Here is a 288358-nt window from a genome sequence, read left to right as displayed (position 1 = left end):
TACATATACAAGTTTATTTTATAGGCTTTTTGTGCCACTCCAATGCAACTGCAACAGACAACCTTAAGCATAGTACTTTGGATTTAGTTCACATTTGTTCAAATCCATCACATTTTGGAACGAGGATTTATTACTAGCTGATTGAACTGTGTTTGCTAAAATCAAATTGTTCTAAATTTGTTTAGATAATTATTTAGCTATGTTTCAAGGGCGCTATTTTGGACACGTGGGATGAGCAGCAGTCGTGTGCTTTGGGATGTGGCTTGCTTTTCATCCTGATCCCTGGACGCTAAAGGAGTGAGGGTAAAGTGCTTGCATTTTATGCGTTCCTCTCACACCTGGCTGGAGAGCTCCCTTCACCAGGCAAGTATGAGAGGAATGCATGGAATGCAAGCACTTTCCCCTTACTCCCTTAGCATCCGGGGAATGGGATGAAAAGCAAGCCATGTGCTGGAGCACAAGACTGCTCCTTCCTTCCCCCCCCCCCCCCCCCCGCCCCACGTACCCAAAATGTTACCCTTGCCCTGCTCTCAAGTTATCTGCAAATGGGGAGGATTTTCTCAAAATGTATTCTTGTTTTTAGTTGTTCAACAAACTTTTAAAATAAACATATGTAAATCTATATGGGGATTTGCTCAGACTTGGTCTTTTGTGTCTGGCTGATCACCTGAATTATGTGATATGGGTACTACTTCCTGAACAAGTGGCCTTGTAACCTTTATAAACTGGAGGGATGCCTGAACAAGTGATAGGGATTTTGAATATCCAGAGTAAATAAGTGGAGTGAATACTTTAACGTGACCTCCTTGCCTCTGATTGCTGCTGTTAGCTGGCCTCACATTTCTTTCCAACTATGACAACATGAGTGTGATTACTCTCACCCAAGCTAGCACAGTATGTCTAGACTACATGGCTCCATCGATGGAGCCATGTAAAATAGTTTATTCAGAATAGGCAAAGAAGCAGGGATTTAAATAATCCCCGCTTCATTAAAATAAACATGTCCGCCTTGCTGTGCTGACCATCAGCTGATCCAGCACAGCGGGGCAGTCTAGATGCACTGCGGTCAACAAGGGAAGCCTTTGTCGACCGCTCCGGTAAACCGCGTTTCTCTGCTAAACCCAGTCATTCTTCCGCTCTACTCTGCACTGATTAGGCCTCAGTTGGAGTATTGTGTCCAGTTCTGGGCACCACATTTCAAGAAAGATGTGGAGAAATTGGAGAAGGTCCAGAGAAGAGCAATGATTAAAGGTCTAGAGAACATGACTGATGAAGGAAGACTGAAAGAATTGGACTTGTTTAGTTTGGAAAAGTAGATTGAGAGGGGACATGATAGCGGTTTTCAGGTATCTAAAAGGGTGTCACAAAGAGGAGGGAGAAAAATTGTTCTTCCTGGTCTCTGAGGATAGAACAAGAAGCAATGGGCTTAAACTGAAGCAAGGGAGGTTTGGGTTGGACATTAGGAAAAAGTTCCTAACACTCAGGCTGGTTAAACACTGGAATAAATTGCCTAGGGAGGTTGTGGAATCTTCATCTCTGGAGATATTTAAGAGTAGGTTAGTTAAATGTCTATCAGGGATGGTCTAGACAGTACTGAGTCCTTCCATGAGGGCAGGGGACTGGACTCGATGACTTCTCGAGGTTCCTTCCAGTTCTAGTATTCTATGATGGGGGGATGGGGAGTGAGTGAGTAAGTAAGTAATTGGTGGATGAGGAGTCAGAGGAGAGGGGAGTTTCGAGTGGCCCTTTGCAGGAGGAGAAACACACAACTACAGAATCTCCCCCCATGAAAGAAGACCAGGACTATGGAGGGGTTTTTATCCCAAACTGTGAACTAGCCTGTGATGAGTATGGCTTAGTAGGCTGTGCCCCTGTCTCAGTAAAGAAAAAGGGGCTGTGTGGAGGGTCACAGTGACTCTTTGCGTGTGTCTAGACTACAGGGCTACTATTTAAAAAAAACTTCACCTGCGTCTAGACTATTAATAAAAATATTGAATTTTCTCTGCTAAACCCAGGGTTGTGAGTTCAATCCTTAAGAGTGCCATTTAGGGATCTGGGGCAAAATCTGTCAGAGATAGTACTTGGTCCTGCTGTGAAGGTAGGGAACTGGACTTGATGACCTTTCAAGATCCCTGCCAGTTCTATGAGATAGGTATATCTCCATGTTATTATCTTCCAAGCGTTTGCAGATTATTTCCTTAATTACTTGCTCCATTATCTTTCCTGGCACAGAAGTTAAACTGGCTCATCTGTAGTTTCCTGGGTTGTTCTTATTTCCCTTTTTATAGATGGGCACTATATTTTCCCTTTTCTAGTCTTCTGGAATCTCTCCTGTCTTCCATGATTTTTCAAAGATGATAGCTAAAGGCTCAGATACCTCCTCTATCAGCTCCTTGAGTATTCTAGGTTGCATTTCATTAGGCCCTCGTGACTTGCAGACATCTAACTTTTCTAAGTGATTTTTTACTTTTTCTTTTTTTATTTTTATTTTATCTTCTAAACCTACCCCCTTCTCACTAGCAGTCACTATGTTATGCATTCTTTCGCCAGACTTCTCCTGCACTCACCACAGTCGTGGGAGACAGAGGTACCCGGCAGCCTGCTCTGCTCCACCATCCTTTTCCCAATGGAAAGCAGAGTATCCAGGCCCTAACCCCAGCCCTGGTCCACTCCCCTGAGTGCTTCCCACTGCCACGGTGAAGCAAATCACCAGGGTGAGTGCCGAGGGGCCAATACTTGCTGCCAGCTCATATCAGGCCCTCTCCAAGTACTCTTTCAAGCTGTCCTGGGCCCCATGGCTAATGGGAATGGACCATCACACCCATAGGTTGGTTGTGGCAGCTGCTGTAGGGCTCCCCTACAGCAAGGGGGTAGCCACCTTGAATTGTCCTATGGACAGGATGGCTCTAAGAACTGTACGGAGTATTCCATATGAGGTCTTACAAGTGCCTTAGACAATGGCATTAAAAATGCCTCAACCAATACATCCTTGAATGACATTTGCCCTTTTCACAACTGCATCATACTGGTGTCTCAGACATCCTGCTGTCTTGCACACCCAGGTCTCTCTTCTCTTCTGTACTTCCAACCTGATGCATTGTGTAGCAGAAATTCTTGTTACTAGAATCTAAAGTAGTTTTGTACTTTGCACTATTGAATTTCATTCCATTCCTGAATAATACTGTATTCTGATCCTCCTCTGTACTGATGAAGCCTCCAACTTAGATTATCAGCAAATTTCATTAGCATACACCTGCTTTTTGTGCCAAGGCTATTAATAAAAATATTGAATAAGATTGGTCCCAAGACTGATCCTTGGAGAACTCCACTAGTAATCTTTCTCCACTGAGATAATTCAGCTTTCAGGACAACCTTCTCCTCTCTCAGCAATTTCTTATACATCTTACAATGCTTATACTGGTTCCCATCTTTCCCAATTAATAATTTTTGGCTTGGTCCAATGTCAATGCTTTACTGGCGTCCAGGGCTATTCATTCTACTGCATTTCCCTTATCTTAAAAAAATGGTTATTTTTCTCAAAGAAGAAAATTAAGTTATCCTGGCATAATCTACCTTTAACAAACCCCTGTTATATTGCCCCTTTGTTACTATTTCATTACATTTTCTGCAATTTGTCCTAACCAAATTCCTGTTTTTTAAATGATTATGGGTAACATCACTCTTAAGTATAGCGCTATTATGTCTGTTCATCTACCTGGTTTATTCATGAGTAATTTCTCTTTAAAAGCAATATTTCCCTTCCACAAAGGCCAATTTTTTCCACACACAAAAATCTCCAGATTTCCTAATCCTTGAAATAATATCTGACCATGATACAGGCACTGGACTTTTCCATTGTTTACCTAAATGAGGGATTTTGCTTGGGTTACAAAATAATTGAAACCAAAGACACTGACGGCCTCTATCACAATCATTCCCAATGCTGAAACAGAAAATCCCCTGATCCTAAAAAAAACTAACCCAACCCAGACCACCTTTTAGATTTTGTTCTTGGAAATGTTTTGAGGTCACACACAATTTTGTTTGCTGATTCTGGCTGGGTGGATAACTTTTTAAAGATAGTTAGTCAAAAGCTAAAAAGCAGATTGTCCCTTCACTCCATTTCATCTGACCTTGAAAGAAAAAACTTCTTGCAAAGCTTTCATTGAATCATGGTCTCAAGGTAGCAATCAGATGTATAGTAATAGGGAACATGTAATCCATCAAGCATTCCTCTCCAGCAACTGGCAGGAAAGGGCATTTCTAGATCTGTTGAAACACTTCCTACATTAATAACAGCTGTGTCAAATGCTTGGATTGGCCCCTCTCCCCAGCAATATGATTCCAAAAATCCATCTGGTCAGTCTGAGTCCCCTTCACTGTGGGTAGGACTCTCCAAAAGTTAAAATTCATACAATTCAGATACGCTTAGATTGTTTTTGGCTACTTAGGGCACATTTACACTATGAAATATGGTTCATGGTCAAATCTAATATAATTGATTTCTGGGCATCCAATTTTGCAACGTTGAAGGTCCGTGTCTTCACTGCAGGGAAGAATCAAATGTAGTCCAAAGTAGCACGTTCCCATTAAGAAGCATGTTGTTGATTCAGAGAGCAATGCATTGTGGGTAGCTTTGCATTCTGGGCTATGCATTCGGTGCCCGCTGTGATTAAAACTGTGCAGCGAGTGGTTATGGTCCCTTGTTATCAGCATCCCATAATGCACTTGCCTAGTCCTCCCCTGTGGACACAGTGTAAAGCTGCTTCTGGTGCTGTAAGACAAGCTCAGACTGGTGGGATCGCATTGTGATGCAGAAATGGGAGGATCAGCAGTGGCTGCAAAACTTCCGAATGTGCAAGGCCACTTTCTTGGAACTTTGCAAATGACTTGTCCCTGTGCTGAGGCACCAGAATACTGGCATGAGACTCGCTGTAACCATGGAGAAGCATGTGGCAATAGCCCTCTGGAAGCTTATAACGCCAGACAGCTGCTGTTCAGTGGAGAATCAGTTCGGAGTGGGGAAATCTACAGCAGGGTCCGTTGTCATAGAAATAGCTAAGGCTATCTATACCATTCTACTATGGAGGGTTGTGACTCTGGGAAACATTGGTATCCTAATGGATGGCTTTACCACAATGGGGTTACCTAACTGTGGTGGGTGACAGATGGAACACACATCCCCATCTTGGCCCCCAACTACCTTGTCATGGATTACATAAATCACTCGGGGTACTTCTCCATGGTACTGCAGGTGCTGATGGATCACAAAGGCCATTTTATTGACATCAACGTTGGATGGTCAGGAAAGGTACATGCCTTGTGCATTTTTAGGAACTCCTGCCTTTTCCAAAAGATGCAGAATGGCACTTGTTTCCCAAGCAGGAAAATCAGAATCAGAAAGGTGGAAATGCCTATTGTGATCCAGCCAACCCCTTGCTCCTGTGGTTCCTGAAGCCATACACTGGCAGCCTGGACCCCAGCAAGAAAAAGTTCAACAACAGGCTGAGCAAGTGCAGAATGGTGGCTGAATGTGCTTTTGGACATTTAAAGGGTAAGTTTAGGAGTCTCCTCACAGTTGGATTTCAGCAAACATTCCCCTTGTGGTGGCAACATGTTGTAGCTCCATAATCTGTGCAAGAGGAAGGGTGAGGTACTGCTGCAGAGCACCTAGTCAGAGTGGCTGTGTCTAGACTACAAAGAAAAGTCAGAAAAAGATATGCAAATTGTGAACTACAATTTGCATATCTTTTTCTGCTTTTCTTCCAAAAGAGGCTTTCCAACATTCGGCCCATCTGCACTGGGCCAGATGTCAGGGAAAAAAGCCTCTTTTGGAAAATCCCTTCTTCCTTGTAGAATGAGGTTTACAGGGATGCCAAAAAAATACGTCTGCTTTTCCAAAATTTTTTTCAGAAAAGCAGTCATGTTCCTTGGATGCGACAGAGCAGTCTAGACATACCCAGAGTTTGAGCAGCCGAACACCAGCGCAATAAGGAAAGCACAGCAAAGGGCAGTGCAAATTAAGGATGTTAAAATGCAGTTAATTGACTAGTCAACGGAATTTCTGTCGACTATTAGATGTACATTTCAAAGGAGGAATGTGGAACTCCACGTACAGTCTGGGGCCAGCGGGGAGTCCCACCGAGTCTGGGCTGCACGCGGGTACCTGCTTTGAAATGCACATGAGTCCCCAGCGGGAGCTCTTGTGCATTTCAAAGCCGTGGAGCCTATCGTCAGCTGAGGACTCCCCAACTACCCCCAGGTTCCACATGGCAGGTTCCGGGGAAGTGCCGTGCAGAGCCTTGGATCAGCTGGGGACTCCCCAGCTGACCCCAGGCTCCACTGCCCCCTTGAAATGCCCAGAGGCAGTGTTTCAAAGGGTATGTCTACACTACCACCCTAGTTCGAACTAGGGTGGCTAATGTAGGCATTCGAAGTTGCAAATGAAGCCCAGGATTTAAATATTCTGGGCTTCATTTGCATCTTGCTGGGCGCCACCATTTTTAAATCCCCGTTAGTGCGGACTCCGTGCCCGTGGCTACACGCGGCACGGAGTAGGTAGTTCGTGTACTACCGGTACACCTCGTTCCACAAGGAGTAACGGTAGTTCGAATTAGAGAGCCTAATTCGAACTACCTACTCCATGCTGCGTGTAGCCGTGGGCACGGAGTCCGCACTAAGGGGGATTTAAAAATGGCGGCGCCTGGCAAGATGCAAATGAAGCCCGGGATATTTAAATCCCGGGCTTCATTTGCAACTTCGAATGCCTACATTAGCCACCCTCGTTCGAACCAGGGTGGCAGTATAGACATAGCCAAAGGGGCAGTGGAGCCATGTGGAATGAGGAGTAACGGTAGTTCGAATTAGAAAGCGGGCACGGAGTCCGAACTACCGGGGCTTTAAAAATGGCAGTGCCCGGTAAGATGCAAATGAAGCCCGGGATATTTAAATCCCGGGCTTCATTTGCAACTTCGGTTGCCTACATTAACCACCCTAGTTTGAACTAGGGTGGTAGTGTAGACATACCCTCAGGGAGTAAAACATGGTCTTCTGCTGTGTTGCCTGCTGCTCCCTGGTGGGTTTTCTCTTCTGGCAGTCAACTATCTGGTCCAGGTGCTCTGCCCACATCTCCTACACGAGGTAGTTCATGCAGTCCATCTATTCCCTGAATATGTCCTCCCTTTAGATCTGAGCCAAGCGGGCAGATGCTGTTAGAGAGGGAATATGCTCAAGCTGGCTGCTGTTCCAGCTGCAATGAAAAGTTCCAAGGGCAGACATTAAAGGAGATACATTGTGTTAAGCCTAACCCTAAACTGTTAGCCTACATGAAAGAGCTCTGCAAAGACAATGGAGGTGTATTCTGTCCAGGCCAAATGTTTGCTTTAAAGGTTCGTTTTACAAAAAGTGCACAGAATTCTCAGGGGAGCGTCAGAACACAATTCAGAGGCATGCAGGCATGGTAAGGGGCCAGCCAGGGCAGGAGCTGACCAGCAGGAAGGGAGGGATAAGGCTGGGTAGCTTCCCTCTCTATCCAGCAAATGCTGAATCGGGCACACACAGCTTCCTGAGACACTGCTACTTTTCCAGCCTGCAGTGGGGGAAGAGAGAAGGGATATGTGTCCAGCATGCGTGACATCTCAGAGAGAGTGCTAATAGGTTTCCTGCCTCCTTCTTCCAGGGTTGCCATGAGATATCAGTCTTCTCTGAATAACAGTGATTGGGAGTAGATGTTGACTGAATGTGACCAGAAACCTGGGTCTTATCTTGCAAAGCTTTGTGGTTCAATGATCTCAAAATAGCATTTTCCGCATTTCGACAGCAAGCCCGTTATTTTGAAATATAATGGGCCCACTCTTCTGATGTTCCTGTAAGCCTCATTCCATGAGGATTAAGGGATGTTTCAGAATAGTGATTTATATTGAAATTTGGTGCTGTGTAGAGAGCGCCAATTTTTGAAATAAGCTACTTTGAAATATACTCAATGTAAGCTACGCAATTTGCATAGCTCAAATTGCTTAGCTATTTCAAGCTATTGATGCAGTGTAGACATACCCACATACCCAACAACCTTGTGAGAATGATCAAAGGGTTCCTATTTGAGAACTTCATGGGGATGTGCAGGCAAGACTCCTGTTTCATCTGCGGATACAGTAACACAGAGTATGCTGCACATCACACCCCATTGCCTTGACCCACTTGCAGTTGGAAAAAGTTTGTGAACTCACCGGAATTGCTCTCCTGAGGTTGGTGCAGTGTGGGAGCCATCCTGGGAAGAAGGGAGAGGCTCTAGCATCATTACCAGCCCTTGTGGAATGCCTGTAGCCACGCTCCTCCTCCCCCTTTGCCACCATTCTGTCCCCCATGCCTGACTGTGGAGTCCTGCCAAGACATACTGGGGAAGATGGTCGCACTTCCCACCCCCCAAATTGCATCCAGCTGCTTGTAGTAGCAGCATCTGTGAGATGCTGCACCGGACCATCTGCTTGCCTCCTTCGCCTTCTGGTAGGATTGCATCAGGATTTTGATTCGGCACTGCTGGCTGTCCCTGGAATAGCCTTTAACCATCAGGAAGCATGCGATCTCCCCATAAACGTCCACATTCCTCTTGGTGGTTCGGAGCTTGAAGAGAATGGATTCATCTCTGCAAAGCAGTATAGGCACAAGTTCTGACCAGAGTGGGGAACTATGGGAGGCCTCCCGGAGGCCAATAGCCTCAACTTTTTCCCAGCACTGTGTTTGCACTAACATAAACTTGACCATGCAAGGTCGGAAATAGTGTTATTCCCTGTGAAAAGCAGGAGTACTGAAATTTACTTCAGTGGCCATTAGGGTCAATGCAACAGGCTTGGTAGTGTAGAATCATCATTTAGAAAATGGACTATATGTGACTAAATTTGATGTAAAGTGCTAGTGTAGACCACGCCTTGTAAAAAACTGTAGAAGGGAACTACAGAAGTAAACAGTCATACAGTTCAAGTAGGTTTCTGGACCCAAGCTCAACTTTTTGTGACACACCAGTTTTCCCATTATAAGTAGGACATTGTACAAATACCTTTGCAAAGTAGTCAGATATTTTTAACTAACAAAGACAAAATTTACAACAGAGCAAAGGGTCAGCATAGGCTTGTGTCCTCCTTGAATCCAACTTTTTAACTATTTTGCAAGCTTTTGTGGTATTTAAATGGTGCATTGACTTTGTGCTAGATTGCTGTAGCATGGGGTGCATTTGGGCCATTATGCTTTAGATCTTCAAAATAAGGTATTCAGATTAACTAATTAACCCAGGTAACCTTGCTAAACCTGAGGTCATGTCAAGGCTCCCTCCCCCAACCTAACACTATGCGTGCAAAGATGGGGGTCCGGCTAACAGAATAAACTCTGCAAAAACTTGACTCTGTGATTCCCAGAGACAAACTTATTCAATCGCAGTCCCCCATAGATCCAAAAAAGAAAAAACAAGACTGGTTCCTCACTTCCACTACCCAAGTGATTCCAAGAAAATCAGGGAAGAGATCACTTGGGAAATCCCCTCTCTCAGGTAAAGCTCTCCCCCCTTCCCCAACCTCCGTTTTGCTTGGAGTTGGGAAAAACAGTGGGAATCCACACACCACAATGGACTCTTCCCTTGTAACTAGGCACTTAGACCTAAGGACACATCAACCAATACCAGTTAATCAGAATAAAAAGAAAACTTATCAAAACAAAACTACTGTCACGAGCATAGTAAATTGGGTAGGTGATCAATAACCACAATTTGATATATATACTCAGGGAAAGTCCTTAGGCTGTAATCCTTAGTTACAAAAGAGAAAAACAATTAGCCAGCTCAGACATGATTTCCAAAGTCCCAAACAAGGAAAACAATAAACCCTGACAGAGTATCTAAACTTACACATTTCAAGAAGTCTGTTCTGGGTGAGAAACCTCTCCAATCTCCCGCAATACCTGGGAGAAACTGCTCTGATCTCAAACAATGAAGAGAGCGAGAAAACCCCTTCTTTTCCAGTTTGAAATTCCTACCTGCATTGTTATTGGCTGATTGCCTGAACCCCCCCCCCCCCCATGGTACCTAGCAAAGGTATCGGCTGAGTTAACCCCTTAGTCACCAAGTGCTGGGCAGCACTCCTGATTATGATAGGTCAGCATTATTTTTTATAGGTTAGAAATGGGGCCACTATAACAGAGGTTCCAGCTGCAAGGGACTGTTGGAGGGTCCCAGACCCCTCTTTTCATTCCACTTGCTCACTCATGAAGAGCTAATCATAATCTGGCAGCCTGTATATATGCTACAAAGCCTCCGTTATTTTCAGCTAATAATACAAAGTGTCCTGGCATTTCGTGTGCTCCTAGAGGTATGAATATAGCAATCAGCGTTCTTCTAGCTCCCTTCAAATTCAGTGATATTACCAAGTTATTATGCAATTTTATTCATCCAAGTTAAGTAGTGCTATTTATAATAACCTTGCACATGACCAAAACACACTCAAAAGAAGATTACTTTTCATCTTGCAAATGTTTGATGTATAATATCATAAACAGTGTGGCTTAACTAGAGTATAGTTTGAATGTCACTTAAGACCAGGTTTTCATTATAAACAGCCAGTTTTTCAATAGTTTTCACCATGGACATTTCATGGACATCAAAACTGAAACTTGGATGCAAGCTGTCAGCCCAGATGTTAGTTTTAGTCCAAAAAGTAAGTTAAAGCTTTTAAAGGTGCCATATGGTTTATTTATGTTGTGGTTTCAGATTTTTTTTCAACAAAACATTAATTTTAAAATAATATTTTAAATTTCATATTCCATCTTGAGTCCACAGCAATGAAGAAGCAAAATATTAGTAATAGAATAACTCTAGTCTCAGAAGGCACATCTATACTCGCCATGCTGGAGATCAATATTCTTGCACTGGATTTAGCGGGTCTATTATAGACTCATAAATCAAATGCTGAGAGCATCTCCAACTGGCACCTGGACTCCTTGCGGTCACGAGGAGTAAGGGAAGCCGACAGGCGTTGCTATATAGCTGGAGTTGCAAAATTTAAGCTGACCTTCCAGGTCTAGCGTACACCTGGCCTGAGAAGAATCCAAACTAAGAGTAATGTGGCTGAAATATAGTTGTATGTTCAATTCATTTTATATATTAGATATAAAACTGAGTTGAGTCCCCAGAACCAGATGAGGAAATGGAGAGATTCCTATGTTGGACATAATATAATTATTATAACTAAGTATTACAAATCAGTACAACAAAACAGAAGATAAGATTCTTACCCTCACAAGGGTCCCTGTACATCTGGTAAAAAAAAAGGTGAAAGCAGAATAAATTTGCTGCTAAATACTTATTTGAACTGAAGGAAAATTTCCCTGGTGCAGAGAACAGCTTTAAAAGGTGTCTTTTGAGGACCCCCTTTTAAGTCCTGGCATAGGGAACATGCTAGGGTGGAAGGATGTGTCACAGGCTGCACACATGCAATGGAGATTTCAAGCAGTTCCATAATCCAGAGGACAGTCATTGGATGTTGCCATATAACTACAGCCCTTACTGTCCAAGGTCAGCCCCTGGAATAGCTCAGGATAGGAAGAGAAAAGAAGTGGCTTAAAGCCTCAGAGGTGCAGCACAGTGTCTTCTCCAGAGTACCTATTCCAATGTAACAAACATGGTGAATATGACATAAAAACAATAAACTAACGTAATATCCACCAACAGGAAAACAGGATGACAACAGTGGATAAATTCTTGAGCCCAGATTCAGACCTTTTGCTGAGAATTATCTTACTCTTAAAGTCAAGTCAGTAGGTCTTCTCCAGAACATGAGCAATGTGACAAAATCTGGCCCACGGTAAGATACTACTTAATGTGAGAAAAGGTCGCCCTTATTTATTTAGCAGTAGCTATGTCACAGCCTAGGGCTTCACAATATTTAAAACAATATTTCTAAGTACAACATTTCAATACTCTGTAACACTCATTGAAATATTGTATTTATTTCCCATACATATAATAAAAATCAAAGTAGCCCTCCTTTCCATAATAACCATACAAGTATAAAATATTCCAATGGTTTAACTTGTTTGCTCACCAATGCCCAAGAAAAGATGGGCCTTACAGCACATTCTGGAGATATTAAATCTGAGTGCTGGTGAGGAAACAAATTCTATAGCTGAGGACTTTTCATAGAGAATGTCCTGCCAATTCCTTCCTCTCCTTTCAACCAGGTGAGTTCTAGCTACTTCCCACTGAATGGAAGGTCAAGCCAGTTCAGGTATTATGTACCTTTTTGTGAAAAAAGAGTCTCATTTAGTTTGGTCAGGGGTGGGCTTTGTAAGTCATAATTTTAAGACTTGGCCATAGTAGAGAATACCATGATTACTGTAATCCTGGTCAGTCAGGGTATGTCTACACTACCACCCTAGTTCGAACTAGGGTGGTTAATGTAGCCATTTGAAGTTTTTTTTTCTTTTCCCTAAGAATGACTGACAGGCTTAGCCTCCGAATCCGTACAGAGTACGGCCTTGGCGCTTCAATGCATAAACCACGTCCATAGCAGTCACCGTTTTCCGCTTTGCATGCTCGGTGTAAGTAACGGCATCTCGAATCATGTTCTCCAGGAAGACCTTCAGCACTCCCCGAGTCTCCTCGTAAATGAGACCCGAAATGCGCTTCACGCCCCCACAGTGCGCCAAACGGCGGATAGCTGGCTTCATAATACCCTGGATGTTATCTCTCAACACCTTCCTATGGCGCTTAGCGCCTCCTTTCCCGAGACCTTTACATCCCTTGCCACGGCCAGACATGCTCGCTAGCTTTTCAGTCACAGCTCTGTGAGGGTATGTCTATACTACCACCCTAGTTCGAACTAGGATGGTTAATATAGTCATTCGAAGTTGCAAATGAAGCCCGGGATTTAAATATCCTGGGCTTCATTTGCATCTTGCCGGGCGCTGCCATTTTTAAATCCCCATTAGTGTGGACTCCGTGCCTGCGGCTACACATGGCACGGAGTAGGTAGTTCAAATTAGGCTTTCTAATTCGAACAACCGTTACTCCTTGTGGAACGAGATGTACCGGTAGTTCGATTTGGAAAGCCTAATTCGAACTACCTATTCCGTGTCGCGTGTAGCCGCGGGCACGGAGTCCACACTAACGGGGATTTAAAAATGGCAGCGCCCGGCAAGATGCAAATGAAGCCCGGGATATTTAAATCCCGGGCTTCATTTGCAACTTCGAATGACTACATTAACCACCCTAGTTCGAACTAGGGTGGTAGTGTAGACATACCCTCACAGACCTATTATAATGGACTTAATCTAGGTCTCCAAAGCTCCATTTTCAAAGATTGTGGACAAAACACATGTAAATATTTGCATGTGTGAAAAGTATAGTTAGATTTTCAAAAGCTGTAACTGTTAAGCAGTAGATTATAAAAATCCCATCTAGACTCATCTTCAGATGCTTGTCCTCGGACACACACATTTCTTTTGTAATTTTCCAAGTTTCAGGATTACCAAAAAGAGATAGTGACAAAGTTTCAGTACATGCTTTGCTCTTCAGCATGAAATTATTTCTCCGTCTCAATTTTTTTTTTCATGCTAGGAAATCATCTTTTTTTGTGGAATTACCAGTACCAATAAAAATTAATATACACTGCTACTCCTTTGTTACCATTCTCTGGGTGATCCCCTGCATCTGTAAAGAAAAAAGAGCATTCAATGAATTGGCAACATTCCACTGAATTCAGTTGGACCCTTACTGTGAAAAATGGCTATTCACAAAATGAAAGGATTATAAAATTGAATCTATACATAAAATAAAAAATGTTCATTGTAAATCATTTTGCCCTTTAAGAATTGTAATATCTGAATATTGCTTGTCTATATTGTTTCATAGGATCTCATTGTCCCTTTCTCTCTAAGAATATACTTTGCTATATTCAGTACTAGCAAATAACCCCAGGATAAAAATGTCATAATCTCATTACGAGTCAAGATTTAATAACCCATCTTTAACATTCTATGAAATGCAAATCTTTCTAGCCTTCAAAATTTAGCCGTATTCAACCCTTTATGTTAGGATGAGAATATGCAAGGCAGCTGTGTTAATTTATCTGGCTATCATGCAGATGTTGATGAAGAATAGTCTATATGCAATGTAGAGCATATTCTGTCACTAGTCTTCAAAATACAGTTGCCATAACCTATTGGGAAGGTCACCCCCCCCCCCCTTCATTATTTGATGAGAAATTTGGCATTAAGGCTTCTCTCCTTCCCCTACAACTGTCCTTTGGAAAATTTCTTTCATAGCTAACATACCAAAACTTTGAAACCCACTTTCTCATTTAAATAAATGTGGTGTCTGATCAAAAATGTTCATGTTCCCTGAAGAAATAGTTGTGTGTAGTACAAATGTTAACAGAATTTGATTTATTTCTAAAGTCTGGATTTCCATTGTGACCCAAAATGAGAAGTAGAGGGTTCTCCTACTTAGTTATTTTTCTCCTCAGTAAAAAGTTTCTAGTGCAAGGAAAATGAAGTAGTTGTTATATCTATAAAACAAGAGTTTGCGTACAGGATAAGATAATATGACCAATAGAAAAATTTTGTCCACAGTGCCTGTGGAAAAATTCAGTTTTATTAACTTTGGAATGGTCTAAGTCTCTGGCATCTGCAGGTGTGCAGTCTTCATATCATCATTCCATTTTTCTTTCCCTTCCCAGAAGGTGGTGAGGTATGCAACATTACCTCAGTAGAACTCCTTCCACCCTTGCTCCCTGTGAAAGGGGCCCCCAGAAATTTGGAGATGGGCAGTGGAGGGGGGAGGAAGAGCATGGAACTGATTCTGGCTCTCACTTGCAAAACCATCACACATTTCTGCATAGAATTCCAGGAGAGAGTTGGTATAGCTCAGAGCTTTATCAACCAGTTTGTCTTTTTCATTTCTGCTAATGATCATCCTCTGGGACCCCTATCTAATTGTTACCTGCTTCCTGAGGAAGCCATATTGCCAGGGAGAAGGGGACTAGTGGAGTAACACGGTCGTCTTCCTAGTCTATAGGCACCAAATCCCCCAGGGTATGTCTACACTGCCACCCTAGTTCGAACTAGGGTGGCTAATGTAGGTATTCGAAATTGCAAATGAAGCCTGGGATATAAATATCCTGGCTTCATTTGCATCTTGCCAGGCGCCGCCATTTTTAAATCCCCCTTAGTGCTGACTCCGTGCCCGCGGCTACACGTGGCACGGAGTAGGTAGTTCAAATTAGGCTCTCTAATTCGAACTACCGGTACACCTCGTTCCACAAGGAGTAACGGTAATTCGAATTAGAGAGCCTAATTCGAACTACCTACTCCATGCCGCGTGTAGCCGTGGGCACGGAGTCCGCACTAAGGGGGATTTAAAAATGGTGGCGCACGGCAAGATGCAAATGAAGCCCGGGATATTTATATCCCAGGCTTCATTTGCAATTTCGAATACCTACATTAGCCACCCTAGTTCAAACTAGGGTGGCAGTGTAGACATACCCCCAGAGAACATGAATTACAGTAAACATGGTGAGGTGGAACTCAGTTTTCCCGTCCCTCAGGAATCTCTTTTGTGGATTTCTCCACAGAAGGGAAGATTTAACCTTACTTTATCAATACTAATATAGATTAATGGATTCCATGGTCAGAAGGGATCACTGATCACCTATCTAACTTCCTGTATACCTCTGGCCATAGAACTAGAGTGGGCAATAAAATGGCAGTGTTCACTGGTAGGCCACCAGCGCTATATTTACCTGTGCATCCCTAAGTATGGGCAATTGCAGCTCCCGTTGGCTATGGATTACAATTCAAAAACATTTGAATTTGTCTTGTTTCAACCACCAGCCATTAGATCATGTTGCAGCTTTTGTTGCTACATGGAATAGTCCATTATTAAATATTTGTTCCCCATGTAGACATTTTTTGGTTGCAGTCTAGTCAGTCCTAACCTTCTCTTTGTTAGATATTCAAAGAGACCAATCCAATTAACTTAACTGCAAGACACGTTTTCTAATCTTTTCATCAGTTTCATGGCTTTTCTGAACCCTCTCCAGTTTATCAGCATCTATCTAAAATTGTGGGCACCAGAACTGGACACAGTATTCCAGCTGTAATTGCAGCAATGCCAAATATAGAGGTAAAATAAGTTCACTGCTCCTATTTAAGATTCCCTTGTTTATGCATTCCAGAATCTCCTTAGCTCTTTTCACTACTGCATTACATGGGGAGCTCATGTTCAGCTGATTATCCACCACAACCCCCAAATATTTTTCAGAGTCCTCCATCCTGTAAGTACAGTCTACTTTCTTTGTTGCCAGAGATCCTGTCAAGTTCAGAGATCTAAAATTACCCAGGTCTTGCCATTTACCTTTATTAAAAATAGTGCTCCAAGAGTAATTGAAAATCACCATTAATGGTACAGGAAGCTCTTCAACCAGCACTTTTAAAACTCTTGAATGAAAGTTATCTGAACCCACTGATTTTAAAATGTCTGATTTTAGTAGCTTCTGTTTAACATCCTCCAGAGACAGTAGTGGAATAGAAAAAGCATTATCACCACAATATAATGAGCCTATATCACCTGTTTTTTCCTAAAATACAATATAGAAAAAAATATTGAACACGTCTGCCTTTTCTGAATCATTATTGATAATTCTGCATTTTCATTTAGTATTGGAGAAATATTGTTAGGATTTTTTTTTGTTCCTAATATACTATAAAAACTTCTTATTTTCCTTAATTTTGCTGGCTATAGATTTCTCTTTGTGGCCCTTGGGAGTACCTTACCAATTTTCCACAATTCCTGACATTTGATTTATATCTATTACCTTCAGTTTCACTTCTCTTCTCTTATTACATTTCCCTCTCAGTCCCCTCTCTAACTAAATCAGGTCAATTTTTTAACTAGCATGACCTTCTTTTTCAAGTGTAGCTTTTGGAGCATCCAGTAGGGATGGGGAAAGCTCTCACAGAATTGAATGTTGCCCATGCTTGATTTTCTTTTTCTGGGGGACAGTGGCCCCTAGTAGACAAAAAGCTTCCCCACCCTTATAGGAAAGGGTTCTTAAATGATTCCTAATTATCATTCATATTTTTTCTGATTAAATTCTTCGTCCTAGCAGATTTGGTTCATAATTGTTTTCAGGTTAGTGAAACTGGCACTATTAAAGCACCAACATACTGATTTGGACTTAATTTTGTTTGCACATTATAAATGTGATTAAGTCATGCTCACTTGCACTTAATCTACCATTAATTTTTAGTTCCATGAACAATTCCTCTATATTAACTAGGACAAGGTCTAGTAACAATTCCCCCATGTTGGCAGTAACATTTTTTGAGTTAGAAAATTGTCAATTATTACATTTAGAAATTCCAATGAGGTTTTAGTATCAGCAGCATGAGGCCGCCAGGATGCATCATTCAAAAGTCCCCCATGATCAGGCATCTTTTTTCCTGCCCTTTATCAATAGGTGCATCAGGTGCCATGGCTGTTGGGTGCACATATCTCCCTGCCAGCCCCAACATGGAGCTGCTGTGGCAGTGGCCAGCAGGCAGGGGTGCTCATCCCCATCACAAGCAAGCCATGGGACTCCCCATGTACTGCCTCCACTCTGTGGGAGAGAGCAGCATGTGTGGCATGCCACAGAGCCTACATCTCCACCCCCAGGATACTTGGACAGCCAGGCATGAGGCGGCCTACCTTAACACCGCTTTCCAGATCAGCCCATCCCCAACTCCCTGCCAAACCCTAACCCCCCCAACACAGAGCTACCTCTTGCATCCCAAACCTCTCATCCCCAGCCTCATCCCAAAGTCCACACACTTAGCCCAGGGCCTCTGCAGTCTCCGGCACACCAACCCCCAGCTCGGAGCCCCTCCCCAAACCTGGATCCTGCTTCCTACAGTCAAAACCCCTCATCACCAACCCCACCAGACAAAGTCCTCACATTCCTGTACCCTAACTCTCTGGCCCAGGCCTGAATCCCTTTCCATCCTCAAAACCCTTTGGCCCAACTCTCATCACATCAATTTTGTTATGTGCACCAATATGAAGGTGATGTATGACACATCATCTCCACATTGGTGCACTTAATGAAATTTATTCCACTAGGGTGGGAAAAAATAGAGTACTGGTTATATTGGTTATAACCAATTATTTTAGCATTCCAGTTCTGTGAATCATCTCACCGTGTTTCAGCAATACTAACAAGATTCAAATTATGTTAATAAATGATCAATTCCAATTCCTCTTTATACCAATGCCAGGAGCATGGGTAACAGACAATTCAAGAATTTCTTCTCTTCATGTCCTTTGGTTCCTTAATTTTGTTCTCAACATCTCCATTTTGTGCTAAATACTATCATCTTCCTTTATTTTACGCTCCCTTTTTGCTATTAGTTCATGCCTCTCCTGACTACTCTAGTCAGCCTGTCCCCAATAATATTGGTTTCCCTTCGACTGAGATGGAAGCTATCCAAACTATACCACCCCGTTTCCCCAGAAAAGGTGGACCAATGTTCCACAAAACCAAAACTCTTTATGGCTTACTTAGCCAGCAACCTTCTGCCTACTTTCTTCCTCCACTTGTGGGATGTGAAGAGTCTCAGGGCAAAATTAATTAATGGGCCTTAGGGTATGTCTACACTGCATCCCTAGTTCGAACTAGGGATGCAAATGGAGACAATCAAAGTAGTTAATGAAGCGGGGATTTAAATATCCCGCGCTCCATTAACATGATCTCGCTGGCGCGCTAGTTCGAATCACAGCTCCTCATTTTTTGAGGAGTAACATTAGTTCGGACTAAGGGCTTTAGTCCAAACTAACGCGTCCCGGCGTGCACTTCCTGGTTCGAATCAGCTGTGATTCGAACTAGCGCGCCGGCGAGATCATGTTAATGGAGCACGGGATATTTAAATCCCCGCTTCATTAACTACTTCGATTGTCTCCATTTGCATCCCTAGTTCGAACTAGGGATGCAGTGTAGACATACCCATAGATACTTTAAGGCTGCTTTGCATTGCAGCATAAAGACAGTTTATCTCCTTGATTAAACTGAAATGACACACAGTAATCTGACTGTACCAGTAACTCATCCCTGATGTCAAAATCCAGTCTTGTCAATGATTAGGTGACCAACCTGCTTGCACTTTTAGCTACACAATTCCTATTCCTATTCACACTAGTAAATATGGGGTTTTCTGTAATTGGGGCATCTTTAGCAACATACCAATTTTTAAAAACTGTCAGAATATCTTAATAAGACTGTAACAATTGTAGCTTTGAGGAATGGTATAAACATTCAAGAGCTTCTAAAGACATTTTCCTAAAACAATGCCATCTACTGGATTGAATTTCAGACCTAGCTAGGTATTTGTGATTTTGTTGCCCTTCCAAAATTTGTTCACAGCTGATTGGGATTATGGGTCACGCTATTCACACCTTGTGGAGATCTTCTTTTAGCTGAATCCAGCCACTTTTACTTAATATATCTGATCTTTTAGAACAAAAATTGTATTGTATCACAAACTCTAGATCTTTCACAATGGCCCTCAAAGCAGAAGTATTCTGATCTCCTGTAAGGACTAATAACGCCCTTTATGATTTTTAGACAGAATGTCTAGTTCAAATCTAGAAATATAAGGGTGATTTAGCCTGTGTATCTCAGAGTCAGATTACCATCATATATAAAAGCATGGTCGGGCATAGTAGCTCAAGCAGTGCACATGAACAGGAGGCTTTTTTAAAGTAATATTACATATTATAGAATGATTCATAATTAAACTTATATGACTAAGTTGAGGAATTCTTAGTGGCTATATCCAGCAAGGAATGTCCAAAAAAGGAAAAGAAAACATTGCTTGTGACTTGAGTTGACACATGACATATTGCAGTAACCTTCAAGGGCAAAGAATTCTAACCTTGTATTCGACAGATATAATTAAGGCTGCATGACTTAAGTACCAGCTGAATGGCAACGGTTACACATGATGCCACGGAAGTGAGATATAATGTTGTGGTTTTGATTCCCATCTAGGGAATTTTAATATGTGCCTAAAAATACTCTGTGCTGGGTGCATGTAAATAAGAAGTGTTATCACATGCAGAAAGGAAAGAGAGTGTAGGTCATCATAGGAGAGGAAGAAACCATAGGAGAGAGAAATCTTGTATCAAAACTTCTGAGTAGCTAATAAAACAACCCAGTATTTAGTTCAAATTCCTATTACCCACCCCCATTTCATCCCCTGTGATGAAGAGTTATCTATAATTAGAAATGAGTCATATGTAAGTAGAACAGTGTTTAAATATTTGTACCATACATTGTATTGCTACACATAATGCATGGTCACCCATGGAATCTCTTTTCCCCTATTTTGTATCAGGGAGAGGGGAGAAGCCATTAATTACTATCTTAATTCGAGGCAGGAGTTAATGAGGATTCAATATTTTGACAACAGAATTTTTGAAAAGATCCCTTGACTCTTTTTGTTATTCTGCTTAAGTTCAGCAGTGTTCTAACCACATGAAATAATTTTTATTGGGATTCTGTTAAGCTACATAATCAAATATTAAAAGGAGAGGGATAAAAAAAATTAAGAAAAATATATTTGCAAAAGAGAAAAATAGTAAACAGGTTACTCTGGATAAAGGATACTGAAACAAATATTATCTGAGATATACACAGAGCTAAATCCTGCCACTGCATTCATATGACTAGTCTCAAACTACTATATTTGCTTTTTAAAGATACTAGCTATTTTACTGAGGAAAATTAAATGTTCTGTCTAAATGTTTCTACTGTTGAATATTACTGTAATAATTCTATTCATGACATAGAATAGTACATAGTTAGAATATCAGATCAGGTGGATGTGATGATGGCTGGACAGGTGTTGCAAGGTGAATGTTTGGATATAGGAATACAACTTTATTCAAACAGTGAAACACTATGCTTTGAAACTCCCATGCTGTAAAGAACTCAGATTATTTCTCTTGTGAATCTCCCCTTATCTGTACTAATGTGAATTTAGTATCAACGGAGTACACAGAGGAAAGAACTAAACAAAAAGTTATAACAGGTGCACAAAATGAATGTAGCAGCCATCTATTCACTCTGCACCAGAAGTGTGGCATTAGCATTTTAGATTCATGATTGCGGCTCCAGTAATCTGGTCTATGCAATTCCAGGCTAAAATGTTGTCAATACTGTATAGCCAAAGAAATATTCTGGGCATATTATCTTGTTGAACACACCACCAGTCCAACACTAGGGGGGTTAGATTTGTCCATAGTAATAAGTTATTTGTCATACAGTTGCGGAAGATCTTCTTATAGATGGATCTGAAAGTAAGGCAGGATGTGATGACAAATGTAAAAGGGTATAAAAGCTTTAGGTGGATTGAACTTCAATGATTTTAATAATGTACTTCTAGCAAATATTTTCCATTTTAATATACATTAAGTTTGAGTAATTAGTAAATATTTCAGTAAAGTAACTATTTCTTATATTTGTTTCTTAAAACAGTTTTAAATTCTCCTATTATGTTATCTGTGATACATCAAAAATGTGTAATTATATATAGTGTCTTAAGAGTGATATTTATATGAAAAAGATACTTTTTAGAGTTTATTTTCTTTTTCCTATTCAACAAGCACATAATCTAAGGCTGTGTCTAGACGGGCAAGTTTTTCCGCAAAAGAAGCTGATTTTGTGGAAAAACTTGACAGCTGTCTACACTGGTCGCTTGAATTTCCACAAGAACACTGACTTCCTACTGTAAGAAATCAGTGCTTCTTGCAGAAATACTATGCTGCTCCCATTCGGGCAAAAGCCCTCTTGTGCAAATCATTTGCGCAAGAAGGCCAGTGTAGACAGCACAGTACTGTTTTGCGCAAAAAAGCCCCGATGGCTGAAATGGCGATCAGGGCTTTTTTGCGCATAAGCGTATCTAGATTGGCATGGACGCTTTTCTGCAAAAATTGCTTTGCAGAAAAGCGTCCGTGCCAATGTAGATGCTCTTTTCCACAAATGCTTTTAATGGAAAACTTTTCCGTTAAAAGCATTTGCGGAAAATCATGCCAGTCTAGGCGTAGTCTAAATGTCTTAAAATGATTTACAAGTAGGCTAAAACAATACTGTTCTCGGTTATAAATTGGCATACTGCTTATAAGATGTATTATCTGAAGACTTTTTGATGTCTTACTTGTAGACCTGCTCCATGAAGAACAATGAGGACGTATCACTACATTCAGAAAATAACTTTGATAGGGTATCATGGAACTACTGTTCACTGAGAAATTAGTTTCTCTTTTTTGGGGGATATTGCTTCCTATGGGTTGGAATAAAGAGTCTCAATCTGCCTATCGCATTTTAAAAGGTTTATAGGAAAAGATACCCCATCAATATTACAACATTGTGTTAAGAGAGAGTATAGTAAAGTAATAAGATGATCTATTGAAAATTCTGAAAATGTTCTCCTGTGTATGGCTGATTTCCCCCCTCTCCTCTCCTCCATGGGATATAAAATGTCACCCCAATGGTGAAAGAGCTTTCTATTTCCTCCACTTGTGAAAGTGGAAAAGTGCTTCCATAGAGAGCTTCACTGGCTTAAGCTACAGGGAGTCATGACTATAAACAAAATTTACTATTATTTATATATATTATTGTAATAACCAGGAGCCCTCATCAGGCTAGAGGACACCCATTGATCTGTGTTTGTACCATGACTAGCATTCAAGAAACAAAAGTTTTGCACTGTAAGACCATAGAGAACAGATGGACAGACAGATGGTAGGAGTACAAAGGAACTATGAAAAAATGTTGGTCAACATGACAGGCAGTAGTCTGAGCAGTGGGTTCCTAGAGAGCCTCAGCAAAGGTAAAGAACTCTTATTGCATGGCAAAGAACTCATTTCCAACCAGCCAGGATTCTGCACAAGAGTCCTAAGTGCTCTTGACTCCCTTCCCACAGGGACTTCCCTGAAAGAGAGGACACATATTACCATTCAGCTGCCTACTGCAGGGGTCTTCAGAAGCAGCTGATACCAGCCACTGTCCGGGTATGTCTACACTACAAAGTTAATTCAAACTAACGGACGTTAGTTTGAATTAACTTTGATAGGCGCTACACAAGCGCTCCGCTAGTTCAAACTTAATTCGAACTAGCGGAGCGCTTAGTTCGAACTAGGTAAACCTCATTTTACGAGGACTAAGCCTAGTTTGAACTTACTAGTTCGAATTAAGGGGTGTGTAGCCCCTTAATTCGAACTAGTGGGAGGCTAGCACTCCCCAGCTTTCCCTGGTGGCCACTCTGGCCAACACCAGGGAAACTCTATTGCCCCCCTCCTGGCCCCGGACCCCTTAAAGGGGCACGGGCTGGCTACGGTGCCTGTGCCAGGTGCAAGCCTGCCAGCACCCAGCCAGCAGACCCTGCACCTGGCACGGCTCGAGCCAGCCACCCGATGCCCCCCAGCCCTCCCCCTCTTCCCGGGACCAGGCTGGCGGCTCACGGGAGCTTGCCCGGGACCGCAAGAGGCGGGCACCCGCCTGGTTTAGTGCGGACATCGTGGACCTCGTCCCCGACCTCCGCACTAGGCACAGGAAAGTGGCCGTCTAGGGCAGGAGAGCTGCCAGCCTGGCCACCCAGGAGCAGGTGTGCATGAAAATCAAGGTGGTCCACTGAGACCCCCAACCCTGAGCTTACAATGGCCGTACTGGGTCAGACCAAAGGTCCATCTAGCCCAGTAGCCTGTCTGCCGACAGCGGCCAACCCTAGGGACCCTGGAGGAGATGGACCGACGACAGTGACCAAGCCATTTGTCTTGCGCCATCCCTCTCCAGCCTTCCACAAACTTTGGGCAGGGACACCACTCCTACCCTCTGACTAATACCACTCCATGGACCCAACCTCCATCACTTTATCTCACTTCTCTTTAAACTCTGTTCTAGTTCTAGCCTTCACAGCCTCCTGCAGCAAGGAGTTCCACAGGTTGACTCTTTGCTTTGTGAAGAAGAACTTTCTGTTACTAGTTTGAAGCCTGCTACCCATTCCTTTCCTTTGGTGTCCTCTAGTCCTTCTATTATGGGAACTAATGAAGAATTTTTCTGGATGCACCCTCTCCACCCCACTCATGCTTTTATAGACCTCTATCATATCCCCCCTCCATCTCCTCTTTTCTATGCTGAAAAGTCCTAGTCTCTTTAGCCTCTCTTCATATGGGACCTGTTCCAAACCCCTCATCATTGTAGTTGCCCTCCCCTCTCCCACCCTCTCTCTTCCCCTCTCCCACCTCTTTTTCCCAGTCTCCCCCAGTTTTGTTCCAGTAAAGAGAGATTCTATTTTTGAACACACGTGTCCTTTATTTTGTACATCAGGAAGGGGGGCTAGGGAAGGGTAAGTGGAAGGAGGTGAGGGAGGAATGGGGTACGAGCTCCCAATGGGGAGGCCTGGGGTGGCTCTGCGGGCTTCTGGGGGTGGAAGCTCTCCTGCAGCCCCCCGATTGCTCCCTCTCCCCAGATGGCAGCCTGCGGCAAGTGCAGCTGGTCTGATGGCCGAGTGCTGTGATGTGCCCAGTGTGGGTACTCCGGGCAATCCAAGCCAGGACTGCTTTGCAAGCGGGGCACCCCTGAGAACTGTCTGTCCGGGGTGGGGGTTGGGTCCCTTTAAGCACAGCCCTCGGCTAGCCTGAGACAGCAGCTCCACGCTCTAAGTCCTCATCTGATGCCCTGCCGGCACTGCTTCCGGCCATCCTTAACCCCGGTTCAGGGTCCACTCTGTGGACAAGCTAGTTCGAATTAGCAAAACACTAGTTCGAACTAGTTTTTTAGTCTGGATGCGTTAGTTCGAATTAGCTTAGTTCGAATTAACTAATTCGAACTAAGTTCGTTCGAATTAGCGCTGTAGTGTAGACATACCCCCCTGAGACAAAGTACTGTATTAAATGGGACTCAGGGCTGATCCAGTCTGATAATTTGTATGTTCCAATCAAAGCTAGTTTGACTAACCATAAAACTGACTCTCCACTCCACTGACCTGCAACTAATTAATTTCAGACACAAATTCTGCCACTCTCTTTTCAAAACACAAGGGCTACGTCTATACTACATCCCTTTTTTGTAAAAGGGATGTAAATTAGACGTATCGCAATTGCTAATGAAAAGGGGATTTAAATCTCCCCTTAAAGGAAAAGGCTTTATTTTCCACAAGATCAGCATCTAGACTGGCACTTTTTTCCGACAAAGCTCTGGGCGGAAAAAAAGCAGCAGCCATTTTTATGCTAATGAAGCGGGGGAGGTTTAAATCCCCGCTTCATTAGCAATTGAGATACGTCTAATTTAAATCCCTTTTATGAAAAAGGGATGTAGTCTAGACGTAGCCAAGAAGTTTTAAGCTTCATTTAATTAAGCTCCTTAGGGCTAAATGATTCTAAAATGTGTTCATATAATACCTAGCTTACCTGAGTTCTGATTCGGATTGGGGCTACGTGATTATGAAGTTGACAGTCTACATGCCTACTCCTTCCAAGGTCTCTAGGATTCTATTAACATTGACAAATGAATAGCTGGAAACCAGTCTGGCTCACCTATGTGTTAGTATTGTTAAAATAGGTAGCAGATTTGTAAGACTGTGTTTCGCAATTAGATTTTATGAAATGCTTGTGAACTGATGCATGCATTAACCCCACTTACAGCTGTATCCATGGTATAAGATAATATTTAAGTGTTTGATCTAAAACCATAACCCCCTGCAGTCAGGAGAGAAGAATTGCCAACTATGAAATGCTAGTTTACCTCTCAAACAAAGGAAGGTTTGGGGACACCAGGCAAGCCTTTGCAGAGTACATGGATAAAAGACTTTGTTGAGCACCCTCCCCACAACCATAATGAGAAAATATGCACAGAACCTTGTCCCATCAGCTTAAACTCTGGGGGGGAAGGTTGGGGAATAAAAAAACCTTTACAAAATTGTTATCAGTATGCTGCCTGGATTTCAGGGATCTCTGGGGCTATGTCTACACTGCTGGATTCTTGCGCAAGAACTTTTTGTGCAAGAGTACACTGGTGGGACACTCTTGCGCAGATACCTCCACCTCGGAACCACTGTGGAGAGGGCAAAAGGTCACCAGGACCTTCTGCGGGTGGGTGCCGTAGCCCCGCTGAGAGACATGCTTAAAGGGATCTCCCTGGACAGCCGTTTCTCTGCTGCTGCGTGCTTTGGGACCTCTTGTAGGGACTGAAAGCTATAGCAGTGCTTGTTGTGGTTGCCCTGAGCCTCTTTGGACACCACAGCTTTTGCCTTAGTGCCTTTGGGTACTTGTGCTTTTCCTGTTGTGCCATGGAGTCAGAGATGGCTCTGTGCCTGATCTGGCCCCACACTGCCCCTCCCACCCTCACGGGCACCCATCTCTCCTACCCTTGCAAGTGAGAACCACTACACTCACTGGAGGATCCGTCGCCAGTCTCCGACAAGGCCCGGGAGACGTCCCAGTTGCTGGGCACTGGCTCCAGGTTGAGGGTGAGGGTGATGGTATATGTGCAGTCCTCTCCCTCCTCCTCAGATGCGGTGGTCAGGTTGCCCTCCTCTTACAGGTTAGGCGGCCTGACAACTGAGATGCATGGTCTGGTGTCCACCACTGGCGATGGCCCTTCAGCCCCCGTGTCCCCCAGGAGGGCGTGCAAGTGTTCGTAGTGGGGGCAGCTGTCGGCTCCTGCCCCCTGTGCTCACTAGCCCTGACGTAAGCCAGGCGCAGCTCCTTGACTTTGGCCCAGACCTGTTCCAGGGTCCAGGCCAGGTGGCCCTGCTCAGCCAGCGCCTGGGCCATGCGGCCAAAGATGTCAGCATTCCAGCGCCGGGGACCGGGGGTTTTAGAGGGTGTCCTCCTGCCCCCACAGGTCCAGGAGGGCCTCCACCTCAGCACCAGACCAGCATGGGGCATGACGCTTTGTGCCCCTCTGGGCCTGCTGGGAGCCTGGCTCCTGGAATGGGGGTGCAGGCTCTCGTGGTGACTCAGGGGCAGACATGCCTTTGGAGCTGCAGCACGCAGAGCTGTGTGATGGAGCTGCTGAATGTGCTTCTGCTGCGACGTGGCTTCAGCAGGGCGCCTGCGCCTTTACGGGGGGACCGGCAAGCAAGAACTAGTGAGCTGTGATTGCTGGTACAGAGATTCCAAGTGGCCATCTGCGTTTTTTCCTGAAGGCCAGTTCTTGCACAAAAACTCCCTACTGCCCATCCACACTGCCTTCTTGCGCAAGAGCTCTTGTACAGGAAGGCTTATTCCTCATACGAAGCGTCAGAGGTCTTCCGCAAGAAGCTCTCTTCTGACACTTTACTGTAAATGTTCTTGAGCAAGAACACGTGTGCAGTGTAGACGCTCTGTAACTTTTTGTTCAAAACCAGCTGTTTTTGTGCAAAAAACTGCAGTGTAGACATAGCCTGGCTGTTTAGCTTGAGCCAACCTAAAGCATACATAGAGCTTGCACATTACAGCAGCTTCTATTATTTTTTAAATCCAAGACTGACACACACAAATGAGTTATCATTTACCTGCTTTAACCTTTTAACTAAGGCCACGTTTACACATGCTGATACAGCTTTGTTGCTGTAAAATCACTCATGTAGCAGCATTATGCTGAAAGGAGAAAACTCTCCCACCAACATATAAAAAGCCAGCTCAAGCAGCAGCATTAGCTTTGCCTGCAGGAGAGCATCTGCTGACATAGCGCTGTGCACGTGAGCACTTACACTGGCCAAACTTATGTTGCTTCTGGGGAAAAGGTGAAGGGAAGAGGATATTTTTCATACACAATTGATAAAAGTTTTTCTAACATAAGTGTTAATGTAGACATGATCTAACTCTCTTATTTCTCTTTTCCTAGGGTATGTCTACACAGCAAAGTTATTTCGAAATAACGGCCGTTATTTCAAAATAACTTTACTAGCATCTACACAGCCAAACTGCGATTTTGAAATTAAATCGAAATAGTGGAGAGCTATTTTGAAATTGGTAAACTTAATTCCACGAGGAATAACGCCAATTTTGAAGCTGCTATTTCGAAATAAGTGCTGTGTAGATACTTATTTTGAAATAGGGGGCCTCCAGCCCTTTCCAGGGTGCTCTGGTGGCCACGCTGGGCACAACCAAGAAAACTCCTCTCCCTCCCCACCTCCCTGGAGCCCTTAAAGGGGTAGACTCTGGCCACAGTGCCTCTGCCAGCTCCAAGCCTGCCAGCCCAGAGCCAGCAGTCACTGGCAGAGATGGCAGAGGGGGCATGCATGGGAGGGGGAGGAAGGAGGCCACATGGCTCCCCATCTCCAGAGCGGGAGGGCTGAGGACGGAGGTGGAGGCAGGCAGAAGGACACAGATGATGTGATGATGTCACTGCCATTCTTCAGGGAATTTTTTTTAATATAGTGAGATGAGCTACATACTAACAGACCTCTGTTATCTCCCGACATCTCTAAATGCCTCCCCCTGTCCCCTTCAAGTCTCAGAGACCCCTTCCAATACCCCATGTCCCTTCCGCACCTTCTCAAGTCTCCAGAGCCCCCTTCCTGCCCCACAGGATTTTGACAAGTTTTTTCTGTTAGTAAAAATTCAAAGACTGTTATTTCAATGAACCTAGCTTATTGTACAGATAAACTAAATGAAATAAACCATTGTGGTATTAGCTGCATTTTAACTGAATTCCTTTTTATTGTATCTTTTAGCAGCCAATACTACTGAATGTGTAAATCAAGTATGTGGATTTTTGGCTATGGGATAGTATTAGGATTAAGTTTTTAAAAGATGATACCTTGTTAAACTGCAGCTAAAGTAACTGAATCTGAGATTTTCCATCTGCTTGTAAAAGGTTTTCAAATGCCTCTTGCAGCAAAGTTGTTTTGGTGTAATTGTACAGTGATTGTGAGCTCTTCAGAGCAGGGATTTTGTTTTCATCTGTAGGTGAACAGTACTTATTATGTTGTGTGTCCTGCTATTCTACAAATAAATATTTATCTACAGGCCATCCCCGAGTTACATGGATCCGACTTACATCAGATCCCTACTTACAAACGGGGTGAGGCAACCCCGCACTAGCTGCTTTCCCCCAGCAGACCAGGGAGACGCGGAGCGGCTTTTCTCAGCAGACATCTCAGCTTGAGAATAAAGGACTGAGGGAAATGAGGTGTGGGAGAATCAAACTGAGCTCTGGAGAAATGTTTGGCTAGAGTTTCCCCTACATTATGTACCAATTCTGACTTACATACAAATTCAACTTAAGAACAAACCTACAGTCCCTATCTTGTATGTAACCCGGGGACTGCCTGTATTTTGTATAATACGTTTCAACTTAGTTTGGGAAAGTACTGAGGGTCAGACTGATATTCCTGTAATCGTGGTGAGTAATGCTTTACACAATGGCTGTGTCTAGACTGGCCAATTTTCCAGAAAATCAGCCACTTTTCCGGAAAAGCTTGCCAGCTGTCTACATTGGCCGCTTGAATTTCCACAAAGCACTGACTTCCTACTGTAAGAAATCAGTGCTTCTTGCAGAAATACTATTCTGCTCCCGTTCAGGCAAAAGTCCCTTTTGCGCAAAAGGGCCAGTGTAGACAGCTCACATTTGTTTTGCGCAAAAAAGCCCCGATCGCGAAAATGGTGATCGGGGCTTTTTTGTGGAAAAGCGCGTCTAGATTGGCACAGACGCTTTTCTGCAAAAAGTGCTTTTGCAGAAAAGCATCCGTGCCAATCTAGACGCTCTGTTCCGAAAAGGCTTTTAACAGAAAACCTTTCAGTTAAAAGCATTTCCAGAAAATCATGCCAATCAAGACACAGCCAATGAGAAGTACTTGTGTAGTAGGATATTAGTTTGAATAAGGCAAAGAAAAAAATCAATTAAGTCTTTTGTAAGATTACCTATTTTTTTGTATAGTAAAATAAGGGAAATAGGTACTAAACAGTAGCATTAATGAGATAAAGTAATAAGGAGAAATGATCCTTCATATGAAAGTCTAAACACAACTGTGGAACAAAGTCTTTTCTAGGAAAAACCCATTCATATTTATCATCTTCTGTCAGGGCTGTTCCCTACCACTCTGGCACTGAGTGGAGAAAGTGGGGGCCCGCAAAAGACCTCAAATATCTTGCCTATATAGACTCCGCTTACAAAAATACAAAACAAACAAAAACCACACACCTCCCCAGAATTACAGATGCACTGACTCTGGAGGATAGGCTGCTACCATCAAGTGATTAAGAACCCTGAAAAACCAGGAAGCAACACATGAATTCCTTCCCCAGGGGTACCCTAAGCTCTTCTGCCACGAGAGAGCTTGAAAAAAGAAACAAAAGAAAAAACAGAAAACAAACTGTGTCTTTGATAGCTGACCTCCCAGTCTAGGCAGGCACACAGAGGCTAGGTCTACACTACAAAGTTTTTGTGCAAAACCAGCCATTTTTGCATAAAAGCTCACAGAGTGTCCACACCTCAAGTGCATTTTTGTGCAAGTAAAATGAAAAAAACAGAGGGTTTTTTCCAGTTTAGGTATTCCTCATTCTATGAGGAATAACTCCTTTAGCAAAAAAAGGTGTGTATGGATGGGCAAGAGGGATTTTTTTGCGCAAGAAGAGGGAAGAGGAAAAGCACAAGTGCTCTGGTGGCCATTCTGTCCATAGCAGTGACTGCTTACTTGTGAGAGAGCATCCAGGCAGTCTTGACGCTCTCTTGCGCAAAAGTGTATTGCTTTTTCGATGTGCTTTTGCAGTGTGGATGTTCTCTTGCACAAGAAGTTTTTGTGGAAGATTTCTTCTGCAAAAAGCTTCTTGTGCAAGAAGCCTGTAGTCTAGACATAGCCAAAGAGACCTCCTAGGACACAAGAATAAAATCATTGACTTGAAGAAGGGGATTTTATTAAGAAAAGTAAAAGATCTCCTAAATAAAGCATACTTGGTTGCTAGGTGTTACAGAGCAACTAAGAAAATCAATTAAACACCAAGAACATAGTATCTCTGGGAACAGCTTAAATATAGTGAATGGGGGGGAGGTGCGGAGCACATGGATTTTACACAGAGATGCTTAACTAAACAACCAAAAGAAAGAAAAATACCTTGATTGCAAACTAAACATACATTCCTCTCTCTACTCACTATCCATGCTGGTCTGTACTTCAAGGCCCTGTGTACTCCCATGCCCAATATTCCTTGTAAGCATGGTCATTCTGATTACTGCATATTGCTTCCTCCAGCCCTTAACTTAGAACTCACACAAAGGAAGAAATAGCTAGGTATGTATATACAATTCAAATTTCAACAGTCTTTCCCAGTGGCTTTCTGCCAATACTCCTGCTAACCACCTGAGATTATTCCTTCAGTCACTGGGTACTGGCCAGCACTCCTCCTATCCATCACACCTTCTATTAATGCAATCATAGTTTAGAGTAAGCCTATCATAAAACTTAAATGAACTGGAAAAAAGAACATTTTATATTGTAACATTAGATTTATGTGTTGTTACAGTTCAGTTCTTTGTTGATTTTGGCAACAACCCCCAATCTTCAGTTCCTAAGCATGGTCTTTCTACCCTTCTGTAACATTGTCTTCAACACATCATTAATTTGCCTTAGTTTCCAATGAAATGATGTAATTTGGACAGTCTACTGAATAGTATCTGAAAGATATACCAAGCAAGGTTGGACTAGATATCCACAGCTGTCAGATCTGTCAAGAGCCAAATATATGAGCTTACACTATGAGATACATGAGAAAACATCAGTCATCCTACTGTGGATTTAAACTGGTTACAAATGTTTGCATAAGCCTGGCATAAGGCCAAGCCTGTAGCTGGACAAAGAATGTGTCAGCTATGAAGTATCAGCAAAATACGCATACAAAGTGTTGTCTAATGGAAGGCTCATTATTCTTTCATCAGCAATGCTTAGGAAATAAATTTCCCTTAGCTATTTTTAGAATAAAATTTGATTCACAGAAAAATTATTGCTTCACTTAAATTGGAATGTTTTCATAGGAATATGCCAATAGCTTCAACAGAATATTTTTAAAAGCCCACAAATAAAATGTACTTGTTTAAAAATGAAACTTCTCTAAAAACATACAATAAATAAATAAATGATCCAGTTTATTAATTGAAATTGGCCTGACTGCAATTTGATAATAATATATGCATGTTGGAAATTACAATTAATTAGACTAGCAAAGAACTTGATCCATAATTTTTCCCTTAAATTTCAAGTCTTTTTGGTTTTCCCTTATCAACATTCTTTAGAAATGTCTTTTAAGAGTCTCCATCACATGTAGAGATTTTAGGTGGTGGAGGTTTTGTGGAGTTAGGTTCATTTTGACTTTAAACTTGATAATGTACTTAGGAATATTCCTATTTCTGGCCTCTGCCATGGCTCCCATACACTGGCTCTGCAGCTGTACATAGGTCACAGTGAAAGCTTCACCAACCCCAAGAAATATCTCTGGTACATAGAAGATTTCCTGGTGGTGTCAGGAAATAAAGAAGGGGAGTAGGTTTCAGTCTTACTTGAAAAATCTATTCAAATTGCATAGGATGGGAACATGGCCTGAGGAGAGTCTGAAGAACTTTAAATAGGAAGTGACCCGAACAGAAGGGAGGAAGAAGGCTGTTATTCCAGAGTGTGTGGCTCTTACTCAATGGTTCCATTAATGACTAAAAATGGGGTAAATATTTTAATTAAATGAACAGATACCTGCCAATTTTAGAGTTGATACAAAAGCAAGGCATAATTAAGCAGAGACTGGAGATGCTAGTAGTGTTTTTCCATCTCACACTTGGCACTGTTTCACTCTGCAAGTCAGATATGGTTGCTGTCTGCAGCAAATTAAGGGAAAACTTGTATTGCTGCATCTGAAAATGCGAAAGTTTTTTTATACCAGCTGTTAGCTTGGATAAGCAACAGACTGTATGTAAATCTTTCATAACTTGTCTTTTAATATTTTTTTCACCCTACAGAGCCAAATGAACCAATAAGACTAAATTTGTTATAAGGAAAGAATGAATCAGCTTTCTGTTTGACTTTGGAAATGCAGAAGGAACTTTGCAGTCACTGATTGTAATTACAAATTATGCTTCAAATGTTTCTCTCTGCAAAAGCAAAAGTGAATAGGTATTTTGTGTTCAATCCATTTCTTAGGTTGGCAGCCAACACTAGCACTATTACTGTTATCTGAGTCTTCATGTGATGGACATAAACTAGGACAGACCCCCATCAGCCTAGGACAGTATGCTGAAACTTTGGGTATGTCTACATTACCGTGTTATTTTGAAATAGCTTATTTCGAAATAGCATGTCTACACACAAAATCCATTTTGAAATAGTGTTTTGCTATTTCGAAATAGCGCGTCCACACTGGACGCTGAATTGCATTTAAGGCCAGCTGGAACCAGGTCCAGCAGGGCATCTGGTCAGGATTTACTTTGTGTGGCTGCTGCCTGAGACTAACTGAGGCCTGTGCTTAAAGGGATTCCCCTCCCCCCCCCCACCCCGGACAGCCGGTTCTCAGGTTTCCCTGCTTGTTTGCCTACCTCGAGGAGGGACAGCAAAGCATGTTGTCTCTGCGTTCTCTGTTTGCCCTCACTCGGGACACCACAGCACTCTGCAACTTGGAGCCAGATCTGCCCCTGAGCACTCTGGTGCTTCTCTTGGACACGTTGCTGTGAGCCTGGCTGCATTTTCTGTAGACTGCCATCCGGGAGGTTCATTGGTGGGCTATCAGTATCCAGGAGGCCCTGCAGAAGAGCTTCCACCCTGAGGAGCACTAACAGTCTCCCTGGTGTGCCCCACTGGTGGCTTGTGCTTAATTCCTCCCTCATGTCCTTCCACTTACCCCCACCTCCCCTTCCTGATGTAAAATGAAATACACGTTTTTTCATAAACACAAACTGTCTTTATTTAACAAAACTGGTGGGGTGGGGAATGAAACTCTGGTGAGATTGGGTAAAGGATGCGGGCAAGGGGAAGAGATAGGGTGGGAGAGGGGAAGGGGAAACCTGGGAGGAGGGCGCTGGAAGGGTGAAGCATGGGGAAGAACGGGAAGGGGAAGCTCAGGGCTCAGGAGTGGGAGTCTCGCCGGACCAACTTGATTTTCATGCGAACCTGCTCCCGAGTTCACATGTGGCCTTTGGTGGCCAGGCTGGCAGCTATCTTGCCATAGACGGCCGTGTTCCTCTGTCTAGGGCTGAGATCATGGATGTATAAGGTTCATGATCTCCACCCTGGACCAGGAAGGCGCCTGCCTTCTCCAGGCCCTGGGAGCTGGCAGACAGCTCCTGGGGAGTGGTGGAGGGTTGGCTGCCAGTGGCTTGCTGGCTCATGTTTTGGGGCCACTGGGTCAGGGGCAGTGACTGCTGGCTCTGGGCTGGCAGGCTTGGAGCTGGCACAGGCACTGTGGCCAGATTCTACCCCTTTAAGGGCTCCAGAGAAGAGGGGAGGAAGAGGAGTGTTCTTGGTTGAGGCTGGAGTGGCCACCAGGGCACCCTGGGAAGGCCGGAGGCCCTCTATTTCAAAATAAGTGTCTACACAGCACTTATTTCAAAAAGCTATTTTGAATTTGGCGTTATTCCTCGTAGAATGAGGTTTACCAAATTTGAAATAAGCGCTCCGCTATTTCAAAATAGCAGTTTGGCTGTGTAGACGCTAAGAAAGTTATTTCGAAATAAGGGCTGTTAGTTCGAAATAACTTTGCTGTGTAGACATACCCTTTGTCAGCAGATCTAGTAGTGGTGACATTAAAATAGACTCTCTGACTATTAAGTATTTCCTTTTTATATTGCACAGGATGCCTAGCCTGAATTCTGCTAAGGATTATAATATACAAGGGGAGCAGGCTAGAGGGATGTCAATTGGTTCAGATGCTGCACAAAAGCATGTACTAAAAACTGGTAGTAAAGATTTAAAATGAAGAAGTATTTGCCCAACAGGTCTACTTCTACAGCGGTATCAGAGATCTTGTGACAAATAGTCTCTCTTTTTGTGCATCGAATGGTTTACCCAACCACTGATTTTCATACTAAAATATTCATTATCCTTATTCACTTCAGCAGGGTGTATTTGAATACATCTTTTTTTTTTAAATAGTGTAATTACTGCCTATGTCCAATTGAAACTGCACACGGCAACTTTTTATTAATACAAAAGTCCCCTATTTATTAGGCTCACAAGTTGTCATATTAAGGTCTTAGAGGGGCTTTGCCTTTACAGTATTAGTCCATAAAACAATTTCATAAAAAGAAGCATGGTCTAATGAGTTAAGCTCCCAACTAACAGATTCAGGGCATATCTACATTAGGAAATTATTTATTTCAAAATTATAACACTCAAAGTAACTATTTCCAAATAAGCTTATTCCGCAAGGAAAGTAGGCATACAGATTTCAAAATAATCAGCTGGGTATTTTGATACAATAGGCTTGGTAGCGTGGACACACCACTTATTTTGAAATAAGGGCGGGGGTGGAGGGGGGAGTTATTTCAAAATAATTCCCTAATATAGACCAGGGCTCATAGCACAGAAATTCTATTAGTGACTCCTACTTGTATTGCTTTTCTGACCTTGAGTCACTTAAGTTTTCTGCCTCATTTTTCGTCTCAATAAAATGGTTATAATGAATTTATACTGACTACTGGCCTCAGAAGTGGATTAATTATCAACACTGAGTAAATATTTGTCAACTATTTTGAAAATGTGCTAAATGTTTATTGAATCTTACAGTAGAAATCCAATAGTTATTTTCTAAATTTTAAATATTTAAGACATTTTAATATACTTTCTCCAAAAAAAGGACTCTAGATTTCACATTTGTATGATCTGCTTATGAAGTGGGGTTTTTTTTTTTAAAAAAAAAACCCACCTCTAATGAAGCCATTTGCTGGGCTGTTGAGACTGCATGTCAAGTTTCATCTCAATGAGATGTGAAATGTTCAGTACATAAAAATTGGAAAATAGCTTGTAATGGGAGCAGAGACAGAACTTCAACTGTATCTTGTGACACTATGAACCATACTATGATACATCGTATTTTAAATACTGCATTTTGCTCTTTACATTTACTTTCAATACTCTTACACAAGAACTGAAATGATGATTGCTCAGTGTTATCTGCTATTTTAGAGTACACATTTTATATTATTTTCCTTAAAATGAAATATGCTACAGTAAGATTATTTTCCCTCCAGGACCCATATATATATATATATATATACACACACACACACAGGGCTCGCTAAGTGGCAGCGAGCCCTGCTTGCCAGTCGTGCGGTTTCGCGTGGCTCTGCACATGCGCAGATCGTTCTGCTCATGTGCAGATCACTCTGTGCTGGCTCTTCTGGTTGTAATCTACTCGCCACAGGCAAGTAGATTACATTATTTTTGAGCCCTGAATATATATATAAAGTTTTTCATGAAGTTATGTCTGGAGAAAATTTTAGATAACATTACAAAATTACCTCCTGAAACTTTTAGGCTTGTTAATAGATTTCATTCTAGTTATGTGCACATGTGAGGATTAGTAAAGGTTGTGGTATAGGATCTTCTATGAAAGCCAGAGCATATGGAAATGTGACAATATTGAATTTTCATGGCCATTTCCTAAGACCAAATTCAATACCTTTTTGGAAGAAATGGGAATTGGATTAGACCCTTCGTCAATGGCCCTAGTGGCCTGCGAACGCTTGTGGGGTGCTGAACCCTCCCGTGATGGGCGGGGGCACACCACCCCAGGTTATTCTAGCCCTGTTGTGGGTGGTCACGAGGCCCAATCTCTGGCGATGAGGCTTATTGCCAGCGTCCGGGCAGGCCACGGTCTACAGGGCTCTAAGGACCTTTCCCGATTGCCCGCTTTCCTTCCCACGGGCCTCCCACTGGCAGCTGTCGTGTATGGGCCCAACTCCTGCTTCGTTCCCCAGCCTACCATGGTGGAGTAGCCAGAGGCTCGAGTTGAATAGTCTGTTGGTGCTAGTCCCAGCGTTCGGCCTAGCTCTTCATGCGTCTCTGTTGGTGGATTTGGGGTAGGGGGGCCCGGGCCCACTCCACCAGGCCCCAGTCCAGTGTTTTCTGTTGGCCCTGGGAAACTTAATACTCCTTTGGGGCAGCCGCTGTGCGGGGCGTCTCTCCCCTGTCACCCTCACCTCTGCTTTTCCCCACGTTTCCTTCTGGCCACGTTCTGTCTCCAGGCTTCCCAGTGGGTGTGGCTCCCTTCTGCCTGCCCCACTCCCCCAGGCACTCCTTTGCCTCTCCCTTTCTGCTTCTCTCACCTTCCCCTGTCACCTCCTGGGATGCTACTCCCTTGCTCCACAGCCGGCCGCCCATTGCTTCCAGGTTCCTGCCGGCTTCACTCTCCGAGTGTACCGGCATCACTTTTAAGCGTCCTGCTGGGCTGCTCGAGCATGTGCCACAGGGTTTCGGCATGCCGCGCTGCTTGCCCCCGAGTGCTGCGGCTGGCTTTGAGAGGGGACGGGGCAAGGGCGCCCCATCACACCCTTAAAGAAAGCCAAATCTAATTAGTGATAGAAATATAGCCGTGTTACTCTGGTGTAGCTGAAAAAAAACAGGACTATGTAGCACTTAAAAGACTAACAAGATGGTTTAATAAGTGATGAGTTTTCGTGGGCCAGACCCACTTCCTCAGATCAAATAGTGGAAGAAAATTGTCACAACCATATATACTAAAGGATACAATTAAAAAAATGAACACATATGAAAAGGACAAATCAAATTCCAGAACAGAAGGAGAATGGGGGAAGGGGGAGGTAAATGTCTGTGAGCTAATGATATTAGAGGTGATAATTGGGGAAGTTATCTTTGTAATGGGTAAGATAATTAGCATCTTTATTCAAACTTCAGTGTAAAGTGTCGAATTTAAGCATGAATGACAGTTCAGAAGATTCTCTTTCAAGTGAAGTCTTAAAAGGCCTTTGTAGCAAGATGCAGGTAATCAAGTCTTTGAGACAATGTCCTTTCTGGTTGAAATGGCAAGAAACTTTTTTCTTTGTGATCCTGTCTGATATCTGTTTTGTGGGCATTGATCCTTTGGCGAAGTGTCTGAGACGTTTGTCCAATGTACATAGCAGACGGACACTTTTGGCACATGATTGCATAAATTATATTTCTGGATGCGCAGGAATATGTGTTCTTGATCTTATAACTCACTTGGTTAGGTCCAATAATGGTAGCAGCAGAGTGAATATGTGGACAAAGCTGGCAACGGGGTTTGTTGCAAGGGAAGGTACCAGGGTTGGTATTAGTGTGGTATGTCCTGTGGTTGTTGGTAAGAATCATCTTGAGGTTAGGTGGTTGTCTATAGGAGACTATGGGTGTCTCTATCTTCACCAGTGAAGCTGGCTGAATTGTTCATTGTGAAGAGTATCTCTGATTAATTTTAGCGACTTTCTCCTAGTTACATGGAACCACCTTTATCTTATATATTGAGTTCCTGATTTTAAGAGGAATAAGGGATCTTCCGGAAAAGGCTTTATTTTCCGAAAGATCCCGTCTAGACTGGCGCTTTTCTCCGGCAAAACCCCGAGCAGGAAAAAAGCGGCAGCCATGTTCATGCAAATGCCGCAGGGGATATTTAAATCCCCCGTGGCATTTGCAATTCCGACTGGTCTCATTAGCATCCCTTTTACAGAAAAGGGTGCCAATGTAGACACAGCCTTACAGTATTTACGGGTCTGTATGTCCATTGCAATCGCTGTCAACCACACACAGCCTGGTAATTGTGTATATTTGGTTAGTTCCTGTTATAAATGTTCTTTTACTTATACTTACCTGTTGCACTGGATGCACTGTGTAAGTGCTATGTGACTGACTCATGGAGGGTTTTTTGAGGTGAGAGGGGAAGTACTTTGTGTCCCACGAGTGGGAAATACAACACCCTATTTTATACATTGGTTAAATGCTTTATATACCTATCGTAAGTATTCTACTGCTGTTTTCCCCATTCAGCACAGGCATCGATTCTCATCAGAAATGCTATTGTCTATACTGGTCATTTTCCAGAAGTTTAAGTGCAGTTTGGAGTCTGGAAGTTTCCTAGCAGAAGTCCCCCGGCAAAAAAATGGTATCAGAGGCTGTTTTTAAATAAAGAAATGCTTCCTAAACCAAGGAAACCTTTTCATTGCCAGAAAGAGAAGGCCCAGCTGTGGAGAGTGGAGGTAAGAGGAGGAGTCACACAGTTGGTGATGACACTGAGGAGGCTTGTACATAAGAGGTTTTTTTGTTTACTTTCCATAGATCTTTAATTCTCATGCTTTAAGTGTAAAGTATTTATGGATAAGAAATTCCTTCACTAAGCCTGTGTTTCCTTGCTTTATGCCACGCTGTCCTTGAAGAGTGCTACCAGAAAACCAGAGGTCCCCCTGCCAAATGGATGCTAGAGTGTGTGTGTGGCGGGGGGGGTGGGGGGGGTGAGGGGAGGTTTGTCTAAGTGACTTGGGGGGTTAGAAGGGCTATGACACCAGATCTGGGGTCTAGGTGGCTGGACTGCAGGGTTTCACTTCCCAAGAAGGGTATCGGACCCTGATTCTGCTCTCAGCACTGATCAATCACTATCTAGCATGGGATTTAGTAGCTGGATCCTGCTAGGAATCAATACATAGGCAGTTTGATCTAGCATCAGGAAATAGAAGCAAATGTAGGATGCAGATTGTGGGGGACGGGCACAGAGCAGGCCATAGAGCAGAGGCCAGTGCAACAGCAATATAGAGTCTATGCATTTCCTCAGACACACCATGTGGGTCACTTCCTGTCTTCAGTAGTGGGTGGGCATCAATCAGGTGCCCCTAGGCCTTGGATTTTCTGATAGGATTTCTGTGGGACCCGAGACCCCCAGACTGATGAGGTGCTTCTTCATCTCTCTCTCTCGATAGCAAATAGGGAGTTTTGGAGACTCAGAGCCTCCACAACTCTGGTTCTAAACCTACCAAATCTGCACTCTTGGATCCTTAAAAGCCAACGTCATGGACTGGGGTCCACTCGGAGAATGGGACTGGACTTGGTTATAACAGGAGATACTAGGACAGATAGTGTGGTGGAATTTAGACACTCTCCTGGAGATGGACAGCTATCAATCACAGCAAGCTGCAAACTAAGCAAGCCCCTTCAAGAATAGGACCGTGCAGTTAATAAATATTCACTTTTAGGCCATGGGTATCTAGCTGTCTTTTTTTTAACTCTAGAAAATAATCATTATAATAAATGTTCTGGGAGCAGAACACAAATGCAAGTCATGAAGCCAAACTCCATGAGATTTTGTAAGAGTTACATAGGGAAGAAGTTAATTTAAATGTTCTTTCAGTGGCCTCAAAACTAGCTATTCTGGAAGAGATTACAAACCCGAAAAAAATGTTGTTTAGAAAAAACTGTTGAAGTTGCTAAGTGATGATTCAGTAACATCATTTACAAAACTTAGATACAAGCATAGAATGGAATAGTTAAGATAATGAATCTTACACTACCCACATGATAGAAAGTTATTTATTTCATGGATAGTGCAGAATTCATGCTGTGCTTGACAATCCATTTAACTTAAGTGCTTGAGATTTGTAAATGCTGAAATCACATTCATACCAACTTCACTACCTTATCTGGGACATGGTGGTTGTTGTTTTTGTTTGTTTGTGTCCAGAGAATTTCACATTTAAAAAAATGGTGTGAAGATAAATGAAGACACAATTAAAAAAAAATTAAATAAGTAGGATGGACAGCTCACTTAATTATTAAAGTAAGTAAGTGGGATAGAGAGATCACCTGATTATTAAAAGAGTGAGTGGTACTGTCAAAATAAGCTTATTCCTCTTCACAAGCAGGAGTTGTTATTTCAAAACAACAAGCCCATTATTTTGAAATAGGCTTGAGGTAGTGTGAATGCTTGCCTTGTTACTTTGAAATAAGGAGAGTTATTCCAAAATAACTCCCCTGTGTAGACATGCCCTTTTAGAATAACGCCTTCATGTTCTTTCTAAACAACATATTGATACACACATGCATCATGTCCAACTCTACTTCCCACTGAAATCAAGGACAAAATTTTTTCATAGGTACTAGTGGGATTAAGATCAAGCCCACAACTCATGAAAATGAATTGGAGCAGATGTGGATCTAACACTATCCATTGCAAAGAAAAAAGAAAAAAAAACCATTGTTTTTGTTTACTGACAAGCTAAAGCTACTGTGCTGTATGAGTTTAAGGAGAGATGTAATTGCATGGAAAGTATAAAACTTTGAGAGCTAAAGGGAGATAATTGTTAGACAAAAGGCAAAATTTCTTACAGGGTAATTTTTGTAAATGATTTGTAACTCAGCAACAGTTTGATTCGTTTTCCTCAAATCTGAAAGAAATATTCTCTTTTCACCTTCCTAGCAACTCTGGATTTTTCAGACTAAACCAATTTTCTCACCAAATGTTGTAGTGGGACTGAAGTAGCTACATAATGGAAGCCAGTTTCTCCCCTCTATGTATTTATGAAAGCATGCAGAAGATCGTTATACAGAAAACAAAACAGGATTTTTATTATGAGTTCAAGTGAAGAAAGAAAAATGCAGGAAGTAAGAATTAGGTCTCTAAATGGAAAAGATTTCAAAGTTTGCCATGAAGCATCAGTGTGTTTTAAACATTTTGTCTTTTCTGCACACAGCCTGGTAACAATTAATTCACATGAAGCTTTATTTTGTGTACCACACTTAATTGGAAACAAATAGCGATATTTATACTTTAACTAATGTAACTGTTAGTCTAAACACTTACCCTGCTGAAATAATCATTTGGTATTTGGGAAAGTTTTAAATAACTTTAAAAAACCCACCTCCATATACCTTACTTCAACCTTATTTTTCCTCTTTTACTCTACATTTGTCATGATATGCGGAACTTCTTCATCATGATATCTCCAAATCTGCAAATGAACCAGCCACACAGGCGCCCCCCCCCCCCCCGTCACCATACAAAGGCCTGCCCCCAAAGTCGGGGGGAGGGCGGGGAGGGCTCATGATGAGTGCAGAAGGTCATCTCTCTTAAGGAGCTTTGTGTCTGCTTGTGGGTCTGTCTGTGAATCTGTTCAAGAACTCCAAAATGGTAAGTGCTGGGACCACCAAACTTGGTATGAAGCTTCCTTTTCTCCTACCTTAAAGCAAGGTCAAGGTTTGGTTGTGCCGGGACAACCAGTAGCCCCGGAATAGGACTGTTTCCCACAACATGCAAAGAGAGGTGCTGTTGTTCAGAGGGATCCAATACTGCAGAGTGTCCACCTGGAGCAGCTGTACCACCAAGGGAGAGGCCAGCAGGGCTGGGGCTTCACCATCTTGTCTGCCAGCACACCAAGTAAATAGCTCCCTGCCTCAAACACTTTCCCCGCTCCCAGGATACGTCTAGACTGCAGGCTTCTTTCAGAAGAAACTTTTCCAGAAGAGACCTTCCGAAAATACTTCTTCCGAAAGAGAGAGTCCACGCTACCGAAGTGCATTGAAAAAGCGATTTGCTTTTTTGAAAGATAGTGTCCATTCAGTGTGGACGCTATCTTGCATTTAAGCTGTGATTACTATGGACGGAGTGGCCACTGGGGCACTTGTGCTTTTTCCTCTTCTTTCGAAAGAACTCTTTCTTCCCTGTCTACACACGCCCTTTTCCAAAAGAGCTCTTTTTGGAAAAAGACTTCTTCCTTGTAGAAAGAGGTTTACCAATGTCAGAAAAACCCCTCTGTTCTTTCAATTTTTTTTAGAAAGAACACGATTGCAGTGTGGATGTAAGTGAAGTTTTTTCAGAAAAATGGCCGTTTTTCCAAAAAGACACTGTAGTGTAGACATAGCCCCAGCCTTTGGCTGCAGCGCCGGAGGGGATGAACGTATGAAAACACCCTGGCAGCCGGAGGGGGGTCAGCTTCTGGAGAAGAGAAAAACACCCTTGGAGGAAGCGGGGTTGGGAGGAGAGAAACACCTCTGGTGGCCAGGAACTCCCCATCCTGAGCTCCTCCTCACTTCCAATCTTTATTCATGCACTCCTCCCTTCCCAGCCTCCTGCACTGCTTACCCCCCATCCGTAAGGCCCTGCCCTGACTCCCGCACCCTTCTCCCGACACTGCCAGTTCCCTGCCCTGAAGGATTCAGGCAACGCTGGGTAAGTACACTAATATGATCATGTTTGCAGGATCAGGGTTTAAGGGTTCATGGGATTGTACTACTATCTGCTTAAGGTTTTCTTTTACCTGTTATTAAATAAAAACACACCCCTGATATAAGATGGGATCACAGTCAGCTGGCACACTGTGTTTCTAGTATGCTACCAGAGAGTTCTAAATAATAAATGCAATGCAGGGATCTTATACACAGTTAATTTGTTAGGTGGCCTAATATGAAAAAAAACAAAACAAAAAACAAACAAACAAACAAAAAACCAGAAGCTCACAAAGCTACAGTATGTTAGTGAGAGCTAAAAATTAACAGATTATGCATTCTCTTTGGAATCCATTTCAGAATGCTATGGGTGTAACTTCCAAGTCTCTTAGTGTGGAATGTTGCTGGGAAAAGTTAAGAGAACAAAAGCTGTAAAGTAACAAAGTAAAGATTAAAAAACCATGAAGAGTTCATAGTAGCAGAACATCTATGATTATGAGTCTGGGAAGGCATTCTTTTGTTCTGGCAATCTGACAAATGAACTCCTGTTAAAAGGGTTCAGAAGATAAGTTAAGTGCTGTAGCACCAAGATGAATCCCCAAAAGCTATACTGGAAGCCTAATCCGAACTAGCTAGTCCGTGCCGCGTGTAGCCACGCGGCAAGGGGTCCGAATTAGGCGGCATTTAAAAATGGCGCCAGCCGGCTTTATGCAAATGAAGCCCGGGAAATTCAAATCCCGGGCTTCATTTGCAACTCCGTATGACTACATTACCCCCCCAGTTCGAACTAGGGGGGTACCCTCAGTGACTGCAGAAGAAGGTTCAGATTTTTTTGTATTCAGCAAGGGCTTAAAAAATATTTCACCTGTATTCCATATAACCAACTTGTGTCTTTAATTAAATATAAATAAATAAATAAATAAATACAGTTTTAATTGTAAGAAATATTTAGCTTGAGATTATGAGAAATGGTGATTAGAATGACTGAAAGTAATTTTATCTAATGAGATTTAGGCTATGTCTACACTGCAGGGGAAAGTCAGAAAAAGATATGCAAATTGCAAATCTTTTTCCGCTTTTCTTCCGAAAAAGGCTTTTCTGACATTTGGCCCATCTACACAGGGCCAAATGTCAGGAAAAACCCCTCTTTCGGAACATCCCTTCTTCCTCGTAGAATAAGGTTTACAGGGATGGCAAAAAAACGCATCTGCTTTTCCAATTTTTTTTCCGGAAAAGCAGACATGTTCCTTGGACCCAGCAGAGCTTTTCCAGGATACCTCTAGTATCCCATAAAAGCTCTGCAGTGAAGACATAGCCTAACAAATAAAATGACAGTGCTGAAAAGGTATTTTAAAGCAAAATATCAGCAATTTAGGGCACTGTTTCAAAAGCAGTTGGAAGTTGATATTTGACAGGTGTTTGGTGACATATGTGAAATGAGTGGGTCTCAGTCCAGCTGACACTGTACTCTTCATGACTTGTTCCTATTGACGTTGACCACAAAGTTATGGTCAGCAACTCCTGAAGCTTGAGTTCTAAGTAGGGCTGGCTGGAAAGCAAGAATTCCACCTTCCCTCTGTCCCTCCATGACTCCCCTCAAAAATAAAACACATAGCAAAACCTCATTCTGCATTGGAACAAAAATTAGACCTATAAAAAAATTGTGAAAACACATTTTAGACCAGAAACCTACCTGGGATATGGGAGTTCCAGGTTCTATTGCCTACCCCAAATCAAGCAGAGTAGGGAATTAAAACTGAATGTTTTATGTATTCCCTGACTGCTTTAACCACTGGTCTATTGCTGTTCTGGGAAGTCTCTTTCACAGATTTCAGTGGTGGTATGACATTTATCATCATCTGAGCAGTTTGCAGTATACTGAAATAATCCAAGGTGTGACTCCATTGACTTGCATAACAGGGTGAATTTCCGTGTTGCATATATACTTAAGGGAGCCACCATTAGCTCTTACTAACAAAATTTCTGATCTAGGTATTTGGCAATCCATAGTGCAAAACCAAGAACAAAACTTCCATAGTGCATTTGGCTCTCTAAGCCCTATTTATGGAAGTTCTCCACTGTGGCAGTGGCAATAACAGAAACAGACTTGTAGATTTGGTTGAATTCTCCTCAAGTAGATACAACTCATTTTTGTTTACTGATTTGGTGTTACCCATTTCAGATAGATCTGATAAATTAGGAAGCTGGAATTTGTATCATTTAAGGGTTTTTTAAGTCCAAGATTCATAGAGTCCCCCTCCCCCCCCCAAAAAAAACCTAACCTACTTGCTTTTCAGTTTTAGTGTTAAGCAGATGCATCCCACATACTCTTTCCTATGTTGTGCAGAATTGAGTTTCATGCCTACAGAATATTTATCATGTCAGAAAATTGCCTGTTCCGAGTAGTTTTAATAACTGCATTGCAGTACTAGTGATGTTGCTTGAGAAGACCACACTGATGAAGAGTTCGTTCTTATGGAAGAATAGAGAATGAAGGAAAGACTCAAGCAGAACCTCTCTTTACTGAAGTGGCTTAAGCAGATCTAAATAATGCCAGCAGTGTAGCTTTCATCCATAGAAGGCAATGAACAGGAGTTAGGAGATAGAAGGAAAACAATTATACAGGGTGTCCCCACTATACGTTACCACAGTATACATCCATTCTGCACTAACGTTGCTTGCATTTGTAAGAATGCGTTAAAAGTTGTCTCATTCACCGCTCTTAAGTTGTGCAAAACCCTCCAAAAACCAAAAAGCAACAATTTGCGCAAATGGAAGTCAGCTGGGGGAAAAAAATCCCTGCTTTAAGTTGTTTGGCTATAAGTCCAAGTTTTTTGGAATGTATCTTGGACTTATGGTGAGGATGACCTGTCCCTCAAGATCTGCCTGTATTTTACTGAAAGCAGATTCTAGTTTGTATTATAACTATGTTGTGCAGAATTGAGTTTCATGCCTACAGAATATTTATCATGTCAGAAAATTGACTGTTCCGAGTAGTTTTAATAACTGTACTATAAGTTTGTACTATAACGACATAACCAATTTGGTAGAGAAAGAGTGAGATTTGGTTTTGTGTCCTAGCTATCCATTAGTCTCTTCTGCAGCACAGGAAAATGCTGTCTCTGTAAAGGAACTCGGTCTCATCCTAATAAGGCAGAACTGTCTGCTAGCAGCACAGTCTGGATGCCTTAGGAATGATATAATGCAAGCCACCAGGAGAACTGTTTCAGTGTGGCTGAGGAGCTGTATCAGCTTTCCATCAATAATGAAATATAATCATCTTTGCAGGATTCTTCATGATGAGCCATACACAAATACTGTGCTCCTATGATCTAGCATGCTAGATCGGAGTTTCATGTTACAAGAGAAGCCACTTAATGTCCTGGCTCACGCTCTTACATTCCTCCAGTGTGAAAGTCGAAAAGACCAGACATCATGCTTCAGCAATAATATGTTTGCCGCACAAGGAATATAAATAATAGCCTGTATTTGATATCTCTTCCCTAGATAATAAATTTACTCCGGGTCTTAGTTGAACTGCGAAGTGTTTCTTTTGTTTCAATAACTTGATATGGCTAAATTTTTAAGAATAGCGACTTTCAAACTTTTTAGGCCACGTACCCCTTTTCAAATAACAGAGTGTACAGGCCACATGTGAGGATGGGGCACATCAGGTCTAATCTCCTCCCCCGCCCGATTCCTGCCTTCCAGTTTGCAAAAGCTTCTAGAGGTTTTAAAAAATGGTGAGGCATGCGCCGGGGGAGGGGGAGTGTATAGACAATCGTTTGGGGGAGGGGAGGGAAAGCAGTGACACTAAGCAGCTTGAGTCAGCTCTATAACAACTCATTTCAAGGGGTTGCCAAACAGAAGTTTGAAACTAAGGCCCCCCACTTTGAGTTACATTATTTGATTGCACTCCCCAAACCCACACAGACTGGTTGCCCCACTGAGTTGAGTTCGGTAGTGGAGGTGGCATTCACTCCTTGAAGCCCGCTGCCTTGGGCTGCCCCTCTCCCCCTAGAATGTACCTCTTCAATCCACATTTGAAAACCTTTGGTTTAAAAGTATTTAGGGTTGCCAGATGGTTTAACCAAAAATACCAAACACCCCTCCTCCCTTCCTCCCAAAAAAACCACTGGGGAAAAAATTCTGTTGAGAGGAAAAAAAGGGGGAAGATCAGAGTTGTTAAGCAAAATAAAATAAAATAAAATAAAATAAAATAAAATAAAATAAAAAACAGCATGTCCCCTTTAAGAAATGCTTTTGAAGCTTTTTAGCCCTAACAGGTTGCTAGCAGCCGTCCACCATCTTGCCTCCCTACTGCAGGCCAGACAGCTCCGCTGCGGAACCAGGTAAGCACCTGGGATTTTCGCCTCCTGACCGGGAGAAAAAAAAATCAGAAAATACTGGACATTTTAGGGGTCTGGTATTTTCTGAATTTTTTTTACCAGACAGGAGGCAAAAATACCAGACTGTCCAGGTCAATATCGGACACCTGGCAACCCTAGAAGTATTATGTGAACAGGCAACAACAGTACCGAGCAAGGCAGCAAAAGGTTTTTCTGACTTGTAAAATTGAGATGTCAAACATTTTCCTGTTCCATATCTAGATGAAACTGAAACTTACTGAAATTTTCATGAGAAAGAACCCCTCTCCTCCAAGAATATCCAAAGGTGCCTCTACACTGAACCATTATTTTGAGATAATTAGCATTATTTCAAAATAACAATGTGAGCATATACACAGCCATTCCATTTTTTCAGAATAATTTCAAAATAATGGATAGTTTATTCAGAAATCTGTAAACCTCTTTCTATGAGGAATAACACCTATTTCAAAATAGCTATTTTGAAATAGAACACGTGTGTAGATGCTCCACTGCTGCTGTTTCGTAATAGCCCCGCACCAGGGCCATTCTACATTATTCCTCCCCAGTGCCTCCTGGGGCTCTAAATCAAGATAGCACATCTATATTAGGGAATCCTGCCTTGGACTAATTTTGAGTCCACTGCAGTGTAGATGTGCTATTTCAAAATAAGCTATTTTGGAATAACTATTCCGGAATAGCTTATTTCAAAATAAGTGTGCAGTATAGACATAGCCCAAGAATCCAACGTCTAGGGGACTCCTATGGAACGTGGGAGCCCTAATTGAGACTCTGCTGCACCGAATTCAAAATAGGCTAATCACTAGTCTACCAACTATTACAAAATACTTGGACTGTTTTCAAGCAGAAATTTCATCCTGGACTGGAGAATGCTTTTGTAGTGAAAATTGTGTCAAAACTGGTACACTCCAGCAAAAAATTTTTGGTTTTGAAAAATCAGCATTTTTTGCCAAAAAAGCATTTATACTTGAAAAATTCCAACTCCACTGTAGTCCTGACACAATGCTTCTGCCGACTGCAGAGCACAGGGCAGCTAAATTACTTCTTCATTCTGCTGGAAGGAGATAAATGCACCCTGCAATAATTCATGATGTTTCCTTATTTTAGAAGAGCTTTTTGTTTCTTCGTTTATAACAACCACTATAGCAATTTTAGTGTATTTTGAGGTGAGAGAGGTCTTAGCAATGGCTTGAAGGTAAGCAGGTGAAAACAATACGATCTTTTAGGGACACTGTTAATGGATTGTTTATTAAAGAAGACTCTATGGGCTGTGTTCTGAGGCAGTGATCTGTCAGCTCAGGCAGAAAAAATAGTTTAGTTTAGAAAAAAAAAAAGTAGCCAATAGATAGGAACATCACCCCCAAACTACCAAAGTTTTTCAAACGCTCTTATTTTTTGTTGCCATATTGTGTGACTCTTACTGGAGCAGGAATCTTTTCAAATTAACGAGTGACTTGCTTAAGTGCAGACTGTGAAAGTTGACACTTCTTTTAAAAGCTTGTCTTGATTGGTAGACCTAGTGAGCATTTCTTATCATTCCTTTCTGTGAACAAGACCCACCATAGTACAGTTTGGGACTTTTTCCTCAAATGACATCAAAATTCAGTCAATAATATACTCACGTTTTCATTAAAGAATGATTGGATAGTCAGGTACTGCAAAGCCATTGGTGGAAATGAGCTTTTGTTGAAACCACACACCTTATGACCTGGGGCATGTAACTCTATTAAAGAGCGTAAAGGCTTTGCTATCAGTACATATATGAAAGAAAGAGCTAGCAGATGGAAACAAATTTACCCTGAAGATGGAATATCATGTGATGTGGATCTGCCAGGTGATTTCAAGAACATTAAAATACAATCAAAAGAATGTTAATCAAATAGCAGAGAAATAACAAGATTCTTAAACTGTTATCTGTGGAAAAAAAAGAGAAAGCAATGTGTTTATATCCATCTTATATTTTTTCCCCAGTGAGGCTGTTAGTTTGTTCATTTTTATGAGTTCCTAAGTTTGGGGCGCAATTCATTTTCAGACCATTGAAAATTCCACAGTGGGGCATCATGTCACAATAAAATGAAAATATTCACAGAAGAATAGATGTACCTTTGTCCCAAATCTTGCCTTAGAGATGAAAATTTGATGGACAAGCTAACAAATGCAGGATCCATGTGAGGCAATGTCCCAGTCTATCCAAGGTCATTCTTGCTGGTCCCACAAAAACAGCATCACAATGTAAAAATGTGAAGGGTGCTTTTAGAAGTACCTTTAAAAATGAGTCCATAGAGAGCTAAAGCAGGTTGTTACCTTATCTAGAGCCCTCATGTGTCATTTTTTGTAAGCCAGCTAACATATGGCAGGTGGCAATTATTTTGTCCATTTTCTACTAAGATAGGCATTCATACGAGTGGTCTAGGGGTTACAATCCAGTTTGTAACTCATTACCTGTTCTTTAAGCCATGTAGTCCTATATGGAGAGAGTCAAAAGCAGTTGATGATTAACAGAATATTCTAGACTATCACATGGTTTAATTTGCAAGAATATATTTTTCTTACCTTTTGCTCACGAATTAGCAAAATTAAACTCATTGGCAAACATCAAATCTATTGTGTCCTACAGGTTGAATTCTCTAGTCTGGCACCCTTGGGACTGACTGGTGCTGAATCAGAACATTTGCTGAACCACAGGAGGTCTAGCAGCATTACCAACACTTCTACTGCTTACTTGGGCTCTTAGAAGACATTTAGGGATAAGTGGAGGGGGGGGGGGGTAAATTAGAGCTAAATAATAGCATACATCACCGAGAGCAAGGACTCATCACTGTAAACAAACTTTATGAGACCACAGGAAACTTGACCACATTCAGGATAAGTGGACATCTGATTAACTAAAATTATGCTGGACTATGGATGTTGCCAGACTAGAGAGGTTCAACCTGTTGCACATTTCAATTAATTTAGATTATTTTTTAAAATATTCAAAATAGGTACCATTGTACTATAGTTATAAGTACAGTGTGCTAAGCATCACAGTCTTATTTCTCTGTTTGACCCACAATGAGAAATTCAGTATGTCACTGAAATATGAAAACCATATAAACAATGCAGTTGATTACACAACGTGATTACACTGTGTTCTCTTATTTTGCTGTTGGAATGATCAAGATTTTTTAGACATCTACAATTCCCCTGGAATTCAAACCTATGTATATATCAGAGAGTTTATTCTATTTAATGGTTTCTCATGACAGCTTAAAGAGAACCATGATAGTGAGAAATACATTAAGTAATCTCACTTCCAATACTGTCACTGAACTCTACAGTTGTCTTTATCTGAATATATGACATAGGAGCTAATGGCATGCTAGACAATAGTTTCTAATCTAATTTTACTATAGGAATAATAATAATTATTATTACTTGGATTATTTGAATTTGGTTCTAGTGTGCTACATAACCGTCAAGTACCTAGTATCTTATACATAAAGACCTGTGCAGATACAAAATTGGCATCTGCATAAATGATTTGCAGATATCTGCATTCACATCTGCAGACGTGGATACTTGTGGATATAAAGTGGATATCCACAAATTACAGAGTTCTTGATACAAAATTTATGTCCATATCTGCAAAAATGAGCTGCAGATATCCGCAACCACATCCACGGATGCGGATACCCATAGCTATAAAGTGGATGTTCGCAGTTTTGAAGGGCCTTCTATGCACCTAATATACTAAGAAAGCAGCATTGTGGAGCTGTTGATGGCTACAAAGAATGTGTCTGCATGTACAGAAATGTAGTCCAGTTCTATTAATTATAGAATAATAGAATACTAGGACTGGAAGGGACCTCGAGAGGTCATTGAGTCCAGTCCTCTGCCCTCATGGCAGGACCAAATACTGTCTAGACCATCCTTGATAGACATTTATCTAACCTACTTTTAAATATCTCCAGAGATGGAGATTCCACAACCTCCCTGGGCAATTTATTCCAGTGTTTGACTACCCTGACAGTTAGGAATTTTTTCCTAATGTCCAACCTAAACCTCCCTTGCTGCAGTTTAAGCCCATTGCTTCTTGTTCTATCCTCAGAGGCCAAGATGAACAAGTTTGCTCCCTCCTCCTCATGACACCCTTTTAGATACCTGAAAACTGCTATCATGTCCCCCTCAATCTTCTCTTTTCTAAACTAAACAAACCCAATTCTTTCAGCCTTCCTTCATAGGTCATGTTCTCTAGACCTTTAATCATTCTTGTTGCTCTTCTCTGGACCCTCTCCAATTTCTCCTCATCTTTCTTGAAATGTGGTGCCCAGAACTGGACACAATACTCCAACTGAGGCCTAACCAGCACAGAGTAGAGCGGAAGAATGACTGCTCGTGTCTTGCTCACAACACACCTGCTAATGTGTCCCAGAATTATGTTTGCTTTTTTTACAACAGCATCACACTGATGACTCATATTCAGCTTGTGGTCCACTATAATCCCTAGATCCCTTTCTGCCGTACTCCTTCCTAGACAGTCGCTTCCCATTCTGTATGTATGAAACTGATTGTTCCTTCCTAAGTGGAGCACTTTGCATTTGTCTTTATTAAACTTCATCCTATTTACCTCAGACCATTTCTCCAATTTGTCCAGGTCATTTTGAATTATGACCCTATCCTCCAGATTAGTCACAACCCCTCCCAGCTTGGTATCATCTGCAAATTTAATAAGCGTACTTTGTATACCAATATCTAAATTGTTGATGAAGATATTGAACAGACCCCTGTGGAACCCTTCTTGTTATGCCTTTCCAGCAGGATTGTGAACCATTAATAACTACTCTCTGAGTATGGTTATACAGCCAGTTATGCACCCATCTTATAGTAGCCCCATCTAAGTTGTATTTACCTAGTTTATTGATAAGAATATCATGGGAGACCATATCAAACGCCTTACTAAAGTCTAGGTATACCACATCTACTGCTTCTCCCTTATCCACAAGACTCGTTATCCTATTAAAGAAAGCTATCAGTTTGGTTTGACATGATTTGTTCTTTACAAATCTATGCTGGCTGTTCCCTATCACCTTGCCACTTTCCAAGTGTTTAATTAGAATAATTTAAATTTAAAAAGATGTTATATTTTGTGGTAAAGCAGCAAGATTTTGGCCTGAGACTGGAATGGAAATTAAATGAGTCCATATCTCTGCATGTCTGTCTAGACAGTACCAGTACAGTAGTTTTGTGCTAGAGTATAGATGACACATTTGATATGTCTAAAGATAAGCAGACCGCCTCTTGTATGTCATGATGCTTAACATGGGTATGTAGCTCATATTATAAACCACAATTCATCTAGCCTGTCCCATCATCCATATTTTTAAAATTTAAGGGGACAAGTGCCTCTTACTTTGTAGTAATAAAAATTTGCAACTAATATTCTTCTGCTTGTGGACCATGGTAACTTTGTGCATCAGACTGTATTATTTGACTGTATGTCTAATTCTAATAGTGTTTGTTGAACACATATAGAAGGCATGTGCCTAACGTAATCCAACCATCAGTTATGGCTATTTGATATAGTACTGAATCAAACTACTGCTGAAAGCTTGCTATCCTCTCCTCCCTCTCTCCACTATCAAAGTAAACCTACCCTTTTCCCACTAGCATTCACTATGTTAGGTATTACTTCATCAGACTTTTTGGTGAAGACTGAAACAAAGAAGTCATTAAGCATCTCTGCCATTTCCAAGTTTCCTGTTACTGTTTCTTCCTCCTCACCGACCAGTGGGCCTACCCTGTCCTTGGTCTTCCTCTTGCTTCTAATGTATTTATAAAAAAAGTCTTCTTGTTTCCCTTTATTCCTGTAGCTAGTTTGAGCTCATTTTGTGCCTTTGCCTTTCTAATTTTGCCCCTGCATTCCTGTGTTGTTTGCCTTTATTCATCCTTTGTAATTTGTCCTACTTTCCATTTTTTTATATGTCTCCTTTTTTATTTTTAGATCATGCAAGATCTCGTGGTTAAGCCAAGGCAGTCTTTTGCCATATATTCTATCTTTCCGACACAGCGGAATAGCTTGCTTTTGAGCCCTTAATAATGTCCCTTTGAAAAACTGCCAACTCTCCTCAGCTGTTTTTCTCCTCTGTCTTGATTCTCATGGGACCTTACCTATCAGCTCTCTGAGCTTACCAAAATCCGCCTTCCTGAAATCCATTGTCTCTATTTTGCTGTTCTCCCTTCTACCCTTCCTTAGGATTGTGAACTCTATGATTTCATGATCACTTTTACCCAAGCTGCCTTCCATTTTCAAATTCTCAACCAGTTCTCCCTATTTGTTAAGATCAAATCTAGAACAGCTTCCCCCCGGTAGCTATTTCAGCCTTCTGAAATAAAAAGTTGTCTCCAATGCAGTCCAAGAATTTACTGGATAGTCTGTGCCCTGCTGTGTTATTTTCCCAACATATATCTGGATAGTTGAAGTCCCCTATCACCACCAAATCTTAGGCTTTGGATGATATTGTTAGTTGTTTAAAAAAAGCCTCATCCACGTCTTCCACAGTACAACTTCATATTATTGATAATTTACATGATTAATAATAGAGTACATGGTTTCATTTATGCAAGGACTTTATTTAATGGGACTTCTGCTGCTGCATCTTTTTAACACAGATCTTTGAAGTTTACATCATAACTGGTCAAATACAGCTTCATGCACACATTCAGTCTGTCTTCTGTCAGTCTTATTGTTGGGGCTTAGGATGCGATGGTTCAGGAGTTTGGGTTGGGGTGTATGAGGGGCTCAGGGAACAGGTTTGGGGTGTGAAAGTGGTGCAGGAGTGTGATGGCAGAGGACTGGGGATGTGGAGGTATGACGGTCTCAGGACAGGTGATTCAGGGGTTTGATGGTCTGTGGGTTGGTCGGTGTATGTGGGCGGTGCAGGAGTGTTATGATGCTGTGGCCATATGGGGGCTGAGCTCCAACTGGGGGCTTGTTGGCCAGGCATCCATTTTAATAAATGTAAAATATTATGTCCAACACAAAAGGTTTCAACATGGTCTTTATTTATGGGAAGGGTGGGGAACCTTTGTTGGGGCCGGGACCACTGTCCCACAGGGGGGAAAATAATCAGTCGGGGACCACTCAAGTGAGATGCAAAAGACAGCCCCTCCAAAAGCCTCCAATCCTCATGGATGTGGCCCCCAACTGAGACACCTCACTCCGTTCATATTCCAGCCCATTGGGGGGGGGAGGAAGGGAATGGCAGAGAGGACTGAGGTTCCAGGGTTAGTGGATTTTGTGAGTGCCTCCCCCCCCCCCCCACGCTCTGGGGCGGGGCCAAAAATGAGGGGTAAAGTGTGTGGGACATGGCTGCCAGTAAGTTGGATGAGGATGGAGGTGCAGAACCTGGGTGGGAGGTACAGTGCAGGAGCAAGCTGGGGACAGGTATGTGGCCGGGGGCAGAGTGCTGGTGGGTGTCTGTCTGGGGGAAGAGGGCAGGAACAGCCCAGTTGGTACCTGTTGGTCTCCAGGGATGAGTATCTCCTTGAGCAGGATCTGCAGGCAGCACTGGAAGAGCACACGTGCCGCTCCTTTAGGAAATCCAGATGCTCCTTGTCCCTGAAGCCCAGATCCTCTGCCATCATCTTAGCCCTCACACTCTGTGTCTGTACACTCTGTGCATCACTGCCACATCCGGCACAGCCAGGTGCACTCTCTTTGGTGATCACCAGGCAGGGGGAGGCCGTGCAGCTCCCATGTTCTGCCTCCCAGGAGGAGCCATATAGCTCACGAGCCTTAGGTTGCCAACTGCTACTCTAAAACAAAAGGTAATGATAGCAGAATGGCTGCTGAAGAGCCAGGACAGAGAGAGCGATCAAAGAAATAGCCGATAAAGATTCCTTAAGCAAAATATCATCACCTTTTCCCTAACGCCTGCAAAGCAAGTTCTAGTCAGTAACTGGAGCTGACAGTCTATTTAATGGGGAAGCACAGATAGTAGTATTAGTGCAATTTTCTGGAGTTTCTGAACATTTAGTCTACCCAAAGCATTTTAATACATTTGATAGCATCAGATATATATTTTCTGTTAGCAGCGGATATATATTTTGTAATAACTGTTGATACTTCACTGTATTCTCCATTTTTACAAGCATCAGAGAACTGAAATCCATGGTGTGCAATAAAGTAAAAGGTTTGGGAATGGGGCTAGTCTCAGGGAGGTGCAGAAACAGGCAAACTATTACTAAATATCTTTTACAGGACTATGTAGCACTTTAAAGACTAACAAGATGGTTTATTAGATGATGAGCTTTCGTGGGCCAGACCCACTTCCTCAGATCAAATAATGGAAGAAAATAGTCACAACCATATATACCAAAGGATACGATTTAAAAAAATGAACACACATGAAAAGGACAAATCACATTACAGAACAGAAGGGGGATGTGGGGGGGGGGGGGGAAGGAAGGCGAATGCCAGTGAGTTAATGATATTAGAGGTGGGGAAGGGGAAATGTCTGTGAGTTAATAGTATTAGAGGTGATAATTGGGGAAGCTATCTTTGTAATGGGTAAGATAGCTGGGGTCTTTGTTAAGTCCCGTGCGGAGAGTGTCGAATGTGTAAGACCCCAGCTATCTTACACATTACAAAGATAGCTTCCCCAATTATCACCTCTAATACTATTAACTCACAGACATTTCCCCTTCCCCACCTCTAATATCATTAACTCACTGGCATTCACCTTCCTTCCCCCCCCCCCCCCCCCCCATCCCCCTTCTGTTCTGTAATATGATTTGTCCTTTTCATGTGTGTTCATTTTTTTAAATCGTATCCTTTGGTATATATGGTTGTGACTATTTTCTTCCATTATTTGATCTGAGGAAGTGGGTCTGGCCCACGAAAGCTCATCATCTAATAAACCATCTTGTTAGTTTTTAAAGTGCTACATAGTCCTGTATTTTGTTTCAGCTACACCAGACTAACACGGCTACATCTCTATCACTATTCTAAATATCTTTTAAACTTTTATTAAAGGACTTCTACGTATAAATTATTATTTTATCAATTTTGTACATTCATATGTACCAAATAATTATTGAATGACTAATAAGCAAAATGCAATACAGTAAAGAAAATTCCTTGAGGTTTCTGTAAATCCCAATAGTTGTTAACAAGGGACCAGGGATTATTAACAGTTACATTTACATCAGTCTTACTTATAAGCCTAATCATTTATCTAAAACTCTTAACACTACTACTTAACAATACCTCGAAACAATTTCAGATAACAATACTTACATTTACAGACACACAAACTACAACAACAACATATTTGGTATACGTTACGTTTGGTATACGTTACACTCTACAGGAACTCATTTGGTTCGGTGAGAGGGAGGTGGCCCTTGGGTGATTAGTCCTCGGACTTGGCTCGTATTCTGCCTTCCAATGTTTATTCGGGATTCCTCAATTTGATATAGGAGGGGAAGCTGTTTAATAGAGAAAGCTTTTGCATGCTTTTTGTGATAGGCTAGCAGACCCTGACAGGAGTAAGGGGGTGAGATGGTTTCCTGTTTTTCCCTTTCTGCCTTATCGGGCATGGCACAGCCAGCACAACCAGCACGAACTTTACATGAACTTCTCATGTCTGTTTTAGGTTCCTGTTCTTCGCTGATCTTTAAATTACATAGTGTAAGGTTTTTCCATCAAAGGGAAGTTGACCTGTTGCTTGGATGGCAATACGCGCTAGAGGCCTGATCAGCAAAGAGCCTACTTTCACACATGGAAGTGTCCATGACAGGCACTTAACCTGATCTGTTGAGTACTTTATGCCCTCTGACTTATTTAGCACTTGTTAGCTCATTATAGGTTCTGCAAGAAGATATAAGAGCCAAACACAGCAATATTTGGATTGCTAATGCCAAGCAAAATAATGTAAGAGCACCAGAGAATGTATTGCTGCCCACCACATCAATAGCTATCACTCATCCTATTATTTTACCAACTGGGTGGTTATGACTGTCTTAAGTTGCATTCCACTCTAGACCATTATGACAGTGTATTGCAGGTAGTTGGGCTCAGGATCCAGAATATCACAGACTTTTTACATCACTGGCGTATTAAGGCCTGATATTAGCATCTCATTGTCTCACTACTCTCATCAGAAAAGCATGCAGTATGTAAATGCCAGCTAAAAATGCCAGAAGCTTTCATGCATTGAGCAGTGTTTTTCTATCTTTTTTTAAAAGATCTGTTATTGATAGATGCTATTGCAAGGATACTATTTGTTCCTTTCTAAAGATTGTCATTTTAATATTATTTTGAATTGGTTTCCTTGCATTTTTGTGATAAAATTAAAGGTGTTCAAATAAATGGAGGACTGAAAAGTTTTCAGACTTAGAGCAGACAGACATTTTCCATTATTATTCACATTATCAAAACATAATTAAACACAGTGTTTTATTCTTTAGTGAATTGCCAAATAGACACCGTTTTAAAAAATGCGAAGCTTTCTCCTTCTTAATTGAAATATGAGTCCTGATCAGATAGGGGTGTTTACCCCACTCTCAAAATGAAATATCATTTAGCTTATTACCTTCTATCCAAAGTTTTCCCTGTCTCTTTGATTGGATATGTTTTCACTTGCTTTATGAGTCTGAGTAAGAGGAGCAGGCTGTGAAGATAATTCTGCTCTTCCTGCCAAACTAGGGATTAGGATTCCAAAGAAGCTTGTGTAGTGAGTGGACCATCTGTGCGGTCAAATGAGCAGATTGCAGAATCTAGTCTGCAGCGGTCACCAGGTAGGCTCCACCCCCATAGCTTCCATTGGCCACAGTTCCCCATTCCTAGCCAATGGGAGCTGTGGGGACAGTTCCTGCCAGTGAGGGCAGCACTCAGAGCCCTCTGTCTCCCCTTTCCTCTGGAGCCACTGCCAGAGGTTTTTGGCCAGCTGCTTCTGGGAGTGGCATGGGCCTAAGGAGGGAGGTGGGGAGCCTGCCTTACCCCATTGTACCACTGGACTGGTAAAAGTCCTGATGCAGCTGTAATTTGCCCATCCTCCAGAGGTGCAGCAGACTGGCCAGCAGGGAGTGGGAAATGGGGCAGTTGCACTGTGTCCTGTGATTGGGCAACAAGATGGCAAATGAAATTTAATGTTGAAAAATGTAAAATAATGCACATTGAAAAAAATAATCCCAACTATATATATATACAGGCAGTCCCCAGGTTACATGGATCTGACTTACATCGGATCCCTACTTACAAACGGGGTGAGGCAACCCCGCACTAGCTGCTTCCCCCCAGCAGACCAGGGAGACGCGGAGCGGCTTTTCTCAGCAGACATCTCAGCTTGAGAATAAAGGACTGAGGGAAATGAGGTGTGGGAGAATAAAACTGAGCTCTGGAGAAATGTTTGGCTAGAGTTTCCCCTACAATATGTACCAGTTCCGACTTACATACAAATTCAACTTAAGAACAAACCTACAGTCCCTATCTTGTACGTAACCCGGGGACTGCCTGTGTGTGTGTGTATATATATATATATATATATATATATATATATATATATATATATATATATATATAGACAGACACACACACACACACACACACAATATGATGGGGACTAATTTGGCTACAATTACTCAAGGTTGAGAGATCTTGGAGTCATTGTGGATAGTTCTCTGAAAACATCCTCTCAGTGTGCAGTGCAAGTCAAAAAAACAAATAGAACGTTAGGAATCATTAAAAAAAAAGGGATAGAGTATAAGACCGAAAATATCTTATTGCCTCTATATAAAATCATGTTATGCCCACATCTTGAATACTGTGTACAGATGTGGGCTCCTCATCTCAAAAGAGATATATTGTCATTGGAAAAGGTCCCAAAAAGGGCAACAAAAATGATTAGGGGTTTGGAATGGGTCCCATATGAAGAGAGATTAAAAAAAACTTGGACTTTTCAGCTTAGAAAAGAGGAGAGTAAGGGGGGATATGATAGAGGTATATAAAAGTAAGACTGGTGTAGAAAAAGTGAACAAGGAAAAGTTATTTACTTATTCCCACAATATAAGAACTTTCACTAAATGAAATTAATAGGCAGTAGATTTAAAACAAATAAAAGGAAGTTTTTCTTCCCTCAGTGCACCATCAACCTGAGGATGTGGTGACGGCTAGAACTTTAACAGGGTTCAAAAGAGAGCTAGATAGATTCATGGAGGTTGGGTCCATCAATGGCTATTAACCAGGATGGGTAGGAATGGTGTCCCTAGCCTGTTTCTCTGTTAAATGGGTGACAGGAGAGAGATTACACAAGAATTACCTGTTGTGTTCCCTCCCTCTGGGGCATCTGGTATTGGCCACTTTTGGCAGACAGGATACTGGGCTAGATAGACCTTTGGCCTGACCCTGTATGGCCATTCTTATGTTCCTGGCGATTCAAAGGTCCTGGGGCACCCAGTCACTGCTACTGTGACTATAGTAGTGGCCAGAGCCCCAAGTCCTTTAAATTGCTGCTAGAGCACTGTGCCATGTGCTCCGTATGGCTCTGAGGGATAGAAGGGGAGTATGCTGTGTTCCTGGCAGTGCTGAGGGCTGGCTGCCTTGGCCCCACCCCTTCTGCCCAAGGCTCCATCCCTTCTGAGAGCATGGAGCCACCCCCTTCCCCACCTTGCCCAGGTTCCTGCAGAGGCTGCTGGCTCCCCTGAGAAGCTTAGCAGCTGGAGTGTGCCACTGTAGGAGATATGGTGTGCTCCCATCCTGGCTCCCAGGGCTCTCCTGCAGGCTGCCACTCTAAACAACAAGCGGGCAGGTGAAAGGGGCTAGCTGGCAGCAAGATCCCCTATCAGTCCAGAACTGCCTCAGCCTCAAGCCCTCCCCACGGTGCCCTTTATGGAGGGCGGCAGGACTGAAGTCTCTTTCTTCCCGCCATCCTATCGACAGTTCTTCCTGCTTGCTGTTTCCCTTCCATCCCTGACAGGGACTGAGAGGACAGTGCACAGTATACGCCTCCCTCCTGGCTAGAGCATGGAGGGGGTAGATCAGTGAATGACCCACCCTGTGCACTTTCCTCTCACTTCCTAAGAGTGATAGAAGGAGAAGAGCAAGCAATAAGCAGCATTGATAGGAATCAGGGGAGCTTCATCCCCCTGCCCTTTCTAAAAGACACCCTTGTCCCCCATGCATCACAACCCTGCCCTGAGCCCCTCCTCACAGCCTCAGCCCTGACTACTGCACCACCCCAACCCTGCCCCTGCCCTGAGCCTGTCCTCATACCCCCAATCCTGACTCCCGTACCCACCACATCCCCACCCCCTGTCCTGAGCCTCCCCCACATACACTCCAATGTCCTGCCTTCCACCCCACACTTTAACTTATAGGTATTGTCATATTGCACCTCCACATCCTCCTGCACTGAGCCCCACTAAGGGAGCAATACAACAGTACCTGTAAGAAATTTAAGTTACTTTCACCCCTACTATCCCCACTCTAATAGCTACTACTCTTGAAGACGCATGCCAGTGGAACAATGTGATGCATCCTCAGCTGGAGAAAACAGGACCATGAAATCTAACACTTATCTTCTGATAATGCTACTGTGAAATAACCAGGCATACTCCAACAGAGCTTTTTCCGTGCTTTCTTGGAGCACAGCACTCTTGCTGTTTGAGGTACGTAGTGGGCTTTGTTTTCCAGTTTCCCACTGACTCATGCTCCAACTGTACTCCATTTAACAGACACTGTTTTGCACAGGAATCCATCCCTTCAGATGCTCTAGAGAGGCAATTGCTCAATTAATCAATAAAGTTCATTTTCAATCCCTGAAGCAGCCACCTACCCAAGCAGATGCTCCTGTACACTCACTCTAAAACCGGAAACATGCATTGATCCAAATGCCTCCCACCAACTGTCAACCCACAGCTAAAGTTCAAATTAATGATTTATTGGTGCTAGGAAATAAAGCAGACAGCAGTGAGTCCTTGTTGTGCTGCCCATAACTGCGTGACTGGAGAATGAATAATTATTTCTTTTTTTAACACGCCATAATTCAGTTCTAAAACATTAGTTTTTATCTTTTGTTGCCATAAACATTTTACTAGATTGTCATTTTCTTAATGAGCCAAATGCAGAGAAGAGAATGGTGTCCAAAATGTGTAAACTTTCTCTCCTACGAATTTGGCCCGAAGGTTAAAGGAAACCATCCATTTGGGTATGGCTAGGCTGCAGTTAAAAACCCACATGCCAGCTGGCTTGGGCTAAGGGGCTGTTTAACTGCAGTATAGATATTTGTGCACAGGCTGGAGCCTGGGCTCTAGGACCAGTGCTCAGGCTATAGTCCAAGCTTAAAAGCATACACCTCGATTAACAGCTCCTTAGCCTGAGTCAGCTAAGTCTCAGGGGTCTAATTCCAAGGCAGACATACCTTTTGTGTCTCTTACATTCCACTTCATAAAAGTGAGGCCACTTCCAAAAGAGAAAGAAAATTATTCCTCAGAAATAATTGCCACAGCCTTATCATTTCAGCTTATTACAGGTAAGCATAACTACCTCTGATTTATAGTGCAAGCCATATGGATCAATGTACAGAGGAGTCATTCAAAGCCTCCTATTGAGTAGTGTACCCTGTAGTGAGTAGTGTATGTTACATTAATCAGATCAGAAATGCATACAAATGTACACTCTTTTTACATGTGTAGTCTACTTTGGATGAACCTACCATGGGAGCTGGGTAGATTTGTTGTCTAAAAGGTTTTGGAGAAAAAAAATATGTATAAATTCAGTGATACTGTAACATTTAATGAACAGTGTTCTGGTTTCAGTGAATTGTATCCACACACCACAAAAAAATTTTTTTTTGTTCTGAGATTTTTTTAAATAAACATTTCAAACTGAAAAAAATAAAAGTAACTTTCTGGTCTGGAAATTTCATTTAACTAAAAAGAAATGTTAAAAAAATGCTCAAAGTCAAAATAAAACATTTTTTTAAAATAATTATTCTCCTTGACTTTGATTTGCTGAAATTAAGATTTTTGCTTTTGTTTGGCCTCAAAAGGATTTTTTAGAGTTCCTTTTCATAACTGACAAAACAAAAAGAGTTGCCCACTCTAATAATATAGTATATTAAATGTTATCATTTATGATTATGTTCTACAATACTATATATTATAAAACAAACATAAAAAATGCACTAGAAAACGGGTTATAATTTCATATGCATGAGTGTCACTCCATTGTCCTAAGTGGAGCTGCTCCCTCCAGATTTGCTATAAAATCCAAGTCTGACTTTACCCCAATGTAAGAGAATCACATTCTGCTCTGATTTATGTCCTGTGCAATCTCACTGACCTCAAAATGCAGGACAATGTAGCACTTTAAAGACTAACAAGATGGTTTATTAGATGATGAGCTTTCGTGGGCCAGACCCACTTCCTCAGATCTGAGGAAGTGGGTCTGGCCCACGAAAGCTCATCATCTAATAAACCATCTTGTTAGTCTTTAAAGTGCTACATTGTCCTGCATTTTGCTTCAACTACCCCAGACTAACACGGCTACATTTCTATCACTGACCTCAGTGGTTTTTTATCGGGTGTAAATCAGGATAGAATTTGCCCCATTAGTTTGAATTTTCTTGGAGCTATACATAAGCAACAGTACATCCAGTACTCAATAGTTAGGTACAAACATTTCAAGTAGGAGGAAATTAAAGTTTTTATTTAACTACACTACCAAGGAATGTACTTCAGAGAAAGAAAACAAAAACTCCACTTGTCAGCAATATAACATAATATAGTGTATCTGAATAAATATGGAGGACAAAATGTAAAAATAATTTCAAGTCACATTAAAAGCTAAAGATGATAGTTTAGTAGGCATAACAGAAACTTGATGGAATAATCTTCAGAAGCAGAATATCAATAGAAGGGCCCACTCTACAGGGAAGATCTAGAACAAGATAAGAGATGAAGGGGTGGCATTATACGTTAGAGATGTTTACAATACATGTTTATAATTATTATAATTAGCAAGCTACAATTTGACAATAAGCAAATGTGGTGGTAAAGTTCTGAGTCTATGCATAAAAATATGAAGGAATGAAAAGGAGCCACAGCACTTTCCCATTTTCCTATCCTGGTAACAGATAAAAGAGAATGATAAATGCTCCGTTTTATGCAGCTGGCTAGTACCACTGAAGTCAGCAAGTCTATTCATGGCATAAAGGTAGTCACATATATACCTTTTTGTAAGATCAAGGCCTCTCATGATCATAAGCACCACAGGATACTTCCATTCACTGATTCTGTAGCTATCTAGGTAGATTCTGGGAGACAGATACATCCTAACAGACATAATACAAATATTTCCTCAATTACCTAGACAACAAATTTATGCTCCAGAAAGTAGAGGCTACAACCAGAGGGGCCATCATCTTGAATCTATTTGTTTATTAATAAAAAGAAAGTGACTGAGAATCCCCAGACTTACATTTTGAAATTGGCTACCACACATTCCTATAACCAAGAGAGTAAACAGCAAGTAGTACCCTCATAACAAAAACAGAATGAGAACAAGTGTAAAGTACATGAACTATGTGTTACAATTTCAAGCAGAGTTGTTACTATCAAGATAAAGACAATCATATAACACATGAAAGGCATGAAAAGTTACACACAATGTTCATTCATACGAATATATGTGGATAATGGAGATCCAGAAACATCTGATCACACTACTAGAGAGATCAGTGCAAGTATCAATATTGAAGAAAAACTAGGCATCTTGCTGCTCTTATGCAGGAGCAGGTGAATGGTGTCACCTGATTTAAGTGCATTCCAGGAAGGTACCTGAGATATTGAGTTCCCAAGAAGCAACGTCTGGCTTTGTTGGAGAGATGTTTAGTAGCTCAGGTCACAGAAGAAATAATTATCTGTCAGTGCTCTCCTAGGCTATATTAGGTGCCATGATCAATAATGCTCTTTGTTGGTGGTGTTTTCCTGTATAGAATTTCCTCTAAGTAGCTCATACTAACAACAAACTCTTTGGCTACGTTTACACTGGCATGATTTTGCGCAAGAACTCTTTTGTGGAAGAATTTTTGTGCAAAAACTCTTCCAGAAGAGAGCGTCTACACTGGCATGTGCCTTTGCGCAAGAGATGTGCTTTTTCGCAAGAGCATCCGTGCGAGTGTAGATGCTCTCTTGTGCAAGAAAGCTCTGATGGCCATTATAACCATTGGGCTTTCTTGCACAAGAAATTCATGTTGCCTGTCTACACTGGCCTCTTGCACAAGAACAGTTTCACAAGAAGGCTTATTCCTGAGTGGGTTCATCATAGTTCTTGTACAAGAAGCACCGATGTCATACATTAGAACCTCAGTGTTCTTGCGCAAGAACACGCGGCCAGTGTAGACAGGCAATAAGTTTTTGCGCAAGATCGCACCAGTGTAGACACAGCCTTCATGTTTCCACCCACATGACATACGAATCCTACAGAAAGTGCAAACACCTGCCCCTTAAACCCTGTAATGGAGGGTCAAATGAAATTCACATCTAAAACTAGCCAACGATGATCTCAATGAAACCAATAATCACTTAATTAATATGATCCCTTTTGTTGGTGAATACACATTTGGAAAGACACAAAGGGTAAACTTGGCACAGCTGATTTCTAATCTAGTACTTGTGGGTTGCTAGAGAGAAAACACAACAACAATTACTTCAACAAGTACATTAGCCCTTCATTTCATATGGCAATTCGTTCTGCTTCTTTAATTGAACACATTTCCTGCAAAGATAGAGCATAACCCTTTTGCAATTTACATAGCTATCTGTAGAATGCTTTACGTGTAATAGACCCAAATCATTGGAGTCCAGAGCACTTGTTCCAGCAACTCTGGGAAAACTCACGGTAATGTGAGAACCTTGCCACATAACTCTTAGTTCTACTTCCATCACAGGTGGCAGCGTCTCAGGCTTATCTACCTTAACATTTCTATACTCTTGTATGATAATATCTAATTAACAGATTTTCAAAAGTGCCCAGGATTCAGCAGCTCCTTTTGAAAGCAAAGGGTGCTGATCAAATTTAGGTCTGGAGCATTGTCTGGAACATGATTATCATGTCCAGAGAGAAGATACAGTGTCAATGAGAGGCGCTTCAGAAACTTAAGACAAATGAGACAGGCAACAAACCAGAGTATGTCACTAAAACAAGCAGTTGCCTCCTCTCATTGGGGTTGTCACTTGCCCACCTTGGTAAGACCTTCATCTGGCTGTACAAAATCTTGACTCTATCAAGTTTCACTGAGCCCAAGGAATGGTTACTATACGTTGAGCTCTTGCAGAAGTGAGAAATTAATTTATTTATGTAGGATTCAATTTTCATCTTCTAATGGAAAAGAAATGACACTCTCCCATAGGGATCTGAATGGACAAGGAAGAAAATCTTTTAAAAATCTTTTAAAAACATTAACAGATTCTTTAGTCTTGATTTCTTCAGTTTCTACTTTGATGGCCAGTTCAATGAGTAAATCATTTCAACTCGTTTGTAGATTTCATATGTAATCAGTCTCTCCTTTGGAATATCTTTGTTACTGTTCCATGTCTCTGAAGCTCTTTAGCTGCTATGGGAGGAGCCTTGTTTTTTTTTTTTTTACCATTGTAGCACTAACACTTCTAACACTGAATAGCAGTTAAGTCTGCAAAGTTCAGCTCCTTAATTTAAAATGTATTGACCTTTTTGTGGTCTGTTTGTATTTGTGGTAATTGTATTGGTGGTATTTCCCATTACAAACACGTTCAGTGAACCCTCAACTAAAATGCAAAAGAGCAACCTCTGCCCTGCATATGGGGCTGGCAGCAGAGGCCCTGGCATGCGGGATGGCAGCTGAGAACCCAGCTTGCAGGCCGGCAGCCAAAAACACAGTATGCAGGGTGGCAGTGGAGACCCCAGGTGTTAGGATGGGAGCCCAGGGGTGCTACTGCACCCCTACACAGCTAGTTCCTGCATCTATGTACCTGGCTCTCTTTCAGATGAAAAGTAGTCCTGCTGTTGAAGCTGCATCACATTACTTGTCTGCAGCCTGGCACTTCCTAATGTAGGCTCCCTTTACTATAGGAGCCTCTGACTTACTGGGAGGATCCTTGGTGCTGCAATCTAGCTCTAGAGACGACAACTCCCATGATGCGTTGGGAAAAAGGAGAGAAGCTGTTGCTTTCCTCCAGGCAGTGCAGAGAGTTGGGAGGCTCCAATTTGGAGAGAGGAGCCAGATTGCTGGCGTGGAGCCTTTTCCAGACCAAGAGCTGCTGGTGGAAGCTAGAGTCTGCTGGGGCTTAGAGCTAGCAGGCTACTGCAAGGGCTGTTGGTGATTGTCCTTGAAAGAAAGAGACCCTGGCTGTGCCTGTGACGGATAAGGGCATGGATGGAAAGTACTGTGAGTAACTGTGGCTGGTTGGGAAAGTGCTGCCTGCACAGAGGACAAACTGACTCTGGGTCCAAAGACAGGCAGAGTGACCTGCCCAGTGAACCAAAGCTGCTGGCTTTTGTTGAGGCCTGTTCTAGTGGCAGAGGGATACAGAACCTGCATGGTGCCGTCTCCGCTCCAAATATTCAAGCCCACCCATGAAGCCCTTTTCACACTCTGAAACCTTTATTTTCGGCTCCACTCTGGAGCCTAGGAAGCCCCCTAAAAATGTAATAGCCCCAGACGAGTTAATCCGGCTCTTTGTGAGGTGAGTGCGTTTCTTTTCTCTCTCTTGCTTTTTGCTTGCATGTGGCCCGACTGATTTTTCTGTGGGACAATGGCCCATGACAGAAAAAAGGTTCCTGACCCCAGCCTAGTGGTTTAGGGCACACAGCTACTAGACAGGCTCAAATGCCCACTTTGCCTGATTCAGAGCAGGGACATAAACCCAGGTCTCCCCCTTCCACGTATGTTCCCAACCCCCTGGGCTACTGGGTATTCTGGAGTGGTAAACTCTCCTGTTGAAGCTATTTCATTTTGTACGGCCTACTTGACTACTCACTGGAACAGGGACGGTAGCCTAAGTCTCCTCCCTCTCAGGACAGTGCCCTAATCACTGGGCCATAGATTAATTCTTACGCATTGGTCTAGTAACTACGTAAGTACTTTGTGCACAACGGAACAGTTTCAGTAGGAGAGATTCAGTAAGCACCACCCCTGTGACCAGGACTCTGACCTGGGAAGTGGGGATACTGGGTTCAAGTCCCTGTTCCGAATCAGACAAAGTAGAATCTAGCACTCCCTTATCAGTGAGTGCTCTAACTCATGGGCTCTTGCATATTAGACACCCGCCCCCAACACTCCATTTTTCATGAAAGGAAATTACCTGGCTTAGGTGCGGAGCTCCAGGAGACAGTTCATAGCTAAGAATCCTGAGATGGACTAGTTGCCTTGCTCTAACCCAGAGTCAGGTGTCCAACTTCCTAATGACTAATAGGGTGTCTCCCCAGTCAGCATGCTGGTTTCTGGGAATCCTGTTCTTAGTCACCTAACTCTCTCCATGCATAGCACAGGGAGACTGACACCTTACTCAGGGTTGTGATTTCCACTTAGTGGCAGGATACCTAAAGGTAGGCTCTGGGTATCTCTATGCTTGCTGGTGGATTGGCACTGCTGCAATCGATGAAACAAGTGTCAATTTACTAGGTCTGGTGAAGACACACTAGCTCGATGGGAGCGCACTCTATCGATTTGCGCCCTCCACCTCCCCAACAAGTGTAAGGAAAGTGAATGGGAGGCACTCTTCCATCAGTGCAAATACAACACAATGGTAAGTAGATCTAAGTATATCAAATTCAGCTACTCTATTTACATAGCTGAAGTTGTGTAAGTTAGATCTCTCTCCCCCCATAAGTTTAGACCAGGCTTTAATGTTACCTTTGTGAAACAAGCCTTTGGCTCTTAGTGGCTTATTTCAAATAGGCACCTGTAATTTGTTTTGCATTCCTACCTTAACTACCACCTCTGTTACTGGAAGAGTTCAATAAAGGCCACTTTCTGAATTTTATTTGCTCCACCATAAAAGGGAGTTATAATAGAAGAGGGACCATCTTCTGGAGCGTAAAAGGAGTGGAGTTCTGCAGGGATCTGTTCTGGGACCAGTTCAATATTTTCACCAATGATTTAGATAATGGCATAGAGAGTACACTTGTAAAGTTTGTGGATAACACCAAGCTGTGAGGGGTTACAGTGCTTTGGAAGATAGGGTCATAATTCAAAATGATCTGGAAAACTAGAGAAATAGTCTGAGATAAACAGGATGAAATTCAATAAAGACAAATGCAAAATATGCTACTTAGGAATAATCAATCAACTGTACACAAACAGAATGGGAAGCAACTTTCTAGGAAGGAGTACTGCAGAAAGGGATCTAGGGGTCATAGTGGATCACAGGCTAAATCTGAGTCAACAGTGTGACACTTAAAAAAAAGCAAACAAACTGGGATGTGTTAGCAGGAGTGTTGTAAGCAAGCCATGAGAAATCATTCTTCTGCTCTGCTCTTCACTGATTAGGCCTCAACTGGAGTATTGTGTCCAGTTCTGGGTACCACATTTCAGGAAAGATGAAGACAAAATTGGAAAATGTCCAGAGAAGAGCAACAAAAGCAATTAAAGATATAGAAAAAAAATGACCTATGAGAGAAGACTGAAAGAATTGGGCTTGTTTAGTCTGGAAAAGAGAAGACTGAGAGGAAACATGATAACAGTTTTCAAGTACCTAAAAGGTTGTCATAAGAAGGAAGAAAAATTATTCTCTTTATCCCTCATGGTGATGGGACAACTCAAGACTCCATTGCCAGGTGGTACTAACAGGTGATCAGATATGGCTTGGCTTAAAACTGATGAGGCAGCCCGTAAATAACCAGTTATGGGCCAGAATTCAGGTCACATGCTCTACCGACCAAAGGTAAGAGCAAGAAAGTATCCTCGGGGGAGGAAAGGGAAGGGCAGCCAAGATGTAGTGCTGATTGTTGTTTTGGACATTCCAAGATGGCACATCTGTATTGATAAACACCAGAGTTCCTCTGCCTCCCCCCCTCAAATGAGCTTAAATTGCAACAAGGGAGGTTTAGGTTGGACATTAGAAGTACATCTCTTGTTTAAGAAAGATGTGAAAATTAATTCCTCACATCTAGTCCAGTTCTACAACCCTGCACTCAAAACAGAAAACTCTGGTCCTTATTGCAGGCCAGAAGGTTAACCTGGGAAAGGTCGAAATATCCCGTTATAGGAGAGAGGGATAAGCCACAAAGTTGAGATCTATAACTGAACTCAGAACTAGAGTTTTTCTTCAGGAATATCTCTAACATAGAAGTTTCTAGCTCCCCTCGCCTCTCCTCCTGCCATCAAGTACTGGCTCACGTTCTTAAATCTTTTACAGTTGATTCCTATGTAAAGAAAAACCTGCAAACCCTGCCCTTACTTCCATCCAGTATTGCACTAAGATCGATACTGGGTACTAAATAATAATTATATGGGAGTGGACCTAGGCATACTGGACATTTAATTTCTACCTGGGCCCAAGGTTTGGATTTAGCTGGTCTCCTACACTGACTGAAGAAAAGATGAATTAACTACATAGGCCCCAAAAAAGGATACTGTAGTCACTGTTGCCATATCAATGACTTTTTCAAAGGTGAGTGGCCTGAGGAACTTAAAAAGAACACAGTTTTTCTTTCAATTGTGTAGGCTGTGATTAATGCTTGTGCTTCACCATTTTAGCAACTGATTCTATTAAGGTTTAGAGCCAGAAGGGGAATATGGAGTAAAATGCTAATTAAAGGTTAATTTGCTCCTAAAAAACTGTTTGCAATGGAATTTGCTGCAAAACTTCTGTGGGGCTTGGACAACATCTACAAGCAGAGGTAAAGAAAAATAGGATATGTACAATCTGACCTCTTTACCCCTTATCAATAAAGATTGTTTAGCACTTTCCAAGAACAAGAGTGTTAGGTTTTGTCAAATTCCAAACTGAGTGACTATTGCACATTATAGCTTCCTTAAAAATTTTCTTGAGGTATCAGTTGGTTCAGTATTTTTTTTCTGCCTTAAGCTATCATGTTCTATTTCTACCAATGGCTGCAATTCAGTAATGTAATAACTGGAGTAATTTGGGTAAAATTTATAAAATCACTTTGGATTCCTTTAAGATTAAATTTATTTTTCTAGCTGCTATGATTTTCTTGCATACATACATTCTGTAAAACACACATAGCTCATTAACATCAAGGATATTAGCAGTCTCCAATATACTCTTATTTCAGCACGAAGGCCTTACCAAATACTTTACTCACAGGGGACTCATTTACTCACATGCCTGGTTTTAGGATCAGGACATTCATTTTACACTGCTACAATATAAACTTTGCTTCCTTCTATTTTTTTATGCTTTTGGTAGAATATTCAATTGTAATTGGTTTTGCTTGCAAGGTTTTTGTATAGGATAATATAGGATGCATAAAGAGCTACAGGTTGAACCTCCCTGATCTGGCACCCTGTGGACTGGTGTGGTCTGAAACATGAGAATTTGCTGCACCAGAGGAGGCCAGGTGTCCAGGCTCTCCCAGAGGTCCCCTCCTGGCTGCTGCCCAAGGAGAACCCAGAGGCCTGACTTTCTTCAGCCCAGCTGCCTTGCTCTGCTGCCCCCAGCCCACTCATAGAGTTGTCAGGTGTCTGTTTTTGAACCGGGCAGTCCAGTATTTGAGCTTTCTGTTTGGGAAACAAATTGAGAAAATATAAATGTCCAGTATTTTCTAAATAAGATGTAATGTAGAGTGTGATGAAATGTCAACTGTGTCCAGTATTTTTGTTGAAACCATCTGACAACCCTACCCACTCACAGGGCGGCAGCTGCTCCCGGGGCTTTCTACTCCTATGTCACTGCCCCTGCAGGCTGTCGCTAACCAGACTGGCTCAGCTCCCAGCAACTCTCAACCTCTGTGGCTGGGGCTATCTGGTCTAGCACATCTGTGGTCTGGGTTGATAGACCAGAGAGTCCCAGATGAGAGAGATTCAACCTGCATACACAGTTCTGTTCAGCAGTAGATAGGGCTACTTTTTCAGTATGGATTGTAATTTGTATTTATATTACAATAGCCTGTTAGGTTCCTGATCAGGGCCCCGTTGTGGTAAATGTGCAAATGCAGAACACAAAATAAGCTTTTGGGGGAAGGGCCGAAAGACAATCACATCACACAAACTACGACAACATGGTAGCTTCTGAAAGAGTGCTTTATTTCATGTGTTTCGATGCCTTGCAGTGTGGGTTTCTCATCTGTAAATCTGAGAAAGCTTGACATTTTATATATATATATATATATATATATATATATATATATATATATATATATATATATTCTTGTGAGAGTCAGTTGGCAACTTGAAAACTGAAACAATAGCTCGACTTGTTTTCCTTCATAGCATAACTTGCTTATTTTTGTAATAATACATGGGAGCTATATGAAAGCCACCGAGTGGAATTTATATTATGTCTATGTATGAAAGAAGAAATTTTTTTGGGGTTAGATACAGAATGCTACCTTATTTACCAATTATTTCTCTAAACATGTAAGCACACACCTGCTCCTTAGACTATTAACAATATGGCTATTCAAAACAGAATCCATTAAATCAGGAGAAACAGGATGTTTTGAGTGTTCATCCTCGCATAGCTTAAGCAGCACCATGCCTCCATTTGCCAGGTACCACATAATAATGACAAAAGAGAGATTCTGGCCATTGGAAGACTGCACAAGCCAAGAGATGATTTGCTAAAGTAACATTCAGACAACTCTAGTTCCTGGTAAGGAGGCAGCTTCTTGTCCCCCTCTTGTGCCATAAATGTTCACTACTGGGACTGAACTGCAGAGGCAGAAGGGAACGCTACACGAGGGCGGTAACACTGCTGCCCCCCTGCTATGAATTCAGTTCAGAGGTAGAGAGGAGCCAGCTAATTGCAGCTGTACAGGGGCTAGTCAGGGGTGCACTGTTCTGAGGAGGAATCCATTGGAAGTAGGCTGCAAAAATAGCTCCTTTTGAAGAAGTTCACATGCTGCAGTGGCCATTCCATACAGCAGCCCCCACCTAGACCTTTGCAGACACCTCAGCACTGAACCTTGTGAAGCAGGCTTGGAGCCTGGCTGAGCATAGCCCAGCCTGGGTTCACAGAGGCCATTGAGTGTTGGGGATGGACCTGGCGAGAGGACAGCTCAACTGGTGGGGCTCCAGTTAATGGATAGCGATGACCCCTTGGGGGTGCTGATGCACTTTGAGCTAGGGGCAGCAGGCTCCTTCCCAGGGTAGAGCATGGTGGGATGTCTGTGCCTTGGCCCCCATGCTCTAGCCACCATTCTGCTCACATTCTGCCACTCCACACTCTGCATCCCCCCGCCTGTTTCCTCCCTGTACCCTTCCAGGGGCCAGTGCAGGTGAGTCTCCATCAGCAGCATGTAACCCAGGCCAGAATGGGGAAGCTGTGTCAGCCTGCTGCCCTCCACCGCCTTCAGCAGCGCTGAGCCCACCAGGAATTGGCGGGGCCAGGCTCCAAGGCAGACAGCAGTGCAGCCAGGACAGACTTGAAGGCACATGGCTGGACACTGAGGCCAGGGTGGGCAGTGGAGCTCTAGTGCTCTTTGCAGCGTTCGACAAAGGCAAGCCCAAGGGGTCTGTCACACACACTGCCCTGTGTTCCTGTAAAGGTAGTTGTAGCAACACAACGGGAAGCCCAGTTGGAAATGTGATTTTCATCTAGGTTCACTTCTTGCCCTACTGGGGAAAATTCCGCCCATTCCTGCCCTTGCCCCTGCCCCTGCCTTACTCTGAGGTGACTGGCCCACTTTTCCACATTTCAGGTGCTGCTTTTTGATGTAACTTACTGACCCAAAACATAAATACGCTTTCCATAATGCTCCTTCAGCTTATTCTCCATACACAATACAAAGTGATTGAATCCTGCTCTAAGAACAAAATTCAGTTCAATCTCATTGACCTGTAGTCAGCACCTTCCCCATGATGTCAGGTAACGACTGGGAGGGACTAGCCCTTTGGGCAGCCAAAATGAGAAGACGCAGGATTAGCAGCAGCTCCATGATTAGCTCTTGTGTTACTGAAGTGGAAATCTGTGAGTCACTTCTGCAACTAGAGTTGCAGTTACGATGTATGAACTGGAAATATGGGGAAGAATCTGGTAAATGTTTTGCAGCTTTGCTATCACACAACAATCCTTGGAACATCAGAAGTTCAGCATAACACTATTTGCAGGGGTTGAATTATGCTTTGAATGTTCCTACCATGGTTTTCTCTTATTGCATTATGCTGTGATAGCACTATGGCTTATAGCAATTTCTTGTATAAAAATTTTCCTTCAAAAGGGAAAGTGATTTAATAATCCAGTTTTCATTAAAGAAACAGAAATCTGTAATGTGAGTGCCTCACTACAAGGGCAGAGTTCCAACAACTTCATTTGGAAAAAAGGCTGCTGCATTCATAATTCATAAAAGCATTGGCATCAACCCCATTAAATTAACAAAGGAAGAAAAACATTCTTATTCTCAAAACACTCTTTTATGAACTATTTATATGCTTGGGCATATCATTTTCCTAAGATCAGAGGAAACCACAGGCTAACCCCAATGAATAAGAAACGTATTCTCAAAAGAAAAATGTCCTCTCTGCTTAATGGAACTATTTACAAATATCATACATTTCTCAGATTTATGATTTTCATTCACTGATTTTTGGGAAACTTACATTTTTAAAAGGCAAAATGCAAGCATCCATACTTCTCTTCCATTCTTCTACTCATTTTCTTAAGTAGCTGCTGAAGCTTTTGTTACTGGTGCCGGTATTTTCATTAGCAACTGTTAACAACTGTGGTAATGTCAGGATTCCATATGACTCAATTTCTTTCCTTTTTCTTTTCCATGCCTACATCTTTCCCAACGTGATATGATTTTGCATGACTACATATTAAAAGATATTTAAATTCCTTGCTCATACAGTTATATCAAACAGAATGCTTCAGACTAGGGCTGTCAAGCGACTAAAAAAATTAATTGCAATTAATTGCATGCGCTGCCCCTTTGAAATGCTGTGGCGGCGTTTCAAAGGGGCAGTGCTGCATAAGCCTGGTATCAGCTGTAATCCTCAGCTGATCCCAAGCTCAGTACAGGTGCCCCTTTGAAACACAGTGGTGGTGTTTCAAAGGGGCAGCACCGCAGGAGTGCGGGATCAGCTGGAGTCCAGCTGACCCCAGCTTCATGCAGTGCTGCCCATTGGAAGCACCACGGTGGCATTTCCAAGGGGCAGCGCAAGGCGTAGCCCAGGGTGCTTCAAAGGGGCAGAGCATAAGGAACCTGGAATCAGCTGGGGATTCTAGCTGATCCCCAGCTCTACCTGCGCTGCCCCTTTAAAGTGCCAGAGCAGCACTTCAAAGGGGCAGCACAGCATTAACGCCTGCGATTAATGTGTTAATCCTGTCCTGCCTTAATCACAGGCATTAATATAGGTCAATTGACAGCCCTACTCCAGGCTGATCTGGAGCCAGCTCTTCCTGCCAGTGGCTGAGTTCTTATTCTACACCCATGATATCTAAGCACCTTTAGAAAAAAGGTATTGAAAGGACTCAACGAATTCAGTGTAGCTCCTCCACTTGCTGGCTCATGATACTGATTTGTTAAAATTGCTTTATTGCCCAGGAAGAATTCCCAGGAATGGAATATTTTCAAGCAGCAGAACTAATGGTCCCTTCTAAGAAAGACAATACATGATTCATGATTTAAGAAAGTAATGAGCTACTTGTGGAATCAAGTGCTACTCGACACGAGTAAGGGTGATGCAATTTGGCCCTGTATTATGCACTCACATTATACATGTTTTAAAAATGCCTGAGATAAACAGCTGTTTTGTACTAAATTGGCTGAGAAATACAGTCCATTCAGTAAGGGAAGAAGTTACTCACCTTGTGCAGTAACGATGGTTCTTCGAGATGTGTGTCCTGTGGGTGCTCCACTGCAGGTGTCAGGTTTGTCCTGGTGCAGCAGATCGGAGATCTTTTTCAGCCGTAGTCCGCTGGATCGCGCATGCACGATGTGCGTCTTGTGCCTTTCGCACCGTTTCTAAGCATGTGATCTGGCTCCTGTCAGTTCCTCCTGATCCTCTAGGGTCTGAAAGACATAATAAACAAGGTACTCCAAAGAGGGGAGGAAGGCAGGTCGTGGAGCACCCACGGTACATGCATCTTGAAAAACCATCGTTACTGCACAAACTGAGTAACTTCTTCTTCAAGCAGTGTCCCGTGGGTGCGCCACTGTAGGTGAATTCACAGCAGTAGCCTAATTAAAGGAGGCAGGATTCGGAGCTATTGCCTTTCTTCCGTGGAGAGAACGGCAGAGGCCACTGCTGCGTCATTCATCTGAATGTTAGAGGTAGTGTAATGCTTAGCAAAAGTGAGGCCGGAAGACCAACTGTCTGCATGACAAATGTCTTGGAGGGGAACTCCCTTGAGAAAGGCGGATGACGTCACCATCGCTCTTGTTGAGTGTGTTTTCAAGGAATGTGGGAGTGGCTTGCCCTGTAATGAATAACACCGTGCGATACAAGAGATGATCAGCTTAGATATGCGCTGAGCGGACAAGGAGTTGCCTTTGAAGCAGTCTACAATGGATACAAGGAGAGTCTGAGATTTCTGAAAACTCCATGTCCTGTCAATGTAGAATGCCAACGCCCGGCGGACATCCAACGTGTGGAGTCACATCTGTTGAGGTGAGGAATGTGGCTTAGGGTAGAATGTGGGAAGGATTATGCGTTCATTTATATGGAACTCCGAATTGACCTTTGGTAAAAAAGATGATAGAAGCCTGAGGGGTGAGGGGTGGATATGGTATAGGGTGGCGTTGCGGAGAGAGTGGATAATTCGCTTACCTTTCATACTGAGGTTATCACCAACAGAAAAACAACCTTTAGATTTAAAGTATTTAGGTCACAAGTTGCTAAAGGCTCAAAGAGGGGTTGCATTAATGCATCCAAGACTAGCTTTAGGCTCCAAGGATCTACAGATTGTTTGTGGCATGGGAAGAGATTTTCTAGATCCTTCATGAACCTTTTTGTCATAGGGTGGGAAAATACTGAGTAGCTGTCAATAGCATTTTGAAAGGCCGTGATTACTGCAATGTGAACCTTAAGCGAGGAGCATGCCAGTCTGGAGTGTTTGAGTTCTAGGAGATAGTCTAGAATGTGGTGAATAGGAACCAAGAGAGGGTTCAATTGAGCCGAGGAACACCATGAACAAAACTGTCGCCATTTATGCAGGTAAGTATTGCGTGTACTAAGTCTCCTACTGTGTAATAGGATGTGTTTGATGGACTGGGAACAACTCATCTCCATCCTTTTGAACCAACTAGGTACCACGCTGTCAGCATGAGGTGGTCAAGTTGAGGATGGCAAAGGTGACCTTGGTTCTGTGTCAACAAGTCGGGGCATCTGGGAAGATGGTAGGGGCATGTTCGGACATGCGGAACAGGTAAGGAAACCACGTCTGTCATGGCCAACACAGAGCTACTAGAATTACTCTGGCTCTGTCCATCAGTATCTTTTTGAGAACTCTGGGGATGAGAGGAGTGGGTGGAAAAGCATAAAGGAGGTGTTGGCTCCAATCGTACAGGGGCGCATCTCCCATTGAGTTCAGTCCGATCCCCGCTCAGGAGCAGTAATAAGGGCACTTTGATTTGTGGTGCATGGCAGAGGTTTATAGTTGGGTATCCCCAATGATGAAAAAGGGCATGGAGTACACCTGGGTGCAATTCCCATTTGTGGTCCGTGGAGAAGTGCCTGTTGAGAGCGTTGGCTGTGATATTCTGATCTCCAGGAAGGTAAGTTGCGAAAATCGTAACACCATGTCGGATGCACCAGTTCCATAACCAAATTGCTTCTGTGCAAAGGGCCCTGGACCAATCTCTACCCTGTCTGTTTATATATCATCATCATGTTGTCGGTAAAAACTTGGATAACTCAACCACGTATTATGGGAAGAAAGTGGAAGCAGGCTTTGAATATTTCAAGTTCAAGGAAGACTTGGGATATTGATTAATAAACCAAGAGCCTCGAATACGGATTCCGTTGTGTTAGTAGCATGAAGCGCTTCAGCGAAAGGTAGTGCTCTGATCAGGCAGTTGTCAAGGTATGGAAATATCATGACTCCTACGCATTGTAAATACACCGTCACCACCGCCAGTGTTTTTGAGAAATCCCTGGTGGCTGAGGATAGGCTAAATGGTAGGATTTTGTACTGAAAATGCTCTGAGCCAATTCGAAAACGAAGGAAGTGCCTGTGAGCCGGATGAACGGTCGCATGAAAGTATGAGTCCTACAGGTCGAGGGAAGTGAACCAATCTCCGCTGTGCAATGCTGGAATAATAGTCGCCAGTGTGACCATTTTGAAATGCTGTTTGTGAAGGTACTGATTTAGGTGTCGAAGATCTAGGCTCAGCCTCCAACCTCCTGTTTTTTTCTGAGTCAAGAAATAACGGGGGTAAAAACCTTTGCCCTTGAACTCATCCGGTACCTTTTCCACCACTCCAATTGATAGTAGATGACTTACCTCTTGTTTGAGAAGAGACTTGTGAGATAGGTCCCTGAAGAGGGACAGGGGGGGGGAGGGTAGGAGGAGGAAGTGAGAGAAAGGGGATAGGGTATCCGTAATTGATCAACTATAACACCCATCAGTCGGGTTGATGAGCAGGATGGTTTGTAGTCCCTCGACCGAGGCATCAAACCACCTGTCTGGCAGTTTGTTGATTAGATGCTCTAATTTGTGGTCTTCTCTTTTGGTGTCTCTGTCTAATGCGTTGATGTTCTTATTGCCTGTATTGAGGCGGTGCTTCCAAAAATGGTCTTTGTCTCTGATATGGCATGTAACGTTTTCTTTGATATGGTGGTGTGTACATTCGGAGGGTATGTCTACACTACCCTGCTAGTTCGAACTAGCGGGGTAATGTAGGCATACCGCACTTGCAAATGAAGCCCGGGATTTGAATTTCCCGGGCTTCATTTGCATAAGCCGGGCGCCGCCATTTTTAAATCCCAGCTAGTTCGAACCCCGTGCCGCGCGGCTACACGCGGCACGGAGTAGCTAGTTCGGATTAGGCTTCTAATCCGAACTAGCTGTACTCCTCGTGGAATGAGGAGTACAGCTAGTTCGGATTAGGAAGCCTAATCCGAACTAGCTACTCCGTGCCGCGTGTAGCCGCGCGGCACGGGGTTCGAACTAACTGGGATTTAAAAATGGCGGTGCCCGGCTTATGCAAATGAAGCCCGGGAAATTCAAATCCCGGGCTTCATTTGCAAGTGCGGTATGCCTACATTACCCTCCTCGTTCGAATTAGGAGGGTAGTGTAGACATACCCTGAGAGTTCGAAGTGTAGTCCTGGAATCCTTGCCGGAATGGAGTACTTGGTTGGTCTTTTCTGCCTGTCAAAGGGGAGCTCTTCAACCTTTGACAGCAGGTCTTTCGGTACTGCAGCTTGCTGTAGCCATGGCGTTCTGTGCATAACCACTGATGTGGCAGTGATTCGCGCTGCAGTATCCGCAGTGTCGAGGATTATGAATAGTGCTGTTTGAGATGCCGTGTACCTCTCCTGCACTACTGCTTTAAGCACCTCATGCTTATTGTCTGGCAGATGTTCCAACAGTGGGACTAACTTCGAATAGTTGTTGAAGTTGTGATTGGCCAAGAGCGCGCCGTATTTGGCCATTCTTAAGGTTAGTGTGGCAGATGAGTAGAACTTGCGTCCAAAGAGATCTAGGCATTTACTGTCTTTGTCAGTGTTGCCCATTTTAAACTGAGGGGCTTTAGCCCTGTGCTGTGCTGCATCCACGACCAAGGAGTTCGGTTAAGGGTGCGTGAAAAGGAACTCCATGCCTTTTGCAGGAACAAAGTACTTTTTGTCTGCTTTCTTATTTGTAGTGGGGGGGGTCGAGGCTGGTGTCTGCCATATATTGTCTGCTATTTCTAATATGGCTTCGTCAAGAGGAAGGGCAACATTCAATCTTTGGGAAGGCTGCAACTTTCTCAACAAGCGGTGCTGCTTTTGCTGGACCTTGGATAGTTGCACCTGCTGGCTATTGGCAACTCTCTTGAACAGCTCCTGAAACTGACGAATATGGTCAGCAGGAGACGCGTCCCCAGGAAAGATGGCATCATCAGGCGAGGAGGATGAGATGTCCATGGGGGATTGTCCCGGTGGCTCCCCATGTTCTGATAATTGGCCCTCTTCATGTTCCGTTTGTTGCTGCGTGGGAGGGGCAATTCCCGTTGGAGTGGGCGGTCTTGTTCCCAAATGAGCTGGGGAGTGGTGCCCCATTCCCTGAGGTGCAACGTTGGTGAGAGGAAGGTGATCTGGTGGTGTCGCAACTTGGAGAAAACGAGCAAGGTCTGTAGTAATAATCATGGTACCTATCTCTGTCATAACGATACGGAAGGCATGGAGAGGATCTGGGAGAGTACTTGCTCCTGGGAAAATTGTGGTGCCTGTAGCATGTAGAGATTGTCGGAGATCTGGGTGACCGTGATATGTCTCTGGAATGTGATGAAGACAGAGGCGAATCTCGGTGCCGAGAGTAACGAAGTGAAGTGTACGATGGTACGTGGTAGCTTCTGCTTGTGCTGTCATGTCTATCCGAGTGATCAGACAGATAGGAGCTAGAGATGGAGAGGGTGGTTCTGGAGAGAATGCATATGCTCTGGGCTAGGTGAAGGTGTTGGTAACTTGCATGACTTATGACGTGCTTTCGCCGCTGCTTGCTCAGGTGATGATACCAGCGTTGATGCTGGCGTTAATGGTGGTTGCTTAGATGTGTGCGAGTCATCCTTCAGCACTGAGCAGTGCCACGGTGCCGGATGAGGTGCTGGTGCCGGCGCCAGCGCTTGTTTGCACCCTAGCGACGGTGGCTGCTTTCTGTCCGGTACTGAATGCGCTGTCAGTGCCGTAGTGATGTGGAACTCGATGCCAAGGATGGTGTCATTGATGCCAGCGTTGAGGAAGAATTGACTCGATGCCGATATGCCGCCCGCCATAGGTGCTGATACCAGTGCTGATGCAGGAGCCGGTGCTGGGAGGATTGTGGCAGCAGTTTTCGGTACCGGTTCCTTGGACGATGTCAGATCTGGTGCCAAGGTACTTCGTCCGTATTTTTGTCTGTCAGGCCGGCGAGTAACAGCCAAGCCCTACGTGCCTACTTTGTCCCCTGAGCTAACTTGAGATGGGGGCAATAAACGCGAGGAAGAAGGCCTCCTCCTCGCATGTATATCCTTAGGCATGGTTCCAGCTGTTTCAGAAGGTCAGGAGGGTGTTACCTACCAGCCCTGTGCTCTGTGGAGCCAGGGAGTGACATTCATGAAAACCATCCTCTTCCCTCCCTTCTCCTAGGCCTCTGCTAGAATCAGACAAAGCAAGGAAAAGGCCAGGGAAGACCCACCTAAACTAATTAAGGAAACACTCCAGCCTCATCTGCATTGAAGATAGAGCTCAGTAGCGTCCAGCTCTTCCAAGGCAGGAACCGCAGTGAACTATGGGATACCGAAAGCAGAGAAGCACTGCCCGATAGGAAATCTCTACTCCAGATGCTAATGAACCCAGGCCTGCTCACACCCAAATTAGTCATTATCAGACCAATTCTAGTAACGATACTATTGTCATTCAAAATACTGAAACTGCCCAGTTGTATTGTGAGCTCATTCAAGGAACATCACCCATAACCAGGGGTGATCAGTCTCTATTGTCTCTCTTTGAACTATTGTCCTATCCCTATAAAAACTCCTACTCTTGACCAAGAAAAACTGTTCTGATATCTGGATTTAAACTGCACCAGTTCCATTGAGACTTCATCATCTCCTGTCTGATCGTGCTGGGGGCTCTGCTCTGCTTGTCTCCTGCCTTCTGGACCTCTAGCTCCCATCACCATCTGGGAATCCCAATCAGTGTAAGCTCCACGGAGTGGTGAGATCTCTCTCTCTCTCTCTCTCTCTCCCCCCCCCCCCCCCCAATTACCTCTCTAAGCATAGCCTCCTGACCCTGCCCTATGTAAACTGTTATAACATTTGTAATCAGTTTCAATTTAGATTTAATATTGGAACTGTTTTCACTACTCAGAAATAAATAACTTTCATTGTTAAGTCAGTTGCTTCTCTCTCTTTCTTTCTCTTTCACTCACTTTGCCTCAAGGGGTGTTGTTTTTGCATCCCCATTCACTCTACAACAACACTTTTTATACACAAGCTAAAGATCCCTGTAGTACCCAAAATCCTGTGGGGTTTGCTCGTGTGGTTTACCAGTGAACAATTGTGGTGTGAAAGTGGGAATAGGAGGTGCTGAAAACTGGGGGCTTATGAGGATGGCATTTTTAACCTCATCTCCCTGTCTCTTCTCGCTCGCGCAGTCAGTTTAGAACAGTGAGGACATTTTTGTGGCATGTGTCCTTTACCCAGGCACCAAATGCCATGGGTGAGGCATCAGGTGCCTGGGTGGTCCAGTGGACTATGGCCGTGTGAGGCTGGCATGGGTTCGTGGCATGAGCCACACTTTTTGAAACTGGGGGAGCCAGGCACGGCTCAACCAGGGAGTCCTCTGCTCTCGCTGAGCTGGAGAGTCAAGGAGGGGACAAATATTACTATCTTCTTTTCTTTTTTAACAAGAGTAACTCTGAACGGTAAACTGACTACGACTAAACAACTATTAACTATAAAAACTAACTAACTACTAAAGAATTTATTCTCTCAATCAATCTACCGTGAAGCACTCACGAGACACAGCTAGAAGAAGAATGGATCCAGTTTAGATAAGCAGATGCAAATTGCTTCCAACAATATACATGAAATTTCACAGGCTAATGCCAAATGGTAAAAGCTGTCTTCATACTTACTGTGTTATAGTGTCAAGCTATGGTGGGTTGATTATGGATGTCTGCCTTCCTGCTCTCTGGGGCTTCCAACCACCCTATACTGCTGGGCCAGAGCCTCTGGGCTCCCCAAGAAAAGACATGGAGTTGGGGTTATCAACCCCCAGCAACACTGATCTTGAAGTAGTTCAGCTCTGGGAGGACTCATTTCTAAGGGCTTAGCCCCCACGAAAACAACCCCCAAACAAACCCATCTTACCCAGTGCAAAAGTTTTGCATAATGAAGGCTTGATAAGAACAAAAGTGTTTTTGTTAAGTTTAAAAAGTAGGATTTAAGTGGTTGCAAGTGAAAAGAGTCAGATCCAAGTAAGTTACTAAATTAAAATGAACAAAAACGCTTAAGTAGTTCTAATCCACTAAGAAACTTGCTACATGCAAATTCTTACCTTAAAAAGCTGTTCTTATAACAGGAAAAAACTTCAAGTCAGAGTTGATCTTTATTCTTACTTGCGTCTACAGATTCCTAAAAGTTCATTGTATCCTCTTGAGATGTCAGGCAGCTTCAAAGGCCAGCTGAAGACAAAGCCAATTGTTTCCCACTGCTTAAAAAGACTTTCCCACTGGGCAGAAACCATTTGTTCCATGCTCCCCAGTCCCATGACAAAACACCAGATTGAAGATGGATTCCAGTACCAGGTGGCATGGTCATGTGTCTTTCTAGGACCTACCTCAGTTTGGGTTTATAGGACAAACACAATCATCCACAGGTGACTGGTGTGAGTACAGAATCATTAAGTACCAGAGCACCAGAGATGGCCCTCATTAGCACATTTAGAACTATAAACAGATCCACACTTCATATTTTAACTGCACATGAAAGAATGATACATGCACAAAAATAGGATATGAAGATTCAGCATACTATAATGATATGTTACATTTTGCATAAAGTGTATTTGAGTTATACATATGCATAAACCAATTTTAATAAAGCCCGTGGCGAGTAGATTACACCCCGGAAGAGCTGGCACAGAGCGATCTGTGCATGCGCAGAGCGCAGAACCGCACGGCTGGCAAGCCCTGGACATTATAAAGTACAAGCTACATTGCAGCATTCTAAACAAAATGTCCCTTTTGTTCACTGCAGCTAAATTCTGTATCTTTTGTATCATAAGGCATATCATTGGCATCAAGGGGCAGATTGTGATAAAGAAAGAGGGAAAGAACTATTCCAGGTCCTACAGGGCCTGTTGAATCTCCATTAGTTGACAGAGTGGAACACTTCTCATTGTGGGATTATTACCTGCATAAAATCATTCCAATTTGGATGGTAGAACCATAGCTGAAGAGGAGTGGGGGCAGGATGCAAATACAGTGACTTTTCTGATTTAGTTTCAGTCAGTGTCAATTATAAAGTTCCTTGAAGTGTGTGAAGAGTTCTGGGCTATGGCCTGTGGACATATGTTTTTGTTGGCTTATAAAATCCAGTAGGAAGGCAGAGGCAGTTCATTATTGGAAAAGATCTTCAATGCCTCCATTCAGAAGGATTAGTGCTAGAAAGAGTATTTGCTAGGCTTTTACTCAAGAAATTCTCTCAATGCTGAGAATCTCATCAACTATTGACTTTTCTCTTATATAACACTTTAGTGAATATTGAAAAATTTGTGGTGAAGCAATTCTGTAAAACCTGAAGTCTTTAGATTTCCCAGATACGCTGTATATATTTTGAGTTTGGAAACTGTATAGATCTTGTTGGTCGATGATCCTCTTCTGGTGAAGGATGAAGACCAAGTATCCCTACAGATTTATGTAGATTTATGAGCAGCTGTTGAGATCACTAACCATGTCGTAATATTGACATGACTTTGAGTTTGGCAAGGATAAACAGAGCACTTCATGAATAGCTTCCCCCTTTTGTGTCTGATATGACTCAGAATGTAATAAATACTCATGAGGAAAACACCAAAAAATTAAAAATTCTCTGCTAGATATTTTAAAATTGTTTATTTTGTCAAAACAACAACATAATCACATCATTTACAATAATTTGCTGACAAGTGTTGAAATTATCAAAATAATTGAAAATGGGGCAATATTGTGTTATTTTGACAAAATATGCAGAACTCTGTAGTATTTTACAATTTTTTATTATTTGGCAAAGAATTTTTAAGTTCTGGTGCAGAATTTCGTGAAGAGTTCCAGGGTTCTATGTGGCACAGCTCAGTGGGGGTTGGAGTGCAGGGGGAGAGGAGAACTTGATGCAGGGAGAATGGGACTCTGCAGAAGACTCCCAAGTGAAGGTGATTAGAGCTTGGGGAGAAAGGTCTGGATGCGGGGGAGTGAGGCTCAGCAGCAAGGGATGGGTGCAGAGATGCATGGGAGCAGCTCCCCATGCAACAACTGAGGAGTGATAGGGACAGGGCTCTGGCTGGACTAGAATTTGTATTTATGTATATATTTTTATTATATCTTCAACTTGAGTTTCTTGAAATTCCTAACAACAGAAAAGAGAAAATATACACCCCATCTCAATAAACAATACTGAAATCATGCTAACTCAAGCAAACACTATAACAGATCAAAATGAAAGAATGTAAAAGGGAAATTAAATGTAATAAAAAGTGACAATAATATTGTTATATTTTAAAAGGCTTCATTGTTAGTTAAATGATTATAAAATACTGAATTGTACTATAAAAACACACCCACGCTATATAATCTGATTTTAAAAATATATTTCAGATAACGGTGTATTTTAAGGGGAGTATTCCAAAACTATTTAGTATTTATTAGCCTAGTTCTGTTCTTATTAATGTTAGTGATAAAGTTCTCAGTGAATTAAATAGGAGCAAAATTAGACCTACATTGAACACTTCTGAAATTTTCATCCCAAATGTTTTATCATTACAAGCATGTTTCATGGTTATAGCACAATAAAGTATAAAATCAAAATAAAAATACTCATCAAATCAATCTTACTCATCTGAAAGTTTACAAAAAAAAAAAATCCTTAGAGCCAACCCTATTCCTAAGGTACATGTGAACTTCTATGTAATTTTCCGTTTTTTTGGACATGCACCAAGAGGCTCAGATAACACTTTAAAATGATCTCAATAAATTAACAATATTTCATATGTATTTTGTAGTTTATTTAGAGTGATAGGTGCATGATTTGGAGATTTCAAAATACTGGTCTGAGAGAAACAAAGTACTGTAGATAGTTTCTTCTTCAACAACATGAAATATATAAGAGCAGGGCTGGACACAATACATGATTATTTATGGCAATAATGGCATCTAACTATTCTAAAGAGTATCTAGAAATCAGCAACAGTTTCTTTGGTTCAGAAATGTTAACTTTTTATTTATAGATACAAAACACATTGACTGAAACATTTCAATCAATCTCACATGAAATCAGATATAGTGGATCTTATTTCTTCTAATGGGCAGAAGAGCTGGCACCCTTTAATCTTAAAAAGATTAACTTTTTAAGGACATTTCTAACAGAAATTAAGCAAGGAGAAGGTGTGCTGACATCTGGTTTGGAACTCATTCATCTGAAACATGATCTGGAGTGATAAAGATTTGGAAACATGTAAAATATCAAAAAGTATCTATTAATTGTTATGGGAACAAGTAAATAAGTACCTATTAATTGTTTGATCCCTCACCAAAGGCTCTTAAGTAAAGTAAGTTATCATGGGATAAGAGGAAAGGTCCTCTCATGGATTTATAACTGGTTAAAAGACAGGAAACAAAGGGTTGGAATAAATGATGAGTTTTCAGAATGGAGAGAGGTAACTAATGAGGGTCTGTACAGGGACCAATCCTATTCAACCTGATTATAAATGATCTGGAGAAAGGGGTAAACAGTGAGGTGGCAAAACTTGCAGATGGTACTAAACTGCTCAAGATAGTTAAGAACAAAGCAGACTGTCAAGAGCCTCAGAAAGATCTCACTAAACTAGGCGATTGGGCAACAAAATGGTAAATGAAATTTAATACTGATACATGCAAAGTAATGCACATTGGAAAAATAATCCCAACTATATATACACAATATGATGGGGACTAATTTAGCCATAACTACTCAAGAGAGAGATCTTGGAGTCATTGTGGATAGTTCTCTGAAAAAATCCACTCAATGTTCAGTGGCAGTCAAAAAAGCAAACAGAATGTTAAGAATCATTAAAAATGAGACAGAGAATGAGACAGAAAATATCTTATTGCCTCTATATAAAACCACGGTATGCTCACATCTTGAATACTGCATACAGATGTGGTCACCTCATCTCAAAAAAGATATATAGACATTGGAAAAGGTTCCGAAAAGGGCAACAAAAATGATTAGGGGTTTGGAATGGGTCCCATATAAAGAGAGATTAAAAGGACTTGGACTTTTCAGCTTAGAAAAGAGGACTAAGGGGGATATGATACAGGTGTATAAAATCATGACTGGTGTGGAAAAAGTGAATAAGGAAAAGTTATTTACTAGTTCCCATAACATAAGAACTGGGGCTCACCAAATGAAATTAATAGGTAGTAGGTTTAAAACAAAGAAAAGGAAAGGTTTTCTTCACATAAGGTCTAGTTAGCCTGTGGAACTCCTTGCCAGAGGATGTTGTGAAGACCAGGACTTTAACAGGGTTCAAGAAAGAAATAGATAAATTCACTGAAGTTAGGCCCATTAATGGCTATTAGCCAGGATGGACAGAAATGATGTTCCTAGCCTCTGTCGGAGGCTGGGAATGGGTGATGGTAGAAGGATTGCTTGAAGACTCCCTATTCTGTTCACTCCCTCTGGGGCATCTGGCATTGGCCACTGTCAAAAGACAGGATACTAGACTAGATGGACCTTTGGTCTGACCCAGTATGGCCGTTCTTATGTTTTATCCCTCAGACCTTATTTGCCTCTTTTCTGAGATGTGTGAATCTGACATAAAACGTTTCTTTAAACTGCAAATAATTGATGAAGCTATGCTCCAATGGTCACTGCACATCCTGTCTTCTACTGTAGGGGAGAAAGGCAGTGTAATATTTGAACTTCCACATAGCTTTTTATAAATGTCATATAAATTCAAGAGAAATATATATGATGGAATATAGAGTAACGTTTTTCAATTACTTGGACCAGTGCCAGGTCCTGAGATTTGACCGTTTCAGCTTAAAAAGGTAACAAGTCAGTTCCTGGTATGATTGAGAAACACTGATCTAGTGGAAATTTAATACAGAAGAATACTTAAAGTTAACTGGTTGCTGTTAGTGACTCTAAAAATCCTGAATTGAGAGAACACTCAACAATCTTCCACATAAAACAAGTGCATGCTGACCTTTTGATCTAGCAAAATATATTGTGTTTCATTTCCTCTTGGTCTGGAGCATTGGTATGAGATAACTTTAACAGGAGGTTTTTGCAGAGTTACATTCTGAGTGAAGTTTTCATTTCTAAATACTCTTTGTACATTTTAATATTTATTGATTACTAGTGCCCTCCAAAAAGAGCCAACAATTTAACAAGTAGTCCTAATCTGTCATTGCTCTAACACTGTCATATCTTATCTCTTCTCCTCTTGTTTAGGTCACCTCATGTGTTATGTTTAATTTAAAGCTTGATCCTGTGGTTAGGGGAGTGCCATCAATGACCAGGACACTCTACTCCTTTAGAAGGCATTACTCAACTTGAGAGTTAAATCAGGTATTGCTACAAGAGATTCCTTGAAGCAAGGCACCTGCTATTTAATTGGTCTAAAAAGCCTGCATGATTAGATTTGAATTCAAATATTTATACAATCTAGGAAAAAGTGAGTTAAACCAGAGAAACTTTTTATTGCACAAAATAAATTATATAGAAAACAAAATGCAACAAAACAACTTGTATATGTAGGCTGCACAACAGATGTTACAACGTGAATATATTTATTGCTTTCAGAAAGGAGCAATTCAGTGCTAGTAAGCAGATTAGTTATACTTCTTGCTCTAGATTTTTCATAGGATTAATTCAACTGGGCTAGAGGCATCTTGCCACATATGGACCATATACAATTGTAATTTACTATAGCAGTAATGAAGTTGCCATGGACATTCTTGACATTAACATGAAACACTCAATTTAACATAGTTACTGAAGCAAACATACAGTCACACAGTAAGAAACAGTTACATATCAAATATATTTAGTACAAAATTTCTTAAAGTGTCCATTTACAGAGTTTGCATGATTTACTGTACTAAAATTTACCCTCTTTACAAATGCAGATATAACTCCAAACAAACTCACTTCACTCTGCATCAAAATACAACACAGAGCAGATTATACCAAAATGAAGTCTAGTACCAACTCAGTACATAATTATAGAAGAGTTCACTGGTTCTAATGCAGTTATGTGTTTATCATCCTTTTCCAGGACAACCCTCTTTTAAAAAGGCTTATAACTCAGGTGAAAAGAATATTTCTGAGTGACCTTTGGTAGCGGTGGGGGAAATTGCAGTATTTGTTTTACACACTTTTAACAAAAATACTCATTTGGTTGTTTAAAAAATATATAGGTCTGCAACAGGTTTGCAATATATATTTTGCATATATATTACGTTTATAATTCACACTGGTTTGACAATCTAAAATGCTACGTTGTTGACCCTGAGATGTTGAGCTCTCATTGATTTACTATGGAAATACCATTAACAACTATTTTACAACAATTTTAAAATACTTAAATTGTAAGATGTTTTTAAAAATGCTGACCATTTTAAGAACTTAAAAAAGCATAACTGTATATGGAAATAGTTTTGCAAGTATTTGTAGTCTACCTCCTTAATTATGTAAATATTTACAAAAATTTAGACTGCAACACTGTAATTTACTGTGGACTGCTGGGCTTATAATTACTAATCTTCACAAGCTCATAGAAGACTTACATAAATGATTACATGTTACTGATGCCAGATATATGACAGACCCCACAAACGTAAGAAAATTAAAAGTTCAGGTGGGAACTCTTGGCCATAGTCAGATATCATTTACAAAAATATAAAAGTCAAGAGACACCATTATATCCAGAGCTGTGACCTAGCCTCAGGATTAGTTAGTGTGGACCCATGCAGAGTCCCATTGTGTGATGACTATGGGTTTATATGTGTGAAATTGAGATGACAATTTGGTCAACAGTTTGATTTCAACAGTTATCTGGTAGAATTAATTTGCAATGGTGTATGTATTGCTGGGTTCTTTTAGCTAGTCAAACATAACATGGTACAAGCAGGCAGAAAAATAGGTTAAGAATGGAATTTCAGCCATCATTTCCATTTCAATTTCCATGGTTCTGTAAGATTAAACCCTAATGTTATTTTCATGGGGTCTTTTTGTATTTTCAAAAAAGTAGCCTAAAAGAACAGTTGGTACAAATGACTATGTACTAACAACTGAAAAGTTGCAGTTGTAACATGTATATGTTCCAGCTGCAGTTTTCCAAAATTAAAAAATACTGAATATCAAATATGTCCTACTGCACTATGAAAATATAATATATCACGTAGCTGGTATGTCATTTTCATTCTGTGGGGAATTTACTATTAAATACAGATATCTAGCAAATCGGTTGAAATTTTAGACAATTTTATAGATTGCATAAACTGTAAATGGACTATGTAAAAATACTGTATACCTTATAAGATCCATTGGAATGTGACCCTCACAATTAAATTTGCTGTATCACAACAAATACAGTCAAGTAGGAATGTTATAAAGGTAGAAGAAACTAATGTCAAAAATGAAAAAAGAGCACCGTACTATTGTTATGCAATCAAACTGTTGATAATGTAGACTTTTTTTTTGTAGAATGGTCAGATATATTTGGCTAAGTTTAGGTATAAATGCATTTAGCCCAGCGATAACAACTATATAGCTTTGTACAGAAGAAACATTCTATAAATCAACCGAGAATGCATTTAAACACAAAAATAAAAATATTTAAGTGATTCTCTAAGCAGCATTTTGTTTTTTCAAAACATAAACACAGATATTGGACTGATTAAATATCTACAAGTGCTTTTCCTTTACAAAAATACATATATTCATAATAGTAGGATAGACTAAGTCATTAACAATGACCTGGTATTTTCTTTTCACTTCAATTTGAATGATTTATAGGCTAAATTTTACAACCACAAAAAGGTTTATTTGTAATAAGGTGTTACCACTTTTGACAAAAAGCTTAACATATTTTTTATTTTAAAAGAAAATTAGCAACATAACATTATAGTATCTTCTATAATCTCTAAGGCTGTGTCTAGACTACACCTCTCTGTCGACTGAGAGATGTAGATTAGGCACATTTAAATTGCTAATGAAGCTGATATTTAAATATCCTGTGCTTCATTAGCATAAACATGGCCACTGCTTTTTTTTTTTTAACTGAGTTTTTTTTTTTAAAAAAAATGCAGTCTAGACACGGATCTGTCGAAAATAAACCATTTTTTGACAGATCCCGTAAACCTCATTTTTTAAGGAAGACAGGATCTGTCGAAAAAGGGTTTGTTTTCGACAGATCCACATCTAGACTGCAATTTTTTCGAAAAAACTGTTTAAAAAGTGGCAGCCATGTTTATGCTAATGAAGTGCAGGATATGTAAATCCCGGCTTCATTAGCAATTTCGATGTGCTTGATTTGCATCCCTCTGTCGACAGAGGGATGCAGTCTAGACATAGCCTAAGTATTGTGAGGGCTATTGTATGAAAAAGTGATAGCCACTGACCAGATGCAAGAACATTTTTACTGCCTACCATAAGCTCCTTTTTTTTTAAATCAATACTTGGATCACAGCTTATATAAGGACACTTAGGCCCCCCATCCAAAAAATGCCATTTAGAGTACTCTATACAGACTATTCAGTAGACTAGAACATCTAACAAATCAGGCTTTGCACTGATTTTTTTAAAATGCAAAATGTTTTGAGTTTATATTTGGGGGAAAATTACAAAATTATGTACTGCTTAATTTTTATCCCAAGAAGTTTCCACTCCAGAAAAAAAGAAAAGAAATAAGACTTACTGCAAATTCATCTTTTAAAATAATTACTGTTTTTTTCCAATCTAGGTAAGGACTATCCTGGAAAAGAAATGCAAGAGATTGATCCATTTTTAAATTTTTTACTGCACAGAACATAAAATAAGCTTGATTTTTTTGCTAATTAATAGTCTCATGTTATTGAAAACAATGCCATTTGCTTAAAAAAAAAAGCTACAAGTTCTGTAAAACTTCAACATCTTTGCTTGATCCTCCAATTCTGTCCTTTCCCCCCCTCCAAAAATTCACAGAGATACAGCTAGAAACCCCAAAAGTATCTTAGTGACTATTTTGTGCTTTAGAAGGTTTATGAGATTGACAGCACAGTGAAGTATTTTATTAGTTCCCAGACCAGGTATAGCACAGATATCAGTAATTCAAGCCTTTATGCTTCTTTTTGTTAATACATATTACCCATGACCAAAGAGACTACTCTTTCTACCCATGACTGGTAAAATATGTTAATTTCCATATTTATCTGTTCTTAAGAAACTGACTGGAATGCCAGATAAAGAGCTAAGACCAGTACCACAGGTTTGGTTGATACCAGATGCACTATTCTTGATGAAAGAGATGGCCACTTCACTTCTCAATGGAAAATTACAATGCCTTATTCCACATCAGATTCTGGATGGTTTACCTTTGGTATTAAAATGTCCCTTACAACTATTAGGCAAGCAAATCAGTAATAAAAATATAGTCTTTTTTTAAACAAACAAACATCTGATAGGATGCATGGAATAATTTAAGTCAATCAGAATTCCCTTTTCCAGTAAAAAGGTACAGTGAGCAACTCTGATTATCCTGCACCAAAATCCCTCAGACACAAAAGCGACATTTACATTGCTAATCGCCTGTTACAATACAAAACACAAGTATAGGACCAGAATATCACCACAGAATAAATTCTTTTAACTTTTACAGTAAACATTTTTGCTTCACCTTTGTTTCCAATAAAAAATAGATTATAGCCAGCAGCACAACAATGGTTTACCCTGGTAATAATTTTATATACAACTCCATTCTCTCTTTATCCTAACTCTGCTGTTGTTCATCACCTTAAGGAAAATAGCAACAAAACTATGTTAATCACATCCATCGTCCTTCTATATGTCACATATGAAACTCTCTTTAAAATTACCTGCTAGAAAAAATTATATATATATACACACAGTTTACTATAAGAAAAGTACATCTATCATAGCAATATGCAAATAGAATCTAATGCCTCTCTTTGGTTTGTTAACATAATCATGGAATCTTTATCTCTTGGGACTGGTTTCTCCTGCAGTCTGAAATATTAGAGCTACATCTCTCTCTTCCTACAAATACAAGAGGCAGCTCAGATCTACAGGCTTTTCCATATCCCTACCACCTCTCTTGGGGTATGTCTAGATTACATGGATCCGTTGACGGAGCCATGTAAACTAGTTTACCCGGCATAGTCAAAGAAGTGGGGATTTAAATAATCCCCGCTTTATTAAAATACACATGGCCACCGCGCTGTGCCAACGATCAGCTGATCTGGCACAGCGCGGCAGTCTAGACACGGATCTGTCGGCTGGGGAAGCCTTTGCCGACTGATCCCCTGATTATTTAAATCCCCGCTTCATTGACTATGCCGGGTAAACTAGTTTACATGGCTCTGTCGACAGAGCCATGTAGTCTAGACATACCCTTGAAGTGCTTGTGTAGCCGCTTGCAGAGCTGTAGGAAATATTAAATAGTTTATCAGTAATGGGAACAAACTTCTTACTGGTAATGACTATATTCAAAAGCAGCCATTGTAAAGACATCAGAAGAATGTCTTGTGGTCCTTTCTCAGAAGTCCCATCTGAAAGATCCCGATCTCTTTCTCTCTCTCCCTTCTCCATCTGTGTGTTTTGAAACTCAGAGAATTGGGAATTGGCAATGCTGTCTAAGACTTAAATCAATTAGGGCTTGTCTAGCTTACAGCAAGCTGGGGCATGAATCTAGCCCACCTTATTTATACAAGTCCTTAGAGTCTGGTTAAGTTGGTTGTTGTGGTTTTGCTGCAATTTCCATGAAATACCACTCCCTGACTCCTCAGACCTTGTCACACACATTTTGCCTCTTGACCTCTGTGGTGATAGGGAAATGGAAAACAAATAGAGCAAATGAGCTCAGAAAAGCCCTACAAATTTTGGTTCACAATGTGAGAGTAGAGAGCAAAAGATTTTGGTTACTACTGTCCCCAAATCTGCTTTAACAGATAACATTGCAGTGGATAAAATGACAGCCCTGTCCACCACTCAGTGCTGCAGAAGGTAAATTTAAAGAGTGTGACCAACCTTAAATCCTGATGGATAAGTCTGAATTACCTCTGGTATTTGCAAGAAGAATACAGTCAAAATATCTCAGAATAGGGAAAACATAAGGATCCAGAATTCAAGATTATTGCTTAGGGGAAAATAAAATTGACTTGACAAAAAGCACATCTTTTAAAAATAGTTTCTAAAGTGTGAGATAACATATATGCCACTATTTGAAATGCCTAATTAACAGAAAATATTTCTTTGATGTCGCTGCTTGTTTTGCTTGAAATAAGTTTCTTCTAATGTTCAGAAATACTAATACTGAAAATATTTAGAACATTTACAATACACAGAAAAAATATTCTTATTTAAAATGTATAAAGTGGGTCTAAAAGATATCCTGTATTAGTAATCCACCATGTTCCTTTAAAATAACATTTTTCAGTAAAATCAGAAGTCAAAATAATTTGCAATATAAAATTTCATTAAAAGACTATAGTTACATTTTTGTTGCACATTAATTATTTTCCTATCTGAGCAAACAATACAATGATAGGGTCTGATCCTAAAAACATGAGTAATTCTTATTGTAGTGATGAATTCCTCTGACTACAGAGGGGCTATTCCATCAAAAAAGAATTATTCATATGTTTGCAAGATCGGGCGCTTAGTCAAGGTAGTTTAATAGTATACAATGTAATGCACATTTCATGCTAATCTAATAGATTTGTACTATATATACCTTTTAAATCTTACAAAATCCCACTCTGTACACTCATAATTTACAGTATGTTAGAGGACATAAAATCCATAGAGATTTCTAGTCTAACAAAATGCATTACAATTTGACTTCTATTATTAGGCAAACTGCAGAAAGGAGGTGGACATAAATTCTGGACTCTCATTTTAGGAAAAACCCTCAACCTAGTGGGATAAAGGATGTACATTTGGGGAAAGTATCTCATTCTATGTTTGGCAAGCACCCCATTGTAGTTGGGTGCCACCAATATGGATATATGTAAAATAGCTTTTGTAGGCTCATCTATTTTCTGCCTTCCTGATTGACTTTATGCAGTGGTGCTATTGAAATGTCCACATCAAGCATGCTTGTAAATAATAGTGTGCTTTTTTATTGGAACATGTGTGAGTTTCATTAAATACTTAAGTACCCACTGCATTATAATCAGACTTTGGCACTCAAAAGTGTCGGTACATGCCCTCCACTATTCTTATACTTTTCATATTTTTTAATTGGCACAATGTGTCAACAGGGATAAACACAGGTACATATCTGTATACATGTTGCACCTATGCAATATAAGAAAAGAGGACTTTACTACAACAGAAACAGCACTTGCTTTATGCAAGTTGCCCACATATATATCAATTTGGTTATCAACTGATCCCTAGAAAAGTATCCAATCAAACCACAAGCAGGCACTATGCTGTCATACCAGAAATTCATAATTGTAGGTAGTTTGATCATGTTTATAAAAGTGCTGAAAACCAGGATTCTCAGCTAAGTATATTGAAAACATATCTGCTTACAATGAACATTTGACTTCCTTAATCCAGTTCTGACCCGGATTAAAAAAATAATGCAAAAACATAATTGATAATTCTGAGCAAGGCAAACTGTTGGCTCCCTGAATTGAGAATGCAGAAAATCTTATGAAGCATTCAAACCTCTATTCATTGTCACTCATGGGCCCTCATGACATGCTAAAAAGAATTTTCAGTGGCCATACTAAATCCAATATGAATTTGTTGGCTGGATGCAAAATTCTGTCTGTTATATACTTAAGAATGGACATAAAGTGATAAATTTTGGGTTAGACAGGTAAGTGAGAGAATAGCTTTTATGAGACCAATTTCTTCTGAATAAAAAAACAAGCTTTCACATTTACAGAGCTCTTCTTTGGATCTGGGAAAGATACTCAGATTGTCACAGCTAAGCACAAGAAAGAATAGACTGTTAAACATAAGAAGTAAATGTGTTTCAAGAGACCATTAAAGATAAAGTGGGCAGTTAGCACTTCTGCATTGGTAGGACATATTGTTGCAGAGAGCCAACAATACAGGATCTTAATTGAGTGAATGTTTTTTAGTGTCCAGCAAAGGTTCTGAATTTAAGCTTCCGAAGATGTTGTGCTGGTTTTTGTTGAGCACTAGGACTGAGTAGTCAGATATGGAGTTATTATTATGTGAAAAAAAAATGTTTTGTCACAGGTGATATGGGAGTTCCACTTTGGAACTCATGTAGGGCAATCAATAATTATAGCCTGAAAGAAATCTTTCCTGAGCCCTTTTTCTGGCCTTCAAGCAACTTCCCAACCTCATCAAGGTCATCATCATAACCAAGCTGCCCACAGACAAGGACATATCAACTCATAGTGGCATCAAAACCAGAACAGATGCCAACCCAGATGGCATATCTCCACTTCATATGATCGATATCTTCCATAACATATCTTTCAAGACCATTTAGACCTACACATGCCTAATTCAACATATGGTGTACCTCATCCATTGCACTAAATGCCTCAACAATGGTGGATTAAACCAGACAATTACTACATTCTTAAATGAACTCACACAAAACAATGATAAAGACTAAAAACACCCCATCACTCATGGCCAAATACCTTTTACAAAGCAATCACTCCATATCTAACCTCTTCTCATTATGAAAGGAAGCCTGCATAATGCCTTAAAAAGCTGGAAAAAATTCATTGGGGTGCTAGACATTAAAAACTATGGACTCAGTAAAGATACTGTTTATATAGCTCTTTGCAACAATCCATGTCCCAGTAGCCCTCTTTGTCCCATGGCTGCAAAGCGGTTAACTGCTCACTTCATCTTTAATGCATTTTACAATGCATTAAACTCCATCTGTTTAGCTATTTGTTTCATCTGGTATTTAGCTGTGACACACTACACTTTTCTCAGACCTGAAGAAGAGTTACGTGAGCCTGAAAGCTTGTCTTTCACCTGAAGAAGTTGGTCCAATAAATATCACCTCACCTATCTTGTCTTTCAAATATTCTAACACTACCGGGCTACAACAATACTGCAAACAAATGTTATGCTGCCCTTCCGTTTGTTTAAATACTTAATCCAAATTTATCAAACTAGCAAATATACAGTTAAAGAAATACACTGACTCCCAAATCAATTAAAATTAAGCTTGAAAAACCTGCTATTAATTTTATGACAAACTGAACCCAAAAGTTTTGAAACAAACCTTGCATTTTAACATGAAGCCACCTTGAAAACACTCCTGGCATAAACACAACACTTCTATGATGTGAAGGATATGAAAATTGTAAGGTGTCTTTTGTACATATATATCAATATTTAGAAATAACATCCTATTGCTAACTTTATAAAGGAATTTAGTATAATGCATATAATAATGATATGCAATAGAAATTTGGATCCCATGCCTGCAAATCTGTAAAGAGTACCATTGCATTTGTTAAGGCTCTGTGTAGGAGCCGGGTATATCCATATGGAGCAACTCATCAGATCTGCCAATGAGCATGTAATGGATTGGGAGGGCAAGAGATGTTTAGACTTTGTAATCAGCAAGTGCATCTATCAACAGAATGGGCAAACTAGCTCCAATACCAGTCAGCAAGCATACTGTGCCAGCTGAAGGGAGTACTCCAAATGTTTCCCATGGCACTCTGTCTCAGCATACTATGTGCACTCTTGATCTGCAATGGCAGGATTTCTTACAGAATGCTAGTGGGCAATGTCTCCATTCCCTCTTGTTATGTGGCTTTTGGAACACAAAAGTAGCATTTGACTCAGTGTATACGAATAACATGAAAGCCTGTTGTCACTTAAGTCAATAGCAAAACTGTCACTGATTTAAAGGGCCCAGCATTTCGCCCATCATGCATGCTTGTTTGCATGCCCTACACTTATAAATTGTACTGACACTAAACTTCTATTGGAGCTATTTCCCATAATCCATCTTTTATGCTTAGATCTCATGGTTTACATTTAGTTTTTCTTTGTTGGATTCTATAGTAGCTTCTGAAAGTCAACTGTTTCTGTTGTATACATAGTCATATAAAAATAAATAGGAATGCTGGTAGATGTGCATTAAATAGAAATTATACCAAGTATTGAACAGTAATTATTTCCGCACAGTTTGAAGTAAAAACCTACTCTGACTTGCAAACTGAGCAAAGACAATGGAAGAGTACAGAAAACAGTTGAAACACAATGCTTCCTGTATTAAGGTTACCAGAAACCTTAATACAATTTTCTGCACTAAAACCATTATATTTGTCATACCTAAGGCAAAAATCACATTTTCCCCCACCACTCTTAGGTCTGAGAAAAACATGTTTTGTACAGGCTGAATTATTTCCATCAGACTGCTTATCTACTATATTGCATTACCTCTAGTTTTATGGAACTAGCTTTATGATGTGACATTAACTAATTAATCTGCAATAGCTACTGAACCTCAGATAAACAGAAATTTAATGCCATAAAAGCTATGTATTTAGAAATTTATTACAGTAGTTTGCATTATTTTACTCTATTATATGCCAAACTTGAACACAAGTAAACCCAATCTTAAAATGAAATCCTTAATGTGAATGACAACAGTGACAAAAGATGCATAAATTTTTGCCACGTGGAGTAATTTTAAACAGGATTTTCTGCTTTTTATTAAACATTTATATGATTTTAACCTCACTTTTATGCTGACATTATTAAAATAATGTAATTTGACCAGCTACCATAATCCTAAATAACTGAATATCAAATTCCAACCTTCAGGCAAGCCATAAAATTTTTCACTCATTAGGGCAGGTGATACTAAAATAATCTATTTAGATAAAATAAAATGGCTCAGTTTAATGACTGTGTTCTAATATTGTTGCAAGGATAATCTTCATTCACTGCAAAATGATTGCTATACGCTGATGAGTGAGATATACCCAGACTCATGAAAAACGTAACAATGTAGTTGCAAAATTACCACTGTTCTAAATATATTTTCTATACAAAATATTTTCAAGGTATAATTCTTAACTTTTGTACAGTTCTCTATCATTTATACAACAATAATCAGTAAAACAGTAAATATGTGACAATTGCACTACCACATGGAATGAGCATTCTGCCATTTTGCTAGTGTAATCAACATTAGAATAGAAAACTTTTCTAACAGGCAGGCAAAATATTCTGTAGTTTCTGAATCTTTACTATATATGTCATGATTTTGGCTATGACTTGCAGCACATTTTTAAGATACTACAAATATCTTATGCACATTTCAGTAGCAGAATGGCACTTGGCTTGCTCTAATAGAAACAACAAAGATGCAACTGACAACTTTAAGAAATACAATGTCCTTATTTGCATGCTGAAAATCTGGTTGTGTCCTCTTAATCCAGGCACATCCATTCATTGTGCAATCTGTCGATGGGTAAACAAATAGTGCAGGATTCATCTCAGTGGGATCTGGCCCTTTGGTCTAACCAAAGTCAATTCTGGGTCGATACTGCAGTACCATAGGGTAAGACTAGAAACAAAAATTTAAAAAAGAAGACAACGAACAAATAGACAAACAAAAAAAGACAAACAAGGATAATATGAAGAAATGGTTTATATGAAATACAAAGAAAATACAGTTATACCACACTGTAAGGAAAGTAAGAACTTATCTCTAGGGTTAATAACAGATTAATGTGGTTTTATACATTTCAATAAAATTTACATTCACAACCAGTTTTCAAAAATATAAGGAAAAGGATATCTTTTCAGTCTAAGTCTGATATTTCCCCCACTAACTTTACTAAGGCATTGGAACTTCTCTAACACAAAATCAAGAATGATCTATTATATTATCATGGTGATCTCAGGAGTCAGATTATATCATCCACACACAGTGCATATACTATGTAACTTAAATTATGTGTGTGACATACTGCAACAACATTTGTGTGATCCTATAGATAGTGTCTTTAATCCTGTGCTGTGAGATTTGACAAAAACATTCATAAGATCTCACACTGGTTAACTAAATTCTAAGATGCAATATGTGACCTGATATTTCAGAAGTACAGACAACAGCTCCCACTATAACCAGTATTACCCAATGAAAATCACATTTACTCAACTCTTTTAAAAGTCAAGTCAGCCAGAGTCACTTGATTCCATGAGAAAGGAGGAGTGAAATCTCCTGAAATTAATTATCTTCATATTCATTCAGAGTTACATTTTCAATAGCTCTCAATCTTGCAGTCACAAAAATGCAACCCATCCATTTAGATACATAAACTGAGGATCACTGTGATCATGGAAGGATCATGGAACTTCTGGTTACTTGGTGCTGAAAATTCTATTTATAAAATGTATATTTTTTCAGTCTAAGTTTGATATTTCCCCAACTAACTTTACTACAGTATTGGAGCTTCTCTAACACAAAATCAAGAATGGTTTATTATATCACCTGGACCATGGGGTTCAAATAGCCTCTGACTCCTCTAGCAGAATCAACCTCAGTTGAGATACAGACTTTAAGTTGTGTGGAATTACTGAAAATCTTTTGCACTTCAAACTAATGCTCCTGAACTACGCATTTGCTTCTAAACACACCTAACTTCTACTAGCACTAATGGGAATTACACACTAGTAATGAGGATAATTACACTCCTAAAACCTAGTGTGAGTTTATACTGTGCTCAGAACTCTTGTGCACAAAGTCTGCATACTACTAAAAATGTTAAGCTAACTGCAAATACAAATTATGATGTGCGAACAGAAATGTTTATCTATAAGACCTTCTCACTTTGGACTGAATTTTGCCCTTCCTTATACCCAAGTTACTAAACTGAGTCAGCACAATTGCCAATTGTAGTTTTTATTAGAATTTGACCCTCTATCATTAATTTTGCTTTTCAGTGTAAAAAAATAATATTAGTCCATTTTGGGGTCATTCTTAAAAAACAACCATTTTTAATAGTGATGGGTTCAAATTAAACACAGGAACCAGGTCCAGATCCAAATTTGCAAACTTCTTTAAAATAAGCCAAATCATAACACTCCCTGTAAACTTTCTGAAAAATTGAGAAAGTTTTGATCAGATTTCAATTCCAATGTTCTAGATGTTTAGATTTGGAGGTTTTCAGCCCATCTCCAAATTTTAAAGCAGTAAAAAGGAACACAACAATAAAAATCTAACATTTGTCATAATGAAACAGACCAATGGTCCATGTGTCCCCAGATCCTTTGGCAGTAGCCAATTTTGGATACTTTATAGAGGTATAAACTTCCATTATGTTCCTAACCGTGCAGTACTACACATAATAATAAGGGAAGATAAGAGGAGAAAGGGAAGAGTGGGAGACATCTTTTAGCAGCCTGCTGATCATTTTATGCACTAAAGCATAATGATAAAGAGCCCTTATTTTACAAATCATAAACCTTATAATGCCTAAATATAATTCATTCATTCCTTCATTCAATCAATACAAGCTTTACTGAATGAATACACAGAAGATTTAGACCTTATATGTCAAGTTTTAGCTAGCAGAACATAGATTTATAAAATCTCCACAATGAGTTTCAATTAAAATGTTTACAGGTCCTGTAATATGTACAGTCGTGAGTGCCTCTTACCTGATAAAAAGTGCCATCCTGTGAGCAGACTTGCGAAGATGAGCAGTTCTGACACCGAAACTGCGAGGGAAGATGATTTTCTGATCAGATAAGAGGCATCCACAACTGGACACATACATTTATCAATCATTTAATTATTTTTTGTTTCAAATGAGAGAATTAAAATTAATTACTTTTAAAGTAGGAAGCGTTTTCCAAGGAATAAATAATCTCTGTGTTTTAGACTATATAAAGCTCTCCTAGTGTCCACAGGTACATCAATAAAAGCTCACAATAAACAACATCATAGTCACAGATAATGGATTTACCTGATCTTCATCCATCAGAGGAAGAGATTATCAAATAAGAACCAGTAATGCTTTTGTACTACACTTTGGCCTAAAACAAACTTAATCAGATCAGGGCTAGACAACCAAAGAAGGGTAGATATCATGGGGGCTGCCTTACTATAAGGTTCTTGATAATTCCAGCCCCCCAAAATAACTTTCCAAACAGGGTAATAATTGGAGAGTTTGTTACCAAAAATATAAAATTTTGAAATATTTCTTCCAGGCAGGAACAATACCATGAAGAGACTTAAGCTACTTCAAAGATGACAGTATTATATATTTTATAATTTCTATTGGTTTTTGTTTTTAATCATGAGCTATTAAGATTATTTTACATCCAATTAAAAAGGTGAATGGAGATTCTGTATATGCCTATAAACATTCCATAAAATTTCACTGAGTTTTCAGTAACATCATATATACCTAAGAAAACATTTTTCTTTTCATTTTCTGGAAAAATTTAAGATGGAGCAAATATGGGCATTTGACCAAATAGTATAATTATTGCCCCCAAACCAATACTATTCTCAAGAATCCATTGACAGGAGCCAGTAATTTCAGCTATCATGAATGCATTCTATTATTATTGCCTCATTTCTCCTCAATATTTCCTTAGGGTATGTCTACACTGAGTGGCTATTTCGGGATATTGGAGGTATCCCAAAATAGATACCCCGCGTCTTAACAAGCCACCCATTATTTAGAAATATTTTTCAAAATAATGGGCACGCTATTTCGGCATCCCTTAACCCTCGTTCCAGTTTAATCCCAGGACAATATTCTGCCAAATCCAGTCAATATTTGCTATGCACAAATTATTTTTTTTTAAAAAGGCCTTTCTAGGTTTTAAGGTAAAATTGTTAAGGTGTTTGTGAGTTGTTTGATCAACATTGTGCTTATTCCTGTCTCCACTGCCAATGCCATAGGCTATGTCTAGACTGCAAGCCTCCTTCGAAAGAGGCTTTTTCGAAAGTATCTTTCAAAAAAGCCTCTTTCGAAAAAGAGCGTCTAGACTGCAAGCAGTACTGCAGCGAGTGAGTCTGGATGCTCACTTTCTAAAAAGCCCTGTTGGCATTCAAGAAGGCCTTTTTCCGAAAGAGCACTTTCGAAAAAAGGCGTTCTTCCTCATGAAATAAGGTTTACTGCCGTCGAAAGAAAAGCCGCGTTCTTTCGATTTAATTTCGAAAGAACGCAGCTGCAGTCTAGACGCAGGTGAAGTTTTTTCGAAAAAAGGCTACTTTTTTCGGAAAAACCTCTGAGTCTGGACACAGCCATAGTGAGTACTTATAAAATGGAAAAACAGAGTGATGGGGGTCTTGAATTTACTACAGCTTACTATGTGAAATTACACTGGTACTTAACCTTTACTGAATCCATGTACAACTTCCTCTTGCACTGAAATGCAACCACTCTGCACAAAAAGCAAAGCTTTGCAAGATAAAGTATAATATATAACCACACATGCATGAATGAATATATAAAAGACAGATAAAATAAATGCAAGAGACAACAAGATGATTTTAACAAGTGACCAAATAGGAACAGTTAATGGTCCAAAGCAAATCTAAGGGTTATTAACTCAATCTGATCACTAAAAAATGTGCTTTAGCAAGATAGCTATTGTTTTCTAAACTATATATGTGGGTGAAATAATTAGCAGTCCTCTCCGTTGTGGACATTATGTTAACAGAATTAAGTACTGTCAAAATCATTAGATGACTCAAATGATTTCTCAATGTCCCAACATGTTATAAAGAGAGCATTCTGAATACAGATTGATTAGACCCAAATTCCTAGACTTTTGCAAGGTAAGGGATTATACTATTTTAGCTGAAATTCTCAGGATGATTAAGTGTTTGTGGTTTCAGATATTTCACCTAAGAATTCAAAATTAGAATTTATATTGAAACTTTGTATTCCTGCTAATTCTGAATTTCAATATCTGTATAGCATGCCAGTTGTAGTATTTCAATAACTAATCTTAGAATGTTTTAATATAAATAATCTAGTGTGTGTGTGAGATTTTGTAAAGATCACGGAACACTTTCTATTGAAAGGCAAACATAATTACATGTAAAAATTATAAAAGTACTCACATTTTCACCTCTTAGTCTCCATCTTGTCATATAGATGAATTCCATAGTATGATCCTTCCCCATGATTTCACCATTGCATAGTACATCCAGCTTAAAAAATATTACAAGAGTGCAGCCGATATCACATTGTTACTTTTAAATGAAATCATAAGTGAATCTCTTAACTTTTTAATAATCCCATCAGAGGCTGTTAGTGTCCGAACTATATATTGACTTAAATAACATGTTGATAAATGTCAATGCAGATAAATTCCCCCTAAAATATTGATTCTATTATTCCCATACAGTTACCTGAGCAAAGAAGGCGGCTGTACAATACAGTGCGCCCTGGAGAATACTCTGAATGTTGCAATACTCTTTCAGTCCTAAGGATACACATACGACTATCATACTCTCCTGCTTGTTAAAAAATTTAAGAATAACCCAAAAATGTGGTTATGTGATGAAGTGAGATTCCATCATGAGAAGCATTTTTACCAAAATGGCATCATAGGCACCCATGTTTATTGTCTCTTAGGATTTATCTCCAGTGAGAATTTTAGAAATTTAGATTTTGTTGGTTAGCAGAAGAGTTGCTCCACTGGCCAGTGATTATTTTCCCATCTCACAGGAGTACTGTGAGGAAAAATATATTAAAGATCATGAGGTGTTTAGATATTATAGTAATGGAGGCTATTGGAGGACCTAGACTCTAGGAACTAGACTGCTTTTCACATTGCACAGTGAAAAAGGATGGATCTCTAATGAAACTGCAGAATGTTTTGGTGGTGTCTAGTCACTACTACTTTTCTCCCAGCAGTTATAGATAGAGGGCTCACTTGTGTTGTTAAACAGATAAGAGAAAGCAAGAATAGAAAACATGTACATGTATATCAAACACCTGAAAAGATAATTATACGATTCTGTTACAGAAGTCACGGATTCCATGACCTTCCATGAACTCTGTTACTTCTTCTTGGGCAGGGCTGGAGCAGTTGTCATCCTTAGGCTGCTGAAGTTCCTGATTGGGGTTGGTTATTCCCTGTGGCAGGGCTAGCCAGTGGTTAGCCCCAGGACTGCTAGAGCATTGGCTGGGGCTGGGTCAGTCACTATCACAAGAGCAGTGCCAGGCACTGAAGCAACTGCAAGCCCCCAACAGCTCTCTATTTGTTCCCCCCCACCACAGCATATTTTTAGTGAAAGTCAGGGACAGGTCGCAGGCAACAAACAAAAATTCATGGAGGCCTGTAACTAGTCCCTGACTTTTATTGACAGAATCTTAACTTTGTTTTATCAGTAAAGTGATGGTCACTCTAAAGCTGAGCAACAAGCAAAATTTATATGGAAGTTCCCTAACAGTAACTGAAGCTGGGTGTGCCCCAATCCAAGTGCCCTTTAGTGAGTATGACTCATTTCCAGGTTTAGGAAACCTTTTATCTGAGACTGAATACTGCAGTGTACCCATTGATACAATTATTTTAAAAATCCTTTGTTTAGCTGAATCTTAAATTCAACATTTTGCAGTTAGGCGAGTGTGTATATGTACGGGGGAATTTACCTCGTAAGAACTTGGAAGCTTTAATTTCAAGCTGAGAAACTTCTTGATGGTTCCTACAGTCACTCGTGTAGAACAGCGGATGAATTTCTTCATTAAACCCTAAATGAACAGATCAGAGACGGGATGTTAGATATTTTGAAACAAAACACTCTAACTTAAATAGTATGTAAGCAACTTTCAGTTAATAAATATTTCTTAGAGTTGGGTATTTTTTCTATTAACTAACTTTACTGTACAGTATTCTTTGAATTTTTCTTGTATTATTACTTATGAAATATTAGTAACGTTACAAATCTTTACTATATCAATATCAGAGACAAAATATTACAAGAATGAGCTGATTTAAAAGACATTATACAGGAATTCAGTCATTAGATCTCCCTATTTAATAGGATACTACTACTGTACTTTATAAGCGACACCACAACACCTCTGACACGTTGCTTCTACTGAGCGCCTTTGGTAATTATCTTATCTCTAGTTCTACCCTAAAAGCACGCAACAGTTTTTGCCAAAGAATGTGTATACATTTCTAGAAAGGATTTTTATTAATCCAAGGAAGCCTGGTGACATTTACATTGCCACAATTCATTATTTAATAGAGCCCCAGTGTTTGGCTGGGTTAGGGTAGCCCCAATATGCTACTTCTTTGCACGGCCTAATTTGATAGAACCATACATATTTGGAAAAACTAGCCTATACTGTTCAATAGGTCAAGATAAAGAATTCACTTTTGAGCTTTACTTGTTCCTTATAAATTCTAATAATATCCTTTGTGTTCTTGCAAGGGTTTTATTTGGGATAATCACAGAAAGATTTTGTAAAAAGAAAGATATTTGTGGTAAATCATTTGTTTTAACTGAGACCCACTAAGACCTCCTAAATACTTTGTAAAATTAAGCTAGACCACCACTAGCTCCTGGAATTTTACCACTGCTCATGCTTACTATTGCCTCTAAGATTTCTTCTTATGTTATTTCTTTATCTAAAGATGCTTCATCAAATTTATCTTTGGCAAGCTTGCTATTTACTGATATTTCTGAACAACTTCAAAGCTTGGATTATCTGATATATTTCAATAGGGTGTATAATTATTTTTTGCTGACTATTTTACTTAGTGAAATAATATGTTGCTGTTGAATCCCCTTTAAGCTTTTCAGTCAAAATATTATCACGTTTATTTAGTTTTTCATAAAACATCTGCTTTGGATACCTACAGGCATTCAGTGGCATCTGTCATCAATATATTCAGTTCCCCTTTATATTAGTTAATTGCTCTTATTCTTTTTAACCTGTCTTCATGACCGTCTTGTAACCTAACCTTTTTATCTCCCACTCTACTTCTATTGCTTCTTGAGCTCTCCTTCCCTCCTTTCCTGCCTTCCCCTTCCTTCTATTCTGCTTATCCAAATGGTCCCTAAATACAGCTTTATCTGCCTCCCAGAAAATAACCCTTTTATTAATCGGAAAGTACTGAACAATGTTCTCTTTAACTGCTTCAACTCTGTCTTGGTTTTGGAGAGACAAGCTATTCATTTCCCCCCAAAAATGTATCTCTAGGACTTATCCCACCTATCAAATACTTTCTTTGGTGCATGATTTGACTGTGTAATGGTGCCAATTTGTGCAGATTCTGTCTGCATTATTAAGGATTTAGAGAGAAACAATCATTCTAGTCTGGGGTGAGTGTGAATAAAATGTATAGTCTTTTCCACATGGGTGCAGTTCTTTCCTACAATCCAAGACTGAGTTATTAGGACAAGAGAATACTTTTTATCAAATCTCTCCCCTGAAAAAATCAGTATGGAATAGAAGGCTCCTCCAGGTATAATTTTTCAGTCCTAAAGTGCTGCACAATTTTAAATTTTTTTTATTTTTTGCTTTTAATTGGGAGGCACCAAGCCCTTCAACAAGCTGATCTGGTCTTTAATGTATGAGTGTTTTGCTGAACCCTTAACCTTTGTACTCTGTCCATGAATACTTGGACTGCTTCTCTTGTAATTCAAAAATGCCAAATTCTCCACCTATAGGATCCTCCCCATTAAGTTTCTATTGACAATATCCTCCAGCCCTAGGATACTCATTACCCACTACTGTCCTTTATTTTCTAAAATGCAACTATTACAAAATTATGATCATCCCCTTAAAGCAACACCACACTACTTCCTTTCTAACATTAACATAGTTACTTGACAACTGTTCTTTCTTGATGACATCAGGAAGTCCCTTATGGGTAATCTTTATCTTATTCCTCTTCAGGTTCATTTCTATCACTGACAGTACATTATCTAGAGGACTTGTCTTTTCTTTTCCTATCCTCCTTTCTCAAGTTTCACCATCTGTCAGGATTTTCCCAGTATTTTATTCTTGGTTTCTATCTCTGGCATAACTGAGCTCCAGAGTTCTAGTTCAAGTGACTAGAGAATGTATTTATTTATTTAAAGTCTCTTGCTGTATAATACCAATTTTGGAAGATGAATGAGAATTCAAATTGGAAACCCCATCTGTGGTAGATATTTGCCCTTCTGAGCATTGCTGTGATTTCCCCTGGGTCTCTTTTCATTCTTTCAAGTTCAGGAAAACTGCTCACTGAAAAACAACTTTTGGCCTTGAGTATAAGCTTTGAATGAGCTCTGTCTTTCTGCTGATAATGGTGAATTGTCACAAATATATCATTGTATCTACTATTATTATTCATACCAGAGGGGGGAAAACACCCCTTGCATACTCTCTCCACTCCTTCCAGAGAGCTCAGATTTAACAATTGTACAATTAAAAGTGTTACAGACAGCTGGGTTTCTCCTTCTGGGTTTTAAGGGAGTTCCCTAATTCTCTTGTTGTTCCTTCTCACTCTATTTTCTGATCCATCAATGTCATGTATATGCCTCTGCAGCTCTGTCTGTCTCTCTAATGTTTCGTAGGCATGTGTCTACAGTGACTCAATAACAGTGAATCAATCTTCCAAATCAGTGATTTCATTCTTTACTGCTAGAAGCCTGGTCATCCGATAATTTCTTATAGCCTTAACCCACCATCTCCAAAATGTCCACGTTGGTAGCCATCTGATTTTTTTCAGCCCTGGCATTTCTTCTTGATTTGGCTGCCATCAGCTCATTTGAATATGAGAGGTTTTTCTATAATGCAAACTGGAAACACTCTTCCTAAGTGAAGTATATTTTCAATGTCTGATTTTTTTTTCCCGGATTCCAGTATCCAGAAATAGTTATCCCGCATCCACACAAGCCGCCTGTTTTTCAAAATATTTTTCGCAATAATGGGTGTGCCATTTTGGCATCCCGGTAGCCCTTGTTCCATGAGAGTTAAGGGATGTCTTGAAATAGAACATTATTTAAAAATCTGGCACTGTGTAGATGTACCAAATTTCAAAATAAGCTACTTCAAAATAGACTTGAAATAAGATATGCAATTCACGCTACACAAATTGCGTATCTTATTTCAAGTTTAGAGTGCTGTATAGACACACTCTCTGATCAGGCTTCTATCCCCCACTGACCCTCTATTACATTGGTTTTAACTTTCTATTACATGAATCCACAAAATTGGCAAAGCATGTTCTTCAAGTATATCAGTATTTGTAAGTTTAAAAAAAATACAGAAATGAATAACATGAAAGAGAAACAGTCACATGATTGCTGAACAGATAGAACACTTCTTGAAACTTTTTTGGCTCATAAGAGTTGAAAATTAAAACCTCTCAAATAATCCAGTGAAAACTCTGAGGTTCCAATGTTGAGAGGTGACCTGTTATGGCAGACTCTAGCACAGAGGCAGCAGCATGTGGGGAGCATATGGCTCCCCCGGAGACAGTGCATGCGGGGAGTCGACTTTTAAGCTGGCTCCCCATGCATACTGGAAGTTTGCATATAACTATGAAGGTTAGCCCATGGCTTGCAAGTAAGCATGAAGGTTAACCATATACATGGTTATACTTTCACATCCCTAGCAAGTATGTGTTTAATACTTTTCATCCAAGCTGCAAAACACAGAGGCCTATCTTGAAAGAGATAGACATTTCTTGACACATGTGACATATAAAGCTGAGAGAGGGACATGGACAAACAGTTTTATTAATTCTGGGTTAGAAGAAAGATTTTTCTACTGTATAAGGGTATGTCTACACTAGCCCGCTAGTTCGAACTAGGGAGGCTAATGTAGGCATTCGAAGTTGCAAATGAAGCCCAGGATTTAAATATCCCGGGCTTTATTTGCATCTTCCCTTCTGGGAGCCATTTTTAAATCCCCTTAGTCCGAACTAATTGCCCGTGGCTACACGTGGCAGTCAAACGTTAACTCGAACTAAGTCCTTAGTTCGTGGAATGAGGTGTAACAGTTAACTCGAACTAAGGACTTAGTTCGAGTTAAAGTTTGACTGCCGCATGTAGCTGCGGGCAGTTAGTTCGGACTAAGGGGATTTAAAAATGGCGCCCGGATGGGAAGATGCAAATAAAGCCCGGGATATTTAAATCCCGGGCTTCATTTGCAACTTCGAATGCCTACATTAGCCTCCCTAGTTCGAACTAGGGGGCTAGTGTAGACATACCCTAAGAGTTTCAAATATTTAGCATGATTGTTCAAAACACACAGCTATAGAGTAAAGCATTCTGTAATATTTAACTAGGTGTTTTGTTTTTCCCCTTTTATGATTTTCTCTCTGCAGCAGTTTGTCAATTTGACAATAAAGGCTGCAAGGATTCATTAACTTATTCCGCTTAGGAAGGGCTCAGACATGAGAGAAAGTAAATACCTCCAAGTATTGTAAAACTGGTAAGAAAGCCTCATTTTCATTTTTCAAATAGAGAAAGTGACCTGCCCAGGGTCACAGAACAAGTTAGTGTCAAAATCAGGTTTATAGCTCAGGAGATCAGGCTCTCAGTTCTGAAGCAATCCTTGTTTTAAAAATACTAAATACTTTTTTTGGTGAAAGTGATGGGAAGACATTTGAGCCTGTTCCTGTAAGTGGACAAATCACAACAGAAGATGGTGTAATGTATTGTAATACTATGGCGTACACTTCTATTTGTCATTTCAATTCTTATCCTGTTTTACCACGATATGTGCTAATTCTGTAGCTTATTGAAAAGGTTAATCACAAATGAGTAATTTTATATTCAGCTAACTATGAATATAATGCTTCAACCAAGAGAAGATTTTGTTATGGCAACAATGAAGAGAGTTAAAGGTTATGAACACAGCAAAGTTCTCTCCCATGGAAGTTTATCTTAAATTGCCAGGAAATAATAAGCAGCAAAGATTCTTTCCAACAACTCACTTTTACTATGTTATCCCCTGACTGCCCATTGTTGCGTAAACAATCAAGGCAAATAGCAATCTGAGGGTCGCTCCTATGATAGTCTTTATCGTCTTGATTTTCATCACCCTCTTCATCTACTTTGGGCTTTTCAGCTTTTGGACTTTCATCTGTAAAAGATAAAGATCAGATTATTCGGATATATTACAACTGAAAGGAATGGTTTGCAATGCCTGGGAATTAATTTAGTACATTTACACACACAGAGCTATAGATATGAAATCAAAGATATATTTAAAGCTAGATTCTCTCAAATGCATCAAAACGCTTTGATTCAGTTACTTTAAATGTGGCATGGTTTTCAAAATACGTTCTTTAAAAATATGCCACTGGACTGAATTTCATTCAATGCATGCTTTACGAATTTCTTTTATATTTATATATATATATATATATATATGGATGGATGGAGATATACCTATCTCATAGAACTGGAAGGGACCTTGAGAGGTTATTGAGTCTAGTCCCCTGCCCTCATGGCAGGATGAAGCACCATCCCTAGCAGATTTGCCCCAGATCCTTAAATGGCCCCCTCAAGGACTGAACTCACAACTGTGGGTTTAGCAGGCCAATGTTCAGATCACTGAACTATTCCTCCCCCCTTCATATACAATCCCTGAAAATTGAAGTTTACTACTCCAATTATAATTTTAGATGCAGACAAAAGACTTCTACTTTACACACAGTGGTTAGGCAGGTGGCTAGTAGTGATTATGGATGTCTATTTTTGAGTGTTTACTTCCTGTAAGTAAAAAAACTCATCTCTCTGAATAAATCAACCCCATTTAACTGCGCCAAACTAACATGTATTAGTTGTGGGATAACATGCATTAACTATCGTGCAGTAAAATCCTGCAGGTGATGAAGTTTATTCTTACTAGGCAAGATCAATTAAATGTAGAGGTACAGTATTAACTTTGCTATAAAACGTACAGGTGCCCTGTGTCCACTAGGATTTTACAGATAATGTGTAAAATATCCTGCTGTAAAAACCCTCTTTTTTTTTTTTTTTTAAGTGAAGGCATAGTCTGGGTAACTATATGTTTTTATCACAGTTACCTTTTATCCTCCCTCACCCCCTTCCCTCCATTTATTTGTTACACCCACTTGTTGCATCTTAATTTACTGTGTAAGCTCTATGGGTACGTCTCCATTGCACACTTATTTCAAAATAAGCTATTCTGGAAGAAATACCCCAAAATCGCATGTATTCACTAAAGGAAAGCCTCAAAATTAGTCTGAGGTAGGCATCCCTAATGTGGATGTGCTACCTCAATTTAGAGCCCCAGGAGATACAGGAAAGTAATTAGTTTGAATGGCCGTGGAGAGGAGCTATTTCGAAATAACAGTGGAGCATCCACACTACTGCTATTCTGAAATCGCTACTTTGGAATAGGCATTATTCCTAGTAGAATGAGATTTACCGAAGTCAGAATAAGCTATCCATTATTTCGAATTTATTTTGAAATAACAGAATTATTGTGTAGCTGCTCGCATTGTTATTTTGGAATAACGGCCATTATTCTGAAATAACACTGCTGCATAGATGCATCTTATGGAGTGTCTCCTACCATGGATATTATAGTATCTAGCACAATAGATTCCACTATCAGTGGAAGCTTCCTAGAATTAGGAGGACCTAAACTGTGGTCCTGCCCCTGCACTGCCACTCCCCCTTAGGACCTGCCTCTGCATGGCCACTTCTCCTTGAGTCCCCACGCAAACACTGCTCTTTCCCCTGTGCTCCGTCTCTATTCACCCTTCTCCATCCCCTCCTCCCCTGTTACTCTCCCTTGTGGCTAGTAAAAAGGGCACAGCCCTAATTTTAACAAGGACCTCTGGGTATTATTGTAATACAAATAAAACTAATCAGATGCCAAAGGAAAATGATGCGTTTATAATTGGTTTAGTTTTTAATCAGTTTGGAAGACAATATACAACACACCTATCATCTACAGCTAACAGTGGCGAGTTCAGCATCCCTCTATTTTATTTATAGGGTTACCAGCAAAAGCTGCACATTGCAGGCACAAAGAACTAATTCAAGATATTAAGACTGATAAAGAGCTGACACAAGTAACAGAAAAATGAGTAGCTGATAAAAACTGAAAAATAAACATGAAACTAGAACAAAAGAACAGTTTAAATAATCAGAGCTATCAACTCCGATTCACATGCATGCAAAAGCTGGTTCATAAGATAAACAGGTGACTTGAACCAATTAATTTTTGCCTATTCTGTTACTCTGTTATACAATTATGTAATACAATTATGTTTTGTATTTTTAACTCAAACTACTCATACAGAATAAAAACAGTTAAAATGTGAAACCAGAGTCAAAACTATATGGAAAAAAATTTCTCATGCATCAATCAATCTACACATTTTCAAACATAATAACTTATTCACCTTGATCTCCCCTACATACAAAATTCTATCTTAAGGTAGTATTTTAGTTACTTTTCATTCAAAAAATCAGTAGTATCTTAGACAAGCCAAAAACAAAATGACTTGATGTCTAAAAGACATCAATAATCACCAGCACATTTTCTAGTTGAAAAAATCATGTTTTTATTTGTCCCTGCTACTGCCTTTTACAATCTATAAACAAGATTGTATCAAACTACCAAGGAAAGTTCTGTGAAATTCCAGGAATTAAACTTCTTTCTTCAAACAGGCAATGTACATGACAAGCATTTGTCTGTGGAGAATACTGTACCTCATGGCTTCTGCAGCAAATAAAAAATATCTTGCTTAACTTCAATTTTCATCAGTTACCAATGTTGAATAGAAAAAGCTTTTCTGTTAAGGAACTGGATTTCCTGTTAAGGCTTTTCCAGTGCCAGATTAGGGAATTGGCTAATTTCCAATAGATAAACAATATAAAAACACATGCAAGAGTACATCTTTTAGGACATGCTGATAGGAATTCTAACTCCTCTCCCAGACCTATACAGCTCTAAGCTATTTCCGAGAAAAAACCTTGCAGCTATTTCAACTATGATCTTTGTCTAGGCAATGTCCAGGCATCAGTCCAGGCATCTGGTAGAAGCAATCTATGAAAGCATGACTTGATGTGATTGAAAAAAACACCTCCCTTTTAGACTTATGATATTGAATCAGTATCCAAGATATTTCTTCAAACTGAAAGAACCAAACCCCATGTGACATAAAAATCCATCACAAATTACAGTCGCAAACTGCTACCTGTATCACAATGTAACACTATTGAAATTATTCAGTTAGAAATCCGTACACTTAATTCTTTTTCAGAGCATATTTCTAAGCAATTTCTGGGTGTCTAATTTATTCCAAATGCTTCTATCCAAACTGTTATCTGAACTTAGAAGTATTTTACAAATCCAAACTTCTTCCGCCAAGGTCACCCTTGGCACTAACAGAAAGTCTATTTCGGTAGGTTGACAACTGCTTTTGTGGTGAACAGACCTCAGTAATGATAGTAACAAATTATTATAACTTAATCTTATAACAAACTTGTTTGTGCCTTTACTGAATATTAGCATGTAGTTTCAAGCATGGTATAGCCAGGATGCTTGGTGAGTGTGACAAACATGTTACATTTTAGTTATTTATGTCTAGGGTAACCAGTTGTCCTGTTTTTAAAGGGGCAGACCTATATATAAGCCCTCCTGCAGATATACAGATGACTTCTAAAAACAGGCAAATTGTCCTATATTTTCTATCACCCCCCCATCAGCACTGGTGGGTCCTGCTGCTGGCCAGATCCCCGCTCACAAGCTGCCTGCCCACCAGTGATGAGTGAGAGAGGTCCAGCGGTCTATGATGAGGATGAGTACGCAAGCCTTTAGCAGGGCAAAGCTGCAGGTGTATTTTTTTATAATTTCATTAAAACAGAATGGAGAACAATATAACATTCTCAAGTGTTCCCCTTTCACTTACACTCTCTGCTACCCTGCTCAAGCACTCCTCCACTCATCCTGGCCATCTCTACAAGCAAGCTGCCACAGACACCTAAGAAGAAAAAGTTAATGATCCTGACAATCAGGGTGCAGACATGACCAAAGAGAACAGGGCTTCTAACCCTCAAAGAATAAGCAATTGAATCAATGCTTGTTTACAATGTTATCATGTATAAATATATGACAAGTAAGCTCTTTTATGAAAGCTTTAATGTTCAGGCCTTGATGCTCATTAGGAGATATGTACAGTAGACTTCTGATAATCCAGAACCTTTGGGACCTAGGTGGTGCCGGATTATTGGATATGCTGGACCATCAGGAGGTACTATAAGATGGTTTTATACACACACACACACACACACACACACACACACACTGTACACACACACACACACACACACTGTATACAGTATATACTGTATATGAAGTGTTTTAATCCTTTTTATTGTATAAAGTATACTATAATGTTTTAGGTTTTTTAAACCCTTTTTCACCCGGTTCAGCTGCTGCCGCTGACTCGGTTTTTGCCGAAGCTCACTCACTAGTCTCTTGCCATTTTGATGCCAGACTATCGGGAGAGCTGTATGATTGGATGCCGGACTATTGGAGTTTTACTGTATATAGATTATAGTTATTAATGTACATGTGTGTGTGTGTATATATATATATATATATATATAATATATATATATGAAGAAAATTGTAATTATAACAGCAGTACTACAGAATCACCTCAGAACAGGGAGTAAAGTAATCAGGAAGGAAAGAGCACCTTCCTGGCTAGCTATTTACATGATACCAATTTCAAATACCCATCCATCTTTTAGCCAGGAAGATCCATGGAAAGACATTTAAACTGAAAAGAAAATAAGGAGGGCTTGGAGTTTCTCCTTAACTCCGTAACTATGAACTACCATAGCCTGAAGAAAGAAAAGCACATCCCTGTTAAAAGAGAAGAAAGATTTGAAGTGATCCAAAAACTGAGGGCTAGTATGCTATGAAACTGTTCAGATGCAATAGGAACTTGTATTGGAAAAGGGAATATATAGAAGTGTAAAGACAAGGCCTGCGTCTTTATGTTTATATTCTGTGTAACTTGTGTTTGCTTTTCCGTCCCGTTTCATCTTTAAATCTATTATTTTTCTATTAAACAAACTTTTATTTTTACCACAAGCAAGAGTTTGTTGTGCAAAATGAGTGAAGCATATGTACCAAAGCGAACTCATGACTGGGGAAAACGGGTTTCACTCCTTCAGGACTGATATACCAGAAGAGAAAATTCTGAGTGTCTGGTAGTTAAGAACTTCGACAGATATGGGAGAGACATGAGACTAGAAGGGCTAATGGGATCACCACTGCAAGGAATTACTAGGCATGGTTGAAACCTTTATGCTTGTAGGCTGGCTACCGGTGTCACAGTTTTAGCTCTTGTAGCACAACAGTGAAGCACCCAAAACTACAAAACTTCATTTTGATTTCATGAAGTCCATCAACTGAACTATATTAGATTAACAACTGAACTATTTGATGAAGATATAAAAGGATGAACTGGTTAAAAATATATCAATTATACAATACTTAGAACTGTCTAAATTTACAGTAACTGGTAATTTACACCGTTATTTCCTTGACTCTGCACCCTTCTTTTAATGGATCATTATGATGAATAAATAACACTATCAACAGTTCTGTTTTCTTTACTGAAATTAATAAATGAAAATATTTTCTAAGTTTTTTTAATGTAATATGTAAAATTACATTTGGTACTTTGTAGTTGACCAGCAAAATTTTGTCTAAATTGTACTGCAGTCTAACATTAAAATAATAGTATCAATAGAAAGAGAAAAAAATCCAAGTTGCCCTCTCACGTTTGTTAAACATAAATGTACAAAATTACTAAGGAAGGAAATTTTTTTTTGGTCTGCAAAACAGGATATTATAAACAACAGAAAGTATATTTAAAAAAACCTATACAAAGATTATTTGACAGTGCCTCTTTGAAACAAATAATCCTCATACAACATAGTAAATCTCTCTTTGGATTGACGGAACCTCTTTAAATGATTTACAAAACGTCAAATAGGCTGTGGCAGCCAAATCATGAAGCCAGTTTAGAGAACAGAAAACCCCTGGATTTTCCACACTACTTATCAGCTCAGTAAAGAACCCAAAAGTTTTTTAAGAAAACTAGTGAAAGACGGCCATTCTGGAATCTAAATACAGTACAGCAGTAGTTTAGAACTTGAGGAAATTTTTTTTTTTGTTACTTGTCAAATCTAAGTCTTGACAACCTCCCACTTAGCAGCTGGTCAAATTTGATAACAAATTAATCTGTATATAAAGATTCATGTAGTTCTATGTTTTAACCCTAGTGGGTTATAATTAGGATCAAAAGAGAAAAGAAATTAAGAATTCAAATCAGAAAGTAGTATGAATTTCAAAAAATAAGGATGAAATTGTTAGATTCAAAATTTACAATCGCTAAATAGACAAACTGTAAACAGCTATGCACAGGTGTAATTTTATGTGCCTGTGTAGTTGCAACCACTGAATTTAATAGAACTGTACATAAACACAAGTATTTGCAAGGAACTGGGGTGCACGGTAGAGCCATTACATTACTTCAGGGATTCTCAAACTTTGTGATACCGCGACCGCCCTCTAAGTTGCTCGCGAGCACCCGGGGGGTCGGGACCCACAGTTTAAGAAATGCGGCATTACTTGATAGATTTTTAAATTTACAGTTAGAACAAGCAAAAAAATTACCTTGTCCATTTTCTTGAGGTTTGTTTTTCTTCCAAAATTCAATCTCACGCTGAAGTTCCTCTAGTCAACAAACAAAAGAAAAGTGGTATGTCAGATCAACAACACAGAACTATCACTAGAAATGCTGTTTCCAATAACACAAAAAAGGCAGAAAAACTAATGCAACTTACGTTCTCGAAGTCCAGGCACCAGCTTAAATATAATTTCTTCTAATGTGTTATCCAGCCTTCCAAGGAAGAAAAAAAAATCTTTCAAAGAGATGCCTACGCAGCATTTTGAACACACCTTACAAGTCATTAAAATGAATTTTAAAAAGCCTCCAAAATAAAAAGTTCAGCAATTAGATAACAATACTCCTTGTAAGTAATATATCATTCACAACTCAATAGATTGCAAAATGAAAAACAAAGAAATATTTGAGGAAAATATATTCACACTTATGTTATCTTGTCTCACCCATCAATTGCACTAATTTGTTTCAGAGTCAGGCATAACTTCAAGTTGTCAGTATTTTAACCAAATACACAGGATAAGGGGAAGGGGGGAGAAAAATGTAACTATATAAAACTTCCATAGTATTTTTTAATTTCTGTCACATGCAAATGATTACATATTACTGTGAAGAGGTTTACTTAATATTTGAAAAAGACAATTAAAATAGAGATAAAATATAACCCAATCCCATATTTTAAGATGGTGGCCACCATAGAAAACTTTAAATAATAAATTCACTGACCATATTTCTCTGGTAAATTTTTGGTTATGGACCTTTTTTCTGGGCTAGAACACTGCTATAAACTATTATGATCATAAATATTTTTAAGATGTCTATCACCACAATCTCAAGATACCAGAAGATAAAGCAATGAAAAACTATATCTTAAAAATAATTTAAAATAGGTAGCAGCCCTTCAGAATAACCACCACAGAGTTAGAATACAATTCTAGCACACACAAATGTTAAGTTCCATGAGATGATTGTTTGTGTGACAAACTAACAAAAGGAAGGCTACTTACAGATAAAGGTTGCAAATATATTTGTATTCTGATGTATGTAAACAGACTAGGTAACTGTCTAGTACTGAAGTTGCTTGCTTAAACTTTATGAAGTAAGACAGACTTCTGCTATAGCTTCTACTAGTCTGGCTAGGAACTCAGTTTCTATAATGCTGTTTTTTATATATTAATCAAAATACAGTTTTCTATAGTAATATGACATCCAAATAATCTTCAGATTAAATAATGATGTATGTGCACTGGCTATGAATAACACAGACTAATAATAGATTCGTTTAAAATATAGCTATGTTTTATAGAATAGTAAGCTATGCAGTCAATGTTATCTCTGATATAAAGGAAATATAGACTGGAGTAAGTGGTAGAATAGCATAATTTACACAGATATTGCATTTATTGGATGTGGGAAAGGAATGTAATTTACATATCAAAAGTCAGAAGGACAAGTATGAAAATAAAAATTAAAGTGAAAAATAAAGCAAAGATTATTCCATTCCACTTTATTGTCAAGAACTTAGCAAAGAGATGTAAGAAAGTTTCTTTTCCTGCTCACCCTGTTTTTTGCATCTTGAATTTGGACCATTATGCTAAATCCCTGGTCCCTGTTCTGGTCACTTTGCTGGGTACTCAGCTCTGGACCCCACCTGCTGAGAATCCCACAAGTGACACAAAACTAGAAGAGCTAGTTCCATGCAACTTGTTTTACCCCTTCACACAGATGCAGAAGGTGTGATGAAGGTGGAACATTCTAGTAATGGGTCTGAGTACACCAGGCTCTGCCAGATCCTCAACCAGGATGCTGGGTTCCAGCCAGCATAAATTAGATCCTGCTCTAAATTATAGAATCATAGTATCATAAAATACTAGAACCTGAAGAGACCTTGAGAGATCATCAGTACCAGTCCCCTGCCCTCATGGCAGGACGAAGCACCATCTATATCAGTGGTCTCCAACCTTTTTACACCCAAGTTCACTTTTTAAGTCTCAGAACAGGCGAAGATCTACTGCCCCGCCCCTTCCTTGAAGCCCCGTCTACATTACATGAGGAAATCTAATGTAAATGTACTGCGCAGGTGCACAGTTCAGAGAGGGCTCAAGAGCTACTCTTAGAGCCCCTGAGATCTACTGGTACATCGCGATCTACTGGTTGGTGACCACGGATCTAGATCATCCCTGATAGAGGTCTGTCCAACCCACTCTTTAATTTCTCCAGTGATGGAGGTTCCACAACCTTGCTAGGCAATTTATTCCAGTGTTTAATCACTCTGACAATTAGGAAGTTTTTCCTTATGTCCAGCCTAAACCTCCCTTGCTGCAATTTAAGCCCATTGCTTCTTATCCTATCATCAGAGGCCAAAGAGAACAATTTTTCTCCCTTCTCCTTGTAACACCTTTGTAGATACTTGAAAACAGCTGTCATGTGCCTTCTCAGTCTCTTTTTTAAACTAAGCAAGCCCAATTCTTTCAGTCTTCCCTCATAGGTCATGTTTTCTAGACCCTTAGAAAACATGACCTATCGAGAAAGCTGAAATGCTAGGAATCTTTTTGCCATCAGCCAGAAGAGAATCAAAAAAGCAAAAAGGTGGTTTAGAATTTTCTCCTAACTTTCCCTAAGCTGAATTTGGTACAACTGAGACCACTGGATGCCAAATTGATGCTAACTATGCTATTTTTCCATTTACACTGGTTTTCTGTTCCAGCTGCACCTGATAGGAGTTGTACCCATTTAATCGGGGTCTACATCTGATCAATAGATCAATTAGGCTTTAAAGCAGGGATGGAGAACCTAAGGCCTGGGGGCCGGAGGTAGCACCCATATTACCTTGATCCAGCCCACAAGGCTCAGGGCTCCCCCGCAGCATTAGAGAGCCCGCACTGGTGCTCCAGCCCCCCCTGCCATCCCTCTGCTGGGCTCAAGCACACAAAAGCTACTAGCCTGGGTCCCCCTAGTCTCTGGTGTTAGGGGTCACTTTTTTGTGTGTGTGCTTCTCACTTGTGTGCAGACTCTGACTGATTTTTCTGTGGGTCAATGGCCCCTGACCCAAAAAAGGTTCCCCATCCCTGTTTTAAAGCCTTCAATTCAGCTATTTTCTCACAATCCCCTTAACCCATCCATACTGCAGTAATGGTTAGATATTATATACACTGGCATTTAGAGACTTAAAAATGTCGGATTTTGATATTCTCTCTCAATTTTATCACTGAAATTATATGACCCATTTTTTTAATATAGTTGATAAGAACATATTTTCCACAAAATAATATTGTTCTATGTTTTTATTACTAAAGCTAAGAATGTTCTTTTACATCTCAATCTCACCCACTCTCCTATCCACTTAGTCTACCCTCTTAACTCTTCATCTCTCCTTTTGGTCTCCTCTCCCTCTCTGTTTCCTCTTCTTTCCTGTTTTCTCTTCCTTTCTCTCCTCTCTGTTTCATCTCCTCTCACCAACAGTAAAGCATACTGTTCAGAAGCTGGACAATAAATAGGACTCTCAGGTATACAAATAAGGTACAATATAATAACAACAGAGAAACAAACAATTCTAGTACCTCAGAAGTCACATAATAAATGCAAGACTTGCTATTTGATTGTCAGCTGTCTGTAACTCATACTACTTGCCCTCACAATAATTAGTCACGTAGAAAAGAAAATGACCTCATGCACACTTTTGTCAGCATCACAATTCAATGGAAAAAGCATGGTAAATCTCTGTGTAAAAATGCTAACGTACTAATTAACATTTTACTAACACGACTAATATTTTCTTAACAAAAAAATCCTTAATGTCTACCATTTTACTGTTCATATTAGATGTTATTAATTTGAAAAATGACATTGTATCAAACACAGCTGTTTGAAGTTTTGTGTGTGCATCATCCAAAACTCTTAACTGCTGTTAATTTATTTAGACTCAAGGGGCACGTCTAGACTACACGGCTTCCAAAAGAAGATATATAAATTTGAGTCAAATTTGCATATCTTCCGGTTTTTTCCTGGAAGAGGCTTTTACGATATTTGGCCCATCTACATGGGGCCAAATATCAGAAAAAAACCCTCTTTCGAAAAACCCCTTATTCCTCCTAAAAGGAGGTTTACAGGGGGCTTTCAAAAGAGGGTTTTTTTTTCTGATATTTGGCCCTGTGAAGACGGGCCAAATATCAGAAAAGCCTCTTCCGGGGGGGAAAAAATGGAAGATATGCAAATGCGAGCCGAATTTTCATATCTTCTTTCAGAAGCCACATGTAGTCTAGACATGCCCATAGACTTCATCTAGTGTGTCCTTCTGCACATCATAGCCCATAGAAACTTACCCACCCACTCATGTAACAGCCATAACCTGTGGCCGAGTTACTAAAGTCTCAAAGCATGATTTAAATCTTAGGCCTGGTTTGCACTGGGAGTTTAGATAGAACTTACATAAATTTTCCAAACAATCAGTCCACAAGCCTGTTTTGTCGACTTTACGGGCCATTAAAGTCAATTTCTGTACTCCTGCTTTCACGAGGATTAGTGCTAAGTTCCAACTTGCATGGTCGACTTTATGGTCGTGCAGATGCAGTGCTGTGAAAGTTGATGTTCTTGGCGTTTGAGAGGTGTCCCACAGTGCCCTGCAGTCCTTGCCAGGACTTTCAATTCTACTTCTCTCTAGGTCATAAGGAAAAGCCCTGAGAAAATTTGAATTTCATTTCCAACTTGGCGAGCACATCTCAAAGCTGGCAGTACCCTGTCAGATTTCCATGAGTTCCCAAGGTTGCAGACAAGCACCAACATGGAGTGTACAGAAGATCCTGGATCTTATGTTGTGTGGGGAGAGGAAATGGTTCTCGCAGAACTATGAATCAGCAAAACAAACGCTGATATCTATGCCAAGATTACAAAGAGCATGGAGCAGAAAGGATGTGCCAGGGATGCCCAGCAGTGACACGTGAAAATAGAGGAGCTGAGGCAGTCATACCAAAAGACAAAGGAGGCAAATGGATGGTCTGGAGCATCACCACAAACATGCTGCTTCTTTGAGCAGCTACATGTGACCCTTGGGGGGACCTGACCAGCTTCCCTAGACAGTCCGTGGATTCCTGCCAAGACACTCCTCGGATTCCTGCCAAGACACTCCTCAGGAAGTCTCGGGTAGCACCATGGATGAGGAAGAAGAGCAGAATGGTCAATAGGCAAATTGGGCAACCAATGTCACTGAAAGTCAAGAACTTTTTATATCCTTGGAGATAATCCCCTCCTCTCAGGATGTCTCACAGTTGAGCACTGATCCTGTGGGGGACACTTCTGCTGAGATCACATTTTGTATCTTGCTAAAAGTGGGTTAAGGCAAATGGGTGTGATCTGTGGTGGCCTTCAGTGAGAAGGGAAAGTTTCACTCTCTTGGCAAATGGAGGGGAAGAGCTAAACACATGGCGCTGGACACACTGTATCTCACAGGCTCATGCGCTGGGCTGTCCCTTATCATGCCTGCCTGCAGCCAAACCAAGTCCAGCTGCTCCCCTAAGAACTTTGTGCTGTACCTGCTGCAACGTGGCTGCTTAAAAGCATAATCGTTGCTTTGTACATAACACATGCCTATTGTCTTTAGATCTTTCTTTTATTCTAACAGACTAGGTTTTGTGTTATATAATGTATTTCCCGTAAAGCCTGCTCTTCACTTTTTGTTACAGTGAAGTTATATATCAAACCATAGCAGAAAAAAAGTAATGCTAGGTTCGGACTAAAAACAATAGTGAATTTTAAAAAAAAAAGGCAGTATTTGTCATTTTTAGATGTGCCTTTCAGAATAGTCCCAACATCCTAAGATGTTCAAAATCACAATGAAATGTTTTTGATGCTTCAGCAAACCAATTCTAAAATGAAACCTGAACAGCTATGTTACAAATTCTAAAGCAGTGGTTCTCAAAGTATGATCCACTAGTGGTCTGTGGCCACCTCTCAGGTGGTCTGCAGCTTGAGCTAATTCCCTCCTGCTTCCCCTGCAGCAAGGAGCTTGCTGGTACTTTAGTCTCATGTCCACCAAGAACTGACCCCACCAGATTAGCTCAAAAGAGACAGCTCAACTGGGAGAACTGCAGCTTAATGATGGGCTTTCTCTGCTGCTCTCATTGGCTGGAGATGCAGCCAATGGAATCAGTGGGAGACCATAGTGGGACCTATGAGGGTGCAGAGCAGCTCCCCTCAAGCTCAGAGCCTGCACCCCAATCCTCCTCACTTGCCCTTGCCCCCGCCAAGATCCCACACCCGCTGCTTGCTCGCACACCAGGGTGAGCAATAATTATTGATGGGTGGCCACTCCCAAGAATTTGGAAAGTGGTTGAGGGCTGCACTCTTCCATATTAATGGAGAAGGTGCAGGGTCTGAGATGGAGGTCGGGTGCAGAAAGGAGCTTGGGGTAAGGGAGTATAGGTGAAAGAGGCAGTTATGACCTGCGGCACTGGACTGGGGTTACCTAGAGCAAGGAATTGGGGTACAGGAGGGGGTGCAGGAATTTGGGTTGTGAACTAGGGCAGGAGGGGACTGTGATATGGGGCAGGGCATCGTGGTGCTGGATCTGAGAGGGGATATGGGGGACAGGATTTGGCTATGTGGAGTACGGGGAAGGAGTGGGAGGCAGAAGGTAGGTTAAGAGAGGCACTGGAGGGCCAGAAGCAGGCTCTGGCAAAGAGACTTACCAGCCAGCAGACATTCCTGAATCAGTTCTCCTGTCTGCCATGCCTCCGCACAGGCTGCAGCCATGTGCTCTGGAGCTCCTTGTGCTTCATGGATGCCAGTTATTGAAAACAGCCAATGGAACTGTGCTGGACGTAGAAGCAACTCTGAGCGGCATGTGGGTGAGGTGAGGCAAGCGGGGAGGCTGCCTGAGGCTCCCTGCAGCATATGCAGGCTGGATGTGGTGGCTTGGCAGGCTGGATTTGGCCAGCGGGCCATATTTTGCCCAAGGCTTGTCCTACACAAAAGCTACACTCCCTCCTAGACCCTGGACCCCTCCTCACCCTACTCCGTTGCCCCCAGGGCATGATTCTATCCTTCACTCAAACTCCCTCCCAGATCCTACACCCCAATCCCTTATCCCAAGCTCCGTTTTGTACCCAACCTCCATCTCCGACCCCTGCACCTCCTCTATTAATAATGGAAGATTGTGCAGCTCTTGATCACTTTCCAAATTCTTGAAGTGGCCCCACCCCATCAACAATTATTGCCCACTCCTGCTCTGTACCCTCTCTCCTGGTCACACACCCTTCCTCCTGGCCAATCCTCCTACCCCCAGCCTGCTCTTGCACCCTCCCTCCTGGCCAGACACCCTATCCCAAGACTTCTTCTGCACTCTCCCTTGCTCCTGCACCTCCCCCCTGGCCAGACACCTATACCCACGCTCCTCCTAAATCCACCATTGCTCTTGCACCCTCCCTTCTGGCTACACACTGCACCCTCCTTTGCTCTTGCTCCCTCCTGCCTGGACAGACACCCTATTCCAAGCCCACTTCTGCATCTTACCTCCAACCCAAACCTAGCATCCTGCACCCCCATTCCTATCCCACTCGCTGGCAGACCTGAACCCCTCATTTTGGTCTCCACCCCAGGATCTAAAGGGTGGAGACAAAATCCACTAACTCCGAAGCCCCAGAAAAGTAAATCTGACCTATGGGAAGCCCTGAACCTCAGTCCTCCCTGTCCCTTCTCCTTGCCCTGGGGGGCTGGATCACAAGAGGAACGAGGTGTCTCAGCTGGGGGCCACATCACTTAGGGTTAGAAGTTTTTGGAGGAGTGTTTTTGCTTCTCGCTTGTGTGGTCCCTAACTGATTTTTCTGTGGATCAGTGACCCAAAAAAGGTTCCCTGCCATAAATAAAGAAAACATTTAAACCTTTTGTGTTGGACATAAATTAGTATTTTACTTTGTTTAAAATGAAGTTTGATAAACTAACATGAGACAGTTAAAACATTTAATCTGTTTAACAATTTAAATTAAACCTCTCTCCCTAGCTGCAACATTAGCAAAATGGCTGGGGCATAATTATGTAATTAATGGTGAGTTTCCATTAGAAATTAGTGGTCTACGGAAAGGTTTGCATTGAGCCAAGGGGTCCACGGGCCAAAACATTTGAGAACTACTGTTCTAAAGTCAATATTTTCTATCATTTAACATAATAGTTCCAGTAAAAGTTGAAGTATTTTAATAATTATATCTAGAGCCTTGTGTGGACCAAAAAAAAGTGCATCTGCATCAGTAACCACGAAAATGAGCTGTGGATATCTGCATCTGTAACTAACACACCTACTGGGTGCAGTTCATTGTCTCATATAGTGGGACTAATACCACTTCCAGTGAGAGATAAAAATGAGTGAACTCTACAGCCTAAGCTGAGAGCCAGCTGCTTTTATAGCTCAAGCTGCAATGGCTCCTGCAGTAAGCTGTAGGGGCTTGTCTAGACTACATTCCTCTGTCGAAAGAGAAATGTAAATGAGCCTGATCGAAAGTGCAAATGAAGCATGGATTTAAATATCCCACGCTTCATTTGCATAGTCACATCTGATCTCTGTTTTGAAAAAGGGTTTTTCGAAAGTGAAACCGCAGTCTAGATGCGGTTCTTTCAAAAAACCACTTTTTCGAAAGAACCCATACTCCTCATTTTTTATATATTCACGGATATAAAGCAAATATCCATAAATCTGCATAGTTCTAGATACAATATTTATATCCATGTCCCTATCCACAAAAATGAGCTGGGGATACCCATGGATATAAAGAGGATATTCCCAGATTTAAAAAGCTGTAATTATAGCATATGTTATGTACACTAGAGTATAACATCAAACGTAAATACCAGTTTTAAAAATTGATCCTGACATTTTTATACTTAAACGGCAAGATAAATTACATGAGCATAGCAATTCTCCAATATTAAGGCTCTGTCGACACTACAAGGTTTCTGTGCAAAAATGGCGGTTTTTGCGTAAAAACTTGCGGAGCGTTCACACCTCAAATGTGCTTTTGCACAAGTAAATCAGCAGTAAAACAGCAGAACAGAGGGCTTTTTCCAGTGTAGGTAAACCTCCTTCTATGAGGCATAACTCCTTTTTGTGCTACAGCGATTGTGCAAAAGGCAAGTGTGGAAGCTCCAGAGGGGTTTCTTGTGCAAGAAACCCCAATGGGAAAAAGCACCGGTGCTCTGATGGCCATTCTGTGAATGGACATCACAGCTTTTTTGCGCAAGAGCGTCCATGCAGTGTGGACGCTCTCTTGCACAAAAGCACATCACTTTTGCGATGCGCTTTGAGGTGTGGACATGCTCTTGCGCAGAAGTTTTTGTGCAAAAACTCTTACGCAAAAGGCTTCTTGCACAAGAAGCCTGCAGTGTTGACATAGCCTAAGTGTGTGTAACAAGGCAAACTAAAAATTCACTCAAGTTCTCTGATGTTCATAGACCAGGATACCAAAAAAAATGTGATTCTGCCTTCCTGGTGCACCCTAAGCCACCAATGATTTTTGAAGCATACATAATTTTGGTTAAACAGGGAACGCAGAACAGGGCCCTAAAGCAATTTTAATAAAGTAATATCCCTCAGAAAGTGAATTTCCATTTCCAGTATTGACACAGAATTTCAGTTAACCTTGCAATTTAGACAGGCCCTAAGCACTAGTAACTAAAAGATATATTTTTTAAAAATTAACACTTATGGCTATTACACAGAAGTTAATTTATAATGATATAATACTTATAAGATCTATTTGGGTCAAACACGAAATAACACAGTTCACTCATATCACTGAGAACATTTTTTCAATCATAAAAAACTACAGCGCAATTAATTTTTTAGTTAAAACTTCATATATTGTTTAATACCATTGAACACAAAATATTATTTCATTCTAAAGTTCTCACAGAATATTGCTGTTTCTGCCGTTCTACTTCTGATAGTTTTTACCCCCCTCATCATCCTCGTGTTTCCTGCCTAGAGAATAAAATTACTTTTACAAATCAGACAGCAACTTATTTCATAAATGTATTTTTCAGATAAAGTGATAGTCACACATAAACAGAAAACTATTTCTACTATATATTTGTTTTTAACATATAAGTAGCATTGTTTGTTTTTAACATATAAGTAGCTGAGAGGTGAGCATGGACCCACTGTGGGCAGAGGCAACTGACACCGGGCAGCTGGTCTGCGCAGGGAGCTGTTTTTTAAACTGGCTCCCCTCTTGGACTGGCTCCCGCTTGATAACTCATGCTACTGCCTCTGATACAGAGGGAGTAGTGTGGGTTGGCAAGGGGTTCCCTAGGAGTGGGGCTGGGTGCGCATTGGCTTCTGGCCAGCCTGCAGGAACTACTGAATAATAGTGTAACTGCTACGATTTCAAGCGGTTACATGACTATTCAATTACATGATATCTAACATCCCCATTCATTCTCTCTAGACAGCAATATGCCTGTCTGCCCTATTTACTTCATAGGACAGGTTGTCATCCAGCCTACGTAGTCTACATCTAGACTATGATCCTTTTCCGCAAGAGGAAATGCAAATGGAGTGCTCATTTGCATAGGTCATGCTCTTATTTGCATTTCCTCCTCGGATCCCTTTTGCACAAGAGGCTTTTGTGCAAAAAAGAGCTGGGTAGACAGCGCCTTTTTGCACACAAAAAAATCCTTTTGCGCAAGAGCCATTCTTCAAAAGGGACCAAAACACCAAATAAATCCATCTTACTCTGTACCAATATTTCCCAAATATAGTTCCACGGAACCCTGGGATTCCGCAAAGTGAAAGTAAGGGTTCCATGAGAACCCGATCATTCCCCACCCCGAGCCGGTCTTAGGGGCAGGCGAGCCAGACGGTTGCCCAGAGCGATCAGCCGTCTTAGGGGCAGGCCAGCTTTTTTGCTTGTTTGTTTGTTTTGCTTGACAATTTTTCCACCTTTTGCGGGGGAGGGGAGCAACCAGTTTTCCCTGTCAGGTTTATTTTTTTTAAGGGTTCCGTGGCGAAATAAAATTGGGAAACACAGCTCTATATAAAAGTTTTACAGAGAAAGCTTTTAAGTTCACTGTCTTTTATTAAGTATAAAACACGAGGATTTAAGTGACTGCAAGTGAAAACAGTCAGATCAAAGTAAGTTACTTAACCAAAAGAAACAAAACACACCAGCTACTTTTAATATACTGAGAAACTCGTTACATACAAATTCTTATCCTAATTATCTGTCTCACAAGCGAGGCAGCCTCTTAGCTTGGGCACAGTCTTTCCTCCTGTTAAGTCTTAGATGTTTCCATCAAGCATATTAGGTGGTAAGTCAGGGGTCTCTCAGCATCTGACAACTCCCTCTACTGTTTGTTTGTCTCCCCCCCCACCCACTCCCAAACACACCTTTATAACCCTCTTGCCCAAGAGGGAATTCTTTGTTTTCAGTTCAAACTTTTCTCACTTTGAATGGAAAAGTACCAGATCCAAAATGGGTTTCAGCATCATGTGGCTTGGCCACATGTCTTTGTAGGACCAACCATACAGGAAAACCAAAACCATTCACAGCTTGTTGACTTGATCACTGAGCCATTCATTTCCTAAAGTATCACTAATGGCTTTTATTATAATACCTAGACTGATAAAACAGGTTTCCCACTTATTATGTCTAACTTCATGTACAAGAAAGATACATGAACTGCTTAAAAGTTGCCTAAGAGCATACGGAACAGTGTTTTTTTTCCCAGTATAGTCCATCCTGTGTCAAAAATGTTGTGGATAAACTTCTGAAGCAAGCAACATATAGATTATTTCCATTAGTTAGCAATAACTAAAGTTCTCTGCTTTCACTCCAGGAAGTTCTCTTAGGCTACGTCTAGACTGGCATGATTTTCCACAAATGCTTTTAACGGAAAAGTTTTCCGTTAAAAGCATTTGCGGAAAAGAGCGTCTAGATTGGCATGGATGCTTTTCCGCAAAAGCACTTTTTGCGGAAAAGCGTCCGTGCCAATCTAGACGTGCTTTTGTGCAAAAAAGCCCTGATCGCCATTTTCGTAATCGGGGCTTTTTTGCGCAAAACAAATCTGAGCTGTCTACACTGGTCCTTTTGAGCAAAAGCTTTTGCGCAAAAGGACTTTTGCCCGAACAGGAGCAGCGTAGTATTTCCACAAGAAGCACTGTTTTCTTACATGAGATCGTCAGTGTTCTTGCGGAAATTCAAGCGGCCAGTGTAGACACCTGGCAAGTTTTTCCGCAAAAGCAAATGCTTTTGCGGAAAAACTTGCCAGTCTAGACACAGTCTTATAGATTAAAAATGCAGTTCCCCTATTTAATTGGCACCCCTTCCCTTTTTTTAAAAAAATATTGCACTGAACATGTCCAACTGATCCCCTTAGAAATGTCTTCCCTCCAAGGTTATTAGTTTTCATAGCTTTCTCCATAACAATTCTATCCGCAGAGGAAATATTTCTTTTTTTTCCCTTTGAGTCAAAGGCTGAAACTATGAGCCATTTGAGACTAAGGGTACGTCTACACTGCAAGTTTCTTTCGGAAAAAGCTTTTCCGCAAGGTATCTTCCAGAAAAGCTCATTTCAAAATAGCACGTCTACACACAAAAAACGCAATGAAATAGCAATTTGCTATTTTGAAAGATAGTGTTCACGTTGGCTGGCTACTATCTCGCATTTAAGGCCACCCGGAAGAAGTTCAGGCAGGGCATTAGATCAGCAGGTGCTACCTGGAGCTGCTGCCAAAGGCTATCTGAGATGAGTTCTTAAAGGGAACCCCCTGGACAGCTTTTTCTCAGGTTCTTCTGCGTGCTCTGGTTGCCCTGCTTCAGAACATCATATCACGCCCTACCATGGAGCCGGAGCTGCCTCTGGGCATGTGATAGCCCCACACTGCCATGCTACAGTTTCTGCAGGCTTCTGATCCTTGAGAACCTCTGCCTGTTTGTGGGAGCAATGCCCTTGCAAATGCACCCCATGGTGGAATGATGCTTCTGGCGGCTGGACACCAGTTCTGACTGGTGGGACCGGCTGGTGGGACCAGCAGTGGCTTCAAAACTTCCTCATGAGGAAGGAGACCATCCTGGAGCTATGTGCCTGGCTTGCCCTTACCCTCAGACAACGGGACACCCATTTTCGACCCACCATCCCCCTGAAGTAGCAGGACGCCATTGTCATCTAAAACAGTATTGCCCAAATGGTGTTCCGTGGAACCCTGGAGTTCCATGAAGTGAAAATAAGGGTTCTGTGAGAAAATTCCGTTACAATAACATTTTATGATTTAAAAAAAAATAATTAATATTTAATGCCTATTAGTTTTTGAGCTTTATTTTTTGTACACATTAAATGTGATTCTTCTTTTTAAATAAGTGGAATTAAACTAAATGTTAATCTCATGACCTTGTTTAGCACTTGTTTATTATTATTCTTACTTATTTGTGGTCTATTTTTTCAGCTCCATATATAATACTGTTATTAGGGGTTCCGCAAAATTCTTTTGAGTTTAAAAGGGTTCCGTGGCCAAACAAAATTGAGAAACACTGATCTAGAAGCTTGCAACGTCCAACAGTTACTAGTCTGTGGGCAACCAGTTCAGCGTGGGGAAGTCGACTGTCGGAGCCCTCCGCCTGCAGGTATGGCGTTCTCGGGCTGCAGTCCCTGGAGAGGGGGAGGAAGGAGTACTAGAAAGGGGGATCCTAGGTAAAGGGAGGGTTGGAGGTTGCGGGGGGTCGAGTGGGGGTGAGAGAGGGAAGCCCCTTCCATGGGGAGTTCTGCAGTCCCGCCTCACACAGCTGAGAGGTAGGCTTCATGAGGAGTTGCTCCTTGGGCATTTGTGGGGGAGAGAGGGAAGGGATCAGGGGCCTCCCAAAAGCTCAGGCACCCCCTTTGATTCTCTGTTATGTTTCTTTGCTTGTCTCCTTCTGCAGGTGATGAGGGACATTAACACCGTCACGGCTGCTGGCTGAGAGCTTCCTAGGTAAGTGCCTCCCCTCCCGGCCAGGACCTGCCTCTGGCACTTCATCTCCTCTTTCCCCCAAACTATCTGTCCCAGGCCACTAGCCAAACCCTCTGCACCCCCATCTTCCAGGTCATAACTACCTCCCAGACCATGCACCCCCCCAAAAAGCCCCTCCCTCAGGCCAGAATCCTCTCCTGGGCTCTCACCCCAAGCCTCTGCCCTGATCACAACCTGCTCCTTCACCTAAATTCCCTCTCAGACCCCACAACCCCTCCTGCACCCCAGTCCCCTACCCCAAGTTCCTTTCTGCATCCAAACTCCATCCTAGACACCACAACCCCTCTATAAATAGAACCATAGAACCATAGAGCTGGAAGAGACCTCAGAAGGTCATCAAATCCAGCCCCCTGCTCTAGGCAGGACCAATCCCAACTAAAGCAACCCAATCACGGATTTGTCAAGCCGAGACTTAAACACCGCTAGGGATGGAGACTCCACTACTTCCCTAGGTAACCCATTCCAGTGCTTCACCACTCTCCTAGTGAAATAGTTTTTCCTAATATCCAACCTGGACCTCTCTCACCACAACTTCAGACCACTGCTCCTTGTTCTGCCATCTGTCACTACTGAGAACAGCCTCTCTCCATCCTCTTTGGAACCTCCCTTCCGGAAGTTGAAGGCTGCTATCAAATCCCCCCTCACTCTTCGCTTCTGCAGACTAAACAGACTCAACTCCCTCAGCCTCTCCTCATAGGTCATGTGCTCCAGCCCCCTAATCATTTTGGTTGCCCTCCGCTGGACCCTCTCCAATGCGTCCACATCCTTTTTGTAGTGGGGAGCCCAGAACTGGACACAATACTCCAGATGTGGCCTCACCAGAGCCGAATAAAGGGGAATAATCACTTCTCTGGATCTGCTGGCAATGTTCCTCCTAATGCACCCTAATATGCCATTAGCCTTCTTAGCTACAAGGGCACACTGTTGACTCATATCCAACTTCTCATCCACTGTAACCCCCAGATCCTTTTCTGCAGAACTACTATTTAGCTGGTTGCTCCCCAGCCTGTAACTATGCTTGGGATTCTTCCGTCCCAAGTGCAGAACTCTACACTTGTCCTTGTTGAACCTCATCAGATTTCTTGTGGCCCAATCCTCCAATTTGTCTGTGTCACTCTGGACCCTGTCTCTGCCCTTAAGCTTATCTACCTCTCCCCCTAACTTAATGTCATCTGCCAACTTGCTGAGGGTGCAATCCATCCCCTCATCCAGATCATTAATAAAGATACTGAACAAAACCGGTCCCAGAACCGAATCTTATGGGCACTCCGCTAGAAACCAACCGCCATCCCGACATCAAGCCATTGATCACTACCCACTGGGCCCAGCCTTCTAGCCAGCTTTCTATCCATCTTACAGTCCATTTATCCAATCCACATTCCCTTAACTTGCTGGAAAGAGTATTGTGGGAGACCGTATCAAAAGCCTTGCTAAAGTCAAGGTATATCCCATGTCCACATAGCCAGTTACCTCATCATAGAACCTAATCAGATTGGTCAGGCATGACTTGCCCTTTGTGAATCCATGCTGACTATTCCTGACCACTTTCCTCTCTTCCAAGTGCCTCAAAATGGATTCCTTAAGGATCCCTTCCATGATTTTTCCAGGAACCAAGGTAAGACCGGCCAGCCTATAGTTCCCTGGATTGTCCTTTTTTCCTTTTTTGAAGATGGGCACTACATTTGCCCTTTTCCAATCATCCGGGATTTCTCCCAATCTCCATGACTTTTCAAAGATAATGGCTAAAGGCTCCTCAATGACATTTGCCAACTCCCTCAGTACCCCATGGATTTGTGTACATTTAGCTTTTCTAAATAGTTCCTAACCTGTTCTTTACCCACCAAGGGCTGTCCATCTTCATCCCATCTTGAGTCACTTAGTGCATTAGTCCGGGAGCCAACCTTATCAATGAATACAGAGGCAAATCTAGCGTTGAGTACTTCAGCTTTCCCCACATCATCTGTCACTACGCTACCACCTTCATCCAGTAGGGGCCCCACACCCTCCCTGATCACCTTCTTCTTGTTAACATGCCTGTAGAAACCTTTCTTGCAATCCTTCACATCCTTTGCCAGTCGCAATTCCAATTGCGCTTTCGCCTTCCTGATAACCCCCCCAGCATTCTCGAGCTATAAACCCCTCCCTAGTCATTTGTCCAAGTTTCCACTTTTTGTAAGCTTCCTTTTTGTGCTTAAGTTCACCAAGGATTTCCCCTGTAAGCCAATCCGGTCTCCTACCATGTTTGCCTCTCTTGCTACGCATCGGGATGGTTTCTTTCTGTGCCTTCAATAAGGCTTCTTTAATATGTGACCCTTGGCCTCTTGCCAAAATCTTGGAGTGGCCCCCCCATCAAAATTATTGCCCACCTGTGATCAAGGTCAAGGCTCCTTCCATGATTAACACATTTTAATGACTGAGTAAATGAGTACAAGTTTTCAACCCAAAAGATCCCCTCAGAAAACACAGCATTACGTAGACTGGACTTCAATATAATTTCAGGTCCAGTTCCCTGCACTGAGACAGGACTAAGTACTATCTAGACCAGCCATGTCAAACATGCGGCTCCATCAAATTTTTTTGCGGCCCACAACTACATTTTTATAAATGATCTAAGTGTGGTCCACCTGGTTACATTGTTTATAACGGGAGGCCAACCCTTGGCTCTCAAGCTGCATGCAGCTCTTTGATTAAAGAAATGCAGCTCCTGCTGGTTCTGAGCCACATGACTGGACTGCCCAGGCCGGCTGCTCTGTGTACATGTCACAGCACCTGCTGATAGCCGGCCACTCTATGCACACATCCCAGAGCCTGGAGGGAGAAGCGTGTGGCAGTGGCGGCTCCAGGACCCAGGCATTAGGCTAGAGTGGGGGTGGGTGGAAAGCTTGGGATGCCTGGCTCTGGGGGAATGGAGGGGAACTGGGTTAGAACGGGCGTATGGGGATACCCGGCTCTGGGGGAGAGGAAGGAGATTGGGTTAGAGTGGGAAGGCTGGGGGTGCCTGGCTCTGCAGGAGGAGGGGGAATTGCGTTAGAGCGGGGGGGGGGGGGGGAGCTGAAGCACCTTAAACTCAAAGTCTTCATGGATGCTGTCACATTACTGGATTTTAAGGGGAGCAGCCAGATCACTGCTGTACCTATAAGGGGGTATTTGCCTCAAAAGTCTGTACAAAGGGGGTCATGTGAGATGTTGAATGAAAACTTATGGTCTACTGATTCTGTATATGCTATTCATGTTCTTGTATAATATCTGTATGTGGCGTTATAAACATGTACTTTATATGGATGCTGAGCAATGGACAAGGAATGCTTGGCCAATGGCTATGCTAATTAGCAAGGGGACAATGAGGCTCTAGGTGCCAATACACACCTCAGAAATGTGACTGATACCTGCAAACCAGCATGGGATGCAGGGATAGGTTGTCTGACCATATGACCTGCAGTAACCTGCTCGGGCCAAGAAGATGCCAGGGGAGGTATATAAGTGCCATGTGGCACCCTCCATCTTGTCTTCAGCTCAGTTCTTGATCCCAGAGACAGCCTTGCAGGGAATCACAGGCTGGAAAGAACTGTGGACCCATCCTGACATAGGATGTACACCAAATACTTTTAAGCCAGCAGTTATAACATCTCTGCTATGAGCCTGTATCGAGAACTGGGTGATTTGATGCATGTAATGTATTATCCTTTATCAACCCTACTCTCATGCTTTTCTTTCTTCTAGTAATAAACCTATAGATTTTAGATTCTAAAGGATTGGCTCAGCGCGGTCTTGTGGGTAAGATCCAGAGTGTAAATTATAAAATATACCTAAAATATAATCTAATAATAATAAATAGGGCTGTCAACTGACATGTGTTAACACCTGCGATTAATGCAGTCCAGGATTAATGCATTAATTTTTTGAACATGTAAATGCTGGGCTGCCCCTCTGAAATGCCACTGCGGCACTTCAAAGGGGCAGCCATCTCATAGCTGAGCTGGGGATCAGCTGTGTGGTGGCTGCCCCTTAGAAACACCACTTCTGCATGTTTCAAAGGGGCAGGAACCCACCTTGCGCTGCCCCTTGGAAACACTGCCCTGGCGCTGCAAAGGGGCGGCGCTGCACGGAGCTGCAAAGGGGCGGCGCTGCTGCGGACTCTAGCTGATCCCTGGCTTCATACAGCGCTGCCCCATTGAATACTGCGGCGGCGTTTCAAAGGGGAGGTGCATTTGATACAATTTTTTAATTGTTTGACTGCCCTAATAATAAATAATTACGACTTTCTGATAGAAGTATATTTTCTTTGGTGGCCCTGAAAGCTATCAGTTTTCATATGTGCGGCCCTTAACAGGCTTCGAGTTTGACATGCCTAATCTAGACCAGAGTTTCTCAACTAGTTTCTCAATCCCTGTCAGGGGTATTCAAGAGAAGTCTGGGGGGGTATGGCAACACACCTGAAATTTGGAGAAAACTGAATTTGTGTTTTAAGTTTTACAGTTTTATTATTTTTGTACTTTTTACACCCAAGAATTTCATCACCCGCCTGGCTACGATTTAGTTGTTTAAACAAATATGTTGCAATGATAGGGGGGAAAAAAAACTGTGTGTCTGAAAACTAGATACTGGGGGTACTTATAATTTTTTTTTAAAAGGGGGTATTTTATAAAAAAAAAAGGTTGAGAAACACTGATATAGACCATTACTGACAGCTGCTTGCCTAACCTGTTCTTAAAAACCTCCACAAACTCCCCACACAATTTGTTCCCATGCTTACCTACTCTTACAATTATGATATTTTTCTTAATATCTAAACTAAATCTCTCTTGTTACAATTTAAGTCAATTTCTTATTGTCCGATCCTCAGTAGAAAGGGCGATCACTAGAGCTCTGCAAATCCAAGGATATCTGCTTTATATCTAAAGGTATCCTCATCTGCAGATGTGGATATCTACGGTTCGTTTTTGCAGATTCAGTTGCAGATACAAATTTTGTATCTAGAACCCTGCAAATCTGCCAATATCCATTTTATATTCGATGAAAACTGCATCTCTAGATGTGGATATTAGGGATGTAAAATTATTTTTAGTTGGTTAACCAGTTAAACATTGTGTTTAACTGGTTAACTGATTAAAGGGAGTGCAGGTGAGGGGATCGCTCCAGTCCTCCAGTTTCAGCCCAGCCCTGTCCATAGCACATCTGGCATGTCTCAGGCAGGGACTGCTCCAGTCATCCAGCTCACCACAGGGCTGAAGCAGTCTCCTGCTTGTAGGAGCCAAGGAGATGCTCTGGCCCCACCACTGAACTGGCTAACCAGTTATCCTTTCCCATCTCTAGTGGATATCCATGGCTCATTTTTATGGATGTGGATAAAGATACAAATTTTGTATCCACACAGGGCTCTAGACCAGTGGGGCACAACCTTTTTTCAATTGCAACATCCATATACTCGTATCGCGACCTCCAAGATAATTTGAGCAGCGCGGTACGGTGCTTAGATCCAGGCAGCCAGGGGCTGGGCCCAGCTGTTGGCGGCCCCACAGCGCAGTGCTTAGATCCGGCCGGGGGATGGGCCCAGCCATTAGCTGCCCCCCCAGGAAGACATCAGCAACTCCCTGGGGAGTTGGGACCCACGGGTTACGTACCACTGCTCTAGACATCACCCTCTGATGCATTTATATACCTCAACTACCCACCCGGAGAAATAAAAATGCAAATTGAAAGAGCCAGATGAATACCTAGAAATCGTCTACTTCAAGACAGACCCAAGAAAACCAACAATAGAACACCACTTGTTATCACCTACAGCCCCCAACTTAAATCTGTCCAACACATTATCAATAAACTACAGCCTATACTGGAACAGGATACTAAACTCCGAGAGGCTCTGGGAGACAGACCCATAGTCTCCTATAGACAACCACCTAACCTCAAGATGATTCTTACCAACAATCACAGGACATACCACACTAATACCAACCCTGGTACTTTCCCTTGCAACAAACCCCGTTTCCAGCTTTGTCCACATATTCACTCTGCTGATACCATTATTAGACCTAACCAAGTGAGTTATACGATCAAGAACTCATATTCCTGTGCATCCAGAAATATAATTTATGCTATCATGTGCCGAAAGTGTCCGACTGCTATGTACATTGGCGAAGTGTCTGAGACGTTTGTCCAAAGGATCAATGCCCACAAAACATATTAGACAGGATCACAAAGAAAAAACAGCTTCTTGCCATTTCAACCAGAAAGGACATTGTTTCAACGACTTGATTACCTGCATCCTGCTTGAAAGGCCTTTTAAGACTACACTTGAAAGAGAATCCTCTGAACTGTCATTCATGCTCAAATTCAACACTTTACACGTAGGTTTGAACAAAGACTCTAATTACCTTACCCATTACAAAGATAGCTTCCCCAGTTATCACCTCTAATATCATTAGCTCACAGACATTTACCTCCCCCCCCCCCCCAATTCCCCTTCTGTTCTGAAATTTGATTTGTCCTTTTCATATGTGTTCATTTTTTTTAATTGTATCCTTTGGTATATATGGTCATGACAATTTTCTTCCACTATTTGATCTGAGGAAGTGGGTCTGGCCCACGAAAGCTCATCACCTAATAAACCATCTTGTTAGTCTTTATAGTGCTACATAGTCCTGTTTTTTGTTCCTCTGTATAACAACATTTTATGTACTTGAGCCCCTCCCCCAGTCTTCTTCTGACTAATAAAAATATTTTTTTCAATCTTTATCAATCATGTTTTCTAGACATTTCATCATTTTTGTTGCTCTTCTCTGGACATTCTCCCATTTGTCCCCATCTTTCCTGAAGTGTAATGTCCAAAACTGGACACAGTATTCAACTTGAGGACTTATCAATGCTGAGCAGAGTGAACAATTAAAACACCCCTTATTAAACAATCTAACCCTGACAGAGATGAGGAAGAGAGAAAAAAGAAAAGTATACACATACAAAAATGTTATTTGCGTAGCTATCCAAGAGAACTATCGTAATGGGCTGGAGACAGACAGACATAATGGGAGCAGGAGTGATATTACCAGAGTTTTGCTTTTCTCCAACTCCATCTGCTGGTAGGAGAATTTATGTCAGCCCAGGTAGATGAGTGGACTATAGGGAGGCATTGGAGAAACTATTCTGGAGTGTAAGTTGCACCTGTTAATTTCTGCAGCTGCTAGTACAGTGATGAAACTATCAGAGATAAAAAAGGAAGGAAAGACACAGGAAAGAGGGACAGAACCGGAGCTTGCACAAAATAAAATGTGGTTTAAATAATGATAGATATTTCATATTCTCATGATGATTATAGAGGTGAACTATTTTGCCCTTTCAAACAGCCTATGGGATTCCATATTTCATAACAATTTGTTTCTCTCCACAAGTACTTTGCACTGTGGGACATGAGTTACATATTTAAGTGTGAATATTTTCTAGAAATAGCCTTATTAGTCTAAACTGTGTAGCCAAAATATAGTAGTTCAGTATTGGCATAAGAATACAAGTATAATGATAGAAACAAGTCCTGTATGATTTGCTTATAAGTTGTGTATGCTTCTATTTCACCTTGTCTCTCATGATTAGGCAATGTTTACTGTAAGGTCTTGCTTCCTGTTAGAATTACAAATTAAGTTGTATCTCATGTCTTCATTGGCAAGGCCAAGAACAGGGGCAGATATCAGGGAGTTTTGAGAGGGAATTCTCCAGATGAAGGGGGAGCGAATATGGGCCCCTTGAGGTAAGTGTCTGTCTGTAGTGTGTGTTTGTGTTTGGGGGCTACTTGCCTGAACAAAACTGTGTGCACAGCTTGTGTGTGTTTGTCTGTTTGTTTGTTTGGAGATTCAAGTGCTAAGCTGTTTGTCTGAAGGACTGTATGCTGTGGCCAGCAGCTGGAAGCTGTGAACTTCTCAACGAGGATTTGAAATCTAGAACTCTCTGTTCACCGGTTGAGCCTTAGCCAGGGGGCAGAGTTATCAGGAAGGTCAGGGCTTTATAAAGTCCATGAGTAAACGACCAGGGGCAGCTAACAGGGAGTTTTGAGAGGGAGTTTTGGAAGGGGGCGAGGTACTCTTGCCATTTTTAAAAACTTTTAAACTAAACTAAAAACAAAACTTCCTGATTTAAATAAAACACCTATCAATAATCTAAGTAGCTGTAGGAGAGAATATAGGCAGAAGCCCAGCAGCAGAGTGGGAGCTATCCTGTTTGTTGCACTCAATGTAGCATGTATGATTACCTGCTCTGTGGGTGGGTGGCGTATGTGTGCATTCAGTGCAAGGAGTTTGTGGCCCTCAGAGACCGCGTAAGGACTTTGGAGGCCAGGGTGGCTGAACTGGAGGAGCTAAGGGAGGCCAAGAGGTATGTAGATGAGGCTTTCCAGGACACTGTAGAACTGTCTCACCTCGATGTTAAGGAGGATGAAAGGCTCAGGGAAGGAGAACATGTAACTGGAGCAGAGGGAAATCATCCCATAGTTGGGACCCTCCTTCCAGAGGATGTTATGATATCCTCTTGCACTGAGGATACATCTCCGGGGGAGGGAACGCCAGGTGTTAGGAAAAGGCAGGTGTTAGTAATGGGGGATTCGATCATTAGAAACACAGATAGCTGGGTTTTTGATGACCGGAAGAACCGTATGGTGACTTGCCTGCGTGGTATAAAGGTTGAGGATCTCTCGAGATATTTAGATAGATTTGTGTGTTAATCCTGGGGAGGAGCCAGTGGTTGTGGTACATGTAGGTACCAATGACATAGGGAAGGATAGGAGAGAGGTTTTGGAGGCCAAATTTAGGCTGCTAGGAAAGAGACTGAAAACCAGGACCTCTATGGTAGCGTTCTCTAAAATGCTTCCAGTTCCACGTGCAGGACCAGGTAGGCAGGAAGAGCTTCAGAGTCTCAATGCGTGGATGAGACGATGGTGTAGAGAGGAGGGGTTTAGATTTATCAGGAACTGGGGAAACTTTTGGGATAGGGGGAGCCTATACAGGAAGGATGGGTTCCACCTAAACCAAAATGGAACCAGACTGTTGGCACTTAACATTAAAAGGGTTGTAGAGCAGTTTTTAAACTAAGAGCTGGGGGAAAGCCGACAGGTGTGGAGGAGCACATGGACCGCACAGAGACATCTAGCAAGGGAGGCTCTATTAATAGAGATGCTCTATGTTCTAGTCAGGAGGAGAGGATGGAAGAGTGGGCTGGATCAGATGAGACACAATCAAATGAAAAAGAGTTTAACACATCAAGAAATGGCAGACAGATAAATAGTGACAAATTATTGAAGTGCTAATACACAAATGCTAGAAGTCGGTAAAATGGGTGAACTAGAGTGCCTAGTTTTAAAGGAGAATATTGATATAATAGACATAACGGAAACTTAGTGGAATGAAGACAATCAATGAGACACAGTCATACCAGGGTACAAAATATATCGGAAGGACAGAACAGGTCATTCTCGTGGGGGAGTGGCACTATACATAAAAGACAATGTAGAAGTAAATGAAGTAAAAATCCTAAATGAGCCAAAATGTTCCATAGAATCTCTATGGATAGTAACTCCAATGTCCAATAATAAGTATATAGTAATAGGGATATATATATCAGGACAGAAATAGTGACTATGAAATGATAAGGGAGATTAGAGAGGATATCAAAACAAAATACTCAATAATAGTGGGGGATTTCAACTATCCACATATTTACTGGGTATATGTCACCTCAGGACGCGATGCAGAGATAGAATTTCTTGATACCTTAAATGACTGCTTCTTGGAGCAGCTAGTTCTGGAACACACAAGGGGAGAGGCTATTCTTGATTTTGTCCTAAGTGGAGCACAGGATCTCGCTCAAGAGCTAAATATAATTGGACTGCTTGGAAATAGTGACCATAATATAATAAAATTTAACATCCCTGTTGTGGGAAAAACACCTCAGCAGCCCAAAACTGTGACATTTAATTTCAGAAAGGGGAACTACACAAAAATGAGGAAGTTAGTTAAACAGATATAAAAAGGTACAGTGACAAAAGTAAAATCTCTGCAAGCTGCATGGAAACTTCTGAAAGACACCATAATAGAGGCTCAACTTAAAGGTATACTCCAAATTAAAAAACAGTAAGAGAACCAAAAAAAGTGACACCATGGCTTAACAACCAGGTAAAAGAAGCCGTGACAGATAAAAAGATATCTTTTAAAAAGTGGAAGTCAAATCCTAGTGAGGAAAATAGAAAGGACCATAAACTTGGTCAAATTAAGTGTAAAAATATAATAAGAAAAGCCAAAAAGGAGTTTGAAGAATAGCTATCCAAAACCTCAAAAAGTAATATTAAAATGTTTTTTGAGTACATCAGAAGCAGGAAGCCGGCTAAACAACCAGTGGGGCCCTTGGACGATCAAGATGCTAAAGGAGCACTCAAAGATTATAAAGTCATAGCAGAGAATCTAAATGAATTCTTTGCTTCAGCCTTTACAGCTGAGGATACTGGGGAGATTCCCAAACCTGAGACATTCTTTTTAGGTGACAAATCTAAGGCATTGTCCTAGATTGAGGTGTCATTAGAGGAGGTTTTGGAACAAATTGATAAACTTAACAGTAACAAGACACTGGGACCAGATGGCTCTGAAAGAACTCAAATGGGAGACCGCAGAACTATTAACTGTGGTTTGTAACCTATCCTTTAAATCGGCTTCTGTACCGAACAAATGAAAGATAGCTAACATGATGCCAATATTTAAAAAGGGCTCTAGAGGTGATCCTGGCAATTACAGAACGGGTAAGTCTAACTTCACTACCGGGAAAATTAGTTGAAACTATAGTAAAGAATAAACTTGTCAGACACATGGATGAATATAATTTATTGGGGGAAAGTCAACATGGTTTCTGTAAAGAAAAATTATGCCTTAGTAGTCTGCTAGAGTTCTTTGAGGGGGTCAACAAACATTTTGACAAGGGGGATCCAGTGGATATAGTATACTTAGATTTCGAGAAAGCCTTTGACAAGGTCCCTCACCAAAGTCTCTTAAGTAAAGTAAGTTGTCATGGGATAAGAGGGAAGGTCCTTTCGTGGATTGGTAACTGGTTAAAAGACAGGAAACAAAGGGTAGGAGTAAATGGGAGGTTTTCCGAGTAGAGAGAGGTAACTAGTGTTGTCCCCCAAGGGTCTGTCCTGGGACCCATCCTATTCAACTTATTTATAAATGATCTAGAGAAAGGGGTAAACAGTGAGGTGGCAAAATTTGCAGATGATATCAAACTGCTCAAGATCGTTAAGATCAAAGCAGACTGTGAAGAGGTTCAAAAAGATCTCACCAAAGTAAGTGTTTGGGCAAGAAAATGGCAAATAAAGTTTAACGTTGATAAATGTAAAGTAATGCACATTGGAAAAAATAATCCCAGCTATATATACAAGATGATGCGGACTAATTTGGTTACAACTATTCAAGAAAAAGATCTTGGAGTCATTGTGGAAAGTTCTCTGAAAACATCCACTCAGTGTGTAGCAGCAGTGAAAAAAGCAAATAAAATGTTAGGAATCATTAAAAAAGGGATAGAGAATAAGACAGATAATATTTTATTGCCTCTATATAAAAGCATGGTACGCCCACATCTTGAATTCTACGTACAGATGGGATTGCCTCATCTCAAAAAAGATATATTGGCATTGGAAAAGGTTCAGAAAAGGGCAACAAAAATGATTAGAGGTTTGGAACGGGTCCCATATGAAGAGAGATTAAAAGGACTTGGACTTTTCAGCTTAGAAAAGATGAGACTAAGAGGGATATGATACAGGTCTATAAAATCATGATGGATGTGGAAAAAGTGAATAAGGAAAAGTTATTTACTTATTCTCACAATAAAAGAACTATGGATCACCAAATGAAATTAATAGGTTGCAGGTTTAAAACAAACAAAAAAGTTTTTCTTCACTCAGTGCACAGTTTAACCTGTGGAACTCCTTGACAGAGGATGTGGTGAAGGCTATAACTATAACAGGGTTCAAAAAAGAGCTACATAGATTTGTGGAGGTTAGGTCCATCAATGGCTATTAGCCAGGATGGGTAGAAATGGTATCCCTAGCCTCTGTTTCTCTGCAGGTGAGTGAGAATCACGTGAGGATTATCTGTTGTGATCCCTCCCTCTGGGGCATCAGGTATTGGCCACTGTCGGCAGACAGAATACTGGGCTAGATGGACCTTTGGTCTGACTCAGTATGGCCGTTCTTATGTTCATCACAAACTAAGTTGTGTCTTCTAGTAACTATATAATCCTTTGTCTGAAACTCTGCAAAATTATTTGGTGTGAGTGGAGGATGTGTGTGAGTGTGAAAGCCATCACAAAATGCCCAGGTGGTTAAGAAGAAGTGGGAATCTTGAAGATAACTAAGAAACACCCATTGTACCGGAAGCCAAATTAATATTAGCAGAATTGACAGAACCCTGGAGGGTTCCTTCAAGAAAACTTGCCCAGGCATTCATTAATGGATCTCAAAGTCACTGTATTACTTCAGACCAATTTCAAAAGCGAGATCGCCAGGGAAGTTACAGAACTTAATTTAATTTACTAATTTGGTAACTACAACAAAAGTCTAAATAAAGACATTGGCTGGATAGCCTGCTCCATTCCACATCCTAATGACATAAAAACCAAACAAAGGGTACTTAGAGTGGGTACTAAATACTCTTATCAGCTTCATTTAGCATGGACACTCTAATTGGCAATTTCTTTCTCCTCCCCCCCCCCTTCTTTTTCCTTCTCTCCCCATCATTCTTTTTCTGTGCTATTTATTTGAAAACTGGACCCCTTAAACTCCATTCATCTGAAGAAGTGGGTTGTGCCCACGAAATCTCATGATACCATCTACATTTTTTGTTTGTCTCTAAGGTGCTGCAAAACTATTTGTTGTTTTTTAAGTTTTTCCAGTTAGATGTAAGCAGGCTCTAAACAACTGCTTGCAATGCAGCCAACTAAAAGGAGAGAGCAGCCCTGGGGGGCTGGGTATGCTCATTCTAATTGTTTAGCCCTGCAAGATAATCAACTGTTGATATGTAAATAGAACTCCTGCCAGAATGGGGAAGGAATCCGGGGGTTTGGTTATGTAAATCCAATTCACCTACGGCTGATGGAGGGTGAATTGTTGGAATAGAATGAGGTGTAGTGTAACTAATTGGCTGTTGTGGGATCGCAAACTATGCTACCCCTAAATGTAGGCACTGTAAAATATGACACCAGTGCTTGCAAGAGAGACACCATCATTGTACAGGGTCGCAGATGACTAAACCTCCCCCTTCCAGATTTGAGTGGACGATTTGGGGGGAAGAGGCTTGAGCCAGCCAGCTTCATGACTGCCGGGTAAGAGCTGTAAGACTGATTCAACCTTTCTCCTTTCCCCCCTGTTCTAAGGATAGACCTAAAGCAGAGTCCAAAGGAGTCTTTTTGTTATTCCAGTGGAAACTGGAATCTTTTGGCCAGCCTAGGTGGTGGCTAAGAGTTGACATCACTAAGAGCTGTAGTCACTGGTTTGGCCTGAAGTCAGACTCATTGCAAGTGGTGGGCAGCCAGCAGGCTGGCTGGCAGGAGTGACTGGCGGGTGGCCAGTAAGAGCAGCAGCAGGCAGCCAGCAGGACGACTGGCAGGAGAGACCAGCAGGGGAGCTGGTAGGAGCAGCGGCAGGCGGCCAGCAGGATGGCTGGTGGGAGTGACCGGTGGGTGGCCAGCAGGAGCAGGCAGCTGGTGGGAGTGACAGGCCGGCGGCCGGTAGGAGAAACAGCAGGCAGCTAGCAGGAGCAAGAGAACCACAGGAGCAGCATAAAGATGGCAAGGCCTCAGGCTCAATGAGTGGACTCATCAGCATGATGTGTCTGAGTTTGCACTGACTGGACAGAGCTGTAACTGGGGCATTTGAAGTGGGGTAAGGAGAAAGTTTGGGTTGGTTAATGGGACCCTTACATTGCTGGACTAGTGAGCCTGAAAGGCAAAGAACACATTGCTCAATCTATTTGAGCTGAGACGGTTACTCATGGGTTGGTTATAAACTCGTTGTGGTGTTTTCCCAAGTTAATCCATGTTACTTCTCTCTCTCTTTCATTAAAAGTTTCTTTTCTATGCTCAGACTCTGTGCTTTCAAGAGGGAAAGCATTGCCTCTCAAAGGCGCCCAGGGGTGTGTGAATTTCCCAGGTTACTGGGTGGGAGCTCAAGCCAGTTCTGAGTGAAATGGATGAAAAGAAACCTTTAGATTGAATCCGGCCCTGGCTGCTGCCGACGCTACTTGGCAGAAGGGTTACATACAGACTAACATGGCTAACCCTCTGAAACTTTTGAACACAAACAACAGTTAACAATAGGAAGCCTGACAATAGCTATCAAAGCATAACCGTGGAAAACCCTGAGATTAACACCATTTAAGGATGAATTATTGCAGCATGACACTGCAATACCCATAGACTCAAATGGGGGGCTTTTGCCATTAGGCTCTGGGTTCAGACCTGAAAGCCAAGCCTCAGAGGAGCCCCAAATTACTACTGATGTACCCCTATTCCTCAATCAGTCAATCTTGCCTGGCCAGTAAGACTGATTTGAGCCATGACAGACTGGTAACTATACCATCTGCAGGGTGTGTGTGTATGCATATGCTGCTTTTCAGGCTGTATTTTCAATAAATATGGCATATTTCCTTTTTCAAGGGAAAAGATCCTGTGTGCTTTTTATAAGCATAACAACTGGATAAAGGAAAAGCTGTTTAACAAGGCAGATAGGACAGAGAATTTAGGTATTGGAGGGTTATGTCTTTAACTGTATGAAATACATTTTCACATCATGACAATTCAAACCTATGTTAAACAATTGTTTTTCTTAAAACTGAATTCTTCTGAGGAAATCTTACAGTGAAACCAAGGTGACATGGAACTTGTACATATTACAGAGAAAAATACAAACTAGTTTTCCCATGTTTGTAAAGACCAAAAAATGTGACACAGTAATTTGCCAGTTCTGTTGTTTTTATTTCATATAACATCTAACTGGGTTCCTTTAGGGGTAGAAAGCACTATGTTTACTGTTCTCATATGTGCTATGGTAGGGATTTCTGTTTAGCTTGTGCTTCATGTCCAAGAATTATGACTTAATTGGGATAACAGAGACTTGGTGGGATGACTCGCATGACTGGAGCGCTGTCATGGAAGGGTATAGACTGTTCAGGAAGAACAGGCAGCGGAGAAAAGGAGGAGGAGTTGCGCTATATGTAAGAGAGCACTACGATTGCTCTGAACTCCAGTATAAAGAGGGAAAAAAACCTGATGAGAGTCTATGGGTTAAGTTTAAAGGAGCAAACAACAGCAGTGATGTTGTGGTTGGTGTCTGCTATAGGCCACCGAATCAGGTGGATATGGTAGATGAGGTTTTCTTTGGACAACTGAGCGAAGCTGCCAGATCGCAGGCCCTGGTTCTCGTGGGGGACTTTAATCACCCTGACATCTGTTGGGAAACCAATACGGCAGCACACAGGCAATCCAGGAAGTTTTTGGAGAATGTTGGGGATAACTTCTTGACACAAGTACTGAAGGATCCGACCAGGGGCCATGCGCAGCTTGACCTTCTGCTCACAAACAGGGAGGAACTAATAGGGGAAGTAGAGGTGGGTGACAACCTGGGAAACAGTGATCATGAGATGGTAGATTTCAGGATCCTGACCAAAGGAAGAAAAGAGAGTAGTAAAATACACACGTTGGATTTCAGAAAAGCAGATTTTGTCTCCCTCAGAGATCTGATGGGCAGAATCCCATGGGATGCTAACACGAAGGGGAAAGGGGTCCAAGACAGCTGGCAGTATTTTAAAGAAGCCTTATTGAAGGCACAGAAAGAAACCATCCCAACGCGTAGCAAGAGAGGCAAACATGGTAGGATTGGCTTACAGGGGAAGCCCTTGGTGAACTTAAGCACAAAAAGGAAGCTTACAAAAAGTGGAAACTTGGACAAATGACCAAGGAAGAGTTTAAAGGTATAGCTCGAGAATGCCGGGGGGTTATCAGGAAGGTGAAAGCGCAAATGGAATTGCGACTGGCTAAGGATGTGAAGGATAACAAGAAAGGTTTAACAAGAAGAAGGTGATCAGAGAGGGTGTGCAGCCCCTAATGGATGAAGGAGGTAACCTAGTGACAGATGATGTGGGGAAAGCTGAAGTACTCAATGCTTTCTTTGCCTCTGTATTCACGGACAAGGTCGGCTCCTGGACTTCTGCGCTAAGTGACGCAAGATGGGATGAAGATGGACAGCCCGTGGTGGGTAAAGAACAGGTTAGGAACTATTTAGAAAAGCTAAACGTACATAAATCCATGGGTCCGGACTTAGTGCATCTGAGGGTACTGAGGGAGTTGGCAAATGTCATTGAGGAGCCTTTGGCTATTATCTTGTTTGCAGATGATACCAAACTGGGTGGGGTTGCAACTTCTTTGGAGGATAGGGACATAATTCAAAATGACCGTAGCAAGTTAGAGAAATGGTCAGAGGTAAACAGGATGAGGTTTAATAAAGAGAAATGCAAAGTGCTCCACTTAGGAAGGAACAATCAGTTCCATACATACAAGATGGGAAGCGACTGTCTAGGAAGCAGCATGGCGGAAAGGGATCTAGGGGTCATAGTGGACCACAAGTTGAATATGAGTCAACAGTGTGATGCTGTTGCAAAAAAAGCAAATATGATTCTAGGTTGTATCAACAGGTGTGTTGTAAGCAAAACTCGTGAAGTCATTCTGCCGCTCTACTCTGCACTAGTTAGGCCTCAGCTGGAGTACTGTGTCCAGTTCTGGGCGCCACATTTCAAGAAAGATGTGGAGAAATTGGAAAGGGTACAGAGAAGAGCGACAAGAATGATTAAAGATTTAGAGAACATGACCTATGAAGCCAGGCTTCATGAACTGGGCTTGTTTAGTTTGGAAAAAAGAAGATTAAGGGGGGACATGATAGCGGTTTTCAAATATCTAAAAGGGTGTCACAAGGAGGAAGGAGAAAATTTGTTCCTCTTGGTTTCTGAGGACAGGACAAGGAGTAATGGGCTTAAAGTGCAGCAAGGGAGGTTTAGATTGGACATTAGGAAAAAATTCCTAACTGTCAGGGTGGTCAAATATTGGAATAAATTGCCAAGGGAGGTGGTGGAATCTCCCTGTCTTGAGATATTTAAGAACAGGTTAGATAGACATCTGTCAGGGATGGTGTAGACGGAGCTTGGTCCTGCCTTGAGGGTGGGGGGCTGGACTCGATGACCTCTCGAGGTCCCTTCCAGTCCTATGATTCTATGATTCTATGCTCTTTGAAAAGTTGTGGAGATTGGGAGAAATCCCGGATGATTGGAAAAAGGCACATGTAGTGCACATCTTCAAAAAAGGGAAGAAGAAGGATGATCCAGGGAACTATAGGCCAGTCAGTTTTACCTCGGTTCCTGGAAAAATCATGGAAGGGATCCTTAAGGAATCCATTTTAAGGCACTTGGATGAGAGGAAAGTGATTAGGAATAGTCAGCATGGATTCACAAAGGGAAAGTCGTGCCTGACCAATCTGATTACCTTCTATGATGAGGTAACTGGCTCGGTGGACATGGGGAAGTCAGTGGATGTTATATACCTTGACTTTAGCAAGGCTTTTGATACGGTCCCCCACAATATTCTTGCCAGCAAGTTAGGGGAATATGGATTGGATAAATGGACTGTAAGATGGATAGAAAGCTGGCTAGAAGGCCGGGCCCAGCGGGTAGTGATCAATGGCTCGATGTCAGGATGGCAGTCGGTTTCTAGCGGAGTGCCCCAAGTTTCGGTTCTAGGACCGGTTTTGTTCAATATCTTTATTAATGATCTGGATGAGGGGATGGATTGCACCCTCAGCAAGTTTGAGGATGACACTAAGCTGGGGGGAGAGGTAGATAAGCTTAAGGGCAGAGACAGGGTCCAGAGTGACTTAGACAAATTGGAGGATTGGGCCACAAGAAATCTGATGAGGTTCAACAAGGACAAGTGTAGAGTTCTGCACTGGGGACGGAAGAATCCCAAGCATAGTTACAGGCTGGGGACCAACCAGCTAAGTAGTAGTTCTACAGAAAAGGACCTGGGGGTTACAGTGGATGAGAAGCTGGATATGAGTCAACAGTGTGCCCTTGTAGCTAAGAAGGCTAATGGCATATTAGGTTGCATTAAGAGGAGCATTGCCAGCAGAGCCAGAGATGTCATTATTCCCCTTTATTCGGCATTGGTGAGGCCATCTGGAGTATTGTGTCCAGTTCTGGGCCCCCCACTACAAAAAGGATGTGGATGCATTGGAGAGGGTCCAGCGGAGGGCAACCAAAATGATTAGGGGGCTGGAGCGCATGACTTATGAGGAGAGGCTGAGGGAGTTGGGTCTGTTTAGTCTGGAGAAGCGAAGAGTGAGGGGGGATATGATAGCAGCCTTCAACTTCCTGAAGGGAGGTTCCAAAGAGGATGGAGAGAGGCTGTTCTCAGTAGTGACAGATGGCAGAACAAGGAGCAATGGTCTCAAGTTATGGTGGGAGAGGTCCAGGTTGGATATTAGGAAAAACTATTTCACTAGGAGGGTGGTGAAGCACTGGAATGGGTTACCTAGGGAAGTAGTGGAGTCTCCATCCCTAGAGGTGTTTAAGTCCCGGCTTGACAAAGCCCTGGCCGGGTTGATTTAGATGGGATTGGTCCTGCCTAGAGCAGGGGGCTGGACTTGATGACCTTCTGATGTCTCTTCCAGTTCTATGATAAGGGGATGGTTTGAGAACATGATCTTGGTAACTAATTGACCATTCATTATCAGTGGGAAATAGGTCAATGGAGTTACTATAGAGAACTTTCTGGGTGTCTGGCTGGTGAGTCTTGCCCACATGCTCAGGGTTTAGCTGATCGCCATATTTGGGGTCGGGAAGGAATTTTCCTCCAGGGTAGATTGGCAGAGACCCTGGAGGTTTTTTGCCTTCCTCTGTAGCATGGGGCACAGATCACAGCTGGAGGATTCTCTGCATCTTGGGGCCTTCAAAGTATTTGAAGGCTTCAATATCTGAGACATAGGTGAGAGGATTATTCTAAGAGGGGTGGGTGAGATTCTGTGGCCTGCACTGTGCAGGAGGTCAGACTAGATGATCATAATGGTCCCTTCTGACCTTAAAGTCTATGAGTCTATGTCTTGAATAAATCGAAGTACAGGCAGTCCCCGGGTTACGTACAAGATAGGGACTGTAGGTTTGTTCTTAAGTTGAATTTGTATGTAAGTCGGAACTGGTACATATTGTAGGGGAAACTCTAGCCAAACATTTTTTTTAGTTTTGGATAGCATAGGGAAAGGTTAACTCCCCTCTAATGTTTGTTTTGCTGTCTGTTCCCCTGTTCAGAAGATTTCACATCTATTTCTGTCCCTGTGACAAACTCAGGACTAAAGGAGTAACTCATCAAATACCAAACAGCTCTGCACCATGCTTTGAGCTAATAGCTTTATTTCCACACACCACCCAGGGTTCTAGGAGGAGGGTCCTTTTTTTGCTAACACAATGAGGCCAGCACTTTGTTTTGGTGGAGTCTTTGTTTGCCCAGGGAGCCCAGCATGTATAGGGGGAGGAGGGGCGGAGAGGCTGCTTTTGTCTGCTGTTCGGCAGCCTGTTGCTCAGGGGAGGGGGCAGCCTGTTGCTGGCAGGGGGGGAGGGGGGAGGCGTGCAGGATGAGAGGCCGCGGGGGGGGGGGGGGCAGCAGGCGTGGGGAGGCACTTTTCCTCTGCCCGGCAGCTCTGCTGGATCCCTGTCCCTGTGGCCAGCTGCTGCAGGCAGAGGCCAGTTGGAGCCGGCCAAAGAGGAGGAGGAGGTGGATTCTAGGACCCAGGTGAGCGAGCCCCGGGGACGCTGCTGCGCTCCGGGAGCCCGGCATGTATAGAGGGGAGGAGGGGCAGAGAGGCTGCTTTTGTCTGTTCGGCAGCCTGTTGCTCAGGGGAGGGGGCAGCAGGCGTGGGGAGGCACTTTTCCTCTGCCCGGCAGCTCTGTGGGACCCCAGTCGGAGCCGGCCCAAGGAGGAGGAGGATCCTAGGACCCAGGTGAGCGAGCCCCGGGAATGCTGCTGCGTATGTGCGGGAGTTGCCTCACCCCGTTCGTATCTAGGGATCCGACATAAGTCGGATCCACGTAAGTCGGGGACTGCCTGTATACTACAGATATTGAATGATGCAGATGGGGTATAAAAATGTATTGCCAATCAATTTACAGGTCTAGATCATGGAATCATTTATATATGAAAACTTATTGTATGAAATTCCTGATGAGGCAGTTACCTGGAAAAGGTAAAAGTTTTTAGTGATCATGTTTGAAATAGTACCCAGCAACTGTTCAAGTGTGTTCTTGAATGTTTGACTTACAAATGAACAACATAATGAAAGAATGCATCCGCCATACTAGAAACAACAGTAAATTTAAATATAAACATTGGGCTACAGAAAAATGGGAAAATAACATATTGTTTAAAATTTAGTAACAATAAATGTAAAACAAATTCTATTAAAAAGAAGAGGCCTTGAAGGGGAACTGGCAGTATTGGAAGAGCTTCTAGGGAATAAGGGTATGTCTGCACTTGTCCCTTAGTTCGGACTAGGGAGGCAAATGATGCATACCGAAGTTGCTAATGAAGCATGGGTTTTAAATATCCCATGCTTGATTAGCAAACTCGTGACCGGTCGCCATTTTAAAATGCCAGTCGCCCGATTTAACTTGTCGCATGTAGATGCGGTGGTCCGATCCAAAACCCTTCCCTCGAATTAACTGTTACTCCCCTTGCAATGAGCAATGTTTTATTCTCCTCTTGCAATGAGGAGTAAGAGTTAATTCGAGGGAAGGGTTTTGGATCGGACTACCACGTCTACATGTGGCAAGTTAAATCGGGCGACCGGCATTTTAAAATGGCGACCGGGTGTGAGTATGCTAATCAAGCATGGGATATTTAAATCCCACGCTTCATTAGCAGCTTCGGTATGCTTCATTTGCCTCCCTACTTCGAACGAGGGGGCAAGTGTAGACATACCCTAAGAGTCTGTGTCAGAGCTACTTTCCCAGTTGAAAAATAGGCTAAAAATATTTCATGTGGATGTCAGAAGCATTTTTTAAAGAACTTTCTTCGTTTAAGTGAATTTATGCTAAATGGATATTAGCCAAACTACAATGGTCAGCTTTCTTTCCATGCATTTGAAGGCAGGGAGTAATTTAAAGAAGCAGGAATTGAAACTTTATAGTTGACCAGTTTGCCGCTGGTGGGTTATGCTGGATATTCATTTAGTTTTATATTCAAGTAATATAAAGGATACCTTGAGTGTACACACAGAAGTCAGCATTTGTGTAAATTAAAAAAAAAGGAATTATGGAATGTCCTTAAATTAATGAAATTATTAAAAAAGACTGTTAAAAACTTCCAATGACATGTATTTATTCAAATTTTATTAAATGTTGTCTTACCTTAACATTTCTAATGGATTGGTCTCATGTACCTGATTGCCACATCTGGGGCAGTCATTGCTTTCTTCAAAGTGCTGAACAATACATGTCTTACAAACTGTAACAAAGAAAAAACTGTGCATTAGATAAAAGTGTACATTATTACAGTGTAACTTTTCGGTCAATAAAATATTATTGATCCCATATGGTTTGTAATTAAATAAACAGACTAATGCTGAATGCTTCTTGTAGCAGGCATAAGAAGGATATTCTTTAACACACTGAAATACAATATTGATTTACCTGTTTCTTATAACATTGAGCCAATACAGATTAAAAGAGTATTGCTCATAATTATGCAATGTTTTTATCATTGTTTTATACTCCTCACAATGCACAGTGTGCCACATAAAAGACATAAAAAGCAGGTCAGAGAAAGCGCATGTAGGGGAATCTCAGCAAAGCAGAATCCTTCCATAACTTTGGAAGAACTGAAAAGAAGGTAAGTTTGCAATCAGTTATGATACAGAATTCCTTTATTTATCCTTGAAATGCTGGTGACTGAAAACTTGTCATCTACTATTTTCACGAAGGGTAAAAAGAAAAGTATAAAACACTGTTCCATGGGTCGAAGTGAGCTATTTTTCCCTCCAGATATATGACCTTTAATAATAATGATGATAAAAGCAATGGTGAACATTCCGTACTTGAATCTGAACATCACAACAATCAGAGGAGCATAGATATTGCGTTAGGTATCAACATTAATATAAGAGCCTACAAATTGATATTAACCTAAACACTGCCAAAGTTTTCAAACAAAAAGTATCACACCAAAGTTGATTCCAAATTTGATTAATTGCTGATTTGGGCATCATTAATACGATAAGGGAAACACAAATTGGAAAGGTCTGCTATCACTGATTTGCTAAAATATTCTGAATGCATATTTACTCTCTTCTGTGTATTATTTTTCAGCTGACTTGAAATGTGAACTGCAAATAGAGAAACTCCTCACTTAGCATTGTAGTTATGGTCTTGAAAAATGCGACTTTAAACAAAACAATGTTAAGTGAATCCAATTTCCCCACAGGAATTAATGAAAGAAGAGGGGGAAAGAGCCAGGCCGTTAGGTTCCAGGGAATTTATTTTCTCCCTCAATCAGAGGATCTTCTTTTGAGCTTCTTGAACTTCTCCTAAAGCAATCCTGTTGATATCAGGTGGGATATTTCCCAGAGAATACCTTACTGCTCAAGCACTGATTTTCCAAAGTGCTGGAGGGTGCTCAACCCGATGCTCTGTCCTGGACCCGCATCCACTCCTCCCTATTCCCCCAAACTCCTCAAAGTCGCAGGCAGAAGGCACAGGAGGGAAGGATAAGGCTGTGTGCCTCCCATGCACAGCAATCAGCTCTTTGGTGGTGTTCAGGAGGCTCTGCGGGGGTGTGGGGTAGTGAAGATGGGATGAACAGCTTTCCTCCTCACAGAATCTGATTCCTGCAGCAATCCGCTGTTTAGTGGTGTTCAAGAGGCTTGGGGAAGGAGAGGTTGCGCACCACCTTTTCACTCCTTCTCCTCTTCCTCCAGAATCTTCTGAACAGCTGACTGCTGTGGGGAGGAAGGGGGAACTGCTGTATGCAGGAGGTAGAAGGTGGGATGGGGAACTGATAAGGAAGCTGCTGTCCCACACTGGTTCCAAGCCTCTACCTGCTAACAACCTGAGGTCCACTGGGATTCTATATGCGGCCAGAGAGACATTTTGTTTACCACTGTCCATGCACAGAGTTGTCAAGATTCCGTTAGTTTCCACAGCATAGTTTTTTTCCTGAGATTACGCAAATGCAGCTTGTAAAACTACCCTATCCTGGGACACTGTCTTGGTTACAGCAATCTTGCAGCCCACTGAGATAAAGGAGGGCCACTCATGCAGCTCACTCACTAGCCTAGGTTGCCCGACACTGTGTTAGCAGGTGGCCAAACAATCTTATAAGCAAATATTATGCAACTTTAAGCAAATATGTTCTTTATTAGATCAGGGACTAAACAATGAAGCAACATTAACCAGGACCATGTTAAGTTATACCAGGGGTGGGCAAAAGTCTCTCAGAAGGCCGGATCCAGCCCACCTTGGGCTTTGATTTGCCCCCTAACTGGTGTGTGCGCCAGGGAAAGAACTCAGTCCCGCCCCTCCTCCGCCTGGGCAGCCTCTGGAGAGGAGGCAGTGTTGGGGCTGAGGCTCCTCAACAGGGTCAGCCACGGAGGCGCCGCTACTGTGGCCAGGCAGCCAGGGCCATCCCTGGCGGCTGGAGGCACTGCTTGCCATGGCACCTCCGGGGTGGGCACAGTAGCGGCACCTCCAGGGCCAGTCCCAGGCCGCATGGGCGCAGTAGCAGCACCTCTGGGGCCAACCCCGGGCCATAGTACCGTGCCTCCAGGTCAGTCCCGGGCTGCGTGGGCATGGTAACAACACCTCTGGGGCCAGCCCCAGGTCATGCACCGCTCACTTCTGGGGCGGCCTGGGGATGCATGGCTCTAGGGCAGCCTATGGCCGGGAGCGCCTCTGGGACATCCTGTGGCACCTCGGGGACGGTGTGTGGCCCCAGGCAGCATGACCACAGCAGCGGTGCCTACAGCCTCCTGGTTGGCCTGTGGCAGCGGTGCCTTGGGGCCAGCCCCTAGACTGCGTGGCCATGGCAGCCATATCATCGACCTCCAGGACTGCCTGGCCACGGCAGAGGGGCCTCCCTCTAAGGCAGCTGGGACAGCGTGGCTGCAGCTGTTGCTGCAAGGGGGCAAGAAATATGGTAAGATTCCCCCTCATGCCCAGACCACCCCCACCCCAATCCTGTCACTTCCCTCCCCACCAAGACCCAGCAATCTCAACTTGCTCCGACACCCTCCCCTGTTCTTGCACCCTCTCTCCTGGCCACACACTGCACTCTCCCTGTTCCGGCTCCCACCACCTGCCCAGACACCCTACTCCCAGCCTGCTTCTGCACCTCAGCTCCCTCCAAGATCCTGCACCCCATCCCTATCCTACTTACTGGCAGCCCTGTCTCGTGCACTTTACCCCTCATTTTTGTCCCTACCCCAAAATCTAAGGAGGTCCATAAAATCCACTAACTCCAGAACCCCAGAAAAGTAAATCTGGTCTCTGGGAAGCCCTGAACCTCAGTTTCCCCCTTCCTTTCCCCTAACCTCTTGAGGCTGGGGCACTAGAGGAGTGAGGTGTCTCAGTTGAGGCCACATCTGTGAGTGTTGGAGGTTTTGGAGGAGTTTTTTTGCTTCTCACTTGTGTGGCCCCCAACTGATCCTTTTGTGGGTCAATGACCCCTGACCTAAAAAGGGTTCCCCACCCCTGACATAAATAAAGAAAACACTGACACTTTTTGTGTTGGACATAATACTTTACTTTATTGAAAATGAACTTTGATAAAACGCTTAATCTTTCTCACATTAGTTTAACTGTTTCATAATTTAAATTAAACTGTTCTTATTATCAGCAGCTGGTTCAGAAAATAAGGTCACCATGACTAGCAGGGTAATTCTTAACCCTGCCCCTTCTGCCAGAGGCCACGATCCTTCCACCCCAGGCCACACCCCTTCTGGGTCAGCTCACGACCACTTCCAAAATTTGTGAAGTGGTTCCCCTTCCAAAATTATTGCCCACCCCTGAGTTATACTTGAATAAATGGCTTGAAAAACTATTTTGTAATTTTTTCAAATAATTCTTCAACGAACTAATATCAGTTCTAAAACAAAAACACTGAACACTAATAATATGGAGATCTATGAGGGACTTCTGAAATCTTCAGAAATCAAGTACTGTAATAATCTGGAAAGCCATCCCAGGAGGTTCTAATATCTACATTCATGTTTCCCTAAGTTTGGGGCACAGGCTTTGAAGCCCACTGTCTGGCTCTCCTAATTGTAAAGACTGATGCCTGGCTTCCCATGGATTGGTGGTTCTAGAAGCCAAGCTGCACTGCAAGTGCTCCTAATCCTAATGAAGTGAGGCGGATCTGTTGCTGGCAAGTCCAGCAACAGGGGCACACCTGCTGCACTTCACGCTTGTGACAAAGTACAGAGGAGACAGCAGATGCCATCAATTAGGCACAACCCTCAGGACTAGGGATTTAAGAGTATGACTGAATAGTTGTGTAACTTCATAAAATTTTAGCCATTATATGACTATTTGATAGTCCCTGAGGGTGGGCCAACAGCCAGTGCGCTCCTGGCCCTACTCCTGGGGAGCCCCCTGCCATTCTGGGCTACTGCCTCTCTATCAGATGCAGCAGTGCAGGGTTGCAGGCAAGAGCTGGTCCACAAGGGGAATTGGTTTACAAACCAGCTCCCCACGCAGACCAGTTCTGCCTGAGGTCCTGTGCTGCTGCCTCTAGGTGACTTACCACAGCATAAAAGCACCTATGTGACGAACCTTTAATTAATTAATAAACAAAACATCCCATTCAATGTTCTACTTTCTCTTTATCAGCTATATATGAGAGAAAGTTTGTCTGTGAGTGAGTGAGTCTGTCTATTAATCCATCTGTTTGTTCAAGAACTCCTTCTAAATGGTAAGAGCTAGAACCACCAAATTTGGTATGCAGAACCCTTATCATAACTTGAAAAGCAAGGTAAAGGTTTGACTGTCTCAGGACAATGGGATGTGCCTGGAATATAATTATTTTCCATAACACAGAAAGGGAGGGGACTGCTTGCAGGAACAGTTGACCACAGGGGGGCAGCAAGGTGCCAGAGATGGGGACCAGAATAGCTATAATCCCACTGGACTAGCAGGGAGTAGGTGTTAAGGATGTGAACAACCACTTGACTGCTCAACTATCCAATAAACAAATGCTTACCAGATAGTCAACAGGCTAGTCGACTAGTCTCTCCCCCACCCCCTTGCTGCCTCTATCAGAAAGAGGCAGCGGGGAGTGGGGGTGGGGGAGAAAAGGGGATACTTCAAAGCTGCAGTCCCACATGAAGCCTGGGGCAAGACCCCGGGCTCCACGCGGCGCTGCCACTTTAAAACACCACATGCAGTCTGGGGCCAGTTTGGGTGTCCCCAGGCTGCATACGGTGTTTCAAAGTGGCAGCACCATGTGGAGCCTGGGATCAGCTGGGGACTCCCCTGCTGACCCCAGGCTTTGTGTCATGCTGCCACTTTGAAAGGCTGCTGATGCTGAGCTCCCCATGGTGTTTTAAAACAGGAGCACCGCATGGAGCCCAGGGTCAGCAGGAGAGTCCCCAGCTGACTCCAGGATCCACTGCTGCTTTGAAATGCTGTGTGCAGCCTGACACCCGGCTCCCCATGACATTTCAAAGAGGCAGGACCACACAGAGTTTGGAGTCAGTGGGGAAGCTCCAGCTGACAATGGGCTCCACGCAGCATTGCCACTTTGAAACACCGTGGGGAGCACAGGGCCCGTGCTCCCTGCAGCGCTTTCACCTAGGGAGGCGCCCTATCGACTAATTGAATAGTAGAAACAAATTGCATCAACTATGTGATTAGTAAATTACCCGAAATTTAACATCCCTAGTAGGAGTGGAGGTAAGTTTCCCGCCCAGCCAGTGTGGCCCCCAACACAGCCACCCCTGGGAAGCTGCTCTCTGGCCAACACGTTTCCCAACCAGCCAGTGCAGCCCTTGCCGTGGCCAAACCCAGAAAGCAACCACCCAGAAAGTATGGTCCCTGCTGTGGCCAGCCCCTGGGAACCATCACCTGGAAGCACGATCCCCACTGGCTCCTGCATCCCCCACACCTTCAGCTCCCTATCCTCAGCCCCTGTTCACCCTGAACCCTGAGTCTTGCGTCTCTCCCACCACCCACCCTGAGCCCCGCCTCACTCCAAAACCTTGACTCCTGCACCCCACACTCACCCTGCATCCACTGCCCTGAGCCCCCCTTGCTCCCCAACCCTGACTTCTGCACCCACCCACACTTCCAACTTCCTGGCCAAGCAATGCCAGGTAAATTTTCTAATATAGGTTAATTGTTAACACTGATGGTACTCTTTCCACTTTTAAACCCTTGCACTGAGCTAAACAGTCATGAACATCTGGGTTGGTGCTGCTGCAGACATCATCACTGAAGGAACACAACATGACTGATACTGTATTTACAAAGACAATGTGGGTGAGGCAATACTTTATTGGTTCAACTTCTTTTGGAACAAGAGACAAGCTTTTGAACTTTCCCAGAGCTCTTCTTAAGCTCTGCATAGGCTTTAAAGTTTGTCTCTTTCCACAGCAGAAGCTGGTCCAATAAAAGATATTACCTCACTCTCTTTATTTTTCTAATATCTTAGGATCAACACAGCTAGAACATGACTGCAAACAACTGTATTTACATACTCTTCTCATTTCTTTATGTCAAAGGCAGCTCAAGGGTTAGAGCCTCTCTGAGGCCAGATCCACACTACAAGGGAAGGTCGGCTTAAGGTATGCAATTACAGCTTCGTAAAAATGTAGTCGGAGTTGACATACAGGTACTTTAAGCCGAACTTTGGTGCTGTACTCACAGTGGGAGGTTGACAGAAGAAACACTCTTGTTGACTTCCCTTATTCTTTGTGAAGAGTAAGAGTACCGGCACTGACATGGGTGGCCTCAGCGTTCATTAGTGGGTATTTATTAGACCCATGAAATTGAACACCAGAAGATGGACCACCACAGCGTTGAACATCCTGCAAGTGGAAACGTGGCCTAAGATACATTTGTGATTATCATTTAAAAGTATCTAAGCACATATTACAACTAAGTATAAGTCTCGTAATTTGCCTATATTGTACATATTGCACTTTATGCTGAATACGTGTTTTATTATATATTCTGAAATTTTAAACAGATATGCTCTTATAGGACAAGACTCCCTCAGAATACAGCCCAAGTCAGGGGAATGCAAGCCAAAAACTCAAAGACAAAGTGGAGTCAGTTCTCAGAGGTTACCCTAGCCTCCACTTCATTGGCGCAAAAGAGGAGACAAATGGACCACATAAGTATGTGGTATTCCAGACCTTACTCATTCTTCCTCACTCAAAACTAAGCCTCAAGATAGGTGACACACAGAAAAGCTTCTCTGTTGATCAGCTAATTTATTAAACTAAACTTTTACCTCTTTATATGCACGATTTTAAAACAAATATATTTTTAAAACAATGTCCTTGCCAGACAGCTTAAAATTAAAAACACTTCACTTGTTCAAGGGCACAAATAAAGTTGACAGTTAATCAGCTATTCACTTGCACACGAGGTAGAATTCCACTATTCTCCAAAATCCAGAGCAGTCTTGCACATACTTTATCACCCTTTTGAAAATTTCTTAGGCACTTATCTTCCACTTACACACACCACTCTATTTAGGTATACACTCAAGGGACCATTCTGCTGTCTCAATTACAAGCAGCAGAGACACTCAAACTGGAGTTTCCTCTATTTACAAATGGAGGGATTTTGGTGGTAGGGTATCCTCCTTGAGGGACTCATCTTGTTCCAAAACTGGATGGGTTTTTTGACAGTCAGGACACACTGTAAGTAATATGAATTTTCTTAGGCTTAAGAGGAGGGAGAGGCATGAAAGGGATTGAGGTTTATTTGTAAGTGACTGGGAGAATCTGTAGGAATTCTGATGTGGGTACAGTCCTGTAGAGAGGTGCTGGTAAAACAACATGGTAGTTTCAGCAGGTTGATGTGTATTTATAATTTATGTCAAAGACACTCAGATTAGGGATGTTAGCTATCAGTTAATTGAATAGTCAAGTAACTGCATGAAATATTTGTAGTTACTTGACAATTCTATAATCCCTGGAAGCAGGGGCAGCAGCTAGTGTGCTCCCAAGCCCCATTCTTGGGGAGTCCCGTCACCCCGCCCTTCTGCCACTGTATCAGAGGCAGCAGCTCAGGTGCCAGGCAGAAGCTGGTCCGAGAAGTAAGCCAGTTGAAAAATCAGCTCCCATCGTGGACCGTCTGCCTACCGCCCTGCACTGCTGCCTCTAATACAGAGGCAGCAGTGTGGGGTGGCAGCAGCCTCTGACTGCTCCGCAGAGGCTGCTCCACCTGCCACGGAGCTGCCTCTGTCCACAGCGAGCCCAGGCCTGCTGTAGACAGAGGCTGATTTGCAGCAGCAGCCCCTGTCCGTGAGAGTCCCAGCTCCCACAGACAGAGGCTGCTCCATCTGCCCAGGCTTGCTGCAAGCAGAGGCTGCTTCATGGCAGCCACCCTGCCCCCATCCTGCGCTGCTGTCTGTAATAGAGCAAGCTGACTCTAAGCAGGCTCCCCCCAGCACCAGCTCCTACCTAGGCTTATTACTTTATTAATTGTTATTATGTAATGTACAGCAAGCAATTTTGAACATTCTGGCCCAGGTAATTTTTCTGTGTGGACTAGCATTTTTTAACCACAGTAAAACTAGTACTCCCTGTTTCCTCAACTTCTCTATGTCTCTGAGCTGACATTACATGATGAAGGTTCTACTCTATAAGGCTGTAGAACTATACACAGATCTGTAAGAACTATACACTGTTTGTAAGATATCCCAGAAAGTTCTCCCTGTCTCTATTGCTCAAAAGGTACAACAGACATCCCACTATTGTCCAAATACTTAAACATTATGGCTACATCTACACTGGCACGTTCTCACACAAAAACGTTTTCACACACTACACTCACACGTTCTCTCCAGAAGAGAGCATCTACACTGGCATGTGCTTTTGTGCAAGAGCATCCATGTCAGTGTAGAGGCTCTCTTGCGCAAGAAAACTCTGATGGCCATTTTAACCATAGGGATTTCTTCCGCGGGAGCGTCAGAGTTCTTGCACAAGAAGCCCTGATTTTATACATTAGAACGTCAGTTTACTTGTGCAAGAACACGCGGCCACTGTAGACAGACAGCAAGTTTTTGTGCAAGAGTGGCTGCTTTTGCACGAGATTGCGCCAGTGTAGACACAGCCCAAGAATAGCAGAGCAGCTGCATCTACGACTTCACCATAAAAAGCTAATAAAGCACATCTGGTCTAAAGGGAGAGTGAATTCTTGCTCACTCTTCAAAGTGAAGAGAGAACCCAGATTAAGATGCCATTCATCAGCATCCTCTGGGTGTGGCTTTATTAGCTAATTGATAGGCCAGGTCCCTGAAAAGTCACAGTATTAACATCATTCATAGCCCTTCTGTGCTGAGAATATAGTATTTATATTCAAGAAGCATCCCGTGTGATCTATCATAGCCTAAAATTACTAGAATTGTATGATTTAGGTTTAAAAGAACTCTGATTGCTCAGTAAGGTTAAAGAACTGGTAAGTGAACACAATCCACTGCCCTAGAAGTTTTGGAAGCCTTCCATTAACACAAGAATATTGGTATTTTTGGCACACAGATTAGCAGGACATACTTCACTGCAACAGATTCCTCCTGTGTTATATCTCCCAGAGTGCTCTTCTGCATTCCAAAGAATTCTCAGGGAGCAGTCGTCTCTGTTTTTGGACAGTCACCATTCTATTGCAGCAACTCAATTTTCCACAGGGAGACTATCTCCCAAATGGGTGGCTCTACACTGTAAAGCTGCAGTCAGTTCCATGTGCAGAAACTCAAAAGTGAGGCACCTTGTGCAGGTGCCTCAGTCACTCATTTCCAGTTCAGACAGAAAATTTCTCACCAATTCACAGAACTTGGCCTAGTTCAAAATCTTCCCTCCCTATAATTCAGTTCAACAGTTCTCATGTTATTACAAACATTCATTGGATACACTATATTGACATTTTAAGCAGAATATACTGCCAAAACCATAATAAACCCTTTGAAGTATTTGACTTCTCTCTTCTTCAACTCTAAGGCCCAACATACTCCACATTGAGATTTTCTGTGGTAATAGTGTACATCCAAACTGAACATCCTTAAACATGTAATGTTACACATTAAAAAAATGACTGGTGATATCAGAAGGAAGCATTACTTGTTGGATGAATATCTTGCAAAGTACTACTTACAGGTATGCAGGCACTCAGTTACTGTGGTGGGCTTGATAAGATATCCTTTACAAATGTAACAGGTGATATGAGGATTGAAATCTTTCACCAAGTGCTTCCGCTGGGTAGCCATTCGTGGGGCAGGCAATGCAGTCGAAACACTTTAGGCCAGAGGCTTGAGTTTGACAGCTGGAAGTGATGCCGTTCAAAGGAGCTGTTCTGTGCAACTGCACTGGTGCAGGCATTTGATGGACATTCCAAACCTCTCACAGGGACATCATTCATAACTCCTGCTCCTTTTTTGGGCTAGACGTTCTCACATCTGCAGGGCATGTGAAAGGAGAAGCAAAATGACATTGGTGCCCCACAGACAAGTGCCACAGAGCTCAGCACTGCCTCTGTGCTACGTGCTTTAGGGACAATTACGCCAGTGTCCCTGCCCCCACCCCCCCCATGAGCTTCCTGTGAGGCGGGTTAGTGCCCAGTGCAAGGTGACAGACACGGAGGGAAGGGCAGGTCATAGGTGCAGGGGCTGTGCTTAAGCTGCCGGGACCCTGAGCGATTTCCAGTGAGCCCTGGAGGAGCCTGGGAACGTCCCAGGAACCACATACTGGGCGAACTCCTCCTTCCCCACAGGCACAGCCCGTACCCAGGCCTCACAGCGGGTCCCGGCGGAGAACGGTTCTTCCCGCCCGTCCCCCGGCCTGAGAGGAAGGGGGGGGAGGTCTCCCCGGGCGCCGAGAAGCCACCGGGGCGCCACGGCCCAGACTCAGGGCTGCGGCGCTTCGTCCCTCCCGGACAACTCTCGTCCCTCCCCCCGTGCACCTGCGGCGCCTCCTACCCCGAGTCCGCCCCAACTGTCCCCCTCCCCTCCCCCAGCTGTACCTGGCGGCGCCCATCGGCCTCCCGCCGGCAGCAGCCCCAGCCGCGCTGCCCAGCGAAAGAGAAAGGGAAACAGCGTGCGCCACCCGCCCCTTCAAGCCCGCCCTCCTTCCCGCCGGGCTGCCGCGGCCGGTCCCAGCGCTGGGCCACAGCGAGCAGGCGGGACAGGCGCGCAGGCGCTGCTCCCACGCCGAGCCCTGCTGCGCCACAGCCCAGGCGGCCTCTCTCGGGGCAGGGCGCGGTGTCTCCCCGCGGGCTCCCGCTCCCAAGGGTCCCAGGTTCCCGCCACTGGAGGGCAGCCGGGGCCTGGGGACAGTGGGTAGCTTTGGAGGTTAGGCAGAGGGCGGCTGGAGAGGGCAGCTGGCTGAGGAGTTGCAGGGAGGCTGGGGAGAGGTGGGGCTTGGGGCTCCATGGCTCAGAAGCTGGGAGCCGAGTGGCCTTGCAGAGAGCAGTAGCTGACACGAGAATCAGGGCCCTGCGGAGCTGTACGCACCGCCCCTGTCACAGTTTTTACCGAAATCTCTCCGAGGAGACTTACATCACACCTCTTAAGGTGCGGTTTTTAAAAAAATACTGTTTTCTTGCTATAGTGGGTATCAGACTTTCAGACAGCTGAAACTTAAACCAATTTTCAAAACTTTGAATCCTTTCTATATAGCTCTGAGAGTTTAGGGAGAGAACACAGTTACTGGAATAAATTAGGCTTAAATCCAGAAAATAAATACACATCCTGCATCAGTACAAAATTTGCATCTGTGTCCGCAAAAATGAACTATGGATATCTGAACTGACATCTGTGGCTACAAAGCTGATAGCTGCAATTTGCGGGGTTCTAGAAACAGAATTTGTATCTGCATCCATATCTGCAAAAACAAACTGCCAATATCCACAGCCACTGATGTGGATACCTGCAGATATAAAATGGATATCTGTGGAATTGCAGGGCTCTACTCATAGATGTAAAATTAAGCATGAATAAAAGTGTAACCCACATACTTGTTGGGTGTGGTGTACAGTAATTACTTGCTTAACATGTGCCCACTTAACACGTTTTCGCGATAGCACAATTTTTTTTGGGGGGGGGGGAATGTTTTTTAGAATATCACGACCGTCCCTGGAATAACATGGTTTCCCCAGCTGGCTGGTCACTTGTGGCTACGTGCAGCTTCCCTCTCCTCCCTGCAAAGTGGTGGAGGGTTTGCCACGCCGTTCCCCAGCAACCCCTTCTCACTGGACACCTTGCTCCCTCTCCTCCGTCCCTGCTTGCAGGTCAGCGGCTGAGTTTTCCCAGCTGGCCGGTCACCGCCGGCTGCACGGGGCTTCCCCTGCCTCCCTTCAAAGCGTCGGAGGGTTCGCGGTTTGCTGCTTGCCGTGCCGTTCCTTGGAGACCCCCTCTCGCCGGACGCCTTGCTCCCTCTCCTCCAACCCAGCTTGCAGGCCAGCAGCTGGGTTTCCCCATTCCCCACTGCTTGAAACGCAACCCCCACCTTTTCCATTATTTTCAATGGGAAAATTGACCCTGCATAACATGATCATTTTCTGAAACGTATCTACCGTGTTAAATGAGGAATTACTGTACTGTCCTACCTATTGGCACCAAGACTACTTACAGGAAAAATAAAAGTCAGCTCTACAGTTTTAGTTGAGTGCCAGCTGGCTTTTAACTCACTTAGTAGAGCAAGGGTGGGGAACCTTTTTTGGGCGGGGGGTTGCTGACCCACAGAAAAATCAGGTGCGGGCTGCACATCAGTGAGAACCAAAAACAAAAAAAAAGCCGCAAAAAACCACCAAACCTTCCCTGACGTGGCCCCCAATTGAGGAGAAAGAGACTCCCCACAATCCCCTCACACACCAGAGACTGGGGGTGGGGGGAGTAGTAGATTTTGTGTACTACAGCTCTACAGGAGGACAGAGAATAGCAAGCAGACTGGTGTGAGCTCCCCAGAACTGGAGGGGGGGGGCAGATTTGGCTCCTGGGGCCTTAGGTTCCCCACCCCTGCAGTAGAGGCTCACACACTAAAATCCAGAGGTCCTAGGTTTGGTTCTGCCTCTCAGCATTACAAAAGCATTCCTCATTGCCAGATGTTCACTGTTTTGCTTCCTGATTTATATAAATACCAGGTTTCTATCAAAGTTGTTGGGATGAGGCTTCTGGTATGTATTTAAAAAACAAAAACTGTTACATGGTAGGGGGACATAAACTAGGTGGAATTTGCTAAAGATAAAAACAGAACAAAGTACTTCCTGTTCTGTGATTTTGCTGTACAGTCTGTGACTACCCTGCAAAGACTACCACCTGTTGCCTTTACTTGTGAAACATTTGCTTTGTTTAGATCCAGTTCAGTCTCATCTTCATACTTTAGCTATGCTGCAACAATAGAAAGCTTTGCTAATGCCCAATTGTGATGTCAGATCCAGATGGGTGGAATCTTTACACCCAAGTGGAGTCCTATTACTTCAATCTGACTGCAGGGTAGATCAAGTATTGTTAAAAAAAACCCTTATACTGTAATTGAAGTTAGGGTACAATGAGGGTATTGGAATTGTATTAAGTACACTTTTTTAAAATCATCAAAAGTTTCAGTTTTATGAGACTTGATAATATAAATTAAAGTTTGCTGAACTACAATCAGTTTTAACTTAGTTTTCAAAAACAACAACCCAGCATGTATTAAGAACATAAGAATGGCCATGTTGGGTCAGATGAAAGGTCCATCTAGTCCAGTAGTCTGTCTTCCAACAGTAGCCAATCAATGTAAGATACTTTAGAGGAAATGAACAGGTTATCAAGTGACCTATTTCCAGCTCTTGGCAAATTATCATTTAACAACAAATTTGGTCTTGTGCTACTACCATCGTTTGTCATTATTAGACAATACTATACATTCTGGCAAGTTTTACAGAGATTAGAAAATACAAACTTCTATGATGGAAAATATGCAATATAAGAAGATATTTGTTAGATCACAAAATTATTTACAAGAGTATAAGAAAGCAGTGAAATCCCAAGTACTTTCAAAAGTTTCAGTTAATAAAACACTGACATTAATGAACAAAACATTGTTTCCCATAATTTCAACAACTTTTACTTCAAGGTATGTAAAAAGGAAGATTATACATCCCTGTTTTCTAAATTTGTTCCTACTTTACATATGGCAGGCAGGCATTGACTCAGATTGGGGAAAGTCAGTAATTTTTATAAATTACAATCTAATTAGAGTCAAGTAACACCGTTAAACATAATTTAATCTACAATTATTAAGATACAGGGAAGTTTAGGTACTTGAAACTGGAAGTTGGAAAGGATGTATATATCTGCAGTTTTTAAAAAATAACCTGAATTGTTTACTCTTTTAAAAATCATTCCAATACAACTAAACATAAGTTATTTTTCTTATCAATCAATCTTTTGTTTGGCAAATTGAATATTTCTATTTGTGATTAAGTTTGATCAATTTAACATAAGTTGATTTTTTCAGAATCATCATTTGGGTTGGCCTACTGAACATGAAATAAAGTCTACAAGCATCAGAATGCAATATTAAATCCCTTGGGGTGTAAAATAAGCAGCTGCTGATGTTCTCTTGAGGCAGGGAGGGCTGTTTTAAAAGAAATTATGTCTGGGATCTAATTTGGGGGATTTCAAAACTACTTGGTTTATAAAATCTGTTGCCTGTTAAAATAAAGTATATTTGTTTATCTACCAGACTCAGTTTTCAATAGTACTTGGTGTTCCACATTCCATTCAAACATAGCTATAAAGGTGGAATTATAGTGTAATGATGTCTAGTCAGATAATATTTTAGAGCCAAACTACAGTTGTGCTAACTACCTATACATATGTGACTGGTTTAGACACTCATGAAATCCATTAAGGACAAATGCAAAGTATTCCACTTTAAGAAAGTAAAATTCCATTTAATTATTTAACTGGTTAAATGCGTGGGTTGGGAACCAGCAGCCCCGCTCAGGGGCTTGGCAAGGTTGGAGCTAGGGAGGTAAGCGACTAGTCAACTAGTGACTTGACTAGTCACTTCGCCCTCCTTGCTGCCTCTATTAGAGAGAGGCAGCAAGGGGGAGAGCAGGAGCCAGTGCTGGGGGGAGCCAGTTTAAAAGCCGTCTCGGGAGGCAGAGCCGCAGCGGGGAACTGGCAACACTTCCACCTTTGAAATACAGCAAGAGTTGGTGGGGCTCTTGCTCTTCAAAGGCGGAGGCAGGGGCGGCCTGTGAGTATAGGCCGACTTGGCAGTCACCTAGGGTGCCGCCTTCAACCGGGCGCCCGATGATGTGTCATGGGGCACCCGATGATTACGTCACACCATTGACGGCCGTGCAGGCGGGGGCACCGATCACGCGTTTCACCTAGGGCACCAGCTGACGCAGCCGGCCTCGGGCCGCTCCTGGGCGGAGGTGCCCTTATTGACTAATCAAATAGTTGATGCAAATTCCATTGACTATTCAATTAGCTGATTAATCTCAATTTAACATCCCCAGCAGCTACTTTCTGAGTACTGGTTAACCATTATCCAGTAAGCATCACTCATTAAGGGTGATGCGTGCTGGTTACCCGTTAATATTCCTGCTCTGCATAGGAAGGAATCAAATTGCACAGATAAAAAATGAGAAATGACTGCCTAGGAAGGAGTACTGCAGAAAGGAAGCTGGGGATTATAGTGGATCACAAGCTAAATATGGTGTGTCACACAGCTGTAAAAAAAATCCAAACAGCATTCTAGAATGTGTTAGCAGAAGTGTTGTAAGCAAGACAAAAGAAGTAATTCTGCTCTACTCTGCATAGATAAGGCTGAAACTGAAGTACAGGTTGCACCTCTATAAACTGGGACTCTCTGGTTTGGCAACATCAGTGATTTGGCAGGCTCAGCTGGGCTGGGGGATGGAGGGAAGCCGGGAAGGCCAGCACGGAGCCCAGCTGGGCTGGGGGAGAGTAAGGGCAGGCATCCCAGCACATGACACAGCTGGGCTGATGAGAGAGCAGGAAAGCGGGGTGGGGCCAGCAGCAGGAGGGCCAGAAATGACCTCCCCATGTCTAGCAAAATCCGTCATCCAGAACTAGTCAAGTCCCAAGACTGCAGGACTAGGAAAGTCCAACCTGAACTGTGTACAGTTCTGGGCACCACATTTTAAGAAAGAGGTGGACAAAATGGAAAAAGTCCAGAAGAGAGCAACAAAACCCACCCTTCTTCGCTAATGCCTTCAGAGCTGGGCATCCAGAGAGTGGTGCAGCTCACTAGGGATCCAGCTGTGCTGGCAGCAGCACTGAACGATGGCTGGCAGTACCCTGAGCCTCCTAAAATAATCTTGCAACTCCCTTTTGGGCAAGGCACCCTCAACTGAGAAACCCTGCACTTTGAAATCTGTATAGTATAGGTAAAAGTGCACAAAAGACCAGATTTCATGGTCTGTAAGGCCTTTTTAATGGCCCTGAATTAAGTAGGGCCCTACTTAAGGGAATCCTTTTCCACCACCATTGAGCTCTACAGGAAGTACCTGTCTATTAGCACATACTAGCATTTATTTAACAGTTTGTTAGAGAGTGGCATTTCTCCCACGTGCTCTCTCTTATTTTGTATGCTATGGATGCATAGTGACTCTTAAAGTGCTAGACTGAATATGATGATACCTTTGGCAAATAAATGTGCTGATGCTTGTTTTTGAGAGGACGGTGAGGTCTATTTGTTTTCTTGGGTCAAAACATACACTTTTTGCTTTTATAAAGAATATATACCTGTATAACCCTAACAGTTGTCCTATTTGAATTATAGGATAAAAACATGTGAATTATTTGGGGTAAAAGGAGGACACTATTTAGGCCTTGAAGCGTGAATATTAACATGTACATATGGATCCAAATAAAATCACTACACTACCAGACTTGTCTGAAACATTCAACTCAGAAATGATCTATAACTATAACAGTAATAACTATTAGATCAGGGGTTATTAACCTTTTTTTCTTTCTACCTTCCTCCCCAAGATGCTATAAAGATTCCATGGCCCATTTGTGTCACAAAACCTTTTTTTCTGCATATAAAATCCAGGTCTGACATTAGGGAGTAGCAATCACTGCAATTGCCTGGGACCCCTCCATCACAAAGACGTGTAAAATTAAGTTGCTGAGGCTTTGGCATCAGCCCCAGATGGTAGGGCTCATAGTCCTAAGCTTCAGCCCTATGCAAAGGAACTTCCTTCTTTCTGCCCTGTGCCTCAGCAAAGTCTAGTGCCAGTTCTGCTTGGTGGACCCCCTGAAATCATCTTATAGCCCTCCAATGGACCTGGACACCTGGTTGAGAACCACTGTATTAGATCATTAACCCATCCCCAGCCAAACTAGATTATTTCTACATTCTATGCAAGAGTTATCTTGAAGCAATAGCAGGACATATACCATCTTCTGCAAAGAGGAGATAGGATGAATTAGCTGAACAATGTTAGGTCAGCAGAGGGCAGTGTGATGAATTACTTAAGGATGAATTTGCTACTATTCAGAAGGAGGCCTTGTCTACACTTCTACCAGTTATGTGAATAACTTAGCTGGCGTCAATGTACTTAGGTCTGCCTACCACAGTATCTTCACAGAGGTAAGTCAACAGCTGAGTCTCTCACTGCTTCTGCTTATTCTTTTTGGTGGAGTACCGCAGTCTACAGGGGAGTGCTTGGCAGTCAATTTATTGCATCTAAACTAAATGGATCAGTCACTGCTCTTTGATCCAACTTGTAGTGAAGGCATTTCCAAAGTTCAGGGCAACTACAAGAGCAGTTGGTGAGGAGTGGGTCACAGTGGCAGAGTGTAGAGGAGCCCTGAAAAGTGTGGTGTGGGAGGCAAAAATAGAGTGTGCATTGGAACATATCAGAGGGAATATGTTTGAGGTCTGTAAAGTCATGATTCTTAGGGTATGTCTACACTACAGCATTATTTCGAAATAAAATATTTTGAAATAGTTATTTCGAAATATTTTTTTATATATAATGCATCTACACACAAAATGCATTTCGAAATAGCATTTTGCTATTTCGAAATAGCACGTCCACACTGATTGGACGCTGAATCGCATTTAAGGCTGTCTGTAACTGGTTCTGGCAAGGCATCAGGTCAGGAATTACTTTGTGTGGCTGCTGCCAGAGGCTGTCTGAGGCTCCTGCTTAAAGAGACCCCTTGACAGCTGGTTCTCAGATTTCCCTGTTTGCCTACCTTGCTGATGGACAGCAAAGCGTTTTTTCTCTACGTGCTCTGGTTGCCCTCACTCAGGACACCACAGCACTCCAACATAGAGCTGGAGCCCCTGGACATTCTGCAGCTCTTGGACATATTGCTGCAAGTCTGGCAGCACTTTTTGCATGCTGCCTCACAGGAATCTGCAGCAACCCAACCCCCAGGCCTTAATCCAGACCCTCCTGGGGTATGTGATGGAGCGGCTGCAGGATCTGGATGCCGGCATGCCCTGCTGCATCTGGCATCTGGACACCAGTACCGACTGGTGGGACCACATAGTCCTGGAGTGCTGGGGAGACCAACAATGTATCCAGAACTTCAGGATGAAGAAGGACACCTTCCTGGAGTTCTGCAAGTGGCTCGCCCTGGCTCTGAGGTGTCAGGGCATGCATATGAGGCCCACCATTCCCCTCCACAATCATGTTGCCATTGCCCTCTGGAAGCTCTCCATGCCGGATAGCTACTGATCTGTGGGGAACTAGTTTGGCGTGGGGAGATCCACTGTCGGTGTCATGCTCATGCAGGTATGGCAGTCTCCAGTGACTGTGCCGGGGGGGAGGTGGAAGGAGGGGATGGGCTGCCCTAAGGAAAGGGGGGGAGGTGGTGCAAGTCCCCTCCCCGGAGGGATTTGTTCTGTCCTGCCCGCACTAAGAACTGCCTGCGGTGGCCAGGATTGCAAGGGGGGTTGCTCCCGGGGAGTGGGGGTGCAGGGCAGTGCCAGGGAGGGAGCACTCTCAGCACCCTGGCACACCAGTGACTCTCGGTTTTGTGTGTCCCTGTGCGGGTGGTCAGCACCATCAACAGAGTCCTGCTCCGCAGAGTCATCTGCCTCGCCAGTGCTGATGCGGTCATCGAGGGGTTTGGTGCCCTGAGCTTCCCCAACTGCGGGGGGGCCATCGACGGGACACACTTCCCGATCAGTGCCCCAGACCATCAGGCCTCCATGTTTATAAACCGGAAGGGATACTTTTCAATCATCCTGCAGGCCGTGACTCACTACCGGGGCCACTTTCTGGACATTAATGTTGGCCGGTCGGGCAAAGCACACGACGCACGCGTGTACTGCAACTCCTCCGTGTGTCTGAGGCTGCATGCTGGGAACTTCTTTCCCAACCGCCACTTCAGGGTCGGGGATGGGGACATGCCAGTCTGTCTGGTGGAGGATGCAGCCTATCCCCTCCAGCCCTGGCTCCTGAAGCCCTACATGGGACACCTCAACCCTTCCCGACATGCCTTCAATGCCAGGCTCAGCAGGGCCCGCATCGTGGTCGAGGGAGCCTTCGGGCAGCTGAAGGCACGCTTTTGATGCCTCCTCACCCGCCTGGACCTCGCACAGCGGAATATTCTGCAACATGCTGTATGCTGCACAATGTGTGTGAGCGTAAGAGGCAGGCCTTCCTGCCAGGCTGGGTGGTGGAGGCGGAGCGCTTGGCTAGCCTGTATGCACAGCCTCACACGGCTGCCATCTGGGAGGCCCATCGGGGGGCTGTCCACATCTGGGAGGCCCTCAGGGAGAGCTTCTACCCGGAGGAGCAGTAACAGTGCTCGCTGGTCTGCCCCACTGGAGGCTTGTGTCTCATTCCTCTCTCACGTCCCTCCACTTACCCCTCCCTAACTCCCCTTTCCTGATGGAAAATAAAGACGTGTTTTGATTAAACCAAACTCTGTTTATTCAACAAAACTGGGGGCGGGGGGAATGAATCTTCGGTGAGACTGAGGAAATAAGGTGGGAGAGGGAAGAAGAGAGGATGGGAGAGGAGAGGGGGAAACCTGGGAGGAGGGAGTTGGAAGGGGGAGGAAAGGGGAAGAAGGGGGAGGAGAGGCTCAGGACTGGAATGGCGTTGGCCCCACTGGTTCCCCGCACCGCTGGTGCGGGGGTCTCGGCATCCCCAGGGGGATGGAGAGGGCGTGGAAGGAGAAGCAGGAGGGGGAGAAGGAGTGGGAGGAGGAGTGATCACTGGGGAGGCAGCAGAGGCTGGATTAGGAGGAGGAAGCATGCTCTGCACCAGAGTCTGCAGATGGGCACAGATGGCACGGCCCTGGGCAAGGTTCTCCCGCCAGCTCTCCCACCAGAGCTGCAGGTCTTCCTCCACCCAGTGGTCAAGGGTGCGGTGAGGGCTCACAATGCTCCCCAAGTGCTGCCACTTGTACTCCTCCAGAGGACGGGCATGCCTGCAGAACCCTCGGGTGCGGGAGGATGTCCTAAGTGGTGTGGTGAGCCCTCCACTCGCAGCTGGTGCAGCTGTGGAGAACCAAGAGAAGTGGTCAGTTATCCCTGGGGAAACAGTGCATGAAGCCCAGCCCCCCTCTGCAAAGCGAGGATGACAGGTCTCCGCACCATCAGAGCTGACGTGCTTGCACACAGGCCATGTTCGGGATGTCCTGCTATCCCCGGGAGTGGGAGCTGCCCTGAGATTGCACCCATGCCCCTGTGCTGTATATCCGTGTGGGTGTATGTGAGGGGGAGATGCCCCCTGCCTCCTTGTAGAGGGGGCTTGTGGAGGGAGAGTGTCCTGCCATATCCCACCCCGGGGTCAAGTGCCTTTCATGTCTCTCCACACACCCTTGTGGCTAACAGGCCAAGACCCCTGTATGGCAGCCAGCTGGGGCCATGTGCTCAGGAGTGGCACGTCACATGCTTGCACATGCACAGGTTGCTGAGTGGCCAGCAAGGCCCAGGTGGGCAGTCTCTGGTCCCCCACCCCCTACCCACTCCCCTGCATAAGGGGACAGTGATGGCACTCACATGATGTTCCATTCCCGGCCTCGGATGACGCCTGGGACAGGTGTTTGTAGGGGGTCCTGGCTCAGCTAGGTGGTGACACTGGCCTCCACTGGCTTCTGGCCCTCCTCCTCCTCTGTGCCGTCATCAGGGCCCCCACCGAGGACGAGATCAGCCAGCTGTGCCCCGGACTCGATGACCACCTGGGGGGAATGGACTGTTCCGCCCCCCAGGCTGCAGTCCAGGGCATCGAAGTAGGGACAGCAGTGTGACTCTCCCCCGGGTTGGGAGCTGCCCTCTGTGGCCCTGGCACAGTCCTGCCGCAGTTCTTTAATCTTCATCTGCACTTGTTCCTGGGTGCAGATGTGGCCTCTGTCAGCCATGCTGGCAGCCATACGACCATAGACGGCCGCGTTCCTGCATCTAGTGTGGAGATCTTGGAGGTTGGTGGCATCTCCCCAAATCTCCATAAGGTCCATGATCTCCTAACGAGACCAGGAAGGCGCCCATCTCTTCCAGCCCCTGGCAGGGTCTTGGGAGCTGGAGGAGTGCTCCCGGGGAGTGGTGGAGGGCTGGCTGGTACTGGCTAGCTGGCTCATTTTGGAGCCACTGGTTCAGTGCAGCAGCAGAATGGCTCAGGACTGGCAGGCCTCGTGCTAGCCACAAAGGCTCTGGGAAGACTCTAAACCTTTAAGAGTTGAGGGAGGAGGGGAAGGAGAAGAGTTTTCCTGGTGTGTGCCAGAGTGGCCAACAGTGCACCTTAGGAAGGGCTGGAGGCCCCCTATTTCAAAATAGCCCCTATTCCCTGTCTACACAGCGCCTATTCCGAAATAGCTATTTTGGAATCAGCGCTATTCCTCGTACAATGAGGTTTACATATTTCAAAATAAGCTCTCCGCTATTTTGAAATAATTTCGAAATAGAGGTTTGGCTGTGTAGACACTAGTGAAGTTATTTCGAAATAACAGCTGTTATTTAGAAATAACTTTGCTGTGTAGACATACCCTAATAGAGAAAGTAGATAAGGAAGTGCCATATACTCCTCATAACAAGAACTAGGCATCATGAAATAAAATAAGTAGGCAGCAGGTTTGAGACAAAAGGAAGTATTTCTTCACACAAAACAATCAACCTGTGGAATGCCTGGACAGAGAATGTTGTCAAGGTCAAGATTGTAACAAGGTTCAAAAAAGAACTACAAACAGTCATGAAGGATAGGCCCATCAATGGCTACTCGCCAGGATAGGCAAGAATAGTGTCCCTAGCCTCTGTTTGCCAGAAATTGGCAATGAACAACAGGGAATGGATCACTTAATGATTTACCTGTTCATTCCCTCTGGGGCACCTGGCACTGGCTACTGACAGAAGACAGGATACTGGGCTAGATGGACCTTTGGTCTGATGCAGTATGGTCATTCTTATGTTCTAACCAGGTATTAGAGCCAAAGGCTCATCTTTCTTCAAAGTATTTAGTGTTGTTGCATTCAGTTTCAAAGGGGATTAAGTACTTATAAGTCTTTTTGAAATAGAGATGTAGTCTCCTATAATAGTTAGGCATCGCAACACTGAGCTCAGCAAGGCCTATATCAGTGGTTCTCAATCTATCATTGTGAACCTCATATACACAGATTGTTTTCTGGGCTGCATTTTGAGAATTACAGTGCCTGTCACCTAACTCTCCACACAAACCCCTATGCCCAGTGCCCTCTGCCCACATACCGCTCCACAGAGTGGGCCAAGAGGTGGCAGAGCAGGGCACAGGGCAGGAACTCAAACCCCTGACTCCCCCGTGCAGGGTGAGCCGCAAAGGCTCGACCTCATACCCCACTGCATGGGGACTTAGAGTGTGATCCTAGCCCCTGACCTCGCATAGGGCTGGTTAGCAGTCCAGACTCTGACCTCACCAAGAATGGGTAGCAGGTAGCACCTGGACCCCGAGCCTAACCCTGTGAGGTAATTTCTGTTATTAAATCAATGTTGGTTGTTGAAAGAGACAAGCTTTTGAGCTACCCAGAGTTCTTCTTCAGGTCTTCTTCAGAGGGCAGTTGTGCAGCTGGCAGCTGGAGAGAAATAGTAGTTTCCCCTTCTAAGTCCCACTACTCTCCAGCAGCTGGCGGCGCAGTTACTCCCTGCTCCTCCAAAGACTTCCAGTTAGCACTCAGGCTGCTCACTGCCGGCTCTTCCTCTTGCCTAATCCTGAGGCTGCAGGTGAGCTTTGATTTGTAAGTGCAGATGTTTATAAGTCAGAGGCTTGTAACTTGGAGAGTTCCTGTACTTTAAAAGGTGGCACTCTTTGTTCTGTCTCTATTAAGCCAGTGCTTTTTAATAGGCACGGTACTGCTGGAGGTTCCATCTTTTGCCTATATTTGCCTACATTGTCTACTAAGCCTACATTTACACTGCCACATTACTGTGCTGCAACTTTCTGACTCGGGTGTGTGAAAAAACACTCCTTCCTGAGTGCAGCATGTCACACCACTGTAAAGCACCAGTGTAAATGGGCTCCCAGAGCTGTTTGCGGTGGCCATGCTTTCACTTTAAAACAATGCCACAGCTACACTTTAGTTTTAGAAGTGTAGGCGAAGCCTGAGACTCTTGTTTGTTGCGATCATCAAGGAGGAGCTAGATGGGAGGGAGAAAGCTCCCAACAGACTCCCCCCCGCCGCCCCGCTCATAACCTGGGAGGGGCCAGGAGAGGAAAAAAGCCCTTGTTGGGCCCCACTTACCCTGGGAGGGACCAAGGGAAAGAGAAAGCCCCTGCCAACCCCAAACCACCAGCCCCATGCCCTGAAGGACCCAGACAACACTGGGTACGTCTTCAAGTAGACTGCAAAGCACTTTGGAATACTACATAATGAAAAGTACAATATAAATTGAGTTTTTGCAAGTCTTCTTCATTACATAGCTGGGATTCAAAAATAGGTAATTTTTATTCATAGCAGCTTAATACAGTATTAATACTACTTTATGCCTCGCTGTTATTTCTGTTCCATATTGTATTAATCTCTAGCCTTTAAGATCTTCCTCACATTGTTTCTGGAATCCAAAGTGCAAAATGATTTACCGCACATGGAAGAGCCTCACTCTAATTTTTTTCTTACTCAATTAACACAAATTAATGCATTACTTGAGCTCCAGTTAAACATCTTTCAACAAACCTGTCATCTAAAGCAGATGACAAAGTCTTCTTTCAGTAGTGATTAATGTACAATACCATGACCTTTCAGCATTCCTATGTCATCTATATACTCTACTAAGTTATACATACGCATATCAAAACCCCAATTATATTTAGCTTGGAACAACAGATCTGACTGTTTTCTTCAGTTCTCTCATCAGCTAATTTCCATAGGTTTACAGTAAGTATGCTTTACTTATCAATCTGCATAGCAAACCTTGTTGGCTTTCCCAAATCTAGTATCATTCCACATTAGGATTTTCAGAATAGAAAACATAATTATTATGAAACCACTGGCCTTTATCACAACTGCAGGAGACTTGATTAGTTTTTTTATAAAAAAAATAGGTAATAAGCACTTTTACACGTATCATATAGCCTGTTCATATTATCTTAATTCTGCCTACTTACTAATTTACTCCTAAATATAAGTACTTAGCTTTATTTCTGCTTAGCTGTGGAAACTAACATAAATTAATGAGATGTACCTCTGTTGCTGAGAAAACTAGAAAGCTGACAGATGTTTTGCCCTCTCCTCTTCAGAAATGCCATAGCATGCCTTCATCAACCACAAACTGAAAGATGCCTATTTGGGTTAATTGCCTTCTGAGCTTTCATGTGAATAATGAGAGAAGCTATTATTAGAAAAATAGCTAAAAAAGTTAAATACCTAAAGATAATCTGCCAATTTACACCTTGTCTGAAATGTATTTTACCTACTGTTGTGAGTTTTCCCTGTAGTTTCTATGAATTTCTACATTGTAAAAGGGAAGAGAAAAACATTGTTAAATAGGTTAATGTTGTTACAAAAGTACAGAAATTGACAAGGAGATTCAGTCAGGGACACTACCTGAAATTACTTTTAACATTCCTTTAAATACATAAGCAGATTTCAACTTGTCAGTGATTTTTTAAATTGTTTTTGCTGCACAAAAGAGATAGAATCATAGAATACTAGAACTGGAAGAGACCTCAAGAGGTAATCGAGTCCAGTCCCCTGCCCTCATGGCAGGACCAAATACTGTCTAGACCCGTGGTCCCCAACATGGTGCCCGTGGGCGCCATGGCGCCCGCGGGGACCTTTGGCGGCGCCCGCCAAGTGCTCAGGGCTGGCCTGGCCCGGGGCGCGCGGCGCTTGGGGGGGGGGGGGGAGAGAGCGCTAGCGCCGGCCCCGGGCGCGCGGCGCTTGGGGGGCGGGAGAGAGCGCTAGCGCCGGCCCCAGGCACGCGGCGCTTGGGGGGGGGGGGGTGAGCGCTAGCGCCGGCCCCGGGCGCGCGGCGCTTGAGGCGAGAGCGCCGGCCCCTGGAATGCAGCTATGGGGGGGCCCCGCCCCCCGGGCGCCCGGCGGGCGAACGGCCATGCCCCCTGGCGCCCGGCAACCCCAAATGGTTGGGGACCACTGGTCTAGACCATCCCTGATAGACATTTATCTAACCTACTCTTAAATATCTCCAGAGACGGAGATTCCACAACCTCCCTGGGCAAGTTATTCCAGTGTTTGACTACCCTGACAGTTAGGAACTTTTTCCTAATGTCCAACCTAAACCTCCCTGTAGGATGAACTACAGGTTGGACCTCCCAATACCAGGACTCTCTGGTCCAGGAACATCTGTGGTCCAGTAAGACCATGGCTGTTCCTGGACCAGGGAATCCTGGCTGGGATCCCCAGTAGCAAGCGGACCGGCATCTGGGGAGCCTAGCGGGGCTGAGTTTGGGACTGGGGCCAGAACCCTGGTAACACTTCCAGGGCTGTGGCAGCCCTGATAGTGGGGCTGGGGACATGACAGCCATGGCAGCCCCAGAAGTGGGGCAGTGGCCAGGGTGGATGCAGCAGCCCAGGTAGCAGGGCTGGGGATGCAGCAGCCCAGGCTACTGGGCCGCAGCAGCATGGCAAATCAATGGTGGGGGAGGGAGGGTGGTTGGAGATGGCAGCAGGGAGAGATGGTGGGCTAGGGGGCTGGTCTCTGGGGACCTCCATTGGTCCAGCAAATTCTCTCATTCGGAACCAGTCAGGTCCCGATGGTGCTGGACCAGAGAGGTCCAACCTGTACTCAGTTCTAGTATTGGCAGAGAAAATGCATCAAACTTTCTGAAGACTACAAAGTATAACTAATGTGATGCTGGTGAAACTGCTTAACATACAGTTCAATATAAATTAAAGAAATGGACAACATATTTCTCTCATTTAGATAAATTACTGAAATAAATTATTGTACATAAATAAAACAGGTAATTCCAAATTTCATCTGTAACCAAGAAAGATCTGCATATAGCTCTATTAGTGGGTTGCATCCTGTGCTTTCCACACTCACCAACCCTTCCCCTCCCCCTCTGGCTGCTTTCACTTTCGCGGCCAGAGACCATGAGAGCGTGATGATGTCATTCTGTCGCCTGGCAGGAAAAACTTTTTTATATATTGAGAGAGATAATAAATATTGGTACTTTAATTATGCAAATACTATAATTTTTCCAGTTTCAGAGCTGATACCATTATTATGGGCCTGACCTTATTTCTGTTGAAATCAATGACCATACTGTTGGCTTTACTGGGAGTAGGAGCAAACCTTAAATGGGATTGTACTATCACATTGCATCTCTTGGAGCTTGTCTACACTATGAGATAAGCTCGAATCCCTGATGATCGAGTTCTGGGTCCCAATATTGAGAAAGCAAGGGGCTATATCTACACCATGGACAAGACTCGAATGTTCTCCAAGGTAGCACGTCCTCACTTATGGAGCCTACCTCAAAAAGAGAGGTGCTGTGGGGTGCATGGCAGGCTGGCCTATGATTCCAGTGTCTGATGGCTCCAAAAAGCAGTAGCAGTTACTTACATGGGCTCCTCTCACCCGCAGCCCAGAAAGCACTCCTCTACTTCCTCCACCATCGCATGACATAAATGGGCCGCATTAGGCATGCACCTTTTCATGGCCTGGTTGCCTGCGCAAGCGCTGCAGCACTATAGCCCTGGCTCTCATGGTGCAGAACTTTGAGAACAGTGCATGCATGTTGCTCCAGCAGGAACAGGACAAGAAGCAGGAGAAGGAGGAGGACAAACCTCAGCAAGGATTATTGGCCCCGCTCAGGGAAGTCCTGGTGCTCATGCTATGTGCACGCCACTCAATCCCCTGGACACAGTGGAATGCTGGCATCGGGAGACAAGCTCAGACTGGTGGGACTGCATTGTCATGCAGGGATGGGATGATCAGCAGTGGCTGCAAAACTTTTGCATGCACAAGGCCACCTTCAGCACCCAACATTCCCATTTCATTCAGTTGGAATTGTGGATGCTTGGTACCACTCCAAAATAGGCCTTAAAGTTCTTAGACTTAGTTTCAGGCACCTCCTATTTTCTGCACTCGTACTATTATTTTACTTAAAACGAAAAACATTGTGAGAGCCAATAAATGAGGGTACGTCTACACTTGTTCCCTAGTTCCAACTAGGGATGCAAATGTAGCGGACTGAAATTGCTAACAAAGCAGGGATTTAAATATCCTGTGCTTCATTAGCATAATCTCGTCTGCGCGCTATTCTGCTCACCAGCTGACTCGAACCTGGAAGTGCGCTCCAGGACATGTTAGTTCGAATCAAACCCCTTGGTTCGAACTAACATTACTCCTCAAAAAATTATGAGTAATGTTAGTTCAAACCAAGGGGTTTGATTCGAACTAATGCATCCTGGAGCGCATTTCCTGGTTTGAATCAGCTGGTGAGCGGAATAGCGAGCAGGTGAGATTATGCTAATGAAGCGCGGGATATTTAAATCCCCGCTTCGTTAGCAATTTCGGTCTGCTACATTTGCATCCCTAGTTCGAACTAGGGAGCAAGTGTAGAAGTAGCCAGAGTTCCAGTCCTAACTTAATACAAAAGATCAACAATACTGCTGAATGCCAGAAGTGTCCAAGCCTGAAATCCATTTTTGTTTAGTAGAAATCAAGGTACCAAAAAGCAGGGTGCTGTGATTTTAATGAAGAGCTGCGATATCTGCCATTTTTTTTGAGTGCAGTACAGGTTGGACCACCCTGGTCGGGCATACTCGAGACCTGCCCAGTCCCAGACAAGGGAGTTTTCTGGGTTTGGGAGGAGGGGCGCCAGCCTTCCCATTGGGATCCTTCCCAGCCTTCCAGCCCTACAAGCTGCAGCAACCATGCTGGAACTCCTGGCCCTGCAAGCTGTGGTGACCCTACCGCCCCGCTGGCCCTGTGGAAGCCCTGCCACCCTGCCAGAGCTCCTGACAACCCCACCAGCTCTACCACATCACTGGAGTTACCAGCGGCCCCGCCAGTTGTGGGCTCCACTGCTTCATGAGCTCCACCCTCTCATCCCCGTCAGCTTCCCTGGCCCACGGACTCTGCTGCTCCACTGGCCCTAATGGCCGGCTTCACTCTAGCCACCAGCAACCTCTGCCACTGGGGGCTCTCTAATCCTGCAACATCCTTGGTCCTGCTGGACCATAGATATTGTCGAACCAGTGTCCTGGACCATAGAGATTCAACCTGTTCTCTGCAGCCTATGCTCAACAGATAATCAAGTTCCTAACTACCAGACATTCAGACTTTTCCCCTTTTGCCCTTTGGTTTGTCACTCCTGAAGGTGTAAAACCAGCCTTCAGTAAGTTATCAGCTCACATTGGCTCACACTGGCACATATCTTCCACACAGTCTGCACAACAGAGACCTGTTTGAGGTAAAAATAAACTACAGGTTTATTTAACAGAAAGACCACAGATTCAAAGATGAAGGAGTGAGGGAAGCAAACGCATATAAGTTACACAGTAACACAACATTAAAATGCAATATGAGGTTTTATGCTTCTATACTAGATAAAATTCCTTTTTTAATATGTTACCTATTGTCTTTGAACAGTTCCTCGGTGCACGCCTACCCATAAGGTGGAGCCAGTGTGCATACACAGCTTCCCATCCCCAAGACTGTGCCAGAAGTTCTGGATAGCTTCAGTTCATACTCCTCCATTTAAAAAAGATTTTTCAGTTTTCCCCTCAGTCACTATAGATATTGAAAGTGGGGGAAACATCTTCCCTTCTTAGTTTTCAAGGATTCCCTCTCCCCCCCCCCCCCCCAGTTTCAAGCTGTTCCCATTTGCTTTGATGGTTTCTTGTTGTCTTTTCCTGACCTGGACAATGGCTTCATTCCAGTCTCATCTACAGAACCATCTTGTCCACCGGACAGTTCAAGGCAGACTCCCTGCCCCTGCACTTTAGGGTGGCCTGGGGGATGGTTCCCTCCCTCCCCGCACTCACCAGTGGTGGCAGAAGCCATGGCAAGCGGAATAACCCAGCCCCAGCCTGCTCCACTGATTCTTAGCAGCCTTACACCTGATCTAAGTGTAACAAATTTCACACAAAATAATGAAGTGAAACACTCAAGCTTTGATTATTTTCAGAGACTATTCATTGCCACTTAGAGCAGAAGTTTTAATGGTTTAAAGCCAAATCAAAAAACTCTCTGGTTTCAGAAAAAGGCAAGGAAAACAGCCCCGAGAAATTGCTACAGTGCAAGACAAAGACACTGATTCTCCAGTGCCTTGTACGTTGTACAGTCATTTATACCTGTGTGAAGTAAAAATGAAACACTCATTTTGATTTAGTAGCATTTTATATTCACTTTGCAAGGTGCAAGACTATACAGAATCAAGCGCACAGACTGCAAATTCAACACTATTTTACTTTCTTATTAACACAAACACATAATGAACACAAGCAAGGCTATTTACACAGTCTATTTCCATACACAGCCGCTACAACTTCCAGACACTAGTTATTTTTATGCCTCTACGATGTAATTAATCTATTTATGCTGGTGGTGTGATGATCCAGTTATTGGGTACTATGAATGCAGTACTGATAGACTATTTCATAGCTAAACATGCATTATTAAAAAGGAAATAAAAATGCATTACTCTGTTCACTTCCAAACAACATTTTGAACAACATAAACAATGGTTGAAGCAGAAATACTGTCTCATTTTGTATTTTTAACCAACAAAGAAAATGCTCTGGGACAAATTAAAACAATGGTAAATAGATTAAGGATGTAAAATCCCAGTTAATCAGTTAACCGTTAGGCTTAACTGATTAACTGTTCAAGCAGTATCCCACTCCTGCCTCCTCTGCCCCGCACAGGTCTGCTGCTGCTGGCCTCCTCGTGTGCATGGTGGCCGGTTTCTGCTTCCAACTAGGGATGTAATAGTATAGTCGATTAACCGACTAACCGATAAGCAAAAGCTTATAGGTTAATGCTATAGATTACACACCTTTCCCCTCTCTCTTGTCAGTAAATTTTTTAGCAGGCTGGCCAGCAGCCCAGCTCAGTCCCAGCTTGCACTGCATCCCGCTGCAGCTCTGCATTTAAAGAGTATTAGGAGCAGGCAGCCCAGCTCAGTAGAAGTTGAAGTGAAATACAAGACCATCCCACCAAGGAGCCCAAACATTCACCTGCCAGGGGCTCCAGCCAGCCCTGCGAGGTGAGAGGTGGTGGGAAGTGGCTCCCCGCAGCAACACCAGGTGGGAGCAGAGAGGCCGAAGCCACTGGGCCTCTCCTCAGGGCTGGAGCTGGGGCCAGGGCTGCATGATGGCTGCCCAGCTGCTCCTGAGGTGGGCTCTGTGGTGGCTGCCAGAGCTGGAGCCTGGACTGAAGTGCAGCTGCTCCTGGGACTGGGTACACCCGGGCCCCGGCACTGCAGCCTGGTTTCAGCTCTGGCAGCCTCTCGCCATGTGGCCCACCCCGAGAGCAGTTGGGAAGCTAGCATGCCACCCTGACCCCCCACTCTCCCACCAAGCCCACCACCCAGCAGCAGCTTACCCTCCACTCCAAGGAAGGTGAGTGCTACTGTGGAAGGAGGTGGGCGGGATTACAATTCTTTGTGTGTGCCCGTGCAGGCATACAGCCTAAAGGGAACTCCCAGTGGCTGCCAAACACGCCATATTTGATTCCCTTGTGAGCCACAGATTGCCAACTCCTGACTAAGAGTGGCCAGAAGGGCTAGGGCTCTACCATCTTGCCTGCCACCAGACTGGATAAGTAGCTTCCCCCTTTCCCCACTCCGCCCTCTCCACGCTGGCCATTAGCTGCAGTGCCGGAGGAGGGGAGACAAAAGGCCTCTGGCATCCAGGGAGGCTGGGGGGGTGGGAGTGACAGAAGACCCCTGGTGGCTGGGCAGGGGGAGGAGGGCTGGGAGTAGGAGATAGAAGGTTCCTGGCAGCCGGGGGGGGGGGGAGGGGAGAGAAAGCCCTGATGGGAGTGCCCTACTCTGAGCCCTTCCTCACCCCTCAACCTTCACTCTTGCAGCCCCCCACATCCTTAAGGCCCTGTCCTGAGTCCTACACCCAGCCCCCCCCCCCCCCACACACACACTGCCAGCCCCCTGCCCTGAAGGACCCAGGCAATACCACCTAGTCTTCTAGTCTTCCATACAAATGCCATGGGCACATTACAATTGCTCTGAAAGAGGGCTCATTTTGTGAGGAGACCAAGGGATCTTAAGGTGTGCTGCTTCTCTTTTACCTCATTCCCTTGGAGTTTGTACTGTAGACCTAGGGAAGCATTCCCCCATTTCTGAATGTCTTTTAGAGGCTACACCCTCTAATTGCAAGGGCTGAATTTATCAACCACAGTACAAGCAGAATGATCATTCAGGAACTGAGTTTCAACTTGCAGAATTTCCATTCCTTTCTATGGGGTTTTCCAAGAACAGATGATTTGGCTCTTTAATTTGAAAGCCACCTACTCTGACTTTTTTTCTCAAGAGCGTAGAAACTTTTTGAGCATCAAATTCTGTGCTTTGCTGTGAAGTGGGTGACTCACTTTACTATTAGCATGTGGGCATAGTTAAAGAAAAAATGAGGTTTTCACACAAGTTTCCAATATTGTTGTGGCATGAAATCTCTTCATGTACATATGAGGAATGTTTGACAACTTATATTTCTTCAGATCCCAAGTCAACAACAACAAAAAGTAGTCACCATGAATTATATTCCCAGAACAACTTTGTCAGTAATTTACAATGCTGTTATATGAATTCAGCTAAAAAAATCGTTTCAGTTTCACTGCAGAGAAATGCCTCATGTTATCTTTCAGATCTCATTTCTTTAAAAAAACAAACTCTCCCCAAGATTTTGCTAGAAAGGTGAAAGTACACATTTAAGCAGAATTTCCAAACGATTTTGGTACAAGAAAATAGCTAATACAATTAGAAAAATATGTTTAGAGTAATGCAATTTTCCATTCATTATAAATTGTACACAGCTTTATATATGCATGTTTCATACAAGTAACATGAACAAAACCGAATACTTATTATGATGAAAGCCTGCTTGGGTAATATGTAAACTTTTGTTTATATTTCACATACATGCCATCCACTGACTTTACCAAGACACCTTGCTTAAGTATATAGGACTAGAAGGGACTTCCTGAGTCACTGAATCCAACTCCCAGCTATTTAAGTCAACCCCGTTGTGATGAATGGAAGTGGTATTACCTTTTTCTGGACAGCCCAGCCATTCAGTTAACTACATTGCCTGTAAGGGTTAAACCCACAAACAGTGGGTCCTAGAGAGTCTCTAGGAATGCTAGGGAAGCAGGAAGGATTGACAGGAAGCCAGTAGAGCCAATGAAAACAGTGTGTGGATTTTTGAATTGGAAACAGTGATCTTCCGGTGGCAGTCTTTGTGTGACCAGAGCAGAGCTAAGAGAGATGAGTTAAGCAAGGAAGCAGGGCATTGAGGATTCAATGACATCCATGCCTTGGGAAGGACTAAGCCTTGGAACAACAGATATGTGAGTAGAACAAGGAATATTTGGTCAGATGTGATCAGGTTATTTCCTTTATTTGGGGATTTGTTGGACTTCTCTGTGCAGAGCCCCTGTGACCCCAGTACACTGCAACTTTTAAACTGAATCCCAGGAAAGCAGAAAGCATATGCCCTAATAAATCTGTTAGTCTTAAGGTGCCACAATTCCTCACTGTTTCTGTGTTTTTAATATTTCTTTTGTTCAGTAGCTCCGTAACACCTAGCAACCAAGTATGTTTTTTCAAGTACGTTTTCTTTGTTATGTTAATAAAAAATCAGTTTTTTAAAGACCATGATTTGATTCCTGTGTCCTAGAAATCAGGAGGTTCTGTGGACACATGCCTAAAACTGCAAGGTCAGTTATTAAGAAATTACAGGTTGTTTTTTCAAGCTCTCACCAGAGGGAGGGTTAAAGAGCTTATCAGGAATGCATTCCCAAGTGTGTCTTCCTAGGTTCTTGAAGTGCCAGAGTGGGGAACAATCTTGACACTTGTCATATAATGCCAATCATATATTTAATCAAACACCATCTTAAAACTACATTGTCTGCCTCCAGTACCCCATGGGAAAGCTGTTCCAGAACCTCACTCCTCTGATGGTTAGCAACCTTTTCTAATTTCCAGACTAAATTTATTCATGGTCAGTTTATATTTATTTGTTCTTATGCCAATATTGGTTATTAGTTTAATAGCTCTTCTCCTTCCCTGTTGTTTACTTCTTGATGTTCTTCATAGATACAATCATGTCCCCTCCTACTCTTCATTTTCCTAGGCTAAACAAGCCATGCTCTTTTAGTAATGCAGGCCCTCCATTTCCCCCTTTATCCTAATTGCCCTTCTCTGCACCTTTTGCCTTCATTTTTCTTGAACCTGGTGACCAGAACAGTAGAGATGGGGTCTTACCCGTGGTTTGTACAATGGGATTAATACTTCTCTATCTCTAGTGCAGTGGTCCCCAACCTTTAGAGGTTGCCGGGCGCCAGGGGGCGTGGCCGTTCGCCTGCCGGGCGCCAGAGGGCGGGGACACATGCACGCCCGGGGTGCGCCTCCCCCATAGCCACGTGCTCGGGGGCGGGGGCCCCCCCGCAAGCGCCCCGCTCGGGGACAGCGCTCCTCCCAAGCGCCGCGCGCCCGGGGCCGGCCCCCCTCTGCAAACGCCGTGCGCCTGGGGCCGGACCCCCCCGCAAGCGCCACGTGCCCGGAGCCGGGCCCCCCCCACAAGCGCCGCGCGCCCGGGGCTGGCGCCCCCAAGCACCACGCGCCCAGGGCGCGAGCGGCCAATTCACGGCGCTCCCGGGGCCAGCGCTTACCGTGCGCCCGGGCCGGCTCCGGCCCCGATGAATGCACCACGTGCCCGGGGCCAGGCCAGACCGGAGCACTTGGTGGGCGCACACAAATGGCCCCGCGGGTGCCATGGCGCCCGCGGGCACCGTGTTGGGGACCACTGCTCTAATGGAACTGCCTTGCCACATACATCCTAGGATCACATTTGTGTTTTTCATTTCTGCATCACATTGGTGGCTTATAGTCATCCCGCAATCAACTAATACACCCAGAACTTTGTCCTTTTCCATCACTTCCAATTGATGAGACCTTGTCCTATAACAGAATTTCTTGTTACTGGTCCCTAAATTCATGATCTTGGATTTATTATTATTATTTTTCATCCCATATCTATTACTCCAAACCACAAAGCAAGCAGGATTTGGACCAGATTCATTAAAAAAACCCTTAGTTTTTTAATGCTAGTTTCCTATTCCCTCTTTAAATATTCATAGGAGATATATCATGTATGTAGTTCTATATCATATGCTTAGGGATGCTTTTCACAACAAATTTTTTTCTGGGATGAAAAAGGACATTCTATTTCCCTAAAATGTTACAGATTTGTTGTACTGGTCTGAAATTACTACTATAATGCCAATGTAAAAAAGGGACAGACTACTTTTACAGTACATTTAGCTATTACATAAGCACTTCAGCTGCCTCTCTGATTAGTGTTACCAGAGAAGCTGCCTGTAGAAATCACATTTAGAGTTTATAGTAGCATTGTGATATACACAGAGATGGGGGAGCTGTCAGAATTGCTGGGCCCCTGGGCAAGGTAGCGGAGGCAGCCTGGAACTCCTGAAAGGAGCAGGGCCTCAGATGGACGGGTGGGACTGGGTTGCATGGACTGCACTTTGCCCTGCTCCTAGCCAGCCTGTAGCACCGCCTGGAGTGCTCCGGTGGTAATTTAAAGGGCCCAGGTCTCCAGCCATTGCTGAAGTAGGGGTGGGGGCAGTCAGGAGCCCTGGACTCTTATGAATAGCAGGCCCAAAGCAGTTGCCCTCTTTGGGTCCCCAATACAGAGATATAATGTATTCCAAGGATCAGATAATTGCTAACGTGGTATTTTCATCATGATGGCTACAGCTTTTGCAAACAGCATATATTTAAACAAAACCAAGTAAATATAATTGCTTTGCTTGAAGCTGACCCAAGTTATTTATAGTAATACTGCAAACCCCAGAATCTTTGTTCAACATGTTGAACTTACCTATCAATAGAAAAGAATGAAACAGAAAATTAAGAGAGCAAAAAAAAAAATGTATATACTTTGCACTGTGGCCTTGTGATGGGACCTATACATTCGGCACTGGAACTGAAGAGGCTAAGGAGTGGCTCTGACCAGTTGCACGTGCAGAGCTTGCACTCGCTAGAGGTGGAGCTTAAGGGATCGTCAGTTCAGAAATGGCCTGACAAATCAGGAAGAAGTACCTGCCTTGGGCATGCCTGAAGAAGGATGCTGCAAAAACCACCTCTGGAGGAGGAGGAGCCTGCCTAATGAGTCCAGAGAGACTGACGATACAATTGATAACTTTTCTCTTATTAGTTTGAGACAGACTGGAAACCTTTGAAAAAAGAGTGGGTGGTAGGTATTGAACCAAGAGGCAGACTTCAGGAACTCCTGGATGCTGGACATTTGGTAATAATTATAGGCCCTGGGCTGGAGTTCAGTGGAGTGGAAGAGGCAGAACACCACTCCCAACTCCTCACCTTATTAAGAATCCCTCAAAATCCCTCACTTTTTAGACTCACCTCTGGAAGGACAAAAGGAAGGAAAGGGAAAGTTACTCACCTTGTGCAGTAACTGGAGTTCTTCAAGATGTGTACCTGTGAGTGCTCCACTTAGGTGTGTCAGTGCTGTTGCGCACATGGCCCAGAGATCTTTGCTAGCAGTCCCCTGGTCGCTCGCGTGTGCTGCACTATTGTGCAATAGCCCCAGTTGACAGATACACGCTGGCGGCCGTTCCCTCCATTCCGTCTCTACACCGCACTGTGTTAGCCTGGGGCAGAGGGTAGGAGGGTGAATGTGGAGCATCCATGGGGACACATCTTGAAGAACTCCAGGTACTGCACAAGATGAGTAACCTTCGCTTCTTTGAGGGTCACTGTGGGTGCTCCACTTAGGTGACTACACAGCAGTGTTCCGCCTTGGTTGTGGGCGCTCCATAATGCAGGACTGGATGTAGGACAGAACCGTACATCCACATCTAGTGCCTGAGTCATGAAAGGTCTGAATAGTGTAATATTGCACATAAGTATTGGCCAAAGCCCATGTTGCTGCCCTGCAGATAATGTCTATGGGTAGGCCCTCAAGGAAAGCGGTTGTGGTAGATACTGCTCTCATAGAGTGCGCCCGTATAACTGTTGGTGGCTGTCTGTTTCTCTGGGAGTAAGCCAACTGTGTGCATGTAGAAATCTATTTGGATATTCGCTGTTTGGAGACAGGTTGACCTCTGGACCTGTCCACGCAAGATGCGAATAGTCTGGGTGTTCTCTGGAAGTCTTTTGTGCAATCCAGGTAAAAATCGAATGCCCTGTGTACATTCAGTGTATGCGGTGCTGCCAGGTTGCTGTCCTTGTGTGGTTTCGGGAAGAACACAGGTAGGTATATTGGTTCATTACAATGGAATGAGGTAGGTATCTTTTGGAGGAATTTCGTGTGGGTTCTAAGGACAACCTTGTCCTTGTGAATATGGTGTACAGTGGGTCCGCCATGAGTGCTGCTATCTCTCCCACTCTCCTGACCATTGTTATTGCAATGAGAAAGGCTACTTTCATCAATAGGTGTAGTAGTGAGCAGGTTGCAAGTGGCTTGAAAGGCCGTCTCATGACTGAATCCAGCATTAGGTTCAGATCCCATGATAGCACTGGATCTCTGTGTGGTGGATACAGATTCTGTATCCCTTTGCGGTATCTCTTAGCGCACGGGTGGGAAAAAATGGAATACCCTTGTATGGGTGGGTGAATCGCTGATATAGCTGCTAAGTGTACGTTGATGGAACTAATTGATAGTCCTGTGTCCTGCAGGTGAAGGATATGTTCTAGTATGTCCAAAATCCCCACCCTGTGTGGATCATGTGCTCGAGCTGAATTCCAGGCCGCAAATCTGGCCCACTTGTGCAGGTAAGTTCGTCTAGTAGTGGGTCTCCTGGAATTAATTAGGATGTCTTTGTCCCTTCGAGACAAGGTTAGCTCTTTGTGTGAGAGACAACAAGCATCCAGGCTTGCAGGTTTAGTGTATGTAGCCCGGGGTATGGTATATGCCCCCTGTCCTGAGTCAAGAGAGCTTGTACTGGGGGAAACTTGTTCGGCTGACGTATGCTGAGTTAGAGTATGGTAGGGTACCAAATTTGTCTCGACCAATTGGGGGCTACAAGTAAGACCCTTGTTGCCTCCTGTTTGACTTTTATTACCATTTGATGTATTAGAGGTATAGGTAGAAATGCATATGCCAGGGGGAAGTCCCAGTGTATTGCAAACTCATCTCCGAGAGATCGCAGTCCAATGCCCATACTGGAATAATACTGGGGGCACTTGGAATAGATGTGCATTGCAAACAGGTCTATAACCGGGTATGCCCATCTCCTGACAAAATTGTTTATGATAGATTTGTTGATCTCCCATTCATGGTTCTGTGGGAATTGTCTGCTGAAGGCATCCACTAGTACATTGTCCTTGCCCAGCAAATTCATAGCGGTAGGTATGACGTGTATAATATACTGTTGGCATAGTTTCAATGCTTCAGCGCATAGGCTGCAAGATGTCCCACCCTCCCCCCGCCTGTTTATGTAATATATCATTGCAACATTGTCCAACAACATCCTTACAGTTTTGTTCTGTATGTGCGGAAGCAGTTGGGAGCATGCCCTCCTCACTGCTCTGAGCTTCAGCACATTGATGTGAAGCCGGGACTCTTCACTTGTCCATTATCCCTGTAATATCACACTCCCCAGATGGGCTCCCCATCCCAGCAAGGACACGTCTGTCATGATAGTGACGGATGGCGTTGGCATCTGAAATGGAAGTCCTATACAAACGTTGTTTAAGTCTGTCCACCAAACTAGGGTGGCTTTGACCCAGCTGGGCACATGAAGTATCTTGTGGAGTGGGTTATACCTGGGGCAGTACACAAAGGCTGTGTCTACATTGGCATCCCTTTCCGGAAAAGGGATGCTAATGAGACACTTCGGAATTGCAAATCCGAGGGGGATTTAAATATCCCCCGCGGCATTTGCATTTACATGGCTGCCGCTTTTTTCCGGCTCGGGGTTTTTGCCAGAGAAAAGCGCCAGTGTAGACGCGATTTTCTGGAAAATAAGCCCTTTTCCGGGAGAAAATAAGCCCTTTTCCTTTTCAAGTAGGAATAAGGGATCTCCCGGAAAAGGGCTTATTTTCCAGAAAATCGCGTCTACACTGGCGCTTTTTTCCGGCAAAAACCCCGAGCCGGAAAAAAGTGGCAGCCATGTAAATGCAAATGCCGCGAGGGATATTTAAATCCCCCGCGGATTTGCAATTCCAAAGTGTCTCATTAGCATCCCTTTTCCGGAAAGGGATGCCAGTGTAGACACAGCCAAAGTGTAGCCATGCCTGGAATGGCCTCATATGTAGATGGGCGTTCGGGACCACAAACGTGGACGCTGCCATGTGTCCAAGTATTTGCAGGCATGTATGTGCTGTGGTGTGTGCGCCACTCTATACGGACACGATCAAGTCACACATTCTTGACCATCTGTGAGTTGGCAGTGAGGCTATGCCCCGAGTGCAGTCCAACTGTGCCCCTAAAAACTCCAGCATCTGGGTAGGAGTGAGGGTGCACTTTTCCAAATTCAGTAGGAGTCCGAATGTGTTGAATAACGCTCTTGCTGACTCCAGTGATTGTTCCATGTCATCATAGGTGGACGCCATGATCAGACAATCGTTAAGATATGGAAATACGTTTGGTTTTTTTGCAGGTATGCAGCTACCACAGACAGAACTTTGGAAAAGACCCTGGGGGCTGAAGACAACCCGAAGGGGAGCACCCTGTACTGATAGTGTAAGTCCTTGATGGTGAACCTGAGGAATCGTCTGTGAGCTGGGTGAATAGATACATGAAAATATGCGTCCTTGAGGTCGAGGGTAGCTAGCCATGCTCCTTTCTCCAAGGCAGGTATGATCTTTGCCAGCTTGATCATCTTGAACCGTTGATACTTGACGAACTGGTTGAGTGCATGTAGGTCCAGGCTGGGCCTCCACCCCCCGATTTCTTGACAGAAAGTAGCGGGAATAAAAACCCCTTCCTCTATAGCAGTTGGGTACCTCCTCTATAGCGCCTAGTTCTAGGAGGTGCTGCGCTTCGTCCAGGAGGACCAACTCATGAGAGGGGTTCCTGAAGAGGGACAGGGAAAAGGAGAGGGTTGATGGAACTGATATGAATGGCATGTGGTATCTGGTTCCTATTATTTCTAGGACCCATTGGTCTGAAGTGATGGTTTTCCATGATGGGTAGAATGCAGCGAGTCTGTTTCCAAATATTTGTTTGCTTGGTTGTACCTGTCCTGGAGAACCAGGGGCTTTTGTATTCTCAACCAAATCCTCAAATTTGCTGACGCAAGGTGGATGCCTGGGTCGATGATTGCTCATTTGACTGTCTTTGTCGAGTCTGTCTCATATGCCTTTTGTTCTCATAAGGTCTGTGTTGTTGTGTATACCCTGATGTTCTGAACCGCAGCTTAAATTGTTTGTATTGTTTCCTCTTGGCTGTAAACAGCTGTATCCCTAGTGTGTGGAGCGTCACCCTGGAGTCCTTCAATGGTAGAGAGCTGAGTTTGTAGCCTCTGCAAAAAGCTTCTCACCCTTGAATGGGAGATCCTCAATATTTGATCGAACATCCCTGGGGAACCCCGACAGCTGCAGCCATGATATCCATCTCAAGGCTACTGCAGATGCCATTGACCTGGCTGCTATGTCCGCTGCATCTAATGCAGTAAAGCTGTTCAGGAAATCAATGAGCCTTCTCTGATATTTGATTCGAACTGCTCCCTCACACCTTCTGGTATATATTGAATAAAGGAATTGAATGATTCAGCCGTGTTGTGTGACTATTTCGCTAGTACAGCCACATAATTCACAATTTGAAGCTGGAAGGAGGCTGAGGAATAGGCTTTCTTCTCCATAGCGTCCAGCCTTTTTGTCTCTTTATCATGACTTGGTGCTCAGGGGTACCGTCATTGCTTCCCCCTCTTGTTGGCTACTTCGACCACTAGTGAATTAGGGAAAAGGTGAGAGAAGAGGATTTCGATGTCTGTGCGGGTGACAATATTTCTTATCTAGTTTTTTCTATATTGGAGGCACCGATGCTGGAGTTTTCCAGATTAACTTAGGTGGATCCATCGATGCTTCGTTCAACGGTAAAGTCAGCCTGGTATATTGAGGTAAGGTGAGTATGCTCGTGAGTTCGTGTTTGGTCTGAGTTACATCAGAGAGTTTTATGGCAAGCGTGTCTGCTACTCTCCTAAACAAGTCTTGGAACCGTCTAACGTCATCCCCTCTGACTGGTGACGCGGGGAGACTGTGTTCCTCCATCGTGGAATAGGAATTATTGGGCGGAATAGAGGAAGCCTAAGTTGCATCCTCCATAGATGACTCACTGTCATGGCTGGTTTGGTCCCAGTCAGCTCATCTTCGGGTATTCGAATGAGCTGATTGTGCCCCAGGGACCTGCATAGTGTATTGAAACTGTTGGGTTCGGTAAGGTGCCCAAAGGTCCCAGTAGGCCCATTGTGAGGGCATTGGTGGGGGCATCCATTGTGCCATCTGCCACTTTTGCCTTTGCTATTGTTGTGGTTCCACATATAGAGGGACTCCGTGCTGGTCCATTGACTCCTCCTCCTCGTCATCACTAAATCTGGTGGAAGTTTGTGAGGCTGGTGTCGAGGAGAACAGGGAACCTCTACATCTTGGGGTGCCATCGGTACCAAACAGACGTAAGCACAGTACCGATCCTACTGCGAGGTCCGCCTCTGTCATGAACCTCAGTACCGGAGTATGCAGACGCATTGCTGTGTAGTTCTATGCAGCTGCCTGTGTCGGTACTGTTGGCTCTTTGAAGTGTGTTGGTACCAGTGCTACCGAGCATTTGTTCAAGAGCGGCAGTCCACTGCTCTGCAGCTTGCCAGCTTGCTTACTCCTCCACGGTTCCGTGTCTCCCACTAGTTCCGCGTTACTGTGTGGAGAGCTTGAAGCATAGCCAGCAGCTCCGTGCTTCATACTAGGGCCACGGCTTTTCTTAAAGCCGAATCCCTTATCCCACTTTTGGGAGCCCTGCCTGGTGGCATTCTTATCAGTCTCCTTTGACTTTTTGTTTGCTAGAGGCTGAGGCTCAGCGGGGGACCCGGAGTGTTTCTCACTCCGGGTCCTGCTCTCTAGCACATCCCTGCGCGGGAGTGCTCCTCCTGCCCTCCTCCCCAAGAGGGTTATCTCTGGGGGAAGCGGGTTGAATGAGGCTACGACTCAGTCATGTTGTGGTCCAAAAATAATACTCGTCTTTGTAGATCTCTTGCCTTCTTAGAGCGTGAGGCAAGCTTCGACAGTGCGGGCAGTATGGTCTTGCTCTAGGCAGCGCAGGCACTGCTCATGTCCGTCTGCTGCTGCAATTGCTGTCCCACATCCTGTGCACCTTTCAAAGCCCAGTGATGTGGGCTTAACAGATTTTTGTGTGTGTGTTGTCCTTTGCGCGAGCAGGATGTGGCAGATGCGCCCTTTTCTTTCTGTTGGCATCTTTTCTTCTTTCTTTCTTCTTTCTTTCTTCTTGTTTTTTTCTTTTGATGCTGTTAGGGAGACTGACTAAGTGCAACCGATGCTGGCAGCAGTTGAGAAGAAACTGAGAGAACAGCCACTGGCACGTGCCTAACTATCAATCGGGCAATTTCATAATTGTGCAGCACGCACGGGCACATCATACCCTCTTAATAACGAGCTATATCAACATTCCTGAACAGGCATAATACTAAATCATGATGCACATCCAATACCATCTGTTGGGAGTATCTCTCCATCGTGGACAGTTCTAACTCATTTATCCCCACAAGATGAGTCCTGTGCAGCTTATAAGAAAGCACTACAGTGTCTACAAAAGGCTATAATCTTTTTATTACCCTCTCCCTTCTCTGGTGGATATTTTGGTTTGATTATATTTTACTATTTGGGGCTTTTAAAAAAAATCTGATGCACTATAAGCTCTTTATAACTCCTCCAGACAAATCACACATTTCTGAATAATACAACTGATTAGATTATAATAGCTAAAAATTTCTGTAGTAGGATCACTTATTAGATATTGCCTTCTCTAGCAACTACATAACAATGTGTATTTTAAAGCAAGAAACATAGAAATTTGCCTCTCAAAGAATCTTCCCCTTCCCTCTAACCCCTCCCTCCACCACAGTCAAAACAGTCAATGCTCCACTGACAATATCCTCTATACAATAGTCCTTCTTAGTTGATATAAAGCCAATGTAAGGCTCTGTATCAGCCCTGTGATTTGAGGTGGATCATTGGTGAGCTGAAGGTGTGGATGGAGTAAACTGCAGGACAGCTATTCTCTGATAGTCATTGATGGTCATGGGAAACAGAGCATCATTTATACAACTTCTGAGGCTGCTCTACATTAGGGGCCAGAAAGTTTCCTAGAATTCAGGGAGCACAAAGGTGGGTTATAATGACACTCTTTCAAAGTATTTACCAATAACTTTCCAGAAGAACTCTTAGGGGATTTTCTTTTAAAAATGTGTTATAACTTACTTGCCTTCTTTTTGTCAAATATTAGCAATTGGCATAACAGATATTGGAAAATACCATTTTGCAAGCTTTTTTTAGAACGAAAAGTGAGTTGGGTCAGATTTAATCTCCTAATCACAATATATAGTACATATTGGAGGCAACGATTTTACATGCAGCCAAACCATCAGATACGTATCATATACAACAAAAATGCCTCTGTTATATTCTTAATTTCACATTCAGATTAATAGATTATATGAAGACAGTAACTGGTGTTGATTTAGATATGGACAATATTTTGCTTCTAATTCATTGGATATTATTCAACACATGGAATGAAAGAAAAGATAATATAAAGCTGGACACTCATATTTAAAGTAACTTTGTTTTGTTTAGATAAGTTTTTTTTTAATTGAATAACCCATACAAGATAGACCAGTCTTGAAACTTAGTCTCTGTTGTTCAGCAACACAATGCAGCTTTCGCTATACACAGGTATTTGTGCTTCAATCTTCTTGGATTAACATAATCAGGATTATAAAGAATTATAGGTAAATTAATGCAAAACACTATGTAATTAAGCTCTCAGTCAATGCTCAATGTGCGGCCTTTATTTTCTCCCTTTGCACATATGCAGTGCCATACAGTTTCTAGGCCTGCTCCTGCTACACCCCAAATCAGGCCTGGGAAGAGGCTGTCAGCAGGTCGGATCCAGCCCACCTAGCTCTTTTATCTGACCCGTGTGGCAGTTCCAGGCCCTGCCCCCTCACACATTGCCTGGGAGCCAGGGATGTAGGAGCCTTTTCAACTGTATTGCCTGGCAACCACGGGAAAGGTGCAAGCCCTTTAAATAGAAAGAATTGGAAGTGCTCACAGCTTCTGGCCCCGCCACATTGCCTGGGAGCTGCAGTCCTGGGAGGCGCAAGCCCTTTCACTTCTTTCTATTTAAAGGCCCTGCCCCTTCCATCGGAAGCCCTGCCCCATCCGAGGTGCTCTGCAACCACTTTCAAAATTGTTGAAGTGGCCCCCCGCTTCAAAAATTATTGCCCATCCCCATCCAAAATGGTCAGAGGGATTATTGCCAAGCAATTTAAATTCCTGTTCCCACAACCAGAGGCTGAGCATTCTGCCTTTTCAAAATTACCTGCTGAAATAAGTGGGACATTTTTGAGCGCTGATTATAATGATAGGGCATCTAGCGATCTTTGGAACACATTGCTGTATTTAATTAGGCTTCTATTTACTCTTAACAATCAGGTTGCCTCTTAGAATGATTCTGATCTTCTATTACGTATATTATCACAAAAGTTTCACTATGCTGTTCCAGGTGCCCTTTATGAACAAACTACTACTAAGTGAACTGATCTATCACTATGGTGTTTAATTTATACAATGGAAACACAATGATTCATCTTAAAATTGTCCTCAGATTTTTCTTGCTACATCTATTGTGAATGCCTAAAAATTGTCAAGGCATATTTAGATATTCTTTACAATTTAATGCAAGAAAACAGGGTTTGAGTGATATAAGTAGGGTTGCCAGGTGTCCAGTTTTGAACCGGACAGTCCAGCATTTGAGCTTTCTGTTCAGGAAACAAATTGAGAAAATATAAATGAGAAAATATAAATGTCCAGTATTTTCTAACTAAGATGTAATGTAGGCTGTGATGTAATGTCAAGTGTGTCCAGTATTTTTGTTGAAATCAACTGGCAACCCTATATATAAATACCAGCTAAAATCACTCACTTCTTAATTCTGTCTTTGTTCTCCATCTCCTTTTAAATTGCATTCCCCCCAGGATTTGCAATTTAGCAATTTCAAATAAAGTCTAGTCTAACATTTGAATGAAATGTCTGTTGTATGAAAATCTCCATTATATTGCCTTAGGAATATTGCCAGATTACATCTCCACTTCATTTATGCTGACGCACAGTTCTTTATTCAGACCTTTGTGTCATCTTGTTTAGACTATTGTTGTAGGGCCCTTTTATGCTGTTTTCCCCTGCATGCCATTAACAGACCTTAGCTGGTACAAAATGCCACGGCTAGAATTCTGCTTGGCATCTAACAGTTAGGGCAAACCTCCAGTTTTGATCAATAGATACTACATAAGTGTTCTTATTTAAGAGCATAGAAGGATAGATCTAGATAATCTGTAGTATGTCAGGAAGCTATGCAATGCTACCCTATTGAGATTTTTGATCAGAAAGATTAAACAAAGTAAGCAAACATTTGAAACCAGAAAAGAAGCTTTATTTCCAGTCTAGATCTAACCTCCTCAGCTCTCCAAACTGGGCTGAAAAACAAGCACTTTCTGAGGGCATGTCTACACTACAGCACTAATTCGAATTAACTTAATTTGAATTAGTTAATTTGAACTAAGCTAATTCGAACTAGTGCATCTAGACCTAAAAACTAGTTCGAATTAGCATTTTGCTAATTCGAACTAGCATGTCCACATAGAGTGGACCCTGAACCGAGGTTAAGAATGGCCGGAAGCAGTGCCGGCAGGGCATCAGATTAGGACTTAGAGCGTGGAGCTGCTGCCTCAGGCTAGCCGAGGGCTGTGCTTAAAGGGACACGACCCCCACCCCGGACAGACAGTTCTCAGGGGTTCCCCGCTTGCAAAGCAGTCCTGGCTTGGAGTGCCCTGAGTGCCCACACTCGGCACATCACAGCACTCGGCCATCAGCCCGGCTGCACTTGCCGCAGGCTGCCATCCGGGGGCGGGGTCAATCGGGGGGCTGCAGGAGAGCTTCCACCCCAAGGAGCCTGCAGAGCCACCCCAGTCCTCCCCATCAGGGGCTCGTACCCCATTCCTCCCTCACCTCCTTCCACTTACCCCTCCCTAGCCCCCCTTCCTGATGTACAAAATAAAGGACACGTGTGTTCAAAAATAGAAACTCTCTTTATTGAACAAAACTCGGGGAGACTGGGAAAAGGAGGTGGGAGAGGAGAAGAGAGAGGGTGGGAGAAGGGAGGGCAACTCAAATGATCAGGGGTTTGGAACAGGTCCCATATGAAGAGAGGCTAAAGAGACTGGAACTTTTCAGCTTAGAAAAGACAAGACTGAGGGGGGATATGATAGAGGTCTATAAAAGCATGAGTGGTGTGGAGAGGGTGCATAAAGACCTGGGCAGGCTCCCGGGAGCTGCCAGCCTGGTCCCGGGAAGAGGCGGAGGGCTGGGTGGCAGCGGGTGGCTGGTTCGTGCCGTGCCAGGTGCAGGGTCTGTTGGCTGAGTGCTGGCAGGCTTACACCTGGCACGGGCACCATAGCCAGACCGCGCCCCTTTAAGGGCTCCAGGGCCGGGAGGGGGGCAAACGAGTTTCCCTGGTGGTGCCCAGAGTGGCCACCAGGGCAAGCGGGGAAGGGCTAGCCTCCCACTAGTTCGAATTAAGTGGCTACACAGCCCTTAATTCGAACTAGTTAATTCGAACTAGGCGTTAGTCCTTGTAGAATGAGGTTTACCTAGTTCGAATTAAGTGCTCCGCTAGTTCGAATTAAGTTCGAACCAGCGGTTTGCCTGTGTAGCGCCTATGAATGTTAGTTCGTACTAACGGCTGTTAGCTTGAATTAACTTTGCAGTGTAGACATACCCTGAATGAGGAGTGACTGACTCTAGCAGACAACTTGAAATGCAAAGGGGGCTAGTCTTACACTTTAAACAGTGAAGTTATGGAAACAACAATAAGTCATAAAAATGTCCTTTTTCTCATTACAGCGTTGCTAAATCCCTTTAGTGAGTCTAAACTTTCCTTAGTATGTCTTACATACTTATGACAAAACCCAATTTCACCAGTAATGCCCCCCTTTCTTGCTGATTTCAGGTTCACAGGTATAGAGCATTTAAATCTACATATTTTCCCAACATTGCTATAACAAAGCAAACTTTGGTCCCTAATTCAGTGGTTCCCAACTGCCAGTCCTACTGGGGCAGCCACACCATGGACCTGGCTACAGCTCCAGCGGCCTTGCTGGTGGGACCACGTGATAGGCAGCTGCAGCGCTTGGCTGGGGCTAAACGCTGCGTCGAGCCCAGCTGGTGCGGCGCTCAGCAGGGGCCACGCGGCCCTTGGCCTCAGCTGAGCACTGTGGCAGCCAGGCTTCAGATGGTGCTTGGCCTCAGTCAAGTGCTGCAGCTCTGCTCAGCAGGGGCCCAGCATGCTGTGGGCGCCATGCTGCCCTCCTGCCATGCAGAGAAGTGCTCTGCACTCAGCTGGCAGCTGGGAGGTAGCAGCAGGGCTAAGTGAAAGGGATGAGACAGGCATGGAGGCATTGGAGGGCTATGAGGGTGGGGGGATCTAAGAGGTAGGGGCACTGTGACACCCAGGATGGAGAGCTAGCACTGGAGGGCTCTGGGGGTGGGGCTAGTAGAGAGGGAGGTGGGGGGGGGGAGGGCTTACACTGGGGACAGGGCTAATATTGGGGGCTGGAATGGGGGAATTTGTGGGGTTCAATGTAGTGGATCTCTGGAAACAGGAGGCTGGCACTGAAGTGTTTGGGGCAGGGGGTCTGGCACTAGGGAACTCTGAGGGAAAGAGGCTGGCACTGGAGAGGTTTGGGTACAGGTGACTCCGGGTCAGTGGCTGGTGCTGGTGGGGTAGTGGAGGGGTGAGGAACTCTAAGGATTATGGCTGGCTCTGGGGGCTCTTGAGGCAGGAGCTTTTTATACCGCAGACTGGCAACCCATTCACAAACTTTTGGCAGACCGGTAACATTTTATTTGCATATTTAAATATTCATTTGCATAATGAATATGCAAATATGTAAATAAAATGTTACCAGTTTGCCAAAAGTTTGTGAATGGGTTTGTTAGTCCCTGGTATAAAACATGTTGGGAACCACGGCCTTAATTCAGTGTAAATTTCATCAGTGATTTCAATGGGAGCACAGGACCAGAGACTCTGGTAGGTGAAACTCAGATAGGATTATTTAGATTACAACAGTATGCCAATATGTTCTTTTTTTCAGTCATAAATAAATAATTCAGCCTCCTTTTGGCTTTACATCTAGAGCAGTGTTTCTCAAAATGGTATGTGCACCCTCAGGGCTCACATTGGCTCCCGTTCACCATTTGCAGCTAAGGGGAACTGCGGGGACCAGGCTGCTGCTTCCCATGGCGCCCCCTGGCTGCAATCGGCAAACTGTAGCCAATGGGAGCCGTGAGACTCTGTGGCTGCAGAGCTGGTAAATAAAGAAATGGGAGTGGCCAGTTAGCAGCTTTCTCAGAGTGCATCTGCAGACCACTTTGAGAAATCTCGTCCCCTCTAGATCAGTGTTGGATGTATAATACCCAATTCCCTTGTATAATTTTAAATAACACTCAATATTCAACAGGTCCTAAATAAACCTATTTGCGTATAAATATCATTGTTTAACTATCTGCTTAGTTGCTTAAATTTGCTTAAAAACAGATGCAATGATTTTCAAGTGCTCTCTATTATCTTTGAATACATAATTATAGCAATATTTAACTGATCAATATTGTGGAGAATGCATATTGCAATACACTCTGATTTTTGAAAGGTAATGTGCCTCATAATATTTTCAGAGAAAGTTATGCAATTACTGACTTCAATTATTTTTTCCATATTTCTAACAATGTCTTTTCAAAACTAGAGATGTAAGCGACTAGTCGACTAACTGATTACCCGAAAATCATAGGGTTTATCGGGTAGTCAAATCACTACTCAACTAGTTGCTTCTCCCCACCTTGCTGCCTCTGTATCAGAGGCAGTAAGGGGGCAGGAGCAGGAGCAGGTGCAGGGGGAAGCCGGTTTAAAAGCTGGTTCCCCTTAGCACCATCTGGGGGGAGGGGAGGGATGGCAGGGAAGGCAAAGGTGCAGCAGGAAATGGCGCCAGTGGGGACTGCTCTGCCTCTGCCTTTTAAATGTAGGAAGAACTCCCTGGGGCTCTTGCTACATTTCAAAGGCAGAGGCAGCACAGCAGGAACCTGGGGCGAGTGGGGATTCAAGCCCCAGGCTCTTACTACATTTAAAAGACAAAGCCGCAGCTGGATAGCGAGCGCCCCACCCAACCCCTTATTGACTAATCAAGAAGTTAATGGAAATTCCATCAACTCTGGATTAGCTGATTGATCGAAATGAAATACCCCTATTCAAAACCTAATGTTAGAAGGTAATGTTACTACTATACATAAGGAATCAAGACACTATGCAACCTATGACTTCAAACTTGAAGAGGAATAGGCCCTATGTTCAATAGAAGCAATACTATGTTAGTCAGGATCATATTTAAATAATGTCCTTCCAGTAAGAATGATTTCAACACGCTGCCTGGCAAATGTAGACAAAGGAGAGCTGTTTTACAAATTGTGCTCTATATTAGCTCAAGTTTCCCTTCCAAAGTAGACACTGTCCTAAAATCCAACAAAAATATTTCTAGTTTCATACCAGAACTTGTACTCTAGATTCTGCTCCAGGAGTCTTCCTTGTTTCTTTTGTGTACACTCAAATTTCTTCTGATTCTTTAATTTATCTTCTACCTGGAGTTTTTATCATCCTTCCAAGACAACCAGAAACATGCAAAGGAAAAGAACAAAATGATTAAGGAAAAAATAAAACTCTTCATACAAAAAAAAAAAATGCCACAACTGCAGGAGGGGGGAAGGACAAGGATGAAACATTTAAAACACAAATATACCAAAAGAACACAAAAATATATTTAGCATGCACAGCAAAATATTTTTAAACTGAAACCTATTTAATAGATGCATATGTCACTCACTAATCCCAATATAAATCTATACAGTCTATTTCCTGCCACTCATAATTAACTGATTAAAGTTCAGTAGCCTGTTAACTTAGAATGATGGCTATCCAGCCAGTAGGTAGGTTCCCATGCATTGTTTAGCCACTTGAACAAATTTGCTTCCATATTTGGTACAGAACCAGCGACGAATGTGTGCGTACTTGGTGGGGTTCCTAGAGAGCATTCCTGCAGAGGCTGCAAAGTTAGTGAAGCTGAAAAGTCAGGGCTTCCACAACACGAGTCCCATTGCACATATATTCAAACCACAGCTTACTTTGACTCATGTGGCAAACATGAGCACTTAAAACTTCTACAAACCCGGCTCTAAAGTGTCTCCTGTTGGGCACCCAGGAAACAGGAATACACAGTTAGGGTGTGTCTAGACTACATGGCTCCGTCGACGGAGCCATGTAAAGTAGTTTACCCAACATAATCAATGAAGCGAGGACTTAAATAATCCCCGCTTCATTAAAATAAAAATGGCCACCGCGCTGTACCGACAATCAGCTGATCTGGCACAGCGCGGCAGTCTAGACGCGGCGCGGTCGACAAGGGAAGCCTTTGTCGATCGCTCCCTTATGCCTCATGAAACGAAGTTTACAGGAGCGGTCGACAAAGGCTTCCCTTGTCAACCGCGCCGTGTCTAGACTGCTGCGCTGTGCCGGATCAGCTGATTGTCGGCACAGCGCGGCAGCCATTTTTATTTTAATGAAGCGGGGATTATTTAAATCCCCGCTTCATTGACTATATCAGGTTGACTATACTTTACATGGCTCTGTTGACGGAGCCATGTAGTCTAGACACACCCATAGTGGTCAACGCAACAGTGTCTTTTACATGATTTGCCTACCATCCCTTAGTGATTCTTTGGTAGAGTCCTGAAGAGAATTCAACCTTCCAAGGGTGGCATTCAACTGCCTCAAACATGGGAGTTTCCTTTGTCCTCCTGCAATCTTATACCATATATAGTCTAGCTTTTTCAGTAAACAAGGCAGGGGTCCTACAGGCAAGCCTCATTCACTGCACAATGCTGATTAACTCCCATGACTGAGGAAAAATATCATGGAATCATGTAATTAATGGCTGTATCATAATGTATACACACAGGAGGCTACATTAAGGTTGCATGGGCACCCTTAACTCTGGAATTTGGAGGGCATCACTTTACAACCTTAAAGTTCTTTTAACTTAATACAGGTTGGACCTCCCTGATACAGCACTCTCCCAGGCTACGTCAATTCCAGCCCTTCTGCTGTCGGCCTCTCCCCAAGGACCACAAGCCTCACAGCTGCTGATCCTGCTATTGGCCCCAGCCACTAGGCAGCTCACAGCCCCATGGCCAGGCTCCATCTCAGCTCCCAGCCAAGCTTTGGCTCTACTCCCAGCTGCAGACTGACTCTGTTCCCAGCCCTCCACCACCAGACTCCCAGCTGGCCCCAGCTTCTAGTCATCAGGACTCTCTGGTCCAGAGGCACAGCATTTGGGCAGCCATCCAGGAGAGATTCAAATCATGACCAAATGATTAGCAGAGTACCCACAGCTGGCAGCATGTGTTTATATTGGTGGTGCACATCTGCACATGCCTTGGTCCACATAAACTTTATTCCACATATGAATGGAAAAAAATTAGAGGAAACATTGCTCAGTGTCTCTAAAGCCTCTTGTTTGGATCCAGCTCTCCCTCAACCTTCCTCCAGTTTCCTTCAGCCCAGCCTTCTCCTCTCCCAGCCCTGATCCCATTATCCCTCCAAGGCTTTTTAGCTCCCCTCCGACCCCTCATTTCCATATCCAACTCCCTGCCCTGTTTCAGGTCCTCATAAGCTCCCCACTCGCTTATCCATTGGTTCCCTCCAACTCCAATACAGACCCTCAGAATCAGAGCTCTGATCCAACCACTTCTCCTTCAGATATGATCTTGTGGCAGAAGAGGTTGGGGTTATCCCTGGAGGAGAATTCAAGGCTACGTCTACACTGGCATGATTTTCCGGAAATGCTTTTAACGGAAAAGTTTTCTGTTAAAAGCATTTCCGGAAAAGCGCGTCTAGATTGGCAAGACGCTTTTCCAGAAAAGCACTTTTTCCAGAAAAGCGTCCGTGGCCAATCTAGACGTGCTTTTCCACAAAAAAGCCCCAATCGTCATTTTCGCAATCGGGGCTATTTTGCAGAAAACACTACTGTGCTGTCTACACTGGCCCTTTTCCGGAACAGTTTTCCGGAAAAAGACTTTTGCCTGAACGGGAGCAGCATAGTTTTTCCGGAAAAGCACTGATGATTTTACATTAGATGGTCAGTGCTTTTCCGGAAATTCAAGCGGCCAGTGTAGACAGCTGGCAAGTTTTTCCAGAAAAGTGGCTGATTTTCCGGAATAACTTGCCAGTGTAGACACAGCCCAAGTGTTTGCCCCCGGTTTTAGGAGAATTCAAGTGTTTGCCACTATTAAAAATCACTTAATAGTGGAAGCAACCCCCTTCCCCCCCCCCACCCAAATCTGTGCATTTGTGATCCTGGGGGAAGTTTTTGTAACCAGTGCCTGTAGTGGCAAGGTATTTAGTCTTTACAGGCCACCACCTTCTGCACTCGGAGTGCCACAGTGGGGATCAGTCCTGACAGCATCTTTCACTACTATTCTGTGTAATGTTTCCCTAGGTCCCCCACTTTTTCTCTTCTGTAATATTTGTGATTAGAATGGCCACAAAGGAAATCACGCCAATGAAAAACCTCAAGTTATTGAGGAACATTGCAGCTAATGAAAGACGCAATCAATTTCCCATATGCCTCATACACAATTATAGGAAAATATGCTTGTCATACCAGCACTTGAAAAAAATTAAACTCACCCCAGCAGAACTGTTCAGAATAACACCAAAAATGAGTTACTATGTATCATGAGTGACATAATCATGCCTCAGAGAGGGACTGCATCACATATGTGACCACTTAGAAATCTCTACGTAAAATGTATGTATTCTGGTTGATATTATTATATAAACTGACGTTAGTGTGTACATGCAGTCGCTTGCACTACTGGTCATGTATTTCAGAAACCCTATTTGTAATATGCTTTAGGATCAATCAAGAAATCGTTAAGATTGATTGCCTCTACCTTGATAGAATAATGGTTACTTTAAAGAGTACAGGCAGTCCCCGGGTTACATGGATCCGACTTACATCGGATCCCTACTTACAAATGGGGTGAGGCAACCCCGCACTAGCTGCTTCCCCCCAGCAGACCAGGGAGACGCGAAGCTAGTGCCCCCCTCCCCCCAGCAGACCAGGGAGACGCAGAGCGGCTTTTCTCAGCAGACACCTCAGCTTGAGAATAAAGGACTGAGGGAAGTGAGGTGTGGGAGATTAAAACTGAGCTCTGGGGAAATGTTTGGCTAGAGTTTCCCCTACAATATGTACCAGTTCCGATTTGCATACAAATTCAACTTAAGAACAAACCTACAGTCCCTATCTTGTACGTAACCCGGGGACTGCCTGTATGTGACCAGGCTAAAGGAAGTAGGTTCTCCCAGTTTGCCTGTAGGAGATAGAAATAGATATTGCGCCAACCCTGAGTAAAAAGACCCTTCCTCCTCCCAAAAAAAGTTTGTAGAAGCTGTCATAGGGTTCTAACTGCATGCAGAATTCACCTCAGTTTGAATGAAATGAGACAACTCAGATTTTTTTTTTTTAACCGGTACAGTTTCAGTAGGAAGGCACCATTAGTTTGAATGGAAAATTACTCTTGAAACTTTGAGCAAAGCCAGATGTTATAGAAAAGCTCCATTTAACCAATAAAGAATTACTAAAGTCCAGCCTCCCTCTGAATTCAATGGACAATTTCTTGTGAAACTTTTGGATCATATTCAGTGTTACAACCAATACAAATTATGGTCCAAATTTTCAAAAGATCTTACACAGAAAAGTGCACACATCTCCAGGGGATTTCAAATGCACACATATATAAGACATCAAGCATTGCACTTGTGCATGTGTATTTTATTTCAGATGCATATGCAAGCTTCCACTGCTCTCTGTAAATATACACTTGAAAAAGCTGGCCCCAGACTGCATGCAGTGTTTCAAAGAGACAGAGCCACATAGAGCCCGGAGTCTGGCCCCAGTCTCCATATGGCACTGCTGCTTTGAAGTATCCCATCTCTTTTCCCCCTTGCTGCCTCTTTCTAATAGAGGCAGCAAGGGTGGGGGATTAGTCAACTAGCCTGTTGACTATCTGATAAGCATTTGTTTATCGGGTACTCGACTTGTCGTTCATACCCCTACTTCACAGGTGTTTGTCCAAACTTAAAAACCTCCAGTGATGGGGCGTCTACAACTTTTCTTGTAAGCCCTATTTCAGATCTTTAGCCATATAATGAGAAAGATTTTTCTAACATCCTAGCATCCTAACATGGCCTAAGTCTCTCAGGTTATGTCTACACTAGGAAAACTCTTTAGAAATTACTAAATTGACTTAAGAACTCCCGATTTAACAAATTCAAACTAGTGTTTCTTCACTATGGGGAAGCATCGAAAGTAGTCCGAGGCAGGCTCTGTTAATGTGGACACGCTACCTTGGACTTAGAGCTGAAGCACTGGGGAGTAATTAGTTTGAATTAGTCTGAGGAGTAATTAGTTCGAAATAGCAGTCCCGGAGTGTCCACACTGCCATTATTTTGAAATAACTAGTTTGGAATTTGTGTTACTCCTGATGAAAAGCAAGAGTACAGATTTCTAATTCCATGGCCCATTATTTCAAAATAACGGGCTTGGTAGCGTGGATGCTCTGCTTATACATTTGACCTTGGGGGGTTATTTCAAAATAAAGTCCTAGTGTAGACCAGGGCTCAGGCTGCAAATTAAGCCTCATTACTACCTGTCCTATCTTCAGCAGATATGGAGAACAATTGATCTAACTATTCCTTCACTATGACTAGATTTCCAAGAGTTGATCCTTAGCAGTGAATAAAAGCCATGATTTTCTGGCATTAAACCAGCATCTGGATGATATCATGATGCTGTTTTCCTTCTCTGGTGAATAATGTCATTACACTTGCACTAACTAGTAGTGCTGTTTCTGTATGGGAGTCCTGGGACTCTTATCCTCTTGCCTCATTTCCAGTAAATCAGCCACTCATTCGTAACACCCTTACTATTCCAACTCGATAAAAAAAAAAAGAACTCATCTCATATGGCTGTCTGATCTGATAGTTGGCTAACTAGTACTGAAATGCCACCTCAACAATATGGCATTTTATTATTAAGGTAGAAGCCATTTCAAAAATTCCAGCTTTTAAGGAAGTCTTGATCCTGACTGAAATTACTATGCACTACCACAATATCAAAATTAATAATAAATATAATTAATTATATATATGTAACATCCAGCTGCAGGGACTGTGCTGTTATTTAGCTCTAATTTACCCTTTGGTGTCTTCTAAGAGCCCAGCAAGCAGTAGGGGATGTAAAATCCTGCTTACTTGGTTAACCAGTTAAACATGAAGATTAACCAGCCAACCAATTAATGTGAGGGTGCCTGATTGGAGAAGTTTAATCTGTACAAGAATACACCATCTTAAAATATAAAAAGAAATCACTTCTGTTCTGCTCCACCAAGAAACCTCAATGGCTTTATGTCTTTGCATGAGATAGCTCCACTGGATCACATGTCAGAAGCAGCTGACATGTGCCTGAGAGGGAGGCAGGGGCTCTCCATATGCTGTCCTTGCCCTGAGTGTTGATTCCTCAGCTCCAACTGGCGGGAACAGCAGCCAAAGTGAGCTGCGGGGGCAGCACATGTGGGCAAGGACCAGAGGCACAGCGAGGGTGTTATGCGCCCGGGGGCAAATGCAAAATGTGTGACCCCTCCCTTCCCTGCTGCCGCAACGTGGCAGGGCCCCAACCTGGTGCATGGCTGAGCCCAACTCTGGGAGGAGAGGGGACGCTTGTACCACATCTTCCCCCGCCCCCTTCAGTTTGGGGCCAGGCCCCCGCACACATTAACCCACAGTTGGAGATGGAGGAGGATGGAGCTAAGAGCGGAGAGGCAGGAAGGAGGCTCCAGCCAGTGGTGTCGGGTGGAGGAGGAGCAGGCAAGCTGAGCTGACAGGGGGAGTGGAGGGGGACTAAATTGGTGCCCCCCTAGCGTGGTGCCCGGGGGCAACTGCCCCCCGCCTTCCCCCACTACGCCACTGTCAAGGGCATTGTGTGGAGTCACCTGCCCCTCATAGAGCGGCAGAGACATGTTGGCTGCTTCTGGGAGCTTCATGGAGCCAGGGCAGACGGGGAGCCTGCCTTAACCCCACTGCACCTCCATTTGGGAGCTGCCCGAGATAAACATTGCCCAGTCCACACCCTTAATCCCCTCCCGCACCTCAAACCCTCTGTCCCAGTATTGAGCCTCCTCCTGTACCCAAATGCCTTCTTAGAGCCTGCACTCCCCTGCACTGTAGCCCATTCCCCCGGACTCATCCCAGAGCCACCTCTGATAGGGATGCCAATGGATATCCAGTTCAATGGTTACTGAGAAAGCATCATCCTTAACAGGTGATGCTTACTGGATATCGGTTAACTGGTAACCAGGAGCAACCCCCTCCCCCACTGCCCGGCTGTTGGTGGAGGGCTGCTCCAGCCCCGCTGGGCCCCCCACGCAGGGCTGTTGATTCCCTACCCCCACACAGGAGCCGGCAGGGGCAGTCGCAGCAACGGCAACTCCATGGGGTTGCTGGAGCTTAACACATATAATCAAGAGCAAAATTTAGGCTTACTTGTTATTCCTCTTCATTCTTGTTACTGACAATTTGTTTAATACTACTTGTCTTATGTCATGCTCTGGTGCTTAGGGAGAATACTCTATTATCCCTGAAGTAAAATGGCATGGGGTTTGGTTTGTTTTTAGAAGATTTTGGCAAAATCCTAAATCGAGAGTCCTTTTAAAAAATGTATTATTACAGCAATACCTAATTGACAAACTATAAGTTGTTAGAAAATACTTTATAGGTGACCAACAATTAGAAAAACACACATGTGGATGAAAAGATTGCTGGTGTGGACTACAGAGTATGGGTGAATTAGGAAACAATATCTTAACTTCTGAGGATTCAGTACTCTGAGAGCTGAACAACTCCCAGTAGCTTCCATGTACAAATTTTCAAGCCCCGCTGAGAAGGAAGCCCTTTTCTTTTTGAGTCTCCGCCTTAGTACCTTTTGGGCAAATACGATTATCATTGTGCTTAAGGCAAAAGGGTATATTACAATGGTTGAAACATGGATATTTATCTCCCTTTCTGTTCTTAAGATTCTTCATTGAAAAACAAACCGCTGGACAAAGAACTAAGAAAGCTGCTTGCAAGTTCAGTTTAATATGTCTTCCATTACTCCTTGTAGTATCTGGTGCAGGAGAGACCAAACTGGCTGAAATGAGTGGAATTCAGAACTTTAAGAACTTTTGAAGGGCAAAATTCTGCAGTTGAATTATACTCTGTAAACTTCACTGATATCAGTGAAGGGGCATAAGATGTCAGCCAGTGCAAATTTGTCACTAAGCTGCCAATATCAGCTTGTTGGAAAGAGTGAAAGCTTCTAGTCTGGAGTGATGGAACTTAAGATAAAGAAATTTAAGAAGTTAGTTCAAATTCAATTCCACATTTTAAAACTAAGTGATATGAAATTGCTAAGAGTTCTGCTCAGTTAAAAATAATTGTACAGCTTATGCAATTCTATACTAAACCTAAGGAAGCCCATTACACAATAACAACAACAACAAAACCCTCCTCTGACTTTGCACCAAGCAATTAGTAATGGGAAATGAACATTTCACTTTTAAGTTACCAGATCAAATGTGAACTGGGTCGATAGTCACAATAAATTTGTTTCCATATGAGGGCTGTTCAGTATTTTACACTTAATAAGAGCTGGTAGCAGCAATAGTTCAGTGAAAATATGTATCCTTCATTATCACAAAACCATCACAAAGGTATCTTTATAGCCAATTTTCATAGAGAGGACAAAGAATGGATATTAAAACACCATTCCTCCCCTATACTTGCACTTAAAAGTTGTCTTGGCACATGATTGAGGCTGCTGCCTGTGCTATACCTCGTCTGTTGATAAAGGGCTTCAGCCTCAAAGGCTGTCAAACCGGCATTTTTCATAACCACTACACTCACTGAAAAAAATAGTTAAGAAAAAGCATAATAGAGGACTAGACTATCAAGGGAAATGGTTAAGACACCAATACCACAGAAACTCAGGAATAAGTTAGAAAAGACATAATAACAGAAACGATAAAATAAATGGAGAAGGAAAGGTGGCAGGTTGTTACAGTGGTCTTTTACTCTCTACGGGTATGTCTACACTACCCCGCTAGTTCGAACTAGCGGGGTAATGTAGGCATACCTCACTTGCAAATTAAGCCCGGGATTTGAATTTCCTGGGCTTCATTTGCATAAGCGGGGCTCCGCCATTTTTAAATCCCCGCTTGTTCGAACACTGTGCCGCGCGGCTACACGCGGCACAAACTAGGTAGTTCGAACTAGGCTTCCTAGTTCGAACTACCGTTACTCCTCATTCCACGAGGAGTAACGGTAGTTCGAACTAGGAAGCCTAGTTCGAACTACCTAGTTCGTGCCGCGTGTAGCCGCGCGGCACAGGGTTCGAACAAGCGGGGATTTAAAAATGGCGGAGCCCCGCTTATGCAAATGAAGCCCGGGAAATTCAAATCCCGGGCTTCATTTTCAAGTGCGGTATGCCTACATTACCCTCCTAGTTCGAACTAGGAGGGTAGTGTAGACATACCCTACATTATTTTGATTTATATTTGTAACTATCAAAAGAAATTATACCTATTTTAGATATACATAATGCATTGCATAATATGTAGGAATTGACGACATATATCTTTATTCCAGAGTTTTTGGACAAATGATCCACAAACTAATGTGTATTCTGTGGAGAATGTTAAAGGGGGAATATTGCATTTTACTAGTTTTGTTTCCAGTAGAGTTGCTTTCTATCGCAGTAGTCTGAACTTTGCTTTGGATCACTGCATGTGTCTAGCAAGGGTCTATAAAGCAGGAACTAGGGTGAGGAAGTATCTCATTAATTTTTTCCAATTGGGAGGCTGACTATTCATTTCCAGTGTTAGGTACCTGGAAGAGATTTACTGGAAGGTGCTACTGGCATGAACCTTCAATGGCATAGTCTGTGAAGCAACTGATAACATCTAATACTTCATAAGCAAGATTTAATACTTTATACTCAATTTTTTTTAAAAGTGGGGATAGTAGGGGATTGATTTAAAGTTTGGTTTATCGCTGTGTATATCCCCGTAAAAACTACTCTTACTTCATAGAAGACAAAAGCAACAAGATTCAAAGGTCACCTGATGCTCCCCTTTATCTGCTCCCTCACATGCCTTTACTACCATTATTCTTGGTTTATGCTATGTAGAATATAACAATCAAAAAGAGGGTGCTATGCTCTACTTTAAAGCATTTGGCACTCTGCCATTCCATCTCACTTTACTCTGTGTATTTTACAGGCTGCAAAATTAAATTTACAATCTCTGAATTTTACTTTGAAGCCCATGGTGAACACAGAGCACAAAAGGAAAAAACTAGACCATTTATACTGCTAGTTTTATAGACCATTTATACTGCTAGTTTTCTTTCTTAAGTGCAATTCTACTTTTGTTCCAGATAATACCCAAATAGCATGAGTTTTCTTCTTTTTGTCTCTTTGTGCAGTGTTAGTTTGGTATGTTTAAATTATCAATATTAAATTTTCCACTTCTGTGTTAACTTGGTCATATTACAAACCTAGTTCTGATGCATACTTTATTAATTTAAAAGGACCTACTTTTGTTTAGTATGTCCAATATTGCTGAGCTACCACTGCTATTCAGACTAAGTTTTAGTAACTTTTGAACTTCCTGACTTTTGGAGGTAAAAATGGTCAGAGTAAATACTGAATTAACCTAGTCTTTTTGCATCCAACATAAGAACATAAGCCACCTGTCTGTTGCTACAGAATTTATTTATGAAGTGCCATTGTCTTCTCCTCTGTATGAACACAGAAGATGGTATAACCCCTCACGACTAACAGTACCGTATAGAAAACTAACAGCAACCCTGTCCAGGAACATTTTTGCTTTCACAGAATCATAGGGTTGAAGAGAACTCAGGAGGTCACTGAGTCCAACCCTCTGCCCAACGCAGGACCAATCCCAAATAAATCATCCTAGTCAGGGCTTTGTCAAACTTAAAAAACTTCTAGTGATGGAGAATCTACCATGTCCCTAGGTAACCCATTCCAGTGCTTCACTACTCTCCTAGTAAAATAGTTTTTTCCTTATATACAAGCTAGACCCCTGCCACTGCAACTAGAGACCATTGCTTCCAGAGGCTTAGCGAGGATGTTATGCGCCCAGGGCAAAGGCACAATTTGCTTTCCGCCCCTCCCAATAATTTGTTACTAGCTGTGGGATTTTACACATTCCAATCTGCGTTGGGAGGGGAACATGCAAACAGGGTTTGGCTTGGACCCTCCGTGCTGCCCCCGTCTGGCCAAAGGGCAGAATTTGCCACTTGGGAAGTGGGAGTTCGCAGCCCGCAAGGCAAGCAGGGCCTGGCAGTTTGGGGTGACAATCAATTGCACCCACGTGGGTGACCGAAGCCGGAGAATTCTTTGAGCTCCGTGTGGGGGCAGCCTGCTGTGTGCATCCGGTGTGTCCGAGCCAAGCCTGGCAGCATGACGGTGGCTCGTGGGAAGTTCGGGACCCGGGGCTTCCAAAGGAGGCTGACAAGGCCAGGCTGCAAAGGGACCAGGGTTAAAACTGCTGTGCAGGTCCCGGGTGACCTGATCCGACGGTCAATAGCAGACACCAACCACAATATCACTCCTGTTGCTCCCACTTCTAAGCTTAATCCAAAGACTTATCAATAGGCTTTTCTCCCACTTTATGCTGGATCTCTGAGTAATCATAGAATCATAGAATCATAGGACTGGAAGGGACCTCGAGAGGTCATCGAGTCCAGCCCCCCGCCCTCAAGGCAGGACCAAGCTCCGTCTACACCATCCCTGACAGATGTCTATCTAACCTGTTCTTAAATATCTCCAGACAGGGAGATTCCACCACCTCCCTTGGCAATTTATTCCAATATTTGACCACCCTGACAGTTAGGAATTTTTTCCTAATGTCCAATCTAAACCTCCCCTGCTGCACTTTAAGCCCATTACTCCTTGTCTTGTCCTCAGAAACCAAGAGGAACAAATTTTCTCCTTCCTCCTTGTGACACCCTTTTAGATATTTGAAAGCTGCTATCATGTCCCCCCTTAATCTTCTTTTTTCCAAACTAAACAAGCCCAGTTCATGAAGCCTGGCTTCATAGGTCATGTTCTCTAAACCTTTAATCATTCTTGTCGCTCTTCTCTGCACCCTTTCCAATTTCTCCACATCTTTCTTGAAATGTGGCACCCAGAACTGGACACAGTACTCCAGCTGAGGCCTAACTAGTGCAGAGTAGAGCGGCAGAATGACTTCACGAGTTTTGCTTACAACACACCTGTTGATACAACCTAGAATCATATTTGCTTTTTTTGCAACAGCATCACACTGTTGACTCATATTCAACTTGTGGTCCACTATGACCCCTAGATCCCTTTCCGCCATGCTCCTTCCTAGACAGTCGCTTCCCATCTTGTATGTATGGAACTGATTGTTCCTTCCTAAGTGGAGCACTTTGCATTTCTCTTTATTAAACCTCATCCTGTTTACCTCTGACCATTTCTCTAACTTGCTAAGGTCATTTTGAATGATGTCCCTATCCTCCAAAGAAGTCGCAACCTCACCCAGTTTGGTATCATCTGCAAACTTAATAAGCGTACTCTCTATCCCAATATCTACATCATTGATGAAGATATTGAACAGTACGGGTCCCAAAACAGACCCTTGAGGAACTCCACTTGTTATCCCTTTCCAGCAGGATTTAGAACCGTTAACAACAACTCTCTGACTACGGTTATCCAGCCAATTATGCACCCACCTTATCGTGGCCCTATCTAAGTTATATTTGCCTAGTTTATCAATAAGAATATCATGCGAGACCGTATCAAATGCCTTACTAAAGTCTAGGTATATGACATCCACCGCTTCTCCCTTATCCACAAGGCTCGTTATCTTATCAAAGAAACTGTTCTTATCATACTGTTCTCTTGCATACAGTGCAACTCCTCTACCTTTTCTCCCCTGCCCACTTCTTTCCTGGCCTCTTCTCCAGAAGAGCTGCAGACATGAAATAAATAAGGCCCTACTAAATTCATGGCTGTGAAAAACACATCACAGGGCATGAACTCTCGTCTCCCCCATGTGAAATCGGGTCTGTTATACAGGTTCGCCCTCCCTGGTCTGGCACCCTTGGGACCTGACTGGTCCCAGATGAGAGACTGCGCCAGACATGGGGAGTTCACATCTGGCCCCTTCTGCTACTGGCTCCCTCAGCCCTGGACTGGCTGCCCCCAAGCCGCTGGCCTTGCTGCCCTGCTGGCCCCCACATCCTCTTCTCTGCTATGCCAGGCAGCCCAGCTCCAGTCCAGCTCCCTGCATGCAAAGCTCCTGGCAGCACCCGACTGCCTTGTTGGGAAGTGCTTGGCAGCACAGCTGTAGGGAGCCTAGCCACCAGCCCTGTACTAGGACTCTCTGGTCCTGGAACATATTGCTGGACCAGGGAGTCCTGGTTTACAGAGGTTCATCCTGTACCACTTTGATCCTAAACTATACAGATTTCACAGAGTAAACAAGTGGTTTTCTAACTGGGAGTCACAACTCAAAAGTGGACTGCAGGAGGGGTTGCAAGGTTATTGTAAGTGGGTAATGATATTGCCACCCTTACTTCTGTGCTCCCTTCAGAGCCGGGTGAATAGGAAACAGTGGTTGGTCAGCTGGGAGCCCAGCTCTGAAGCCATCACTTCAATAGTTGCAGTGCAGAAGTAAGGATGGCAAGACCATGCCATGCCACCCTTACTACTGTGTTGCTGCCTTCAGAGCTGGACAGTCAGAGAGTGGTGTTTGCTAGACAAGTTCCCAGCTCTGAACACATCATCCTGCTAGCCACAGCGATGAGCTATGGGTATCAATACCATACTATGCCAACTCTGCACTGCTGCCTCCAGAGTGAGGTGCAGGAGAGTAGTGGCTGCTGGCTAAGGGCACAGCTCTGAAGGCAGCAGCACAGAAGTAAAGGTAGAAATATCATGCCATGCATCCTTACTTCTGCATTGCTGCTGGCAGTGGCGCAGCCTTCAGAGCTGGGCTCCCAGCTAGAAGCCCCTAATCTCCAGCTGCCCAGTTCTGAAGGCAGCACTGCTGTCAGCAGCAGCAGCACAGAGTGGCAACTAGGGATGCTAAATTTAGTTTAATCAACTAGTTGATGGATTTTCCATAGAATAGTTGGTTAGTTGCTAAGCGGGGGAGCCACAGAGGGGTTAGCTCCTGGCCCTTGGAGCTAACCCTGCTGTGCTCCAGCCTTTTAATATGTTAAGAGCCAGTAGGGATCGGGAGTGGGCCAGGAATCAGCTGATTTCCCAGCTCATGCCCAGTCCCCGCTGCCCCTCTGCATCCCCTGCCCTGTGCAGAGACAATGATGTGAGGAACCAGCTTTTAAGCCAGCTCCCCCCAGCACCAGCTCCAGCTCCCGCTCCTCCTCCTCCCACTTGCTGCCTCTGATAGACAGCAAGGGGGGGGGGGGAATCAATTAGTCGAGGGACTAGATGACTATCCAGTAAGCTTTTGCTTAGCGGATCGTCAACTAGTTGCTTACATCCCTAGTGGCAACACTGCGACCTCTCTAATAATAACCTTGCAACTCCCTGACATCCCCATTTTGGAGGAGAACCTAATACAGTTATAAAACTAACATTTAAGATTTAAATAGCTGAAATTATGTAATTTATTATTTTTAAAATCCTATGACTGTGAAATTGATCAAAATGTACCATAAATCTGGTAGGGCCATAGAGATAAAGGATATATGACAAGCAGAAGAGAAAGTGGGGGCTTCAATGGAGACTGTCAAATGCACACACACATACTACTTGACATAATATTATGTTTTTGGATTGTAGGTGCCTGAATATGTATAGCACTTTCCCATGCTTTACTTGGCTGTTCCACTCTTGAATGGAGGGTGGCATTCAGACTGCAGGTAAGGAGAGGAATTGTTTTTGTAAATATAGTGACACTGCTTCCATACAGATGACCGCAGACAGAAGTCAAGGAAAAGTTAGAATTATGCAAATGTGATTCCAAATAGAAGCTTCAAAGGGAGCAGGATCAGACTCTAGTTTATGGAAGGGTGTAACTGTTTCACATTTATTAAGTAAACTGGCTCAACTTTTCCCCAAAATACAGAATGCTTGGAATACACTTTTATTTTGAGATGTCAATATTTTGGCATGCAATCAAAACCCCTTTGAAAACCTTTGTGTTTGGCAAAGAATGTCCTTGGCTTACGTTTCACAGATCTATAACTATAGAATTTCATATTTTAAATTGGATTTGAACAGGAAAAAATAACGTAGTGCTTCTTGACCTGCACCCCTAGTATCAATGATGAGACATTGGCAATCTTAATATCATTATTGTCACATAGTAAATCAAGGGTTGGTTAGTCCATAAAGGCACAGGTTACCATTCAATCCAATCTCTTCTGACCATGCCAAGAATAAAACAATTGAGTGTTGCAAGACTTTCACAATTCTAGAACTAGCCTCAGGAAACCTGGGTGGGATTTTGAGCACAAAGTACATTCTATTCCCTCTTCCCACCTCCCACAGTTTCAGAAACTGACATTGAGTTTTCACTATCAACAACAATGTATTGTGTGTGTATAGACATGTGTGTGAAAGATGATTAACCAGCCCTTATTACAAAGAGATGATGATTCACTGTCATCTCCAGATCATACTAATGTACTAAACATGTTCAAGAATGAAGCAAAAACCAAGTTCTTAAAACTTTTTTACTCAAATATTTATTTTTTAAGGTGAGAAATATACAGAGTAAGAGGAAGGAAGTGTGCAATGAGGAACTACAAAGGACTATTTCATTTCCATCACAACCTTTGGAAAACACACCCAACTGTATAGTGTAAGAAGAGCTCATTGGTTTTGCCTGGGGACTCAGACAAGTGTGTCTGCCAGTTCTGCACTGGCTACATCCTTTGGGCCATGACTAGTCCCTCTATCCCCAACTACTTGGAGAGGAAAATGCACAGGAACACCTCCCTATGCAACAGAGGACTTCTTGTCTCTCCTTATATAATAATCCAACCGAATCAAAACGGAAGCCAACCACGCTGCCACGGAGCGTTAACGAGAGAAAATTACCCTAAGAACACTACTGTGGACCAGAACCTATTCCTCGCTAACTAGCCACCTAGTCGCTTTGCTAGGAAAATCCTGGGTAGAAGCAGCACACGCAGCAGTCAAATGCAAACCTTGTTACCCAACAGCAAATGTGCTGCTGCTGCTGCTGCAAGTCCCCAGCAGGAAGCTACAAGCATCACAAACTGCAGCTGCTTCTTCCAAACACATTTCATGGTCTCTCTTTCTCTCCCCCTCTCTCCAGCCAGAAATCTCAGCTCGTTCAGCCTCTGCCCGCACTGACGCAGGCTCTCTAATTAAAGGGAAATAAAGGAGAAAGTTACTCTGTGGCTCTCTGCGGCGGTCCCTTGGAGACCCTGTCACATCTCTCCTGCCTGGCTGCGGCTGCTCTTCCCTGCAACATGATTCAACAGCAATGGCACGTTAAGCAACTTGTTACGACACCTGCCGGCCCCTCCTCCCCCGCACCCCGGGCAGACGGGCCCCTTACCTTGCCACAAGAGGCCCTGAGCTGGGAGGGAGCGCGGGCGGCAGGTAACGCGAGGGCGCTCGGGAGCCGGCCGGCGGGCGGGGGAGCGCGCGGCGGAGCGGAGTGCGAGGGAGCGGCGCGGGGGGCGGAGGACTTTCCCAGGCTTGTTTACGCATTGCTGCCCTGTTCCGCGCGCACCCTGCACGCTCTGATTGGACACTAAGTGGGGCACAGCCTGTCGCCCGCCTGCCCTTGGAGCCACGCCGCCGCTGCCTGCCACTGGCCCCGGCCGGGCCGCTAGGGGCTGCCGAGCCCCGCTGCGGAGCCCGGGACCCGCCGCCCTGCTCCAGGAGCTGCCCTCCCCGGCGCCGCAGATGCCCAGATGAGCATGTGCACAGCGGCTGCACAGGCCCAGTAGCGCCGGGAAGCCCCAGCGAGGCTGCTGCTGCCGCCGCTGCCGCCCTTACCCGGCCAGTTGCCTGGCAGAGGGACCCGGAGCCGCGCGGGGCGGAGCGAGGGACGCGTCTCGGGTGGGCAGCCGCGGAGGTGCCGGCTGGGGGCGTGCGGAGTGGAGGAGCAGGGCGGGGGACGGGGAGAAGGCTGAGCCTGCTGGGGGCGAGGAGCGGCCAGGAGCAGAGGAGGAGGGAGACACGAATAGAAAGAGCCCGAATGTCTGCCCGGGTGCTTGGCCTGCGTCCCGGTGGGCGCGGAGCGAGTGGCGCCCTCTTCCCAAGCCGCTGCTCCAGCGTGTAAACCATTCACGCGTCCATCTACGTTGCGGTCTCCGCCAGCTGGCGCCCCTGTACTCCCTCTGTGAGGAAGCAACAGGTCGTCACGGCACGCAGACGCCTGTCCAGACTGAACAAAGCAAAGCAAAGCTCTGCTGCAAGTTCTGGCGCACGGGTGCTTCGGGCAGACTTGGTTCGCTTCCCCATAATACGGATTTGGGAGTGAATGCAACCTAAACTAATGCTTTGGCGGGGAACAGCTCGTGTAGAAAAACGCCACTTCCGTCTCCGCTACCTTCCATCCAACGCCTATTCGGAACTTTCATATAGAGTGAGGTTCTTTTATTATTGTGTTAATTGGGGCTCGGGTCTTGTGGCTGAGAATTTCTAGTGTTGAAATCGAGGAAATAATGAGCTCAATAATAAAAGTTGATTAAAGAAACTCACTGATTCCTTTCCCTTCCCCCTCCTCTCCCCAGCTTTAGATGATGTTTTACAAGTGCAATATAATAGTACCCCCATGTTTTGGTATCTATGTTCAGCACAGGGTAGAACTCTTCATCATGGAAGATCCATCCTACTGTTTCAGCATGGGCATTTGGAGTTACAACTCCAGTTTATCTGTATTGCCTTAATTTTTCTAGACAGGCATTCATATTCTCCTCCCCCCCCCTCCGCGCCCCCATCACAGAAGCTTGAGTGGCCTGTTATTGCACTGCATCTTGTATGACTAGCAATAATCCCCTTGCTGGAACCATTGTGTGGCAGAGTGTAGAACAAGAAATACTGATTCACAAATGTTTCTTGGTCACTTGATGATGGTGTAGGAGTTGTTAGCAGGGAAACCACCTGTCTTTCAATCTTCTGGAGCTTCTTGTGCAAGTGAGCACTTCCTGGGTCCTCACCCTGTGGTACATCAGCTCAATTAGATATTTGCCTAGTTTTACAACATGCTACGTAACGAGTAGGGATGTTAGGTGTTGGGTAATTGAATAGCCATGTAACCGCATGAAATCTTTGTGGTAACAGGACTATTCGATGGTTCCTGGGGTCGGGGCTGGCAGCCAGTGCACTCCTGGCCCCACTCCTAGGGAACCCTCTGCCACCCCCTGTGCCAGGACCCCACAGCCCGGGGTCTTGCCGCTGGCCATGCCACGCCGGAGCTAGTGGCTAGCTGGGCAGGGCTGCAGCGGCCGCTCTTTGCGCGGTGGGCTCGGCCCCGGGCTGGCCTGGCGGAGATGCCCCCATGCCAGGGACCTGTGGCTCAGAGCCCGCCCCAGGAGGCCATAGAGGGAGCTGCAGTGAAAGCATGTCCTGCCTCGAGCCAAGCCAGGTTGGGGCTCCGTGCACGAGTGTGTGCCTAGTGCTGGCAGCGAGGGGGCGGAGCCAGGCAATGCAGCCGCGCCTAAAGGAACAGAGCGCTCCAGGTGAGCCCCTCGCCATTGCCAGAGCCCTGCAGCAGCATTTGGCAGGCACGGAAACTGAAGCACAATGTGAGGCAGAATCATGCGCCCTCCCCACGCAGCCAGTGGTGGTGCTGGGGCCAGAGCTTCTGGCTGCACTTCCCTGAGGTCAGTCTGCTCGGCCACATGCGGCAAGGTCTGGCCAGGAATCCAATTCCTCCTCTACCACAAACCTTCCCAGGTCCACCTCCCACTCCCACCCAGGGCCACCCAGGGCCTTGATCTTCCCCTGCATGGGCAAGGCCCCTCAACCTGGACCCTCTGGGGCAGCCTGCACAAGCCAGCTGGAGAACACCCTGGGCCTCCCTTGTGACAGGTCTCAGTGGCCCCAGTAGTGGGGGTTACTCATGGAAGCCACAGAACTCATTAGCAGTCCCTGGGGATCACCCCCAAGTGTGTGTGTGGGGGACGACTCCAGGGAGGGATGGGGGGGGGGGAATCAGGGAAAAGGGGGCAGGGGGAGGCATCAGGAGGGTGCAGGGGTGAGGGAAGGTGCAGGTGCCAGGGGATTCTGTGGGTGAAGCAGAAGGGCAGACACCTGCAGGGGAGGGACTAGCACCAGAGGAGAGAGGCAGGGCAGGTTTGTAGAGGGAGGTGTTAGAAGAGATGAGGAAGGGTAGCTCACATGATCAGAGTGGGGCTACTGGAAGAACATAAGAACAGCCGTACTGGGTCAGACCAAAGATCCATCTAGCCCAGTATCGGTGGACCGAAGACAATGATCAAGCGATTTGTCTCCTGCCATCCCTCTCCAGCCTCTGACAAACAAAGGCCAAGGACACCATTTTATCTCCTGGCTAATAGCCTTTTATGGACCTACCCTCCATGAAATTATCTAGCTTCTCTTTAAACTCTATTATAGTCCTAGCCTTCACAGCCTCCTCTGGCAAGGAGTTCCACAGGTTGACTACACGCTGTGTGAAGAACTTTCTTTTATTAGTTTTAAACTTGCTACCCATTAATTTCATTTGGTGTCCTCTAGTTCTTCTATTTAGGGAACGAATAAATAACTTTTTTTTATCGGCCCTCTCCACACCACTCATGATTTTATATACCTCTATCATATCCCCCCTCAGTCTCCTCTTTTCTAAACTGAAAAGTCCCAGTCGCTTTAACCTCTCCTCATATGGGACCCGTTCCAAACCCCTAATCATTTTAGTTGCCCTTTTCTGAACCCTTTCCAAGGCCAAAATATCTTTTTTGAGGTGAGGAGACCACATCTGTACACAATATTCAAGATGTGGGCGTACCATAGTTTTATACAAGGGCAGTAAGATATTCTGGGTCTTATTTTCTATCCCTTTCTTAATAATTCCTAGCATCCTATTTGCCTTTTTGACCACCACTGCACACTGTGTGGAAGTTTTCAGAGAACTGTCCACGATAACTCCAAGATCTCTTTCCTGATTTGTCGTAGCCAAATTAGCCCCCATCATACTGTATGTATAGTTGGGGTTATTTTTCCTGATGTGCATTACTTTACACTTTTCCACATTAAATTGCATTTGCCATTTTGTTGCCCAGTCACTCAGTTTGGTGAGATCTTCTTGGAGTCCCTCACAGTCTGTTTCTGTCTTGACTATCCTAAACAGTTTGGTATCATCTGCAAACTTTACCACCTCACTGCTTACCCCGTTCTCCAGATCATTTATGAATAAGTTGAACAGGATTGGTCCTAGGACTGACCTTTGGAGGACACCACTAGTTACCCCTCTCCATTCTGAAAATTTACCATTTATTCCTACCCTTTGTTTCCTGTCTTTTAACCAGTTCTAAATCCATGAAAGGACCTTTCCTCTTATCCCATGGCCATGTAATTTACACAAGAGCCTTTGGTGAGGGACCTTGTCAAAGGCTTTCTGAAAATCTAAGTATACTATATCTACTGGATCCCCCTTGTCTGCATGTTTGTTAATCCCTTCAAAGAACTCTAATAGATTAGTAAGACATGATTTCCCTTTACAGAAACCATGTTGACTTTTGTCCAACAAATTATGTTCTTCTACATGCTCCACAATTTTATTCTTTACTATTGTTTTGACTAATTTTCCCGGTACTGAAGTTAGACTTACTGGTCTGTAGTTGCCCGGATCGCCTCTAGAGCCCTTTTTAAATATTGGTGTCACGTTAGCTACCTTCCAGTCATTAGGTACGGAAGCCGATTTAAAGGATAGGTTACAAACAACATATAATAGTTCAGCAATTTCCCATTTGAGTTATTTTAGAACCCTTGGATGAATGCCATCCGGTCCCAGAGATTTGTTAACATTAAGTTTTTCTATTTGTTCCAAAACCTCCTCTAATGACACTTCAATCCGGGACAGTTCCTCAGATTCATCACCCACAAATGACGGTGCAGATTTGGGAATCTCCCCAACGTTCTCAGCCGTGAAGACTGAAGCAAAGAAATCATTTAGTTTCTCTGCAATGGCTTTATCGTCCTTGATTGCTCCTTTTATAGTTCGATCATCTAGGGGACCCACAGGTTTTTTAGCAGGCTTCCTGCTTCTAATGTACTTAAAAAACATTTTGTTATTTCTTTTTAAGTTTTTGGCTAGCTATTCCTCAAAATCTTTTTTTGCTTTTCTTATTACATTTTTACACTTGATTTGACAGTGTTTATGTTCCTTTCTATTTATTTCACTAGGATTGGACTTCCACTTCTTAAAAGATACTTTTTTGTCCCTCACTGCTTCTTTTACATGGTGGTTAAGCCACAGTGACTCTTTTTTAGGTCTCTTGCTATGTTTTTTAATTTGGGGTATACATTTAAGTTGGTCCTCTATTATGGTGTCTTTAAAAAGTTTCCATGCAGCTTTCAGGGATTTGGCTCTAGTCACTGTGCCTTTTAATTTCTGTTTAACTAACCTCCTCATTTTTGTGTAATTCCCCTTTTTGAAATTAAATGCCAGGGTGCTGGACTGCTGAGGTGTTCTTCCCACCACAGGAATGTTGAATGTTATTATGTTATGGTCACTATTCCCAAGCGGTCCTGTAACGGTTGTTTCCTAGACCTGATCCTGCGCTCCACTCAGGACTAAATCGAGAATTGCCTCTCTCCTTGTGGGTTCTGCTCAGCTGCTCCAAGAAGCAGTCATTTAAGCCATTGAGAAATTTTATCTCCGCTTCTCTTCCTGAGGTGACATGTATCCAGTCAATATGGGGGTAATTAAAATCCCCCATTATTATAGAGTTCTTTATTTTGGTAGCCTCTCTAAACTCCCTCAGCATTTCAATGTCAGTATCGCTGTCCTGGTCAGGTGGTCGGTAATATATCCCTACTGCTAATTTCTTATTATTGGAGCATGGAATTACTATCCGTAGCGATTCTATTGAACATGTTGATTCACTTAATATTTTTATTTCATTTGATTCTACATTATCTTTCACATACAGTGCCACTCCGCCACCCACGCGGCCTGCTCTGTCCTTTCTATATATTTTATATCCCGGTATGATTGTGTCCCACAGATTTTCCTCATTCCACCAGGTTTCAGTGATGCCTATTATGTCAATCTCCTCATTTAATACTAGGTACTCTAGTTCACCCATCTTATTAGTCAGACTCCTAGCATTTGTGTAGAAGCACTTTAAAATTTTGCCACTGCTTATTTGTCTGCCCTTTCCTGATGCATTGGATTCCTTTGAATGCGGTTGTTTGTCTGCTCTGGCCCATGGTTTACCCTCTCCCCTCCTCTCTTTCTGACTACAGCTTAGAGAATCTCTATCAATGGATTCTCCTCTAAGAGAAGTCTCCCTCCGATTTACGTGCATCTCCGCACCAATCAGCTTTCCTCCATCTCTTAGTTTAAAAACTGCTCTACGGCCCTTTTAACGTTTAGTGCCAGCAGTCTGGTTCCACCCTGGTTTAGGTAGAGCCCATCCTTCCTGTATAGGATCCCCCTCTCCCAAAAGTGTCCCCAGTTCCTAATAAATCCAAACCCCTCTTCCCTATACCATTGTCTCATTCACGCATTGAGACTCTGAAGCTCTGCCTGCCTACCTGGCCCTGTGCGTGGAACTGGAAGCATTTCCGAGAATGCCACCATAGAGGTCCTGGATTTCAGTCTCTTTCCTAGCAGCCTAAATTTGGCCTCCAGGACATCTCTCCTACCCTCCCCTACATCATTGGTACCTAACATGTACCACAACCACCGGCTCCTCCCCAGCACTACACATAAGTCTATCTAGATGCCTCAAGAGATCCGCAACCTTCGCACCAGGCAGGCAAGTGACCATACGGTTCTCCCAGTCATCACAAACCCAACTATCTATGTTTCTAACGATCAAATCACCCACTACTAACACCTGCCTCTTCCTAACTGGCATTCCCTCCCCCTCAGAGGTATCCTCCGTGCGAGAGGATACCGCAACATCCTCTGGGAGGAGGGTCCCAACTACGGGATGGTTTCCTTCTGCTCCCTTTGAATGCTCTGTTCCCTTGAGACTTTCATCCTCTTAAGAGCACTGGGGCTCTCAGACTGGAGGTGGGACAGTACTACAGTGTCCCGGAAAGTCTCATCAGCATATCTCTCTACCTCCCTTAGCTCCTCCAGTTCAGCCACCTTGACTTCCAAAGCCCGAACTCGGTCTCTGAAAGTCAGGAGCTCCTTGCAATGGGTGTACACATATGCCACCCGCCCACAGGGCAGGTAATCATACATGTTACACTCGATGCAATAAACAGGATAGCCCCCATTCTGCTGCTGGGCTTCTGTCTCCATTTTTCTAATGAATAAGTTTAAGTATAAATTGGGATTCTTTTTAAACCTCTGGAATATAGATTATTATAAGAGTTATGTTTTAAAGAAGGTCAGAAGTCACTAGGGCCCTCTAAACTCCCTCTCCAAACTCCCTGTTAGCTGTTCCTGTTCGCAAGCTCCTTGGTCGCTGAGTCACAGGCTTATATAGTTCTGGTAGCCCCTCCCCCTGACTGAGGCTCAGCCAATTAACAGAGGCTTCTAGATTTCAAACCTTTTAGAAGCTCCTTCAAACAAACCAACCAACCAACCAACCAGACAAACACAAGCTCAGCACACAGCAAATAACTCCCCACCTACACTAACACAGACTCCAGACAGCCACTTACCACAAGGGTCCTGTTTTTACTCCTCTTTTACCTGGAGAACTCTCTCTCCAAACTCCCTGTTAGCTGTTCCTGTTCGCAAAGAGTGGGCACAAGGAGGAGAGAAGGGCTGGTAACGGGGGGCAGGTTGCAGGAGGGCTGTGAGAAGGGCAGGAGTCAGGACAGCAGAGGAGGGCGAGGAGCAGCAGGCACCGGGGAGCTGATGGAACAAGGGGAGGAGACATGACAGCAGAGAGAAAAGGTAAAGGTTTAAAAATATTTATTAATAACTTGGGTGCCACAGTGGCACATCCAAACATGCCACATGAACTCAGTACAGGTACACAACACAAAATTCATTCTGCTCATGGGAGGAAACTCTTAGGCTACGTCTACACTGGCATGATTTTCCGGAAATGCTTTTAACGGAAAAAGTTTTCCGTTAAAAGTATTTCCGGAAAAGCACGTTTAGATTGGCAGGACGCTTTTCCGGAAAAGCGTCCTGCCAAAAGCGTCCGTGGCCAATCTAGACGCGATTTTCTGCAAAAAAGCCCCAATCGTCATTTTCGCGATCAGGGCTTTTTTGCGGAAAACACTACTGTGCTGTCTAAATGGGCCGTTTTCCGGAACAGTTTTCTGGAAAAAGACTTTTGCCCGAACAGGAGCAGTATAGATTTTCCGGAAAAGCACTGATGATTTTACATTAGATCATCAGTGCTTTTCCGGAAATTCAAGCGGCCAGTGTAGACAGCTGGCAAGTTTTTCCAGAAAAGCGGCTGATTTTCTGGAATAACTTGTCAGTGTAGACACAGCCTTAGGCTATGTCTACACTGGTGGTTTCTTGCACAAGAAGTCTTGTGCAAGAACATGTCCACACTGCCATGTGCGAGCTGTGCTTTTGCACAAGAGCATCCATGGCAGTGTGGACACTCTCTTGCCCAAGAAAGCTCCGATGGCCATTTTAGCCATAGGGGTTTCTTGTGCAAGAAATCCCTGCCAAGCATCCACACTGCCCTCATGCGCAAGAGAGCTTATACCTGTTAGAAAAGAGTGTAGCTCTTGTGCAAGATGCCCTGTCTTACCATGCTGTACTGTAAATGCTCTTGTGCAAGAGCAGGTGGACAGTGTGGAAGCCCTGTGGGTTCTTGCACAAGAATGGCTGTACTTGCACAAGAAGCCGCGAGTGTAGACATAGCCTTAGAGAGAACACTAAGCTAATTAGTGCATCTAGACTTAAAAACTAATTCGAATTAGAATTTTGCAAATTCAAACTAGCGCGTCCACACTGACTGGACGCTGGGTCGCATTTAAGGGCAGCTGAAACCGGTTCCAGCAGGGCATCAGGTCAGTAGTTGCTTTGTGTGGCTGCTGTGTGGGGCTATCTGAGGCTCGTGCTTAAAGGGACTCCCCTGGACAATCGGTTCTCAGCTTTTCCACTTGCTTGCCTACCTCGCCGAGGGACAGCAAAGCGTTTTTCTCTCCGCCTGCCTGTGTTGGTGCTTCCCATTGGGGACGCTGCCACAGTTGGCAACATGGAGCCAGAGCTCACCGTGGGCATGCTGCTCCAGTTTTTGGACTTGCTGCTGCAAGCCTGCCAACAATGGGTAGAGGATGCCTTGCATCACCTGGTGCACATCAGCCCTCTGACTCTCCCCCTGGCCTCCCCGGGGTTTGTGGAGGAGCAGCAGCAGCACCCGGACGCCAGCGTGCCCTGCCGCATCTGGTGTCTGGACACCAGCAGCGACTGGTGGGACCGCATCGTCCTGCAGCGCTGGGGAGACAGACAGTGGACCCAGAACTTCAGGATGAAAAAGGACACCTTCCTTGAGCTCTGCAGGTGCCGCCGCTGGTACTCCTCCAGGTTCCTGGTGAGCCTGCTGGCCCGGGTGCGGGTGGCTGTTGCAGGTGGGCTGGTGCGCCCTGCAGTCCCAGGTGCTGCGGCTGTGGTGAAACTAGAGCAGCGATCAGTTCTCCCTGGGGACATGGTGGGTGAAACCCAGCCTGCCTCAGCAAGGTGAGGTTGGCATGTGGGGAACGGTCCAGGGCCCCCGCATGACACCCAGCTGCTGCTCCATGGTGGGCAAGGCCCAGGTGCACAGTCCCTGGGCTCCCTCTTCCCCCACACCCTCCATACACATAAGGGGAGCATGATGGCACTCACATGCGGAGCCCTCCCCGGCCTCGGACGACACAGCCGATGTGCTATTTGGGGTGCCTTGGAGGTCCTGGGCAGACTCCTGGCTCTCGGCGTCCTCCTCCTCCTTGTCCAGGATGGGTCCCTCTGCCCTGGGGTCGATCACCACCCGGGGGGCACGGACAGCGTGAGCCCCCAGGATGCGGTCCAGGGCCTCAAAGTGGGGGCAGACCTCTGGGTTGGCCCCTGGCTGGGAGGCCCTGGAGTAGGACTGCTTCAGGTCCTTGACCTTGCAGCGGACCTGCTCCCGGGTCCTCATGTGTCCTCTGGTGGCCAGGCTGTCAGCCATGCAGCTGTAGACAGCCGCATTCCTGTGGCTAGTGTGGAGATCGTGGACGTTGGAAGCTTCCCCCCAAACCTCGATGAGGTCCATGATCTCCGTACTAGACCAGGCGGGTGCCCACCTCTTGCAGCCCCGGGCAGGCTCCTGTGAGCCGCCAGCCTGGTCCCGGGAAGAGGGGGAGGGCTGGGTGGCACTGCGTGGCTGGCTCATCCTGTGCCAGGTGCAGGATCTGCTGGCTGGGTGCTGGCAGGCTTGCAACTGGCATGAGCACCGTAGCCAGACCGTGCCCCTTTAAGGGCTCCGGGGCCGGGAGGGGGGCAGAAGAGTTTCCCTGGTTGTGCCCAGAGTGGCCACCAGGACAAGCTGGAAAGGCTAGCCTCCCCCTAGTTCGAATTAAGTGGCTACACAGCCCTTAATTCGAACTAGGTGTTAGTCCTCATAGAATGAGGTTTACCTAGTTCGAATTAAGCCCTTCGCTAGTTCAGATTAAGTTTGAACTTGCGGTTTGCATGTGTAGCGCCTCTAAAAGTTAATTCGAACTAATGGCTGTTAGTTCAAATTAACTTTGCAGTGTAGACATACCCTGGGAATCTCTCATGTTAACTAATTGTGTATAGTTGATGCGATAAACCGATGCAAAACGCATGCATGCATGCAGCCGAAAGTTGATCATTGACAGAGTAGAGGACCTGTCAGGAAGCCATTAGGATAACCCCAATCCTGACTGATAACCCCAGTCAATATGAACTAAAATTTCATAGGGTATGTTTACACTACAAAGTTAATTCGAACTAACAGACGTTAGTTCGAATTAACTTTCATAAGCGCTACACTAGCGCTCCGCTAGTTCGAACTTAATTTGAACTAGCGGAGTGCTTAGTTCAAACTAGGTAAATCTCATTGCACGAGGACTAAGCCTAGTTCGAACTTATTAGTTCGAATTAAGGGCTGTGTAACCCCTTAATTTGAACTAGTGGGAGGCTAGCCCTCCCCAGCTTTCCCTGGTGGCCACTCTGGGCACCACCAGGGAAACTCGTATGCCCCCCTCCCGGCCCCGGAGCCCTTAAAGGGGCACGGGCTGGCTACGGTGCCCGTGCCAGGTGCAAGCCTGCCAGCACCCAGCCAGCAGACCCTGCACCTGGCACGCCATAAGCCAGCCACCCAATGCCCCCCAGCCCTCCGCCTCTTCCCGGGACCAGGCTGGCAGCTCTCGGGAGCCTGGCCAGGACCGCAAGAGGCGGGCACCCGCCTGGTCTAGTGCAGACATTGTGGACCTTGTCCATGAACTCCGCACTAGGCACAGGAAAGTGGCCGTCTAGGGCAGGAGAGCTGCCAGCCTGGCCACCCAGGAGCAGGTGTGCATGAAAATCAAGGTGGTCCACTGAGACCCCCGACCCTGAGCCCTGAGCTTACAATGGCCGTCCTGGGTCAGACCAAAGGTCCATCTAGCCCAGTAGCCTGTCTGCCGACAGCAGCCAACCCTAGGTACCCTGGAGGGGATGGACCAAAGACAGTGACCAAGCCATTTGTCTTGTGCCATCCATCTCCAGCCTTCCACAAACTTTGGGCAGGGACACCATTTCTACCCCCTGGCTAATACCACTCCATGGACCCAACCTCCATGACTTGATCTAACTTCTCTTTAAACTCTGTTCTAGTTCTAGCCTTCACAGCCGCCTGCAGCAAGGAGTTCCACAGGTTGACTCTTTGCTTTGTGAAGAAAAACTTTCTGTTACTAGTTTGAAGCCTGCTACCCATTCCTTTCCTTTGGTGTCCTCTAGTCCTTCTATTATGGGAACTAATAGAGAACTTTTCTTTATGCACCCTCTCCACACCACTCTTGCTTTTATAGACTTCTATCATATCCCCCCTCCGTCTCCTCTAAGGTGAAAAGTCCCAGTCTCTTTAGCCTCTCTTCATATGGGACCTGTTCCAAACCCCTGATCGTTTTAGTTGCCTTCCCCTCTCCCACTCTCTCTCTTCCCCTCTCCCACCTCTTTTTCCCTGTCTCCCCGAGTTTTGTTCAATAAAGAGAGATTCTATTTTTGAACACACGTTTTCTTTATTTTGTACATCAGGAAGGGGGGCTAGGGAAGGGTAAGTGGAAGGAGGTGAGGGAGGAATGGGGTACGAGCTCCTGATGGGGAGGACTGGGCTGGCTCTGCAGGCTTCTCGGGGTGGAAGTTCTCCTGCAGCCCCCCGATTGCCCCATCCCCCCCGATGGCAGCCTGTGGCAAGTGCAGCCGGGGTGATGGCCAAGTGCTGTGATGTTCCACGTGTGGGCACTCAGGGCACTCCAAGCCAGGACTGCTTTGCAAGCGGGGAACCCCTGAGAACTGTCTGTCCGGGGTGTGGGTCGGGTCCCTTTAAGCGCAGCCCTCGGCTAGCCTGAGACAGCAGCTTCACGCTCTAAGTCCTCATCTGATGCCCTGCCAGCACTGCTTCCGGCCATCCTTAACCTCTGTTCAGGGTCCACTCTGTGTGGACATGCTAGTTCGAATTAGCAAAACGCTAATTCGAACTAGTTTTTAAGTCTAGCTGTGCTAATTCGAATGAGCTTAGTTCGAATTAACTAATTCGAATTAAGTTAGTTCGAATTAGTGCTGTAGTGTAGACATACCCATACAGATTACTTGTTTGGACTGCTCTATGTACTATACACTGAAATGAAAATCTAGTACAGTAAAACTCCGATAGTCCGGCTGTGACATAGTGGGGGGTAACTTGCTGGCTGCAGCATGGCCCAGCAGGGCAGGGGATGAGTTATTATGCAAAAGGGATCTCTCAACCTGTCTGACTAGCTACCCCCCAGGGAGAGAAACAAAGGAAGGTGGAATGCCGCCCCTGGCTGGCGGGCAGGGCTGGAGGAGAGTTGGTTAGTCTCTGTCTGGTATCATGGAGGAAGCAGCCTAGGCAACAGGCTGGGATTTAGGAGCCTAGAGCCCCCCCCATATCAAGGGGGGCTGAGGCATCGTAGGCCTACCCTGTAACCATCTGTGCTGTATCCTGGAGAGGCAATAAACTCCCTCTATTCTACTGGCTGGTGGAGTCTGTCCGTGCCATTTCGGGGGTGCAGGAGACGGGAAAACCCCAATGCGCCATCACACAGGCATCCACCCGTTCTGCACTCCCGATACTCCGGCATCAAAATGCCAAGTGCACCTGACCAGCTGATTAAAAAGCCTGCCACCCAGCACACGTGCTGGCTGTAACCAGACGGAGCAGAAGGTTGGGGGGGAAGGAAGGGGAGTGGGTTCGTTACAGTATGGAGAAGAGCATTTTGCTTCAGTGAAGGGGAAAGAGGAGGGGAGAGGGAGGGAGATTGTATCCTGGCCAGGTGTTTAGCCGTGCAGCTGTACCGGACCTCCTGATTCCCCGGCAAATCTGATAATCCAGCACCACCTAGGTCCAAAAGGTGCCGGATTATTGGAAGTCTACTGTATTTATATTCCAAATGATTTTTATAATTGAAGGGGAGAGGCATTAGGTTGGGGGTGCCTGGCTATGGGGGAGGGAGGAGGCATTAGGTCGGGGGGGCTGCCTCTGGGGGAGCAGAGGGGAGGATTGGGTTACAGTGGGGGTATGGGAGTGCCTGACTTTGGGGGAGAGCAAGGGGTTATTTTGGTTTTTATTTATTCCAAAATAAAAATCACAAAACGTATATTAATTTTATGTCAATTTTTTTGCAATTGCATGAATAATTATATCTTTATGCAAAATCTCAAACTTACAAAGTATCTGAAATTTTCACAGAAGCCTGTTCTATTTGATTAACCATGGTCTGCACTTGTTTTTATTTCAACAAAACAAGTTATATATCAATTTTTTTTTTAAGAATCCTACATTTATATTTACATTAAAAATTATATAAAATTAATTTTAAAATTATTTAATATGAGCAAACAATTTTACACATCAAATTATTGTAATATTATAAAACATACCTAATACATAATCTATAATAATAAATAGCTATGACTTTCCAACAAAGTAGATTTTCTTTGGTGGCCCTAGGGTTGCCAGGTGTCTGGTATTGGTGCCTTCCACCTGGCACCTAAAATGTTTTTTTTTGCGCTCAACAAATTTTTTGGTCAAACCATCTGGGATCCCTAGGTGGTCCTGAAGCCCTGAAAGCTATCAGTTTTCATTTGTGCGGCCCTCAGTAGGCTTCGAATTTGACATGCCTGGTCTAGATCATCCCTGATAGACATCTATCCAACCTGCTCTTAAATATCTCCAATGATGGAGATTCAACAATCTCTCTAGGCAATTTATTCCTGTATTTAACCACCTTGACAGTTAGGAAGCTTTTCCTAATGTCCAGCCTAAACCTCCCTTGTTGCAATTTAAGCTCATTCCTTCTTGTCCTATCATTAGAGGCCAAAGAGAACAATTGTTCTCCCTCTTGGTCACACCCTTTTAGATATCTGAAAACTGCTATCATGTCCCCTCTCAGTCTTCTCTTTTCTAAACTAAACAAGCCTAGTTCTTTCAGTCTTCCCTCTTAGCTCATATTTTCTAGGCCTTTAATAATTTTTGTTGCTTTTCTCTGGACCTTCTCCAATTTTTCCATTTCTTTCTTGAAGTGTGGTGCCCAGAACTGGACACAATACTCCAACTGAGGCCTAATCAGTGCAGAGTAGAGCAGAAGAATTACATCGTGTGTCCTGCTCACAACACTCCTGTTAATGCATCCCAGAATCTTGTTTCTAATGGTATAATGATGTAATTGTTAATAAATAAATGTCTCAAGTATTCATTTTCTGATACTCTTTTGGTTATAATTTGACCCTATGGATGAGAAATTAGATATGTCCTGGGGCTGCAGCCCCTAAATTCAAGATGGCCCAGGCCTCTGTCATTCTCTGAGAGGGCCTGCCAACTAGCACACAAGTTGTAGCAGATCTTCCAGTTAAATCAGATAGGGATGATTTCTCTCTTACCTGTTATGACAGCCAAGACAGTTTCCAGATGGGGAGCGTACATCATGTTTTCAGGCCAGTGCATAGTGTCATGATTTTCTCTGAAATCATAACAACTGGAGACTATTTATACGAAAGCTGAAATTCCAGAGTACAAACAGCCGTGTGGGAGAGATCCTGGGACACTTCTGGTGCCCCATCTGGAGCCCTCTGTTGGGGGAGAAGTAGAGCAAGAGGGCAAAAAGGGGAAAAATCAAAATATGAAAAACAAATTCAATGAGTTTTCCAGTAATCACTTGCTACAGCCTCAGCTGGTGGTACTCCTGTGTACCTGGGGACTTGTGTGGTCCTGCTAGAAAATGAATGCTCAGTTAATTGTTCTGAGAGCTCCTCTTACGTTTCAACCCCATACTGCCAAGTGGGCAGGTGCAGTCAATGACGAGAAGCAGTCTTAAACTATTTTTAGGAATCCTAGTGAGACAATAACAAGCTGAGCGAGTCTTGCAAATGCACAGGCCAATGCAGCAATTTGATGCCAAATTCCGAGGCTTCTAAACCCAACATAAAACTGAATCCAGCATCTCAACTGTCATCCTCCTGAGGGCTCTTTGACTAACTGCTTAGGTCATGATTTCAGGAACATTCCCTGGGGTACTTACAGCAGCTGCCACAGTGCAAATGCTGATCTGCATGTGCATCTCAGCTGGTCATCCCACAAGTATGCAGTCTTTGCTCTGGAGCCCCTTTGCCTCTTCTCTTCACCTAAAATAAAAACTGCTGATAGGGAGAGCCCTGCAAATCCATGAATATCTTCTTTATATCCACAGCGTGTATCCATAGCTGTGGACATCCATGTTCATTTTTGCAGATATGGATGTGGATACAAATGTTGTATCTGGACTGGGTTCTACTGACAGGAGCCTAGTGAAGAGGGTGGGGGAAGTTGGATATGGCCAAAGGGCTGTCAAGAGCTCCTGTTCATCCTTCTCTCTGCCTATTCCAAAACTGGAGCCTGTTTTTCCTTCTGTTATTTGCTCCCTGCCAGTCATTCAGTATTGCTTTGGCTGGAGAAAAAGGGAGGACCAACAGGCTGCAAGAGCAAGCAACTGTTTCTTCTTCAAGGCAACACTTTGTGCTGATACAAAGGACTCCACTCCACTGTCAAACGCTGACTGTGCAGTACTCCTCAGAGGAATAAGTCAGAGCCCTACAAGGGGCTTACAGTCATATTTGACTGCCAATTTAAAAATTCAGTAATAGTGGCAGCTGCTGGTGGATGAAAGTTGTTCCACTTTTGTCTTCAACTGTGCTACAGTGTAGCTTTCTCTGAAACTGATTCCAGTTCTACATCCAAGGCCAGTTAGATAGAACTGCAGGGTCTAAAAGTATCAATGAGACAATGGTGTAAAGAGGAGGGATTTAGGTTTATGATGAACATTTTGGGCAATAAAGGAACCTACACAGGAAAGATGGGCTCCATGTAAACCAAAAGGAAACCAGATTGCTGGCATGTAAAATTAAAAAGATCAGAGGAGTTTTTAACTACATGCTGGGGAAAAGCCAACATCTATGGAGGAGTACATGGTTCACTCAGCCATTCCACATCAAGGATTTATGTAAGGGTTAGCCTATATCGTAGCAAAGAGGAGAGGATAGAAGTTGATAAAATATAAGTAGGAACTGAAGAGAAATAGTCAAATGAAAGAGAGAGTCCCATTCAATTATATCACATGAAAGCAGACAGGTAAGTAAGTGTTTATGTACAAATGCCAGAAGTATAAATACTAAAGGGGAATTTGAGTTCTTGGTATTAGATGAGGATGCTGATATACTAGTGTAAGCCAGCTGCTTGAGTCCTGGGTCCCTGGCCTGTGCTCAGGCTTGTAAGTATTGATCTAGTAGCTCCAGCCAAACTGAGGACCCTAAGATCAGGGTAGGCAGCGATACGACCACTGTCCCACAGCCAATAAGCCCAGGCCCTGGTTCAGGGTGGGCAGTCCAACAAATTCAGTTCCAGTTATTAAGGCCCAGGCCCTGGTTCAGGGCAGTGCAGGCAAACAAAAACAGGTCCCCAGGCATGAGTGGGGAGGGGGAAGACTGCCACCTGGGATGTGTGGTGGGGGGATACCCTAACAGTGGCAGCCCTGGGGTCAGTGTGGATCCAGCCTGCAACACGCTGACATATTCTGCAATGTTATAAGATCAGCCTGACAGTCGCTGGCTTCCCCTGGGCCACTTCCTAACTCCCCCACCGCATCTACCTGGTTCCATGCTGGCTGCTGATCCTTGGGGTTGTGGTAGTCTGAACCCTTTTGCAGGGTATAGATGGTCTCCTCTTCAGAGGAAGGGCCTGGCAGTACAGGCCAGCCCTCAGCCTCTGCAAGGTGCTCCGGGACCTCCTGGGTTGGGAGCTCAGGACAGACCACTGCTTCCTCCAGCAGCTGAGACCTTACTAAGCTCCTGGGCTGGGCTTTTATCTCCCTGCCCCAGCCCTTGGCTTCCATGGAGTTAAAGAGGCAGGACCCAGCTAGGCCACCCAGGCTCAGAAAGGGGTCATCCCCTTGGGGTCAGTGAGCAGTCACCCCTGCTCACTACAACTAGACATCACAGAAACATGGTGGAATGATGACAATCAATGGTACAAAATATACAGGAATGACAGAATAGGTTGTGCTGAGTAAGGAGTGATAGTATATGTGAAAGAAAGCGTGGAGTCAAAAACAGAGAAAATCTTCAATGAATTAAACTGTATCATAAATTTCTAGGGATAGAAATTCCATGCTTAAATAATAAGAGCATAGCAGTAGGAACATACTACCATCCACTAGGGATGTTAGTTACTGTGTCATTGAATAATCTTGTAACTACACAAAATATTATCAGTTACACGATTATTCGATAGTCCCAGTGGCCTGACAGCCAGTGCGCTCCTGGCCTCACATCGGGGGAGCCACCTGCCACTCTGTGCTACTGCCTCTGTGTCAGAGTAGCAGGTGGGAGCTGGTCGTGAGGGGAGCCAGAGAGGGGCTGCTTCATGGCAGCGGCCCCTGTCCACAGGGGGCCTGATCTCCCCTCAGTCAGGGGCTGTGCCTGTATTTCATAGAACACCTTCCCTGCCCCCCTTCCCCCATGCCACTGCGGATGGGGAGGAAGGTGGTTCCATGGAGCCAGCACTCGTGGAGAATAGGGATGTTAAATTTAGATTAATCAGCTAATTGAGTAGTCGATGGAATTTACATCAACTACTCGATTAGTCGATAAATGGGAGTGCTTGCTGTCACACGGCTCTTGTACATTTCAAAGGCAGAGGCGCAGCAGGTGGTGGTGAGGGGGGAGAAACGACTTTTAAGCCAGCTATCCTCAGCACCAGCTCCTGCTCCCCCTGCTTGGTGCCTCTGATATAGAGGCAGCAGCTGGGGGAAGTGATTAGTCGAGAAGTGACTCGACTACCCAATAAACCTAGGCTTATTGGGTATTTGACTAGTCACTTACATCCTTAGTGGAGAACAGCCTTAAAAGCCAGCTCCCCACATGTATCGGCCCCCACCTGCACTGGTGCCTCTGGTACAGAGGCAGCAGCGCGGGGGAGGAGGTGGGAGAAGAAGCAGCTCCACAGGAGCCGGCTTGAAAGCTGGCTTACAGCATGTACTGGCCCCACCTGCCCCTCCTACCATCCATGCTAAGGCGGCTGCGTGGGATCTGGTGCTTATGGGGAGCCAACTCCTGTCTTTACCCTCTTGCTGCCTCTGATACAGAGGCAACAAGGGGTGGGGAAAATGAATGTAGTTGACAGGATTAACCAATAAGCCCAGGCCCAGGGAGAATAGAAAGGATACAAAAACAGAAAGCCCAATAAGTATGGGGTACTTCAACTATATGCATATTGTCTACACAGGATGCAGAGATAAAATTTGCTAAACCCTATTAATGACTGCTTTGTCCTTTCTCTAATGTGAAGGTTGTGGTGGAGGGACAACCAAAACAGAGGGCACAGATGACCACTGTTGTCACTGTTTAACTGTGGAGCAGCAGATGCACCCCCAGAAGAAGTGGGCAATTGAGAAGTTGTTCAGATGTCAATATCAGTTTCAGCAGAGGCTGGAGTGAGGGTGAGTGTGGTAGGGTCAGATGTGGGCAGACAGGTGGGGGGGTCTGAGTTAGACAGGAATACTTAGAGGAGCAGGAGGAGAAGGAAGGACAGAGGAGATCAGTTGGGGAGGAAGGGACTGACATACATTGTCACAAGTGACAACATAGGTTGTACCTCCCCTAACTGGGACTCTCTGGCCAGCAATATCCATGAACTGGTAGGACCAGGGACATTCCTGGACCACAAAGTCCAGGTATAGGGAGGTCAGGTCATAGGACAGGTGCATGACGGGGGGAGGAAGGGGCAGCGACTCACCTAGGAGCCCCAAATGGGGGGGGGGCGGGGATGCAGAAGGGCATGCAGCACAGTAGAGAGTTCTTCTCCCTGTGCTGAGGGGGCAATAGGGGTCGGCAGCAGCCACTGAACTCCAGCCCTGGCTGCAGCTGTGGAGCTCCAGCCACAGAGCTCAGGTCCAGCAGCAGCAGGTAGGGAGTGCAGCCTGGGGAACCATGGCCAGGCAGGCAGCAGCAGGGCCAGGCTGGAGTCCTAGCCAGGGGCAGCAGGACAGCAGGGGCCAGCTTGGGAGGGACCTCCCCCGGTCTGACAAATCCCCTCATTCGGAACCGGTTAGGTCCCGAGGGTGCTGGACGGGGGAGGTCCAACCTGTAGGATGATCATGAGAGGTGAAGCAGACTGGTGCTGGTAGGTGGCAGTGCTTTGAGTGGCTGCTGGTGGAGGAATAAGCAACATTTTGGTTTGAATTGATTCTGTAGTAGGGGAATGGTGAAAAGGCTGTGCAAAACATGCTCATGTGTTTGGGTCCAAGTCCGTGCACTGATGAGTTGGGAAGAACACCAGACACCTGGCACTGCGTGGCCATTGGCATGCTGGTCCGTGCTGTTTTTGCAGTCTGGCTGTCCTGCCAAACATGCAAACTGGCCTCTAACCCCACACAGCCTGTCACAGCTCATTGGATTTATCCAAATACTCCAGCACAGCCTTGAGCTGTCCAGCATGTTCCATCTTATCCGGGAGAGTCCCTGTACCACGCTGTCATTCTGTTTTGCCATGGCCTCCCCAAAACTCTCTCAATTATAATGGGTGGTGGGCAAAACTTCATGAGCCCTGCTGGAGCAACTGATGTCTCTCCAGGTCTCTGAGTTACCAAGTTTGTTTGTGGGTCATTTAGCGTTATGCTATAAACCAAATATTACATATGGCCCCCATCTGTGACCACAGGAGATAGAAGGTTATGACAGATGCTCTGAGGTACGCACCCACATTGCAGCTAGAGAGGTTGGCGACCAGGGCAAACAGGCTCATGCTTGTGCAGGCCCAAACAGATTGTATCCATGTGGTGCTGTTAAAAGCAGGGTTTTTTGGTCACTATCCATGGGGTCTCCAGTGGCACCACATCTGAGTTGCTAACCTCCAAGGAAATCTCCGAAAGTATCGATATCCTCTCTTATTCCAAACTCCTCACCTGGAACAGGCGGATGAGAGGAGAAACTTGTTCGATCCCAAACAGGAAGCCTGCAGCACAGCAGTGAACTGAACCTGGTTCTCCCAAGTACCAGTCTAGTGCCCTAGCCATTCCTTCATATTGCAAGGGAATAGTTAAATCCAGTTTTCATTGCTATTTGAAAACATGACAAGTTGTTTTAATTAGCTTGAGATTTTCAGAGAATGTAGACACAGTATGGTCATCCCATGAAATAATGTACACTGCCCATCTGGACACTGGCTTGACTGTCAGAACATTTTTTTGAAATAATAAATGTTGGGTTGTTTTTATTTCCCCTTGGTGTTTGTGCCTGTAGGTTTTGTTTTTGCAAGCTTTACTTCCCAGCCCCAAAGGCTAGACACTTACTTCTTAAAAACCTGAAATTGAGTTTCTAATATATTTTTCTGGACTCCAGCAACTGAGGCTTTAAGAAAAACACCAAATATTGTGAGACTCATAATAAAAATACTAGAATTGGCAACACTGCGTTCCATTAATTGTAATGCAAAAGATCTAAATCTCTATCTTTGAAATCTTCAATTCAGTTATTAATTATTATTATTATTGTTGTTTCATTAAGTCTACGTTTTGGGTCCAAGTTGCTTTACATTTTCCCAGTCAAATTTGCATATGGCATAGAGGGGTTTGTTTGGCTGAAGACTCAGTTTTCTAATTATATTTCTTTCAGTTCCTCTAATTATATTTCTGACAATGTGGTAAGCCACTGGGCTGCTCTCAAGGGTTCTGTTCTGAATTCCATGCAGGCCTGACAATGGAGGGAGGGGAGTGGAGGGCAGTTGCCCCGGGGACCAGAAATCCAAAAGAGGCCAAAGCTCCCAGCCACCACCACTGCTACTGCAGCAGCAGCAGCCTATAAGAGCCCCAGGCCTTTTAAATTGCCAAAGTGCTCAGAGAGTTATGGCACAGAGTTTATGGTGGGTACAGCAATATAGGCACTGTTATGTATCTGAGGCTACAGCTACATTACAAGCTTCTTGCGCAAGAACTTTTTGCGGAAGAGATCTTCCACAAAGAGTTCTTGCGCAAGAGAATGTCCATTAGAGCACCTGTGCTTTTTCCGATAGGAGTTTCTTGCGCAAGAAACCCCTGTTGTCCGTCCACACATGCCTTTTTGTTTAAGAGCTCTTGCTCAAAAAGGCTTATTCCTCATAAAAAGAGGAATAACTCTTGCACAAAAGCCCGGTCTTCTGATGATCTACTGTACTTTTTCTTGCACAAAAACGTGCTTGTAGTGTGGCTGCTCTATGAGTTTTTGCACAAAACTTCAGTGTAGACATAGCCTGAATGTGTTGGTGATAGCAGCACAATCTCCTTACACTCCTCACTGCCGTTGCCAGTGATGAGTAGGCAATGATGTGGCGGAGAGTGAAGGTGCAGTTACTTACCATCACTAATATCAGAATCACAGTAAAATGGGTAAGAGATTCAGACTCTTAGTGCATAAAATTCTAACTTTTCCAAGTACTCTCTATCCAACATACATGCAAAACAAACAGCCCGCACATGTCATTTAGAGACTTGGTTTTGTTTATGATAAAGAACAAACTTCACAGAGATGATTATCTGGACATGTCTGGGGGTTTCCTGTGTTTTGAAGCTGGTATTCTTGAGCCAGATTTGTGAAAAGAAGAAATTCATGTCTAGAGATTATGCTAACACACTGCACTGGATGTTGCAGCCATTTGATCAGTCAATTAGTATATGTAATTACTTGTCCATCCTGTTCCAGGTCTGGCCTTTTAAGCATAGGGAGACATTTAAGTTGGAATACTCATAGTAGTGTTTTATTATTAGACTATTAATGCCATTAGTTTATTGATATCTTTGTTACATTTAAAGAAAAAAATCAACATTTAAAGTCTCACTTTTTCTCATATTTCTCCACAGGGCAATGACTATGTCTTCCTTTGGATCAGGGTTCTGACAGCAACCTCTGGGCATTACTTGACTAAATATAAAACAAAATATATTTGAAAACAAATTATTCTTCTTATACAACAGATGTTTTTAGCTAGGTATGGTGCAGGTGAAGGGAAGTTGAGAAGAGGAAGAAAAGCAAATGGTTAGGGATTTTACAGCAATGGGACATTCCCCTCCAACTCACATATGATACAATTTGGCATAATCTGAAAGCGAATCACAAAACTGTTGCAACAGTTCCTGTAAATTGCACAGCTTTGTAGGCTGAGTCTTGCTGAGCCCCATCCTTTCGGTCAGAAGCACTGAGCCAGCATTAGGCGTTAGCAAACTAAGCAATTGTTTAATGTCCCAAGCAGGTCATTAGGCGTTAGCAAACTAAGCAATTGTTTAATGTCCCCGCCCCCCTACCTTAATATGCATTGTGCGGTGGCCTCCAAAACATTCCTGCTTAGTGGCCCCCATGGGCAAGCACTGGCAAGGCAAATCAGAATCTAGCCTTCTGTGCACTCTGTTCATGTGCAGAGTTCACATCCCACAGTTCTCTCAAAGTTCATGGAAACTACTTTAATCTGAAAAAAACAAATAGTTCTGCAGCACCTTAGAGACTAACAAAAAATGTTGATCTCTAAAGTGCTGCAGAACTAGTAGTTCCTTTTTTTTAAGTTATAGACTAACACGGGTAACCCTCAGGTACCTTAAACTGGTTAATTTAAGGAGGAGAGGAACCCTGAAATTGGAGTTTAGCCCTTCTCCATGCTAACTCAAAATAGTAGGGAGAGAGGTCTAATCCTAACAGAAATACGTATTTTAGATTTCATGTCTATACAGGCCGTCCTCACTATAAGTCCAAGATACATTCCAAAAAACTTGAACTTACAGCAAAACAACTTAAAGCGAGGAATTTTTTTCCTGTGGCTCACTTCTACGTAAGCAAATTAGGGGGAGTGTTTTGCACGACATAGTGGGGAATGGGAGGACTTATAACGCATCTGTTCCTACAAACATCAATGACTTTAGTGTGGAACAAATGTATACCAGAACAACTTATAGTGGAGACGCTCTGTACTCCCATTCTATCTGAACAATGGCCCAATACGACCAGATGTTGAGCCATCAACTCCTGCTGAAATCAATGGAAGTGAAGAGCTCAGTAACTCATGTAATCAAGTACCATATGAATCTTAATAGGGTTACATGATCAATCCAAGTGTATTAATCCATTAGGGTACGTCTACACTACAACGTTAATTCGAACTAACTTAGTTCGAATTAGTTAATTCGAACTAAGCTAATTCGAACTAACGGATCCAGACTAAAAAACTAGTTCGAATTAGCATTTTGCTAATTCGAACTAGCATGTCCACATTAAGTGGACCCTGAACCAGGCTTAAGGATGGCCGGAAGCAGTGCCGGCAGGACATCAGAGGAGGACTTAGAGCGTGGAGATGTTGTCTCAGACTAGCCGAGGGCTGTGCTTAAAGGGTCCCAACCCCCACCCCGGACAGACAGTTCTCAGGGGTGCCCCGCTTGCAAAGAAGTCCTGGCTTGGATTGCCCGGAGTACCCACACTGGGCACATCACAACACTCGGCCATCAGACCAGCTGCACTTGCCGCAGGCTGCCATCTGGGGAGAGGGGGCAATTGGGGGGCTGCAGGAGAGCTTCCACCCCCAGAAGCCCGCAGAGCCAGCCCAGTCCTCCCCATCGGGGGCGCGTACCCCATTCCTCCCTCACCTCCTTCCATTTACCCTTCCCTAGCCCCTCTTCTTGATGTACAAAGTAAAGGACAATTGTGTTCAAAAATGGAATCTGTCTTTATTGAACAAAACTGGGGGAGACTGGGAAAAGGAGGTGGGAGGGGGAAGAGAGAGGTTGGGAGAGGGGAGGGCAACTAAAATGATCAAGGGTTGGGAATAGGTCCCATATGAAAAGAGGCTAAAGAGACTGGGACTTTTCAGCTTAGAAAAGAGGAGACGGAGGGGGGACAGGATAGAGGTCTCTAAAAGCAGGAGTTGGGTGGAGAGAGTGCATACAGAAAAGTTCTTCATTAGTTCCCATAAAGAAGGACTAGAGGACACCAAAGGAAAGGAATGAGTAGCAGGCTTCAAACTAGTAACAGAAAGTTGTTCTTCACAAAGCAAAGAGTCAGCCTGTGGAACTCCTTGCTGCAGGAGGCTGTGAAGGCTAGAACTAGAACAGAGTTTAAAGGGAAGTGAGATCAAGTCATGGAGGTTGGGTCCATGGAGTGCTATTAGCCAGGGGGTAGGAGTGGTGTCCCTGCCCAAGGTTTGTGGAAGGCTGGAGAGGGATGGCACAAGACAAATGGCTTGGTCACTGTCTTCGGTCCATCCCCTCCAGGGTCCCTAGGGTTGGCCGCTGTCGGCAGACAGGTTACTGGGCTAGATGGACCTTTGGTCTGACCCAGGACGGCCATTGTAAGCTCAGGGCTCAGGGTTGGGGGTCTCAGTGGACCACCTTGATTTTCATGCACACCTGCTCCTGGGTGGCCAGGCTGGCAGCTCTCCTGCCCTAGACGGCCACTTTCCTGTGCCTAGTGCGGAGATCGTGGATGAGGTCCACGATGTCTGCACTAGCCCAGGCAGGTGCCCGCCTCTTGCAGTCCCGGGCAAGCTCCCGGGAGCCGCCAGACTGGTCCCGGGAAGAGGGGGAGGGCTGGGGGGCATCGGGTGGGTGGCTCGATCTGTGCCAGGTGCAGGGTCTGCTGGCTGGCTGCTGGCAGGCTTGCACCTGGCATGGGCACCGTAGCCAGCCCGTGCCCCTTTAAGGGGTCCGGGGCCGAGAAGGGGGCAGAAGAGTTTCCCTGGTGTTGGCCAGAGTGGCCACCAGGGAAAGCTGGGGAGGGCTAGCCTCCCACTAGTTCGAATTAAGGGGCTACACACCCCTTAATTCGAACTAGCTAGTTCGAACTAGGCTTAATCCTCGTGGAATGAGGATTACCTAGTTCGAACTAAGCGCTCTGTTAGTTCGAATTAAATTCGAACTAACGGAGCGCTAGTGTAGCGCCTATGAAAGTTAGTTCGAACTAACTTTGTAGTGTAGACATACCCTTAGTGAATGCTAACCCGCCAGCCAGGAGAAAGTAGAGAGGCAAATGTAACTATGTTTCTGGAATTTGCTTTCTTGCCAACAAAAAGTGAGTTCCCTCTGCCAGTTTAAATCTGCAGTCTAACTTATCCCTGAGTACCATCTCTGCACTTCAATTGTCTGGGACTGGCCAATGGGAAATGGAGGGGCAGTGCCCATAGGTTAGAGCAGCATGTGGTCCCTCCTAACCCCCTACTAGACACTGGATCTGTTGGCTGCATCCAGGGTGCAGCATGAAGCCAGGAGGGGCAAGGAGCCTGCCTTAGCCTCACTGCACAACTGACCAGCAGACACCCAAGGAACCCCTTGTCCCAATGATGAGTCCTAACTCCCTGACCCCCACCTAACCCAGGGCCCCTCCTACACTCCAAATCCTTCATTCCAGGCCCCCTGCCCAGAGCCCTCACCCTCTGCATGCCAACCTTTTTTCCCCAGTCCAGAGCCCCTTCCCAAACCTTGAACCCCTCATTCTGAGGCTCTCAGAGCCCTCTTCCCCTCCTGCACCCCAATCCTCTACTCCATCCCAAAGTCCTCTCCCGCACCATGAGCCCATCATTTCTGCCCTCACCCCAGAGCCTGCACCCACATTTAGAGCCCTCAACCTCTCCCGCATTCCAGTTTCCTGTGCCAGCCCAGTGAAAGTGAGTGAGGGTGGGGGTAACAGCAAGCCACCAAGGGAGGGAGAATGTATTGAGCAGGGGCCATGGTCTCTGGCAGAGGGCATAGCCTAGGAAAAGGGGTAGGGTGAGGGTATTCGGTTCTGTGCTATTAGAAAGTTGGCAATCCTAACTGCAACCCCTATGATTGCTTACTGGGATGAAGGGCCAGTTTCTGCCATCCTGAGGTGTGTCAGATAGATCCTCCCTGTGCAGATCATCTCTATCCCCTCACAGAATGGGGACTAGGCCATCCCCACAACACCGTCCCCCTTTCAAGAGCTCGCAGAATCCTCTCTGATCCAAGTCCTTGTTGGAGAGAAGCATAGCCTGGGCAGGGCTGAGTCGAGCCGAGAGGTGATGTTTACAAACTAACTCCCCTTGAGCTCTGCAGAACTTGTCCAGAGAAGTAACAGCCCCCAGCTCAAGCCCTATTAGTTTTTCTGGGCACCCTGGACACGATTCCTAATCCAATGCAGTCATGTTGCCACAGTGTGGGATGCATACGGCTGGAGCAATTGTGGGGTCACAAGACCTCTGTTCAGATGGCTGTCTGTGCTGTGGATTTCCAGTGATCCACCAAAGTTGAAGGCAGACGTCTCATGCCCTTTACAATGGGATGTTGGGGAAAAGGTGCCAGAGGCAAACCCCACAAACCAACAAGAAAGTTTAGGGTGGGAATTACAAGAGACTTTTGATGGAGTCTCTCTCTCCCCCAGGGCAACAGGTTGGCTCAAAGATTTTTGAAGAAAGGAGACTTGTTTTATAATTAAGATTCAATGCCTTACACTGCATACATTCAGTAGGACACGGCCCACAGCACTTAAGATGGCTGTAACTTGACAGCACATAATCTAAATGGCACAGTGGAAATCAAGATATATTTGCTGTACTGGTTCACCACATAAATAGCACAAACCTCTTTTGCTTGAAGTGTCTGTTCTGAAGAGGTGCCCAATGGTACTACCATTTAGAGTGAAGAATCTATATAAACATGATCCCATAAAGCAGGTATCCAGGAGTTTTTATGCTGCATATTTTTTTAAAACTGTAAGAAACTTAGCAGATCAGCCAAAGCATTATTAAAATTTGTAACAATTACTAAAACATAATATATTTTTAAAATGAGTATCAGTAAAAGGTTTTCTTACTGGGGCTATTTCACTAGTATATTTTCTTGAAAAACCTAGAAAAAAAAAGTTCTATCTGAAGGAAAAGAAAGTGGAATTTGACAGACTACTCTTTGTTTCTAGATCAGAATGAGAAACAGGATATTTTGGTATATGAAATGCATAAAAATTCCCCCCACCTTCTGTAAATTTTCATCTCACTAAAATAAAAGACTCAGTTAGGGTTACCAGATGGTTTAAAAAATACCGGACACACTTGATCTCAGATGGGGGTGGGGACCAGCGGGAGGGGAGCAGGGCTAGCCAGGAGAGGGTCGGGGGGAGTGGGTCTGGCCGGGGGGAAAACAGCTGCCAGGGAGCGGGGAGGAGTGGGAGGGAAAAGAACCGGCCAGTGGGGAGTGGGGCTGGTCTGGGCACACACTGATCCCGGGGTGCTGCCCATTCTGCGCACGATCCCGGCAGAAAGCATGGGCGAGTCTGGCCCTGGGGATTCTATCCCACCCCGGCCCCGCCCCCCTCCTCTCTACTGCATAGTTGCATACTGCCTGGCTGGTAGATATGGTCACGCAGTATGCAATTATGTACTGATACTCATGATAATAATGGAACTTACTTAAGTAGAAAATACCGGACATTTATATGTCCGGTATTTTCTCAATTTGTTTCCCGGACAGAAAGCTCAAAGTTCAAAACCGAACACGTGGCAATCCTCATCAGTAATTGCTAACCAATGCCGCTAAAACATGACATTTTTATAATTTAATTGGTCACAAATTCAAAATCCTGGACTATGGCGACCCCACCAATAGGTTCAGTGTAGTTTTTTTTCAGATGTCTGGTTTAGTTAACAGACTATTCTGTCACTTAATACTGAGTTCCTAACAAATAAAGAAAAGTAATCAGTCACACATATCTGAATGCCATTTCCATCCAAGTCTGGGTTGCTTGGTGTTTGTATCTTTCCGGTTAGAATGGAACTTTATGCCATATAATGAGAGAAGAGAAATTGCAGACAGTCTTTATTTATTGAGGAGAGACACATCAGTAGGTTCCACTAGACCTTTTATATATAGTTTGAGGATTTTATCGCAAACACCTAATATCAGCTTGCCCTTTCAATGAGTTGTCAAGTTTTCAACTCACCTCCCCTACTTCCTACCTTTTCACGTGTTATAAATATGGCCACTGGGAAGGTTTGGTGACTCCCTGATCTTTCCCTATAAGCTTTTTGCATGCACAGATTTTCAGCTATGCTAGATATGGACAGCAGAATTATGGAACTAGGCTGTCTCTTTTAATTAAAGACTCTTAGAAACCTCCTGTTACTGGTTGTTTAAAAAACCCTCCCCTGTTAGGTAAATTAAAAACTAGGGCATAGCATTAGACATTTTTCTTAACACTATCCAAGGATCTGTCAAGATTGTATTCAGCAGGAGTGGTCAATGGTCCTGCATGTTATTTGCCAACATGAGAATACTATAAAAGTTGTCCAAGTGACAATCTTTTGGAAACTGGTGGCTGACAGAACATTGAAAACCATTTTCTTTAGAAACACTCCAGCTGTTATGTAATAATTTTAGTATTTTATCCTTCCTTTTTTTAACATCTGGGGCTCTTCCATGAAAATAGAATCTTCAATGCTTAGGAATTTAGCTTCCCTTGGTTCTTTTTCCTCACTAAACAGACATGATCACATCCATAGCAAAGTACAGTAAAACTCCCATAGTCCGGCATCCAACTGTTCGGCACTCCTGATACTCGGGCATCAAAATGCCAAGCACTCCTGACCAGCTGATTAAAAAGCCTGTCACTCAGCACATGCGCTGGCTGTAACCAGATGGAGCATAAGGTGGGGGGGGGGGGGAGAAGTGGGATCAAGTTACAGTATGGAGAAGAGCGTTTTGCTTCAGTGAAGGGGAAAGGGGAGGGGAGGGGGAGGAGGATCAGGTTATAGCACCGGGGAAAGTGAAGAGGAAAGGGGAGGGGAGAGAGAGGGAGATTGTATCCTGGCCAGCTGTTAAGCCGTGCAGATGTACCGGACCTCCCGATTCTCCGGCAAATCTGATAATCCAGCACCATCTAGGTCCAAAAGGTGCTGGATTATCGGAAGTCTACTGTAATTGCAATATTACCAACATAGAACTGGGGTATGAGGGGAGAAATAGAGCTAGTCCAACATGTCTCAGAGAGGTAGCCCTGTTAGTCTGTAACTATATATATAAAAAAAAAACCTTAAAAAAATGAGTGGTCCTAACACCTTAGGGTATGTCTACACTACCCTCCTATTTCGAAATAGGACGGAAATGTAGGCATACCGCACTTGCAAATGAAGCCCGGGATTTGAATTTCCCGGGCTTCATTTGCATAAGCCGGGCGCCGCCATTTTTAAATCCCGGCTGGTCCGAACCCCGTGCCGCGCGGCTACACGTGGCACGAACTAGGTAGTTCAAACTAGGCTTCCTAGTTTGAACTACCGTTACTCCTCGTGGAGTAACTACCATTACTCCATCGTGGAATGAGGAGTAACGGTAGTTCGAACTAGGAAGCCTAGTTCGAACTACCTAGTTCGTGCCGCGTGTAGCCGCGCGGCACGGGGTTCGAACCAGCCGGGATTTTAAAATGGCGGCGCCCGGCTTATGCAAATGGAGCCCGGGAAATTCAAATCCCGGGCTTCATTTGCAAGTGCAGTATGCCTACATTACCCTCCTATTTCGAAATAGGACGGTAGTGTAGACATACCCTTAGAGACTAACTATATTTTTCTGTTAAGTCTCCAAGGCCAGGTTTACACTAGGGGATAAGATCAAATTAAGATAAACTATTCAATTCAAATAGCTGAAGTTGTGTAAGTTGAAGCATCTTACCTTGAATTTTAGCACCGTCCACACTGCAGGAAATCGAAGAGAGCACACACTCCCTTTGACTTCCCTTACTCCCCATAGAAGCAGGACTACCAGCATTGACGGGAGTGCTCTCTTAGTTGGAATTAGCATGTCTTCACTAGACCCACTCATTCAAACTCCATTAGATTGACTGCATCTGCTTCGATCTTATCTGTAGAGATCACCTAAGGTGCCACAGGACCGCTCATGGAAAACAAAAACAAAACAAAACAAAACCCTCACACCCACCAAAAGAAACCACACACGCCTTAAAAAATAACTATGTCATGAAAGTTTTTAGTTTTTAGTTGTTGTTGTGGAAATTGACAAAAATTGACTACAGCAAAAGATTTTCTGCCAGTGTTAGGGAGAAATAAGCAAGAAAAGAAAATAGCAGGGTATAAATGTGTGAGAATGGACAAGCAGAGATGAAAGGGATGGGGATATGAAGCAATTTCAGTGTCTGGACAGAACACATTTTTAGCTGCATTCACTACTGCCCTACAAGCTTAGTTGCTAATTGTGGGAGCAGTGATCCTGGAAGATTTTTAAATGCTATCAGTAGACTTCCTTCACAAACTGTGGGAGAAAGTAAAACAAACAAACAAACAATGCTATCTTTCTATTTCATTGTCTGGAGGAACATGTGAATGAAATCCATCAGTCATGCTAAAAGGCACTCTGGGGTGTTTGGTGATGTAACTACTACAATTTCCTTATTCCTTCCTGTTTATTTGGTTCATGCCTTCTCTGCTGCAGTCAGTCAGTAGTCCCAACTTATCTTCAGCAACCAATGGAAATCATTGGATTTAAACAAGCCAATATAGTGTCTCCTCCCTCAAAAAGTGGACTACTGGTCAAAGGAAAGAAGAAAACCTCAGTAATTACTTAGTTACAGCTATATGCCCTTTTTCTAACATGGTAATTTACAGTGGACTGTCTGTGGTATGGCTACACTGCAGAGTTTTTTCCCGAAAAAACTTCACTTATGTCCACACTGCAATCACGTTCTTTCAAACAAAAACAAAACAAAACAAACAAAAACCAGACAAAACAGTTTTTCCATCATTGGTAAACCTATTTCTATGATGAAGAAGCCTTTTCCCGAAAGAGCTCTTTTGTAAAAAGGCATGTTTGGGCGGAGAAGAGGGAATTCTTTCGAAAGAAGAGGAAAAAGGAAAAAGCACAAGTCCTGGTGGCCACTCCATCCATAGTAATCACAGCTTAAATGCGAGACAGTGTCCATTCAATGTGGACACTATCTGTTGAAAAAGCAGATCACTTTTTCGATACTCTTTTGCTGTATAGACACTCCCTTTCAGAAGAAGCTTTTTCGGAAGAGGACCATCTGGTGTGTGTGTGTGTGTGTGTGTGTGTGTGTGTGTGTGTGTGTGTGTGTGTGTGTGTGTGTGTGTGTGTGTGTGTGTGTGTGTGTGTGTGTGAAAAAATAAAGCTGTTTCTTTGATCCTGGCCTTACTCTTCAGTACTTGTGAACTGGTGGATGTGATCTTGGAGAACATGAAGCCATAATGTAGGTCCCTTTTTACGAAATCAACTTTAGGAAATGCCTTAATTAAAACTGATTAACACCTACTTTTAACTTATAATTAGCATTGCAAAAGTAATTTTCATTATACTACAGTTCCTATCACACATGAGGTGCTGTCAGACTAGTTTTGTCAAACGAAATACAGGCAAACTTATCTAAACGGGTATGGAGATGTTTCTGAAATTCAGAGGGAAATTTTTTAAAGAAAGGAATTCCAATTTGGGGGATACTTTTGAATACAAGTATTTTTAATTTCAAATAAGTAGAATTGTATTTTACATATTTTTTGGTGAGAGGTTGTCTCGCCTAAATAAACATTATTCCATGATTATTGAATAAAGAAAGTTTACTATATTTCAGTACTATTGGCATATTTCCTTTGAATACATTGGTTTGCTCACACAGTTTCAAATCATTCTCATGATGGCTCAGGCAACGACCACACTAGTTCGGCTTTCAGAATGAAAGTCTTAGGAGCAGCATAGCAAATTCAGTACCACTTTTGATTTATATGCATGGAGTTATTTTTAATTGTATAAACCCCTTTCATTGGAGAAATGTGCAAGTATTACAACCTCAAACATAGGCCTTAATCTTGTGGAGTGAGAGTAGCTAGTGGAAGGGACGGAGTGATCACATGTTCAAGACATTTATTGAATTTCAAGATATATACTAAGAAAGTAGCAGTTAGAGGAAAAAATGACACCACATCCTCAAAATTACAAGGCATTTCCAACTACAGCATCTTAGAATCCTGAACAAGGCTGATCTTAGTCAAGTATCCTATTAATTTTTTAGCAGCTTTCTTTTCTTTTGGCAAATATTTTAGTATCTCCTGACCATCTAACAGACTCCTAATGCTGCTCTGTCACTGACCAACATTCTCTTCTTAAAAGTATATTAATTTGGTTGCTTTTAATAGGTTTTAACTAATAAGTATCTCTAGATAAGGACTGTGGGGAAACAAGGTTAGAGTAGGAGAAGGAGTAAGTCAGTTAAATCACTAATGGGTGTATTATCCTGAGAGAGCTATGAAAGTCTGTTTATTCATGAGTTCTTTAGAAGAAGTGCAGTGAGAAATGGGATGAGAACTCACCTGTTTTGTGAAAAATAATAAAGATTAGGTGTATTTTAAGGGCAAAATAGGATCTAAAACAACATCACTGAGGGTTAAGGAACATTTTGAAAGAGGCGAAAAGAGTCTCATGAAGGGAAATGGAGGTTGTTCATGTGGCTTCTGACCTTAAACCTATTTTTTTTAATTGCACACGAAGGACCCTGGCTTCCAAGACTCTCATGGTCAAATTCAGAGTTGACATACGTGGTAAAAGAATTCATCACAAGAAGACAAGGCAGTCTGAGCTGGTTTAACTTTATGTTGAGTGATCCAAAGAAGTTGCAAGTTATTGTTTGAGTTCAATTCATGGAATTCATGGAGTTATTTTGGACTGGATTTGAGTCTGTATAAACAATTACTTTAACTTATCCCTACCAGTGTCAAGTACAGAATCTTTCTTGCAAAAATATTGATCATCTGTTCAGTATTGTTTTGGCCTGCAGAATTATTTTGGAAGGGAAAAATCACTCTGTGATTGTTGAAACTAGGTGTGTGCCAGCTGCAGTATTATAGCTGCAGCACTCAGCTGGGTGAAGAAGAGAACACATTAGTGGATAGAATAAATATACAATGCCACTGCCTGAGCTATATGTTTCTTGTAGACCAAAGAATTCAGTCTCTGGAGCTATCTGGCACATTTCATCAATACTAAATCCACTTTCAAAAAGTTCCATCCCTTTGGCAATGTGTTTTTTTTAAGTGTCCTGGCTTGTTCTAACTTCTAGTCTCCTTGGCGTCTAGGCATGGGTACAAGGACAGGGTGCTGGATTGTCAGTACTGCAGTCTGAATCTAGCAATTGGATGTCATGTCTCTGTTCTGCCTATGTAAGCTTCTCCCTGCCCTTGTAGATCAAAACTTTTAGTGCTTAGTGGATAGTTGGTTTCTATTGCCATACCTTGGCTGGCCAACAACTTATGATAGCCCATCTTGTGATGGGAAAACTTCCCCAATGAGAACTGGACTATCATACTCATTTCACATAGATAGAAAAGCCAACAGATGCTGGCATTTTTCATTTGCAACGACCCTGAGCTGAATTAATACCAATATTTCAGAGGCGTTTTAAGTCTTTTGTAATCACTTTGGTGATCCCATTAAGCATCAGCCTCTTCTTTTTGTCTGTTTGTCCACATACTGTAAACAGGCTTCACAGAGGTACAAGGGCTGTGTCTACATTGGCATCCCTTTCCGTAAAAGGGATGCTAACGAGACACTTCGGAATTGCAAATCCGCGGGGGATTTAAATATCCCCCGCGGCATTTGCATTTACATGGCTGCCGCTTTTTTCCGGCTCGGGGTTTTTGCCAGAGAAAAGCGCCAGCGTAGACGCGATTTTCCGGAAAATAAGCCATTTCAGGAGGATCCCTTATTCCTACTTTTAAGTAGGAATTCCTTGAAAGTAGGAATAAGGGATCCTCCGGAAAAGGGCTTATTTTCCGGAAAATCGCGTCTACACTGGCGCTTTTCTCTGGCAAAAACCCCGAGCCAGAAAAAAGCGGCAGCCATGTAAATGCAAATGCCGTGGGGGATATTTAAATCCCCCACGGATTTGCAATTCCGAAGTGTCTCATTAGCATCCCTTTTCTGGAAAGGGATGCCAATGTAGACACAGCCAAGCTGTTTTTAACTCGTGCCTCTTGTTCTCTGCAACAACACTCAAGAGCAGTGCTCTCTAACCTTTCTAAACACAAGATGAATGCTTAAAGTGCAACGTAAGATCTACCTCAAACCCAAATACCTTTCCCCACTTCCTTCCCGTCCCTTCTTTGAGGCCCTGCCCCTGTTCCATCCCTTCTCCGAGGTCTCATCCTGGTCATTCCATCAGCCTGGTGAAAGTGAGCAAGGATGGGGGAGGTAGGGGTTGGGGTGCAGGCTCTGGAGTGTGGGAAGAGCTTTGGGTTTAGCCCAGGGTGGGGTACTGGTGTCCAGGAAGGGTTTTAGGGTGCAAGCTTTGGGAAGGAGTTTGGGTGTAGGGGGACTCACATCTGGGGCAGGCAGTTGTGTGCAGAGGGAGGCTAAGGTCTGGGACAGGAGTTGAGGAAGCAGGCTCTGGCTGGGCACTGTTTAACTAAGTTGGCTTCTGGGTGGTGGAGCAGTGGAGTTAAGGGAAGCTTACTCCTGCTCTGGCCCTGCACTACTCCTGAAAGCAGCTGGCATGTACAGGAATGGCTCCATGGTGTCATATGCTGCCCCTCATCTACAGGCACTGAGCCCACAGCTTCTACTGGCCATGGTTTCCCATTACTTATCAATGAGAGCTGCAGGAGTGGTGTCTGCAGGCAAGGACAGCATGTGGAGACCCCCTGCTCTGCTTTTCTCAGGAGCTGCGGGGTCACACACAGGAGCAGCAGTTACTATCGGGATAATTACTCCAGTCACGGCAGGGTAGGCATTTTAGAACTCACTACTCAAAGAATTACATTTAAGCGTAAGAGAGAAATGAAAATTATGAAATGCACAGACCAGTCAAAAACCAAAAACAACCCACTCTGCAAGCACCCCTCCTCCCAACGTATGTGTTGGGTCAGGAGATGAGAGTGAAGGACAATGTGTAGTTGTGAGAATGACAGACAGACACACAGTATGTCAGTGACAGAGATTTGCATTGCTAAACTCCCTTCATCCCCCTTGCTCTGTGTGGAGATAGTGGGGGAGGAGGGGGATGTCAGGGGGATGTCAGACCCTGACATCAGCGCCTCCCCCTCTTCTCCTTCCCACATCCTGCACAGCAATCAGGAAGCTCCCAGTGGGGCAGCTCCAAGGCAGGGGGCAGGAGCAGCATGACAGTGGAGGGGCAACTGAAGTGCCAGCACTTGATAGCTTCCTGGCCAAACCAGTCAGGATCACCTGTCAGAGGCTTCAAGATCTATCGATAGATCCAATATATGGTTGGTGATCAATGCTCTAGACTTTTCCATCTTTGCTCTCTCTACTATAGGTACATTAAATGCCTACGAGTCAATTCTTCATTCAGCAAACAGTGGAACAAATGCTCGGTGACAGCCTTCTGCACATTGGCTTAATAGTTCATAAAACAAAAGGCTACTGATATAAGGTTTTCAAAAATCAGCATTTTGTTTTTAAAACTATTCTGCTTTATGATATTGGGATGGATCTTTCTGAAGCTAGGTTTCCAGGGTGATAGCGCTTTGCATGCAAGACAGTGTCTTTTATTTAAACTTTTTTAAAAGTCCTTCCTGAGTTCCTAAGTGCATGTGTTGTTTCAGTCTGTTGCAATAAGGATTGTCACTTACACCAATATCACATTAACCTCAAAGAGGCACTTAATTCGAGGCTACTTCAAATTCCCCTAAAAATTCACCAGCAGGCATAACCACAAGTAATCACAGTGAACTTGATCTTTCCACTGAATAGCAAGATGTGACAAAGTAATTTTAAAGTTTTCCCCCTAACATACAGAATGCCAGCTTTAAACATTTATAATCACAGCTCCATCCTGCCTGGGGGTGGAAGGGAGTTGCATTTCTTTATAGAAAAACAACAATTTCAGGGAAATATACTCTCAACTTTGAGACATGTCCTCCTGCCCCCACATGCACACCTCTCAATTTACACTTACTTTATTTCTCATTCACTCTCACTCCAGCACTTTTCTTACTCTGTAAACACATAGGCGTCAGCATTCTATCTAGTCCCTCTTTGCCTTTCAGTCCCTTTTCTTTCAACATCCCTGTCCTCCTTTTCTCGCCTCCTCCACAAGTGCTGGGACAGTGCTGTGATGGGCTGCGGTCACAGAAGACCGCTTGGGGATGCCTTCTGGGGTGCTGACAAAGCCATTGCCACTTGCCTTCCTGCTCTCTGGGGCTCCTCACCATCCGGTTCTGCTGGGCCAGCTCCACTAGTCTCCCCCAGACAAGGCCTTGGGCTGAGATCCCTGCCTCCCCCCGAGAAGCAGTACACACGCTGAACCTCTTCAGGTCTAAGGAGAATGCAGTTTTGGACCCAGATTCCTGGGATACCACCCCCCAGTTGGGATCAAAAGCCCCATGAATTACCTGGGTAAACCCCCGTTAGCAATGAAAGGGGAAACGTACACACTGAGTGCTCCCCCAGGTAACAATTATTTACACTGGGTTTGATAGAAAATAAAAGTGATTTTATTAAGTACAGGCAGTAGGATTTAAGTGGTAATAAGTGAGAACAGGCAGAGCAAAAAAGGTTACAAATCAAAGAAACAAAACCGCTTAGCTAATTCTACACTGAAACTACAAACTTTTCAAACTCATCCTAAAACCTCTTTTCCAGGTGCCCCTCCAAAGCAGGGCTGTCTCCCCACCCTGGGGTCTTTGGCTCCTTTTCCCAGCCAAAAGATCAAAAAACTCCTTCCTTCCTATTCTTTTTAGAGAATTCCCTTATTGAATGGGGAATCACCTGGCCACTCCCTACCAACCACTGCTAAGCCTTAAGGACAAAAGGCTATTTGCATATGGCTGCCCAGACACAGAGGCCTCCCTTGATGACTTTCATTCACGCATTTAAAAATCATGAAGTATTCCCTACTCCATATGTCTAATTTTACACATAAGAATGATACACACATCAAAATAAAGAAACAGAACCAGCAGGTCATGACATGAAGATTGATAAGTTACATGAAATAATTTGCTCAAAGCACCTTTGAGTTATGTATATTCATATCCATGGGGAGAAGGGGTCCATCACAGGTAATGAGTGCTTTCTTCACCAATATGGGCTTCTGCAAGGGATGGTCAGAACAAGCCCTTCCCTCAGCTTAGGCCCTCCTTTTCTGGAGACAGTCAAGCTCATCTGAAGAAGTGAGTTTTGCCCATGAAAGCTTATGACATATATAATTTTTTCTCTAAGCCCTGGTCTACACTAGAGAGTTATTTCAAAACAACAAATGGAGTGTCCACACTATCAAGCCCGTTATTTCAGATTAAGGGGCTGGTTATTTCAAAATAATAGCTCCTCCTTTCCACAAGGAAGAACACTTATTTCAAAATAGAAGTAACATGAATGCTCCACTGCTGCCATTTCGAAATAACTACTCCCCAGAGTCAAAGTAATTACCCCATCGTGCTTCCTGGGGCTCCAAGTCCAGGTAGTGCATCCACATTAAGGGAGCCTGCCTCGGACTAATTTTGAGACTTCCCTATAGTGTGGACACGCAATTTTGAAATTGTTATTTTGGGAGTTTTCAAAATAAGTTATTTAGAAATAATTTCCTAGTGTAGACATGCCCTAAGGTGCCACAGGACTACTCCTATTTGAAGTCTGAAGATGGTAAGAAGTGGTTATTGGTTGGGAGTAGGGGTATCCTTGTTGTACTTGGCAACTCCCGATGGCTGTGTTCAACCTGAGGTTGCACCTCATGCTGCTGCCACCAGACAGGACTATGGCGTGCTACAAGCACATCCATAAGATTATTTCTTTTTGTTCTGGAACGAAAGGTAGCAGTGCAAACCTGCTCCTGTTTCACCTTCTGAAGATGCCTGCATTTGCTTTCCCCTGTCACTGGATGGCTGCTTTCCAAGCAAATGGTTTTGGGGATTGCACAATGTAGACTCTCTCAATTCTTAAAAGAATCAGCACACACCTGCACTTCCCAATCATGCAACACGAGTGAGGAAAATCATTACCATTCACATTAGCAGCTGACTCCTCTGAGGCTGCCATGAGCTAATCATAAGCAATACAGATGCTAGAGAGCTCAAGAAACTAACCAAGGTCATTCTCTTTACAAAGAATTGCTTTGAAAGAGATAAATATTTGGGCATGTGGGAAACTGATCTAGAATTCTTAAGTTCCTTTGAATGTAGTGCTTTCTAAACCCTTGCTTCCAAACTTTATAATCGTATCAAAAGCTTTCTTGGTAAGTGCTATAAACTCATTATCTTGGTGGATGGTTAGTTTCCAGGCTTCCAGAAAATAAGTGTGCCAAATACACAGGTTGTGTTCATGAACTGCACACCATGGTAGGGAATCACACCATCTTCGGACATGCCCTTTCACTCAGAAAGGCAGTTTCGCCAATAGCAAAGATCCAAAAATGGTGCCCCTATGAAAAAAAGGGCCTTAACATTCTGAAAGGACTGTGGAATCCCATTGCAACACAGAGCACTGATGCAATGAATTCACACAGAAATTTGTCATTGAGTATCCATTTTTAGGGGAGGCCGAGCACCTGCAGATCTTTATGAAGCGGTGGGGCCAGCGGGTGCTCAACATAGGCTTAGGTGTTTTTGAGAGAGAGCTTGGCTCAGCAAGTTAGCTGTGCGTAGGACTCAGAAGATCTGGGTTCTACAGCTAGCTTTGCCACTGGATGACATTCAAAGTACCATCTAAATCTTTTCCATCCATGTGCGGAATATGGCATATGCACATAAAACTTGGCTGTGCTGATCAGCTGGGCAGCATTTGAATCTCTCCTGAGGAGTCACATAAGCTTACAGGGAACACTGGGGAGATGGAGAAAACAGGAACTTGTCCAATGGGGGGAAATGTAGGGCTAATGACCTGCCTTTGCAAAGTGCTCTGAAGCATCAGCAGTATTCTGCTTTAGGGAGTTAATCAGTCCCCCTTTATCTTTGCAGGATAGTATGCCATGTACCCATGCTCTGAGGTTAGAGGTACCTTGACTGCTCTTGGGAATATACTTTGCCCCTGCTCAAAGAGCTACCTTTCACGTGAAAATTTCCCTTCTTGGATTTTGTTTTTAAACCTACTACTGTGTCAAATTTCTCCCTTCATTACTATAATTGCAAGAGTTTTGTTGTTGTGTCTTTCAAATAGCAACAGGTAAGAAGCAGGTGGCATTTTGTTACAGGTGTAAAAAACTCATAGCTGCAGTTTCCCTTTGTAAAGAGATTTTCTTTTTGAAAGTTGTGCAATTAGCAATGTGCTAGTTTTCCATGTATTGGAAATAGTAGCAAAAGCTTACAAATATTGTCTCCACAGTATTGTAAATAACTGGTCACCATTTTCATCAAAAACAATCACTTTTCATAGGTCTGTTATGAATCTATGTAAATACATTTAACCTCTCAGCAAAATAAAAATGAGCAACACGGTAACATTACTTATTACAATAGAGATAATGTGAGTGCCGTTAGTTAATTTTCTTCAAAAACATTAAAAAAGTAAGCACCTTTTCGAATATTGAACATGTCCATGAGTGTTAGTCCAGCAAGCATTTGTGCACATTTTACACCAAGATGAAGTTACAAAAATCTAGTTCACTCAAAATATCAGTCATGATGAAATACAGTTTTGCACTATAAAGCAGATCCATATTTGTACCTTTGTATATCCAAGAAGAAAAAGGAAAGGATTCATACATTGTAGTATGGCCTATCAAAATCACTCACTTAAATCTCATGAATTACCACAAGAACTAAATGTTAGAATTCTGGCCAATTTTGTTGATTAAACTTTATAACATGTGAAAAGCTGAAAGCTATCACAGGGGAGGACGTTCTAACAGGTTGCTTTCCAAACAGATTTCTCAGAAATAGGAGCAATTAATAGTCTCTTACTACAAACAGGAGGAGTACATAAAAATTGTTTACATCTCAGTGTCAACAGAAATTTTAATTAATCATAAACTGTAACATTTATGATTTTTCACATCTAAACCAGACACTTCCAAGTACATGAAGTATTACTAATGCATATATCCACCTTTGAAACTAGCTTTACTCATGGCCAAGGTCACAGACAAAAGAAGTCCACAAAAAGAATATTATCTAGAAAAAAGAAATCAACACATTTAGAGAATATATTTACAAAACAATAAAAAGCAGCTCCCACTCTTATCCATAGCAAACAAATTCAGAAGAAAGAAAGAATTTCTCAACCATGAGAGGGGGAGCAGGAAATCAGTAGCCCAAACAAAATATATAAAGTAATAACCACTAATCCTGTGGCATGTTAGAGACTAATGAATGCATTAGGTCATGATCTTTTGTGGGCAAAACCCACTTTATCAGCTAAGTTGGAGTGGAAATTACAGAACGTGAGGTTTACATAAACAGCAAAAGATATTATTTGTCAGTTACAGTACCAGTATTAATGAAGTTGGGATGGTTGTCTCTCACCAAATGCTGTGAGTGAGACACATCCACCCTGACTTAATTAGCTTCATTAATACTGGTCCTATAATTGACAGGTGACATCTTTTGCTGTTATATAAACACCCCAAAATTCTGTGTACAGCTGGTGTAAAGAGAAGCTAACCAATGTTAACTATAAAACTCAACTGTATACAGATGTATAATATAAAAACTACTTGGTTTGCCTGAGCAGGAAAACTGTCAAATATTAGCAATAGTCTAACCAGATAATGGTAACTAATTTTTTTTACTGCTGTGCCAATATAAAGGATATCTAAGGGTATGTCTAGACTAAATGGCTCCGTCAACAGAGCCATGTAGATTTGTTTACTGGGCAAAGGGAAATGAAGCAGCGATTTAAATAATCGACGCTTCATTTAAATTTAAATGGCTGCCGCTGTTTGTCGGCTCAGCGTGCTAGTCTGGACGCTCCACGGTGGACATCAAAGGCATTTGTCGACCTCCCTGGTAAACCTCATCCCACGAGGCATACCGGGGAGGTCGACAAATGCCTTTGATGTCAACCACGGAGCATCCAGACTAGCGTGCTGAGCCGACAAACAGCTGATCGGCTCAGCGTGACAGCCATTTAAATTTAAATGAAGCGGTGATTATTTACATTGCTGCTTCATTTTCCTATGCCAGCTAGCCTAATCTACATGCTTCTGTCGCCAGAGGCATGTAGTTTAGACCTACCCTAACAGTATAAATCTATTCCTGTGGATCTGCATATAATTTCCCCCCTTCTAAAAATTATTTCCACATTTTTCTTCAACTCTTTCCTTTATTTTGGGCTTTATTTTGAGCTTTATAAAACCAGAAATTTTTGTTTTGAAAATCCTTCTTATTCCCAAAAACTATTTTCATGGCTTGCAACAAGTAATTAATCAAAACCACATCTCTGAGTCAGAACAGGTTCAATTCTTTAATGAAGCAGAATCCACACACAGCTCAAGTTCTTTCTGACTGGCTCCATGATTTAAGCAACAGAGTAATCCATCAAGTCTCCCTTCTTATGCAGACATCACCACACTGCAGTGCACTACATTGTTATCTTGACGAAACATAGCAGAGAGAGGTTCCAAGTGGCTTAGTCTATGGTTTAAATTAATGAAAAGGAAGGATGACCAACCAATCATCTCCATTCTGTCTCTAGCCACTCATTGGCCAGCTGGGAGAAGAGGGGGGGCTACTTCTGCATTCCATCCCCCATGTGTTTTCCTTTCCCGTTCAACAGAGCCTGTCCCAATCTTAGTGTCCCCATCAAATTTCCCACTCATTAAGGCAGGTGTGTGGCATCACATTATCATCTTGATCATTTGATCTGACTGTAGTTTTTTTTAAATCTCTTATTTCTTTAAAAGAGCTATTAAAGATGACCACATTCAGGTGTGGATTTAATTTTCCTTACAGGACAACTTTGACAGATGGCAGAGCATATGCCTTTTATAGCAACAGGAAGGAATGCTTGCCCTAAATTAACTTCTTTAATGCTAATTATAGCATTATGGCAACAGTTTGCAATCCTCTCACATCTCTCTCTCCCACTTTCCTTTTTTAAACTACCTTTCCCTAGATGTATCTCTTGCTTGCTTCCCATTCCCCCCCCCCCCCCCCCACCTCTCAGCTACTTTCTCAGTACAATAGGTTTGAAGGTGAGAGAAGATGAATGTGATGGTGAATTCAAATCCTAACAGAAAGTTCAAAACTTGGTTCACATTTTACCAAGCAACTGCAAAGATACTCTGCTCCCTTAGTCAGAAATAGAAACTCTGTAAATAAAAGTTTCATTCAGTATGATCTCAGTTACTGCTTTGCAGCAAAAGGAATGCACTACTCCATTGTGTTCCAAGTCAGTGTTTAATATAAACTGGAGGAACTTTTTTTTTCACTTGCCCTTATATAGATAGCAATAGAGTGAAATGCATAAGTCCAAACACTGACTCAACTATAGCTTATTCTGGTGGGGGCTTCCTTCCTGCCCGTGTTTTGCTGTTAACACTGGAACAACGAATGCAGTTGCCTTTTATCTCACCATGCAGTCAGCCTGTGAAACTTGTTGCCAGAGGAGATTGTGAAGGTTGAGGCTAAAGCAGCATTCAAAAAACCAACCAAACAAGCCACACCGATGAACTGGATAAGTTCATGGAGGATAGATCCATCAGTGGCTAGTTACAGGATGGGCAGAAATAGTGTCCCTAGCTTCTATTTGCCAGAAGCTGGGAATGGGTGATGGGATCACTCGATTACCTGTTCTGTTCACTCCCTCTGGGGCATCTGGCATTGGCCACAGTTGGAAGACAGGCTACTGATCTAGATGGACCTTTGGTCTGGCCATTCTTATGCCTATATGGCACCTGTGTCAAGTTGAAGCCACTTGGGTGGATGCAGCATTTCCTGCTAGTAAGGGAAGTGACTCCACTGAGTCCTAATACAGCCTGCCTCTCATTAATAGGAGGCACCTTACTCATGGACATTCAGAGAGGGAGGTAGATAAAGTTTGGTATTGGTGTCAGAGACTATTGGAATGAAGGCAATTAAATGGTCTGGAATGTTGATAGAAGGTGGCAAGAGGAGAATATGATCTGCCCCTTTTGTTTTCTTCTTCATTCAGGATCAACTGCAGTGCCCACACCTTCTCTAAACAAGACTTACCACTTGCAAGATGCTGGTTTAGTAAGTACAACTTTTAAAAAAAAATCTTTTGTGGCAGCTCAATTAGTGGACAGTAAACCCTGTTAATTATATTGCACCTTTGGGAGGATCCCCCTTATAAAGTGCTAGGGACATGTGTTTTGGGGGTGCCTGAAGTCATGAGTTTTCTAGACAACTTCCACAAAAATCTTCCAAAGCTTATAGAATAGATGATGAGAGTGACTTGTGTTCCCAGAGAAGCACGATTCTCTGAACTGGGGACTTAGGTGACCTCAGAACACAGCAGTGACAATTGCAAAGATTGATACCTGAGAGCAAACTCTCACACTGTAACTGTGTAATAGTACTTTTTTTTGTAAAAAGAGAGTTCATTAAAACCCAAATCATTTGGGATGCAACACATATACATTTCTACAGTGACTAGCCACTCCGTTTGGAACTTGAGCACAACAGTTGAAAAGAATGTATTTCTTTTTTTCCTGAGGAGAATTTAATCTATTTGTGGTGATGAAATACATCATTAAAACAAACATTTGAATATTTATGCAAATGAACATATACTTTTTTTAAACCAAACACTGTGCTTGTAGCAATCCAGAAACATGGAGGCATTAATATAGACAACAATTTTTATTGCTGTCATATGGAGGGTATTTGTAACTGTCTTATCAGACACGATTTTTCTTTCATCTCTAAATGGCAGTCTGCCAGATTCCTGTATTTCCTGAGCTGTTCTTTTGTATGCTAGATCCAATATCAGTTAGCAGCTTACTCCAGGCATGAATATTTATATTTTTGCAGCAAGCACTGGATCATAAAATGACAAATATAATAGCACAAAATCCAGCATTTAATTAAAGCTGTTGATGACCAGAATCATGTTTTTTCTGGTGAGAAATAAAATAATTTTGATGAGATTTAAATACAGCATTTTTTTCTTTGTTATTTATGGCTTCTGAAATTTAAATGAGCATGCATCCACTTAATCTTGTCTACTTTTCTAAATTTATGGTATTAAATATCTCTACTTAAGGTTCATCTTGATTTTTTCCTGAACAAGATAATCCTATGTCAAATCCTTTTCTTTCATTATTCCATATTACATACTGCTGTGAGGGTGCCCATTCATACATCTTTAAAGATGTGAAATAGTAGATAAGTATTTTGTAATTTCATCTTGAACTTTTACAAATTAATTTACCTCAAGATCATACACATATGAGGGTTCCCCCCATTTTATTGGTTGTTTACATAAACTCATATGCCTGTTTTCTAAGGTGTTTCTTTTCCATCATTGGTCTTGCAGCAGCAAAGGATGATGGGAAAAGCTACTTAAAGTGCAGGTGGATTTCTCTTGGCGGTTTGCTTCTTCGGAAGAGATTTTTTTAAAGGGGATACTAAAAAAAACCCCACTTATAGCATGTGTTGCAATGGAATCAAGTAGGTGACAGCAAAGAAGCAGTATCACAAATGTAAGAAAGACAAAAGGTCTTCTCTCTCCAGCCATTGCTTTTACAATAGATAATTAAACTGCCATGCTCTTGTTCCTCCTTAAATCACCTGTAATGGAATTACATGCCCAAGGCTGGGGGTATGACATTTACGTTAATTTTGGGGTAATAGAAACCTTCTTTTTAAATGCATAAATATTTTAGTTTCCTACCATGATTACTGTATTTAATCAAACTTTTTTCGGGGGGAGGGGAAGATGAAAACCCTCATGCAAATTTCCAAAGCACTCTCAACAATAAATGGGTTTGTCTGGTATGACTTGAAAAATATCCAATTAAGAATAGGTCTGTGTACATTTAAAGGACCATGTAATTATGCAGATTCACTTCTAAAAAAATCTAACCCAGTTTAAAAATGACAAGTACTATAATAAAGTAAAGCAGAATAAAAAGTTCATCTGTATAGCTGGCTATTTCTTCAAAATGTTTGCCAGAAATAAGGAGCCCCAACCATATACCATTAGTAAGCAGCTGGAATTTGTCCAGCTACCCATACAACTTTATATAGTTGGCTTGGCACTCATCTTTCTTTTGTGTCTTTCTACAGCAATTAGCCAGCAAAAGGTAGTTATATGTGTTATAGGGGTATGTTACCCACAGAAATAGCATAGAAAGAGAGAGTAGATTTTGCATCACTAATAACATATTCAATTCTTACTCCTCTCCACCTTCCAGTTTGACCTTTATCAATATGGGTATGTCTACACTACCCCGCTAGTTCGAACTAGGAGGGTAATGTAGGCATACCGCACTTGCAAATGAAGCCCGGGATTTGAATTTCCCGGGCTTCATTTGCATAAGCGGGGAGCCGCCATTTTTAAATCCCTGCTGGTTCGAACCCCGTGTAGCGCGGCTACACGGGGCTCGAACTAGGTAGTTCGGACTAGGATTCCTATTCCGAACTACCGGTACACCTCGTGGCTCCCCGCTTATGCAAATGAAGCCCGGGAAATTCAAATCCCGGGCTTCATTTGCAAGTGCGGTATGCCTACATTACCCTCCTAGTTCGAACTAGGAGGGTAGTGTAGACATACCCTATTAGAGCTTTTCTTTGTCCTTTTGGGAAAGAGATTGTTTTGGCAGGAATTAGACACCAGTCATACTATCTACTGTGAGTTCCTTAGTGTTCTAAGAAATATTTATCATCACAATAATAAAAAAAGCAAAAGCTACAATCATCACACTTTTCAAAGGGCAAACAATGTAAGTTTTGGTGATGTGTATGTTCAGATCATGTACTACTGCCATCTACAGGAATACCAGGGCGCTACTTACATGCATGATATTTGACTTTCTGCTCTTTACATCTGGCAACATGGACTAAGTCTGGCAGAAAATACTCACTGCCACCATTCCGGAGTAATGCCCATAGCCATTTTTAAAGCTTCAAAGGCTATAGCTACTTTTTTCTCTCCAGTGTTTCAGACAGTAATGAGAGTCAGTTCAAAAGACTATTCTGTTCTTCCTAGGTATTTATATAGTCATCACCACAGTATCTAAGTGCTTCACAACTTTCCTGTGAAGTGGAAAGGGATTATCCCTGTATTAGGGGTGGGAACTCAGGCACAGGACAAAGTAGGTGTGGCTAAGCAAAGAACTAAACCCAGATGTCCTGAGTCCTGGTCAATAGCTCTATTCATTAGACCATCTCTCTTAGAATACTTAGCACTAAGGTGGTTCTGCTAATGGAAGCAGAGACTGAGCTCAGAGATAGCCCATTTAGCTCAACAAATGTCTCAAATGCCTATTACTTAAATGGAAGCAGAGTTAGTGCTATGTTGAGCTCTTTTGAAAATTCCACCCATGGTGTTCAAGATTCTTTTCAGAATCTATCAGAGGGGTAGCCGTGTTAGTCTGCATCTGCATAAACAACGAGAAGTCCTGTGGCACCTTATAGACAAACATGCATGCATCTGATGAAGTGGGTCTTTGCCCATGAAAACTTATGCTCCAATAAATCTGTTAGTCCAGCGTTTCCCAAACTATGGGCCGCAGCCTGGTACTGGGCTGCGGGAAAAAAATACCGGGCCTCAGCATGGCTGGTGGCTGCCGGCAGGGCCGGCCTTAGGCCGATTCGGGCCCCGCGCCCCTGAACCCGGAAGTGCCGGCGAGTTACAGAGCTGGGGGCCCTTCTCCACCGATATGTGGAGCTGGGTCTCTCCCCCAGCTCTGCCTGGAGTGGGCCCAGGCCCCTGCACCGGCCCCCTCGCGCGTCCTCCCTTCCCACCCCCAGAGCGTCCCCGCCGTGCACGGCTCCTCCTCACCGCCTGCTGCCGCCCATGTGCGGCATTGCACGTGGGCGGGGAGGACAGCCGGGTGTGACGTGATGTCATGGCCCGGGATTTTAAAGGTCTTTGGAGGCACGAGGCGGGGCCACGCTGGCTCCAGCGGCCTCCAGCCCCGCAATGTGGAAGGCAGAAGGTAGGGAACTGGCTTGGGCAGTGGCGGCGGCAGCGGCGGGCTTGCGCAGAGGGGGAGGAGTGGAAGGAGAAGGGGCTTGGGAGGGGAAGGCACTAAGGACAGGGTGCAGGAGAGAGAGACAAATGCCAGGGGGCCAAGTGCAGACAATGAGGGAAAGGGTAGGAGAGGCGGTGTCAGTGGGAGGGGGGACAGGGTGATGCTGGGAGAGGAGAGGAGAAGAGAGGAGAGGAGAGGGGAAGGGCATTGGGGGCTGGAGGAGGAGGTGCTGGGAGAAGGATTGAAGGAAGGGGTGGGCATGAGAGAGGTGGGGATGGAGCAAGGCATGTGTGAGGGCACAGAGGGGCAGAAGGGGATGGGGCAGAGAGTGCTGAGGGGGTGAGTATTAGGGAAAAAGAGGGCAAAGGGGCCAGGGGCAGTAAGGGAAGGGGGAGGCACCAGGAGGGTGCAGGGCTAAGGGAAGGTGCAGGTGCCAAGGGATTCTGGGGTGAGAAGGAGGGGAGAGCTGGCCACCGGAAGCAGCACTGGATGGGGGAATCAGGGCAGGCTTGGGAGATTGGGGGGCCGGTGGAAGCAGGGCTGACGGGGGGGGTGAGGTTGGGGGCAGGGAGCTGGCCGGGGAAGATGGGGGGGGGGGAGAAGAAGCGGCCGCCGGAAAGAGGGCTGGATGCGGGCAGCGGGGCTGGCCAAGGGAGATTGGGAGGAGAAGCGAGGGGGACTTGGCTGCCCAGGAGGTGGTTGGGGGAAGTGGGGCTGGCCAGAGGCATAGTGGGGAGAGCAGGGGGGAGGAATCATAGAATCATAGAATAATAGGACTGGAAGGGACCTCGAGAGGTCATCGAGTCCAGCCCCCCGCCCTCAAGGCAGGATCAAGCTCCGTCTACACGATCCCTGACAGATGTCTATCTAACCTGTTCTTAAATATCTCCAGAGAGGGAGATTCCACCACCTCCCTTGGCAATTTATTCCAATATTTGACCCCCCTGACAGTTAGGAATTTTTTCCTAATGTCCAATCTAAACCACCCCTGCTGCTCTTTAAGCCCATTACTCCTTGTCCTGTCCTCAGAAACCAAGAGGAACAAATTTTCGCCTTCCTCCTTGTGACACCCTTTTAGATATTTGAAAACCGCTATCATGTCCCCCCTTAATCTTCTTTTTTCCAAACTAAACAAGCCCAGTTCATGAAGCCTGGCTTCATAGGTCATGTTCTCTAAACCTTTAATCATTCTTGTCGCTCTTCTCTGTACCCTTTCCAATTTCTCCACATCTTTCTTGAAATGTGGCGCCCAGAACTGGACACAGTACTCCAGCTGAGACCTAACTAGTGCAGAGTAGAGCGGCAGAATGACTTCACGAGTTTTGCTTACAACACACCTGTTGATACAACCTAGAATCATATTTGCTTTTTTTGCAACAGCATCACACTGTTGACTCATATTCAACTTGTGGTCCACTATGACCCCTAGATCCCTTTCCGCCATGCTCCTTCCTAGACAGTCGCTTCCCATCTTGTATGTATGGAACTGATTGTTCCTTCGTAAGTGAAGCACTTTGCATTTCTCTTTATTAAACCTCATCCTGTTTACCTCTGACCATTTCTCTAACTTGCTAAGGTCATTTTGAATTATGTCCCTATCCTCCAAAGAAGTTGCAACCCCACCCAGTTTGGTATCATCTGCAAACTTAATAAGCGTACTCTCTATCCCAATATCTACATCATTGATGAAGATATTGAACAGTACAGGTCCCAAAACAGACCCTTGCGGAACTCCACTTGTTATCCCTTTCCAGCAGGATTTAGAACCGTTAACAACAACTCTCTGACTACGGTTATCCAGCCAATTATGCACCCGAATGAATCGGCCTGCGGGGAGTGGGACTGACCCGGCCATATGTAGATCTTGGGACGCTGCCCCTGTTCCCCTCTCCCCCCCCGCAAAGCACAAAGCATGAGTTAGTCCGGCCCGGGGATTCTATTGTTCCCTCCTCCCCACACACACACCCCTCGAGTAGTTGCGAACTGTCTGGCTGGTAGACACACTCATGCAGCCTGAGCACATTTATCAGCCAGGCAGTTCCAAACTACAAACTGATACATCTAGTAATAATACAACTAACCTAATGAGAAAATACCAGACATGTTATATGTCTGGTATTTTCTCAGTTTGTTTTTTATGTGTTTATATTTTTGGGCTGCAAAAAGCAGTATTGAAAAAAAAGGGTTCCAGCTAAAGTAAAAGGTTTGGGAAACCCTGGTTTAACCAGCTTTCTGTCTGTCTTATAGTCCATTTATCCAATCCATATTCCTTAACTTGCTGGCAAGAATATTGTGGGTGACCATATCAAAAGGTTTGCTAAAGCTGGCACTGGGGGTTTTGGGAGGACCAGAAACAACTTATTTGAATATTCATCATTTGATTAATGAATATGCAAATATGCGAATGAACATTACCGGTCCTCCAAAAGTCCGTGAATGGATTTACTGGTCCCCGTGTCAAAAAGTTTGGGAACCCCTGTGTTAGTCTATAAGGTGCCACAGGACTTCTTGTTTTGTTCAGAATCCAAGCATTTAAAACATGACAGCTTGAGCATAAAAGTAGGTCATTATCCATTCAGTTCTTTTGGAAATGTTCTTCATGCACTTAAAGTCTCAAAACCTACCAAACACTGCAGTAGCTGATATGGTGTCTAGTCCTAGTTCTAAGGATTAAGTCTCATCTTAATCCAGGAGAATTGAACCTGCACTGTCTGCGCTGTATAAGCTTCTCTGCCAGCTTCAGGATTTATAGTTACCATCTAGTGGTCCTCTGAAATGGAAGAAAACCTTGGAATTTTACCACTGGCCCTTTTAAGTGATGAGCTTGTTAATCAACACTATTTCAGCAGCTTCTAGCTTCACTGTCGGTGTGACTCATAGAAAGTTATGAACTTTAGCTCTGTAGCTAAGGTAGGAGTATAGTTCTAGTTAATTTGAGGAGAGCAGAGATAGCCAAGTTAGGTTATTCTTCTCTAGATAGAAAAGGAGACTGAAAAGGCTTCAACCAAGCTCATTATACTACAGCTACAAAAAAGTGTGAATTTTTTTATTTCTGGAGATGACAAATACTGTGCTCAAATCATGATCACTAGTACATAACCTGAATAATTCGGACTCAAACTGGGGAAATCCACAATGGTACAGGGAAAGAATTCTCAGAGCCCAACATAGTGGAGCCATTTGATACTACTACATCACCATGAAGGTTATAACCACCAAAGCCATTGTGCTTCCCTTCAGCAGACTTGCAAATGTAGTAGTGAATCCAATGTGTCCTACAGCTTGCCTTTCTTTCCCCTCAGGAGGCGATCTTCTGGGAGCATCAGAAAGCTGCACTCCAGAGCTAACCAGAGGTCCAAATGCCTGATTCTAACTCCCAAGATACTTCTGCCTACTCCTGTGCAATGGAACTGAAGAATTTACTATCTCCAGGGTCCCACCCAAGCCCTGAGGGATAGGGAAAGATTTACCCCATGAAGTTGTACAGCACCTATTTTATATAGTGCAACCTACAAACACTGCATTCCTATCCAAAGCCAACCCGCCCCGCCCCCTAAAAATTCTGTACATATTTTAAAATTCTGCGAAATTTTGCATAAGTTGTCAAAATAATGCAATATAATCAATGGCTTCAATTATTTCAGTTTCTTATGTAAAGTTACAATACAATGTATGGAAAATGGGAGTGGAGTGCATGGGATGAAATCCCCCAACTCCCCTGTAATGTAGCTAGGTTTGACTCTTTATTTCTGGTTAAGTGTTAACATACATATATAGCCATATGCTCATTGCTACATCATAGGCAACTGACAAGCAAGTAAGGGCTGAGAAAGCAAACTCACAATTTATATTGGCTACTGTCCATCTCCAGAAAGGTCAGTAGTAAACAGTTCATGGACCACCTTTTGATAGGAAAATATTTCAGTCCAAAAAATTAGACCAGTTCTAATCACTAAAGCACCATACCATCTTTTACACCATTCTGGCAATGTAAAGGCAACTTAACACTTTTACACCTGTTTTATACTTTTGAGGGAATTCAGAAAAACAGACTGTTCCATTCTGCCCTTCCATATAACCCAAATATGCCTGAAAAAATAAATTAAAATTCAAGATGTCTTTAAATTGTATTGGTCTGTCTTTGTGAATGGGCAGGACCAGAAACACCCCCCCCCCCCCTCCACACACACACACAACAACTATGAAATAAACTGTTACATTATGTTGTTTGGCAGTCATTATTGGAATACTGGACAAACAACAAAAACTGATTTACTCTGTATATGGAATTGGCAACTATGCCACTGAAAAAGCCACGCTGTTAGTTCTTTAAAAGAAATAAAAGCAAACATAAGCCAATACCTTCAAAGAATGAATGAGGTGTTGATCCTGGGAATACTTTGAGGAAAATGTTTACATGAAAAGCATACAAACAAGTTGGCTGCGTCTAGATTGGCATGATTTTCTGGAAATGCTTTTAACGGAAAAGTTTTCCGTTAAAAGCATTTTCGGAACAGAGCGTCTAGATTGACACGGATGCGTTTCTGCAAAAGCACTTTTTGCGGAAAAGCGTCCGTGCCAATCTAGATGCACTTTTCCGCAAAAAAGCCCTGATCGCCATTTTCGCGATCGGGGCTTTTTTGCAGAAAACAAATCTCAGCTGTCTACACTGGCCCTTTTGCACAAAAGAGGGAGACCATGCTGCACGGTCCCACGAAGTCATGAGACCTCCTAGTCAACCTCCTCCTGGCCGTCATCTACAACACCAGGAGGAGGATGCTGGATGAGGGAAGTACTCTGCTACTGTGGGGCCTACTTCCGCTCCTCCCTAGTTTCACATATCCGGGCAGAGTTTCTCTAGGCAGTGTCCACTGGCTCTGTGGACAGCTTTGAGAAACTGTTGGCATTGTCCAAGAGCTCTGCCCAGTGCCCCCCTCTGGTTCCCACCTTTTAAACCTATGACCTGCACTCCTGTCCCTGTGTTTCCTCAGTTGTCTCAAGAAATCAGCTCAGGTCCAGGGGTCTCTCCCACATATTTGGGAGAGGGGCCTTAAGAAGTGGGGTGGGCCAGCCCGCCCACCTCCCAGGAATTCAAGCAGCGGCTCACTACGCTGTTGAGATCACCACCTAGTATTTGGGGGAAATAGTAAATAGGCGTTAGAATCTCAGAGGTCCAATGAGGCTAAACTTCTGGGAGTCAGTGAATGGGCTCTAGCCCTGAGGCAGGATCAGGGCCTCCCAGGAATCTGCATGCTCTGGCCCTTAGCCCAAGGCAGAGCAGCCAATAGTCTATAGTCCCGGGGCCCTGTAAATAGAAATTAGTCAGCTCTGGATGCAGCCGAGCAAACACCTAGGAGTCAATTAAGCGCTGAGCTCTTTATGCAGGGACAGAGCAAACCCAATAGCTAGGCATGCTAGCTAGCTCTGGTGGATGGCTGATTAACACAGGTCTCTTGAACTGGGGAGAGGAAGCCTGCGTTAATCAGCCATCTATCTAGGAAGACTGCCCAGAATGCTGAGCAATATTGTCCCTTTGCTTCCTTATCCACTCCGTCTTTCTGTCTAGAGCCACATATGATCAAGTTCTTATCATACAAGTGCATTGGCACATGGACTGTCTTTTTGTTCCATGTTTGTACAGCAGCTCACACAATGGGGTCCTGGACTGGGCTCCTAGGAGCTATGACAATTAATATACTACATAACAGCATCACCAGCTGTGTGTACATACAATACGCTATGAAGAGAAACTAACTTATTAAACAGCTGCATCAAAGCTGAATTGCTACAATTCTTTGTGCTAAAGATCCACGGATCCATTAAAAGGGGGTATTTCAGCCTGCCTGGATGCAGCACCAGAGCTCCCCAGAACTGGCAGCAGGGAAGTTCCCTGCCTTCTCAAGCTCCCGCCACTTGAGGCTATGCAGAGGCATCAGAAAATTGACTTACAGTCTGGACTTGCCCCCTTCTGGACACCATAGAAAGGAACATGGATCATCAGGCACATGAAAGAATCAGACAACAGAAGCCAATACCTCTTTGCAAGTGGTAGCTAGAACAAGTGTGGGGCCGGCATTTGCCCAGTATTTCTTTAGGGCTATTTGAAGGTTTCCCAGCCAGTCCTACCTGGAGTTAAGCTCCCAGTTAGTGCCAATTTCTATCAATTTGGAAATACAAAGGGCAACCTCTGACTTTGACATACGAGGTCACTGGAGATGAGTTAGCTGGTGCAGCCATGCAAATATTTCAAGAACAGTTTCATCCTACTTCCAGTCCCAGCAACTCGTAGAATGGCTGTGCCATGAATGCAGTCAGCTGTCATCTGCTTCACATCAAAGTGTTACAACCCACTCCCATCCTATTTCTAGGCTCAGTCTGCTTGGTGTAGGATTTGGGATTGTTATTATTTGAGAGAGTTCTGTCTGCTTTGAAGCAGGAGAAAATCTGATGATTTTCCTTCAAAATATATTTAAATACAATCTGTAATTTAAGAAAGTAGATTTGAACTACCTTGTCTAGGTAAATTCTGTCACCTGGAGGGAACTTAAGTAGGAGAATCCTCTGCTGCTAGTGACGGACATGACTGTTTCCCCCCCAAGCTGCAGGTACTTTTGTTTGAAGAAAAGACATTTTTAGGTAAGCACAGATAATTTTTCCAATTTTATTTAATATTTTAAGCAAAAGGAATCTAACATAATACAAACATGATGAAAATATCTCCTCTGACTCTATTTAAGTGCTTCAGGGGGTAGCTGAGTTAGTCTGTACAGGATAAACTTAAAAAACAAAAACTGGTCTGGTAGCAATTTATAGACTAACAAAACATATAGATGGCATCATGAGCTTTCATGGGCACAGCCCACTTCTTCAGAGGACTGGAGTTTTAAATTTAGGATGTGTAGACCCAAAATAAATGGGGGGGGAGGGGGGGAGAGGCAGGAAACAAGGAGCAGAGGGTATGAAAATATCAAAGGGAAAAACAGGAAGGCAGGACTGGGAATCAGTAAGCCTGACCTGAAGATTGGGAATCAAAAGCAATAGATAGGAAGGATACTCTATTTAAGTGAAAAACAACAAATGGTCTGGTAGCACTTTATAAACTAACAAAACATGTAGATATTGTTTTTTTCTGTAACAGACCAACTCAGCTATCCCCTGAAGCTCAATTTAAGTGGTTAGATTTCATTTTACTACACCCAGACTCACAGTGGCTGATACAAGACTTAAATGAGCCAAAGTACTGTACAAAACCCTATGTCCTTGGAAGCCATCCTACCAAATACAAACTGCTAATAATTTTTTTTAAATATTTAGCTAACTGCCTTTTTACCTTAACTTCTTAATTAAGTCTTTAAATGAGCTGTTGGTGACTTTATTGTTCTGGAATCTATCTTTAGTCTTACTGACTATCTTCCAAAGCTACGTTTTATTTAGTGAAAGATTGTAGTTTTACATTTGAACAATTACAGTAACTTGGAAATGGTAACAATAGCGAATTACATTATAAGATCATCTCAATGTAAATGAAATTAATTGAGTAGGACTCGTTCAGACTTTGAAAACATAAGTGTATTTACAGCTGACACAGGTAACTGTTCCCTTTTGTGAGATTATACTTTTAAACCTAACAAGGAGTTTAAGATGAAGAAAAACTTGGATATACTGTACTGATAATACATTTGTACAAAATGGATAATTTCACTGCTACTTCTGAGTTTTCTAGATAATTCTATTTCACATTACTCTTACATTTTATGTACATACTCCTTTGCAACAATTAGCACTATGTAGCACTTTACACCCGCAAAATGCTGGATGACTATCTACTAAACAGTAAAGGCAAATTAAAAGAAATGCTTATAGAAATTTTCCAAAAAAACCTGACCCAAGTTACCAACGTTGCTTTTCTTTTCCATCAAATAATAAATAAAAACAAGAAATAGAATAACTAGCTCCCACTTCTGCAAAAGAATTAAGGGTATGTCTACACTACAGCACTACTTCGAACTAACTTTATTCGAATTAGTTAATTCGAACTAAGCTAATTCAAACTAGTGCATCTAGACCTAAAAACTAATTCGAATTAGAATTTTGCTAATTCGAACTAGTATGTCCACATTGAGTGGACCCTGAACCGAAGTTAGGGCTGGCAGGAACAAGTGCCGGCAGGGCATCAGGTTAGGACTTAGAGAGTGGAGCTGCTGCCTCAGGCTAGCCGAGGGCTGTTGCTTAAAGTGACCCGACCCCCACCACGGACAGACAGTTCTCAGGGTTCCCCGCTTGCTTGTCTACCTCTATGAGGGACAGCAAAGCAGTCCTGTCTTGTAGTGTCCCGAGTGCCCGCACTCAGCACATTATAGCACTCGGCCATCAGCCCGGCTGCACTTGCCGCAGGCTGCCATCCGGGGGAGTAAATCAGAGGGGCGGTCAGGTCCCAGGAGGGCCTGCAGGAGAGCTTCCACTCCAAGGAGTCCGCAGAGCCACCCCAGTCCTCCCCATCGGGGGCTCGTGTCCCATTCTTCCCTCACCTCCTTCCACTTACCCCTCCCTAGCCCCCCTTCCTGATGTAAAAAATAAATGACACGTGTTCAAAAATACAAACTCTCTTTATTTAACAAAACTGGGGGGGGGGATTACCTCTGGGGAGACTGGGAAAAGGAGGTGGGAGAGGGGAAGAGAGAGGGTGGGAGAGGGGAGAGGGAAGCCTGGGAGGAGGGAGCTGGAATGGGGAAGCCAGGGGAAGAAGGAGGAGGGGAAGTATAAAACTATGGTACGCCCACATCTTCAGTACTGTGTACAGATGTAGTCTCCTCACCTCAAAAGTGATGTTTTGGTCTTGGAAAGGGTTCAGAAAAGGGCAACTAAAATGATTAGGGGTTTGGAACAGGTCCCATATGAAGAGAGGCTAAAGAGACTGGGACTTTTCAGCTTAGAAAAGAGGAGACTGAGGGGGGATATGATAGAGGTCTATAAAATCATGAGTGGTGTGGAGAGGGTGCATAAAGAAAAGTTCTTTATTAATTCCCATAATAGAAGGACTAGAGGACACCAAATGAAATGAATGGGTAGCAGGCTTCAAAGTAATAAAAGAAAGTTCTTCTTCACAATGCAAATAGTCAACCTGTGGAACTCCTTGCCACAGGAGGCTGTGAAGGCTAGAACTATAACAGAGTTTAAAGAGAAGTTAGATAAAGTCATGGAGGTTGGGTCCATGGAGTGCTATTAGCCAGGGGGTAGGAGTGGTGTCCCTGGTCTCTGCTTGTGGAAGGCTGGAGATGGATGGCACAAGACAAATGGCTTGGTCATTGTCTTCGGTCCATTCCCTCTGGGGTAGTTGGTGTTGGCCACTGTCGGCAGGCAGGCTATTGGGCTAGATGGACCTTTGGTCTGACCCAGTACGGCCATTCTTACGTTCTAAGCTCAGGGTTGGGGGTCTCACTGGACCACCTTGATTTTCATGCAAACCTGCTCCTGGGTTCGCATGTGGCCTTTGGTGGCCAGGCTGGCAGCTATCCTGCCCTATATGGCCACTTTCCTGTGCCTACTGCAGAGGTCATGGACATTGGAGGCCTCCCCCCAAACCTGGATGAGGTCCACGATCTCCGCACTAGACCAGGCGGGAGCCTGCCTCTTGCGGCCCTGGGCAGGCTCCTGGGAGCTGCCAGCCTGGTCCTAGGAAGAGGCAGAGGGCTGGGTGGCAGTGGGTGGCTGGCTCATGCCGTGCCAGGTGCAGGGTCTGCTGGCTGGGTGCTGGCAGGCTTGCACCTGGCACAAGCACCATAAGCAGACCGTGCCCCTTTAAGGGCTCCGGGGCCGGGAGGGGGGGCAGAAGAGTTTCCCTGGTTTGACCCAGAGTGGCCACCAGGGCAAGCTGGGGAAGGCTAGCCTCCCACTAGTTCAAATTAAGTGGCCAAACAGCCCTTAATTCCAACTACTTAATTCGAACTAGGCGTTAGTCTTCATGGAATGAGGTTTACCTAGTTCGAATTAAGCGCTCCACTAGTTCAAATTAAGTTCGAACTAGCGGTTTGTATGTGTAGCACCTATGAAAGTTAATTCGAACTAACAGCTGTTAGTTCGAATTAACTTTGTAGTGTAGACATACCCTAACTGTTTTGATTTGATTGAAAGTTGAAGAATTAACACCAGAAATCAAACATTTTAAAATCCAAAATTAGTTTAAAATTGTTCTGATTTTTCCAAAGTTTCTTTAAAATGTGGTCAGTATCTTCAATCCATCTTTGCTACCCTCTCTGTCCTCAGCTGTGCCAAGCATAGTTTGGGCTAGAAGACCTTTTATCTCAGGCAAATACGCTGTTGGCTCCTGGCTGCAACTATCCAATTGTGTCTAAATTCCCTCTTTCCCAGCCATCTCTGGGTAGCTGGATTTATTTTTGGATGTTAATTAGGCTGCTATTGACTTGGCTCAAGATGCAGCTACTCACTATTGCATATTTTAAGTTTACTTTCTGTGAATACTCTGCAATATTTATTTAACAGTTGCTGTTTTGTCAAAACATTCCTGCCAGTACATGCAGGTGCTAAAATATCTGAAGAAAAACCCACACATAAGAAGGGCATGAAATCAATCTGTTTTAAAATTTAAATGAGTGTTTGTGGAAATCTCCCAGCCCCCCACCATTCATCTAGTTCTATTCACATTAAACGTGAACACACGCCTGTTTTGTTGCACTACGTAGGATTTGTTTATAGCTACCTATTTCTATGGCATTACCCAGGGTTCAGTGAAACACCCCTCTCTAGTTTGGCTGTGTGTAGTGCCTTGTTTGGGACAGGAAAACACTGCCGTGAGCTGTGAACCAGAGGCTTGAGATTTCAGTTCTTTGTTGTGCCACTTACATTCCAGCCAGGATTTTCTGGTATGCAATTTTCAGATCTGTTGACAAATTCAAAATCAATTGATTCACAGACCATTTGATAAGAAGCTTGCATAACTGACAACAGATAAAGCAATGGATGAGAATAGTTTAGGAACAATAGAGAAACCCTTTGAAATGCCACCAGAATACATGGCCCAAGTCACCATTTATCATAAATAAGGGATGGTACAAGAAATGCCATTTATTCTGTAGGATTCTTGCATACAGGATGGTGCTTTTGCTTCTCCCACTGATGATTAGAAACAGACAGGACACTGAGCAGGTATTATTATCCTTCAGACACTGGCAGTGAGCAAAATAATTTATTCCTGAGGGGTATTCTGTGCCAAAAAGTTAAAAATTCTTCATACCATATTTTAGAAGTCTGACAAAACTTGCAGAATTTTGCAATACATAATGCAGAGGCTCCAGTATGGCAGTGGGAAGCATAGGCCACTGGCTGCACAGAGGTCAGAGATTACCCTGCAGCTACACCCACATCCCACTCCTGGGACATGAACTCAGGGTTGGGTGCAGCCTCACCGGTGACACAGAATACCCTGGGATCTTGCTCCTCTGTGCCAGCTGCACCAGAGATGGGGCATGTAGACTCAATCAGGCAGGATCCAAGTGTGTGTGTGTTGGGGGGGGGATCCATATGTGTGGTAAGAGGATTCTGTGTGGTCTATCTGGGTGCAGGCAGCTCAGTGGGAATTCTAGGTGTGGGAGATATAGATGCACAGAGGCTCATGGGAGGAGCTCCAGGTGAGACTCTGAAGGGGGCTGGGGCTCAGTGGAAGTGTCTGGGTGTTGGGGGTGTGTGGCAATGAGGGGTGGGAGCATGGGTGCAGCTAGCTGGGGGTCAGTGCTGTGAAGGGTCTGGATGTGAGGCTCAGAGTGGCGTAGAGGGGTTGGGCTCATCAAGGTGGGAGTCTGAATGCAGGGAGTTCAGTGGGGATGGTCTGGGTGCTGGGGACTCCAAAGGCAGAGGCTGGGTATGTCTACACTACAAAGTTGGTTCGAACTAACGGATGTTAGTTCGAACTAACTTTGATAGGCGCTACACTAGCGCTCCGTTAGTTCCAATTTAATTCGAACTAGCGGAGCGCTTAGTTCGAACTAGGAAAACCTCATTTTACGAGGATTAAGCCTAGTTCGAACTAGCTAGTTCGAATTAAGGGGTGTGTAGCCCCTTAATTCGAACTAGTGGGAGGCTAGCCCTCCCCAGGTTTCCCTGGTGGCCACTCTGGCCAACACCACGGAAACTCTATTGCCCCCCTCCCGGCCCCGGACCCCTTAAAGGGGCACGGGCTGGCTACGGTGCCCGTGCCAGGTGCAAGCCTGCCAGCACCCAGCCAGCAGACCCTGCACCTGGCACGGATCGAGCCACCCACCCGATGCCCCTCAGCCCTCCCCCTCTTCCCGGGACCAGGCTGGCGGCTCCCGGGAGCTTGCACGGGACCGCAAGAGGCGGGCACCCGCCTGGGCTAGTGCGGACATCGTGGACCTCGTCCACGACCTCCGCACTAGGCACAGGAAAGTGGCCGGCTAGGGCAGGAGAGCTGCCAGCCTGGCCACCCAGGAGCAGGTGTGCATGAAAATCAAGGTGGTCCACTGAGACCCCCGACCCTGAGCCCTGAGCTTACAATGGCCGTCCTGGGTCAGACCAAAGGTCCATCTAGCCCAGTAGCCTGTCTGCTGACAGCGGCCAACCCTAGGGACTCTGGAGGGGATGGACTGAAGACAGTGACCAAGCCATTTGTCTCGTGCCATCCCTCTCCAGCCTTCCACAAACCTTGGGCAGGGACACCACTCCTACCCCCTGGCTAATAGCACTCCATGGACCCAACCTCCATGACTTGATCTCACTTCCCTTTAAACTCTGTTCTAGTTGTAGCCTTCACAGCCTCCTGCAGCAAGGAGTTCCACAGGTTGACTCTTTGCTTTGTGAAGAACAACTTTCTGTTACTAGTTTGAAGCCTGCTACCCATTCCTTTCCTTTTGTGTCCTCTAGTCCTTCTATTATGGGAACTAATGAAGAACTTTTCTGTATGCACCCTCTCCACCCAACTCCTGCTTTTAGAGACCTCTATCCTGTCCCCCCTCCATCTCCTCTTTTCTAAGCTGAAAAGTCCCAGTCTCTTTAGCCTCTCTTCATATGGGACTTGTTCCCAACCCCTGATCATTTTAGTTGCCCTCCTCTCTCCTACCCTCTCTGTTCCCCTCTCCCACCTCCTTTTCCCAGTCTCCCCCAGTTTTGTTCAATAAAGACAGATTCCATTTTTGAACACAATTGTCCTTTATTTTGTACATCAAGAAGAGGGGCTAGGGAAGGGTAAGTGGAAGGAGGTGAGGGAGGAATGGGGTATGCGCCCCCGATGGGGAGGACTGGGCTGGCTCTGCGGGTTTCTGGGGGTGGAAGCTCTCCTGCCGCCCCCCAATTGCCCCCTCTTCCCAGATGGCAGCCTGCGGCAAGTGCAGCCGGGCTGATGGCTGAGTGCTGTGATGTGCCCAGTGTGGGCACTCAGAGCACTCCAAGCCAGGACTGCTTTGCAAGCGGGGAACCCTGAGAACTGTCTGTCCGGGGTGGGGTTCGGGACCCTTTAAGCACAGCCCTCGGCTAGCTTGAGACAGCATCTCCACGCTCTGAGTCCTCCTCTGATGCCCTGCCGGCACTGCTTCCGGCCATCCTTAAGCCTGGTTCAGGGTCCACTTAATATGGACATGCTAGTTCGAATTAGCAAAACGCTAATTCGAACTAGTTTTTTAGTCTGGATCCGTTAGTTCGAATTAGCTTAGTTCGAATTAACTAATTCAAACTAAGTTAGTTCAAATTAACGTTGTAGTGTAGACATACCCGCTGAGATTGAGTGGAGGGGGGTATGGGTACAGAGGCATAAAGGAGTTCTGGATGTACCAGGTGAAGCTTGGCGGGGGTGTTTGGGTATAGGAAGCTTCTGGGCAAGGTTCCTGCTAAGCTCCATGGTAGCATGGTCCTGCCTAGCCAGGGGCTCACGGCTCCATGCACAGGACTGTCTGGCTGGGGGAGGGGCACTTCTCCCTCAGCTACAGCAGCAGCTTCTTGCTGGCGGTCAGTGATGTGAGGATAGAGCAGCGAGTCTCTCCCAGCCAGACAGCTCCATGCTGGAGCCTTGAGCCCCCGGCTGGGCGGTGCTCATTAAGCAGCTGTGGAGCTATGTTGCCATGCAGATTAGAGGAAACCTTACTTTGGGAGGGGGGGAGGTTGAGAGCCCCACGTGCACCTATACAGAGTGGATTTCAGTTTGTGTCTGCTGTTGGGTGTGGCCATGCCCAGCTGTGTGCTGGAAAGTGGCTCAAGAGCCTGGCAGAGCAACCCAGTGCAAGGAAAACCCAGACTGGCAGGACAGATGGGTTCAATAGGACCCCAACACATCTGGTGGCACCCCAAAAGTGGGGGCAACCCATCACAAATATTCTTCCAAAAACACAAGCAATTAAACATAAATCAAGGATATTAGCTGCTATAGATTTAGAGATGGCTAGTCTGCTCAGCTGAAGGGGCCATATAACAAGGCATATTTTCCATAGACCTTCCTGTTACAGACAAATAAAGGCCAAAGCAAATGGCTCCCTCCTGTTGCAAAACTGTGAGCTGAATATAATCAAGCAATCAGATGTATTTGAGAGGAGGCCTATTATTAGACTGAGAAAACGTAACTTGGAATTATGGAACAAGCTCTAACCTCTTCCCATCCGTTCCCCCATTCTCAAATCACCCAAGAAGGGGAAAAACAACCTATGCCTTCTGCAAAGACAAACATGACTTCAGATCTGTGCTAAGTACAGCTCTAGAAAAAGTTACTTAAGTCATTGTAATGACACATTTTCTGTGCAAACTGAGGAGATATACAGAAAATACACGCATAAGAAGAACCCTTATTTTCTCTCATGTTCCCAGTCACCACCTATTTAAAAAAAATCGGAATGTTATAGCATACCATTCCTTGAGTATGCAGAGTTCCATAGCATCCAGAACACACACTCTCAAAATAATAGTCACTGACACAGTTCAGTGTCCACAGAGCCCCAGTACTGACCACTGATGTGAGAAACAAAGTCTGGTCTGATATATTGAGCAGAACTAAAGGGTAAAATTACAGTAAAACTCCATTAGTCCGGCATCCAATGCTCCGGGACTCCTGATGGTCCGGCAGAGGAGCTACCACTATAGATTGATATTACACACAAAAGCTACATTAAAAGAATTTTTACATTAAAAGAATACAAAAAGTACCTGCTACCTTAACTCAGCCCTCTTGTGGGTATGCTTTAGAATACAGTCCCTACATGATCACATTGTGTTTCCCCACTACACCCGAGACTCTTCCTCATTTTCAGCACAGGATGGACAATGCTCAGACTGTTTTCTTTTTGGGGTGGCGAACCTCGTTGTTCAGTGTATAGCCCAATGCCTTATTTATAGTACACGGTTTAAAACCTAGTATAAAGACAGTATTATTAAATTCCTCATGGGCTTTTCTGTGGTGCTCACCACTATAAGATCTGAGTGCTTCATAAAAAGGTAATGAGTTCAACATCATAACATTCCTGTGAACTGGGGAGGGGCATAGAAAGACTTGAGCCAGTCTGGGAAGAGAGAAAGTAGGAGATGAGGATAAGGAGCCTGGTGAGACTGGGACTGGAAGGTCAATTGGGAAGACAGAGATTTGTGTGCGGGGCTAGACACTGTAGAGGTTTCGCGAATGCTCAGCGAGGATGGAATCTTCAGAGTTTTTTGCTACTAATCTCTAAAATCTCTGGGCAGATGTGAACTGCAATTTTCAAAGGTGCATGACTTGGATAGATTTTGGATGGCTTTTTATGAAGATGGAAAAAAGCATAGTCCTGAGACAAATTTCAAGTCCTTGCTCCAAAGCATGAGGCAGCTAGAGGTTCTAAGAAAGCTTCTTAAGAAAACAAAGAATTTTTTTACACTGAAAAACAATTACATTTTTCAGAAAACATTTAGTCTATGGCAGACACCCAGCATAAAAATTGCAGCTCAGTTAAATTTGGCAACTTATAAACAACTAAACAAAGGTCTGAGCCTGGGAAATCTCAGTGGCCTTTATTGATCAGAAGTTCTACCAGCCCCCTCTCCAAATATTTATCTCATGAAGTGCCACTGTGTACCAGGAGTCCTTTATTTCTATCCACCACACCAGATCAATCTGGAATACACACTAGTATAATACCAACTAAATAACTCCTCTTATGAAAGCAACTAAGGCTTTGTCTACATTGGCATGATTTTGCGCAAAAGCACCCGCTTTTGCGCAAAAACATGCTGCCTGTCTACACTGGCAGGGAGTTCTTGCACAAGAACACTGACGTTCTAATGTGTGAAGTCAGTGCTTCTTGCGCAAGAACTATGATGCTCCCGCTCAGGAATAAGCCCTTTTCCGCAACTGTTCTTGCGCAAGAGGCCAGTGTAGACAGGCAACATGAATTTCTTGTGCAAGAAAGCCTGATGGTTAAAATGGCCATCGGAGCTCTCTTGCACAAGAGAGCGCCTACACTGGCACGGATGCTTTTGCGCAAAAGCACATCTCTTGCACAAAGGCACATGCCAGTGTAGACGCTCTCTTGTGCAAATACTTTAACACAAAAACTCTTGCGTTAAAAGTATTTGCACAAAATCTTGCCAATGTAGACGTAGCCTAAATGTGTCTGAGAAAAATGTTTTCAACCAGAGCTTCTGTGCTATCACTTGCTGTAAATGACACCTGGAACTATACTTCATACAACTGATTTGTACATGGACTCCCATTGCACCCACAGGAAGCTCCAGGTGTCTAAGGAATCTCATTCAACATCCAAACAATTTGAGCTGGATCAACTATTCCTTTTTGTATTGAAAATCCAAAAGGACTGAAACAGACTGATGAATGTTCTTGTAGCCCTAGTGCATTGATTCAAGGAAGGATTTATAATTTAAAATAGCTTTTAAACAAAATTTCAGTACCAGACACCTACCATTATTCTTCTCATTACTGGGAACACTGAGAAAATACTAGGGACAGAAACATCTGTTTCCATTACAATGTGGGTCTGCCAGCTATAGGAGCACTTAATCACTCTGCAATGACCATGTAAGCCTCTTTCTATAAAGGCATATATCTCTATGAGCTAGAAATCCATTGTCACTTGTGGTGCTAATATTCTGGAGTTATCAAAGACAAAGCATAATTCCACTGATTGAAAATACTAAACACATTCTTCTTAATAATTAATTATTCAGCTTCAAGGCACAGCGTAGTTATGAAACTGACCTCTCACCTCCTCTGACATCTGAAAAACTGTCAAAGAACCAGCTAATGAGAGTTTTGTTTTTGCAATTGTATGCAACAGAAGCTTGTTAAATCAGATTATATTATAAAATGCTACTGCAACAAGGTTAGCAAATCTGATCCTTTTACAGCTATTTATCTAAGGGGATCCTCTCTGCTGTAATATATATATAGGGTTGGTCCAGAGGAAAGGTATTAATTTAACAGATCTGTTCTTTTACCAGATGAATTTTTGATTGCATTTCACTAGCTGATGCACTGACAAGGTCAACTTTTGTTTCTCAGCCTCTGAGATACATTGAGTTCTACTGCAGTTTCCCGACTACAGGCATTTTAGAAACAATGGAGGCTGTGTCTACATTCTGGATGGCTATTAAAGATTCCGGGGCACGTTTTTAGAGTCTGGATGTGACCCTGTTGTCTTTCAACACAATGTCTCAACCTCTAACCACTGCTGTGCAGTGTTATATATGCATCATTTGGTCCCTTTCCCATCACACAAACGGGTGCTTCTGACTCTGTTAGGGTACGTCTACACAGCAAAGTTATTTCTAAATAACATCCGTTATTTTGCAATAACTTTGCTGGCATCGACACAGCCAAACCGCTATTTTGAAATAATTTCAAAATAGCGAACGGCTTATTTTGAAATCTGTAAACCTCATTCTACGAGGAATAGCGCTGATTCCAAAATACTATTTTGGAATAGGCGCTGTGTAGACAGGGAATAGGGGCTATTTTGAATTAGGGGGCCTCCAGCCCTTCCCAGAGTGCTCTGCTGGACACTGAGCACACACCAGGAAAACTCTTCTCCCCCCATCCCTCCGGAGAGTCTGCTCACATGCTTTGTGGCTAGCACAAGGACTGCCAGCCCTGAGCCACTCTGACTCAGTGGCCCTGAAATGAGCCAGGGAGCCGGTACCAGCCAGCCCTCCACCACTGCCGGAGAGTGGTCTTCCAGCTCCCAAGAGCCTGCCAGGGGCCAGAAGAGACAGGCGCCTTCCTGGTCTAGTGCAGAGGTAATGGACCTTATTGAGGTTTGGGGGGATGCCATCAGTCTCCAGGATCTCCACACTAGATGCAGGAACGTGGCCATCTATGGCTGTATGGCTGCCAGCCTGGCCAACAGAGGCCACATCCGCAACCAGGAACAGGTGCGGATGAAAGTTACAGAGCTGCAGCAGGCCTATGCCAGGGCCAGAGAGGGCAGCTCCTGACCTGGGGCAGAGTGAGACAGATGCCCTGCTTTGATGCTGTGCACCGCATCCTGGGGGGCAGGACAATCCATACCCCCCAGGTGGTCATCAACTCTGGGGTGGAGCTGGCTGATGTAATCCTCGCTGGGGGCCCCGACGATGGCACGGAGGAGAAGGAGGAGTGCCAGGAGCTGGACGAGGCTAGCGTCACATCCAGCTCAGCCAGGACTCCTGAGACATCTCTGCAGACATGTCCCAGACATCGTCCGAGTCCGGGGAAACAGCATTGTATGAGTGCAATCACTCTCCCGTTATGCAGGGGCAGGAGGTGGGTTGGGAGGGGGGTGTTGGCACTGCATACTTGGGCCTTGTTGGCCACAGATCATGCAGCTATTTGTGCACGTGCGAGCACGTGCCATGCCACTCCTGGGCACATGGCCCCAACAGGCTGCCACACAGGGGCCTTGGCCTGTTGGCCACAATGGTGTGTGGAAAGACATGACTTGCTCCTGACTCCGGGGTGGGACACAGTGGGCCACCCCCTCTCCAAGGAGGCAGAGGACATCCCCCTCCCCCCCACACACACACATTGAGCACACAACACGGGGCATGTCTGCAGTCTCAGGGCAGCTACCAGTGCCGGGGACAGCAGGGCCCACTGGATATGCCGAACATGGCCTGCGTTCAAGCACATCAGCTCTGATGGCACCGAGAACAGTCATCCTCGCCTTGCAAAGGGGGGCTGGGCTGGGCTCATGCACTGTGTCCCTAGGGATGACGGACCACTTCTCTTCGTTCTCCGCAGCCGCACCAGCTATGAGTGGAAGGCGCACCACACCACCCGGGACATTGTCCTGCACCTGAGGGCTCCACAGGCCCACCTATCCAATGCACAACTACCAGCGGCAGCACCTGGGGGCACTGCAAGCCCTGTACCACACCCTCGACTGCTGGGTGGAGGAAGACCGGAAGCTCTGGCGTGAAGTTGGCCGGAGCAACTTGCTCCAACTGTGCCTATCTGCAGACCAGTGGCGGCCCGTCAATACAGGTGACCTAGGCGGTCGCGTAGGGCACCAAGAACAGCAGCCGTTGAGGGCTTCGCTTGTCTAGGGCCTTTCCTGCTGCAGACCCTGGTGCAGAGCATGCTGCCTCCTCCCACTCCAGCCTCTGCTGCCTCTCCTGCTCTCTCTCCTCCTCTCGCTCCTTCTCCCCCTCCCGCTTCTCCCTCTACACCCTACCCACCACCCGGGGGATGCCGAGGCCCCTGCACCCACAGTGCTGGGAGCCACTGAGGCCAGCGCCGCTCCGACCCTGAGCCTCTCCTCCCCCATCCTCTCACTTCCAGCTCCCTCCTCCCAGGTTTCCCCCTCCCTTTTCCCACCCTCTCTTCTCCTGCCTTCTTCCCCAGTCTCACCTGAGTTTCATTTCCCACCCAGTTTTGCTCAATAAATTTTTTTTTAATTATTTTTTTTAAAGTCTTTATTTTCCAGCAGGAACAGGGGGAAGGGAAAGGATATGAGGGAAGAGTGAGGCACAAGCCTCCAGGGGGCAGACCAGTGAGCACTGTTACTGCTCCTCCGGGTAGAAGATCTCCCTGAGGGCCACCCAGATGTGGACAACTCCCCGATGGGCCTCCCGGATGGCAGCCGTGTGGGGCTGCCCATACAAGGTGGCCAAACGCTCCATCTCCACCATCCAGCCTGGCAGGAAGGCCTCCCCCTTCCGCTCACACACATTGTGCAGCACACAGCATGCTGCCACCACGTGTGGAATGTTCCACTGTGTGAGAAGGCATCTAAACCACACCTTCAGCTGCCCGAAGGTGCCCTCCACTACCATGCGGGCCCTACTGAGCCTGGCATTAAATGCCTGTTGGGAAGGGTTGAGGTGGCTGATGTAGGGCTTCTTCAGCCAGGGCAGTAGGGGATGGGCTGCAACTCCCACCAGGCAGGCAGGCATGTCCACATCGCTGACCCTGATGTTGCCGTTGGGGAAGAAAGTCCTGGCATGAAGCCTCTGGCACATGGAAGAGTTGTGGTAGACCCACACGTCCTCTGCTTTGCTCGACCAGCCAACATTAATGTCCACAAAGCGGCCACAACAGTCATGGCCTGCAGGATCACCAAAAAGTATCCCTTGCGGTTGATGCACATGCAGGGCTGGTGGTCTGGGGCATGGATTGGGATGTGTGTCCTGTCGATAGCCCCCCGGCAGTTGGGGAAGTGCAGGACACCAAACCCCTTGATGGCATTGATATCTGCCAGGCGGATGATTCTGTAGAGCAAGATGGTGTTGATCGCCCTGACCACCTGCAGAAGGTCACAATCTGAGACTCACAGGGTGCCAGGGTGCTTGAGAGTTCCCCCTTTCCCCTCTAATCCCCCAGTCCTCCACTCACCAGGAGCTACCCCAAGCAATGCTGACCACTGCAGTCAGGCCTTTGTGTGGGTGGGACAGAACAAACCCTCCTGGGGAGGGGACTTGCACCACCTCCACCCCGTCCTTTCCCTAGGGCAGCTATTCCCTCCTTCCATTCCCCTCCTGGGACAATCACCCGAGACTGCCATACGTGTATGAGCATGGCCCCGATGGTGGATCTCCCCGTGCTGAAGTGGTTCCCCAAGGATCGGTAGCTATCCGGCGTGGAGAGCTTCCAGAGGGTGATGGCAACACTCTTCTGGAGGGGAATGGTGGGCCTCATGTGCATGTCCCATCACCTCAGGGTAGGGGAGAGCCACTCGCACAGCTCGAGGAAGGGGTCCTTCTCATCCTGAAGTTCTGGGTCTATTGTTGGTCTCCCCAGGAGGGTCTGCAAGAAGCAATTTCTTTGGTAGACTGTCATCTATTGCTTGAGGATATTACAATGCATCTCTCTGGAATTAGTCAACTATTTAAAGAAATACAATTTAAAGTAAGTGTTGGCATGCACCATATCAGGGCCTGACCCTACAAATACTGAATGAGAATAATGGTTGTATCCTAAGAGTGTCTGCAGAACCCAAGCTACAGAAATGGACTGAAATCTTTTAGATGATCAGTAACTAAGAGTATGTCTACACTACAGCATTACTTCTAAGTAAAATATTTTGAAATATTGCTTGTCATCTTTTACTTGTTACAGTAGTAAAAAAAATTTACAGTGGGCCCAATTCAGAGCTCATTGCAGTCAATTCCTTTTGGAGGAGATCCTGTGAGCACATTTCAGGGGTATTTTTTCCGTACACATTATTAAAATTATATGCAGTGCAGCTACACCTTGACATCAAAAACGAAGTCATGACAAACTAACTTGATTTATCGTCTTTGATATGTTTTGCACAGCTCGTATGTAAATCAAGGACATTCAATACCAACCTTCTTACTCTTGGGCTATGTCTAGACTGCCCCCTCTTGTGCAAGAAAATATGCAAATGAGTCAAAGCAGTGAATATCACTGCACCTCATTTGCATACTATGAGCAGCCATTTTTGTACAAGAGGCTTTTGCAAAAGAGGAGGTTTTGTGCAAAAAGGAGCTGTGTAGATGGCTCCTTTTTACGCAAAAGTCCCTTGTGCAAAATGGTGGCTCATTAAGTATGCAAATAAGGCACAACGATATTCACCACTTTGCCTCATTTGCATATTTTCTTGCACAAAAGGGGGCAGTCTAGATGTAGCCTTGTTGTATTGGAGTTTAAAATACTAATTTACTCCTTGTATAAAGCAGGCAAAAATCATCCAACCTACAACATTCATTATAATGGATAAAGACCCTCGGATGTTCCAGAACTTGAATGGAAAATGCTAGATGAGAGAAATATCTGACATGTGGAGATGAGGCTGGTGAAGAAAAAAAAACCTGTCCAATGAACAATACAGAAAGTGACTCATGACTATTTTCTTAAATATCAGTGATAAGTTTGGCATGCTGCTATTTGTGGGGGCATAGTATTTGGACAGCTGTCAGATATTCATGAAAATGTTCAATCTCTTGAAAGCATTACTTTCAGAATTAGAAGCCTGAGTCACTCAGGCATTTTAAAAAATGTTACCCAATTTAAGAAGCTACAAATGCTCTACAGTGCAGAAAGAGTCAGCCTATTTGGAAAATTTCAGATACATTTGTTCAAATCCACATCTGCTAGCAAATAATGTGTGCCTAGGAGAGAACAATTAAATTCACAACAAATAATTCAGCCACCTCTGGTAAGTTTGGCAAGTTCTTTGCTGGTTGACTGAGTCTGTCCGCCTAGGACAATTATTAGAGGAACAGTGGCCTGT

The 288358-nt window shown here is 43.7% G+C and overlaps 2 protein-coding genes and 2 long non-coding RNA genes across 10 annotated transcripts; 2 read left to right on the top strand and 2 right to left on the bottom strand.

Annotated features, from left to right (window-relative positions):
• Positions 1–10088: 10088 nt before the first annotated feature.
• LOC102445301 (histone H4-like) lies at positions 10089–12855 on the bottom strand. Its single transcript, XM_075935129.1, has one exon. The coding sequence runs from the start codon at positions 12796–12798 to the stop codon at positions 12487–12489; it is 312 nt and encodes a 103-aa protein (XP_075791244.1). The 5' UTR covers positions 12799–12855; the 3' UTR covers positions 10089–12486.
• An 83125-nt stretch (positions 12856–95980) lies between these two features.
• PCGF5 (polycomb group ring finger 5) lies at positions 95981–218764 on the bottom strand. Of its 6 annotated transcripts, XM_025181858.2 has the most exons (12): positions 218367–218764; positions 202153–202261; positions 162843–163143; positions 152880–152976; positions 117592–117647; positions 117422–117481; positions 114636–114707; positions 110676–110824; positions 105386–105484; positions 103849–103938; positions 101424–101483; positions 95981–99324 (listed from the first exon to the last, which is right to left on the bottom strand). In XM_025181858.2, the coding sequence occupies exons 3-12, from the start codon at positions 162952–162954 to the stop codon at positions 99277–99279; spliced, it is 843 nt and encodes a 280-aa protein (XP_025037643.1). In that variant the 5' UTR covers positions 162955–163143; positions 202153–202261; positions 218367–218764; the 3' UTR covers positions 95981–99276. The 6 variants fall into 6 exon arrangements, with proteins under 6 accessions (XP_025037643.1, XP_025037644.1, XP_025037642.1 ...); XM_025181859.2 differs by lacking the exon at positions 202153–202261; XM_025181857.2 differs by lacking the exons at positions 202153–202261; positions 218367–218764 and adding an exon at positions 163707–164381.
• LOC102444903 (uncharacterized) lies at positions 185502–193043 on the top strand. The gene is made up of 4 exons (XR_331622.4): positions 185502–185635; positions 190005–190100; positions 191930–192012; positions 192727–193043. It is a non-coding gene; the product is annotated as an uncharacterized LOC102444903 (long non-coding RNA).
• Positions 218350–269410, top strand: LOC142830410 (uncharacterized). Of its 2 annotated transcripts, none has more exons than XR_012905628.1 (3): positions 218350–218410; positions 261683–261744; positions 268994–269410. It is a non-coding gene; the product is annotated as an uncharacterized LOC142830410 (long non-coding RNA). The 2 variants fall into 2 exon arrangements; XR_012905627.1 differs by lacking the exons at positions 261683–261744; positions 268994–269410 and adding exons at positions 236959–237109; positions 240503–242361 and having other exon boundaries at positions 218354–218410.
• Positions 269411–288358: the final 18948 nt, after the last annotated feature.

The sequence above is a fragment of the Pelodiscus sinensis genome, chromosome 8 (assembly GCF_049634645.1).
Source record: "Pelodiscus sinensis isolate JC-2024 chromosome 8, ASM4963464v1, whole genome shotgun sequence".
Classification (NCBI taxonomy): Eukaryota; Metazoa; Chordata; order Testudines; family Trionychidae; genus Pelodiscus; species Pelodiscus sinensis.
This window is presented reverse-complemented; position numbering and strand designations above follow the sequence as displayed.

What these genes read in the sequence shown, in the direction of transcription:
- LOC102445301 (XM_075935129.1), bottom strand. Translation starts at nt 12,798, where the DNA reads ATGTCTGGCCGTGGCAAGGGATGTAAAGGTCTCGGGAAAGGAGGCGCT.
- PCGF5 (XM_025181858.2), bottom strand. Translation starts at nt 162,954, where the DNA reads ATGGCTACCCAGCGGAAGCACTTGGTGAAAGATTTCAATCCTCATATC. An exon ending in AATCCATTAGAAATGTTAAG is followed by an intron (nt 117,648 to 152,879) that starts GTAAGACAACAT and finishes CTTCCTTGGAAG; the next exon opens with GCTGGATAACACATTAGAAG. An exon ending in GGAGACTAAGAGGTGAAAAT is followed by an intron (nt 101,484 to 103,848) that starts GTGAGTACTTTT and finishes CTTCCCTCGCAG; the next exon opens with TTTCGGTGTCAGAACTGCTC.